This window comes from Oryctolagus cuniculus, chromosome 14 (genome assembly GCF_051225735.1).
Source record: "Oryctolagus cuniculus isolate XC-2025 breed Fujian yellow rabbit chromosome 14, ASM5122573v1, whole genome shotgun sequence".
Lineage (NCBI taxonomy): Eukaryota > Metazoa > Chordata > Mammalia > Lagomorpha > Leporidae > Oryctolagus > Oryctolagus cuniculus.
The window spans coordinates 72516008-72804365 of NC_142880.1; the positions used below are offsets into that span (position 1 = coordinate 72516008).

At 36.9% G+C, this 288358-nt stretch overlaps 2 pseudogenes; both read left to right on the forward strand.

Moving 5' to 3' along the window:
* Positions 1-31237: 31237 nt before the first annotated feature.
* Positions 31238-215869, forward strand: LOC100341947 (nucleolin-like; annotated as a pseudogene).
* Positions 215870-226972: 11103 nt separating this feature from the next.
* On the forward strand, positions 226973-229331 carry LOC108177259 (ubiquitin-conjugating enzyme E2 variant 1-like; annotated as a pseudogene).
* Positions 229332-288358: the final 59027 nt, after the last annotated feature.

Consider the following 288358-nt stretch of genomic DNA (forward strand, 5'->3'; position numbering starts at 1 on the left):
AAAAGAGAAAAAGCAGATCTATCCAATAGGGTCCACATGGAATATTATTTACATCTACCAATTGGCATCTGTATGTTAAAATTGTAGGTTTGCATGTGCAAATGAATCATTAACTGTCAAATTACCTGTTTGCATATGCAGTTATTCCAAGCAGTATGAAAATGTGTGGAATTTGCATATACAATTGAGGCTTAGGCATTTATGAAGTCTGATTTTTAAACAGAAATTCAAAATCTTACTGCTAATTAGCAAGACAGGAATTACCAAATTGAATCCAAAATGTATTTCGGGCTACAATGTTGTACTGCAGTTCAAATTCAAAGTCCAGACAAAACATTTAAATCAGTCATAAAGTGCTATATATTTGTATATCCAGGATTTTGTAGCCTTTTGTCATTCCATGTATGTGTGTGTATGTATGTATGTGAGAGTCCATTTGATATGCTCACATTTTTGACATGTACAGAAGAGACATTTGGAGAATATAAGTGGTAAGTCTTATATTCATATTTGTTTTTGAAAAAATATATTTATGTATTTTAATTTTATTTGAAAGGCAGAGGGACAGAGAAGCTGAGAGATATGCTCCATCTGTTAGTTCACATCTCAAGTACCCACACCAGCAAGGACTGGACAAAGCTGAAGCCAGGAGCCAGGAACAAAATCCAGGTCACCTACATGGGTAGCAGGGACCAAAGTAGTTGAGCCATAAATTGTCACTCCCAAGATATAAATAGCAGGAAGCTGAATCATAAGCAAATGAGATAGATCTCATATTTTTCAAATCTCTCCGGGAATTCAGTTATTGTAGTATATCATCTGGATAATCTGATCAAAAATTTCATTTCACTCCTGTGATTTGTTTAAAATGGCAGGTCCATGGGATCAGATTAATTGTGTTTCCTCTAAGATCTCAAAGGAGATCAGAAGCATGCACCGTCCTGATATTGCTCCTCATCACAGAACCACAGAGTAGGAATTTTTAATAAAAATTAGGAAAGTTTGTAAAAAAATTTAGTGGTAATATTCCATCACTTTATACAGAGATGATAACTCATTACTATATGTCTGACTCTACATGATTGATGGAAAAGCACAGAAAACAAGTCATATATGTCATAAATAAGAAGCATATTACTAAATTAAATTAAATTTTTGTGTTGTTTACAGATTCCCTTCATACAAGGTATCCTTAAAAAGTTCATGGAGAATGTATATTACTGAAAAAAAGACATGGATTTCAAAATTTTCTTGTACCAAAATAAACGTATCTTTTAATTCCATTTTCCCACTAACATTTGAATTACTCTAATGTATGTATTAAAAATAGGATCCATTTCGTTTTTTAGTCTTGATGTTTAAGAGGTATCTTGTAAACATTTTATTTGGGAACAAAAGAAATTGTGGAACTGAGGAAGAAAGAAAGGCAGACAAAACATGTTGCATTGTGAAACCAGCCACCACTTTTTTCAGCTGAAGAAGGTCTTAAAGTCAAGGGTATAACCTGAGTCATACACCACACTTATCTGTCATTGGCACCTGGGACTCAGAGGAGCACACAGTAAAAGGAAAAGAGAGGACGTGGACATGCTGCTGCAACTATGTGTGTATTGTTCCCTCCATGTTCTCTCCATTCTACATAGACATTTTAGTAACTTAACTGAGACCCTAAAAGCACTAAAACAATTCTGCAAGCATTCATGTGTCTCATCTACCACCTGAAATGATTTAACTCTTCTGACAATAACACCCAATAAATCAATTTCTACAACAGCTATCCAACATCAGTCTGTGCCTTGAAACTACCCTAGGGCAACTAGGCTTTCCAAACTTTCTGTCCAGGGTTCTCCATGAATTCACTGGACCACAAGCTGAGAGAATTGTGTTGCAGTACGCACTCAGTTCAAGTCTACTCTCCAAATACCACCATATATGTTTCATAATAAATACTTTTTCAGTTCATGGCTGACTGGTCTTAGTATTCTTCAAGGTGACAGAATGACACAATAGAAAAAACTCCCATCCAGTCTTTGAAAGACTGGATCAAGCCTCTAACAATGCCACTTATTAGCTGTTGTGAGTTACAAAATAACATGTAGCTTCACTGAATTCCAGTTTATTCACCTCAAAAAAATCTAGTACAAGAAGCATATTATGTAGAACTTCTTCAAGTGTTCCTCAAACTAATCAATCAAATTCTGAGTATTGATTGGTTGTCCACCTTCCTTCACATCATTCATGAAACTCACATTTATAAGTCAAAATAGCAATATTTTTTACCATCTTAAGTGGAATTCTATTTCTTCTTTATGAACTCTCTGCCTCTTGGGGAAGTTCACTTGATCTCATTAACACTTTTCTATTTTGTATTAGTTGAAATCATTAGCTAGGATTATATCATAAATTCCTTACAGCTGTATTATTCTATAGGTAATTTCATTTTTGAAAATATGAGATTGTACAGTGTTAGGTCCACATTTTCTGGGACAGTTTGGATTCTCCAGAATCAGAGCTTAAAATGGAGTTCCGGTACAAGATATTTATCAACAATCAACAACTATGGAACAAAGGAAATAAAAGTTCAGAAGCATCAAATTGATGTCAGGCTTGACAAAGCCAGCGACATTCTGGCCAAGTTTTGCCTGTTGTGTTTTCCCACGGGGTTGAACTGACTGAGGCTTTGTATCCAGTTCTGCTCCACTTTTCTTACTCATCTGATGAGGGCTGCCAGGAGAAAGGCTTCGCATCAAGCATGACAGCTGTCTGCTGCAGAAACAGATTCCTGCCTCCTCCCTGAAGGAGGAGACAGCTGGGTGTTTTCTGCCAGCTTCACCTCAACGACTGCTTAGCAAGTCTTTCCTGGAAGAGGAATCTGACCAATGTTCCTTACTTCACCTCCACCGTTCTAACTAAAAACCAAAATGCACGGTTAGTAAATTCCCTATAAGAAAACAATTTGATTGTTTGCCTAGATGGCTTTAGAGCCAACTTGCTATTCAACTCATATTTTTTTTTTTTCAAAATTGGATATGGATGTTGGTAACTGCAATTTTTAAAATTGGTAATGTTTGTGGTCAAAAACATGGATGGAGAGAACAGACAGATAGCTTCTCAGATTGGGCGAGCACATTTACTTCTGGAAACATTGATACTTGAGTGCTAAAGCAAATGTACCTTTGATATATGAACACGAAACCTTTGAAATCTATCTGTAGAGATGTTGTAAAATAGCATAGCTGCATGTCCTGTCATGTCCTGTGTTTCACAGTGATTGTGGAGAACGGCAAAGCACATAATCAGCACCCACTCTACCGAACAGCAGGAGCATTCTTTCCCTGCATCGTCTTCCCATTGCATTGCATTGTCAACCTCTTACCTCGCACGATCAGTTTCCAAAAGGCAAAGCCCACGTTTATCTCGTTCCTCGCCATAGCAGATATTGTAGATGGTCTGCTGCGTGCCCACTCTGTCCATCCACCTGTGAGTTCAGCTGCAGTGTACAGAGAGTTTCTTGGAAGGCTGACATCTTTCTCAAGGGCCTGCTTTTCTTTATTTCCCTGCTGGAGGCAAGTGAAAACAGGTGGCAGGGGATACACCCTCCCACCTGTAATCCTCAGCTAATGGTCCATGAGAGGTGGAGTTCAAATGCCCCTTCTTCCTGTCACGAAGTTTCTCATAATATCTCCAAGTGATTTGAGCATCATTATCCCATATAGATTTCCCCATGTTTTTGTTCTCACATCCACTATTTTTTCAGCTGTGCTTCCTGTGGTTGCTATTAAATTAACCGTCTACAACCAATTCCTTGTCCCAGAATCCTCTTTTGAAAGAATCCAAACTGAAACAGTTACATCTCTAGTAACTTAGTGTTAACAGATTTCATAGTTTAACAAATATGTGCTTGATTACTTGATGGTATTGAGGTCCCCAGATTAGAAAAACCAATTGACTGAAAGTTTTGTGCCTGGAGCCAAAGAATGAAGACTCTACCCTTCACACTCCCATTTACTATTTATGTGACTTTGAGCTCTGTACTCCTTCTTGCTCCTTTGCAAGACAACATTGCCTACAGGATTAGCATAACATCAAATGCCCTCGTGCACACCTATGAAAGGACCCTGTATCATAAAGTGTTCCACTTACATTTCTTTCAATGTAGGCTTCCCATAGTAGCTTATAAGCTACTGTGGGTAGAGATTATGCTTCAGAAAACTGTATATTTCTAGATAATCAAACTGTAGATCCAGGAAATTGGAACACATTTTTGAAGGAGCCAATGTTATATCTAGAATTTTATAAGATGAGAAGCAATAAACATTGTCCATTTCAAACCAATTATTATGTAATTGGGAAGAAAGAATTAGCACATGTGAAACAATTGGAGAACTAAACTGTGTGTAAGCTCCTGGCTAATTGTTCAAGAAATTAAGAGTGGGAAAGATCTATAGTTAGATTAGCACAGAGTTTATCATGGAAAAAGCAGAGGCTATCTGGGAAATGGGCAAAGAAGTGGGACAAGTCCACGAGAAGTGAGGAACTTGAAGTATCCTGATGATTGGAACTAAAGTAGCTAAATTTGGGTGTAGACTATTAGCGTAAGATGTGGTCAAGAACATGAACTTGCCTGCCTCTGAGTATCACAGGGCCCTGGCTACAGTAGACTGATCTCTATTTGCATATCTGTATTAACAGAGGTGATACAACAATTTCCTATTAAGTAGTAATTTCCAATTAAGTATTGTGGCCGGCACTGTGGCATAGCAGGTAAAGCCACTGCCTGCAGTGCCAGCATCTCATATGGGTGCCAGTCCAAATCTCAGCTACTCCACTTCCCACCCAACTCTCTGTTATAGCCTGGGAAAGCAGTGGAAGATGGCCCAAGCGCTTGAGTCCCTGCACCTGCATGGGAGACCTGGAAGAAGCTCCTGACTCCTGGCTTTGGATGGGCGTAGCTCCGGCCATTGCAGCCAATTGGGGAGTGAACCAGCAGATGGAAAACCTCTCTCTCTCTGCATCTTCTTTTCTCTCTGTTTAACTCTAACTTTCAAATAAATAAATAAATCTTTAAAAAAATGTGTGAAGCATTTAGTGAGATGTATAGTGCCTTATTCTATTGATTATATATAGAGAGAGCGCAAATGTGAACACTGTATGGTTGAGATATGAAAGCCTTTTTAATTCACCATGAACTTGATGTTTTTGACCTTTGACATTCATTGTCTTCCCAGTTTAGTCACAACCAGGAAGCAAACTAATAAAAGTAACAATTTTTAAAATCTACTGAGCTGGTACTGTGGTGCAGCAGGTTAAAGCCTTGGCCTGAAGCGCCAGCATCCCATATGGGTGCCTGTTCTAGTCCCAACTGCTCCTCTTCCCATCCAGCTCTCTGCTGTGGCCTGGGAAAGCAGAAGATGGCCCAAGTCCTTGGGCCTCTGCACCGGTGTGGAAGACCGGAAGAAGCTCTTGGCTTCAGATTGGCGCATCTGGTGAGTGAACCAGCAAATGAAAGACCTCTCTCTCTGTCTCTATCTCTCTCTGTAATTCTATCTTTCAAATAAATAAAATAAATCTTTTTAAAAAATTTTAAAAACAAAATTCATTGAATAAAATACATTAAAAACACATTGAATTTTCATAAAAATTTCCCAGTATTTAAAGAGGAAAAGGGGTGTTAGTAAATAAAGAAAAAGTTGTAAAAATGAGCACATCAGAATATTTATGTAGTCAAAATATAAATTTATTTTAGTGCCCAAAATTTTGAAATTCATGCATGCCTTTTCATACTACTCATTTTCCATGAATGTTTTGACTATTCTTGTATTTCCTAGAAAGTGAATATTACATTTTTCTTTCTGGTTTTCTAATATGATTTTCAACTTCAATTTATCTCTCACTAAGGGAAGCTTCAGGAAGAAAGACTTTGGCTGAAAATGCAATTGATTCCCAACAATGTGTTTGCTACATCAGTTTTACTGGCATTTAAAAATATTGTCATAAAAATTAAAGTGATTTCAAGAGGAAAAATAATCAATTACATTTTAGTATCACGCAAATAAAGTGCCAAGCAACAATGCAGAGAGTTGTTCTGCCTTCAGCTACTTGAAAATTTCAGTCAGTTTTTTCCAGTCATAAATTATTGAAAACATAATTATTGATTTGATTTCTTGTGAGATTTTTGATGTGAAATTTAAGACAAATAGCTTACTGTATTCGGAGATTCTTGTCAAATTATACTAAATATGTTTGGAAAAGAAATAACTTTCTTATTAGAAACAGTCAAGTACGAGAAAGAAGGAATGATGTATACATAAATATTCTTACACTTCTATGTAAATACTCTAATACTTCGAGTGTACAGAATTTCATACTTGTAAATATATTTTTGTGAGGCTAAGAATATTCTTGCTTTTACTGGAGGGGGTAGCATTGGTTTTATTATTGTTGAAAATAAACTATTTTAAGAAACACTAATTTATTGTATTTTGAGGCTGAAAGAAGAAGAGAATGAAAGATAAGAAAAAAGACAGACAAAACAACATGGAGAGCATCCACCCACTGATACACTCCCCAGATGCCAGCAACAGCCAAAGTCAGAAGCCAGAACTGCAATCCAGGTCTCCCACGTGGATGAGCCATCACCTGGTACCTTTCAGATTGTACATTAGCAGGAAGCTGAAACTGGCAGTAGAGCTGGGACTCAGTGTCATGCTCTTGGATGTCCAGAACTGTGAACTAAATAAACCTCATGTCTTTTTAACTGGTTTAGCATTGAGTGTTTCACCATAGCAACAGAAATCAGAGCAGGATAAATGCATTGTGTTTTTCTAGTTTAATTAAACCCTGCATAGCAATAGTCATCAATAACCTATAGTTATAGGAAACATGTAAAATATTTTTAACACTAAACTTTAAAATGAGTTTCAAGGAAGCAACATAAAACATTATCATAGAGTCTTCTTCATATAAAGTTTAAAAACAGGAAAACTAAGTTATAATATTTAAGAGCCCATACTTAGGTAGATAACAGCATAAAGAAGAGCAAGGGAGTGATTACTAAACATGAAAAAGTGTTGATCACTTTTATGGAGAGGGAAAGACAATGTGCTCAATGACCCATGATAATGTCTCTTACAAATAATTGTTCCCTTGCATACATTCCCTACTTCTTTGATTTCTCTCCCTCTGAACCATTATCCACAAATTCTATTCCTGATTAGTCTTTACTCAGTCTGCTTTGTGCCTGTTTGAAAGTAACAGAAACTACCTGATGAAAAATATTAATGTTGCCTGGTATCTTTATACTTTTATGACCACAAATCTATAAGCCCACCAGTTCTTTTCAGTGGTCATTCCACATTTCCACATTCAATTTGCCCTCTCTTACTATTCAAAATGTTATCATTTCTCCTATCACATTGCATCCCTACATTCTCTCTTCGTTCCACTTGTAGTTAATAATATCATTTCCCTTGGAAAAGCAAGGCCAGTCGATGAAAATATCCTCATTTTCTTACCTCTGAATCTATCAGTCTTTACCAGCATGATCCATACGTTCTCCCTTTCTTTATACAACAAAAGAAACCTTTCTGTTCCTCTCTAAAGCCACATTTTCTGTAATTATTGACACCAAGTCCTTCTTATCTCATTAAGATCATTGCTTTGCTTTTTGTTTCCTCAGCTATCTTTTCTATTTTTCTCTACCAGGTCATTCACATTATCACAAAAACACAATGAACGTCCCCCACTTATTAAACAAAACAAAACAAAATACTGTTCCGATAGCTGTTTTCATCTAATAGCTCTTTTATTCTGTTTACTTTATTGCAAAATTTATTCTCACTGTCCTTACTCTCCAAACCCCACTATTTCACCTCCAGTAATTCTAAGCAAGCTATCATTTCTTTAATTTTATAGAAACGCACTTACTGAGGAATTGGGAATGCCCTTGAAGTCAAATTCCATTCACCCTCCTATTTTTTCCTACCCTACGGTAACTCTATAATATTCTCACACACTGCATCTTTCTCCTTCACCTGTACCTCTGAATTCCAGGTCCCCAGTGTTTCATCCCCCTGATTCTTCCTTTCACTGTGCTCACTCCAGTGATGCTTATTATATAACAGACCTCCATCTCTGTGTTTGTTTGCTTCTCTCTATTTGCCTTTCAATCATATAAAATAGGTTTTGAAAATTAGAAAAGTGTGCATTGGAAAATGGAATAAAAAGTTAATATTTTAAAATGCATGCATATGGTAAGTCTTCAAAATGTTCATGAAAGGGGCCAGAATTGTGGTGTAGAGGGTAAACCTGCCACCTGCAATGCCAGCATCTCATATGGGCCCAGGTTTGTGTCCTCGCTGCTCCGCTCCTGATCCAGCTCCCTGATAATGGTCTGAGAAAAAGCAGAAGAAGACGGCCCAGGTGCGTGGGCCCCTGCTGCCCACTTGGGAGACCCACCTGAAGTTCCTGGCTTCTACTTGGCCCACTCTCTGTAATTGTAATCAAATGGGCAGTGAACCAGTGGATATAAGATATGTCTCTGTTTCACAGGCATGGAAAGCCAAGACACTGTGGCAAAAAAAAAAAAAAAAAAAGACCTAAATGAAAGATCCCAGCAGGAAGAACGGGCCATCAAGGAAGGCAGTACCTTTCTCTGAAGCAAAGAGAGAACTTCCACTTTGACTATGGCCTTGTCTAAACAAGATCAGAGTTGGCGAGCTCAAGAGGCTTCCATAGCCTTGGCAGCTCATGACAAGAGCCTCAGGTGATTACTGACGTCAAAAATAAGAATGTTGATTGTTAAATCATCAACAAGAATCACTGTGCACCTGTTCACCATGTAGGACCTCAGTCCTTAATGTGTTGTACTAATTCACATATCCAAACAGTACTCTATACTTTGTGTGTCTTTGTGGGTGCAGTCTGTTGAAATCTTTACTTAGTATATACCAAGTTGATCTTCTGTATATAAAGATAATTGAAAATGAATAGTGATGAAGAATGGTTGGGAGAGGGAGTGGGAGATGGGATGGTTGCAGGTGGGAGGAATGTTATTTGGGGGAAAGCCACTATGATTCAAAAGTTGTACTTTGGAAATTTATGTTTATTAAATAAAAGGTTTTTTTAAAAAAAAAAGAAAAAAAATTCAAAAACCGAAAAATACTCAATAAATGTTTGATACAACAACAACAACAAAAATCTCTCTCTCTCTCTCTGTCTCTCTGTCTTTGCTTTTCTCTCTATGCAAGTCTGACTTTGAAACTAATAGATACATTTTTAAAAATGTTCATGGAAAATGAATAGTATGCAAAAATGCATGGGTTTTATTTTTTGTAGCAAAATAAACATCTGTCTAATTTTATTTTTCCATAAACTTTTTAAAGTTCCCTCATGGATTAGCCAGCTTGATAAAATGGTTATATGATATTTTGAAGGCACAGATAAAGTTCAAGCTAAGTGACAATACATTCTAGGGTTGAGATAATGTTCTCCAGAAGGCTGCATAAACTATGAAATTGTGTATTGTACCATTTCCCTATTGCCAACATTCATGATTCAAGGAGTTGAGGGGTGGATATGGAGTGGCAACCACTCACTGTTAATACTTAAAACCAACAAGCCACTTTTGGTTTTCTTTCCTGCAACTTTATGCTCTATTGGCCTAGAGGTCTTGGTTCCAGGATAATGCTTTCACCCGAACACATGAGGATGATACCATTGAACAAGAAATTAAGATTGCCACTTGGTCACTTTTGGATTCTCCTGCTCAATAATTACCACACTATGAAAAGAGTTATAGTGTTGGCTGGGGTGACCAGTCTGGACTACTAACGAGAAATTGGACTACCAATTCATGAAAGAATCAAAGGAGAGTATATCTAGAATCCAGGAAATCCATTAGGTAATCTCAAGATTTCCATATCCTGTGATTAAAGTCAATGGGAACTACAGCAATGCAATCCAAACATGACAGAATGACCAAGACTCTTCAAGAATGCAGATTTGTGTCACCATGATGGGTGATGAACCATGACCAGCTGAGATGCTTGCTTAAGGTAAAGGGAGAAGAAGGACAGTAATAGAAGAAGATAGTTATAAATACCAACTACAAACACTTGACTAATTACAGGATTGAGGGCTTTAATTGTCATGAATGTTTCCTTCCTCATTTATTAAGAAAAATCTCTGCATATAAAAATATATGGATGTCATATTTTGGTATATAGAGATACATATTGTCTTCACTGAATTGAGCTATCTACTTAACAATATACTCTTCTTTACTAAGTTGATGATCAGTCATGAATCCCACATTATATATTAATGTCCCTGTTTTCAAGAAAAAATAGTAGATATGTGTGGTTTTATATGTACATATAAAGTGAGTATGGCAAGATGATAAAAATATTAAATCTTAAATATAAGGTGAAGAGAAAAATAGTTTTATTATAAAAGAAAGTATCTATATATTAAACAATATTTTTCATTTCCCTCTTACTTATCATTTATTATTTAAGTCACAAAAATCATAAAATGAGCAAATACCATCCAAGGACTTTAATGTCTTCTGGGGAAGGGATAGTGCATTTTTTATTGTAAATGAGCTAATTGCATCTTGGTAGATGAAGTCATTATCCTGTTTCTTTATGAGGAAATTGAATATGGTTTACAGTGATGCATATGGGTATCAAGCTAACAAAGGGTCAAATTTTGGAGATTAATTACGTGGTGTCAACTTGACTGGGTTAGGAAATATCTATAAACCTGGAAAAAGTGTTATTTTGGCCTCATTGTGGATGGGTATCATTAACTGATGGGGGTTCAAGAATACATACTGCAGGTAAATGGGCATGTGGCTCTGAGGCTAGGACACACTTGACTTCTGCCTGGGACACCAGGCTCTGACCTTCGCCCTCCAGGACTTACTCCAGTGGCCTTCTTGTGGGCACTCCTGCTTTCCACTTTGAACTGTTACAGCTTTGGATTCCTTGATTTCGAGTCCCTCAGGCTTAGACTGATCCATGCTACTGACTTTCTAGTGTCTTCAATGTCCAGATGACCTGATGTAGGACTTCTCAGCTGCCATGATCACAAATCAATCCCCTTTACAATTTCTCCTTCATATAAATAACTATATATTCCTATTAATACTGTATATTTGGGAAACCTTGACTGAATACTTTGTATATTTATACCTATTAACCCAAGTATTTATATACAAAAACTATTAATATTTACATTTTCAGTGGTAAGATATTGCAGGTATTTTTATTTCATTTGTACCTTTTTAGATTGCATTGTATAGCAGTTTTTTAGAAAAGCAAAACCATCATTCTAAAAATATAGAAAAGCATCATAATGTTCCTGAATACATATGTGTGTGTGTGTGTGTGTATTAAATCCACCTTAGGAAAAATAAATAAATGGTAAATAACACCACTCTTGTTACTGCCTACATGACTTGTTAGAGTAGGCATTGTTGGTGTCCTACCCAAAGCTCCTAGAGTCATGTTCAGTAATCTTGTGTATACTCTTTGCTCCTAATTCTCTACACCTGCAACTCTATCTAAAGAACTATGCAACAGATAACTGAATCAGTTTTGACTTTTTATGCAGACAGTTGAAAGTGTATGAGATGTTTCATATAATTATCTTATCAATGGTCAATGGCTGATAGTGCTGGAGGAAAGCCCAGAAACCACACTTTCCTTACCTGAGTTAGGAAAAACTCAGGGTATACTTCATACTCTACAGCTCTCAGAATATGGCAGATTTAGGGGCCCGCGCTGTGGCGCAGTGGCATCCCATATGGGCACCGGTTCAAGTCCCAGCTACTCCTCTTCCATTCCCAGCTCTCTGCTATGGCCTGGGAAAGCAGTGGAAGATGGCTCAAGTCCTTGGGCCCCTGCACCTGTGTGGGAGACCCAGAGAAGGCTCCTGGCTTCGGATCAGTGCAGCTCTGGCCATTGCAGCCAATTGGGGAGTGAACCATCAGATGGAAGACCTCTCTCTCTCTCTCCCTCTCTTTCCCTCTCTCTCCCTCTCTCTCCCTCTCTCTCCCTCTCTCTCTCTCTCTCTTCCTCTCTCTCCCTCTCCTCTGTGTACTTCTTACTTGCAAATAAATAAATAAATCTTTTAAAAAAAGGAATAAGGCTGATGCCAACTTTTGGCACAGAAGTTAAGATGCTGTGTGGGACAACAACATCCCCTGTTAAAGTACCTCGTTCGAATCTTGGCTCCTCCGCTTCTGATCCAGCTTCCAGTTACTATGCACCCTGGGAAACAGTAAATAAATGTTCAGGTACCAGTGTCTCCCTGTTGGAGGTCCAAATTTAATTCCTGGCTTCTGTCTTCAGCTTGGCCTAGCCCTGCTATTGTGGCATTTGGGAAAAGAATCAGTGGATGGATCTTCTCTGTCACTCTCTTTCTGTGTCTCTCCACTTTTCACATGGAATGAAAACAAGTAAATAAATAAGTTTTTTTTTTAATGCTGATGACCCTGAAGGCCAAGACTTTCTTGAAATGTAGCTTTGCTTGGCTTCCCCTCTGTCCTCTCCTGTCTGTCTCCCTCAATCCTTTACGAGTTTCTCCTTGGAGGACTTCACTAACAAGTAAGTTCTATGGATTCTTATCTTGCATCCTGACTCTGGCCTTTCTTTATGCTTTTTAAAAAATAGAAGAGTATCATTTCAGAAACACAGACTCAAATCTGGCTACAGACCTATCACACTTGAGTAATATAACATTCTTGTATAAAACTAATTATAGAGTACATCATGGATAATCCTTAAAATTTAGTAGATTTTTCATCTCTTTTCCTAAAATAAATAAGTAATTTTAAATATCATATGCTTATATTATGATTTGTAATATTTCCATCAAATTTCTGTTGTCTTTATTCTAGAAGTATAAGACATTTAATTTAAAATATAGGGAAAGTATTGAGAATGTTACATGAAATAGCTTAAATGTTTCTCTTGAGAATCAATGTTAATCTTAAAAGTAAAATCACATGCAGTGTATGATTGTGGAATATTTATTCAAATGTTCTTCCAGCACATGTAGACTTCTTAAAGTTTCTAATTTAAAAATTAATGTATAAAGATGTCATTCAGTCATTTTCTCAGTGTCACAGTTGAGTAACTACTTTGCTTCATTCAGGGGTTAGAAGAATTGAGCACTGAGCAAAGGTAACTGTGGACTAGATGCTATTCACTTGTATAGTGTAATCGGTCTCCTGCAGCTTTTGCTTATCACTGCCCTGGCTTCATTTTATTCCCCTTAGGAACTTGCATGCAGCTTGGCCAAGGTAGTAGAATTATCACAAAAATCAGCCCCATTGCTGCTTGACCAGTGAATAAGACCTTGATGATTCCTTGATCCCTGTTTGGATTTATACATTTCATCAATTGCTAATGCAGCCTCTGCCTAATGTTCCATCCCTCCCCCACCATTACACCTCCTTAGAGAAAGGAAAAGCAAGAACTACAAATTCCATATGGAAGAAAATGGTCTGTCATTATTTCCTTCCTGTTTCTCATTTCTCTGTTCTTAAATCTACTGAAGTGACAACTATTATTTAAAAACAATTATTTGGATATTATGCTCTTTTGAGTGAATACATTTAATTTCTTAAATTAATAGGCTTTAATTTGCTTTCTCCAGCTTCTACTTGAGTTATATTCTTTTCTTCATACAATAAGGACTATACCTGCTATAGTACCTACCGATAGTACCTGATAAAATTTTTAGGGATAAGGGGATTGAATAGCAGTATCTTTCTGTTTTATGTAGCAGAAATATATAAGAAACAGGATCTACACACAGAGACCCTGAATTTGAATTGCTGTTCCGCTGATGGCTAACTCCATGATTTTAATTACATTAAATAATATCTCTGTAGTTCATCTTTCTTAGAGGCAAAATGAGAATAATAGGATCCATATTTTCATAAATTTGTGAGAATTAACTGAGACAAGAACACAGTGAATATCACATAATGAGTTCAATATTGGTAATCTTAGTTTTGTTACTCTGATTAAGACTTCAAGGACTTTTACTGATTCACTGATATTTTAAATAACTATATTATTTATTTTCATCTTGAAATAGAAAAAGAAAGATCTTCTTTCCATCGGTTCTCTCCCCAAATGCCTGAAACAGCAGGGCTGGGTCAGGAAAAAATCGAGATGAGAACTCCATCCAGGTCTCCCACGTGGATAGCAGGATCCATTGGAGGGTGAACCAACGGCAAAAGGAAGACTTTTCTCTCTGTCTCTCTCTCTCACTGTCCACTCTGCCTGTCAAAAAAAAAAAAAAATAGAAAGAACCTAGAAAGTAGCTGCCACACCTGACCCTCCCACAAGGCTTCCCTGCTCACTTCTCTTCATAACATCATTATCAACATATTGTCTACTATTATCTACTTTCTTCAAGTTTATTTATTGTCTATCTATTTTCAATATGATGCAAGCTCATGAAAAAAAATGATTTTCTTTTTTTTTTGCCATTGACTTTCCTTCTGCTGTCAGTAGCTGGCACACTGTTTGGTACTTAGTCCCCCTCAAAATTGATTGAGAGAATGAATTATCTAGTTTCTCTAGATTTATACTACTCTCACCCAATGATCAAAGAATTTCCTCCATCGGGCTCATATGTTATCCTGAAGGATAGGATTTAACATGTGACTTCTTAGTTTTGAATATATGAGCTTTGGATGAAGACATGTAATATATATATGTACATATACATATATATATTTCAGTTTTTTTGTATGTCACAAACATGAAGAGAATTAATTCAATCACATAATTTAAAAAAAAAATTAAACATAGGGGCTAGCGCTGTGGCTCAGTGGGTTAACACCCTGGCCTGAAGTGCTGGCATCCCATATGGGCACTGGTTCCAGTCCCAGCTGCTTCTCTTCTGATCCAGCTCTCTGCTGTAGCCTGGGAAAGCAGTGGAAGATGCTCCAAGTCCTTGGGCCCCTGCACCCACATGGGAGACCCGGAGGAGGCTCCTGGCTCCTGGCTTTGGATCGATGCAGCTCTGCCGTTGCAGCCAACTGGGGAGTGAGCCATCGGATAGAAGACCTCTCTCTCCCTCTCCTTCTCTCTCTATGTAACTCTGACTACAAATAAATAAATAAAATATTAACAAAAAAAAACACATAAAACAGGTATAGGCGGTGAAATTTAAAGAGGCAAGTTCACATTTCTATATTCATGGCCAAACTACAAAAATATAGGGCTGGGGAGGAATTTACTTAATAGCAATTAATGGAAAATAAAATATTCAGTTTATTGTAAAGATACAATGAGTGAAGGTCTTGCCAAAACAAGCTAAGGTGTAGCCTCTTTAGCATAGAACTAAGACTTAACTTTCACACTGTAGCATGTACTAGTTGGAAACATTTGTGTTACTGTGCTCACTTTTAGTGTCAATAGTTAGTGGCAGCTTTGAATGGTCTACTTACATTGAGTGTTAGGAAAATGGCGCAGTTTTATCTATGGCATGATCTACACCCTGACACCATCCTAGGCTCTAGCCCCCACCATCATTGCTGGAAGCCAGGTGGCCACATGACCCAACCACCTCTGTCAAGCTCCACCCCCACCCTAATGGGATTTGCTGCTCCTGCTTCCCTGCCCGCCCTCCAGCAAAGTTTTAAAAGGATCTGCTCTTGAACACATGGCTCTCTCTCTGTAGCTCTCTCTCTCTCTCTCAGTCTCTCTGCTCTCTCTCAGCTTCTCTCTCCCCTCTCCTCTTTTGCTCACTCTCTTCTCTCTGCTCTCTCTCGGCTCCTCTCTCCTCTCGCCCTCATCTTCTTCTCTCCTCGCTCCTCTCCTCTGTCTCTCTCTCTATTTCTTCCTCTCTGTCTCCTGACCTCTGTCTCTGTCTCTCTCTTACACTCTCCTCTCTATTCCTTCCTTCCTTCCTCGCCCCTTCCCTCCAGCCTGCTGGGTTTTCCCCAATAAACCCTTTCCCTTACCCAAGTTTTGGTGTGTTTTGTGACTATCTTAGATTGAGCAAACTAAGTTTGCTTGGTCTGAAAAAGAAAAAAATTGGGGGAAAAATTATGGTTGCTTTCATATATTTGCAGGACCATTTTGCTTAATCATTTACACTTGTTCTAACAGTTACAGAGGTTTTGGTATGTGGGAGCACACGCATGTACTGCAGTCAAATGGAATGAATTTTTGCTCTAGCACAGACCTGGTCTATGTCATATGAGTCCTGGACCCTCAGTTTTCTAATATAAAAAAAACAAAAGTTTATATTTCATGATTGCTGCAATGATTGAAAATACCACTGTCTAAACATGTGGCACATACTTGGTATTATATAAATGATTGTTATTCTAGTTCCCAATGGCAGAAGAAGTACTAATAGAATTCTAACAGAACTCAAAACAGATGTGGGGAGCAACTGGGAGCAACTCGGACTAGACTAAGTTACTGGAATTAAGACTTATTCTATGCATCTGCTCTCCCACAATATGGCGCTGGGAGAGGAGGAAACAGCTTCTACACAGCTGCCTCCAGTTCAACCAATAAACTGTAGGACCTGCTCCTGATTGCAGGAGAGCAGCATACTCGGTGTGTGGGTAGCAGAGTTGGGATTGGTGGAAGAGGACTATAAAGGAGGAGAGAGACAACATGCACCAGGAACATCTATCTGAAGGAACACCTGTGCAGCCCCCGAGAGAGCCGGCCGGCGGTGTGCCGCTCCCCCGCGGCAGTGGGGAAAGCGGCTAGGGGGAACCGCCCTTCCACAGAGGTGGAAGGGACGGTAGCCAACCCGGGAAGAACCAGCAGCAAACCCGGGAAGGGCCGAGCAGACAAAAGAACAGCGCAGGGTCCTGTGTCGTTCCTCCATGAAGACGGGGAGCGACAACAGAGAATTTGCTCAAATATGAAATTAACTGCCTGAATTATTATCACTATTTCTATGAATAAATGAGCATCTGTCATCAATTTTGTGAGTTTTTTTTTTTGATCATAATGATTTTAGCAATTGCCACTGTCTATAAGTACAGTGGAATTTGTTCTGTAAAAATTTTAAAGAGGCAGGATTTTTCCAATATTACCCTAGTATTTCACTTAAAGATATTGAATACAAAAAACTGACTTTCATCTATAAATATATCTTCAGAGAATAGTAGAAACATCTTGAGAGAAGACACAGACTTGAAATCTCAGTGAGACACTTAGCAGCTTTAAACTCAGGCAAATTCCTCATGTTTCATAGCATCAATAAGTAAATTAGAGATTATATCACCTCACAGTCATTGAGAGTAAATATCTTGAACTTGATGCAGAATCATACATCTTAAAGTCACTCATCAAATCCTTATTTCTCCCGTTTTATTTTCCTGAAAACAATGTTGTGATTACCTATTTTCTCCTTCATTCCATTTTTTAAAATGGAAACCAGAATGCGATACTGATAATTTTAGCAAAATGAGAATGAAGGACAGATATTGTGGTACAGTGTGTTAAGTTGTTGCTTTTGACATCTGCATCCATATCAAAGTGCCTGAGATCAAGTATAGCTTCTGCATTGTATTCAGCTTTTTTCTAATCAGCTGTGAGGCATCAGATGATGGCCCACGTTCTTGAAATTCTGACATCCACATGGGAGACTTTGTCAGAGATCCTGGCTCCTAGCTCCTGGCTCCTGGCTTTGACCTGGTCTACCCCCACTGTTGCCAGCATTTGAGAGTGAACCAGCAGGTAGAATCAATCAATCTCTCTCTCTCTCTCTCTCTCTCTCTCTCTCTCCACCTCCACATCCCTCTCTTTCTCTGTCACCTTGCCTTTCAAATAAATAGATAACCTTTTTTTGAAGAAAATAAAATCTGAGCAGAAATGTTCATAATATTTTCAGTAATCATTTTGTAGCTGGACTATTAGAAACAATGAGCCAAAGCATTAGACAAAAAAGAAGTGGTGATTTAGGGTCTGCCATTGCCTGTGTGACATTGAACAAGTCATCAACGTTTTACCTCGCCATATATTCAAACAAGGAAAGTGTTCTTAATAAAACAGGAGAAAACCACCCAAAAATATGAATGACAAAGCATAAAATGTATTTTATTGAATATTTTTTACATTTTATATAAAGGTAGCCAAGTGTATTATTTGTATGGAAATAAGAGAAAGAGGATGACAGTAACAATGAAATAGTTATAAATGAAACATTTCATTTCTTTTAAAAGTTAGTGGATTGTAATGATCAAGACTTTGCTTTTATAAGAAAAACTTAACAAATCCATTAAAATTTTAGGTAAGCTAGTTTTCAAATTATTATTATACATTCAATAAATATGTACTTAGTGTTAGAATCTTTCTTGATGGACTATAAGCAAGATGGGAGAACGGAAATCTCTCTCTTTTTTGCTGTTGTATTTGTCGTCTTGTATGAATATGTTTAATGGTTATGTTTGGGGTAAACAAGCAAATGAATCCACCTAGAAATTTGTCCTACAGAGGCACTGGCATCAATCCAACTCAGCCACTCATCCCTATCCAATGAACACTTAACATGTCCACCCCTCATAACAGAGTTTTTTTAATGCTGATTTAAATTCTTCTTGTTTTAGCTTTTGTAATAGTACAGTTATTTATTGTTATTCCCACAGTTTCTGGGAAATAGTAAGCCATCTAGAAGTGCTCCAAGAAAGATAGGACAGCCAATATTGCAGGAAAGAGAGTTGTTGATGCTGATAACCAGGCTTCAGGCAATATTTAAGCTCTAATTCTGAGACTTATCAGCTGCTACAGCCTTAAATCATAATGGCCACGTCTTCCACATTTCTATTTCTGTTAAACATGCCCAGAAACATACTTAGGAGCAAGAATTTTATTTGAAGTATTCAACAACTGCAAGAGAGTGAATGCTGCCCAATCAAACTGGGTACCATCTGTATGTCTGTGAGAGCGAAGTCCCACAAACACCCTAGTGTGCTAGACTTTGTACTGAAGATGCAAAATAGTAAATTGAGCTGGACAGTGCTGGAGGAAGTGGCAAACTGTTAAAAGAGGCTAAATGAGAGGATACTAGTGGATGTTTACCCACTGGAATGGAAAGATTTACAAATCTGAACAATCAGTTTGGCTGTGCTGGAACATACTGTCTGAATATCAGGTCCGCTTAGCAACATGTATTAATAAAGAAACTGGCAGAATGTCAACAAGTACTACACATTGGAATCTTGCCAGTTCTCTTGACTACCACAACTCTTTAACAATCTCTGCTAACATCCCTTTTCTTGAAGAATGCAGACTGGAAAATGAATGGCGGATTTTAGTATCTGCAGAAATGTGAATGGTATAACTCAATATTTTACAGAAGCCTGATTTATAGGTGGGGAATGGGAAATTATGTGTGAGATCTAAAATTGCATTCTCTTGAGATCTTTCCTAGTTTTCAAAAGGGAGGCATGTCAGGTCAGAATTTTATTATTTTTGGCTAAAGTCCAATGAAAGCCATACAATGTGATCTTAACATGTTATAAAAAAATCAAATTAGAACAAAGTTAGAGTGAGATTCTGAGCATAAAAGTTGGTAATAACAATTGAGAGTTAATTTCATGAAAGGAGACAACAGCTTAATACACTGCTATGCTATTTTCATTTGGAGTGTCTTAACTTTTCACCAGCTGTTTCCAATATCTGACATGAAGGGAGACTCTATCAGAGAATCACCGAAAAGAATGTCTTCTTTCCTAAATCTTTCAAATCATAACTATACCCAAGAAACTTATGTAATCACAGATTCATGTAGCAGAATCCCTTGCTATACAAAAGGGGTCTTAACTCAGGGATTCCATTGTTACTAACTTATTGCTTTAGATGAGTGCTGGGTTCTTGCCTTTTACTATGTGATATTTTACAACTGAAAAAAAGTTCCAACTAACCAGGTAGAATTATCTATTTCAAATTATATTTGATTCTTTAATTCAGGTGAAAATACTTTACATAACATTCCTTAATGGTGGATATTGGAGTGCATGTAAATCATTCGTACTCTAAATAGTGAAAGTGGGACTTATTTAACTAGCATGGGCTATATATGTATAGATTATAATAAAAATGCATTTATAAAACAGGCAGAGACTTTTTATGTTTAATAATTTCATCCCAATCTGGTAAAAACAAATAAACAAAGTGTCATAAAATGGTTAAAAAAAAAAAAAAAAAAGAATGCCTCTGCCGGCGCCGCAGCTCACTAGGCTAATCCTCCGCCTTGCGGCACCGGCACACCGGGTTCTAGTGGTTCTAGTCCCGGTCGGGGCACCGGATTCTGTCCCGGTTGCCCCTCTTCCAGGCCAGCTCTCTGCTGTGGCCCCGGGAAGGCAGTGGAGGATGGCCCAAGTGCTTGGGCCCTGCACCCCATGGGAGACCAGGATAAGTACCTGGCTCCTGGCTTCGGATCAGCGTGGTGCGCCAGCCGCAGGGTGCTGGCCGCGGCGGCCATTGGAGGGTGAACCAACAGCAAAGGAAGACCTTTCTCTCTCTCTCTCTCTCTCTCACTGTCCACTCTGTTTGTCAAAAAATAAAAAATTTAAAAAAAATGAATGCCTTTGTTTTAAAAAGAATCAAGAATCCACATAGATGCACATTCGCATGTGTGTAGTTTTCAAAATTTTTTTTAAACCTTTCTGATAAAACAGGTTCTTGTGAAAAAGAAAAACATCAACTTATGGCTTTTTGGTTTATTTCTTAACATATGTTTAGGACTTTTTAATATAATATTTTCCTTATATATTCATTGAATTTTCTTAATTTGTTAATTTGTTCCTAAACAATTTTGACCCCCCAGTTTTCCCTTAACATTAGGAAAAATAATTGCTACTCACCTTCTGATATAGTCTTATGATATTTTAGTTCATATCCAAGAACACATTCTTTATAGCTACTAAGTATTTATCACTAATAGAATTTTGGATTTCTTCATCTCATTCAAAGCAATCAGTTTACTCCATTCCTCTCCACCTTGAACAAATCACAAAACTTCTAACATTTGCCAAAAACAATTTTCAGAAAAATATAAACAAGAATGGGAGGTGTTAATTAAATCCTACAATTTCTTCACTATCTCTCTTTCTGCAATGTTTTTACATTGTGATTTTATGTCATCTGATTTTCACCCAGGACTAAAGGACTCAGGAGGGAGGATATACATCATTATTTTGCATCACATTATCTTCCTGCTGAAGTGTGAGAATAGAGAACGTGCCTAGTCAATGTTGGTTTTATTCTTATGCTTCTGCATCCCTCTCTAAATTATTAAGGCAATAGTGATGAAAAGGAGAGAATAATTGCCTCTGGTTCATAAATATTCAAAGGGCTATCATTGTTGCTCAAGAAAAATGTAAGTAGTACCATGGCGAATGAAGAACAAGCTTATGATTGCATTATTGCTGGTCGCCATTATTTCTGTTTTTTTGTGTCTTCCAGGAAAGTGAAGTGACTTGATGAGCATTAGGGACAGTAACAGCTTGTGAGTTTTGAGTAAAGATGCTACCTCCTTGCCAGAGTATTTAATTTTCAGTAAGAACACAAATTACCTTTCTCTCTGGCATAGCAACTGGTGCCAGATGAGATGGCGCATGTTCCCTCATCAGGCTCTGTCATTGTACCAGTCAAATCCTGGTTAAAAGGGTAGCACAAGTGAGAGAGAAATAAGTCTTTGTTGTTTCAAAATGTGAAACAGCCACTTGGTATCACTATACCTTCATTTTCAACTCTCATAGAGTTAGTTTGATGCATACCTTTCCACACCTTGGTTCACAATCTTGAAAAAATATGCAACCAAATTATTTACAATATTCTCCTTGATTTGCAGATTTTAACAAAACAGAATTATACATACACATCATATTCTGATTCTACATAAAATCTTAATTAAAATAATTGATATATTTATGTATCTAATAATACTGAAAATGTTTATTTTATGAGAGCTTTCTAAGAAAACAAGGGAAACTTTCATAGAAATTTATGTGTTTTTGAAAAGATTTTCCTCGCTTTAAAAGATAATTCTGTTCAAAATTAGGTTAATAAGCATAATGTTTCTTAGTTTTCTTTCTGTAATATATTCTTTTCTAACTTGATTTTTTAGACTTTCAAATATATAAAACATAGAGACATGTAATTATCAAGTAAACCTTCAGAATTTCATCTAGTAAATAAAATGGATTGCAAAAACAACATTGCAGACTCTGATTTCATAATTTTACTATTTAACTTTGCTAGTAATTTTAATCTATTCATTTAATGTAAATATTACATTATGTTTCAGAAACATTTGCTTCTATTTACACATGTTTAATTAAATGTTTTATATACAATATAAACAACTTATGGTTAGATCAAGCAAATACTGTTTTTCTGAATAATTTGCAATGAACAGTAACATGGGCATGTTGGTGATGGCTTCAAAGCCATCAGCCACCAGTGAATTCATGTTGATTTCAGGAAAGCAAGGTGTATATGTGAAGTAACATAAGAGAAGAAGATTAGATGATTAAATTCTAATTACCTACTATTCATGATATTTTACAGTAAAAATTTCTCACTTCTTGGGCAATATTTCTGTTTATATCAGTCATCTTCTTAAACAGAAATGCAAAGATGATGTAACATGAAAAAATGCTTCTTAAGAAGATTGATTTTCTGGCCAGTGCCACGGCTCATTTGGCTAATCCTCTGCCTGAGGCACCAGCACCCCAGGTTCTAGTCCTGGTTGGGGCACCGGGTTCTAGTCCCGGTTGCTCCTCTTCCAGTCCACCTCTCTGCTGTGGCCCTGGAAAGCAATAGAGGATGGCCCAAGTGCTTGGGCCCTGCACCCGCATGGGAGACCAGGAGAAGCACCTGGCTCCTGGCTTCGGATTGGCGCAGGTCACTGACCGTAGTGGCCATTTGGGAGTTGAACCAATGGAAAAGGAAGACCTTAAAAAAAAAGACTGATTTTCTGAGTGTTTATATAGTTTCTTTAAATATATAATATCAAAATATATTTAATGACACAAGAAGTAAATATTTGTTAATTGTTATCTCATTGTGATTTACATGATCGAAATATCCTTGAAAACTTTAAGTTATAAGCTTATCACGTATTACCTGTAAAAATAATTAGAAGTCACAAATGCATAAATGCACTTATCATTTGCCATTAATGTTGTCCAATGTTTATATACACTTAGAAATAAATTATATGTGTAATTATAGATTAAGGTTGGCTACACATATAATTTATTGTTGTATTATAATATGAAAATCCAATTACCAAGATTTTGATATTTAATCAATTGGAAATATCATTGACGGAGTATAACTCAGGATATAGAGGCTTTTATGTTAATAAACATCAATCATTTAAAAAGTCAGTCATAAGACAATGATTTATAAGAATATGGTCCTTCATACTAACAAAACATTTTGAGATTCGCAGGAAGCAATGTATAATAAAATAAATAAATATACACATACATATGTATACATCATTGGCTAGTTGGCTATTTTTAAAGCTGATAAACTCATTGATTAAGAGCATGATTCAGTTACAGAAAACAAAGGAAGTTAATGAAGGCAACCTATTTTGATTCTTTTAAAGAGTGAAGCCAGTTTCTGGCTTTAGAATGACATGCATTCATCCATGTTAATGAATGATAAGTCATCAGTCCTTTATATGGAGAGATATGGATAAAGAGAAAGGAGAGAGAGAGAGAGAGAGAGAGAGAGAGAGAGAGAGAGAGGATGCTTCAAATAGGATGCTTTCATCATGTCAATAAATTTTTCTTCCAGAAAACCACTACCAAAGGAACAACTTTAATCAAGTCCAATAAAATTTGGTCACTTTTTCCAATGTTTTCCTTAGCAACAATGTTCAATGTTCTCCAAAAAAGTTAAAGAAACAGACTTAAAAGAAAAATTCTTCACAATTCCAGATCTTTCTCTTAAAAATTACCTGGAGTGTCAAAACTTGTATCTCAGAAATAGCTTTATTGCAGGTGCTCGGGGATGTGGGGTGGGAAAAAAATGATGTACCCTCTCCATAAATATGTCTACCTTCAACGTTCCTTACCTACCACTCTTAGAAGCTCAGTAAACTTACTGTAAAGGCATTGCCTTGTTGATAGTACTTAATAGAGGTTTTTCCAAGATAGTTGAGCCACATTTGAATAATGGGACAAAAATTCATGCCAGCAGCCACTATTAAGGATTGATTGTGTGTAAGATCCAAATTGTTCCTTTTTTATTCAATTATTAAGTTTTCTAATGAAAATAATAACCCTGTGGCTTGGTTTTATACACCCATATGTGCTTGCAAATACTTGCACTTTTATTTTACATTATTTAACCTTCCTAATCAACTAAAATGATTTCTTTTAACTCACACATGGTAAACCTGAAGTCCAGTTAAGTAAATTCTTCAGGGTCTTATAACTAGTAAATAGCGGAATCACTGTTGATAGCAAATCTATTTGATAAACAACCTGTATTTCTTTCACTATGTCACTGAATTTAATTCAATGTCAACATAGCTACAAGGCAAAAATAGAAAGGTATTATTATCATTATTATTATTATTGCCAATTTTGCGTATTTTGTGCCAGAAACTGGACAAAAATACTCTTCAAATATAGTATTCAATCCTCCCAATAGCCCAATATAATTTTCACTGTTTTAGCCTGGAAAAAAAAAAAACTGAGCTACACAGTATTCATTTACCATAACCTCATATTAGGTCATAAAGTGCTGGGACTATAATTAGACCCAAGGCAGACAGAAGGTAGATCCACAGAATGGTTGTAAATGAAGATAAATGTCTGCGCATGAACAAATGTGAAGGAGGATTTAAGCAATTGCTCAGTAAATTTTCTTTCATTTATACTAGCAAGTGAACCAGTTGTATCGATAACCATCTCAGTATTCCATTCAATTCCACCTGTCCAGATAGCAAAAGCAAACAAATAAACGAAGAAAAACATAATGTATTCTGTACTAAGATCTCATTTTTTTTATAATCAATAAAGTTATGTAAAAATCAAGTCAGAAATAGTCTTTTGGCCCAAATGGTGGTGTTCTGTTTTTCTATGCTACTTTACAGATTTTGGATGCTTAGAAAATAAGGAATGAGGGTTGGGGAGATTCTGAAAAAATTTCTAACACATTCTTTACATTATTATAGTAAAAAAGAAATGTATGGACCCAAAAGCTCTGGAGTAGGTGACTTAGGTAACAAATATAACATTCATTGAGGTTTTATTTATTTATTTGTTTAACTTGAAAGGCATATAAACAAAGAGAAAGACACAGAGATAGACATAGAGAGATCTTCCATCTGCTAGTTCACTCCCCATATGGGTCAGGCTGAAGCCTAGAGCTTGGAACTCAACCTGAGTCTCCCAAGTTGGTAGCAAGGACCTGTTTCCTGGGCCTATAACCTGTGCCTCCCATGATGAGCATTAGTAGGAAGCTGGATCAGAAGTGGAGGTGAGATTCAAACCCAGGCACTCTGAAGTAGGATGTGGGAGTCTCATGTGGTATATTAACTGCCGTGCCAAACACTTGCCTTAGCAAAAATTGTATTGATGACTGATTTCATGTGTCAACTTAGAGTATTTTATACATGTGGTTAACACCTACAATCAGTTGACTTTAAGCAAAGGAGATTGTCCTCAAATGTGTGAGCTGTACATTATCAGCTGAAGACTTCTGAAAAAAAAAAAAAAAGAAGAAGAATGTTGGTGTCGTTGAGATTCAGTCTCAAGATGATAGGAACTGCAATGGGAGTATCCAGCCTGCAGCCTGCCTTATTTATTTTAAATTTGCCAATTAATATGTGAAAAATAATGACTTTGTAACATCGTTTTATTGTTTAGGATTTTCTTGGCCATTACTTAAGTGAAAATGATATCCAGATATACTGATGTTCTTGATAAGTCTAAAATATTGTATAGACAGTATTTTTTAACAGCATTCTTATTAATCAAATTTGAACAAGAATGGATTAATGTTAAAATGTTTCACTCTGAATTTCTTATATAATGCAAGGAATTTTTCTATAAGGTGTACACGTATTCAATATGACAATTTTTATAAAATTATAATATTTTACATATTAATTTTAATATATTTTAAATTTTATTTATTTATTTGAGAAGTAGCGTTAGAGAGAGAGAGGGAGAGACAGAGAACGGTCTTCCACCTGCTGGTTTACTCCCTAAATGGCTGCAATGACAAGAGCTGAGTCAATCCAAAGCTAAGATCCAGGAGCTTTTTCAAGGTCTCCCATGTGGATGTAGGAGCCCAAGCATTTGCACCATCTTCTACTGCTTTCCCAGGCCATAAGCAGAGAGATGGATTGGAAGAGGAGCAGCTGGGGCACAAGTCAATGCCTGTATGGGATACCAGCACTACAGGGGGAGGTTTAGGCTACTAAGCCACAGCACCAGCCCTTAGGTATTAATTTTGCATATGAATAATGTTAACCACAAATAAAACATAACCAGTATTCTTTCCCTATAGATGAAAAATTGTCTCATTATTTTTAAAAGACACCACCAATTACCATAGATTAGTTTTACTATAAAAAAATTTGAACAAATTATTTCACATGGAGAACAGTGCTAGTGTTTTAACTTTAAAACAGTACAATAATTGGCAAAAATGCTATTTACTGTATTTCATAGCAAATTTAAATGAAATTGCATGCCATTTATAAAGGAGCAAGTGACACAACACAACAACACAACACAACAACAAAAGCCAGCCTCCTCATACAGAAATGTTTAGCAGTAAGGTATATTCATTTTTCAAGGAATGATGAGTTAATAGCACATTTACAAAATACCATATCAGCGACATCCATGAAGTGAAAAATAAGAAATAAAGTCTCAATACCTACAGTCATAAACACACATTGTCCAATGCTTGGTCAAAACTCAGTTTTCCTTTAGTTTATTTAAGATGAACCCCCAGATTAGGGTGCCCTAACAACAAAGTCAAAGTTAATTAGTCTTAACTAACAGACAAGTAGTAAACTTCTTAAGGTCAGCTCCACCCTCAAGAAAGTGGACATTAGGGAGAGATTTTAAAGCAACGTCTGTTTTTATAGGCAGTGCAGGGAAAGGCTAAGCCAATAAAATGTAATGGCCCCATTCTATATTTTAATAGCAACCTCCAAAGGACAGAACACTTCCCTGTGATTTGACGGCAAAGTCTTGTGCCAGGTTAAAAATGACACGTGAGCAAAGAAAATTACTATCATTTTACTTTCATCCTGAGCACTGAATGTAACCACTGAATAGCAATCAAACACATACCAATCATTGGCTTTTTTAGGCCAGCATCACTCATGCCTTGGGCCACATACAGACCTCAGAGGCTACCTTGAGGCTCCCTTGGTTTACCCAGTTAATAAGTCATACAAACTGCACATAGGTCTGTGTTTGGGAGGGAGTAAGAATCATCAGCCTAAGAATCTTGGGATGCTGTTGGGAAATGTTAGGCGTGAGCAGCTGTAGTCAATTATGGCTTCATTTTCTCTCCAGTCGTCTTTGGTTGCGTGCCATAACTGCACAGGGCATTGAGGTTTATGGCTCTAAAATAGCCTTGTCATTTTGTGAAGCCTAACAGAGCAAAGAAGTTTGATAAATGGTTAAAAAAAATGTTCCTTAGAAATCTGCTTCAATCAGATTAGGTTTCTGCTGTTTGTTTTCAGAATTCCAGTAGCCATCCAGCATCTAGAAGGTAAACATCCATGGCACCAAATAGATGAGTAAAATAAAAGCTGAAAAAATTCATGCCTATATTTATTTACAAGGTATCCATGCTTCCTGCCACTTTAAATTAATTTTAAAAATAGAGTGTTTAGTTTGTTCTGAGAAAGAGCATGTACATACAACACTAGGATAAAGATGTTCTAAACTGGCAAAAGAAGTTATGGGTTCCAACTCTCCAAGTTCAAAGTTTTTATTGCAATCCCAGAAAAAGACACTAGTGATTGTTTTACTGCCATATTTTTCATTTATGTCATCACTTAATATATGGGAAAAAGTTATGAAATATGGGGCAGTTTATTTATTCCAGCCTGAGCGGGCCGATTAGCTCCCACATTGTTGAATAGATGCAGTGGGAAGGAAAGATGGCGATGTCTATTTGAAAACAGATATAGTTACATCCATTGAATTATTTAATTTGCTTTTAAGTGTACTCTTATAAACAAATCTCAATTTATTGAAAAAGAAATCATATAAAATTCTGGAAGCTGAGGGCTTGGAGAAATTCTAATTCACCATAGACTGCAGAAGCAACAGGGCATTTTCCCACTAGTGTTCAATGTAATTGCAACAGTGATGGGATTCAGACTCTCCTCCATGTGAAATTTGTCTTCCATCCAATCAGCACAAACAACTAATGCACTGCAAGGTATATTATATTCCATCCACTTCCCAATAAAGCCAGTGGTGTCCAATCAGACACCTATTGTTAACAGAGAATCTGAAATTGATACAATCATCACATTGATCCAAAGTTGTCAATCATCTTACATCTTTACTTCTTTCTCTTCTCTCAGAATCTATAAAATTCCAATGGATATCATCATATTTATTGTAAATTTTAGATAGTAATTGTTGAAATGATAGCATTTTCCAAATTATTTGAAAATACATATTTTTAAAAAACCTTCCAAATATGTCTACTTGGTACTTAATATATTGGACAAGTATGATATATTCTTTCCTGAGAAATGGCTTTACCTTAATTGGATCTAAATTTTATGTATTCTATTTTAAAGTACTATATAAAGGCTACATTGTGTATAAAATTTTGAGACTTATGAAGAGTTTTTGAAGTTAAATTTTATTTCAGCTATATTTCTTTGTATATACATGTATACAGAGCTAAAAGCTATTAGATATGCTCTTTCTATAAGAATTTAGTCATTTTATTTAGACTTTTAAATTTAATAGATTGTAAGCTTCTTAAAGGCAGGGACCTGAATTGTATGCTTCTTGTACCTTTAAACCCAACTATTCCAGATATATTGATATAATGCTACATAATGAATGAACATAACTTCATGATAAGTTAACATTTCTTTTCTTGCCACAGGTTTCTGAAGATGTCTGAGTTTATTATCCATGATATGTATGTTTAAATTTTTCACAGTTCAGTGTTGCCAGTTCCGTGACAGTCAGATGATATCAGGGCACTAGTTCAGGTAAATTAATAGATTATACATAAAAGACCCCTGGTCCCAATATACTCATAGAAGCATAAATACTCCTCTGAATTTCCTTTGGTGGTGTGGATGAATCATGACTTCCATTCACCTTGCAGCTCTATCTTATTAATTATTTTATGACATTTTTAGTCTAATAAGCTTGGCAGTTCACGGTAGGTTGGTTATAAGACAATACTTCACTGGAATCCCTCTTTTGCCAAGCCAAAATAACATACAGTAATCTAGGAAATCACACATAAATAACTGTAACATAGTTCCAAATGATATCGTTCATTGGGTAGATTAAGTTCACAATGATACTAAGATTGATGTGAACATTTAAAAATATCTTGTGCTGAACTTTAAACACAAAAGCACAAACATGAATGCAGGTCAAGTGTGTGAAATCATATATTGAAATCATTATAGTTTATTTATACTATTCTTATTGAGAACAAAATGAATGAAATTTCTACCAGCCTCAATTGGTGACTCAGTGCAGTCAATATTTTGAGGAGTATATAAGCCTGTTTATAACAAATAATTCGTTAAAATGAAATGAGTAAACCAATATTACACACACACACACACATACATATATATATATATATATATATATATATATATATATATTACACACATACACACACACACAAATGTGTTTTTAGTATACTCATATCATGGTCACAAATAGAAAGATAATTACCATTTCTAAGATTCTGAGTTCCCCACCCTCAACTCCAGTTGCTGTTTATTACAAAAATTGTTGCTAAGAATATAGACACACACATGCACACACACAGGGCAATGGCATAGAGAGCAGATGCCACCCATAGGATAAATGATGTCATTGCCATTTAAGCTATTAGAGAATAAACAGTGACAAAATTAGGTCATTACTGACCAGGGCCATGCACTTGTGACAAAATTGTTTCCCAAAGAGAAGAACTGTGACACCTGTTTACAGAGTTACTATTAATATTCATATATCCATCCAGAAAATCATATGGAAGCAGATGGGTGAAATTTGAAACCAATTAGAGAGTAATTTCTTAATTGCTTTAAATAAAATACTCCTACAGTTGGTAGAGAAGTAATTATATGTATGCTGTATCCATTATTATTTTTCAGTGTCACAGTTTTGATAATTAAGAAAACTGATATATAAGCTAGTCATCACAATATCAGTAACTGGTAAAAATACTCCACTTTCAAATTTTCAATGGTAATTGTGGAGAATCGAAGTATTTTCAGAAATTTCAACTTAAGCAAGTGATATTCTTCTAATTTGTCATGGTTTTTATGTGCCAATGGATAAAACCTACAAATTGAACCATATATATTAAGAAATTTGTATTTTTTTAACTTGAATGTTCTGGATCATGCCCATAGTCTGTGTTATATCATCTTTGGTTAGTGGCAAAACAACATCATCATATAATATGGTGGGTAATTAATAATGATATAATCATATAATGAATTTGCTGAATTGAACATTTGTCATCTTTTCTTACTGTTCACACTTTAAAAGTTTTTGAATATAAAATTATTTTAATTTTAAGACATTAATTTCCTAAAATTGCCCCAAAGATCCAATTATCATATTTCTTGTTCCTCCTCCTTTTTCTCTCCCCTCTGCCTCTCTCTTTCTCTGCCTTTCAAATATATAAAATTAATAAGGGTTTGGGATATTTGAGAAATATCTAATTTGAAAGTTGTTTAAGCATTTAGATTTTTTTTTTTTTTTTGGACAGGCAGAGTGGACGGTGAGAGAGAGAGACAGAGAGAAAGGTCTTCTTTTGCCATTGGTTCACCCCACAATGGCCGCTGCGGCCGGCGCACTGCAGCCGGCTCACCGCGCTGATCCGAAGCCAGGAGCCAGGTGCTTCTCCAGGTCTCCCATGTGGGTGCAGGGCCCAATGACTTGGGCCATAAATACAGCCTGAAATACAAATTTCAGAATTAACAAGAACAACTAATATCTAAATTCTTGTGCATGGCCTTGATCATCTATGGGGATAATGAAATTAAGGAGAAAAGAGTAACAATTATTAAATCCTTAGCGCTGATATCTGCAGGCAAGGAAGGTAAGCCAGACAAACAGTCCACAAATGAAGAAACAATATGGGAGGAGGAAAACCAGAAACACACAGCCTCACAAAAGATAAGGGCTGCAAATGTTCCTGAAAGAAGAGAAGGACCAATGCTGCAGAATATGGCTGAATAACCAAAAAGACTGTGAATTAAAACAGTTCCTTAAAGATTTGTAGTCTGGAGGTCATCTATAGGGTTATTTAAAAGGTCAGTTCAGATAGAATGATAGTGTTAAAAACTGAATTTGAGGAGCAGGCATTTGGTGCAGTGGTTGAAATGCCTGACTGGGATATTTGCATTCCATAGCAGTGTGCCTGGATTTGAATCATACTCTACTTCCAATTCCAGCTTCCTGGTAATGCATTCCCTGGGATGCAGAAGAGGTAGCTTGTCATTTACGTGGGAGACTTGCACTCAGTTCTGAAAACCTGGCTATAACTTGACCCAGCCCTGTTTGTTGTGTACTTTTGAGGTTTGAACCAACAGAGAGAAGATCTCTCCCTATCCAACTCATACCTCTCTCTTTCTCTCTCTCTCTCTTCTTTATTTCTTAAAAGATTTTATTTATTTACTTGAAAGGCAAAGTTACAGTGAGGCAGAGGCAGAGACAGAGACAGAGAGAGAGGTCTTCCATTCACTGCTCTGCTTCCCAAATGGCAGCAATGGCCAGAGATGCACCAATCTGAAGCCAGGAGCTGGCAGCTTCTTCCAGGTCTCCCACATGTGGACAGGGGACCAAGAACTTGGGCCATCCTCCACTGCTTTCTGAGGCCTTAGCAGAGAACGAGATTGGAAGTGGAGCCGCAGAGACTGGAACCGGCACCCATATGGAATGCCAGCACTGCAGGCGGTGGCTTAGCCCACTTACACCACAGTGCTGGCCCCTCTCATCTTTCAAATAAAAAGAAATTAATTATTTTGTAAAAAATTTGAGTAGTTTCAAAAGTAAGCATGTAGTAAGATAGTGAGTAGACCACTCAAGAAAATTGATAAGGGAGAAAAAGTTATAAAGGGCAGAATTTAAAAGATGTGATGAGTCAAAATTTTTAAGAGAGAAGAGATCATTGAAAACTTATGGAGTCAATAAAATCAGAGATATCTGATGTGCCATAGGAGAGAAGCCTTGTGAGCATCATGAAGGGAATAGAGAGAACTTATAATACAAATGCACTATATAATTATAATTGAAATTATGTGGCACAGACTAAAATATTGTTTTTCTTGAAATATATCTTATTACATAAAGGAATTTAAAATATACTAGAAGAAAAAATAATAAATGCCAATGAGAAAATCCATATAATGTATGTTTTAAAAAGAATAATTTAGGGCCCACTATGTGCTCTAGGCAATGTCATAGTTGAGAATACAGTAGAAAACCAAACTGAAGACATCCTCATGTAATATACTTTATTAGACAGAGATGAGCTGCACATAAGATTCATAAATAGAAGCACAGGAGTTATGCAATGGAGAACAACAATGCAGGGACAAAGAATGATGAGAAGTGTTGGAGAAGATGATGTTGTAAATAAAAGACAAAAGAAAGCCTTTACAAAGATGATACTTGAGAAATATCTTAGAAGTGAGAAAGGAGCCAAAATAATATTTGAAAATGGCAGACCCTGATATGCAATCCTGTCTGTAGTATTTGAAGAATACAGAGGATCGGTTTAGCTAGTTTGAGTAAGGGGAGAATGTTCCAGAAAAGATATGAGGGAAGGAAAGTGAGTGGGCAACTGGGGCCGGCGCTGTGGAGAAATGGGTAAAGCTGGCGCCTGCAATGCTGGCATCCCATATGGGTGCTGGTTCGAGTCCCGGCTGCTCCACTATGATCCAGCCCTCTGCTATGGCCTGGGAAATCAGTAGATGATGGCCCAAGTCATGGGCCCAGGCAACCACGTGGGAGACTCAGAAGAAGCTCCTAGTTCCTGGCTTGGGATCGGCAGAGCTACAGCCATTGTGGCTAGCTGGGGAGTGAACCAGCAGAAGAAAGATCTCTCTCCTTCCTCTCTCTCTCTCTCTTTCTCTCTGCCTCTCCTTCTCTCTGTGTAACTCTGACTTTCAAATAAATTAATAAATCTTAAAAAAAAAGAAAGTGAGTGGGCAAAAGATTGAACAATGGATTTAGCAGTAATTTCATCAATGATAAATTATAGAAAATTGAGGACTGTTTTATATCATTATAAGAATGTTGATGTTTACTCTGAAACACTGAAGGCCTTCCCAAAATGTGAGCATGGGAGCATTAGATCTTCTCCAGAGGACAACAGAAGCAACAGAAGATAAATGAGGAGGTTCTTGTAATCATTCAGACATGGCATGCCATTTTGGGGACAAGGATGGCTGTAGGGTTACGTTGTAAAAGCAGTCAGATTCTGGTACATCTAGTCTCCTCAGTTTGCTGAATGATTTCATGTGAAGGACTGTGGTGGTAAAGGAGAATCCGAGAGTTGGAGGCCAGAGAATGTCAGAAGTGGCTTGATAGATTGTGATTAAATCCAGTTTCTGGTGCCACAGTCAGCATTTGCAATTCTAGATCTGGCACTAGCATGGTCTTGGGAAATTTATTTGTCTCTTATGTACCTCTTCTTCATCTGTAAAACTGAGGTGTTATCATACCTTTCACATGGAGCTGCTATGAAGTTTAAGCTGGTTACTATGCTCAAAATATTTGAAACAGGATGTGGCACAAAGTAGTAACTGGGGGAGATCAAAGAAATATTTGAGGGGATGATTGTAAGGCAAATTCTGGGTTCTTTACGTTTGAGTTGCTATTAGATATAAATTTTCAAGGAGAGGCATATTATGAAAAATGAATGAATTTTAATTTTTTCACACAAAGAAGCTTGTTTAGATTCCATTTTTCCATGAATTTCCTTTGTATACATAGAGATGTTTTGAAGGTATTTAGATACACATGTATATAGATTTCAAACCAAGGAGAATATATTTTTGATCCAGTCTGTAAGCATCAGTTTATGGATGGTAATTAAAAGTGGGTATAAAGAAAGGAAGCAAGGATGGTAGACTGAGCGTTGAGTGTATCTTAATATTTAGAGGACTGGAAATTTTGAGAGAATGGCAAGAGAGCCCATGAGGGCACAAAAATAGATGCAGGATTATGTGATGTGTGGCAACCACTTGAATTAAATGCTATCCAAGGACCAAATAAATTGAGGACCAAAAACTGATCACTGGATTTAGCAGTGATTTCATCATTGGCGAGCTAAATAAAAGCTGCTGAAATGTTGTGGCAGGAACACGACTGTTGTAGGATTAAGAGAGAGAGAATAGGCGCAGAGAAGTTGAAGGTGGTGAATGTAGGCCTTTACAATAGAAGATCTGTCTTAAAGAGAAAGAATAGTCAGTAACTCATGAAAGAAGCAGGTTCATGACACGGCTTTTTGTTTACTGGCTTCTTTGTTTTAGTAAGAGACCAAAAGAACTGCAAGTTAGTAGGTTTATTGGAAAATTTTTCAGTAAAAATTGGAAAATTATGATGCAAGAGAGAGGAGTATTTATAAAGCAAAGTTCTGAAGCCGTCAGGGACAAGTTTGGCTCTTGATAAACTCGTGGATCATTCATCTTTGATGATAAGAAAAAAGGAACAGAAGATGCAGGAGAGGGGGTGGGTAGTAGCAAAAGTTTAGAGAAATCGGCATGTAACTGATTCAACTATTTAAGTGAATGGAGAAACAAGATAAGAGGTTGAGCAAGAAGACAGAGATAAAAGTATTGGAGGTTTGAAGAAGGAAGAATATGTGGAAATAATCTTATGCCAGTAAAGGGAGAGGCCTAGAATTCTACAGGTAATTGCAAACCAGCAATATGGATGAAGTTGTCTGATGACATAAACTTTAGCTCAAATGTTTTTGAGGAGAGAGGAGAAAGAGGAACCATGATCTGAAAGGGCATCTATATCATTTTAGATGTTTGGGAAAAAAGCAACCACTACTTGACAGGATTTCAAGTCAAGCACCGTTTTCAAATGAAAGCCACATTTCCTTTTAAGCAAAATGGTAAAAGGACTTTCATTTAAAAAAAAAAAAAAAAAGCTAAATGGTGATGTGATGAACAGTTTGGCAATTTTGGCTATTCAAAAATAGTTAGATATCTACTTTTATTACATAGAAAAATAAATTCCACAGAAATAAAATAATTAAATTAAACAGTTACAAAATATCTAGCTATGTGTTCATATTAAAGTAATTTTTAATAGATATGAAATTTTTCCAGCACAAAAGAAACAGAAATAACCACAAGTAATAATATGACTACCAAATTCTTGGAACTAATATTTATCACAGATATGACAATGGCTTAATAGTCATAATATATAGAGTTAGCAAGAAAAAAAAAAGCACTTACATATTTTACCAGAAATCCAAATACATTTCCAAAAATAATTAATTTTAACATAATTAGAATATGTTTGTTAAAGAGTTTAGTGGATGCAAGTATTAATATGCTACTTATCTACTGAGTAACCTTGGGCAACATTTCTAACTGTTCCAAGCTCTAATTACTTCATTGCAAATGAAAGAAAATAATACTATACTACTTACCTAAAATGTTTGTGTTCAAATAAGATAAGTGCACAGTACTTGGCTCAAAGAAAGAAGTCATTTGCTAGTATTAACTTTGTTCTTACGATAGTAGTTCTTGATTTTAGTATCATTACTATTGCCAGTAGAAGTACTACCATTTGGGCCGGCACCGTGGCTCACTTGGTTAGTCCTCCGCCTGCAGCGCCAGCATCCCATGTGGGCACCGGGTTCAAGTCCCAGTTGCTCCTCTTCCAATCCAGTTCTCGGCTGTGGCCTGGAAGGGCAGTGGAGGATGGCCCAAGTGCTTGGGCCCTGCACCCGCATGGGAGACCAGGAGGAAGCACTTGGCTCCTAGCTTCGGATCAGCGTAGCTCTGACCATAGCAGCCATTTGGGGAGTGAACCAAAGGAAGGAAGACTTTTCTGTCTCTCTCTCACTCACTCACTCACTGTCTAACTCTGTCAAATAAAAAAAAAAAAAGTACTGACATTAAATATCTAAGTTTTGGGGCCCGCACTTGCGTAATGACTTAAGCTACCATTTCATCCTCTATGGGCTCCAGTTTGTGTTCTAGCTGCTCTGCTTCTGATCCAGCTCCCTACAGATGGCCTGGGAAAAGCAGCAGAAGATGGTTCAAGTGCTTGATGCCCTGCAACCACGTGGGAGACTGTGATGTAGCTCCTGACTCCTAACTTCAGCCTGGCCCAGCCCTGGCCTTTGAAACAATTTGAGGAGTGAACCAGCAGATGAAAGATCCCTCTCTCTCTCTCTCTCTCTCACTCTATTCATCCCTTCATCCTCTCTGACTTTGTGGCTCTGACTTTCAAACAAGTAAATAAATATTTTTTTAAAAAATCTGTTTCTTTTCTATTGTCTTTATAAAATACTTTAAAATTACAGGCATCCAGAGGTTTTGTTAATTGAATAAATTGATGTTCCATTGACTGTCACATATGTTACATTGAACACTATCATTAACACACTATATTCATTTCTTACAGAAATTGATGACCCCTAATCAAAATACTGTAATGATTGTGGCCAAAGTGCCTCACAATGAGTGCCTCTGATAGGTTCAGTCCCAACCTCATAGCATAAACCATACAAAGTTGAAAGAGTGGGACGATTGCATTAACCATACAATGGTATTCAGTATAAGAAATCAGTCAGAAATCTCGTATCTTACATGTGTATCATTTAAATATCCCTCAGAAAATGCCAACACAGGAATATTTACAAATTGGACAAGACTGAGGGAGAAAATGAGAGACTCTCAGGATGGCACCAGGAAGAAACTGTCCTTTCTCTCAGGATTGAGGGCACAGGAGAAGAAAGAGCTATTCCCAGGATTTGGAGAGTGCAGAGTCACCGACATGTTCCACGTGACAGGAGCTGTGATTCGGCACAGATAAGGCAAGAGTCACATTGTTGAGCTGGGAGGTAGTAGGGAAGAAATACCACAACATATTTCTCTTCCTGCCCCTCATTTTTGCCAGTATTTCCCAGGAGCTGAATCAAAATAGAAGTCAAGCACCGCCGTTAGTCTCCTAGAACAAAGACCAAGACTGCTAAGGGCAGAGAGTGGACCTGGATGTAAGTATGTGTACAGACCGGGTGAGGGTTTGCAATGAAACATATCAGGCACACGGTGCCTAAAATATTCTTGACTTCTACTACAGTTTTCAATTTTCCTCATACATTTTATCCTTACAACTCTGCTCAGGGCATGATGCATTTTGTTTGGAACTATGAATGGTGAATGGAGATGTCAGTACATGGTGACATTGGCTACATGAAGTGGGACTAATAAAAAGTTCACATTTGCTTCAAATTTGAAGAGATTGAAATTGTGTTGACCTTGTTTTTCAGGCTCTTGAATTATAATATTGAATCTAGTCATGGTCAGTGATAATGTATTCCTGTTTGACATGGAAAATCCTTCCTGTCAGTCATATCACTTCTGTGTCTAATCTCCTTGAAGGCATCAAAAGTGTTAGTATTCACAGAAGGCAAACATCAGACTGAATAACCTTTATACTAAGAGTCTTCACAAATTATGGGAGAAAATGATTTGCCTCTAATTTCCCAGGGAAGATAGTAAAAAGACTGGACATAGAATCAAGTAGTCACACCTGCATTTTAATCTCTTAGAATATCTGTAGGCATATCAGGCAAGAGGATAAAGGTTCTGGGCCTGTCTGAATGAAAGAGAAAGAGATAGAGGGAGAGAGAGAGAGAGAGAGAGAGAGAGAGAGAGAGAGAGTAGAGAGAGGGGGAGATGTGTTTTTAAGTGTTTTCTGTATTTTATATTCTTGACTAAAGTGGGTAATAACTGTACAATCCACATACCACTGTCTAATATATGTTTAATTAATGCCACATAAAAGGCTTGCTGTGGTTTTTTATGCAAATAGGAACATAAGTATATCTGTAGGTTTTCTTTTCTTTCCTACCTCTCTTTTGGAGTTTTGGTCTCCTGAGGTACAAAACTGAGCAACAAAATTACCTTAAAGAGGGTTTATGAATCACAAAGGAGAATTCTTTATGTACCTTGTTTCCATATGAAAGTGGCAACATTTGTGCATAAATGGCTTGCATCATTTTTTTATGAATTGGGCCTTAAGTGCTCATGATTGTCCTTGGTATTCAGTTTTTAGTCATTAAGTAGCGTTGAAACAACAGGAGGAGAAAAAAGGAAACATTTTGTACCTGTGGTACACACTTGGACAACACAGCTTTAGGAAAATAGCTACACTCTTATTCTTTTATATGTATAAATTATGCAGGGACAAAGACAAGTGTGAATTGATGAAAAGGCAAATAATATATTTCTGAGACATTAATAGTCCAAGCCATACTCAGGAAAAAAATGCATTGATTTTCTTATTTGATTCATGTGACTCTCATTTTTTGCCAATCTATATGGCTCAATTGACAGAATTAGGTTGCTCTGGATGAAGAAAGGAATAATTCTCTTCCTAACTGTAGTGTAATATGTCACCTCTCTTACCATATTACCTAATAATCATCCTCAAGGACTAGGGAAGAGGGGGCATGATAGACAGCGTTTTTTAAGGTTGGTTTTTAGTGTATCATGATTTTCTATAACAAACAAAGGTGAAAATTTTGAGATAAGAGGATATTTTTAGGACATTTAAAATATACGTGTGTGTGTGTGTGTGTGTGTGTGTGAGAGAGAGAGAGAGAGAGAGAGAGAAAGTAATGTTGAGATTGCTTCTGCCTCTGTTATAGGTGGAATTGCATGATCCCTCCAAAATTAATATGTTGAAGTTGCAACCCTTGGTACCTGAGTATGTAACTATAGTTGGATATAAGTCTTTTAAAGAGGTAAGAAGTGGGTAACATAATGTCATTGGGGAGGACCCTAATCTAGTACAACTGCCGAACTCTCAAGAGGATATGACGACACAGAAATGTACAAAACAAGATAATTTGATGATGCAGGGGAAAGATGGCTGTCTGAAAGCCGGAGAGAGGCTCAAAAGAAATTCACCCAACTGATACTCTGATCTCAGACTTCTAAGATGCAGAATTGTGTAAGCCACCCAGTATGTGCACTTGCTAGCACATCCTAACAAACTAGTAGTCCTCTTTTCTAGGTTGTGAGGACACTGCAAATGCTGAGCCACTGAGGTTAACAGAGGGGACTGAGTTTTTGGACGTGGAACATTTTTCCATTGGCATCTATTGAATGATGAACCCAGTTCTTTCGAATACTTCCTGGACCTCCATCTTGAATAGTACAGATTCATAAAATACCTTGTTGCTTTTCAAAACCGTTAATCAAATATTATATTTAGCTATTATTTATCATTTAAATATAATCTTCTATTTATTATGCATGATAGGCTTTATGTTTATTTTTGTGTGGTAAAGCACATGTGCAAAAATGTATCAGAGGCCAGTTAAAGTAGTGGTCTCCACATTTGGCATGATCCTCTTAGACCCAGCCCCCTGCTAATGGCCACAAATGTATTTCAATAAATGTCTTAGTCTAAACAGACTGCCTAAGAGCCTGCACTGAACCACTTGCCATAGTCTGAAGGACTAAAAATTTCATGTATCATAAGTATTCAATAGCTACTTGAAGAACTAATGAATATCAACAAATGCTTTCTCCAACAAGAAACTCCCAAATAAGCAAAACGCAAAACATACTTACAAATATGACATTAAATGAATGCTAAAGAATTATCCCATGTCCTGGAGAAGATGACTTCTGCTTTGCTTTCAAGGTGATCTAACTTGGCTTTTGAATGCTTTCTCTACTCATGTTACCTTCTTGACTTTATTGTCTCCCTGTATTGTTATTACTAAAAATATGCATAATTGGAGTGAGCATTTGACCTAGTGGTTAAGCTACCAATATGACACCCACATTCAACCTCAAAGTAGCTAGGTTCCATGTGTGCTTCCATTCCTGACTCCAGCTCCCTGCTAATATTAGACTCTGAGAGTCATTGGTGATGGTTTGAGTGACTGGGTTCTTGCTACCCATGTGAGACACCTGGATTGAGATCTTAGTTCCCATTTTGGTAGTAGCTTGACAGATGTTGTGGGCATTTGGGGAATGAACCAGCAGATCAGACCTCCACCTCTGCCACTCAAGTAAATTAATGAAAATTAAAAGAAAAAAAAGTATGCACAACCAACTTTGTATTACAGTATTTCAAATTCCTGATATCATTTAAAAATATTTGTAAGCTATTTAAAAGAGAGTAGTAGGTGTTGAAAAACTAATGTCTTGCTCTCTCATTTGCAAATAAAACAAGATTCCTGGAGTCCTGTCATATCACTCAGGGAGCAACACACCAGTAGTTGCATTTGAAATTTCATGGCATGTTCATAGAAAGGTCTTTACGTTCAAACTACGACAATACAGCTGTCACAGGGGAGGCAGCTGTTGTGTACACACCACACCACTGGAATAGTTTTATGTATCACAATCTAGTTCCCTATAAATTGTTTGCTAAAGTATGCCAAGTTGAAAAACCAAGGTAAAGAGAAGGAAAATACAAATATCAGGGCAAATAAATAATGAAAATTAGCTACTACATTTTAATAAAAGTATACTTAAACTGAATAGGAATGATCAGGAAGGGTGGATTTTCACCAGAATTTTTGGAAATTCAATGGATGAGAAATGAAGCAAAAAAATGGAGCACAGAGAATATCTTGGATGCAGCGAAAATGTTTTGCCTGAAGATGTTAGTGACTATTCCATGATACAGGTGTGCGTGTTCTAGATAACAGAGCACACATAGGACATGTCTCAGTTTTGGTGTTATACTGTGAAATCATTCAGAAAGCTGCGATCAGATAGCAATGCTTCAGTTCTCGTTAATGATTACCATGGTGTCCTCATTTTCATTATCTTGGTTACATACGCACAACCTGGTTTTGCTGCATACTAAATTAAACACTAATCCCTCACACTAAATTTTCACTTTCAAATATAAAAAGGGACTTGAGAGTAGTAATAATAGTAATAATTACAAGGAAAATAAAAGAGACAATGGCTTATTTCGCAGAGAGCTTACTGTGAGAGAGATGATATGCCAACTTTTCTGCATGCATTATCTCCTTTAATTTTATAAGCTTTATGTTTTACATAATGATCATTATTAAGGGACAGACAAGAAAATTCCTAGTCATGCTGCTAATTAAAAAGAGAAACGAGGACAGCGTTGTGGCATAGTGGTTAAAGCTGCTGGCTCGTGTCATGGCTGCTCTACTCCAATCCAGCTCCATGCTAGTGGCCTGGGAAAAGCAGCACAAGATGGTTCACATGGGAGATCTGGATGATGCTCTTGACTCCTGACTCCTGGCTTTGACCTGGCCCAGATCTGGCCATTGCAGCCATCTGGGAAGTGAACCAGCAGATGGAAGCTCTCCTCTGTCTTTCCCTCTCTCTAACTCTGACTTTCAAATAAACAAATAAACCTTCTAACAAAGAGAGAAAGTACCATAATTTGAACTAGATTCTTAATTCCAAATAAGATACATTGTCTTATTTTGCAGCACATGACAAAGGAAAAGGTTTGAGGAATAAAAGTTGATGGCAAAGCGTTAACATAAAATTAGCATAGTAAATTACTCATAACTTTAGTAACAATACCAGTTAATTAATCCAAATTCTCTGTGTAATTAGTTGATGAAGATTGAGGGCCTATACTGAATTTTTCAAACCTATGTTGCTATCAAACTCAGTTTCACTTTGTTCTTTCTAGTTGACAACAAATAGATCTGCTAGACTTCAAACAGCAATTGTTTTAGGAGGAGACTTTTTGTAGATAATTTTAATTGATAGGATTTCTATTAAAATGTCAATTAACCTGAGTTTCATCCTTTATTATTTAAAATAGGTACTGAATAATTTTGTTGCAGATTAAAACTGCAGACTTCAGTGAGGTAAACTGCTTATGGAGTTTCTGCTTAATTAGTTCAGTCACTGGCTGTCATTCCTATTTAGATAACCAAATTTCCTAGCTTTGTAAAATATAACATTTAGTATGAACTTAAAACTGACAATTATTAGTTAATCTCCCATGGCTATATTTGTGGATTCACTCATGAAAGCTTAGCTTTCTAAACATTCATGTCTCTCTCATTTTAACTTCAGTATATATTGCATTATTATTTTTATTTTCAATTTATGGTGTACTCAAAGTAATGTTTTTGAAATATATTTTTAAATTAGATATAATTAGAAGTGAGTAATTGGGTGTGTTATTTTGATCTTTGTCATACATTCAAAAAATCATATACATTTCTTACATATTTTCAAGAAACCCCATGAAATATTCACAGTTTGCTTGTTAAACAGAGATTTTCATCTGATTCCTGTTCAACATGTGCTCCCAGCTTCCATCATTCCTTCTCTATTTCGATCATATTCTGGTCTAAAATGCAGAAAAGCTGCATTAGGTTGAAAGCAATGCATGTCAGAAAATGCAGACATTCCTCTCCCATATTTTTGGATATTTGGATATTATCATCGGCACAGAGATTACTTTTAAAATTTTAAGACAGTTTTTTCCATATGAAATCATAAAGTGTTTAAGGGTGATGTCTTGACTCTTATGACACAATTGAGACTTCCAAGGAACCAGTTACTTTTTTTTCCTTCAGCTATCATTTGGTCTTTTTTGTTTTTGTTTTTGTTTTTTGACAGGCAGAGTGGACAGTGAGAGAGAGAGACAGAGAGAAAGGTCTTCCTTTTGCAGTTGGTTCACCCTCCAATGGCCACGCCGTGGCCAGCGTGCTGCGGTGGGTGCATCGCGCCGATCCGAAGCCAGGAGCCAGGTGCTTCTCCTGGTCTCCCATGCAGGTGCAGGGCCCCATCCTCCACTGCACTCCCGGGCCACAGCAGAGAGCTGGCCTAGAAGAGGGGCAACCGGGACAGAACCCAGCGCCCCAACCGGGACTAGAACCCGGTATGCCGGTGCCGCAAGGCGGAGGATTAGCCTACTGGGCCACGGTGCCGGCCTCATTTGATCTTGTGATCTTGAACAATTCCTATTCACCCTAAATTTATAAAGTTGACCATTTAATTATCTAAGTTTTACAATTTTGATTCTATGTCATATATCTATCTCCGAAAACAAAAGTATACTTATCACAGTTTTATAAATTATCACCCCTACATTTTAGAGAAATATAATTGAGGTAGACAAGCTTTGGCAAAAGTGCACCATACATAGCTTACAAATCAAACAGTGAATGATCTTATGAGTACTTTAATTTTAGATGACCTGGTGTTATCACATGTGTTAAAAGGAAAACAACAAAGTTTTCTTTCAGAGGTTATGAATGAAAGTCTCCATATAAGCAAGTTTTAAATATATCATATCTAAATATATAAATTACATATACCTATATAAGTATATAAATTATATTGTTAGAATAGCTAAACCTAATATATGATGAAAATTAGTATCAGTTGTTAAAGTAAGTATTGAAATATCCACAATGTAATATATATTATCATAAATTATAATTCTTAATTTAATTCTAAACAGAAGAGAATATTCAAGTTTACTTAGCATGGAATGTTTGTAATGAGAATAAAGAAATCAAAATTTAACTTTACTTTTTTGTATAAAGCAAAGTCTTCGACAACCTTTGCATATTGCATCTGTCCCTGACCATTTCGTACTTACCAATCAATCCTTTTATGAAACCATCTCCATTCTGCAATCACATCAAGACGGCCACTGCCTAATGCCACTCTGACAGGACTTGCGATTCAGAATGGTAGATTGTGCCCTGGAAATATATTCATCATGCTTATGCCAATCATTAGCATGAAGGAAGAACTAACATCTCTAACTTAGAAAGTAAAATGTGTGTCATAAAAATAATGCATTTATTACATATCTAGTTGTAGTTTTTCCAATATACTAAAAATGGGATTATATATAAAATTATATACTAAAAATATTACAGGAGAAAAATAAGTTATACTATCTAATTATTTTCTTGAATAATAATGCAAACAGCAAAAACGGGACATATTATAAATATAATTGAGGAAGGAAAGAATTCTGATCATTATCAATTGTTTGCCTTAGGAAAAGACTTGAAGAGCTAAAAGAAATAATGAAAAGATAGGATTTCACATACCATCTCTGTGGCAACAATTACTCTCAAAGTAGCATGTGAAACACCACCGTTTGGCACCATGAGCATTGCCTGTGGGACCCCATTCCAACATCAGCCACTTACACCTGATTTACATAAGAGAAAGAAGACTCTTCCTGGGCTTTTTTCCCCCTAGTATTGTGTTTCCAATAGATTCAATTTATTTGAACCGTAGATATTCAGTAGACCTCAGATTTTAGTGCTAATTTGAGAAGCACAAAACAGAATTACTAATAAATAAAACTATCTTATTAGGATTTGTAAGATCAAATTTCTTAAGGAGAAAAATTTTTAAAAAAACTTTTTAAATCACAATAAAATTTCATCACATTTCTGCATGAGTCTTTTTCAAAGAAATTACCTAAATTTATGAATTCTATGTGCAAAAGGCCAGACCAGTTAGAATACATGATTTACATTAAACAACTATATACTTTAAGTAGAAATATCCAAGATTCTGTTTAAAAAGATATTACTAGTTATCTGCTCTAAAATATAAACTGAATATAATCAGATCATAATACACTGGTAAAATAATTTTGGTTATGTTCTGTACTGGATGACTGTTATTAATATTCTATCATATCTAGTCTCCAAAGACCACAATAGATTAATATGCTACAAATCAATTGATCTTTTACAATTTGGAGTTTCATTTTTTTTTGTTTTAAAACTATTGCCTTTGGTACATTTTTCCCTAAAACTATGGTATTGATAAAGTGTTTGAATTTGTTTTAGTAATAACAAGCAGTTAGCTGTAATCCACCCTGCTGCTAAACACTTTTGGAAAATGGCAATTTTTGCAACAAAGAAATGCTGTTCAGATTTCTCTTACAAACTTTGCAGATAACAACAGTATCTATTTCCATGTTAAAATATCTGTGTTTGGTTAAAATGTTTCAGCAACTCTTATATTGGCTATCTCCTCATTTTAGTTTTCATCCCAAGAATGATTAAAAAGCCTATAAATATGTCACATTTATAAACGTGATAAAATCAGTGTTGGTTATCTCCTCATTTTAGTTAAAGGAGAAAAATAGGCTTTATGATTTTGAAAATAAATCACATGTAGAAAGAAGAGATATAATGAAATTTAGGGATCGTTATTTGGGGATACATAATTACAGATGATTCTTGTTTTAGTCTTTGCTTCTTTGTACTTCAGGGGCATTTTTCTCATATTTTGGAGACAGAAATTCTTGAGAAATGTTGGAAAAATATAACATCAAGGTGTTAAATGAGTGTTTAAGGAGCAGCGAAGACCTGACTACGTATGCTTGAGGAACAGGTGACCTTTCTGAGGCTCCTGGGCTTTACTCTGTTTTTGTTTGCCATGACCAGCAGAATTTTAATTGCACTGCAAGGCTGAAGCGTGGATAGAAATGAGGAACACTCAAAGGGAGAAAGACAGGTAGGAAATGGACTCCCATGCGATAATTATGACGTTTTCCTAAGCATGAAACAGTAGGAGTTGATCTAAAGGGCTGTGCTTATAGCAAGAGAAAAAATGTTTCAGAACATTGCATTTTCACCTGGAGAGGCTATAGCTTGAGTACTTTGTGGCTATGCTTATTGTGGATGTTTTGCCCTGTTTTCACTCCAAGTATGATTAAAAAGCCTATAAAGAAATGTGTCACATTTATATCTATATATATTCTTCATGGGCCTTGAATGTGGTAGAGAATGATGTGCTGAAAGGTGATTTTTTAATTTCTTAAATTACTTAACAGTTCTGCAAATAATAAAGTCACAATTGTGAAATGTAGTCCAAATTTCAAAAAAAAAATTGTATAGATTTACTACGAAATAAAAATTAAAAGCTGCAATGATTTACATTTCATTTGCATGTTATTTTGTTTTCCATTAAAATCAAACTTTAACAATGTAATATTAATAAATTATTTATAAAATGAGCTTATAGTGTCGGAGAACATAATTTTTTCCAGCTTTTGTTTTAGAGTATTAATTCAAAAATTTAAGAAAAAACCCTGAAATATGCATACATTATGTATATTTAAAGTGTTGTCAGTCATGTGTAAACTACTTCAACATGAAATGACCATGGCAAGAATTAAGGTACATTGCTGGTACAGAGTGAAGGCTAGTTTGAGTTCTGCAAATATGTACCGTGTGTCTGGGCTCAACTTTTGATCTAGTTTCTCTATACAAGTTGTATTTAACATCTTTGATCTCTGAGTTAGTGATCTAATCTGCTGTATAACTTAGCTTTTATTGATCTGTTCTCATGCTAAGCAAATCAAGTCTCACTTTTATGGGATAGATTGAAAAAGATAGTAAAACTGCCTCTGAGACAGCAGTTTAAATCTGTGCAATAACAGTGAAAGCAAGAGATAAGACTTTTATTACACTGCCAAACTTCACGTGAACTCCTAGTGTCATTAAATAGGTATGTGTCATTTGCCACAGATATTTATTTTACTAGAGATCATGGTTACCACCCATTTTGAAGCAATGTAGTATATTTTCTACTGTCATAGAATATATTTCTTGTCCAGGTAGCTACATTTATAGTGGCATTTGTTGCATAACATAGAATTCTTTCTCAATGAATTATTTATTGTGATTCAGAATCGTCTGTATCTACTTGTTTTCCTTCCTTTCTATGTGGTATCAAGAGCAACAGAGAAAAGGTTTATGTTGGGGTGTCTTTGTTGTATTTGATTGTTAAAAACATGTTCAAGGGAATAAAAAGCCAATAGTATGCTTTGACTACTTTCACTTGTCCCCTGTAATAGTATTCCTGCTGTTTCAAGTGATGTTTTATCACAAAAATGGAAGAAGGTGATGCAAAAATTGAGGCCCAACTAATATTGACAGATTATCAATTGCACTGTAAAAGACATTTTTACTACAGGAGCTGGAACTAAGAATTCAGAAAATACGGATGTAAAAATGAAGGTAGTTTTAGGATATAATGGATAGCCATAATAGCCCCAAGGATACATTTATATAGTATTTTCTGTTTCCATGTATGAATGTACTCTAAAAATTATAATGCAATATTAGCAAAATATTTTAAAAATCATAAAGCAGTGCCTGGTATTCCATAGTGCACAGTATATGTGGCAAATTGGAAAAAAGAAATTAATTTTACTATAATTCCCAAATTCAGAGTAAAGCATGATTAAATAGTTAACATTTCAGCTTCACCTAATTTCTTATATATTTTTAAAAATTAAAATTAGAACTATAAAAATGTTAAGTATTTTGCTTCTTGTATTGATATTTGCTTTTTCAACTTACAGCTTTCTAAAAGCTCTACAATAGACTAACATGTGGACACCAAATTTCACTTGATCATCACCCAGTGTTGGACATGATGATTTTCTCAGGCTAAATACTGCTACAATAATCATTGTCTTGTCAAAATCATTTACTGCACTTCAGATTTTTACCTTTGCATAGATTTTTAGAAATGAAATTACTGGACTGAAGAGTGTAATTATTGTGGTATATTTTATCTAATTTCTTCTTGGGGAAATTTTATCAATAGTTCGTAAATACCTTCAACCACTTGAAAGTTCCCATCTGACTACCATTACCTGCTTTATGCATAAAAAAAAAAAAAACTGTTTCAAATTTCTTAATCTGAAGAAGAGAAGGATTTTATTTCAAATTAATTTTATTCATTAATAGAAACCAGAATACTTTATATTTTTTATTCACCATTCTTATTTTTGTGAATTATTTTATTTGTCTTGGAAAACTTCTTGTTATAAATTTTTTATTTTTATTTAAATAATATTAATCTTATCAGTTTCTTTTTTATATTTGTGATTAATTTTAGCCATGTTTTCACTTGATAATTAGAATTTTAAATATATATAAATTGTTTTTAACTTTTATTTAATGAATATAAATTTCCAAAGTACAGCTTATAGTACTCATGTAGTAATCCCTTAGAGTAAGTACTATTAACAGAAAAAGGAGCCGGCACTGCCGCTCAAAAGGCTAATCTTCCGCCTGCAGCGCTGGCACGCCAGGTTCTCGTCTTGGTCAGGGCACCGGATTCTGTCCCGGTTGCTCCTCTTCCAGGCCAGCTGTCTGCTATAGCCCAGGAGTGCAGTGGAGGATGGCCTAAGTGCTTGGGCCCTGCACCCGCATGGGAGACCAGGAGAAGCACCTGGCTCCTGGTTTTGGATCAGTGTGATGCGCTGGCTGCAGCGTACCGGCTGCAGCGGCCATTGGAGGGTGAACCAACAGCAAAGGAAACCCTTTCTCTCTGTCTCTCTCTCTCACTGTCCACTCTGCCTGTCAAAAAAATAAATAAAAAAAAAGAAAAAACAGAAAAAGTAGTATAACTAAACATTAATATAGAAGACAAAGTAAAATTAATAATACATTAATATATTATTTGCAAATGAATTATTAATATTTTACATTTTTATTTTATATTTTAAAAATATTATTTATTTGAAAGGTAGAGTAACAAAGAGACAGAGAGAGGGAGAGACAGAAAGAAAGGCCTTCTATCCACTGGTTCACTCCTCAAATGGCTGCAATGGCTGGAGCTGGGCCAATCCAAATCCAGAAGCCTTTTATGGGTCTCCCACTGCTTTTCCAGGCTCATTAGAAGACAGCTAGATTGGAAGTGGTGCAGCCAGGACTCAAACTTGTGCCCATATAGGATATCAGAACCACAGTCACTGGCTTTACTTACTATGCCATAGTTCTTGCTAAAGGATATTTCATGAATTATAAATTGCTTATCACCCTGCCACAATTAATAAAACAGAAAGTCTCAAAAGCAGGAGAACACCCATGGGGGTGGACAAATAAATACATTGGTAGACTTACACTCAATTATGCCAATAATTACATTAAGTGTAAATGGTTAAATTTCTTTTTTTTTTTAACTTTTATTTAATGAATATAAATTTCCAAAGTACAGCTTATGGATTACAATGGCTTCCCACCCATAACGTCCCTCCCACCCGCAACCCTCCCCTTTCCCACTCCCTCTCCCCTTCCATTCACATCTAGATTCATTTTCAATTCTCTTTATATACAGAAGATCAGTTTAGCATACATTAAGTAAAGATTTCAACATTTCGCTCCCACACAGAAACATAAAGTAAAAAAATACTGTTTGAGTACTAGTTATAGCATTAAATCACAATGTACAGCACACTAAGGACAGAGATCCCACATGAGGAGTAAGTGCACAGTGACTCCTGTTGTTGACTTAACAAATTGACACTCTTGTTTATAAATTTTAAATATATATATATTACATATATATATATATTTCGAACCATACATTATTTCCTGTTGTTAAAAAGTTTTCGAGAAGGGTATGCGTTTGATGTAACAGTTAAGATGCTGTTTGAGATTCCTGCATCCCATATTGGAGTGACTGGTTTTAAGACCCAACCCTGCTCTTACTCCAGTTTCTTACTAAGGTGTACTCTGGAAGGTAGCTGGTGATGACTCGAGTAGATAGATCCATGCCACCTTTGTGAGAGACCTGGATTGGGTTTCTGCTTATTCATTTTGGTCTGGCCCTGAGGTGTTTGCAGTGGGCACATGGAAAATAAGCCAATGCATGGGAGATTTCTCTCCCTTTGTCTCCCACATCCCTGTCAGTCTACCTTTCAAATAAATAAAGAAATAAAGAATCTTTTAAAAGAAGAAAAAAAAAATGGAGTAGCTGTCAATTACTCCATAACCTCCTGATTAAAAAATATTAAAGGATATCAAAAACTCTGTAATGGATAGTATAGTTTTTTTAAAAAAAGATTTATTTTATTTATTTGAAAGACAGAGTTACAGAGACAGGTAGAGATACAGAGAGAGAGGTCTTCCATCCACTGGTTCACTCCCCAATTGGCTGCAATGGCCAGAGCTGTGCCGATCTGAAGCCAGGAGCCAGGAGCTTCTTCCCAGTCTCCCACGCAGGTGCAGGGGCCCAAGAACTTGCTTTCCCAGGCCATAGCAGAGGCCCTAGTACTGAAGCCATCTTCTCGTCCTTTCCCACACACATCAGGAAGTGAACTTGGGCCCCTGTCACCCACCTGGGAGACCAGGATGGAGTTCTTGTCTCCTGGCTTTGGTGTGGCCCAATCCTAGCTGTTTTTGCCATTTGGTGAATGAACCAGTGGATGGAAGATCTCTCTCTCTCTCTCTCTCTCTCTATCTCTCACTCTTTCTCTCTCTCTAATTTTCTCCCTCTCCTTTTTAAATACATAAGTCAGTCTTCAAAAATAAGCAGTTTTCACAATTTTGTGTTCCTTCGTGTTTAGTAATGTTAAGAATATACAGCTGAAAACTTATATTTTCATTGCTATTTATCAACTAGGTTATGACACTTTAAACAATAATAGGTCAGTAATTATTGGTGGGTGTGTTTTATTTGACTTACAGTAGGAAAGTATTCTAAACATCAAAATAGGAAGTTGCTGCATTCGACAGAGCCTCACACCTGGCCTGGAAACTGTGAAGTCTTCTTAAATGACAGTTTTCTGAGGGAAAAGTCTGTGTAAGAGAAGAGGAATCTCTTCATCTCCCTTTGCATTTTCCATTCTGTTCAGACAGGCCATGACATTTAGCCAGAGAGCACAGGTAACAAATCTGTACTCAAAGACTGGCCATTAAAGTTAGAGTTGAATTTCGTATCAATTGTGCTTGTAGAATCTTCCAAACTGATAATATTTTATTGAATCTCACATGTTTTTATTACTATAAATCCAAATATCAAGCCAGGCTTACATCTAGAATATAGTCAATTATCTTTTTGATATTATGTATATAAAGTATATTTATTACTAATTTGATTATCATTATATTACATTAAAATTTAAAATAAGGGCACATATATTTGTCATATGGGTACTTCAACATGCTTAAACCTCAATGAAATTCATCGGAGTTAGTTTTTTCTTAATTCCCCAATGAATAGAACATTTTTTAAGCATTGGAATTATCCATTCTTTGACTTGAAAAGTTATCCCGTTTAGAAACATGTTAGTGAGGGGCCAGCGCTGTGGCATAGCAGGTAAAGCCACTGCCTATGGTACTGGCATCCCATATGGGCACCAGTTCAAGTCCAGGCTGTTCCAGTTCTGATCCAGCTCCCTGCTATGGCCTGGGAAAGCAGTGGAAGATGTTCCAAGTCCTTGGGCCCCTGTGTCCACGTGGGAGACCCGGAAGAAGCTTCTGGCTCCTGGCTTCGGATTTGCCCAGTTCCAGCCATTGTAACCAATTGTGGAGAGAGCCAGAGGATTGAAGACCTCTCACATCTGTTTTCATATATGATTGTACTTAAAATTCATTAGTTATAGTTTTCTCTATCTGTATTTCTTAGTGTACATGTTTCTATCTCTCCTTTCATGTGTTACTCAGATTGATTTAATTTTGTCACCACTTTCCATCCTCCTTATAGATATTTATTTAATTTTTTCCTCTTCATAATTTTTTATTCTTTTTCTAACAAATTGGATTCAACATTTTATTTTTCAATAGATTTTCTATTTATTCAAAATGTAGAGTGACAGAGAGAGAGAAGGAGGAGGAGACAAGGGCATGGGTGGGGATCTTTCCTCAAATGCTAGCAACAACTGGGACTAGGCCAGGCCCACACAAGGAGGAGGTATAGTACTTCATTCCAAATTCTCAAGTGATTGGCAAGAACCCACTGCTGCTTCCCAGGGTATGAGTTAGCAGGAAGTTGGATCACAAACGGAGCAAGGACTATATTTCAAAATTTCAGTTCTTTGTTTTTGTTTTTGTTGTTGTTTTTTTCCCTTTTCCTACAGCAAAATGACAGCTGCCTGTGAGTTTAACTCTTTAGGGTAGGAGAGCATACTAAAAAGCTACATATTAACTAGTCTGCTGTTCCTAGCATATCCTTTCTCCTTTTTTTTTTCAGAAATATTATTAAGCAATTGTTTTAAAGTTGCAATATTTGTTGTTTATTTTTGAAATTAAAAATTTTTAACCCAACTTGCTTACATTCTCCTGTGTTTATTGTTCTTTCATGTTAGAATAATTTCAGCATTGCTTCTTATTAACAATACAAATGTATGAGCAAGAAATGATGGCTACCCTGTCATGCATTCGCACTTTAACTGAGATTAGGTAATTCTATAGCTATAATTTCATCTGATACAGAGCAAAAGCAGTGGGAAAGAGAAGAACATTTGAAAGGTGGGAAAGGGCAAGAAAAATGTTTACAGAATATGAGTTTTTAGTCAAGAATCATCTCATGACTATGAAATATACAGAGAAAATTTTTTAAAAAGCAAAGAAAGTACTACTGATTCAGTTTGCTCATTTAAAAAATTTGCATAGACCATCAAAATTTGCAAGACCATAAACCCATATACAACATATGCTGTAACGGAGCTGTGGTGAGACAATGACTTTTCAACAATTGCATATTATATGGTAGTCTGTGGCTATAAAATGTTAGATAAAAGAGATTATATTAATTATAAATTATGGAAGCATTTATTTACTAGCTTAGCCACAGCAACATGAATGCACTGAAAAATCAACATTTTTATTTTTCTCAAGAGTAAGACTGCAGGAAACTTAGCTGAAAGTGTCAAGGAAATGTTTCTGACCGTGGAATATGCAAACTTTTACATGTTCCTGCGTGCTTCTGTTGAGCAGCCAATAAAAGCTTATGACAACACTAAGTCTTTTAGTTACTTGTATTAATCAATCATAAACCACTTTCAGTGTTTCCAGAACTTCACAAAGCACTATAGACTAAAAAGTTAATTGGGCATCACACTTTTTAAAGCAAATATATATTGTGTATCTTAAAACTCTATAAGCAGTTCATCTCCTGTAATTACCAAGATAATAATGTATAGATGTGGCATAATAGATGACAAAACTTAAGAGAAACGTGAAAATAATGTATTGCAATGGTGAAATGGAATTTCATTTCAAGTTTACAAAGGTTAATGAAAGTGGCAGATTTTAAGGTTGGTAATAATGCTGTAGTTAGACCATTAACTACACTCCTCTCCTCACTTAGAAAACGACCACTTATTCCTCAGATCTTAGCTCAGTGCAAACCTCTCGGAAGCTTTCCTGGACTAGGTAAGGTACTTCACAGGCTCTGAGACCATCCCACCCTCGCCTTGGCGGACCTGATTTTACTTCTGCTTGTACCTTAACCTGATTAATGTTTGCCTACACCAGAGGTTGTAAACAGGCAGTGATGTCTTGTTTAGCTCATGGTATTTACAAATCTTAAGAATTTTAATTTTAATGCTAAGTACACATTAGAGTTCTTAGTGAATTAATTTGCAAGTTATTCTTGTGAAGCACAGAAATCTTATTTGTAATTCAGAGATGATAGAATATAATTATTTTGAAATAATTCTTAACTGTAAGATTTTCTCAAAATGCAGTACCTTTATTTCTCTATGAATTTAGTATCAATTTCTCACTATCTCTAGCAAAGGAGTATGTCAAGAGTGGTGGGACTCATGGGATTAATAATCTGTACAGGACACACTGATAAACCAAGGAGGAAGTGATTATTCACCGATCCATTGATCCATCTCTCCTTCCATCAATCTGTTCCTCCATATAATAAGATCAGAATTTAAGGTTAGCAGGGCTTCATCAAAACTACCTGCAAAATGAAACAGCAATACTGAGGCAATTTTAAAGCAAATAACAAGGCGAATCTTCCAGTATTTCCCTAACTTGTTTGTAAATTGCCAATAATTCCTGCTAAATGATTTCACTCCAGTAAGCTAACCTACATTCTTCATCCCAACTATAGAGACCTTATTCATAGAATTGTGCAGCAATGCTGCCCTTCTCCATCTCTCCTGTGCAAATAATCTCTCCTTGCTGTAGCGCTTGCTGCCCAAATAAACTTCCAAGAATATAACTTGTTAAGCCACTCCATTCTAAGTGCCCTAATTTGGTCTTGAAATCACTAAAACAACTTATTTTCTGGCCAGATAATTTGTGATTTTAATTTTCATTTATCTAAAAGATTAATATGTGGAATACCCTTTCCTTTGTTCGTTAGTCCATTCACATGTTTGCTTTTAATGATTTAGTACAGTTCTTTCTAACAGGGATTATTGTTAATATTTTATTCTTCGCACATCACTTAGCGTCTATGTAACATATTCTCTTTAATATTTTAAAGCTCTTTAAAATGTAAAACTCATTCTTAGCTTGTGAATCTTACAAATATAGGCTGCCCACCAGAACTGGCCAGTGCATTTTAACTCACCAACAGTTGATCTATTCTTTTATCTATTTTTGTTGGCTTATTTGTCATTTTAGTATCAATAAATTGTTGATATATTCTGAAAATGAGTATTTTTCAGGTAGATTTATTCCAGCTAAACATTTGAGGATCTTATATTATTGCTGATTTAGAATTCAACTCAAAAATGTACTGGGTCAAACATTAAGCTTTCACAAATTATTGGATATTCTTGAAGGGCTTGTCATGTGTTTTAAGTAATTATGTTTGTACTTGAAAAGACAGTGTATTCTATACTTAGGGATTCAATGTTTTACAAACATTAGTTAGGTTTATGAATACAAATGTTCAAATTTCTGATATTCTTGATTTTTTTCCGCAAAAAAGTTCTATCAATTATTAAGTGAAGCATGTAGAAATACCTTTATGTAATTATGAATTTTTTTCATTTAATACCCTCAGTTTATTTTAATTATTTAAAATGAGGCACAAGAAAATTAGTTGTAAGGCACAAGAAAATTAGTGTTACTATGTCTTCCAGCTAAAAATGAGGATTTTTATTAAAAAATATTCCTCTTCATATGTAGTAATTCTTAGTTTTGATGTAGCCATAATTAATGATGTAGCCATTCTACTTTTCTTAACATTTTGACTTACTTGTGATACTTTTAATGTTTATTTTCAGCTTTCTTTTTTTTCTGTTGTTTATGTTAAATCTGTCTCATAAACAATATACACATGGGTCTTTCTGCTTTCACATTTAGTTTAACAATTTTTCCATTTCTGTTAGAAATTTAACCATTTACAAGAATAGTCTCTGCAAATACTAGCTGATAGAATCAAAAAGGGAGAGAACGATCCAACATGGGAAGTGAGATACACAGCAGACCCATAGAATGGCAGATGTCCTAAACAGCACTCTGGCCTCAGAATCAGCCCTTAAGACATGTGGATCTGGCTGAAAAGCCCATGAGAGTATTTCAGGCATGGAAAGCCAAGACACTCTGGGGGGAAAAAAAAAAACCTAAATGAAAGATCTCCGCAAGTGAGATCCCAGTGGAAAGAACAGGTTATCAAAGAAGGAGGTACCTTTCTCTGAAGGGAGGAGAGAACTTCCACTTTACCGTGGCCTTGTCTAAATATGATCAGAGTCAGTGAACTCAGGGGGCTTCCATAGCCTTGACAGCTCATGACAAGAGCCTAGGGTGATTACTGAGGCCATACACAAGAGTGTCAATTTGTTAAGTCAACAACAGGAGTCACTGTGAACTTACTCCTCATGTGGGATCTCTGTCCTTAGTGTGCTGTACATTGTGATTTAATGCTATAACTAGTACTCAAACAGTATTTTTTTACTTTATGTTTCTGTGTGGGAGCGAAATGTTGAAATCTTTACTTAATGTATGCTAAACTGATCTTCTGTATATAAAGAGAATTGAAAATGAATCTAGATGTGAATGGAAGGGGAGAGGGAGTGGGAAAGGGGAGGGTTGCAGGTGGGAGGTACGTTATGGGGGGGAAGCCATTGTAATGCATAAGCTGTACTTTGGAAATTTATATTCATTAAATAAAAGTTAAAAAAAAAAAGAAATTTAACCATTTACACTTAATGTAATTATTGGCATAATTGAGTGTAAGTCTACCAATGTGTTATTTATTTGTCCACCCCCATGGGTGTTCTCCTGCTTTTGAGACTTTCTGTTTTATTAATTGTGGCAGGGTGATAAGCAATTTATAATTCATGAAATATCCTTTAGCAAGAACTATGGCATAGTAAGTAAAGCCAATGACTGTGGTTCTGATATCCTATATGGGCACAAGTTTGAGTCCTGGCTGCACCACTTCCAATCTAGCTGTCTTCTAATGAGCCTGGAAAAGCAGTGGGAGACCCATAAAAGGCTTCTGGATTTGGATTGGCCCAGCTCCAGCCATTGCAGCCATTTGAGGAGTGAACCAGTGGATAGAAGGCCTTTCTTTCTGTCTCTCCCTCTCTCTGTCTCTTTGTTACTTGTCTTTGTTACTCTACCTTTCAAATAAATAATATTTTTAAAATATAAAATAAAAATGTAAAATATTAATAATTCATTTGCAAATAATATATTAATGTATTATTAATTTTACTTTGTCTTCTATATTAATGTTTAGTTATACTACTTTTTCTGTTTTTTCTTTTTTTTTATTTATTTTTTTGACAGGCAGAGTGGACAGTGAGAGAGAGAGACAGAGAGAAAGGGTTTCCTTTGCTGTTGGTTCACCCTCCAATGGCCGCTGCAGCCGGTACGCTGCAGCCAGCGCATCACACTGATCCAAAACCAGGAGCCAGGTGCTTCTCCTGGTCTCCCATGCGGGTGCAGGGCCCAAGCACTTAGGCCATCCTCCACTGCACTCCTGGGCTATAGCAGACAGCTGGCCTGGAAGAGGGGCAACCGGGACAGAATCCGGTGCCCCGACCAAGACAAGAACCTGGCGTGCCAGCGCTGCAGGCGGAAGATTAGCCTTTTGAGCGGCAGTGCCGGCTCCTTTTTCTGTTAATAGTACTTACTCTAAGGGATTACTACATGAGTTCTTAACATAATCTATCAAGTATAATTTAAACTAAACTATTTATATAAGCTTGCCATTTACCTTTCCATTCACTGTGCCATCATTGTTGCATTTACTTTTACATACATAAGCTATAAATTGCAAAACTCAGTATTGTTATTATTTCTTACCTTATGCATTCTATTGGTTTTCTCTCAAATACCACAATGTTTATTGATAGATACAAGTATATAAAATGAGAGCATGAACACGACTTGGTAAATTAAGTAGACTTAATTTCAATTCTATAATAAGAGGGTCCAATTCAAATTCTCATAATTTGTTTCATATCCACAAAAACCACTTCAATGGCATTAACAACCTCTCAAAACGGGTCAGATTTATGCAAGTAAAGCACATTTATTTAAAAAAAAAAGATTTTTGTATTTACTCAGGCTCAAGCATATTAAAACCTGGCACATAAAGCCCATGACTAGAGGTAGAAATAAAGGCAATATACAATCACACCATCAACCATCAATTACAGTTAAGACTTTTTGTAACAATCAAATAGATAATCAAATGCTGCAACAACTCAAGTATTACTGAGCAATGTACACTTCTTCAGTATTCAGTGTTGCTATTCAGGTTTTTTGTTTGTTTGTTTGTTTGTTTGTTTCAGGCAGAATGGACAGTGAGAATGAGAGGCAGAGAGAAAGGTCTTCCTTTGCCATTGGTTCACCCTCCAAAGGCCGCCACAGCCGGTGAGCTGCAGCCGGCATACCATGCTGATCCGAAGCCAGGAGCCAGGTGCTTCTCCTGTTCTCCCATGCGGGTGCAGGGCCCAAGCACTTGGGCCATCCTCCGCTGCACTCCCGGGCCACAGCAGAGAGCTGGCCTGGAAGAGGGGCAACCGGGACAGAATGCGGCGCCCTGACCGGGACCAGAACCCGTGGTACCGGCGCCAAAGGCGGAGGATTAGCCTATTGAGCTGTGACGCTGGTCCGATTCAGGTTTTTTAACTAACTTAAAACAGCCGATGAGAACTGGCAGCAAAGAAGAAATTTTAAAAGGGCAAACTTGAGCCTTACCTTTACTGATATTATTTATCATTACAGTGATTTTATTCCTTCCATTTGATACTACTTTTTGATGTGACAATTCTTTTCACACTAACTTGTGACACTTTAGTGTTTCCTGTGTCTCTGAGTCTGCTGTTGACAGATTCCCAGAACTGTTATTTAAATATACCCTTCACTTTGAAGGATATTCTTCTTTGATATCCATTACCACACTCTCATGGTTGCTTCACCTTTATATATCTGGTAATACCAGTCTTCCAACTTAGTTCTTCCCTATCCACACTGCATAGGGCATTTTGTACTTTTCACTTTTCCATACAATTTTTAGAATTAGGTTGTCAATATGCACAAAATAACTTGCTAGACTTTCTATTGTGATTGCATTGAATATGTTACAAGTTGGAGAGAACTGACATTTTGTCCATCATGAACACGGAATTGCTCCACTTATTTGAATCATCTTTGATTTCTTCTATTCAGAATCATGCAGTTTTTTCCTTATATGGATCTTGCATGTATTTTGCTAGATTTTAACCTAAGTATTGCATTTTGCATGCTAATGTAAATGATATTATGTTCTTTATGTAATATTAAATTTGTTTATAGCTGGAATATAGAACAGCAATTATTTTCCATGTGTTAGTCTTGGATCATGAAAACTAACTATTATAACTTATTAGTTGTGGTTTGGGGAAGATCTGTTTTGTTTTTGATCTTCACCATAAATGATTGTGATATTCTTCAACAACAACTTTCTTTTTTTTTCTATTTTCTTATTTCTATTTCTTTTTTTCTTTTTCTTATTCATTAGGGAGACAACAAAGGAGGGAGGGTTGGAAAGAGAGAGACAGAAATAGACAGAGAAAGAAAGAGAAAACCTAACCATTGGTTCACTCCCTCCAAAATCTGCAAAGATTATGGCTGGGTTGAGCCAAAGATGGAAGCTAGGAATTCCATCCAGCTAGGTCTCCATGTGTGGGGCAGGAACTCAACCATTTGAGTCATTACCTGAGACTTCTCAGAGTGTTCATTAGGATGAACCTAGAATTGAGAGTACAGCAAGAACTTGAACTCAAGTACTTTGATATAAGACACAAGCATGTTAACCATTAAGCCCAATGTGCATGACAATTTCATTTATTCCTTTCCATTCGATACACTGTTTCTTTTCTTTACTGGTCTATTGTATTATCTAGAATTTCTAGTATAATATTGAAAAACAATGATGAGAGAGGACATCCTTAACTTATTCTTGATCTCACTGGAAAATTCTGAGTCTCTCTCCATCATGGATGGTGTTAAAGATTTTTTAGCAGATATTATTCATCAAGTTTGAGAAGTTACAATCCTATCCCGAATTTACTGTGAGATTTGTTTTTTTAATATTTATTTGTTTTACTTGAAAGGCAGAGTTATAGAGAGGGAGAGGCAGAGAGAGACAAAGGGTTTTCATCCACTGGTTCACTCCCCAAGTGGCCATGGGATCTGCAATTTTCTTTCATTATAAAATCTTTGTGTGACTTTGGTACTAGAGTCATACTGATCTTATAGAATAAGTCAGGAAGTATTCCTTTTAATTCTATCTTCTTAAAGACTGTGGAAAAATAGTATAATTCTTTCTTAAATGTTTGGTAGAATTCACCAGTAACTTCATCTGGGCTTGATGTTTTCTGTTCAAGAAGAAAATAAATTCTGATTAAATTTCTTGAACAGAAACATACTTAAAAATATTATCTATTTCTTCTTGTGTGAGTTTTAGCATATTGTATCTTTCAAGGAACTTATCCATTTTATTGAAATTACCACATTTGTGTACAAAAAAATTGTTTTAATTATACTTTTATTATCCTTTTAATGTCTATGAGGTCTGTAGTGATGTCCCTCTTTCATGTTTGATATTAGTGGATTTGTGTCCTCTGTCTCTGTCTCTCTAGTTATAATCAAACTAGCAGCTTGTTAATTTTATTGAACTTTTAAAAGAATTAGCTTTTGGTTTTATTTTCATTATTGATTTTATTGTTTCAATTCTATTGATTTTATTCTAATTTTTATTATTTCTTTTCCTCTGCTTATTTTGAATTTAGTTTGTTTCTTTTCTGGTTTCCTAAAGTGGAAGTTTAAATTATTCACTTGGTAGCTTTCTTCTTTTCTAATATAAGCACTCAATGTTGTAAATTTGCTCTGAACAGTGCTTCTACGGTATCATACAAATTTTAGTAAGTTATGCTTTCATTTTAATTTAATTAAAATACTTTTTAAATTTCTAGAGCTTCCTTCATTAAACCATGCATTATGTAAAACTGTTTGATGTCTAATTTTGGGTTCATGGCTTGTTAATTTATGAGTTCTTTTGTTGTTTTTGTTCCTTTCTTTAAAACCATTCAAAAAATTTTTACCATTATTTTTGATTTTCATTGCTTTTGATGTGAAACCAACTCTCACTGTCCTGTTTACTTGTTGTAAATAATATATCTTTGTCTCTTACTTACATCTGAGCTATCCTTCTTTATTTTAATTATCATCCATTTATCAATGATATACCTTAGTCAGATTTTCTTTTTGAAAACTTTGCTTTTGATCTGCTCAGTTTCTTGCTTGAAGTTTGTTTCGTTTTTTTTTTTTTTTCAGGCTTTACTTTAAATATTATTTTCTGCTTGATCTTCTTTTTTCACTTCTGAGATTCCAATCATACCTAGGTTATATACTAATTTTAATGTCACAACCATTAATATTGTGCCTTGTTTGGTAAACCTCTGTTGAGTTTATCCAATCTTTATTTCTCTATTTATTAATCTACTTTCAATGAATTCAGAAAATTATTGAATTATTTTTCTTTAGTGTTAAGTTTGTTAGGATTGTCCATGAGTTTTTCATTCAACTCCATGAACATGTTGGCATAAATCATGTTGGGTTGTTATTTCAAATGGCTATATTTTTCTTTGATGTAGTCACTTTTTTATGTCTTGTTATCTTCTTGTGTATATGTGACAATGAATAAAATGTAGAACATTTTGATTATGTAATCTTCCCTATAAAAACTACGAATTACTGTATAGGTTTTGATTTTGCTTTGTTACATTCATGTTACCCTCCCTTTTGGACTTCATACTACATCTTGTCCCTTGCTTTAAGACCAGGTCTTATCAACAATAGACATAGTATTTCTGTGGTCTCAACAGACTGCTTCAAGTACTCAGGCAAGTCTTCACACTCTGTCTATCCAAGATATATCCCTGATGTTTCTATTTGCCAATGTTAACTTACACATATATAGCCCAGTACTCAACCAAGATGAGTGCTACCTTTCTTTTACAATTTTTGGATCTCTCTGTGTGCATATTTTTCCTACACCCTAATAATTTCATCTGTTCCAAAAATATCAAACTTAACACTTGCTTCCTCAGCTCAGTATATTTGCCTGTCTGCTTAGCTCCATCTTTTGAAACCACGGTCCCAAAAATATCTTTAGAAAGAAAGTTGGGGCTGATGGGTAGCTTATGCCTTGTATTTCCCTAATATCAAAGATATCACTCTTAAGATACTTATTTTCCAGTGTCCAAAAATAGGAACCTCATATATATTTTCTCCATATATTTTATAGTTGCTTTTATTGGAGAGTGAATACCACACCAGCCTCTCCATCTTTTCTCACAAGAACATTTTCCTCATTGCTTTCCTAACAGACACTGCTAATTCTTTAAACTCCTCTTGGCCAACATTACATAAGTTCTTCCTTAGGATTTTTAGTTTTAGTCATTGGTGTCTGAGTTGTGATGATCAACAATTCATGTGACAATAGAGTAACTTCCATCTACTGGTTTACTCTTCAAATGGCCACAGTGGCTAGGGCTGGGCCAGGCCAAAGCCAGGAGCCAAGAGTTTCATCTGGGTTTCTCATATGGATGCAGTGAACCAAGGACTTATGCAATCTTCCATTGCTTTCCCAGGTGCATTAGCAGGGAGATGGATCAAAAGTGTAGTAACCAAGACAAGAACTGGCTTCCATATAAGATGCATGTGGCAGCTTAACCAGTTATGCCACAACACCAGCCTCATTTTATTTCATTGAGAATATTATAAAATATTTATTTTCTCTATATCTGCTACTGTAATCTAGATTAAATCAATGACTATTATTCAAAATGTAGAAATATTTATCATTTAATTGTACTTGGGTAACTTCAAAATGGTGTGTATGTGTATGCATATGTGTGTGTAAGAGAGAGAGAGAATGCTGAGTGATCCCATGAAAATTAATTTCCAATTAAATCAATCAGGGAAAGTTTATGTTACAGTGCTCTCTATAACTGACAATGACTTAACTGACTATTTTTTGTTAAAGGCTAGTTAAAGAAAGAAAAGCAAAAGGGAAAAATAATGGACCCTCAACATTACAGATGTTGGTATTTACAAGAGGGATTGCTTTTTTTTTTTTTTTTTTTTTTTTTGACAGACAGAGTGGACCGTGAGAGAGAGAGAGACAGAGAGAAAGGTCTTCCTTTTTCCGTTGGTTCACCCTCCAATGGCTGTTGTGGCAGGCGCACTGCGGCCAGCACACTGTGCTGATCTGAAGCCAGGAGCCAGGTGCTTCCTCCTGGTCTCCCATGCAGGTGCAGGGCCCAAGGACTTGGGCCATCCTCCACTGCACTCCCAGGCCACAGCAGAGAGCTGGACTGGAAGAGGGGCAACGAGCAACAGAATCCAGCGCCCAACCAGGACTAGAACCCAGGGTGCCGCCTAGTGAGCCATGGCGTTGGCTGCATATTTTTCAATATGTTTTGCAGGAGAACCCATTTGAATCAAGGGAAAATTAGTTTTTATTTTTATTAGCAAAATAAGGGCCAGCTTAACCCACTACACCACAGGACTGGCCCCTATTTTTGCTAATTTGAGATCCCGACTTTGTTAACTAGAAATTATAATGGTCTGATAACACAACTTTCAACAATGTCATCCAGAAATTCACTGATTTTTATATCACAGCATCAGGAGTTATTTGCTCTCTTTGAGATGGTATAATATTGATTTAGAAGTTCACAAGCCTTGGAACTTTTCAAAAGGCTCAGATCATGTAGTTAGGATCTCTGATTTATGAATAAAGCTATGTATTGAAAGTCATAGCTAAAAATGAGTAAATTTCATCAACTCACTTATAAACACTAAGTGACTAGAGAGTATATATCATTACTATTCATTTTGTGATAATACATCAAAGATAAATTTCTAAAGGCGTTTTTCATCTAGTCTAGACAAGATAAAAGAATATGCAATCCCAGCAACAAAGTATACACAATAGGCTCCAAAAGTGTCTTAACTCCTGGTCTCCAGTGAAATGGTTTGCTAAGGAAGCATGTGGAACTTTGCTCTGAGAGAAACAGGCTAACGTTGTTCCACTACTATTCTCCAAGGCAAGCTATGCTTTCATCCATGACAACCATCTGATGGGATTTTTCAAACCTGGATGTATGAGGAACAGCCCTATTTCTTGCTGAGTGCATTACAGTGTTTGCTTTGGTTTGCCTGGTTAAAGGAGATTTTCCTGGTTTCTTTTTCTATTAAAAAAAAAGTGTGTGAATTTCAGGGGTAAAGTTAAAAAGGGAAAGGTCAGAGTGGGATTGAAATTTAGGAGACAGGTCATTTAAAACAGACCAAGAGAATCTTGACCTTCAGAGCCACTGAAATACTTTGGAGAAGATGAGTGGAGGAAGAAAGGGAGAAACTTTTGGAATAACATCCTGAAAATAGAGCTAAGCACAGCATAATCATTTATCTAATATTCCAAAATTGATTTTAGGAAGCAAAATATTTTAGCTCGAAAAGCCATACAGCTTATCAATTGAGAAATGTGAGCTGATAATGAGTTTAGTTCGGCCAGAGTTTGAGATAAAATAAGAAAGATAATTTTTCCTGAAGGGTATATTTTTGTTCTTTTCATTGAAGTCCATCATTATTTAGAATGCCTGTCTTCTTTTTTCTTCCTATAAGATCCTATCTCTGTACTCTGAATCTGGTAAATAGTTCCTAAAGTAATAGTTAAAATACCCTTGATCCTACTTTGAGACAGTCCTGAAAACTTAAATGAATGGTGTTTGGTGATCTCAGCTCAGTCCCCAGTAAATGTCCACATCACAAAACCACAACACTTAATTTTAGGTGATTGATTATCTCTGTTTAGCTTAAACTCAGGCTTGAGTCAGCCAGAGGACTTTATTACCCTCCATTCCTGTGAGGGTGGTCCAGCCAGGTCAAAGTCGAGGTCAATAATAGGGCAGGAAGGTACTGGCTTTGCCAGTAATCAGGTCTGCTCTTCCCCAGAACAAAGACCTTCACTCCTCTGAGATGCTGTTTGCACAAACAGACGGAGTCACCACTAATACTAAACAGCCACACAGAACTCAAATAGCGTATTTCACCAGCTACCAGTCTTTTCATTATCCAGGATTTGTTTATATTTTAATGTAGGAAGTAAAGTATTAAAAATAGCAAACTTATTGAATGCTTTAAAAATATTAAAATTCAAGACTTCATTGATCAAGTAAAACATCTATTCATATATTAAAATTGGAGGTACACTTTTAAAAGGTAACTTCTAATAGAAAGCTTAATTATAAAGAAAAGATTCTCAAATTCAAGTTTAAACCATAGTATTGCACTGTGAAATGCTCATTTTTTAATAAAAAGGAATTTTTTATTTGCTGTTAGAATGTAAAATAATAACATCAATGTGTTTTTATTATAAAATATTCACGTTTTAAAGTGGAACTAAGTATTAACTCATTGTAGGGGACTGCAGATTTTACAACTACATCAAAATAAGATAACCTATTAGCACTAAGCATATAACTACCTGCCTGTATGATTATAATGGAAAAGTATTACAAGGGAATACTGATTGTAATAGTAATATAAAAACCCAACATAAAAATATGTATGGCATATTATTCAGAGCCTTTCACTTTTAAGTGTTTTTAATTAGAATTTCATGAGTTGACCTATTAAATTATGAAGAGTAAATTCTAAATGCTTTGGTATATTTTTTAATCAGAAGTTATAGTTTAGGGTCTGGTGCTGTGGCATAGTGGGTAAAGCCACCGCCTGCAATGCCAGCATCCCTTATGGGTGCTGGTTCAAGACCCAGCTGCTCCACTTCTGATCCAACTCTCTGCTTGGCCTGGGAAAGCAGTGGAAGATGGTCCTTGGAGACCTGGAAGAAGCTCCTGGCTCCTGGCTTTGCATTAGCCCAGCTCCAACCATGGCAGTCATTTAGGGAATGAAACAGCCAATGGAAAACCTCAATCTCTTGCTCTCTCTCTCTCTCGCTCTCTCTCTCTCCCTCTCTCTCTCTCTTTCTCTCTCTCGGCCTCTGCCTCTACCTCTCTCTAACTCTGGCTTTCAAATAAACAAATAAATCTTTAAAAAAAAGTCATAGTTTAACTGAAGCATGAGTTGAATAGAATTGGTTGAAATCGAAGAAAATAATAAGCCTGTAGACAAATATATATATGATAAATATATATGATAAGATTTTAGTGGGCAAATGCACCTTTGTTTAAACATTATTGCTATCTTTAGTGGCCTCCGTGAAGTTATTTCATCTGAAAATTCCCCACTAGGTTATGAGTTGGGGTAGAGGATATATGGGGAGGAATTTCTACCAGAGAGTTTCATTGTAAAGAATCAAATTATTCAATACCATAGAAACATGTGACATACAGTTGTTCAATAAACATTAGTTTCTTTTTGCTATAAAAACACTCATGAGAGTTTTTCTTTAATGAGAGAAACTAAAGTGTATATGTCAAAACTCAGTGAATATTTTCCAAGTTTTATATTCCATAACCTATTTTTTCTAAAGTAGCTTCTTTTCCAGGTAACAACTAATGGAGTGGATATAACCTTAATTTGTTCCATTTGTAAGCTGGATAATTACTTACCCTAATAACTTAAATTAGGCAGTTGCCAGGATGTGAAAGAGTGTGAACGTGTCCAGGTAGATAAGAGGAAGAACCCCAGGACCATCTTTATATTTCCTCTTGCTATCTCAACCTTTAATCAGAGTTGCAAATGTGATTTAGCAACAGCTGTTAATACACCTCATTGTGACAACCAAAAGGCGTCAAGCATGTCCTGATCTTTTAGAAAACCTACAAAGAAGACTTTCAAAAATTATATATATATATATATATATATATTTTTTTTTTTACAGGCAGAGTGGACAGTGAGAGAGAGAGAGAGAGAGTGAAAGGTCCTCCTTTGCCGTTGGTTCACCCTCTAATGGCCGCCGCGGCTGGTGCACTGTGCTGACCCGAAGGCAGGAGCCAGGTGCTTATCCTGGTCTCCCATGGGGTGCAGGGCCCAAGCACTTGGGCCATCCTCCACTGCACTCCCTGGCCACAGCAGAGAGCTGTCCTGGAAGAGGGGTCACCGGCACAGAATCCGGCGCCCCGACCAGGACTAGAACCCGGTGTGCCGGCGTCGCTAGGCAGAGGATTAGCCTAGTGAGCCGCAGTGCTGGCTAATTATATTTGTTTTAAAAATAAAATGTTACCTCCTGAAAGGGTTTTCCAAACCTTATTTGAGATATATGTATATATATATATATAGCTTTATTATATATAAAAATGTTTTCAAGACCTTCTGTCTTTGCATTTTTAAACACAGAAATAGGGGGCCAGCACTGTGGTGCAGCAGGTTAACACCCTGGCCTGCAGCACCGGCATCCCATATGGGCACCGGTTCTAGTCCTGGCTGCTCCTCTTCCGATCCAGCTCTCTGCTATGGCATAGGAAAGCAGTAGAGGATGGCTCAAGTCCTTGGGCCCTTCTGAAAACACCTCTGGCTCAAAATAATTTTGTACCAAAGTGACATATTTGGGAAGTAGCGTGTTATGAATTCCTTCAATGAACTAACTTGTGCATAACTCTGTATGAGAAAGTGAAATACATCTGTAAGGCAATATTCGAGAAACAGAATTGCTAGATCAAACAATTTGTAAGTTTACAATTTTGATAGATATTGTGAAATTATTCTCCCAAAGAGTACTATATTGGAATACCATGAACTGTGGGAAATGCTATTTCACCATGTTCTACACACTAGATCTTATCTACACTAGATATTATCTACACTTGATATTATCAATAATTTTAATTTACATATTATCAATAATTTTAACCCTTAAAAGTTTATTAAATGGGATAAATGAACTGGCCCAATATTTTTTTAGTTTATTATTAGCTATCTCAGATATCTATTGATGGATTTAAGTCATTTGCCTTATTTGGTCTTATTTTCTTAATTTTCTAATCTACACAAATATTTTTACTTTTTCTCCAAGGTTTCAGCTTCATATTCTTTTTTAAAAAAAGATTTATTTATCTATTTGAAAGTCAAAGTTACGCAGAGAGGAGAGGCAGAGAGAGAGAGAGCGAGAGCGAGAGCAAGAGAGAGAGAGAGAGAGAGAGAGATCCTCTATCCTCTGGTTCACTCCCTACTTGTCCGCAATGGCCTGAGCTGCGACGATCCGAAGCCAGCAGCCAGGAGCTTTTTGGGGATCTCCCACACGGGTGCAGGGGCCCAAGGACTTGGGCCATCCTCTACTGCTTTCCCAGGCCACAGCAGAGAGCTGGATCAGAAGTGGAACCGCCAGGCCTCGAACCGGCGCCCATATGGGATTCCGGCGCTTTAGGCCAGGGCGTCAACCTGCTGTGCCACAGTGCCGGCCCTTCAGCTTCATATTCTTATTAATTTGTCAAAGATCTTTGTTTATTAAGAATTTTGGTAATCCTTTATGTTAGAAGATATGAACAAGCTTGGAAATATCCTGCTATTGCCATTCTCTAATAATATTTCATCATTATAGATAGTATTGAAGTATACAATGTAAAAATATTCCATATATAATAAATGTATGTACTTAGTTAAATCATATGGATTCTTGCTATAATTGTATCCCCCAGAACTATACAGTATTTACTTGATCATGTTTGTAGAAATTCAAACCTCCATAATTGCCTCATAAAGATATGAATTCTCCCGTACCTTTTGGGAGATCTAAGGATTCCCCAAAATTCAGTTTATATAGTTAATAATTTTATGTAGAATTATTTTCATTTTGTCATTCGTATTCAATATAAGATTATTTTATATTTTGCCCACTTGATTTTTCTCTGCTTTAAAAAATTTCATACTACAGAGTGATTATTTCAAGCACAAATATGTATAAGATTTGTAATTTAAATATAAAATTTATAAAAATAAATTACAAAGTAGTATATATATGGACTAGCAGCTACGAGGCAAGTTCAGACACTGATCCTTGGTATTGGCTCCTGACTCCAACCTCCTGTTAATGCATACCCTGGGAAGCACAGTGATGGCTGTATAATTGGGTTCCTGCTACCCACATGGATGACCTGGATTGAGTTCTCATCTTCTGGCTGCCAGTTAAGTCTCAGCCACTGTAGGCATCTGTGGAGTGAATCACTGAATGTGAGCTCTGTGGGTCTCTCTACCTCTCAAATAAATAAATTTAAAAATGAGGCTTTGTCACACAATACTAGTTAAAGATATTTCCAGTTGAAGTTTAGAGTGGGATTTTACTTTTAAAAGTTGTTTTAAAGGAATTTGAGCACATACAATCATGTGAATGTGGTTATGTCTTCAACCAAACTTATGAGAAAGTAGATTGACAATGTCAAGAGGTTGAGAAATGGGTCCTGTGAAACTAGTCTTCAAACAGTACTTTATACTTTGTGTGTCTGTGTGGGTGCAAACTGTTGAAATCTTTACTTAGTATATACTAAGTTGATCTTCTGTATATAAAGATAATTTAAAATGAATGTTAACGAAGAATGGGATGGGAGAGGGAGTAGGAGATGGGATGGTTTGTGGTTGGGAGGGTGGTTATGGGGGAAAACCCGCTATAATCCAAAATTTGTATTTTTGAAAATTTATTATTTATTAAATAAAAGGTTTTGAAAAAAGAGGGATTAATATTACAGAAACTGAATTAGTTCTTACAGGAATTGATTGGTTCTAGCAAGAGCAGGGTGTTATTCAGTGTCTTGTGCCATGTGCCTTCCTGTCTTCCACCAACACCTGCCTGCCCTTCTAGTTGTTACTGTTAGATGTTATATAAAGTCCTATCAGAAGCTGAGTAAATGTGACCAATTGACTCTGGTCTTCCAGGTTCCAGAACTGAGAGCTAAATAAATCTCTTTTCTTTATAACTTACCCAGTTTCAAATATACTGTTATAGACACATAAAAGGGGTCTAAAAAATGCCTTTCAGCCAAGTACTCACTTTTTTTTAAGATTTATATTTATTTGAAAAAAGTCAGAGTAATACAGAAAGAGAAGGCAACCCAGAGAGAGAGAGAGGTCTTCCACTCTACTAGTTCACTCTCCAATTGGCTGCAATGGCCAATGCTGTGCCAATCCAAAGCCAGGAGCCAGAAGCTTCTTCCAGGTCTCCCACACGGGTGCAGGAGCCATCTTCTACTGCTTTCCCAATCCATAGCAGAGAGCTGGATTGGAAGTGGAGCAGTCAGGTCTTTAAAAAAAAAAAAAAAACTACTTTCATTTAATAAATATAAATTTTGAAAGTACAACTTTTGAAATACAGTAGTTTTTCCCCTGATAACTACCCTCCCACCTGCAAACCATCCCATCTCCTACTCCCTCTTCCAGATTCATTTTCAATTATCTTTATATACAGAAGATCAACTTAGTATATACTAAGTAAAGATTTATTGAACCAGCACCCACATAAGATGCCGGCAGTGCAGGCGGCAGCTTTACCAGCTATGCCACAGCGCCCATGCCCAAGCATTCACTTTCATCTCACACAGATCTGGCTCTGTGTCCAGTTTACACCAGATTAGATTAGATTTTTAGTCAACTCCCAGAATTCAAAGTTCTTTCTTCCATACTCCAAGAGCTTCTGGAACGAGGTTTTGGTGAATATGCCTCCACAATCATTAGATCATAATGAAGGGTCATTACTGAATATGAAATACACTTCCAGAGGATGGGAATCCTTCAAAATGGATCTGAGGAGTTGTACTCAGGACTGTTAGTGTTTAGTTATTGAAGCCCAAGAACAACTCAAAATAAGTTTATGTTTAATAGTGGCTGTATCTTTACACTATTTTTATACATCACAGGGAAAATGATCAAGACTATTTTTCTTGTGATGATTAACATATACATCTTGTCAGACAAGAGTATCATACATACGTAAGTGTATATGTATGTGTGTGTACATAGAGATATTCATTCTTAACACAATTAATGCCTGTTTTCAAATCATATTAATTTTCACTGTTAATATAAAGAATTAGTTCACATCTAATGTGCTCTTAAAAAAGTGCCAATATTTAGAACCCAGGAGGTACCTGTGTGGGTTTCAAGGGTGGGTTCCTTTTCATTTTATTATGCCAGGAAATTGTTTTTCCTTCCCGTGTGTTTGTCCTCTCATCATTCATCCCATCTCACATCTCCAAGTCCATTCTGAGTCTAATAGGCAATGATGATTAATCATTGTAGAAACTGACATGTAGAACACAGAGCAATAAAGAAAAAAGCAACAAAGGCAATGTGAGTACTGCATGGCCACCTTTGATAGACAAGAGAAAAGGACACTTCTCATTTCAAATTACATGAGAAGAACTTTGTTGTGATCCTACAAAAGGATATTTTCATCCTTATGTATTTACTTGTTTGGAAAATCATCTCCCATACAAAATTTGGAATACATGACAAATGTATTATGACTGTATTACACATTTTTCAAAACTAAAATATCAATGGTTGGCTAATTGGCTTTGTTTTCCTTCACAGAAGGACCAACCATATATAATATCTGCATTTCATAAAATGAAATATTCATTTTACATTAAAATAGATTGTTTTTCAATATTACTAGGGAAAATATATAATCTGAATGTATCCGATAAAACAGCATGAAATATTTTTCTAATTAAGAAACTGATGTTAAGCAAAACAAGGGGAATATTTCTGCCTTCTCATAAGAAATTAACAACTTGTTGCAGCCTCCTCAATAAAAGGTAGTTTCACTTCTGAGCTTTAGGCTACTTATCTAGGAGAATGAGAATGCTGGTTCTATTATCTCGATGAGCATGCTGTTAACTTCTTATTCTCTTTTTAGAATAGGATAGCTGCTGAGGTCTTAAAAATGATTCCTATGCTTGGCCACATGCCAGAACCAGCAGGAAAGTTATAAAAATGCAGATTCCTGGGCTCTCTATAGATTCACAGGCTTGGTGTTTCCATTGAACACCTTTTAACAAGCCCAGTAAGTGATAATGATGTGTCTTAGCCTCAAACTGGAATTTACAAACCATTTACATTTTGGAACAATAAAGAAATACAAAGGCTTGATCTCATACCTTCAAGTTTTGGGATTTCAGCCCCCTAAAAGTGAGGGGGAAGAGGAAGAAAGCACAAAAAAGAGGAAAGAATAGGAACTCAAAATTTAAGTGGTTTAAGCAGAGGTAACAGGGACATTTTATAATTGGTTTTTTTTTTTTTTTTTTTTTTTTTTTTTTTTTTTTTTTGACAGGCAGAGTGGACAGTGAGAGAGAGACAGAGAGAGAAAGGTCTTCCTTTGCCGCTGGTTCACCCTCCAATGGCCGCCGCTGCAGCCGGCGCACCGCGCTGATCCTGGCAGGAGCCAGGAGCCAGGTGCTTTTCCTGGTCTCCCATGGGGTGCAGGGCCCAAGCACCTGGGCCATCCTCCACTGCACTCCCTGGCCATAGCAGAGAGCTGGCCTGGAAGAGGGGCAACCGGGACAGAATCCGGCGCCCCAACCGGGACTAGAACCCGGTGTGCCGGCGCCGCAAGGTGGAGGATTAGCCTATTGAGCCACGGCGCTGGCTCTATAATTGTTATTTTAAAATGACTGTATTTGATTCAGTTGACTGTTTTGCACTCAGGGACAATAATCTGTAAATGCAGCATGCCCCTGAAAGGCCTAGTACCTAATTCATCTCTGCTTCCTAATGACACACAAATTTACCAGCAGATATTTTTTAGGGATTGAATAAAAAGAAGAATGCAAAGGAAAAGGCCAGGGGATAGCATTGTGCACAGTGGGTATAAAGCTGCTGTCCGTGACGCCAGCATCCCATTTAGGCGCCTGTATTCCAGTTGCTCCACTTCCAATCCAGATCCCTATTAATAGCATGGTAAAGCAGCAGAAGATGGCCCAAGTGTTTGGGCCTCTGCCACCCAAGTGGGAGAACTGAATGAAGATCCTGGCTTTGGCCTTGCCTAATGCAGACTTTTGGGCATCTAGGGAGTGAACCAGAGGATCAAGATGTCTCTCTCGATCTCCCTCTCTCTCCCTCTCTCCCTCTCTCCAACTCTAATTTTCAAAATAAATAAGCCTTTAAAAAAAAAAAAAAGAAGAGAAGAAGGAAAAATGTGTTAGTTCTGAAGTGTTCAGAAAAACACAGTGGAGATGAGTCACATAGTAATAGAATGACTCATCATACACAAGGGAGCATATAGTATTCTAATCAGTTGAACAAACCAGCCAAGCCAAAAAAAAAAAAAAAAAAAAAAAAAAAAAAAAAACACACACAAGAAAATAACCCAGGTTGTGCAGAGTTAAGCAACTGCTTGTAATGCTGACTTCCCCTATCAAAGTGCTGTTAGAGACCCCAGCCCACCATATCTGACCCAGCTCCATGCTAATTCTCCTGGGAAAGCAGCAGAGCATGCCAAAGTATTTAGGACCTGACATTCCAAATGGAAGACCAGGATGGAGTACAAGGCTCCTGTTGCAGGCTTGGCCCCCCTCCTGCCATTGCAGCCATCTGGGGAGTGAACCAGCTTATGGAAGTTCTTGCTTTCTCTGTCTCTCTCTCTCTCTCTCTGTAACCCTGCCTTTCAAATTAATAAATCTTTAAAACAAAACAAGCCAGAGGTGGATGAGGGTATGAAGTGGGGAACACATGGGTCATGTCTGTGTGAGTGTGGACACCTGCATAAACCAAGAAATAAGAACAGGCAGAAAAGAGAGAGGAGATAAGAAACTGAAACTGTGGGGAGAAGATGAGAGAGGGTGATAAAGATGAAGAGGAGCCAGGACAATGGGAAAAGTGTAGAAGAGGAGTTAGGAGTGTTTTTCTAATTTGTTAAAGAAGCAATCCTGAGGGAGGATGTTTGAGCTGGAGGCATCACTATTAAAGAATGTTAAAGACCAAAACCTTTCAAGTATCTCACATATTTAGTTTTTTTTTTTTTTTTAAAAAAGGTAAAATATGCACCAACTTTTTCAGTAGTTGGCCATCACTATCATTTTTTGAATCTTTTTTTTTTTTTTTTTTTGTCTAAATAAGATCGGAATTGGCAAACTCAAAAGGCTTCCATAGCCTTGGCAGCTCATCACAAGAGCCTAGGTGATTACTGATGCCATAAACAAGTGTCCATTGTTAAATCAACAACAAGAGTCACTGTGCATTTACTCCCCATGTAGGATCTCTGTCTTTAATGTGTTTTACTAGGTGAACTAACAGTATAACTAGTACTCAAACAGTACTTTATACTTTATGATTCTGTGTGGGTGTGAACTGTTGAAATCTTTACTTAATATATACTAAATTGATCCTCTGTATATAAAGATAATTGAAAATGAATCTTGATGTGAATGGGATGGGAGAGGGATCGGGAGATGGGAGGGTTGCAGGTGGGAGGGAGGTTATGGGGGGTGGGGAAGCCACTGTAATCCAAAAGCTGTACTTTGGAAATTTATATTTATCTCTGATCTTTGAAGAAGTTTCCAATTGTTAAGTAACTGTAAATCATAATCTGACCCGGTTGCCCCTCTTCCAGGCCAGCTCTCTGCTGTGGCCCGGGAGTGCAGTGGAGGATGGCCCAAATGCTTGGGCCCTGCACCCCATGGGAGACCAGGAGAAGCACCTGGCTCCTGCCATCAGATCAGCGCGGTGCGCCGGCCGCAGCACGCTGCCTGCGGCGGCCATTGGAGGGTGAACCAATGGCAAAGGAAGACCTTTCTCTCTGTCTCTCTCTCACACTGTCCACTCTGCCTGTCAAAAAAAAAAAAAAATCATAATCTGAGGAAACAAGATAACATGACAAATGATCTTTACTATTTTTATGTCAATTACAGCTGTTATCTTGCTGAATCAATTCATAGAAAAGGTAGTAATGTCAACAAAATTGCTATTATAGAAAAATTTTCCCAAGACAGTTGATTCATAATGAAGATCATCTGCTGTGTTTTTAGCTCTGAGGTAATGCTAAACTTTTTAATGCCATAAAATTTTAAAGCCACAATCTCTGCCTTGATACAGAGATCCAGCAAACCTGTAAGATTTACATTACAAAAGTTGGTTTTTATCTGAACCTTTAGGAATATATCCCATCTATAACTGAGGAGTCTCTGTGGCAATGCTAATGACTTCCTTAGGTTTATTGACCTCATTCTCTGATTCAGTTTCTTCAAAATTGTTCTAACTATAAGTAAAGTTATATATAAAAATTTATAAATCACATTTTTAATTTCAAAGTGAGTATGAAATTTTGGTAAAATTATATGTTTAGCATTTTTGTTTTCTATTAAATTAAAGATTTTACTTTGATAATAGTTGTTATTGTTGTTATCTTTAGAAAAATATTTAGATACTCCAAAGTTTTCACAGAGGGATTTAATTTAATTTAATAAACTCTAGGTCTTTAAATCATAAAACAAAAACAGATTATCTTTGCTGTATTCAGTTTGAAAAGAAAGATTTCAGTAATTTGCCATAGTATGCATGAAATATATTTCAGAATTAAGCATGCTAAAGAAATGTTTTTAAAATCAAACTTTTAAGTAAACAAATTGAGATTCATTTTCTCAGATATTTACTATTGTATACGTCTAAAATAATTTTTCAGGGATAACAGCAATATTCCAGTCACATAATTTATAGTCTAACGGTGGCATGGGGAGGAAGGAACAATCTAAAATGTAATAGAAGGAAAGATCTCCAGAAGAGATGATACATGATGATAGTTGGTATAAAATAAGAAAGCAACCATAGGATGAAAGTCAGTTCTAAGAGAATTACTTCAACAATTTTGAATTTAATGGTTGGTACACACGAAGTTGCAAAGATAACACTCATCTTTTGTTTTCTTATAAAGGATCAAACTTTTGGTACTTTTACTAACATTGTCACACATATACTTTATATATAAAACACATTCAGGGAGTAATTATATATATGTGTGTGTGTGTATGTATTTATATACACATATATGGAAATACATGCTCTTCTTCACTTTCACTCTCATTTATTGACCTTGAAAAATTTAAAATGTAGTGCAGCATGAATACAAATAGTAATCTAAAAACAGATAAAGAAAACATGGGGAAAAATGTTTTGTTATGTCAAAAACTTAGCAGTATAGGCTATGCAATCATTCAAACCTGGAACTGCATGTAAATGTTTGTGTATTTGTTCAACCTCAGAAATTTAGGTTTATATGTCTAATGATTTAAGGCTTCTTTTTAACCTCTGACTCCTAATAGCGTCTGCAAGTCCTCTGTAAAGCAAGAATCTACTATAAAATGGGATTACGCCGGACTTTCAAACAACAAATGAAAGAAAGAAGTGAATGGTAAGAGGTAAGGAACATCAGATACCCTGTTTTTCATTCTAAATTTTAGACTGTATTTGAACTTTTTTTTTTTTTTTTTTTTTTTTTTTTTTTTTTTTTTTTTGCTGACATTTGGCAATTCTGAAGATCTGGAAAGCTTAACCAATACATCTTTGGATAAAACCAAAATTTCTTATTCTTTGAAGAGTCCATTATCAATGAGGTCTCAAAGAAAATCTGAATTTCAACAGCTGGTGAAAACAAGCAGAGAAAGTCAAGCCTGTCAAGTTACCACTTGTTTGTATTGTTTTATCCTGACTTGATCTTTTTTCTAAAGGCAGGATTCGATGGAATGACTATCTGGCTACTAGAGCCCAGTGTTCACATTTCCATTTTTTGTCCTCCCCTCGATTGGGGTGAAGAGAGCATTTTCTACAAACAAATCAATCATATGGATTATAAAAGACTAAATAAAAAGAATGCTAGAGTTATTGTGTTAAATATTAAACACATCACATTAAGTAGGTGAAAATTTCTTAAAAGTTATATTTCAAGAAATAGGATCTTATTCCCAAAGGCCTTAACCATGTTTCTCAGACCTGTAACATGGGAGACTTTTGCAAGATGACATCTACGAATGCTTAGCATTTCTGAAACACGTGAACCTAAGGAAATCAGATAACATATGGTTAGCTTACTGCGTATTTTATAAAAACCAAAAAAGCAAATGTACAGGGGACAGGTCATAAACAGTGTAATATCCTCATTTTTACTGAGCTCCAAGTAATTTCAAGTGCCTTTTTATTTCATTCTTCCAGCACCATTGTGAGGTAAGCATTACCTCACATATTCCTTTTTTATGAATGAGAAAACTGTCCATTCAGAAAAGTTAGTAATGTGCTATATGGTTTGCTATGGTGCAGTAACCCAACACTACAGCCTTGGTCAATAAGACAATAGAGACTCATTATCTCACAGCTCTGGAAGCCAGAAGTGCAAATACAGTGTGTCTAGGTTCCTGTAGCTATAACCATATACCATAGGCTGGATGCTTCCCAACAACAGAAATTCATTCATCATAGTCCTGGATGCCAGAAGTCTGAGACTGGGGTGCTAGTATGGCTGGGTTCTAATGAGGTCCCACTTCCAAACTGGAAAAGCTCACATCTTAAATCCTCCCATGACAGAAGGCTAGTAATCTGGCTCTCAGGTCTCTTCTTCAAAGGGCCTAACCCATTTACAAAGGCTCAACCCTCAAGACCTAATTGCCTCCCGCAAACCCAATGTCCAGGTATCATATTAGTAAGTAGATTTGACCATAGGAATTTCAGGGGTGGGGGAGTATATTTGTTCAGTCCGTAACACAGGGTGTGGGTAGGCTTGACTCCTTCTGGGGGCAGAGGAAGGGATTTCAGACCTCTGTCCTTGGCTTGCAAGGGCACACCCTTGCCTTCACATCATGTTCTGTCTATGTCTGTGTTCAGATTTTCTCTTGTCAGGATATCAGTCACACTGGAATCATTTTAACCTGATTGCCATTGTAAAGACCCTATCTCCAAGTGAGACCACATTGTAAGGTAGTAAGAATTAGGATCACATGACTGGGAGAGGGAGAAGACAAAATTCAACCCTCAACATTTGGCGTAGTTGCCAAAAGGAGGGGCTTCAAGTACTTGTATTCCACATTCCAAAGCCTACCTAATACACTATCAAGCACTATCGTCTTACATAAAATACGATACATTCTGCAGAGAGTTATGCAGCAAATAATTGAGCCTATTTTCTCAAATTACATAATTTCTTAGGGAAGGGAATGCAAAGGTCAAGCTGTCATTTATCAGTCCTGGAGCCAAGAAACTTATTTCTGCTGGGGAAAGTAGGTGCAAATGTGTCCTGTAATGTGATTTAAGGGGAACAAGAATGCCATCTTCTTCCTTAGGTAAACTCTCATATGTTACTTTCACTTTTGAGCACTTTCCAAATTCCCTTATTCTACTTACTGTATAATTTTAGGTGTTTCCTTCCAATTTTTTTATTATGATTAAGGTTTTTTTCCCCATTTCAGCCTATATCAATAAATTATGAGCTCTTTAATGGGCTGTGTTTTGATAATATGAAAATAAAGTGAGAACCCAAGATACACAAATTGATTTCTAAGGAGGTATACATTAAAACAAAAATGTGTTACTACCATACAACTACTAGGAGAGTTGAAACTAAAAAATTGACACACTGTGGGTAAGGTTGGGCCTAAATTTGTATTCCAGTTTCTTGCCTTCTACTTAGACAAGAATTCTAAGGAGAGGCACAATCGTGACATGCAGCCTGACAAGGTTTATTTACCAAGTGAGAATACACGGGCACATGAGGGCTTTATTTAGGGAGAGTGGACCAGGAAAGGTAAAGAGGGACTTCCATACCTTTGCTCACTCTGGGTCCACAAGGAGAGACAGAGCTTTCTCTTTACCCAGCTTTTACCATCACACAACTTCTGAAAGAGCTAAGACTAAAATAGATTGACAACCCCAAACCCAACCCTATACTGTAATAGGAGTTGAGAAATCCTATACGCACTATGGAAACCAGTTTGGTTATTTTTTATAAAGTCCAAGATTGGGCAGCTGCAAATGGTGAGGTCTTCAGGCTGCTTCCATTCATGATGAAAAATGGAAGAGCATGTGGGTGTATGTGAAAGGGAAAACAGAATAAAAATACCCCCAATGTTGTCAAGATCATTAGTGAAGGCTGTTGGGAAAATGGCACAGTTTTATCTATGGCGCAATCTACACCCTGACACCATCCTAGGCTCTAGCCCCTGCTGCCATTGCTGGAAGCCAGGTAGTCACATGACCCAACCACTGGTGTCAAGCTCCACCCCCACCCTAATGGGATTCACTGCTCCTTCTTCCTTGCCCGCCCTCCAGCAAAGTTTTAAAAGGACCTGTTCCTGAACACCGGCCCTCTTAGCTTCTCTCTCTCTCTGTCTCTCTCTCTCTCTCTCTCTCTCTCATACTCTCCTTCTCTCTCTTTTTCTTTCTTCGCCCCTTCCCTCTGGTCTGCTGGGTTTCCCCAATAAATCTTTTCACTTATTCCAGTGTTTGGTGTGTTTTGTGAGGGCCTAACAAAGGCTTTTCATAGGCAAATGCATTTCTTTTGAGATATAAGGGATGAGTAGAAGTCTGATACTAGGGTTATAGATAAAGGAAGAACATTTCAGTCTAGATAAACAATAAATACAAAAGCAAAAAAAAAAGATTTGATTGAGGAAAAACGATGTAACTAGGACTGTAGAATTGTGTGTTTGTTTCAGGGCAGAAAAGTCCTTAAGAAGGCACTGTGGGAGGTAACTTTGGAATTATTGGTAGAGTGAAATTATGAAAGTTACACTATCATAAGAGATTTGGATTTTATTATGTAGCAGACATCATGTCATTAAAGGATTTTAAGAGGGAAATGATATGATCAAATTAAATATTTATAAGGTATGTTCTGAAAGCAATGTGAGGGTTCTTTGGAAATGAAAACACTACCCAAGTGTTTGGTAAGAAATTGTGAGACCCCCAGCTAAGGTAGAAGAGACACATGGTGGAGGTTTATGTGGAGATACATTTCAGAAGCAACTAAGCCAAATCCATAGAGCTTTGTAGAACTTGTAATATGTGAATGGATTGAAAATAGAGGTTCAGAAAATAAAAAAGTGTTCAACATATGTAAACTGATTATTCCATTTGAAGACATCTAAAAATTGGAACTGCTGATTCTCTGATGAGAAGAATGAAAATTATTTACCCTGGACCCATCAGGTGTACAGTGGATTCATTTGAAAATCTTTTTAAATTATTTGAAAATTTCCACGGATAGCTCTGAAAAAGAAATGAAAATGTCTACATAACTAAGTTTGTCTCCAACCTGATAGTTCTCTCCTGTTACCATTTTAAAATTGGAACCCAAGTGTGGTTGTGAAGATATTTGCTTTCTCCAAATTCAGGCAACCTCATTTATGGTCACATCATCTGCAGACAATGTTCAATTGCTTCTTCTTTTCAATCTAATTGAAACTACCATATATAACTTCATTAAAAAAAAAAGAGTCAGAAGCACGACATGGAGTTTTAAAGTGAAATTTTTGTAGTAACCTTTTGAGCAATTCTTAGCAGCTGGAAAATGCTGATTGGTTGCCTAGAGGGTTATGCTTAGGAAAACAAGACAGAAATCCAAGCTGTAGAATTCATGAAAAACCTTTGTCATGGCAAACAATAGTGAAACCCAACATTGCCTAGAAGGGGAAATTTGAGTCTGCAATCTGTTAGACTTTATGCACTGATAAGCGATAAGATTCTGTGCTGCATTTTGAAAAGAATACAGTAAACACAATTCTAGACAGACCTGCCTCAGGCTTAACATGACACTTAAGTGCTCTGCAAGCAAGAAGAAAAGGCAATTCTGGACACATTACAAACTACTTTTATTTTCTAGCATTAAAGCTGTAATGGCAAGTAATATCTATTAACAGGAAATACATCCTTTTTACTGTATTTTATCTAGTCTATGTAAGCTTTGATGTGGAGGGAGAAAATAATTATTGCTTTAAGAAGGAAGGTATGTGAATGCTTGAAAATCCTATTATTGAGGCACTGTAGTTTTTGAACATTGCCCTTCCAAAGTAGACTAAATACAATTGTAGACGAATAACTAAATACCTGTAAATCCAAGTTGAAATTCATTTTCTACAAAGGAAAAATAGTAATAGATATTTATGTAATTATTGCCTTTCACACTACTATATCTTGAACATATAGCTTTCCTGTAGGGACCCTGAGCCAAGAATGAGAGAAACAACACCACATTTTACTATGTTGCATCTAGCATTTGGTAGTAATGAGTCACCAAGATAAAAATTAGCTGGGTTTCTAAAAGTAAAATATCTTACCAGTGCCTTGACACCAGGGCAGTCTGTGCATCTGTAGTTGGTAGTATTTATTTTAAAATTAAACAAGGAAAAAAATAGAATGACTTATGTACATGCACTAAAGTCCTTTTCACTATCGTAGCATATAGATTTGCACAGAATGAAATATAATACAGAAGTCATGTGACATTTGTCTTAAAGTTATGGAAGGCTTTTGGGTTTGGGAATTAATTCATTTTCTGTAGTTAAACACAGAGACATATTTTCTTCACTTCCCAGTTATTCTAAATACATGGTATTTTGTATATAATGACGTGCGCACAATGAAAATAAGACAAATAGAACCTTATCAACTTATAGATTAATTTAAAAAATAGAATTTCTTATGCTGAACTACATAAATCTTAGTTCACACTTTCTCATTTTTATTGACTGTAAAGACAAATTTTCTAAATATTAAGGGACTTGCATTTTATTCTTTAACATCTTCACATACAAGTCTTAGAAATCTATAACAAATTTTTCCCTTTAATATGTTAAAATTTATTATTAGAATTTCCTTTTTAATTCAAACAACTGCCTAGTAACTTCCAAATTATCACAGTTGTCTGCAACTGACTAAATGATTTAATATGATGATATTATCATTCTCATGAAAGCAAAACCAGAATTGAGGTAAAATTTCACTTATTTGCTTACATCAGCAACTTTCCTTTACAATATTCTGGGAAAAATTGTGGAGTGTATTTGAAAACAAGAGAGACTTGAGATTCAATCTTAGTTCTACTATTACTAGTTTTTTGGCCTTAGGAAGATTAATTAATGCTTAATGAATACAAAAATTTTAAGTAGTATAATTTTCCACAAATATGAAATGGAAATAACAGCAAGAACAATTTTGCAAAATTCCTTTAAGTCTTGTTAATTACAAGTATAAAGAAATTATCATAGCAGTCAGTACACAGTAGATTTTCAATAAGTAACAATTTTAGTAAGTGTAGAAGTGATAGTAATTGGTAATGATGTGTTGTTACCAGCACTGTAGGTCCACGTAAAGTGCTTATATTTAAAATTTTAAGGCTGTAGAGGTACCTTAACAGAAAAGATTGTTTTAATAAAATATCTTCAGAATTTCTATTCTTCTTAGCTCCAGTTCAATAGTACTTCTACCCTTTCTGGCAGCTTAGCATTACTGATAATGTTAAACCAAACTGGATTCATATTCAAGAAACACTGCTTCAAACACCGTGTGATATGATGCAGATTCAAAAGTGTGAAAAAAGAATCCACAATGTTAAGAGAAATTGCATACAAATAATTATTTAGGTTTGGAAAACACAAACAGAAGTAGAAGGCAATGAAGGATTCAGCAAATATCTGTTGGATACAAGAAAGACTCTTTAGGATATTGGATCGTCATAAAGAAAATAAGTCACGAGGATAGTGGAAGTGAAAGGTGCGGATGATGGAGCCTTAGGGTCTTTCTCATCAAAAGCTAAAACCCATGAAATTATTTGGGCTTTTGAGAAATTCCCTCCATGTGGTACTGCAATATTTGATACCAACATAGGTGCTGTACAGATGTGTTTGATAAGAAACAAGGCAAGATCTGTCATGCTGAGAATTTCAGATTTTTTTTTGAAGATGATAGAGAATCAGCGAAGAGCCAAGGTATTGCATAATCACATTTGCATTTAAGAAAGAAAAAATGAGTGTGGCTCGGAGAATGAAAGGCAAAAGCTAAGGACATAAGCTGCTGAAAAGGCCAGTGTCTTAGATTTGTAATAAGGCACAGCAAAGATCGTCTAAAACAGTGTGAAGTGAATTCAATCATATGAGCAGACATATTTCAATTTGTCAGTATCAGTATTTAAAATCATGATTTTCTCTTTTGCTCATAACATTTCTTCACAAGTAGAAAAATAAAGATAGTACCAACGTTTTAAGCAGCTTAAAATTTTGAGTCAAAATATGAACATTTAATGTAATTCCTTAGTGAACTAATTAACTAATTAAATATTAATTGGTCTGTAAGTATGAATTTTTAAAAAATGGATTGACTATAGCATATTTAAATATGAATTAAAGTTAGTCATAAATAACCACTGCTTCCAATTCAGTATATTACCACTAATTCACAAATTCCTAAGACATCATATTACCAATCAAAGCTTTGAACTAATTTGTAATTGTGCACTGAAATTCATTTTTGATATTTTAGAATTTTCACAGAAACATGGAGAGCATGTTTGTATAAATTTTAAGAGACATATCTTTGATAATTTCTTGAGGATAAATTCTATACTGATGGCAAAAATTTTTTCAAGGCCCTTGATCCATGTGAAATCCACTAAATGTGCCAACTTAACTTCTTTTCTTTAATCATTCATGATAGGTAATATCCTGTTTTTAAATTTCATAGGAAACATCCATTATATCATTATTCTTCAAATATATATTTCTTTAAATACTAAAGGAAATGAAAATGCTTTCTCTTTGAATTTTTTTTGCAAACAGCAATTGCTCCTTTTTTTGAAATAAATATAAAAAAATGATGATTCATTCCAAAAGCACAAAGTGTACCAGTAAAGCTCTGTCAATATAAGTCCAAAACGCTAAGCCACAAGTTTCTCTCTTTCCTCGTATTCAAATTCAAATGAGTACAAATAAGCTTTAGAAAAACATCTATTTTTAACTGAAAAAATTAAAATTATGAGATAAATTAAACAGGACTGCTAATCATTTATTAGAACAAAAAGAAGATTTGTTTTGGATAGGAAGAAAGCAACAAGACAGTATCAGATTTCCTGTCTTTTGTTCTTAATCAACAAGATTACAGGACAACTTCCATCATAAACACTCCAGAAAAAAAAAAAAAAAAAGCTCACAGTTGTTATCTACAACAGATAGGTCTAAAATCAAGGTTGTTAAGCCCTATCTTTAGACATAAATATAGAGGGAATTGTACTTTAATAAATCAAGTATGCATCACAGTAAATGTTTGATAAACTTTAGAGTCTTTTTTATTTTATTTTTTTTTTTTTTATTTTTTTGACAGGCAGAGTGGACAGTGAGAGAGAGAGACAGAGAGAAAGATCTTCCTTTTGCCATTGGTTCACCCTCCAATGGCCGCCGCGGCCGGCGCGCTGCGGCCGGCGCACCGCGCTGATCCGATGGCAGGAGCCAGGAGCCAGGTGCTTTTCCTGGTCTCCCATGGGGTGCAGGGCCCAAGCACCTGGGCCATCCTCCACTGCACTCCCTGGCCACAGCAGAGGGCTGGCCTGGAAGAGGGGCAACCGGGACAGAGTCCGGCGCCCCGACCAGGACTAGAACCCGGTGTGCCGGCGCCGCTAGGCGGAGGATTAGCCTAGTGAGCTGCGGCGCCGGCTGATAAACTTTAATAATGTAAACCACACATAGTCACCTTGCATTATTCAAAAACAGAATTTTAGTTTTACAAATTGTTTTTATAAATCAATATGATTGTCTATAGTTGGCCAAAGCAAACCTGGGAAATATAATAGCATTTAATTTCAAATATGGAGGAAGTAAAGAGAATAAAATGTAAGTGCCAAGTAACTTATTGACAAAATCAAGGTGTCATTACATCTACTATTTGAAGTGTCACAAAGCCCTGAAGAAGTTATGATGATTTAAAAATGTTGAATATAGCATTTATTAATAGCAAATATGGTTGAATTATAATTACAGCACTGTTAGAGCCATTTTCATACCTCTAAACCTAAACCTTGTGAAGTTGTGCACTTAATTAATTTGTATGTATGTACCAGCAGAACAAAAGAACAGCAATCCATTCCCTTTGTGTTTCCTGTCATCAAAATTTGAATTGACAGAATTAAAGAATTTTTGATAATTTGTGGCCCTGAATAAGTCTAAACTTAAGCAGACTGTCTTTCAATTAATAGCTGTTCAGGAACTGTTTTTTGGACTAAACTGAACTTAAAGGCTTATTGTTTAGTTCTGAGAGACTAAGCTTGCATTTTCTGCTGTGCAACGATAGAAATTTAGGACTGATTTGGTAGCATACTACCAACATTTAGATGAACTCCTAGATATCCCATTGGTATTGCACAAATCACACTATTGTTCTACTCTATAAATTTTTACGTAAAATATAACTTTTAAAAAATTGAGTCAAGCAATAATTGCCTATTGCCACCATCCATATGTGAGCCATCACAGAAATATCACTGAAGAAAAAATGAATTACCTACCTAATTGACTGACAAATGCTATAAGATGCTTATTTTAAAGCAACTTGAATGCAGTTATTAGCCTCAAAAAAAAAAAAAAAAAAAAAAAAAGGAAGAAGAAGCTTCAGGGAATTTTAAAGCTGTCCTGGTTATCAGCTTATCCTTGTAAGCCTCTGCTTATCTTATCAAAGAAAGGCATCACTTTTGCTTCCTTCTGCTAATAAGGTCTGGAGCAGAGCTTTCCTCTAGCAGCTTAGTAATTCCTTTTGCAGACAGAAGTGTTCACTCTGTTGACTCTCCCTTGCTTATCTCTCTCTCCCTCTCCCTCCCCCCCCCCCCCCCCCCCGCCTTTGGGGCAACAGGGACTTAAATCCATTTTCCACCATTCCTAGAACTTTTAGATTCTAAAAAATACAAAGAATTATCTTTTTTTCCCTCACAAAACCTTGATGTTAAGTAGAGTTTGGTTTTTGAGATGTTAACCAATTATGTAAGAAAGCAGATTTCCCAGTAAATCTTGACTGATGCTATAATCAAGCATGAATCATTTTCTGGCAATTTTGTGCAAGACAGTAGGCAAATGAATTAGGTTCCAGTACCTCAGTTTCTTTTTCTGTAATCTGATGATGAAAATGATTAATTCACATAGTAACAGCAAAAATTAATAAGCTAATATAAATGTTACTTGATTGCATGTTTTATTATTACTGCATTACTATTAAGTAAGGTTATATAGAGCATCTAAACACAATTATTAGTATTTTAAAAGGCTTTCTTATTTATTTGAGAGACAGGAAGGCAAATAGACACAGAGACATAACTTTCAACTAGATATGCCCGAAGTGGACAATGTTGGGCCTGATGAGAAAGTCAGGAACCAAACATAATCCAGGTCTCCTATGTGGGTGCAAAAACCCAATTATTTGTGCCATTATCACTGCTTCCTAGGGTCTGCATTGTCAGGAAACCGGAGCCAGGAGCTGGATCCGGGATACAAACCCAGGCATTCCAATGTGGACCACTAACATCTTAATTATTAAGATAAACACTTGCTCCCATTATTATTTCTTGTTATTGTTATCTCAGCTGAAAAGCAACTGTCATCAATTTACAAATGACAGCTTTGGACAGATTTCAAATTCGTTATTCCTTTGGTATGTATGAAGGACAGTCAGATATAAATATATAGTAGGGATATAGGCAGGCAGATAAGATAATATTGATTAAATTTGTGAGCTGAAACTCACACCCTCCACCACACCCCCGTGTGATCTCATACACCTACCTGACCTCACCTATATGCCCACCTGCCAATCAGACAACATAACCACCCCCCTTTGGGAGTAAGTAAAAGGCCTGGAGCATGGTGTCCCCTCCCTCTTTTGGTTGCACACCTTGTTGCACCCACTCTCTACTTTCCTGCCTGTATATTTGCACCACTTGGCTCGCTCTTGGCCTGCTCTCTGCCTGGTATGGACCCAACTTAGCTTCTAGATTTCTTTCACCCTTAATTAAAGTCCTCACTTTCCTGTGCATTTCTCTCACTGAATAAAATCCTTAAAAACGTACCATTTTGTCTGGTCTATTTAAGCCAGTACTCAGAATTCTTCTCTGAATAAATGTCAAGAACCCACAGGATTACTGAGATTGAAAATTATTAATAAGGCCAAACGACATCAGTAGCTTTATCAAGGTGAAGTTAAACTAGAACAATTGAAGAGGATGAAGTGAAAGGAGAAATTGACTGATTACACGGGGAGCAATAGAAAAAATTAGGGCACTAAAAAAAAAAAAAACTAGCATAATGGATTGATAGTGTAAGCACCACAGTTTGAAAGGAAAAGTTAAGCCTATAGAACAAAATAAAGGATATAGTATGTAAAATCTGTGAGGTAATCTTCCTAAAGAGTGGACAGCTTGTCAAACTCCTCCTGCAATTCTGCAGCATGTCGAAGACTTCCCATCTTAAGAGGAATGTGAAAACTTGAAGAGAGTTCAGAGGACAGCCACAAAGATAATGAATTGGTTGTAAAGTAAGACCTACAAGAAAAGGTGAAGAGATCTGGAATTATTCAAGTTGGAGGCAAGAACTTAGAAGTTATTTAAATCCTCAAGTTAAAAATATATGGTGCCCATCTCCTGCTTCTCCGTGAATTAAAAGGAGGGAATCAGTTTAAATCTAAGGATAGAAAATTTATGGAATTTAAACAATAATTTAACAAGCAGGTTCATTACACATCATTAAAGGCTCCTGAGAGGGGTTTACAAAATGTACAAGCTCTTCTGAGTTTTATAATTTATTTACATATTTATTTTAGTTAGCTGTGAAGGTGCAGCCTTTGATGAAGAAGAGAAATAGCCTACATGACCTAGCAGGGTCTTCCCAGCCTTAAATCCTCTGCAATCCAGAGTTAAGTATTAATAGTCCACTAAATCATTGCCACATTTCTTGCCTTGCCTTTTACTTATTTGTTTCAGGACTGTGGGAGTGAGGAGGAAGTGGAGGTGATTTGGACCAAGATGGGACTGGGGGAAGGAGGAGGCAGACTTGGGGAAAAGTGGGGGATGGAAGGCAGCGTAGTTAAGGAAGGGCATCCTAGGCAGAGAGGAGAGACATTTAAAATCATTGAATGGTGAGGGGCGGGGTGGGGGGAGAGAGAGAGAGAGAGAGAGAGAGAGAGAGAGAGAGAGGTGCATTCAGAACAGGGTACAGCTTGGGTGTGGCTGGCACATTTGCACGCAGGTTGGTAGGAGATGGCAGATGCTGTAGATATTGGCTGACTGGAGACCAGGCAGGAATTTGTTTTATAATAAAGCTGGTCTTCACTTCAACTTCCACAGGAAGGGTATTTAAGAAGAGAGTGCTTTGCTCAAATTTCTGATTCAGGAAAATCACACTGACAACAGTATGAATGACAAATTGCAGACAAGAGATACTGGAGACAGGAAGAGCTGGTAGATCAGTACACAGCCAGTCCATTCTAGGGATAATAAGGATGCTAAATAAGTTATAGCAGGAATAGAGGAGAAGAGCAAAAGGAAGGGATATTTAGGAGGGCTGGGCCTAATATAACTTTTAGTTTAGTACCTCTATAGTCTAGGAGAAAATTTGCCATTAAAAATTGAATACTCTATGATAAAGAATATATTGAGCCATTTGTTTATCAATGTATTCAACAAATGAGTTATTATTGTGGATCAGACTTTATATTTGGTACTAAGATATTTTTCATACATAAATATGACATGGTTTTCTTACCATAGTTTTTTTTTAATATTTATTTATTTATTTGAAAGTCAGAGTTACAGAGAGAGGTAGAGCCAGAGAGAGAGGTCTTCCATCCACTGGTTCACTCCCCAGTTGGCCACAACAGCCAGAGCTGGGCCTATCTAAAGCCAGGAGCCAGGAGCTTCTTCCAGGTCTCCCACGTGGGTGCAGGGGCCCAAGGAGTTGGGTCATCTTCTACTGCTTTTCCAGGCCACAGCAGAGAGCCGGATCAGAAGTGGAGCAGCCAGGTATTGAATCGGCGCCCACATGGGATGCCAGTGCTTCAGGCCAGGGCGTTAAACAGCTGTGCTGCAGTACTGGCCCCCCCCCCCCTTTTTTTTTTAAGATTTAGTTCTTGTTGACATTTGCTATCTTCATCCCTTGATTAGTGAATGGATAAATAAATGAAATGTATGAGTACAATTGAATAGTATTCAGCCTTAAAAAGGAAGGAAAAGGAAGAAGGGTAGGAGTGGAAGTGGCAGGACCAGTAGGGTGGGAAGAATCACTGTTCCTAACGTTGCATTTATGAAATTGCATGAAGTTTGTATACCTTAAATAAGAGGTTTCTGGGGGAATAAAGGAATGACATGACATTCTGTCAAAAAATAAACTTATCAAGAAATAAAAGAACATGTTGTCATTTGTAAAGATAAAGAAAGGAAGGGAATTCTGACACATACTACTGCATGGATGAATCTTAGAACATTACACCAAGTGATGATGTCAGTCAGAAAAACAAATCTTGCATGGATTTCACTTGTATGAATTATCTACAGAAGCTGAACACATAGAGACATGAAGTAGAATGGTGGTTGTCAGAGGCTGGGGGCTGGGGGTGAATAGGGAATTGTTGTTTTAAGATAGAGTTTCGGTTTTGCAGGCTGAAAAAGTTGTGGATATTGGTTGCACAGTTATGTAAATATACTTAACACTACCAAATTGTAGACTTCAAAGGGTTATGATGGTAAAGTTTATGTTATATGCATTTGACTACAATGAAATGTGTTTTTAAAAGACAATCTTGGGGCCGGCGCCACGGCTCACTAGGCTAATCCTCCGCCTTGCAGCGCTGGCACAGTGGGTTCTAGCCCCGGTCGGGGCGCCGGATTCTGTCCTGGTTGCCCCTATTCCAGGCCAGCTCTCTGCTGTGGCCAGGGAGTGCAGTGGAGGATGGCTCAAGTACTTGGGCCCTGCACCCCATGGGAGACCAGGAGAAGTACCTGGCTCCTGCCATCGGATCAGTGCAGCGCGCAGGCCGCGGCGGCCATTGGAGGATGAACCAAGGGCAAAGGAAGACCTTTCTCTGTCTCTCTCTCTCACTCTGCCTGTCAGAAAGAAAGAAAGAAAGAAAGAGAGAGAAAAGACAATCTTGGTTAAGCTTGAGGCATTCAGTCATAACCCAAAATTCCTTTTTATTTTTGTGATTAAAGATTCTATAGATGTTGGTTCTTCTCAGTTCCCTGCATTTTCTTTCTGTAGAGTTCCTAGTTAAAAACACCCAATAGTTTCCCTTTGATGCTCCAATGAATCATACTGCCCAGTGAGTTTCAAGAATAATTTCATGTTGGTATCATTTAATGTAATCAAATCTCCCAGAGAAAAAGAATTACCTTTCTTTTAAAGGTTGATGATAATAAATATTAGCTAGGTCTGTCCAGAGAACACCAGGCCCTCTGGAGTATGTTTTTGGGAAAAAGCACCTGAACCTATTAATGATACACTTGGTTAAAGCACATTAACTCTCTGCAACCTTGCTCACACTTGCCTTTTATGGGGAGGTTTCTCATCCCCAGGCCCACAAGATATCCAGAGCTGTGGTCCTAGGGGGAAAATTCATAAATTACTGTTGGGACGGACCTGGTGGTGTCGAAAGCTCGAGGAAAAGCCTTTGGCTGTGGATACGAGATCCTCAGACAGTTTTGGCAGTTTCAGTTTTAATGAGCTGCCATTCATTTATTGTTTTACAGGAGAAGTAAGTATGGCCAAGGAAGGAAAGCTTTTGGGTTACAGAGTTATTTAATTCTTCCTCCAGTGGTTGGTTACTCTAATATTAGGAAATATGAACTCTCAAATGTCTTTGCTTTCATTGAAGTAGTGTTTTATTGTTAGAGAGTCTAGAGAAATGACAGAAAGAATAAGAAAAGGGCTCTGGGGGCCAGCACCGTGGCTCGATAGGCTAATCCTCCACCTAGCGGCGCCGGCACACTGGGTTCTAGTCCCGGTCCGGGCGCTGGATTCTTTCCAGGTTGCCCCTCTTCCAGGCCAGCTCTCTGCTGTGGCCTGGGAGTGCAGTGGAGGATGGCCCAAGTGCTTGGGCCCTGCACCCCATGGGAGACCAGGAGAAGCACCTGGCTCCTGCCATCGGATCAGCGCGGTGCGCCAGCTGCGGCGGCCATTGGAGGGTGAACCAACGGCAATGGAAGACCTTTCTCTCTGTCTCTCTCTCACTGTCCACTCTGCCTGTAAAAAAAAAGAAAAGGGCTCTGGCCAATCAGAAACCAGATTATGATCATACTTCTAACTGTAGGAAGGGAGGGGCTGCAATAAACATTATAAATATCAAAGAGACCTTAAATTTTTAATCTATGTACTCATGTTTTTATTTTTTGTTATTTTTTAAAAAATTATTTATTTTTTATTTGAAAGGCAGAGTTTTATATGTATATATATGTGTGTGTACGTGTGTATGCATGTGTGTGTGTGTGTATATATATATATATATGAGAGAAAGAGAGAGAGAAAGAGAAAGAGGAAAATATCTTTCATCTACTGCTTCGCCAAATTGCTAAAACAGCCAGTGCTGATCCAGACGGAATCCAGAAGCTTGGAGCTCCATCTAGGCTCCCACATGGATGGCAGGGGCCAAGTACTTGGGTTTTCATCTGCTGCCTTCCCAGGCACATTAGCAGGGAGCTAGACTGAAAGCAGAGAAGCTGGGATGAAAATGTTGCTCTGACAAGGGATGCTGGTGCTACAGGCAGCTTCTTAGCTCACTGAGCCACAATGCTGGTCCTAATTTATGTGTTTATTTTGCTTTAAAATCTTCTCAGTATTGTGTGCTTGATAGATTTTTTTTTCTTTAGCAAAACTCACTTACTATGGTTGTGAGAGTTCTATCCACTGTGGATCACATAATATAACGAATTCAGTAGATTCTATTTCAATCCATTTGGAGAGACTATTTCAGTGTCACCAGAGAACTCCTGGCTGGAGCAAAGAATGTGAATTTGACCAAAGTTGTCTCCTCTCCACAAGTAGGTGCCTGATGCTAGCACTGAGTCAAAACTTAATGACACTAGCCAGCAATTAATCTGGGCTTTGAGTTTTGAACTTGCTGAACACTCTAAGTGTTTTGTAAAGCAGTTCATTAAACATTTTAATCTTCTAAAGCATTTCCTTTCGCTTGTTGAGTCTACTTTTTAGAACGCACTTCAACCTTAAATATATCCTATTCCTTAAGTCAAGCTTAACTATACCTGTTACTTAGTTGTAACTAAGAAGCAAAAAACTTAGGTTTTGATACAATTGTCATGTTTACCTGTCCTATCTCATCCAGGTAAGAATCTATATTGCTTCAAAACACCAAAATCATACTCTAAATGATAACTGCTATCTATATAGGCATTTCCTTTCCTATCTGCCACTACTTGACAGGGTTTTAGTTAGCTCAAGATCAGTTAGAAATGAACCTTCCATTTTTGCCATAATATGGGTGATTTTTTTTTTTTTGACAGGCAGAGTGGACAGTGAGAAAGAGGGAGAGACAGAGAGAAAGGTCTTCCTTTGCCCTTGGTTCACCCTCTAATGGCCGCCGCGGCCTGCGCGCTGCGGCCGGCACACTGCGCTGATCCAATGGCAGGAGCCAAGTGCTTCTCCTGGTCTCCCATGGGGTGCAGGGCCCAAGCACTTGGGCCATCCTCCACTGCACTCCCAGGCCACAGCAGAGAGCTGGCCTGGAAGAGGGGCAACCTGGAAAGAATCCAGCGCCCCGACTGGGACTAGAACTCGGTGTGCCGGCGCCGCAAGGCGGAGGATTAGCCCAGTGAGCCGCGGCGCCGGCCAGGGGCCTGGTCATTCTTCTAATTATACAATGAGTAATTGTGGCCAACATGTAATATTTGTTATGCAAAGATTTGTGGGTTTTGTTTTCAGCTTTTATCTATCAATGCTCCTTGCTTTTCCTGTATAGGCAAGCATGTTTTTTGCAGTTGTTTTTGTTACTTTATTTTGTTTACTTTCCAAGGGTAGTCCCACAGATGTACATGTTCTTAGGTTTTTCTGATTGCTTAAATTAGAGTGTTACTAGTTTTATTTAGGGATTCTTTTGAAGTGAAGTATTTTGTAAATAGTCAGCAGTTTCTTACAAATTAGAGAGAGGGAAGTCTACAATCCTACCTTTGTATTTCTTGCTGAATCTGCCACTTCAGATAAGGGTAATCAAAATAGGTGACTAGGATACTAATATCCTTTTTCTGAACTGAGATACTTTTCGAAAGTATTAATGAGATGGTCTCTAATATCTGGGACACATTTCTTGTCCTTGTGTTTAAGGCGGGAATTTTTATATCCAAATTTGAGTGTGTGTTATATTTTATTTTTAATTGGCATACATTAATTATTCCTATTTTTTGGATATAGTACAACATTTCAACATATGTATGCAATGTATAAAGATAAGATCAGGGTAATTGGCATATTTATCACCTCAGACATGCTCATTTTTGTTGTGGTCATTCAAAATCCTCTTAACCATAATTATCCTATTACATTATAGAACACTAGAGTATTCCTCTGGCACAGCTGGTCCTCTACCCATTAACTATCCTCTCTACATCCCTCTCTCCCCCAATCCCCATCCTAGGCTCTGAAAACGACTATTCTATTCTCTGTTTCTTTGAGATGAACTTTTTAGCTTTTTATTATAAGTGAGAATATATGCTACATCTTACTGGGCCTGATTTATTTCACTTAGTATATTCTCCAGTTCTGTGTATGTTGCTGCAAATGAAAGATGAATTCACTTTATGGCTGAATAATAGTCCCTTGAGTGTGTAGGTGTGGGGAGTGGGCCAATGGATGGAAGATGTCTGTCAGTCTCACTCTTTCTTTCATGTAAATAAAAAGAAAACTTTTTTAAAAAGTCCATTCATATAATAGATGTTATTTCAGCAACGTTATCTTCTCATTCCTCGTTTTTCAATTGGAACAATGTTTAAGGCAAGACTTAATACATACTTGAAGCCTAAACACCAAAAATCTGTGGTGTCATCAAACAATGGATAGGAAAGCTCAAGGTCCTTTATCAAATATCTAGTAATCTACTGTACATTTTAGATGTAGAAAGAAATAAAACCTGGAACAGGGTCTATTACTGGTAAATAATTTTGCTAACATACTTCAGACTAAGGGTTATCCATCAGCAATTTTCATGAGTACCAATCATGTTCATCATTTATTGTTTTTTTGTTTTTTTTTTTTTTTGACAGGCAGAGTTATAGACAGTGAAAGAGAGACAGAGAGAAAGGTCTTCCTTCCATTGGTTCACTCCCCAAATGACCGCTACAGCCAGTTCTGCGCCGATCCAAAGCCAGGAACCAGGTGCTTCCTCCCAGTCTCCCATGTGGGTGCAGGGGCCCAAGCACTTGGGCCATCCTCCACTGCCCTCCTGGGCCATAACAGAGAGCTGGACTGGAAGAGGAGCAACTGAGACTCAAACTGGCACCCATATGGGATGCCGGCACCGCAGGCGGAGGATTAACCAAGTGAGCCACGGAGCCGGCCCCCATCACTTATTGTTAATTTGCAATGTGTGAATGAACTTGGCTCTGACACATTCCTTTTTATTTCTCCACTACCAATATGATGAACTACTTACTCTGGTCATGCTATGTCAGAGAAGTGCTACAGTGCTTCTATATACTGCTGCAAGCACCTGTGTGAAACACACTTCGTATTAATTCTTTTATTCATCCACCGTAGACAGTGCAGCATTTCTTGGTATGGGAATGTAAGAGTAAGAAACATAAACAGGTAAAACAAATTTTTAATGATAAAAATGAAATGATTTTGTTATAGCATGGACAACATTAAAATTAATTTGATTTCCTTATCTACTACATTTCCTCATTTCCATTAGCTTTCTTTAAAATGCTTTGAGATTAGTAATCTATGTTCATTCCTTTCCTCAATAAATGCATTGAATGTAAGAATAAGACTAATATAATATAAATAATATTTTTAGATATCTATATAGAATCTGGAATTCTTTTTAAATATAAATAATTCACAGTTAAAATTCATCCAAAAGAGGAATGACCCAAAAATTATCTGCTGGATAAACGAAAACATCTTTCCTTTTGTAGTCTGTTTTTTTATTTGTGTTAATTTGAATTTTAAATCATTTTTAAAATATTATTTTTCCATTCCAGTGAGTATATGACACACCTTTATTGATTTCAGCTAGTTCTTTTGAAAAAAAAAAAACTCGTAATTATCATAATTTCTGAATAATTATAAAAAATCCAGTCCAATTCATTGGTAAGGAATCATACAATGTTGCATTTTGATGTGTTGAAAAATAAAAAATGGAAAATGACAAATATTTGAAGATAAATCTACAATACTTTTAAAATGTTAATAAATTTTTCTAAAATAAAAATTAAGGTATGAGTTAAAGCTGGGCTTTAACCTCTTTGGGTTTTATTAATATTGTTTGCAACAGATTTGTTTTGCATACAATATGGAAAATTTGTCAAAACTTTAACTGTATTATTACAATTCAAACTTCATTCACTTATTTTCTTTCAAATTAACACATTTATGTTGAATGTGATAGCAAATAAATTATTTATAGTATTGCAAGAGAATTGGGATTTGATAAAATGTCTAGCATTTCCAGCCTGAAATAGTGAATTCTGAAGCCTGAAGAATTTAAACTCTGCAGCTGAAAAGCCTTGAAATGTTAGAAATGTTTTCCAAATAATAGTATAAATTTTAATTTGCACATTGGAATAGATGCAACAGATTGAGAGTAAAAGAGATAAACATATAGAGGGACACACATGCAGTATACTTGGTCGCAGGCATATGCTTGAGAGCCAGAGCTAAGCCCAGAATAAGGGTTAAAGGGCTACCATATGGAACCAAAAGAGCTGTAGAGCTGAGTTTCAATTCTAAGTGCTATCGTGGGGCTCATAGTAACCTCCATTGTAGAAAAGGAGCCGCCAGCTGGATCAAGATTTGTAACCACATTAGAAGCAAGTTTTCCAGTTGTCACTGCTTGGGGCAAAAGATTGTAAGAAGTGAGCAGCTGTCTCTTCAGAGAAAAGAAATCAGCTTTGGTGAATTCTGTGAACAGTCTGTCACTGATAGAAGGTGGATAGGGGTCATACAAAGGAGGATTTGAAAGTTTAGCTTCAAGGTCAAAAGAGGAAAAAATGGAAATTAAATTTTAATATTGCTGGTATTGTATAGTTAAGGAAACAAATTTCAAAATGATTGTTGTAATGTGTTTACATAAAGACAGTGCCACAATGTGGTCACTATTGGATTATGAAGATGTGCAATAAGTTGTCAAACAGAGCTAGGTCTTCATTTAAAACATGTGCAAGCACCATTAGAAGTAATAAATTTGCCATTTAGTCCTGAAAATTAATTTGTTCAATATCAAAAATGTTAATAACTCAACATAGCAGAAAGAACAACATTATAAGAATATAATTTTCTGAAAAGGTACATTGCAAATAGTACCCGCTTTTCAGCGCTACTCCCTTCTGTGTACACTAGTTTGGAATTGGGCTAATAAACATACACCTTTAGGAGAGCTCACTCATGTTGATCGCCTTTCTTTTTCTTTTTGTATTGCTAAATGTTTGACCTAAGAGAAATATGGGTGAATAGTAAATGTTGGTGGGAGACGGGTTTAAAAGTTCCTTTAGTGCAAGTCAGAAATAATACATTGAGAAGTGGAGGGAGGGACTAAGGGAGATAGAGAGAGAGAGAGAGAGAGAGAGAGAGAGAGAGAAGTGCATTGACTAAAGAAATTGAGAAAGCCTAAGAAAACAAACTATATGAAAGATGTAGCTACTGACTGCTTATTATTGATTTTGTACCTTTGACCAGTTTTTCCCTGGAAGAATTCATTAGCAATGAATGTGCTGAAAGAGACCTTCTTGAGCCAATCTTTTTTGTCAAGTAGAACACTCTATGCCTCCTGCATTAAGTAGAGGTTATTTTCCATCACAAAATGTTCCATCAGCACTGATGAGGTACTTTGAGTAGCTATGTTGTTGGCATTCTATAAATGCTTAATAGTAGTCATCATAACACAGATAATATACAGTTTTAGGGATAAAATTGGCCTTTACATATTTGTCTCTTCCTCAAAGAATAAAATGTCTTTAGTCCTTTTTCAACACATGTTATGTGAACATTTTCCCATTAGCATTAGTGTAGTTCTACTTTGATGACTGCTTCTGCTGCACTCAGGAAGATAAAAAGTAGGCCAGATCATAATTATTTGAGTTGTATTGATGGAAAGGATGCTGTGGTTTCTCAAAACATTTTCCACATCATGTCTAATGTAACTAGTTTGGTTCCGTTGACATTCTCTGTAGTCCTTGAAGTTAGATGGAGTATTAGATATACAGAATCATGTGGCTAATTTCCAATTGTAAAAGAGAGATGGAACAGAACAAATTATATGAATTAGGATTATTACTTTAATGAATGTATATTATATTAAAGATATGACAATAATATGTAAAAAAATAGCCTAAGGTTGTCAAATATGTATTTAAGTAGCTGAATATGTTGTATATACAAACTAGCAATAAAAATTGGAAGAATCCAAATAATACAAGGGTGTGTTTGTATTTTTGCAATTACAATGTGAAATTATGTAGCAAATAAAATTGGTTATATAATAATATATAATCATGATAAAATGTTTGAAATTTTGCTGAATGATATATAATTATAAAATCAGCTTGTTTGACCTAGTAAGAAATTATACCAAATTCTTTCACCATGTTGCAAAGCAATTTCATTGTAAATGGCTATTAGTATCATCATTTAACTATAGTGTGTTATGCAGGACAATTTTTTTATATGGCACATATTTTTTCAAAAATCTGATATATTCTTATCACATATAATTTAGTGAGTTTGATTTCCTTCTCAGAGTTCTTTATCACTTGTGATTATTTGTTTTATCCTACCTTCAAATGCCCATGAATCCATCCCAACATACAAAACCATGATAAAGGACAGTGATTAGAGAAAAGGCTTAACTATTGTTTGTAGTACTCAATGATCTATTGCAGGGTTTATAAACCACAGGTTAGAGGGTCAAATTCAGACTTCCTTTGTTTTTGCAAATAAAGATTCATGGAAAAATAGCTACCCTCATTCAATCATTTACACACTGTTGATGGCTATGCTGACTACATCCTCACTACAAGGACAAATTATGGCTTTTGAACAAAACTTTATGGTATGCAAAGCCTAAATCTTTACTATTTGGCCCTTCGTAGAAATTTCATGACTCCTGATATTTTGTTTTAAATGGCTAAGTTTCCTTTTTTTTTAAAGAAAGCTTTTATTTAATGAATACAAATTTCATAGGTACAGCTTTATAGGAATATAGCAGTTTTTCCGCCCATCTCCGCTCTCCCACCCCCACTTCCATCCTGCCTCCTATTCGCTCTCCCATCCCATTCTTCATTAAGATTTGTTTTTAATTAACTTTATATACAGATCAACTCTATACTGCGTAAAGATTTCCACAATTAACTCTATGCTCCACCTCTTTCAATCTTCCTTTCATTCTTCCTTAGAAAATACCTGGATCTAACCTTCTTCTTCGTATTTGTTAAATGACCGACAGATTGGATCTTAAATAAGCTTTTACTTGAGAAACAAAACACAAAAACCTAAAGCGATGTTTCCATTTGGATGACTTGCTGAGACAGTCAACAAATTCTATCCTTTAAACATGCGAGCAGCACTTACTAAGGGCCAACCATAGTTCCGAATATATAGCTCATATTAGCTTACTTCATTTTAATCACAATCCCTTGGAGAGATTGATCATCATTAACCACTTCGGAGGATAAGGAAATTTAGGCACAGAGAGTCGAAGTCATTTATGTGAAGTAACACAGTCAACAGGAGACAGAAATGAAATCTAGACCAGGTGGATGCTCAGTGCCACTATAGTCTCAGTGCATATCTGTTGGCCAAAGAATGTGCTTACCTGATAGTCACTCCCCTGAAAGATCTCCTAACTTTTCTCACATATTATAAAGCTTAATGCTATCAATTACAAGGTAGGATATCGGCAATTCCATACAATGTTTTCATCTTATTATGAAGAGCTATCTTACGTGTCTTCCAAGCACTTTGTAAATCAATGAAAGCTTCAAAAGGAAACTGTGGAAAGGAAGGAAAGAAGTCATGTGATACTTTGGGATATCATAATCTTGAATTGAGAAGAAAATGAGTCCAGGTGTTTTCCAGATAGAGAAAATTTTCTTATGAGAAAAAACGGGGGGCATTTCAACACTCTCATCACAGTCTTCCCACAAAAAGTCAGAACCATGAGATTTTATTGTGACATGCAGTTTTCAGGCAAACATGCACAGGTAAGGCATAGGAATATTAGTGAGACTTTGATAACAGAGACAAATTCACTAGAACAATGACCAAATAAGAAAGAATGAATCTGCTTAATTACAATTGAGTATCACTGGAAAAGCCTTTATTAAACAAATAAGTTAAAAGAAAATACATTGCTATTCAGACATTATTTTTCTTAATCAATATAATAGTTGAGTACTCTTAGAAAAATGACCCTCTTTCGAATTTCACAGTATGTCACATTAAATATTTTAATTATAAGGAAAACAACAGAGAAATATTTTGTAAGATGTTAATGTCAGAATTCTTGAGAAATCTCTGGTTTATATTTTTTCTCTTTTTTCTAGAAAAATCCTAAACAATTCCAAACCTGAGCTAGTCTCTCATCTTTTGAGTCACCTGATTGATTTTATTTTACAAATCTTTCTCTGTAATTCATTATCTGAAAATTCCTTCTATCCCAATGTTTGACTCAAAAAATATATTACAGGTATGTTTTTTCTATGAAATTGTCCAATAAAGTCAACAAAAATTTAGCCCTGAAAAGAATCACTATACTACTAGTGTGCTATTGCTAATGCTCAAGAAATTTTATCCCATTTCATTGCATAGTCATCTTGAAAATGAGAAATGTTATCATGGCAAAATATTCCATTTTCCATTTATTCAAAAGACTGGCTACTTAGGTCAACCTTGAAGCAAGAATAAATTTTTCAAGATTAAATTGTTTTTACAATGGCAGTTTTTATAATACATATTCAAAAATACTTAAACATTCACATGTGATAGAGGGATAAATCTATTTAAAGGGGTTTAAAGTGCAACCACTCACAACTAAGCTGGCCTTTGTCAGTACGCACTTGACATCTGAATGAGTCTATTCTGTGTATGGCGAGGGGTCAACACAATAAAATCGCTGTCATGGAATCATTGGATGGTTTTGGAGAACACCAGCACAATGCTTTTAGTTGCTCTGACACTGAGCTGTAAAGAGGTCACTTTCACCTGAGTGACCTATGAAACCTCATGGGTGAGAAGACACAAAAAGTGCTTAACAAGCTCAGAGACAGCAAATATTGAAATAGCTCTTCCTTGGCCAATGCTTTGTGCTTAACAAAAGTCTCCTGTAGGAGCTTTGTCAGATCTGTTTTAGAACTATGGAAAGAATGTGAACTTGACACCTTTGGATAGATGGGAGATTTCTGCCTCAAATCACATCCTGATTCAAGCACAGAAACTTTATTACATTCATGCTTTTTATTATTAGTGCTGTTCTTTTTAAATTGGGTCGTACAGAAACTTTCAATGGAGAAAGAGGATCCGCCACTTAAAAATAGACTAAAAAGTTATTGTACAAAAAATGAATCCATTTCTGAGACTTTTGTGGCTATCTTAACAAAAAACCTTGTAAGGTGGTTTGCCACACTTTTATAAACAAAATGTGTCTTCACAGTTCTGTTTTAAAAAATAGAGTATAATATAATTCACATGTAATTTCAGTTACAAATAATAATTTTTTCTAAAATGATATTATTCAGAATTAGAATTTTATTTAACAACTCAATTAATTATTACTCTAATAAAATATATATACTATAGAACAAATGTATCATCTTTAAAAATTTCATGTAGAACAGATTTAATAGTCTTAAATACACCTGACAAATCTATAGATAGAAAATATTGTGCTGCATTATCAAAAAGGAAATCAATTTGATTGAGGGACTCTTGAAAAATGGCTCACAATTGTACCCAATAAAATTCTTGACTTGTAAGAATATATAACATAAATATGTGATGGTTTTGAAGTCAACACAATTTGCATTGAATACATTATACTTTTTCTAGCATGCCTTTATACAATTCTTCAGGCATGAAGAGTCCTTATATAGACAAGGTATTTAAATCCACTTTTGACCTCTTCCTACATTCAAGTTTTAATTTTGCTTCCTACTTAGCATGACTCTGCAATAATTTATGAGTTCACTGTAATCCACTGTTAAAGGGTATCTCTCTTCCCAGTTAGGTTCTACATAACTTTTACTTATCATTCCCTCTCTGACTCCCTTTCAAATGAATAAAGTAAATAATAAATTAGGACTTTTTTTCCAAAAACAAGAGTACCTTTGGAGTTGTTATTTTTAATAGGTAGTCTAAGAATGTGTTTGAACATGGAATTTTGAATACCATGTATCTTGAATTAACCGGGGTACTGGTCACTATGCCGAATTAAATGTGGTTTGCAGGAAGTGTTCAATTAGAGTAAAATACATGTGGAGGAAAAGTTCTAGCAGCAAGTTCTAGTCTTGCTAATTGTGTCCTTCATCATAAATTACAAAAGAAATTAGATGGAAATCTGTTTAGTGCATCAGCCTTCTTATTTATATTGCAGTTTTCCTTCCACTATCCACTCATTAATTCAAAGAACATCATCAGGCCCAGTGCTGAGGCTGATAGGTGGTGAAGAAACTATAAACTCCTTCATAGAGCTTATAGTTTTATGAAGTCTTTCAAGATCAGAAATTAATCCAACATAATTGTTACAAGTAGGTATAGTATATTCTTAATAAATATTTATGAATCTTAATTGAAAATTTATCAAGCGTATGCATCCTATTGTGAAAATTTTAGATGGTATTAGAGATACATCCAAGGCATAGCATAAGTGACTACAGATTTAAAAGATTTTTTTAAAAGCTGAAATGTGCAATCATGAATTGTAGGGAATAAAATTAAATTTCTAAATATGTTTGTATTTAAAAAATCTCAGGGAAAAGGTGGAGCTACACACACACAGAGACATCACACTGATGAAAGCTTGTAGGAAAATAGCACAATGATTCTGTTTTAATTTTCAGCTCCTGAAACAGTTAACAAAATTTGAGAGAGAATAGTTCTCTGGGGAAAAGAAAGTCATCTCGTTCACTGGAGTATAATCAGAGTGAAGCTTTCATTCCAGGATTGACTTTGTAAGAAAAACTCAAGAAAGTGCTGCAGGAATTAGTGTTGGTCCTCTCAAGGGAATCAGAAGAGGAGAGGTAGCGTCAATACACAGATAATGTCAGGTGGAAGATGAATTATGCATATATTGTATGGCTCCAAATGGAAGAAAGTTACAAATTAGACATTTGACTTCTAGGATCAGAATCGAGAAAAAGAAGAAAGTGTAAGGTCACACGTTACCACGGAGGCCTATGAAAGGAGATAAGGGAAAACCTGGGGAGCAGCTGGAGCTATCTACTTCCCCAAGAGCAGACAGTGCCACATCTCCTGTGAAAAGGAACAAAGATGTCAGGAACAGGAGAAAAAGCACACAACAGTAAGCAGGACATCAAGGTGCAAATGATTTGGTGACAAATAACCGTGAGATTGACTAGAAATGGGAAATGTAGTGTCTGGAGAATAGACAAGGTCTGACTGAAGAGAGACCAGACTAGGAAGAACTGTAGCTACCATTTTCCAATCATGGCACTCTTTGACGTGAGGTCCTAATTACGTTTGTGTCTCAGGTGTGAGTTCCTAAAATAATCTGATTCCTGGAGAGATTCAAGCATGATTCATCTTAATTTAATTATACATAGTTTGAAAAAGGAACATATTTTAAAGTATGAGGTTCTGACTGGCATTTGGCTTAGGTGATTGACAGTTGCATCCATGTCAGAGTCCCTGGGTTTGATTCCAACCTCAGCTCTTGAATCTAGCTTCCTGCCAATGCAGACTCTGGGAGGGAATAGTGATAGCCCAAGTGATTGGTTTCTGCCACCTGTGTGTGCGAGACTGGATTGAGCTTCTGACGCACATCTTTAGTCCAGGCAGGAGTGAGGGGGCAGGGTCTTGTGGGCATTTGGGGAGTGAAGCAGTAGTTGAGTTCTCTCTCTGTCTTTCTGTTGCTTCAAATATTTTTTGTGTGTAAAAAAAATTATAAAGTTCCCTCTTACCTGTTTCTGTAATAATTCTAAGGTAGGCAGTACCTTTCAATTTCCGAAGATGTTAGTTTTTCCTGATGATCATCCTAGATGTTTTTATTTTACACACTACACTTTAAACTTGTTATATGGGCCAGCACCACAGCTCAATAGGTTAATCCTCTGCCTGCAGCGCCGGCACCCCGGGGTTCTAGTCCCCGTCAGGGTGCTGGATTCTATCCTGGTTGCCCCTCTTCCAGTCCAGCTCTCTGCTGTGGCCCGGAGTGCAGTGGAGGATGGCCCAAGTCTTTGGGCCCTGCACTCACCCGGCTCCTGGCTTTGGATCAGCACAGTGTGCTGGCCGCAGCGCGCCGGCTGCAGCGGCCATTTGGGGGTTAACCAAGGGAAAAGGAAGACCTTTTTCTCTGTCTCTCTCTCTCACTGTCCACTCTGCCTGTCAATAAATAAATAAATAAACTTGTTAAATGATAAGAACCACAAAGTGTGGAACAAATATTATTTTTTATGCTCAAGGTTAACATGTTGTTAGTCAATCTTCTCACTTATGTGTTACATAAAAATTACATTGACTCTTGAATTTCTGATTGTATGAATTAACAAAGTCAACCCCTTAATTTAATCTGGTGGTTTAAATGTATCTTGTACTTTACCTAAGAATATAAATTAACATATACAAAAATTTTAGGAATCAAGAAATTCTTAACCTAGACTTAGAATTAAGTAAAGTGACATCATTTATGTCTTTTGTAATTTTGTGACCATCTTTTTTTTTAATTTTAAAAGATTTATTTATTGGGGTTGGCATTGCAGTGCAGCAGGTTAAGCTACCACCTGCAACAGCAGCATCCCATGTGGGCAATGGTTCCTGTCCCGGCCCTACCTCCTATCCAGCTCCTTGCTAATGTGCCTGAGAACACAGTGGAGGGTGGTCACGTGCTTGGGCCACAGCACCCACAGAGGAGACCAAGAAGAAGCTCCTGATCCTAGCTTCAGTCTGGCCCAGCTCTGGCCATTGCAGACATTTGGGTAGTGAACCAGCAGATGGAAGAGTCTCTCTCTCTCTCTCTCTCCCTCTGTAACTCTGCACTTTAAATAAATAAAATGTTAGCCACAAGACTATCCTTGGAAATCTAGTTAACAGGGGTGGCATTTGGTGCAGATGGTTAAGATGTGCTTGAGAATCTGTATCCCATATCAGAGTGCCTGTATTCAACTTCTGGCTCCACTTTCAATTTCAGCTTCCTGTTACTGTGCACCCTGTGAGGCAGCAAGTGGTAACCCAAGAACTTGAGTCCCTGTGCCCCACAAGGAAGACCAAAGATTGAGTTCTGGGCTCCTGGTTTCAGCCTGACCCAGTTCCAAATGTTGAGGGCATTTGAGGAGTGAAACGGTGAGTATCAGATGTGTCTCTCCTTCTCAGTCCCTCTTCCCCGCCCCCGCTTTCAAACAAATAAATACATAAATGAAAGAAAACCATAATCAATAGCAATATTAAGGTACAATACTGGTAAGTAACATCCTTAGTGAATCTGAAGATTGACTTTATCCTTACTCACTATCTAAAATGTAAAGTCAAGACATGTGCCTTACCAGTCTGCACAAAAAATAAAGCAGTAACATAACAAGCAAATCAACCTTAAACTACTTACAACCAAAGGATAAACACCAAGGCTTCTAACTTTTAGTTGTTCCCTTCAATATATTTTCTCTAAACTAGCTTGTATTTGTCGCTTTCAGCTGTTATCTTTTTGTTTTGTTTGGGCTTTTTCCCCTTCTTCCCCCTGAGAGAAGGGCTGAGTGGTGGGAGAGCTGGGAAATCTCTGGGTTACAGGATAAATCCCGCTTGGCTGCCTGCGACTGCCTCATTTAGCAGCTGGTAATACTGTGAAGCAATGTTCAGCACTCGCTCTTACAGTCTTTTATGTAATATAATATATATTTTTAAAATTGATTGTAATTTTTTTAGCACTTTGGGGGCTGCTGGTGGTCTCTTTTTCAAGCTAAATAGACCAACTGCTGCTGCTAAAAGAGTTTATTCGACCACCCACACTCGGAAGCACAACCTCCTTCTCCCCGTGTTTCCCTGAAGCAGCAGCCGGCAAGGCCTGTGCAGTAATAACTGTGAGCAGCCTTCAGGCTTGGAAAAATGTCACAGCTTGATCCCCAGAGCTCCAGTGCCCCCATTCAATCAGTGCTCCACTGCATGACGCACCCTGAAACTTAAAATGAAAGCCCTGGATTCATGGCCAAAAATACAAACTCCCTACCGGCTCTTCCTGTGGGAGTTATTGAAGCTCTTGGTTAGCTCACCGACGGTTACCTAGACTCTCTTTCTGTCCCAGACAGCAAAGAAAAAAGGCACAACTGTAACATTTTCTGTATGAAGGCCTTGACTGGGATGCAGAAAGACTTAAAAACAGCAGGCACATACTTTAAAAAAAAAACATTTTGACAGATAAAGTCAAGTGATGAAAATGTAGTGAACTTATAATTACTTACGCCTATGGAGACCAGCAAAGGAGGGGTAGCTCAGAATAACGGGATTTAAGTGTGTGTGTGTGTGTGTTAAGGAGAAATAATTTTCAAACCCTGGTAAATAAAATAATGAAGAAAGCAACAACAGATCAAAATTTTGTGGCAAATTTTTCTATCCACTGTAAGGCAAAAGGCCTATGTGGTTACCATTGCAGGATGACCTAGAAAATGACAGGTGGCTAATATTTTTGCAACTCTAACTCACCTACATTAGAGAGGCAAGATAAAAAATGGACAAAGGGATTGATGATCATGGACAGATGGTATAATAAACATTTGCAGAAACTTTTATCAACGGTAGTATTTATTGATATCAGATATCCTTATTATCTCTGGCATCCTGGGGACCCCTAATGCTTTCCCAAGAAGTTCTCATTTTCTAAATATTCAAAGTCTGCTGTTACTCTGGTAGAAAAAAGAGTTCCAAAAGGAGTAAATCATTTCCATTATTTGCTCCCATGTTTTAAAATTATCTATTTTTTTCACTACCAAGAAAGAACAAATTTTAATACAAGTGACATAGAAGCAGACATATATTGCCTACTTTAGCCTGTGTGTCAAATCTTTGTTCATAATTATTTTGATGATTAAATTTATATTAATTTTAATTTAATTTTAATACTAATACCTGAGCTCCATCCAATAAATTAACAATCAATCATGCAAGCATATTATAGATCCTATTAATTTTATAATCAGATTCATACTTGCTTTACCAAATGAAACATTGCCCAATAATTCAAATCCATAGTAATTGAGCTTTTTAAAAAATTATTTATTTATTTATTTTGAAATTTAGAGTTGAGATAAAGGGAAAAGACAAAGAGAAAGAGATCACCCATCTGCTGGTTCAGTCCTCAGATGGCTTCAATGGCACAGCTCCAGCCGTTGCGGCCATCTGGGGAGTGAACCAGTGGATAGAAGACCTCTCTCTCTCTCTCTGCCTCTCTCTGTAACTCTGTCTTCCAATTAATAAAATAAACCTTGAAAAAAAGGTGTAAATTCTGTTCTATTCTCTACCTAATAAAATATATGTTTTTGTGCAAATCAATATGTTCAATCATATTATTTACTCTTAAATTTATAATTTTGGGCAAAATTGTTTAGGAAAGTGACTCATTTCTTCAACAAGGATTCACTTTCATGCCCATCACCGCTCAATTAATTGAATAAAGTTTCTTCTTAATTTTTTGTGATTTTAAATTTTTTAAATTTTAGTTAGTTTGTAACAGATTCAATGTTCTTTATAGAAACAATTTTAAGAATATAATATCATTTCCTGTCTCCCTCCTTCTCTCTTGTTTCCCTCTCACCCTCCTTCCTTTTTCCTTTCTTTTTGTGTTAGTTTTTGAGATAACATATATCAAATTTACATTACAATAAAAACATTTAATACTTCACTGAATAAGAAGTTTAACAAGTAAAAAGCAAAAACATCCTAGTTTAATACGAATATAGACAATGACTATAAACAATAATTGAATGGGAAAAAGACCATTTCACTTGTATTTTAAAGTAATCACACACCATTAAAACTCTGATAGTAGGACATTCTTAACCATTGCTTCAACAAAGGTATAAAACAAAGTTTTGTAAAACTGAAGTAGGCAGGCATACAGATTAAAATCTATTAGGTTTAAAAAAAAAAAAATCTATTAGGTTTGTGAGCTGGAAGACCACGCCTTCACCACGCCCCTATGTGACCTCACACCCTACCTGATACTTTCACCATGGCCCTGTGTGACCTCATCTCCCTACCTGGCCACACCTGGGTGCCCACCAGCCAATCAGGTTAATTAACCACTCCCCTTTGGAAGTGAGTTAAAAGCCTGGGACACAGTGTGTGCGGCCCTTCTCTTAGTCCCTGGCCTCTTGCCAGGAGGGGGCTTGCTGTACCCCTGTGCCTCCAGGGAGCGTGGCCTTCTGGCCATGTGCCTTAGGCTTCCTGGCCTAGATGCTCCTCCACGTGGCTGGTTCCTGGTGCTCAGTATGAACCCAGAGTTACCTCTCTCTCTTAGTAAAGCTCTCACTCCCCTATGCATCTTTCACACTAAAGATTTAAATGTACCATGCTGCCTTGTTTATCTGTGTTGGTATTTAGAATTCTTCTCTAAATATTAAGTAAGAACCTTCTCGGGTTTATTAATATAGAGGTTAAGCAATAAGCCCATGGTGAAGTCGTATGACACCCCAAATTCCGGTAGCATATGTGGCATCCCAGATAGCACTTATGGGGAACTTTAAGGGGCCAGATGTTTATGTAAATTTTAGAGGGTCCCTGTCCAATTTCAAAACTATATTCGTAGCAGGGCGAGCACTGTGTCTCACCAGGTTAAAGCTCTGGCCTGAAGTGCCAGCATCCCATATGGGCATCAGTTCTAGTCCTGGCTGCTCCTCTTCTGATCCAGCTCTCTGTTAATGCCTGGGATAGCAGTAGAAGATGGCCTAAGTCTTTGGGCCCCTGCACCCACATGGGAGATCAGGAAGAAGCTCCTGGCTCCTGGCTTTGGCGGAGCTCTGGCTGTTGCGGCCATCTGGGGAGTGAACCAGTAGAGGGAAGACCTTTCTTTCTGTCACTACCTCTCTCTGTAACTCTGTCTTACAAACAAATAAAATAAATCTTAAAAAAGCTATATTCATAGCAATATTGATATACACAGGCATTCTTACTTTTTATTTTTTGAAATTTAGCTTCCATGTGTAAGGGAGAACTGCAGTATTTGTCTTTCTGGGCCTGGCTTATTTCATGCAACATGAGTTGTATCCATTGTGTTGCAAATGGTAGAATTCCATTGTTTTTCATGGCTTAATAATATTCCGTTGTGTGTAATACACTGTTCACAACGGCCAAGATTTAGAATCAACCATAGTGTCCATCACCAGATGAATGTCAGTTAAGGATGAAAAATATTTGCTTTAAGTAAACTGTCCAGGTTTCTCTGTGATTGAGGAGATCTCACAGAATAGTGCCTCCCTGTTCAAGTTCTTTCCACTACTTCTCACTTTCGAGAAAAAGCTAATGCTCCATGACAGGCTGTAACTATTCCCCTGGTGATCCCTGATTGCAACACTGGCCCCTCTGACTCTGGCTTATCTTTAGGTTTAGAGCTGCAGGAAGACTTGCTTGCCTATAGAGCCTAGAGGAGCTGACTCCTTTCTTTCTTTTTTTTAAGTCTTTTTTTTTCTTTCTTTTTTTCTTCCTTTTTTTCCCTTTCTTTTTCTTTGCTTCTCCTTCAGATTTATTTATTTATTTATTTGAAAGTCATAATTACAGAAACAGAGAGACACAGAGAGAGAGATCTTCAACCTGCTGGTTCACTCCCCAAATAGCTAGTGGGCCATGATTGGACCATGCAGAAGCCAGGAGCCAGGACTTCCTCAGGGTCTCCCACATGGGGTCCGAGGTTTTGGGCCATCTTCTACTGCTTTCCTAGGCACATTGGCAGGGAGCTGATTTGGAAGTGGAGCAGCAGGGTCCATGGGATCCTGGCATTGCAGACAGTGGCTTAACCCATTAAGCCACAGGACCAGCACCCTCGGGTATTCGTTTCCATACAATAATTATATACATCAAATTCACAAATATTAAGTGAAGCATGAATAAGCTTACACAGGTGTGCACTGAGTTATTACCACCTAAGTCAAGATATGGAACATTTCTAGCACACAAAGGATCTCTCATGGTTTCTCCCACTATGCGAACCTCTGCTGCTACAGATTACTTATACCGGAATTGAAATGCAACACAATTTAATTGTTTACAAGCCGCTCAGTTTATGATATTTTGTTATAGCAGCCTGAATGGACTAAGATAACACATTCTCTCTGGAGAACCCCAATTGATCCTCTGTTGCTATCTTCTCATAGCCACCCCATTAACTTTCCCAATCATCCATTTCACCTGTTTTGGTACTGCATTACTTGACTTTCAAATATGTTTCTCCATAAACACACAACAATCATGTATATATATATATATATATATATACACACACAATAAGTTTCAACGACCAATACAACAACAAACAAGCAGATTGATTATTGGTAGTTTCTTTTTTAAATAATTTTTTTAAAGATTTATTTATTTTTTATTTGAAAGTCAGAGTTACACAGAGGGAGGAGAGGCAGAGAGAGAGAGAGAGAGAGAGGCTTCCATCTGATGGTTCACTCCCTAATTAGCTGCAACGGCCAGAGCTGCACCAATCTGAAGCCAGGAGTTTCTTCCAGTCTCCCACTAGGGTGTAGGGGCCCAAAGACTTGGACCATCTTCTACTGCTTTCCCAGGCCAGAGCAGAGAGCTGGATTGGAAGTGGAGCAGCCGGGTCTTGAACTGACTCCCATGTGGGATGCTGGCACTTCATGCTAGGGCATTAACCTGCAGTGCCACAGCGCCGGCCCCAATTATTGGTAGTTTCTTACTGCAAAATAAACATTTCCTTTAAGTAGGATGGGTAAAGGAAACCCTTTAGGATCTAAGTTAGGGAACTTGAGAAAAAACTTTGCAGAAAGATTCTTTGAAGACAGTTGAAAACAGCTCAATTATTAAAGAACATTCAAAAGTCTCTATTTCTTAAAAAATTATTTATTTATTTGAAAGAGAGTTACAGAGTGAGAGCAAGAGACACAGAGAAAGATCTTCTATCTACTGGTTCACTTTTCAAATGACCACAACAGCCAGGGCTGGGAAAAGTCAAAGCCAGGAGCCAGGACCTTCTTCCAGGTCTTCCATGTGGGTAGCAATGACATAAGCACTTTAGCTATATTCCACTGCTTTTCCCAGGCAGTTAACAGGGAGTTGGATTGGAAGTGCAGCAGCTGGGACATAAACTGGAGCTCATACGGGGTGTCAGCATTGCAGACAATCCCTTACCTGCTACACCATAATGCTGGCCCCCAGCACACTCTATCAATACATTCAGACATCTCTTTTTTTTATTATTTTTTAATTTTTTTTGACAGGCAGAGTGGACAGTGAGAGAGAGAGACAGAGAGAAAGGTCTTCCTTTGCCGTTGGTTCACCCTCCAATGGCCACCGCGGCCCGCGCGCTGTGGCCGGCGCACCGCGCTGATCCGATGGCAGGAGCCAGGAGCCAGGTGCTTTTCCTGGTCTCCCATGGGGTGCAGGGTCCAAGCACCTGGGCCATCCTCCACTGCACTCCCTGGCCACAGCAGAGAGCTGGCCTGGAAGAGGGGCAACCGGGACAGAATCCGGCACCCCGACCGGGACTAGAACCCGGTGTGCCGGCGCCGCTAGGCGGAGGATTAGCCTAGTGAGCCGCGGCGCCGGCCACATTCAGACATCTCTTAATGACAAGAATATGTTCTGAAAAATGCATCATTTGGAAATTTTCATCAATGTGTGAACATCATAATGTGTATTAACACAAACCTAGATGGATAACCTACTACACACTGGGTTTTATGGTATACCTATTGCTCCTGTGCTAAAACCTATACAGAATGCCTTTATACTCAATATTTTAAGCAACTGTAGCACAATAATAAGCATTTATGTATCTAAATATTTCTGAGAATAGAAACTACACTAAAAGCACTGTATAACAGAGGTCTTAATGTGAATGATATAATAATCATCTGTTTACCTGCAATTTTCATTTAGATATTTATAAATTTTTTATTTATTGATTTTATATTATTTGAAAAGCAGAGAGAGACAGAGAGAGAGAGGCAAACAGACAAACACAGAGAGATCTTCCATCCATTGTTACACCCCCAAATGCCTACAACAACCAGGGCTTGCCCAGGAACCTGAAACTTAAGTTAGATCTCCCACATGTGTGGTAAGGAACTAAATGCTAAATCTATCACAATTACCTTTCAGGGTGCACATTAGCAGAAAGCTGGAATCAGAAGAAGAGCCAGGACTTGAACCCAGGGACTCCAACATGTGATGTGGGCATCCCAAGGGTGCCAGCTTCTGAACTAAATGCCCTTGCCTTCATCCAGTTTCTTCAAGCAAGGGAATGTACTTAAATGTATCTAGTATCAGTTTAATTCATACTGTTGTTTTTAACCTAAAATATCAGGAAGAACTGACAATGTTTCCAGTCCAGAACATGTGTATACATGAGGATTTTTTTCTCATTTTTTCCTTAGTCTAATTCTATTAGTTTCTATGTATAGCCCAGAACCAGCTGATTTACTTTTGTTTTTGAAGTATGTGTCTTTCTTTGACTGTACTCCACTTTTAATATTTAATCTTTAAAGCTAAGTCCTCTTTTTTGATTTTGTGTGTGTGTGTGTGTGCTACTAATCTTCAACCTTATTAAATTTACCTAATCTCTAGATTGCCTTCTTCGATAACAATTTTTATGTTCTTTCTTATTTAGCCATACCAAAATTATCGTTTACTTGTGTTTCCTTATTTAATTTTTATGGCTCCGTTGTAATAGCCAAAATAATTTATAGGCATCTGTTTATTTACTTATTTTTTTTTTTTTGACAGGCAGAGTGGACAGTGAGAGTGAGAGACAGAGAGAGAAAGGTCTTCCTTTGCCATTGGTTCACCCTCCAATGGCCGCCGCAGCCGGCGCACTGCGGCCAGCGCACCACGCTGATCCGATGGCAGGAGCCAGGTACTCATCCTGGTCTCCCATGGGGTGCAGGGTCCAAGCACTTGGGCCATCCTCCACTGCACTCCCTGGCCACAGCAGAGAGCTGGCCTGGAAGAGGGGCAACCGGGACAGAATCCAGCTCCCGGACCGGGACTAGAACCCAGTGTGCCGGCGCCGCAAGGCGGAGGAATAGCCTAGTGAGCCGAGGCGCCGGCCTAAGGCATCTGTTTAATTATATAAAGAGGTCACTATTGACGACACTGGTGGAATTCCAGAAAGATTACAATTTTAGACATATATTTGCTTTCAAATTTGGGTCAAGAAATGATAGGATCCTAAATTATAAACTCTTTAGTTTCTATTATAGACAAATTACTACTTCATCAAAGATGCACTATTCTTATTCAAAATATGTAAAATTTTTATCCATTAAACAAGCCTATCATAATTTTATAGTTATGATGTCCACTTTTCATTTATTTTTATTTTAATTATCTGGACATTTTCTGCTTGCTGTCTTCCCATGAACACATATATTCATAGTTCATAGTGCACTTACTGCTTTTCCATTTTTGTACTGGCTCAAGAAAAATATGTTTAATTCAAATTTGAGACAAGTTGCATTCTAAACATAAAAGAATCCTACTGCATGAAAAATTTTCCTACAATGAACTTTATTAATACTGAGCATTAAATATGAATGAAAATCATGTTTAAGAAAGGAAGTTTTATATATCCTATGAAAGTGTGTTAAAAAGTATCTGTCAGCTATTTTAAAAAGAAGATCTTATCTCCCACATTTTCATGAGGAGTAAATGATGTGAATTATAAGTATATAATATGTGTGTGCTTGTGTGTGTGGTTTTATCTATATATATGAATATATTATATATCTAAAGAAAGAGAGAGAGTAATGGAAATGTTATTTAGTGTCAGAAGAATCAACTCAATCTCAGTTCTCACTGATAATATGATCTCATCAACAATACTTAAATTAATTTGCTTTCTTATTTAAAACCAAAGGTGTGATAATAACATTTAACACGTGATTGTGGGCATGTGTTAATTTTGCCAGCTCCACAGTAAGTCATCCTGATTCTTGTAGCCTTCCTTAGACCATTTGCAAAAATGCCCACAATGATTCTGGTCTCTGTATCCGTACCCTTCACAGTCCGACTTTGCAAGTACAAGCATAAACCCAAAGAAAACTTGCCTACTTTGTTTTTACTCTCCTGGAACTCCGAAGAGCCAACTGCTGAAAGAAAAGACTGGTGGGCATTTTGCTACCATTAGAGACCACCAGATTCTGAATGAAGCTATCTCAGAAAAAAACAGAGATGAAAGCAAATGGTGATGAATTCTCTTTCTCAATGTTTCAGTGTGCAGACCCAATAATGACTGAAGGTCATACTACTTACGTTTTTCTTTTGTAATCCACTAATGTCAACTGTGATTTATTGAGTTTAATTTGTTCTGTTGCTAGATATAATAGTAAAAAAATAACGTAATTTGTTGCTATGAGATTGGGATGAAATATATTGATATATAGTATAATGTGTATACCTTAAAACAGAGGACAATAAAAATGTTCTGCAAAAGGACAGAAAAATAAATATTGTAGGTCTTGTGGTCTAGGAGGTCTCTGTTGCAAATATTCAACTATGTCATTGCGTGGGAAAGCAGCCATAGACAATATGTAAACAGATGAGTATGGCCCTGTTCCAGTAAAACTTTTTTTAGAAAAGTAAAGGAGTAAAGTCAGTGAAGGGCAGTGTAAGGAGCTATGAAAATGCTCCAGAAAAGCTATTAAAAACTGGAAAATTGGTCAGAATGTACTTTTTTTAGGTCTTTAGAAATTAATCAAAAGCTTAAAGTAAGACTGGGAGTATATATTTAAAATAAGTAGTTGAATATCCTTATGTTGATCTCTTGCTATTTTCCTCTTCTGCTCTAGAGGGTATCCTTAAAAATTAGCAGCCTGCATTCACTGGGAAAAGCAATGTCTTCAGAGACACCAGAGCAGGCAGAATAAGGCTGGCACTCCTTCAAAACCTCATTTCTAGAGGATTGTCATTAATTAACCTGGCTAGTGTGTGCGATAAAGAATTCAACCTTGCCCAAAGAGAGGTCTGACCTTTGTCTCAACTTCTGGGAAGTATTCAATGTCAACTTAAAAGAATGTCTTGTTTAGAGCAAAGGCTGGCTATACCAGATCTTAGCATATGGGTTGAGATTGGCAACACCTTAAAGACTTGGGGTATGGGCCGGCACCGCAGCTCAACAGGCTAATCCTCTGCCTAGCGGCGCCGGCACACCAGGTTCCAGTCCCGGTCCGGGCGCCGGATTCTGTCCTGGTTGCCCCTCTTCCAGGCCAGCTCTCTGCTGTGGCCAGGGAGTGCAGTGGAGGATGGCCCAAGTGCTTGGGCCCTGCACCCCATGGGAGACCAGGATGAGTACCTGACTCCTGCCATCGGATCAGCGCAGCGCGCTGGCCGCGGCGGCCATTGGAGGGTGAACCAACGGCAAAGGAAGACCTTTCTCTCTCTCTCTCTCTCACTGTCCACTCTGTCTGAAAAAAAAAAAAAAAGACTTAGGATATGGATAGGCCATGTCAGAAACACCAACCATGCAATTACGAAGTGGTGGGGAAGCCTTGGGTCACATGATATCAGTCAACTTAGAGACTGAGTTCTCTAAGTGGCAATCACTACACCAACCATGCATATGCAATGAACCCCCAACTAAGAACTCTGAACACCAAATCTCTGACTTTCCCTGGATGGCAATATTTCATGTGTATTTTCACACATCAATGCCCGGAAGATAATGTGTCCTGAGACCAAAAGAAGCTTCATGTTTGGAGCATCTTCACTTAGTGGATTTTATTTTGTATTCTTTCCTTGTAGCAAATATAATCATGCATATAATAGCTTTTAGTATGTTCTCTGACAATGTCTAGAAAATCAGCAAAACTTAGGGTGGTTTTGTGAACCCCTCACTCAAATTTGTAGTTGATGTTAGAAGTCTTGGCAGGCTTGATAGTCTGGAAGACTATGCCCTGAAACTCTTTAGTTCACCTTATTGTTTGGTGGTTGGTCCTAGGACTGGGAGGGCTCTTTAGACTGGCCCAAATTCGCTGAAGCATGTAGTTGAGAGAGTAATTGGACAAGAGGTCAAAGAATAAGGAATCTCTTGATTATTGTTATCTGTACTAGCTAGACTTAAAGCAAGTCAGAGTGTTGGGGGAGGATATTAATACTTGACTAAGTTTAGATTCTGGCTGGTGAAAACTACAGGTTCTACCCTCAGGGTCCGTATTAATGTGAAAAGTTGAAATGAAATTAAGCAAGTAGTAAAGCAGGTGCTGGCTTTGGACCAGGCTTGGATCCTTACCAGTAGAGCTATAAGTTCAGGCCATGGGGCCACTGCCAATGTGTAAAGTTAAAATGGAAGAAAACAAAAGTGTTGGAAATAGATTATATTATTAGGCTTCAGATCCAATTCCAAAGGGAAAATTATGTTGAAACTACCATAGAAGATTAGAGTGATTCAGAAGTAAATGGGCAAAACAAAGAGGAAAGGAAAAAGAACGAGTCAAATGTCTCATTCCAACAGGGTTGCTATCTTTACATGGTTATTAAGAAATAGGATAATTAAAGCAGGCACTGATGGATCTTAATCTAGCACTCTCTTAGGTGAATTGACAGTACCCCACTCTCATTCACCAATATTGAAACACCTTGAGTAAATTTGCTTTATTCACCCTTACTAGAAGGAATTTCAAAGGCTGAACAGCAAAGATGACAATGAAAACCCTGAATGACAATCACCTGGGACATTGGTCCTACAATGTGATCATGATAGGGAATGATTAGAGGGCCTTCATGCTTTGTTCTAACCAATGGCTGGGAACCCAAGATTTTGCTATACACATGAGTAAAATGATCAGAGGTGAACAAAAGACATTTCCGTGAGTTCATAAAATGAGACCCCTTTGCCTTGTTGTAAGAAAAGAAAAAGTGAGTACTATGTCAGATATCTGGGGAATATTGTCAAGTATACGAATATACACATAAGGTGAGCCTCAAGGACAGGAGAAGGGGAAAAGAATAGTAAGATTTTTGAATGGCTGAATCCTTCCTAGATTCAATTAAAAAGGAATGTTAATCCACACATTAAAGAATATAGAGAATATCCATGAACTCCAAGAGACCTACACCTAGATACAACATATTAAAATGGTTAAGGAAAAACAATAAGAGAAACTTGACAGTTGTGAAAAAGGATTCAGTACTTCCAAAGAATCCTCAATCAGATTAATAGTTGATTTCTCATCAGAAACCACGGAGATCAGAGGCAACAACATAACAACATTCAAAAAACTGGGAGACATAAGTTGTCAACTAAGAATTTTAAACAACAAAGCTATCTTTCATAAATGAAGAAAAAATAAGACATTGTGATATTCAAAAACAAAATGACAGTGTCTGGTGTTGAAGTGCAGTGGGTCGGGTTACTGCTTGCAATGTCAACATCCTATATTTGAGTGCTGGTTGTTGTCCCAGTGCTCCACTTCTGATCCAACTTTGTTGTAAAGTACCCAAGAAGACAGTGGGTGATGGCTCAGTAACTGCACCTCTGCCATCATATGAGAGATCAGGATGGAGTTCCAGGCTCCTGAGTTCATCCTGGAAGAACCTTAGCCACTGTGGTCATTTGAGGAGTGAATAAGCAGATAGTAGATTTCTCTGTCTCTCTCTCCACCTCTCTCTCTGTCATTCTGTCTTTCAAAAATTAAATTTTAAAAAATAAATAAACAAACAAACAAACATATAAATAAGTAAAATCCCAACAAAGAATAAAAGAAAACTACTAACTAATACTCTTATGAAAACAGATGTACAATTCCTAAAAAAATGCTAGGAACAGATTCTAGCAAACAAGAAAAAGAATTATGCAACCTGATCCAGTGAGATTAATCCAAGGAATGCAAAATCACTTCAAAATAAAAAAATCAGACAATGTGCTATAACAATAGAATACAGTGCAAAAAGATTACGCCATCTTCACAATAGAAGCAGAAGTTTGTGATAAATCCCACATGAGAAAACACTGAACAGCTCATGAAAATATAAGGGAGCTTTCTCTACATTAGAAAAGCACCTGCAAAAATCCTAGATCTAGCATTACTCTTAATGATAGAAGACCAGAAATTTTCACCATAAACTTAAAAGAAATACAAGGATATTCATTCTCACCACTTATGTATAACATTTTATTGGAGGTTTTAAAAAGGAACATTAGACAAGAAAAGGAAGTTAAAGGATCTAAATTGTAATGGAAAAAGTTTCAACTGTCTTTTTGCAGTTGATTTTACTTGTGTATTGGAAAGGCTAAGCAATCAACAACTATTAGTATTAATAAACAAGTTCATCAAGTCTTCAAGTTCAACGTCTATATAAAATAGTCAACTGTATTGCTATACACCAACAATGAGCAATCTAAAATGCAATTAAGAAAATTTCATTGAATATAGATGCAAAATAATAAATGTTTAGGCATAAACAACAAATAAAATGAATAACTTATACAATAAAAAATATGTAACATTGTTGAAAGAAGTGAAGTTCTAAACAAAAGGAAATATATCCCTTGGTTTTGTTGTTGTTGTTGTTGACAGGCAGAGTTAGACAAAGAGAGAGGTCTTCCTTTTCCGTTGGTTCACCCCCCAAAAGGCCAATGATCTGAAGCCAGGAGCCAGGTGCTTCCTTCTGGTCTCCCATGCGAGTGCAGGGCCCAAGCACTTGGGCCATCCTCCACTGCCTTCCCAGGCCATAGCAGAGAGCTGGACTGGAAGAGCGGCAACCGGGACAGAATCCAGCACCCCAACCAGGACTAGAACCTGGGGTGCCAGCACAGAGGATTAGCAGAGGATTAGCCTATTGAGCCATGGCACTGGCCCTACCTTGTTTAAGAATTGGTTGACTTTATTGTTTAGATAGTGATACTCCTCAGATTCATGAATAAACCCTATCAAAATCTCAGTTGGATTTCTATAGAAACTGACAGATTCTAAAATTCATTTGGAAAAACAAGGGCTCTAGAGGAGCCAAAATAATCCTGATAGTGAAGCACAAAGTTTAAATTCACAACTCAAATTCAAAGTAATGTTTGTATTCAATAATAAAAAATCACATTAATCAAGATCCTATACTATTTGTATAGTAGAAAAATATAGATGAATGAATTTGAATTAGGATTAAGCCCACACATTTAGATTTTTGAGAATGATATCAAGAAAATTTAGTATAAAAAACCTTTTCAATAAATGGTTCAAGGAAAAGTGGGTATTCAGAAACCAAAAAAAAAAAAAAATACAAAAAAAAAGAAAGAAGAAAGAAACAAACTATTATATAACACCATAGACAAAATTAATTAAAATTGATTAAATAGACTATAAGAGGTAAAATTATAAAACCGTTAGTAGGAAAAATGTAGTTAGGAATCTTAGTGACCTTGCATGGGTGGGGAACATGGAGACAATGGGCTTCAGAAGGCCCACAAAATCATTTGGTCTAGTGCTGCCAAGGCAAACACAGACAGGACTAAAAATTCATAGATCTATAGCAGGCTAATTTTAAGTTAATAATTTTGTTAGACCCAAGAATGACTATATGAATTTCCAAATGGCCATTTGCAGAAAAAAGATTTCCTACCTCTGAATGATTTTTTACATATAACATGTAGAACAAAAAAGACAAAAAATTGTATTTCATCAAAATGTGACACTTTTATGCTTAAAGAAACATCTTCAACAGAGTGAAAGGTCAACCCCCAAAATGGGAGAAAATATTTTCAAATCCTGTATTTGATAAAGGGCTAGTACGCAGAATACATAAATAATTTTTATAACTGAATACAAAAAGACTCAATTTAAAAACAGGAAAAGATTTGCACAGGTAACTTTTTTTTCAGGTAAAAATTAGTTTATTTATTTATTTATTTTAACTTTTATTTAATAAATATAAATTTCTAAAGTCCCGCTTTTGGATACAGTGGCTTTTCCCCCCATAACCTCCCTTCCACCTGCAACCATCCCATCTTCCATTCCCTCTCCCACCCCATTCACATAAAGATTTATTTTCAATTATCTTAATATACAGAAGATCAATTTAGTATATATTAAGTAAAGATTTCAACAGTTTACACCTACACAGAAACACAAAGTGTAAAGTACTGTTTAAGTACTAGTTATAGCATTAATTCACATTGTACAACACATTAAGGACAGAGATCCTACATGGGGAGTAAATGCACAGTGAATCCTGTTGTTGACTTAACAATTTGACACTCTTGTTTATGGTGTCAGTAATCTCCCTAGGCTGTAGTCATGAGTTGCCAAGGCTATGGAAGCCTTTTGAGTTCGCCAAGTCTGATCTTATTTAGACAGGGTCATAGTCAAAGTGAAAGTTCTCTCCTCCCTTCAGAGAAAGGTAGCTCCTTTTTTAATGGCCTGTTCTTTCCACTGGTATCTCACTCACAGAGATCTTTCATTTAGGTTTGTTTGTTTGTTTGTTTGTTTGTTTTTGCCACAGTGTCTTGGCTTTCCATGCCTAAAATACTCTCATGGGCTTTTTAGTCAGATCCGAATGCCTTAAGGACTGATTCTGAGGCCAGAGTGCTGTTTGGGACATCTGCCATTCTATGAGTCTGCTGTGTATCCTGCTTCCCATGTTGGATCATTCTCTCCCTTTTAATTCTGTCAGTTAGAATTAGCAGACGCTAGTCTTGTTTATGTGATCCTTTTGACTCTTAATCCTATCATTATGATCAATTGTGAACTGAAACTGATCACTTGGACTAGTGAGATGGCATTGGTACATGCCACCTTGATGGGATTGAACTGGAATCTCCTGGCACATTTCTAACTCTACCATTAGGGGTAAGTCTGATTGAGCATTGCACAGGTAACTTTTCAAAGAAGTTGTAAAGTATCACATGAGAAGATGTATTAAGAAAATGTAAATCAAAGTTATGATGAGATAATACATCATACTCACTAAAATGGCTATAGTAAAAGAGATAGACAGTAACAGGCACTGTTGAGGATATGGAAAAATTACAACCTTTGTTCATTGCTTGCACTATCTTAAAATGGTATAGATACTTTGGCAATTCCTTAAAAGGCTAAGCATCTTATTACTGTGTAACTCAGCAATTCCAGCCTAAGCATATACTCAAAAGAATTGACAACATGTCTTCAAACCAACAAATTGTATATAAATATTCACAGTAGCATTGTTGATAATAACAAACAATGGGAAAACCCTACTACACATCAACTGATCAATAATAATCAAAATGATGTATAGCCACACAATGAAATATTATTCAGCAAAAAAAGAAAATGAATGGCATACTGATACATGCGTACTAAGAAGCCATACATGAAAGTCGCATTGTATGACTCTAATTATATTAAATGTGCAGAATAGGTAAATCCAACAGACAGAAATTACAGAAATGGTTGACTCTGTCTGGGTTGAAGGGATAATGAGGTGTGACTATTAATGTGTATAGCATTACTTTTAAGAGTAATACAAATGTTCTGGAATAGACAATGGTCATAATTAAAAAACATTATAAATATACTAAAGAGTACTTCATTTCATTCTTGTAAATTGTTGTGAATTTTATCTCAATTGAAAAAAAAAAACCTCTTGGGGCAAGTATTTGAATTAGCAGTTAAGACACCTTCCTCCTACACTGGAGCACTAAAGTCTGACATCCAGCTCCACACCTAACTCCAGCTTCTTCCTAATGTATGTCCTGTGAAGCAGGAGTAATGGTTTGAATATTCAGTTTTCTGCCATTGTGGGAGATACAGATCAAGTTTTGGCTCCTGGTTTTGGTCCCAGTCAGGGCTCACTTACAGGCATTTAGAGTGAACCAGCAGATGGAAACCCTCTCTCTCTTTCTCTGTCATATTGTCTTTCTGCTACAGAAATAAATAACAATGCATTTAAAATTTTAAAAATACAAATATTTAAAAACTCCTAAAACAGTCTGTGAGATTACTTTGACCCATCATCTGTATTTTTCCATTCCCTGTAATCAAAATGGTGGTGATGATGATGATGACATTGATAATGATGGTGATGGAGGTGTTGGTGGTAGTGGTGATGATGGTTGTGCCTGGAGAAAAAAATAGCTTCATTATTAAAATCATTTTATAAATTATTTTCCCACTTTGCAGGTTATATAATGTGTGAAGCCTGTATGCATAAAATAACTTCTAAATTTTTATTAACAGTTACCACTTTCCTATGTCAAAATTACAAAATTACAAAATTTTATTTCCAGTGGTTTATATGGTCTAAGTGAAAGGTATTTAAAGGAATTTTAATGGATGTCACAATTTTAATTCAAAATAGATGAAATGCAAGTGTAGGAGCTTAAATATAAAACATGGAAATTTAAATAAATACTTTAATTTTTTCACCAGAAAGTGAAGCTTCAGTTCAGTGACACTGTGACCTAGCAGTCCCCACACAGAAAGTTTTATTGCCTGGAAGTAGGAAGGGGAGTTTATGAGTAAGTTTATAAGCACATATCTCCTTATATAAACTGAAAATTACAAGTGAAAATAAAATTCTTACCCATATTCAAAAATGAACATAAACGCATCTTCTTACTGTCACTTCTGTAACACTTCTAGTTTTTCTTTCTTTTCTCAGATCTACCCAGCATTTCCTCCTTTTATGTTCTGGCACAATGATCTCTAAAATCCTAATGACATCCTTACACAAACATAACATAGTAATGAAAAAAAGTGTGTATTGGAGGTAATTTTTATGGGAAGAACTTTTTTTTTCATTACTGAAGACCCCAAATGGTAAATGAGTTCAAGTGGTATTTAAACATAGCATACAGCCAGGAGGATATGGGTACTCATTAGCAATATAGAAGAGGAAGTACATGTTATATTAAAATATGCTAGTGCTGTAAGATGCATGAGGAGTCTTCAAAAAGTTAATGAAAATTCAAAAATTCATATAATGAAAAAACTGCATGGATTTCAAATTTTTTGCACTAAAATAAACACAGTTTTTCATGAGAATTTAGAAGTATCCTCATATGCTAAACAATTACTTTTTATCTCTGCATGCATGAAATGACCTACAGTATGTGAATTCTTTGGTGTTCAACTTAGGATCAAAACCCATCTGTTTCTATATCTACACTTACCTTCAAAATAACCCTGGGAAGAATCTTTCTAATCAGAAAATCTTACTAACTGGTAAACCCACCATGGGTAATGCAGGCACACCACATGGGCACCTGTTTGAGACCTGGATGCTCCACTTCTGATCCAGCTCCCTGCTAATCCATCTGGGAAAGCAGCAGAAGATAGCCCAAGTGCTTAGGTCCATGTACCCATATGGGATATCCAGAAGAAATTCCTGACTCCTGGTTTTGGTCTGGCCCAACCCTGGCCATTGCAGGCATTTGTAGAATGAACCAGTGGATTGAAGATCTCTCTTTCTCTGTCTCTCTCTCTGTAATTCTGACTTTCAAATAAATAAATAATTATTTTTTTAAAAAATCTCTCTCTCTCTCTCTGTCTGTCTCTCCTTCTCTCTGTGTAATCTGCCTTTCAAATAAATAAATTTTTTAAAAAGAAAAAAATCCCACTAGTAAACTAGAATAATTAAATTTGTTAAATTAAATTGATTATCAATAACAACGCGTTCACTTATTCAGTGGCCATTAGTACACCTTGCAAAGAAAGGACTGGGTTAGTTTTTCTATTTCTCTATTTTGGAAATAAGTTTTATATGTATTTCTCAGGGACTTTTTTTTCCTTTTCTCAATTTCTTTTTTGAGGTTTTCCTAATTCCATTCTTTCTTATAGGGTTTAACACTACAGTAATTGATTATAGTTCACTTTTATTTTAGTGCATCTCAAAGAAAATATATCTGTTATTTTACATTAGTTTTCTTCCTAACTGTAGTCAGGACAAACAAAAATCCAAACTTCTGATGAGGAAAAAGAATACTTTGCTTTCCATGGAGTGAATAACATGCAAACCAGTGAAGAGAGATTTCTTAGCTTGCAGATCTTTGTCTCTATGACTCATACTATGTGATGTCCACCATATATGTTCTCATGATATTAAAGGAAATTATAAAGTAGTTCCCTAATGTTCAGAAGACTAATTTCTTTTAATATCATGGGCTAAATCAAAATTGTAATTCAAATGTACAGACATATGCAATAGATATCTTAAAAATTTCCATCAAGTTCATGTTTCCAAATCTATTTCTCTTTATTTTCCCCCATTCATGCTTTTTCTGCATTTTGCTTTTATATTTTCTCATTAAATAGGAACACTAAAGGATTAGCGATTCTGACCATGGACAGGAATGTAGGGAGCATAACATACTCTTGAGTATCCCATGCAATTTCTGCACTGTGGTCATCATCCTGTGACTTAGCATTTATATTCTGCTAAAGATGAGAAGACATATACAATACAGACAAACTGCAGGGAACTTTGACAAAAGGATCTTTTAATACAAAATTGGTGGTGTTGCTAACCAATACTTGAGTTCTGATGTGGTAAACAAAAACTCAACTGTATCAAGGGTCACAATTCTGTTGAGCAGCATCACTATATCTTGGCATTCCCTCTAGAATGGAAGCTTCTTGAGGGCAAGAGTGTTTTTATTTGCTACTTGTACTTTTAAAAATGTTCATTATATTATTTTCAATAGCTAACCAAGGTCTGGTGTGTGTGTGTGTGTGTGTGTGTGTGTATAAAACAGATGCATATTAAATAAAGACTACTTCAATAACTAATACCTTTTAGGTAATAATTGAACTGGATAATGCCCAGGGCTTTTAATTATACATTTTCTGCAGTTATATAACAGTATTTTCCAGTTAAAAGGGTGATATGCTGTGATACATATAGCTCAATGTTACACAACTGAAATAGAAAATCATTATTAAATGCATCATTACTACTTGACTTACATATCCTTTGGGTCAACTAACCCCACCCTTCCCTCCCATGGCAAACCCTATTAGGCTATAAACCTAAATTATTTCTATCTACAATTTTCTCCCTCCAGTGTTTGGAAAAGTCTCTATGCCTTTTGTAGACATGAGTCTAGGCAGAGATATTTTAGATAAAATATAATAACATTTCATCTTTTTACCCCATTTTTACATTTCTCTTAGAGACTGTCAAAGTAAACCACATTAAGTGTGTTTCATCAAAGAACTTGAAAGTCTGTGGCTAACTTTTAGGAAAATGAAGTAAATTGGTGCAAATGCAAATCGACTTCTTTACCTCAAAAAACAGAAGGCAACTAATTTCTGAGGTGCCTGCTGAATGTGAAAATTTTTCCCACACTGCTCTACGTCATTCCTCTAGAAACTTTAAGATTCTTTAAAAGTATCTACAAAATTAGGTGAAGGGTAAAATTATGAATTCCCCACTTGGAAGAAAGTGGCTTAAATTCTATCCAATTATTTGCCATGACAACCAGCTAAACACAAAAGGGCTAGAATGGATGTAGAGTACTGCCTCTATAATCATCACTGTATGTCCTTCAAATCATGGATATGCAGCACCACTATCCCCGGCTACTTCAGGGTCATAAGCCTTCATGGTAATTACATGCTTTGGAACACTCCACTTAAGTGCACCAATAATATAGTGAGCGGACGTGTTCTTTAATTCTGCACCTGTAAATGGAGGGGAAAATAAAGAAAATATCTCTATCAAAAAATAAATAAATAAAAAGGAAGAAAAATAAATTAGACAGCCAAATTATTTTTAAGCTCCTTTGTGAGATCTTGCTCTAAGACTCAGATGGTTAGTAATACAAGGCCTGCCTTAAATATAATCACATGACAAAATATCTTCTTTTAAATTACTCTAAAGCTTAGGACATAGGAAAATAAAAGAGGAAAGACAAACAAAAAAAGATGTCTAATTAAGTTTGATATTTTATCTTTAATGTACCCATTTCAATTGTGGATTACAAAATCCCAGAACTAGTTTTCTTTCTCTACTGCCATATCTCGATATAAATGCTACTAATGGGATTTAGAAGATAACACCTTCTAAACAGGACTCCCAGCACAAAAGAAGAATTAACACATCATAGCATTAAAAAAACTGTGTTGCTCTGCATGACACTAGTAATGCATTTTAAAAAGATCTGTGTGTGTGTGTGTGGGGGGGTGTGTGTGTTTAGGTTTTACTTTACAGACTTGAAATCCATAGGTCTCTGAGAATTGGAAAGTTACTTTAGTCAATTCAACAGAGAAGATATAAGTCATTAGCACCTTAGGGAGAATAAGTGGCTGATGTAAAACTCTAAGACCTTTCTCCCACTAACGTATTCCAATAAAATACAAACGGCTAACCTCTTAGAATCATATATTTCTACTGAAAGAAACATATCTTTGAGTGACACATTTCCAATAATCTTGTGGAATTTCAGAGGATATCTTATGAAAATTATGCACACAAAATTTACAACAAACATTCTTAACAATGGAAACAAAGCAAATTTAAAATAGTAGATGTATTCTAACTTTTTTCTGCTTGGATAAAAAAGAAACAAATGAGAAAATCTATGTAGTTGCAAATGTTTCTTGTTCAGATTAAGCAACACTTTTAAATGAAGATATTCCATATTTTGACTTTAAAATGGAAGTGTGGTTTAAATAAGAAAATCTTTCCATAATTTCAGTGCATGTTATAAAACTAGGGAAAATCAAATATTAATGCTCCAAAATTAGGAAAGGAAACAGAAAAAGGCATACTGAATAACTAGAATAGAAAGCAATGGTTTTCCAAAAAATTGAGTTATTCTGAAATGTAGTTGTAGTTATTTCTTCTTGTCATTTTAGGTTTCTAAGCTAATGGATGTGCATGTGTTTCACTGAATTCATGTTTAACCCACAAATACGACTTTATATGCCATTAATTTCCATATATTCACTTCTTTTTTTTTTTTATTTTTTGACAGGCAGAGTGGACAGTGAGAGAGAGAGACAGAGAGAAAGGTCTTCCTTTGCCCTTGGTTCATTCCCCAGTGGCCGCCGCGGCTGGCACACTGCGCTAATCCAAAGCCAGGAGCCAGGTCCTTCTCCTGGTCTCTCATGGGATGCAGGGCCCAAGGACTTGGGCCATCCTCCACTGCACTCCCTGGCCACAGCAGAGAGCTGGCCTGGAAGAGGGGCAACTGGGACAGAATCTGGCGCCCCGACCGGGACTAGAACCCGGTGTGCCGGCGCCGCAAGGTGGAGGATTAGCCTAGTGAGCCGCAGCGCCGGCTCATATATTCACTTCTTAGAGATGATCATATGTTTGATATGTTGCTATGTGGACTACAATTGTTCATTTTGCCCGTTATTTAATCAATATACACTTTCTACTAATAAATATATTTATTGTGAAAAACTTAGTATAATATCTCATTGGAAAGGATTGCTAAGCATCATTAAATTTTCCAAAACTATACATAGAAACTTTACCAAGAGGTTTCAAGCAGCACACACTAGAATTATAGATTTATTTTTCACTATTTCTTTAATAACTTGGACTTCTGAAGAGTTTTGCTTATCAAGCGGTGGATTTTGAAATCTGTATGAAACTTGATTTATAGATATTTTGCTGTTAAAATAGAATCCTTTTATATCAGGAAGCTATCATTTTGAAGTTTGCTCTCAAAATCTAAATTACACTAGTTTGCAAGGAGCCATCAGCATACAGAATCTAAGACGAAATATCAGTTATTTTTTTGAAGGAAATGCAGGTAACCATCTGAGAATTTAATACTAGTATGGAATTTCTTTTTCTTTTGCTGGAATGGACAAATGAGCAGGCTGTCTGCTTATTACCCTGTTGAAGATGCTAGCAAGTTGTTGAAACTTGGCTTACACAAAGCAGTCTGGATTGAGTATTGCAGCTGAATTTCAAGCCTCCGAGAAGGTCTTAGGAAAGAATCACTGGGAAAGCTTTTCCAAAGTTTAAGTAACGACTCCCCTGAAATACTTTAATAATGTTACTTGCAGCAAGAGTCCAAAGTGAAAAAGCTTACAGTTGGGTGTCCAGATGCCCCTACATTTGTGTTTTGCTTTGATTTTGTTTTAGTTTTGTCCTCCTGGTCAGTGGTAATTGATAATATCTATTCAAGGCAGCCTTAAACATTTAGATTACTTCATTGGCCAGAATTTGTGATCTCAACGAACATCTTAGCAAGAATGCCACCTTTAATAGGCAGTGGCATTCAGGATATTAATCAGATGTATAGAAACTATCTCTTGGTGTCATCTAGTGGTTGTATTTCATCACTGCATAAAAGCAATGTCTTACTGGTTTTCTCAGCAAATATCGCTTTATGACATTTGTTTCTGAGTGACTGGAGTAAAAGAAGCTGCCATTTTTAACAGACAAGAAAAGGTTAGTAGCAATCCAGCCTCTCTGGCCTCTTCACCCTGTCCTTTGCTGTGCCTTCTTAAAAGGTCAAGCCACAGCAATGGGGAGCTCAGTTATCGTACACTGGTGTGAAGGTGTTGTCTGCTGCCCCATTTAGGCTGCATGACCGAGTGACTGAGTGTTGGTAAGGCACAGCCACAGCCAATGCACAAGGTATTTTCTCTTAGCTGGCTGAGCAGCACACAGGGGATGCTGACAGACTGAGCTGACATGTTAACAATCTGATTGCAGATGGCAATGGTAGGAGCTTCCAAGTGAGAGAGAGGAGTCCCCTGACCCTCCTGTCATCTACTCTTTCAATCTCTATCCTAGATAGGAACACTGCACAACTATCACAGGGAAAGGTGACATAGTGAAAATAACTTATCCGCAAATGTGCTGAAATGTCATCTCTAATGTTATAGTTCCTTTAAGACGAACTATAATTTCTAATATAACTTTGCAGTTTTGAAAGGAAAGGGCACCAAGGCTGGGTTGACAGAAATAAATTATCCAGATAATTAAGGCTAACTACTCCACTTTCTCCTACTCCCTGGCCCACGCACACCGATAATAGGGCTCAATTATTTATAATTCAGGAATTTTTTTCTTTAAAAAAGGATTTTCTGTAAAACTGGTATTTGAATAGCTCAAAATTATTATCATTAGCAAGAAAATTATTAAGAAATTATAATCAGGAAATGTACAAATTTTAAATTGTCAAAGCTCCTGTTATCAGGTCCAGTGTAACTAAAGTGAAGCATGATTTAAAAATGGGAAAATTAATATGACATTTCATTCTTACTTTTTCATAATAATCTAGTATTTTAGGCAAATTTTGTGGGTTTTAAAAATGCTTTTCATGGATGTATCAATATGAAGAAAAATATCTTTCTACATACTAATAGAAACTTACTTTAGATTATTAAGTGGGCCTTTATTTTATTGTTGATTTGCATTCTCTACATTGATGCTTGCTTTTGCTTGTGCATAGGTCTTTAATTTCTAGATATCTTATACACAAGTGTAAATCAAGAAAAATATTTAAGAAATATGAACAGATGTAAATTTCCTAAAATTTTCTTTTTCTTTTGTGGTAAAGGACTTTTTTAATGCTAGTATTTTTGAAACGCAAGTGTGTGAAGTACCTATTTGTGTAGATACATAGATTTCCATAAGGTATATTACTTATGTGTGTATATGTATGTAAAGATGCACATATGTGGATACATACACCATACCCACCCCTATATATAAAATTTCCAACACAAATCCATAACACTAATTAATGTTAGATTTGGTATCACTTCTCCCAATTCTGAGTCATAAATTCTGACATAATTTTTAATCTGTCAATACATTTTCAAATTCGACTTCCTCAAGCTACAACTAAAGTCAGAGCAGAAAGAAAATATTACTTAAATAAAAGAGCTTCTTGCAAGAAGTAGAAAGGATTCAATATTAAGTTTCTTTCCCTGATTTCATTTCAACCTTCTCAGTAAACAAAGATTTTTGACCAAAATAAATTTATCTTTTAATTCTACTTTTCTATGAACTTTTTGAAGTTCCCTCACATGAACTATGTAATACAGAATTAGGTGAATACCTACCAACTCCATGAAATAGGAAATGTAGAACTCATCAATAGTAACAGAACCCAGATCCCCATCCAAACAACAGCAGCCTCGGCAGCAACTGAAATTACTGGCTAAGCATCAACAGAATCTCAATTTAATGTAATTCATCATTCTTAACAGATTTTCTTTGATATTTAACTTGATTATACAAAATGGCCTTATTAAATAGATGTTTGTTTTTCATACAGCATCCATTGCTGCACTTCTTCTTATTATTTTTTGAAGACTTATTTTTTTGAAAGACAGAGAGAGAGCAGAAAGAGATCTTCCACCTGCTGATTCACTCCTCAAATATCTGTAACAGCCCAGGTTGGTCCAGGCCAAAATCATGAATCTGAAAATCCACTGGGATCTCCCACATGTATGGCAGGGACCTAAGTACATGAGCCATTATCCATTGCTCTCCTAAGTGCATTAGCTGGATCAGAAGCAGAGCATCTGGGACTCCAACCAGTAGAGTGATATGGTTGTTAATAGCAGATGTTAGAAGGGGTGGTTTAACCCGTGATCCCACAACTTCCACCTCTCAAATATATTATTTTGTTCTATTATACAGCGTTACTTTTTAAAAAGACTTTATTTATTTAATTATTTATTTATTTGATAGGTAGAGTTACAGAGTGAGAGAGGGAGAGACAGAGAGAAAGGTCTTCCATCTGCTGGTTCACTCCCCAAATGGCTGCAACAGCCGGAGCTGGGCCAATATGAAGCCAGGAGCCAGGAGTATCTTCCAGGTCTCCCATGCAGGTGCACCCTCTACTGCCTTCCCAGGCCACAGCAGAGAGCTGGATTGGGCACCCATATGGGATGCCAGCACCTCAGAGGAAGGCTTAGCCCACTGCACCACAGCCCCAGACCCTCCGTGCTATTTTTTTAAAAATACAATTGGTCTCTGAAATTTACTGGAATTCATTTCATTTTCCTATTTTGTACAGGTAAATTGTAGATACAGTCATGGACTAAAAACACTTTGTCTTATTTTTTTCCCCTATCCACGTTACACGTTTTAGTGAGCCATGCTTTCATCTGTATATTTTTTGAAATGCTGAGGAATAGTATTCCTGACTTAGGCAACTTATGACCCACAGTCCTTTGTGAGAGAATGCAGCTGCCATTCTGTACTGTAAGGTCGCATAATTGGCACCCTCATCTTCTACATCTCTTTGTATTTTTAATTAATCTTCTCCAGAATGCCTATGCATTGGAAAAATTGTCTCCATTTTACAGATTACAAGAGCAAACTTACTTAACAGAGATGTTAAGCAAGTCTCTGAAGCCACTTATCAAACTGTGGAATTGATTAGATACAAAGTGCAAGCTGCTTACATAAGTTAATTTGTATACCATATGAATCCCTCTTCCAAAAATAACAGAATAACCACAAGTCTGTTGTAAGCTAGCTACTAAGATAGCTTTCATTTAAACGAGATAGTACATTTTCATGCTGGCTTTCTGTTTTCTAAATTATCAAATCTTTCCCTTACTCAACTAAACATGCAGCTATCATGGTCATGTAGCTAAATAATGGCCAAGGAGATAAAAGTTCAAATAGTGTTGGCTTCTGGAATTCTTACTGTGGAATGAACATATCCCTTTTTAGTAACTTTCTTATTCTGGCTGCTGGGTGCGATGGTTGGGTTTTAAGCCACCGTTTTTCACCATGAGGTGATGTACTAAGAATGATGAAGCAGCAAGATAGGATCCCAATGATTCAGTCAACATATTGGTCCTTGATTTCTCATTTCTGAGTTACTTTTACATGAAAGAGAAGAAAATTCTATACTGTAGTACTTTTTTTATTGCTGCATAGCAATTTCCACACACTCAGAGGTTTAAACGGTACCTGTTTATTATCTCACAGGTTCCATTAGTCAGGAAAACAGCAATGGTTGGCTATGCCCACTGCTCGGTGTCTCACCAGACTGAAAAGAAAGCTACTTACTGCCTGGGGCTAACAACTCACATGGTGCTTTGAGTCCTCTTGTGAGCTCTCTGGTTGTTGGCAGAATTCAGTTTATAGTGGTTGTAGAATAAAAGCCCTTATTTTCTTGCTGATCATCAGCCAGGGATGTTTCTCAGATTTTGGAGACTGTTTTACTATGTGATATTCTACAGAGGTCCTTCCACAACAGGGTAACTTATTTCCTCTAATATGACAGGAAAGTTTTCATTGCGGTGGTGTCTCAAATATTTTCTTTTAGGAAGGATCTAGCACCTTTGAAGGCTTATTGATTGGATCAGACCCTCTAAAAAGACCCAAGAGCTTTTTGATTGGATCAAAGTCAATTTCTTTCATTCCTTCGAGTCTTCAGAAAATTCCCTTCTCCTTTGATCACCAGATTGAAATTCATCATAGTCACAGTGTCCCAGTCAAGTGGAGAGAATTATATGAAGAATAAGCTTCAGGAAGAATCTTAGGCGCTATCTTAGAATTTTGCCAATCACTATCACACTTGTTTCAGTTGTTATTCTGATTTTGCTTTTTATACAGACAAAACTCATCCTAATAATGTATCCACATGGAATATTCACCTTTGAATTTTAAGCAGCAATGTTTGTTTAGATAAACTTGTATGCTACCTATCAGAGACATAATTGTTTACCAAGTATCTACACATGCATATGAAGTTTTCTTTTAGACGCCAGAAATTCAGTTCTAACTTGGTGCACAATGACAGTAATAATTTTGAATCAGCTAGGATGCTTGTCCCTTTTTAAATTTTCTGTTGTTTTTCCATATCCTAGTGGTTCTCTTAAGATTTTTTCCTGTGCAAAGCCATTTGTTGAATAACAATTTATTTATCCTTATTTATTCACAATCACTGTTAGTCTTTGACATCGGTGGAACTTTTTTTCATTTTTCATGTTAAACTTTTATTAAACTTTTTTTCCTGAATTTATGGCTCCTGGCCTGAATTCACACTTCATTACAAAGACTACTTCCCTGTAAGAGATCATTAGATTTCTTGAATTTAGTACACATGGTTTTACTCCCAAATAGTTCAGAAAATTGACCAGCTTTTCTATGATGTTATTATGACAAAGCAAATTTAAATCAAATTTTCATCTGGTAGCTGACTCTGTTTGGGAAATCCATGCAATCATCCAATTCTTCCATCCCTTACATTCTCCTGTGGTCTTTGTCTTTTCCTTGATTCCCAAACTGCACACCTGGGCACTGGTGTGCTATAGCAACTCCCCAAGGAAAAAAGAGGATATATGAAAAATTGAAAGGAACATGACATATCTTTTTGAACTACGAGACTACAAGCCTAAGATGGTTGACCGTTTCTATATTAGATGGTGCTACATTCTCTTTGATGTCATCATATCCTCACAAAGCTCAGTTCTCAGTAGAGCCTATAGCAAAAAGAAAGGACTACATATAAATCCAAGCAGAACAGGAAATGAAGCTGACAGTGTCCAGTCTGACTCCAGCATTTGAGAATGTGTTTAGTGCCCAATAGCTGCATGAATTGCATTACTAAGTAACTGAAGTTATTCAAAAATGAAATAACATATTTTTAAATTTATGCGTATTGTTTTACTAAAATAAGTTACTAGAACAAAAATGCTCATTACAATGTCTGGACTTCAGTCACTAAATGGGATGGAAAGTGTTTTTGTTTGGGCTCAAGAATACCATAAAAATTGCCTAGAGATCAGTGAAGAGAGAAAATGTGGGAACCTCTAGTGATGTTCATACACAATAATCTGAACACCCCAAATGGTAAGGGACCAAATCAGCTTTATTTATTGTTCCATTCCAGCACCTACTATAGTGCCTGCCATATCATCACCACTCAAATGTACTTATTGAATTCTTTTCTTCAGTAATCAAAATGACGTAAATGGTACTGATAAGTTGGCTAACTGCTACTGTAGTCATGGAAAGTAGGAGAAACAAGTTCTCTAAAAAGTTTGTATTTCTCAGTAAAAATTGAAGGTTTGGATAAATTTTGAATGGAAAATAAATTTTGGCAGAGGCCTGCGTTTACTATGTGCATAACTCCACATTTTGTTCTTTTCAGAATTGAGAATGTAATTTTTGAAAGTATTTTTTTGTGAACCTTTCTGCCAGTGCTAAAATTGCTCATCAAATGAGGAACAAAACAATTTGGAAGTCAAAAAACAAATCAGCTCTTGCTGATATTATTATTCAAGTAAAATTCAGCATAATCTCATTTGTTTTAGTTATCTATTGCATCATAACAAATTACTACAAACCTGGAAGTTTAATGAAAGCACCCCTTAATTATCTTAAAATAAATTTCTATGGCTCAGAAGCCTGTCATAGTTTAATGACATCCTTTGCTTGGGATCTAATAAGGCTACAGACGAAGCATTGCCCAGACATATATCTCACCTCAAGGTAGCCACTTGGATCCACTTTCAAGACCACTCTGGTTGTTGGTAGAATTCATTTTCTTATGGTTATAAAACTGAGGGAATCAGGCTCCTTACTCATGTTGAATACAGCCTTCCCTCAGCTCCTACATGCTGCCTCCAATGCTTTACTGTGTGGGTCTCCACAAAATAGGCTCTAACTTCATCAAGCCAACAAAATAGTTTGTGGATATTTCAGTGAGATAACAGGTGCAGAAGTCCTATGTATTTTATGGAGGATTTCTGTTCAGGTTTTGTAGGAACATTTCCAAAACATCAATTACATTAACTTCTGGTTTTCTACTCTTTGAAAACAGTTATAATAGAAACCTCACATGGAAAAAAAAATCATGGGAAAAAGCATGAGACACACGTTTAAAGAATTAATGTCTGTCATTAGAAAATGTTAATTAATAACAACCATAAAATCTACCATTTCATTCTCTTGCTGCCTTGTTAATATGTTGAATCTTCAGTGTTATACATCTTGACTAAGTAAAGATAAGCTTATCTGAACGAATAGTGCAAAGTTCTCTACCAATTGCTTGTACCTGGTGAGAGAGAAATTTAAATGACAAGTCAGGTGAAGCAGATTAATTACTCCCAGATATACAGCAAGGTTCAGTCAAGCCTAAGATCCATAGCCAGTCACTTCCCATGACTCAGAAAGGGTACGCAGAGCAGGGTACTCCTCTACCTGTGCCTTTGACAACTGAGATACCCTGAGAGTACTCCCCTGTGGCTTTACATACCCCGGGCTCCACTCAGCTTACTCAGCTCAAGCCTTCAGAACATCATGTTTTAGGAGTAATGAGGGTATTATAATTTGGATTATCCTAGATGCTGCTCCCTTGTTTTATTCAGGATGTTGCATTCGCTGTACATTCTGCCTCAGGATTACAAGCCAGAGGAAGAAGAGTTTCGTAGGCTAAGGCCATTTAGATATTTGTCCACCTGTAAATATCACACCTGAAATAGTAAATGTTAAATTGTGAAGAATGTATCTTCTGCTATTAAAAGAGAGAAGATGGATGTTCTTTAAGTACCATAGTTTTAATCCATGTTGTAAATCTGCAACATAACCAGTTAAACCCACAGCAATTATAAACTGAGGATCAAACCTCTGTAAATAAAGGTAAACACAGAAGATTTTTATTGCCCACAAAAAACATAAAAAACAGGTAATCACCATTTTAATCTTCTATTGATGGTGCATTTTTAATTAACCCTTCCATTCTGCTCAATTTCCAATCCAGCTCCCTGCTAATGCGCCTTGGAAAGCAGTAGAACATGGCCCAAGTGCTTGGGCCTCTGCATCCACATAGGAGACCTGGATGGAGTTCCAAGTTCTTGGTTTTTGTCCTGACCCAGTTCTGGACAATGTGGCGATGTGGGGGGTGAACTAGCAGATGAAAAATCTCTGTCTCTAACTATCTCTCTCTTTGTCTCTATAACTGTTCCAAATAAAAAAAGTCTTTAAAAAAACCCTCTCCTCATATTATTATTCAATTTTATTATTTAACAAATTCTTATAAATTTATACTGTTGATAATTGTGATTGTGTGTGGAGGTAATGGTTGCAGAAGGCTCCTCTCAGAGCTGGTGCTGTGGCATATTGGGTAAAGCTGCCACCTGCCAGTGAGTCTCTGCTGCTCCACTTCCAATCCAGCTCTCTGTCATGGCCTGGGAAGGCAGTGGAGGATGGCCCAGATGCTTGGGCCCCTACACCCACATGGGAGACTCGATGGAAGCTCCTTGGGGCCATCTGGGGAGTGAACCAGTGGATAGAGGACCTCTCTCTCTGCCTCTGTCTCTCTGTGACTCTGCCTTTCAAATAAATGAATGAATCTTTGAGAAAAAAAGGAAAAAAGCTATGAAAATTCTTTTAAAAAGGCTCCTCTTGACTGTAAGGAATTATTAGGGCTACTTCTTCTTGTTGCCCAACAACTGTGTCCTCCTTTGTTCCACCAACAATCTTGTAGCCCTTCAAACCTTGACTCATCAAGTAATTCTGTGCTTAGGTCACATAGGAGACACCTTAAATATCCCTAATGCAGAAACTCTGTGCAATTCCACAGAAAATTGATATAAATCCTAAAACTCATGGTTTCCGATATTGATAATGTTGACGTACACTAAGCTACAATCAAATATTTGATGCACATCATGCTTTTATTCATTATTTAAATTAAGCCTTAAAATATTTTATAGGTTTTGTACCCCTCATTTCTCTAATGAGGAAACTATAACAAGTTATTATTATATTCCTTAAGTAGCAAGTCCAGAGTAAAAATTCTAACAGAAGTCTGTTGAATATTATAGTCTATATAATAAGCCATTCTATTATTGATATCATTAAATTTTGGAAAAACTGTACCAAAAATTTTAACAATCAGGACGAGTTATCTAAGTTACTTGCAGAAAATGTTCCCATATACTTTGGAGATATTTATCTAACCATAATGATGAATCAGGTGATGCTAAACCTTCTGATGAATTGGAATACACAGGCATTTTTCCAAAAGGACAGTGACTCATGCCATCACTTTTTCAACTTGATTTTAATTTAGTACTTTCTAGGTTCATTCTGCACAAAAATCAAAAGACGATCCTCTCAAGGAAGAGCCAGGACAAAACCAGGAACCAGGAACTCCATCTGGGTGTTTATCAGGAAGCTGGGTAGGAAGCAAAGAGCAGCCGCTGCTGGAAACAGCCATTCCAATATGGGATGCAGGCGTCTCACATGGCATTTCTACTGGGCTGCAAACACCCACCTCAAGAAATTATAGAAATTTAGAAATCAACTTGTTAGTTCCAGGTAGCCTAAAAGTAATACACTGCCACCAAGATGACATTTTGCTAGTCAGAGTTCATTTATATTCCTTGAGTAGATGGTCTAAGAGATAGTATCTCTATTAATCTATTGCTTTCAGCTTAAAAATACTTTCAATAATAATTGTCAGGTTTTTTTCCAAGATCAAAAGCTTCAATTAAATAGCAAATCAATTATTTTATTGTTTATATATGCAGGATGGGAAATTCCCTACTGTGCTGACAGCCTAGACTTACCCATCTTGGTGACAACTTCAATAGAAGAAATCAACATGCACTTTAAGGACAATATCACAAAATAATCTTGATGCCTATTTCCACATGGTGTACTTAGCCCATCCTAAATACATTGTTTTTGTTATTCTTTTATTTAGTTAGTTATTATGAATATTGCATGCCTTGGAGTAACAAAAAAGTTCTTAGGGGTTTTAGGGATTGGATAAAATTAAAGACTATTTCATGAGTCTAAGTCCTAACTCTGGCTTTGTTCTTTATTGAAATACATTTGACTTCAAGATGATTCCTCATTTCACTTTATGTCTTCATTATTATTATTATTTTTCTCTAACATTCCCAAATAAGGCATAGGTTTTCTAATATTAACTAGGTAATTAAAATATTTTAGTTTCCCTTTCACAGTGGCTTTTGATTTACAATCTAATTAGAATAAATATAACAATATTTGTTTTTAAAACTGCTACTTCAGGGAGTAATGTAGCATTCTCATTCTTATACTTAGAGAGTACTCTATGGGAATACAATATACTTGTACTGAGATTGCTACAGCCTTTTTATATCCTTGATTCATTCTAATCTTATATTTACACTGAAAAAAATTAATATTTTTATTCAGATAAAACATTTAGGGCACTTTAAAACTCTTTTTATCATACTCAATTTAAAACTATGTTCAAAGTTTTAAGCAACTTAAATCCTTGACAAATGCTAAATAGTGTATAGGGAAGAGGATTTCTAAGTATCTAAAAGCTTGTCAAGAGTTAAATTTCTCCTACGCAACTAATATATGAAACAGGATACCTTTGTTATAATTATATTTTCTTACTATTTCAGTTTTAAAGTTGGTTTACCTTTCCACTTACGTGTGAATATTTTTGTTTAAATTTTAATGAAATCAAAACATTTATTGAAATAAATGTTTACCTTTAACATTTTTTGTCTTTACATTAACTCAGGTTGAGACAAAATTGCCATATTCTAAATGTCCACTAAAAAGCTTAAAAATGCAATATATGAAAATGTAAATATTTTCTTTGGTACTTGTGATGCAGAAATATAAGAGTCTTTGAATTGCCCCACTGTTCAGGGCAAAGCAGTGTCTGCACCACATCCAACATGATCTCCCGTATGCTAGAAACTGGAGAGTTTAAAAGCCCTTCTAGCCTTTCCCTTTTAGTAACTGCCTTCACCCTTCAAGGCCACACTTGCCTGTGCCAGCCCCAGTGGAGCTTTGTGCACATTAGCATGATCCCCCTGACAGAAAAGCAAATCAATTAGAAGACAGTTCTTTACTGAGGTAAACAGCTTTGAGGACTAACTGGAAACCCACTTGGCAAAATACATTTGTTTGTGTCCCTAGCCTTGTTTATCTCTTCTTCTTGCCTTAAATTATTTTTTCATTTATGTATGAAAGATAGTGACAGAGACAAAGACTATTATTCCATCTTCTGGTTCATACCCCAATGCCCACAACAGCTGTAGTTGTGCCAGCTTGAACCCAGGAGACTGGACCTCAACCTGGGTCTCCCATGTGGGTGGCAGAGACCCAATCATTTGAACCACCACCCCCAGCCTGCCAGGAGGCAATATGTGTATAAGCAGTAAGTTGGATCTGAAACCTGTAGCAAGTATCAAAGCCAGGTGTTCTGTTATAGGATGTGAGTGTCCCAAGTGGCAATTTAACCTGCTCTGCCTCAATACCTATTCCCAACCTTTTTTGATTATATGAAGGAACTCAAGTCCTAAGTTAATTGTGAATGCACACACAGAGGCACACACACACAACTCTTTCACTAAAGTTGGTTTTAAGGAAGAAAGAAGGGAACTGACATTTTCTGTGTGCATTCTCTCCTTTCCTCTTTTTGGCAATTTTGTGATGTTGATCCTCTGAACTCCATTTTCATTGATGAGTCTTTTCTACAAGGATTATGCAAATATCCATGTCTATAAACCATATCATGAAGTCACATTTTATTTGCCTTATCTCCTTTATCCTCAACTGCAAACCCATGAAAAAGGCATTGGTCCAATTTCATAGAGAAGAAAACTGAAGCATATGAAGGTTTAGGCATTGCTTCCAGGACCAGCAACTATTTAACTGAGTAACCAGAGTGTTAACTTGGGTCTGTTTAACTCCAAAGCCAGTGCTGTTTCTATTTTCCTGCCCCCTAGTATGTGAATTTCTAGTGAGACTGTACATGTACATGTGTAGTCTGATAAACATTGGCAACAATATGTCCAACACAAAGTAGGAGAATTTTGAACTGTATCTGATTTTAAAAGAAAATCTGATTTCTCACATCAGGTGAAAGAGAACTTATCTACATAATTTTTGTTACAAAGTTACATAATAGGTAATAACAACACCTTAAGTAGCATACAACTTTATAGTTTGTAAGGCACTTTTATGACTACTTATCTCATTAAAAAATAATGCTAAGCATAGCAGATAATGATTACATGAATTTTGAAATTAAGACTAGTTAAAAAAGGAAATTTTTAAAGAGATGGCATAGGTCTAGGAATTGAAAAAATACTTATAAAGCTAATATTTTGTAAACAAAAAATACAACAGCATTGAATTTGTGTTCTAAACTCTGTTGCCTTTTGCTAGGAGTGCAAGAATATAGGACAAATCTAATTTGGTCCTCAACTCTCAGGACCCCAATTTCTTCTATTTCAAAGGAGTAATTAAGACATAATTTCTGATTTGCTAACAGCATTTGACCTTTATTCTATCATAAATGCATTTTGACCTAAATGATGTTTCTTAAAGTTTACAGCTTATATTCTCTGTCCCGCAATTTTCTAAAATGCCATCTTTTCTTTCTGGACTTGTATGCTCCGTGGTTACCAGCTGCCCTCAGATTTCTCTCTCTGCACACTGTATCCAGCAAAAAAGGTAATTAATGAGCATCCCTAAGTGTAGCGAGTTCTACTGAAGATGTGGCAGCCATAATAAGGAATCTCACGGTGCATCGCACACACATTCAGTCCCACATTCAACATTCCATTCACAACAGTTATGTTGGGAACCCTGTCCACAGTGGTTTTCCTTTCATCTTCCCACACCTAGTCTTCTCTCTATGTATTAGAAGGCAGCCATAACAAGACACTGTAGATTAGTTGTTTCTGGAGACTACAAGCCAAAGGTTAGGTGCCAGCATGGCTGGTTGCTTTCTGTATACAACAGCTGCCTTCTCATTGCATCCTCAAATGGCCTTCCCTCTATGCGAGACCAGACAGAAAGCTCCCTGTGTTTTCTTCTTATTAGGATCCCAGTCCTGTTGAATTCAGGCTCCACCCTGATGGTCTCCTTTAAACTTAATTACCCCATTAAAGTCTTCATCTCCAAATGCAGTCACATTGGGGGTGAGGATTTCAATGTAATGAGTTTTACAGAGAGAGGCACAAGTTCACACTCCATTGTCCCAACCTTTCCTCTATTGGCTTTTTTTTTTTTTTTTTATCTTGCTTGTTGTAACTCTAACTCAGATACTGCCCTTGAACATTTCAATTCTTCTCTTCCCAACCCTATCCAGCTTATAATTCCAAACTTGAATCCAAGTGCTCAACTGCAGTGGAGAGGAAAGAATGTCAAGGAAAAGAGAGATTGCCTTGCATTGTTATGTAAAGTCTTCTTTATAGGAGTACAATAGTTGTATTTTAATTGGATTTATCTCTGTTGCACTGGCTTTTCAAAGTATAAGAAGGCATTGCAATTATATTTCCCAAATTAGGTACACAAGTATTACTGTTAGAACTTCCTTATTGTGTAAAGTTTTGATGGCACAGTAAGAGTAATAAGAAGCATTATTAGTTGTCTGAAAAGAATAGTACATTAAATATGGAAAATTTAGAAATCCAAACTTTACTCATACAGTGACCAAATATGATGTTTTAAAATTTGGCAATATAGATTTACAATTTGGGATATGGTCAACTGGACTTGCCCCAAATGGTGGAGTTAGAAACGTGCCAGGGGATTTCAATACAATCCCATCAAGGTGGCATGTACCAATACCATCTCACTAGTCCAAGTGATCAATTTCAGTTCACAATTGATCACACTGATAGGTCTAAGAGTCAAAGAGATCACACAAACAAGACTAGTGTCTGCAAATACTAACTGATAGAATCAAAAAGGGAGAGAATGATCCATCATGGGAAGCAGGATACACAGCAGACTCATAGAATGGCAGATGTCCTAAATAGCACTATGGCCTCAGAATCAGCCCTTAAGGCATTCGGATATGGCTGAAGAGCCCATGAGAGTATTTTAGGCATGGGAAGCCAAGATACCCTGAAAAAAAAAAAAAAAAAAAAGACCTAAATGAAAGATCTCTGTGAGTGAGATCCCAGTGGAAAGAACGAGGCCATCAAAGAAGGAGGTACCTTTCTCTGAAGGGAGGAGAGAACTTCCACTTTGACTATGACCCTGTCAAAATAAGATCGAAGTCGGTGAACTCAAAAGGCCTCCATAAGCCTTGGCAACTCATGACTAGAGCCTAGGGAGATTACTGACACCATAAACAAGAGTGTCAAATTGTTAAGTCAACAACAGGAGTCACTGTGTACTTACTTCTCATGTGGGATCTGTCCTTAATGTGTTGTGCAATGTGAAGTAATGCTATAACTAGTACTGAAACAGTATTTTACACTTTGTGTTTCTGTGTGGGTGCAAACTAATGAAATCTTTACTTAATATATACTAAATCGATCTTTTGTATATAAAGATAATTGAAAATGAATCTTGATGTGAATGGAATGGGAGAGGGAGTGGGAGCTGGGAGGGGTGCGAGTGGGAGGGAAATTATGGTGGGGAAGCCATTGTAATCCATAAACTGTACTTTGGAAATTTATATTTACTAAATTAAAAAAAAGGAAAAAATAAAGAAAAAAAAACGGCATAAATACAAATGCATGTTTCAGTTAACCAGGCAGAATTTTTGCAACTATCCCAGTTGCTACTACCAAATAGGTATATAGAAGGTATTTAATCAACATTTTTGAAATTAGTTCATTGTCTTATTTATTATTTTTCTTTACCCTGAATATATTCATTCTACTTGGTGAATTATATTAAAGTGATAGTCTATTATCCTATCTTGAATCAAACTTTGTGGTAAAATATATATTAACACTTCGCTGATAGGCTAATTAGAGAAATTATAGTTCAAAGGAAAGGCATATACTATCCTTCTCCTTTGTGCAGAATGTACAATGATACATGGGCATTTGCATTTATTTGTCCCCACCTGGTCCTAACTGCAAATAGGATGTGGTGCTTTTCATTTTGAATTATACCCAGGCTGAGTTGATGGCAAACCCTCAGTTTTCTCTGAAGTGAGCCAGGATGGAGTGAAGCAGTTGGCTTACCCCCTATTACAGGGAAGAACCAAATAGCAGAAGGGCATTGAAGTATTGAGCAGCCAGCAAAAGAATGTTTAGGCATTCCTTCCACAAGATAACAATGGGACAAACTATAGAGAGTGAGTTCAGGTTTGTTTATAATTCACATTATTTAAGTTTTCTGGTTAAGTAAAAAAAAATTTAAGGACATCACATAAAAATTCAGACTGAGTCTGGAATATCAAAACATTCTTACTAAAGAATGATTGGGTGATTTAGTTACACATTATTCTTGGAAATATTCTATTTCAGGTAATATATTTCAAGGATGTGTACTCAACTGCTATATTCACTAGCCCTACAAATTAGCAATATTTGCATGTTTTAGTCTGATATAATCCAATTATAAGAAGTTATATCTGGGCCGGCGCCACGGCTCATAGGCTAATCCTCCGCCTGCAGTGCCAGCACCCCGGGTTCTAGTCCCAGTTGGGGCGCCGGATTCTGTCCCCGTTGCTCCTCTTCCAGTCCAACTCTCTGCTGTGGCCCAGGAAGGCAGTGGAGGATGGCCCAAGTCCTTGGGCCCTGAACCCACATGAGAGACCAGGAGAAGGACCTGGCTCCTGGCTTCGGATCAGCGCGGTGTGATGACCACAGCATGCCCGCCGCAGCAGCCATTGGTTGGTGAACCAACAGAAAAGGAAGACCTTTCTCTCTCTCTCTCTCTCTCTCTCACTGTCCACTCTGCCTGTCAAAAAAAAAAAAAAGTTATATCTGAATAGATATGAAGGAAAAGTACTGAGTTTTTACCATTAGTTAGGATTCACCCTGATTATGCAATCATTTCTACTTTAAGCAATAAATAAATAAATAAAAACACCAAAGATTAACTAGAGGCTTCAATATTCTGTCATTGGTGAGCACATTGAATTGGGGTGTGGCATCACTAGATATTCTTAGCCCTGTAACCAATGACTCCAAAGATTTGTTTTTTTTAATGAGGACATCAACCTTCTGCAGAGGATATCCCCTTAATCTTGGAGATCATTTGTTCATCTTCTGGAAACTCTTACCCAAATGGGGAGTTATGATGACTGATTTAAGTTGAGGATGGAGTTTTCTCTGCAAGTACTGACACAGAAAGACAGAAAAGAGTGTCATAGATATTGGTACTTCCAGTTGCAGATTCTCTAGTACTAACTAAGCAGTAGAGAAGCAGATTAAAGCTGTTTCTAGACCATGGTTTACAGTGGTTAGGAGCCCAGTAGATAGTCCCTGAGACAGGCTTACATTTCACTGGATTTTCCACTTCTAGCTGATTTTCTTCATCTGTTTATATGTCCATGTCCTGATTTGTAAAATAGGATAAAGTGGGGCCAATAATATTCTATCCATAGCAGATTGGAAGACTGCTTAATTTAGATAATTGATGACAAGCACAATGGCCATGCTAAGTGCTCTATAAATGTGAGTAGTGTTGTAGTTATGGGCTTAAGGCCTGCATTTGGTGGTATCATAAAGCTGTGTGTCACACCACTGCCTACACATTAGAATTACCTGGGGAACTTTTAAGTCATCCCAATGTCCATGTCCACCCCAGATATTAATTCATTTTAAAGCTCCCCAGGTGATTCTAATGCGCAGGCAAGATTGAGTCCCACTGCCATTTTCTCTTGGACTTTCAAGTCTATAAGACCTTTTAGTGATAGCAAAACTGATGCCTTCGTTTCAAGTTGGGAATGAGGACCATCATGGTTCAATGATTTCTATAGGATCATCTTTAGGAATTGGCAGAAATGGCATTAAAGCAAAAACTTCTTGATTTCTAGCACAGAGCACTTCCTCCAATACTGAATAAATCAAAACCTGGCCTATCTCCTATGATGGCTTTAGATATTTTTGTAATTTAAGTCAACTGGTAATGAGATTTGGAGTAGAGGTTTTTAGAAGGGTCTGGTGAGTATATCATGCTCCTTTGATATGATAGCATTCCTAGAACTTCATTTGTGTTACTTTTCTTTCTTGGCACCTGTAGGATATAAGAGAAGATGGCTATTTCCAGAAAAAATGAGCTGTGTACACATTCTCCAAATCTGTGGTATTCTTTGGATTTTAACTCTAGGATAAAGAAGCAAAAGCATTTATCCATCACACCCTAGTTTCTTAGGAACAAGCTATAAGTAACTGACAGGCACAAACTGATCTCCAAAAAGCTACAGGACTTACAAAGCAGTCTCAAGACTCCGAGCTTCCAAGCATGGCTCCCCCCTTCCCTTATGTTGCCCTAGTTGCACAGCTGCTGGAGCAGCTCCACTAATTAGATGATGTGTCTTGTTTCCACCATCTGGATGAGATTGTCTGGCATGGGGATGACATTGCTTGGTCCCATCCCAAGTCCGCCTTGCATCAGTTCTTTCTTGACATTGTACTCTGTGTCCCTTCCCCTGCAACGTACTCTGTGCCTCTGTCCGTCACTGGGCCTCATTGTGGCTTTCCATGGTTAAGAAAGTGTCCCATGGGAAAGTGTTAAAGTCAGTGTCCAACAAGACACTCTGAAGCATAAAGCAAGTGAGAAAAAAAGAGTGAATTGAAGTAAGACTTGCCTGACCAGATTTGGATATATTTTTAGGAAGCAGAAAACAGTTCAATTGTTTTTACTAAATTCTCAAATCATAATATGTGAAGTTTGCAGACAATTAGTCACAGTATTAAGATATGCCTTATTATATATTTTGTAAAATACTTCACTCAGCTATCCTGACATTTTATATTACAGATAATGAGTAGCATTTAGTTTTGGGTGAAAAATAAAGACCCTAGTCCATACACATATCTTGAAATATTTTCAAGCATTTCTGAACCTCTTTACTTCTTAATTTATTGGTAGACAATCTTTCCAACTATTCCAGTAATTTGTACTTATGTAGGTAAACCAAGACAATGTGTATACTAATGTTTATTGTTTCCAAGAAGAGCCAGAATATGTGTGATAGGAATAGAAACGCATTGCATATCTGCAAGTACTACAAAGTTAAGGTTTGCCTAATAATTTGTGTAAACCATTATTCTTAAAGAGGCCGAACTGCACCCAGTCTAAAATTCCCAGATTCATCCTCCTTCTGCCAAATGTTATTAGTAGCAAGTTAAAAGTGGGCCTGCTGTCACTGTGACCTTAGCTGACCTCTTAATTTCTTGAGTTCAAGTCCAATTAACCTCTAGGAAGAGGCACAACTGTTCTAACCAGACAAGTCAATAGAATCCAATAGTAATCATTTCATTTTCTGCCTTGTCAAAGGGTGGCCCTCCCACCTCACCCATTTCACACAAAGGTGGTCATTTATCACCGTTTAGAGAACTGTACTGAGCTGTGTCCCAGCCCTGCCCAGAGTACATTCATCACTTGCACAGACAGGATCTGGCGTGCTGCGGAAGACTCCATAGAGGTGCTGCTGAAAACCTTCCTTGTCTGGACAACTTGCCGGTGCTCTTTGCATAACAACGTCCTGAGTCTAGACCGACACTGAAAGTGGTTCATGGGTAATGCGCTTCCTTCTGAGAGAGCTGTCTCCCTCAGCCCCATCAATATAGAATGGAACTGCAAAAGTTCATGGAAAATGTGTATGATGAGAAAAAATATGCATGAGTTTCAAATATTTGTATTCGAAAATAAACTATTTTTAAAGGGATTTACTTACTTATTTGAAAGGCAGAGTGACAGAGAAAGAGGGAGAGATAGAAAAGAGAGAGATGTCCGGTCAGCTGATTTACTCCCCAAATGGCCACAACAGTCAGGGCTGGGCTAGGCTGAAGCCAGGATTTGAATGGGGGCTCTGATGGTGGATATAGTCATCCCACAGCCTGCTGGGCCACAAAGCTTGCCTAAAACTTATTTCTAAATTGAATTTTCCATGAACTTTTGAAGTCTCTTCCTATGAAGATTTTCTTTATAGGAAGTCAGACGTTACTTTTTTACAAGGAATCATTTTGAAAGTAAATGATCAAAAAGACATTAAAAAGGAATAAATACATATAATCAAAGCCTGTGGCTAGCTAAACTACACTTGCAAAAGTGAAGGGTTTACATCAAATAAAGTTTCCTTTAAACTAATAATCCAGACAATTATTCACAAAACGCAAGAAACTTACTGTGATAAGTCTATTTCTTGAAGTGTTTCTCTGAACTAAGATTTCTTTTTTCTGAAATTCATGATTTTTACTCCAGTATTCATTCACATCACTTAAAAACATTCTTACTATAAGTCAAAATCTAGAAAGTATCTAAAAATAATATGTTAACATATTTTCATGGAAAACTGATGCTTGATTCATATTCCCATAAGGCTATGGTTATCAACTTACTTGCTAGTGCTTCAATTTTTATGATTAAAAATAATATAAAAAATTATAAGCAAGAAATTAATTACTGGAAAAATATGTAATATTGATTTGGCAGTCACATAGAGTGAACAAAATTTCTCAATGTACCATTTTACTTCCATCTTGAATCTTTTGAGGCTGTGAGATTTAAAATATTTTTCTTATAGAAATGCACAGAATGTTGGAACTAAGTAAGGGTCAGAGGTATTGACATCAGTAATATGTTGAATCATCATTAAAAGCATCATATCATGCCCTTTGTTTATTTTTCTTCTGTTTTTATTTTATATGCATTTTTAACTGAAAGGTACAAACAGAGATATAAAATTGTCAGAAAAACAGTTCCAGTCCCAGACTAAGTCACTCTCCAAATGGAGATACAACGGGCCCTAAGGTTTAGTAAGGTATTGGAGCCTCGCTTTCTGGAGCAGCTCTGTGAAACTGGAAATGCTGTATAACGATGTGTCCAGCAACCAGTATAGCCATGTGCTGCTGCAAAGCCCTTGATTTGCAGCTACTACTGAAAAGGTACCGACTGCCTGGTACTCAGAATTTCCTTCTTTCACCAAGTAGCATTGAAGTAGAGTCTATCTCCAGAAGTAACACCACCACCAACAAAAAACCCATCAGACTCTCAAATATCCAATTAACCTTAAACTCTCTTTCTGCCTTTATATTCTCATTGAGCCTGTTAGCAAGTGCATGGAGTATATGTTAATTTTATCTAATAAAATAAGCAGGATCTGTGTTTCACCACAGATAGTAACATAGCTATATTATTCGCAATAGGTGCTAAGGCGTTAAACTTTCTGTTATCTCACAATCTTCCAAGTAAATGGTCTCTTTTTTTCTTATTTTACAATTTTTTTAAACATTTTGCTACATTCAAATATAGACATAATATACATACATATGTATACATTTTTTCTTGAAGACAGAGATAAGAATATCTGAGTGAGAATTCATGACATTAGTAATAATATGTGAAAGAGGAGTTTTTTTTACAAAGTATGATTCAGTAAAGCTAAAGCTATATTTATAACTAAAACCCAATGATATGGCATCCACACTGGTAATCACTATGCTAAGTAAAATAAGCCAAACACAGAAAGACAAATACCAGGAGTTTTTCCTTATTTGTGTAAGTTAGTATGTACAAGTAGTGTAAAAACTGTGTGGATGTTAAGAAAGGTGGTTGGAGCCTGGTGTGCATAGGTTAATGGGTAAATATAAGAGATTTAGGTTATTTTTGACACAAGAAACTACTGCTCCTCATATTTCATGCATATATTACTTTAAGTTAACAATGCTTTCTGTAAAAAAGTTGACATTGGACTTCAGTATTTTAAGATCCATACAGAATTGACATAAGTAAAATTTTAAGCAGCTCTTGAATTATTATTATGGGGGAATAAAATATTGGTTCTCTGAATAAGCAAACTATCCTTATATGATTGTCCACATGTATGAGACAAAAAACAGCAGTGAAAAAGAGGCCCCTAATTTAGTTGTTCAGTTTCCTGTCTTGTATTAAAAGCTACCTAATAGAATTTATAGTTGGAGAAACCTTTTAGGCAGCACTCTTTGTATTTTTTATTAAGTCCAAACTCCGAGAATCTACTTAATGTCAATTTTGTACAGTGGTTGTATTGCACAGCATATTTTATTTTAAATTTGCAGGACATGATGATAAATTGATAATTGACCCCAAGGCCATTTTAAATAAAGAGGCCCTGTTTTTCATTAGTACAGTAATACCTAGTCATAAGGGAAAGAAGACCAGTGCTAATTTAGCTCTGAGAAGTGAGCAATCAAGAACTCATGGTTTTAAAAACACATTTAAACAAGGCAAATTTCTAGTTGTGAACGGTAAAAGAAAATGCAATTATAGGAACACATGATTAGAAACATGCCAAAAGCAGTTTGTTTTGTGTGCTGATAAATAAAACATTCTTAACTCTGTTCAAAAAAATCTAGCTGAGCAGTGGGCATTTAGCCTAGTGTTCAAGATGCCCACAGGCCCTTCTGGAGTACCAGAGTTTACTTCCCGGCTCTAACCCTTGACTCAAGCTTCTTACCAATGCAGACTCTAAGGGCCACCAGCGATGACTCTAGTAATTGCATTTCTGTCACCCAAATGGGAGGACTGGATGGAGTTCCCAACACCCAGCTTCAGTCCTGGCTTAGCTTCAGCCACTATAGCCATTTGGAGAATGAATTAGTGAATGAGAGCTCTTTCTTGTTTGTTTTTCTGCCCATCTTTCCCCTTCTCCCCCGTGTGTGTGTGGCGGGGGGGTGGAAAGAGAGACAGAGAGAGAATGTGTGTCTTCCTTCCAAGTAAATAAATATGGATTTTTTTTTAAATGTTTAAATAAGAATTCAAGTAAATAAATCAGATAGTGTGAATCCTGGCAGTGTTTTTGTTTAAGTGTATACAAATGTCATCTCTCCTTGACATCTCCACCCTAGGAGTGAGAAATTTTCCCCAAAATTTCTCCAAGTAGAGACATCAATGCAACCTGCTTTCTAGACTCTCATGCACCTTGTATCACTATATATAGATGACCCTTATTAGATCTCTTGCTTCTTTGACAAAGTAACAAAATATGTTTTGGGACTCCTGCTGTGAGCAAAAATACAACAGAGAATGAAAAGTGTATAAACTGTGGCCACTGAGCAGAAGAGAGTGTAAAGAGAAAGAACACTTCCAGAAGTTAACATGTTATAACTATAATAGCATGTGGTAAGCAATGTTCTACCAATGCCCCCTTCCCAAACAAAGCAAATACATTAATTTGATAAAGTTAGGAAAATCCAGGAAATATATGGTATTTTAAAATAGTATGGAATGATGAACATAATCTTTTTTTAACTTTTATTTAGTAAATATAAATTTCCAAAGTACAGTTTATGGATTACAATGGCTTTCTCCCCCATAACTTCCCTCCCACTCCCACCCCTCCCATCTCCCGCTCCCTCTCCCATTCCATTCACATCAAGATTCATTTTCAATTATCTTTATATACAAAAGATTGATTTAGTATATATTAAGTAAAGATTTCATTAGTTTGCACCCACACAGAAACACAAAGTGTGAAATACTGTTTCAGTACTAGTTATAGCATTACTTCACGTTGAACAACACATTAAGGACAGATCCCACATGAGAAGTAAGTACACAGTGACTCCTGTTGTTGACTTAACAATTTGACACTCTTGTTTATGGTGTCAGTAATCTCCCTAGGCTCTAGTCATGAGTTGCCAAGGCTATGGAAGCCTTTTGAGTTCACCGACTTCGATCTTATTCCAACAGGGTCATAGTCAAAGTGGAAGTTCTCTCTTCCCTTCAGAGAAAGGTACCTCCTTCTTTGATGGCCTCGTTCTTTCCACTGGGATCTCACTCACAGAGATCTTTCATTTAGGTCTTCTTCTTTTTTTTTTTTTTTCCCGAGTGTCTTGGCTTTCCATGCCTAAAATACTCTCATGGGCTCTTCAGCCATATCCGAATGCCTTAAGGGCTGATTCTGAGGCCATAGTGCTATTTAGGACATCTGGCATTCTATGAGTCTGCTGTGTATCCTGCTTCCCATGATGGATCATTCTCTCCCTTTTTGATTCTATCAGTTAGTATATGCAGACACTAGTCTTGTTTGTGTGATCTCTTTGACTCTTAGACCTATCAGTGTGATCAATTGTGAACTGAAATTGATCACTTGGACTAGTGAGATGGCATTGGTACATGCCACCTTAATGGGATTGTAACTTTATCCCTTTTAGTATTTTTTTGTTCTAGTACTATTGGTTGAACTCTGTAATTAACACACAATTATTCTTAGGTGTTTAAATTTTAACTGAAAAGTGATCCCTGTTAAATATAAGAGTGGGAATAACAGAGGGAGGAGATGAACATAATCTTAATGTATTAGATGCAGGGGACATTTTGTGTTTCAAAGGACAGTATTGACAGTAAAGGGCAAGTCAGAGTATAGAGAAACTGTTTTAAAATCATGTATATAATGAAGACTGCTATATCAAAAAATTATGTACAGATGGTCAACAAACACATGGAAAGATGGCCCGCATCTTAGTCATTTGGGAAATTTAAATCAAAACCATGAGACATCACTTCACAACCACTAGGATAACTACATTAAAAAGCACAAAAAATAAAATATTGGCAAAAATGTAGAGAAACACCTGGTGGAATGTAAAATTGAAAAAAGCTTGTCAGTTCCTTGAAAAGTCAAAAATAGAGTTAATATATGACCCAGTATCATACTATTAAATATACATCCAGTAGAACTGAAAACATATGCCAAACAAAAATTTGTACAGAAATGTTTATATTAGCATTAGTCATAATAGCCAAAAGTAGAAAAAAACAGATTTTCATCCAATGATGACTTTTTTAAAAAGATTTATTTTAAAGACAGAGTTACAGAGAGAGGCAGAGACAGAGAGAGAGATCCTCCATCTGCTCGTTCACTCCCCAGATGGCCGCAATGGCCAGAGCTGTGCTGATCCAAAGCCAGGAGCCAGGAGCTTCTTCCAGGTCTCCCACATGGGTGCAGGGGCCTAAGGACTTGGGCCATCTTCCACTGTTTTCCCAGGCCCTAACAGAGAGCTGGATCAGAAGAGGAGCAGCAGGACTTGAACTGGCATCCAAATGGGATGCTGGCGCTTTAGCCTGGGGCGTTAACCCACTGTGCCACAGCACAGGCCCCCAATGATGATTTTTTTTAAACAGAGTATCACACAATAAAATATCTCTACTATGGAATATTATTCAGCTGTAAAAAGAAATGAAACACTGACACATCCTACACATGGTTGGACCTTAAAATGTTATATTAAATGAATTAAGCCAGGGGGCCAGTGCTATGGCATAGCGGGTAAAGCCGCTGCCTGCAGTGCCAGCATCTCATATGGGCACCGGCTCAAGTCCTTCTGTTCCACTTCTGATCCAGCTGTCTTCTATGGCCTAGGAAAACAATAAAAGATGGCCCAAGTCCTTGGGTCCCTGAACCTGCATGAGAGACCCAGAAGAAGCTCCTGGCTCCTGGCTTTGTATCAATGCAGCTCTGGCCATTGTGGCCATCTGAGGAGTGGACCAGCGGATGGAAGACCTCTCTCTCTCTCTCTGCTTCTGCCTCACCTTACTCTGCCTTTCAAATAAAAAAGTAAATCTTTTTTTTTTTTTTTTAAGTGAAATAAGCCAGACACAAAGGTCACATATTGTGTGGTTCCAATAGGGGTTTCTTTCTGAGGTGATCAAAATATTCTAGAATTAAATTAGTAGAGATGATTTGAATAACTTTGTGAACATATAATCCATATACAATTAAAGGATACATTTTATAATATTTGATTATATGCCAATGTTTAAAAAAGAATCAAGGAGACTAACCCAAGTAAAATGAATGGACTGCTGGATGGATGTATGGGTAAAGATAGGATGAGGTGAGGAGAAACCAGGTATACACGTTGAAACAAGTCAATTGATGTTGTCTTGTCACCATTCATTGTAGTCTTCATGTAGTCTTTTTTAAAGATTTATTTGAAAAGCAGAACAAGAGAGAGAGAGAGAGAAAGGGAGAGGGAGGGAGGGAAGGAGGTAGGGAGGGAGGGAGAAAGAGAGTATCTTTTATCACTGGTTCATTCCCAAAATTGTCACAACAGCTGGGTCTGGGTGAGGCTGAAGCCAGAAGCCAGGATTCAGGAACTCCATCCTGCTCTTCCATATTGGTGGCCGGGCTCCAAGCATTTGGGCCATTTTCCACTGCCTTCTCAGCATCATTACCAGGAGGCTGGATCTGAAGTGGAACAAGAGTCTCTAAGCAGCACTCTGACATGGGATGCTGGCTTTCCAAGAGGTGGCTAAGCATGCTGCACCACTGCGGCTTGTAGTTTTGATTGTAGATAGACACATAGGAAGGAGAGCTGAAATGTTGGGTAAGTTGAGAATCAGGGAGAGTCTAAAGGGTACACTAAGGAGATTGGTATTTGTTGATGTTAAAGAGCCATATTAGTTTATCACTAGCATTATTTTATCTAAATTCAAAGGAAAAAAGCAGCTACTCGCAATGCTGAGAATTTGCTCCATTTAAGAAAATATCATGATTGGTAGTTTAGTTGATGTGGGTAACTTGGGTTGAGGAGACAACAATGAGAAGTAGTTTTACTAGGTCATCAATTCCTCTGCAACCAGAAAAAAAAATAAGTCCTGCTCTCTATTGTATATATCAAATAAAGAGAAATTCTTCCTTTCAAAATTAAAAAGGGGAATTTTATCTTTCACTTCCAAACATTATTACACATAAATTGTAAATCTGATTTTGATAATTTTAACAAAACTTTTATTCTCTATGGAATCAAAGTGATTAATCAGCAGTGGGAAAGTTTAGTCTTAAAGTTAAGAATTTAGTTACATTTATGAAGGAACTAAATGTTGCAGTACATATTTGAATATGCAGGGGAAACCTATGGATAATAATATATATTTTTTGACAGGCAGAGTGGACAGTGAAAGAAAGAGAGACAGAGAGAAAGGTCTTCCTTTTCCATTGGTTCACCCCCCAATGGCCGCTGTGGCTGGCACACCGCGCTGATCCGAAGCCAGGAGCCAGGTGCTTCTCCTGGTCTCTCATGTGGGTGCAGGGCCCAAGCACTTGGGCCATCCTCCACTGCCTTCCTGGGCCACAGCAGAGAGCTGGACTGGAAGAGGAGCAACGGAGACAGAATCTGGCGCCCGGAACCCGGGGTGCTGGTGCCACAGGTGGAGGATTAGCCTATTGAGCCGCGGTGCCAGCTAGATAGTAATATATAAGGTCATGTATTACATAGAAAATTTCATCATACAATAAGAAATATTAATTTTATCTATGGAAGAATTTAGAAAGGATGTAGATAGGATACACTCAAGAATAATTGACAAAAGGGCACCACAGCTTCAAGTTGACAACTTTGCCTAACACATTATCCTCTGATATCTAAGATGGACCACTACATATCCCAAAATTTTGCTGAAACTGAACATATCAATATTATGATTTACATTTAGAACAATGAATAATTAAGTTCTACTTTATCTCTGCATGTATTTCAGAGACAAAGGACAAGGACTGGGCTGACTGGTAATGTTTGCTCAAGAAAGTTTCAGCTTGTCTTAAAAAATAGATAGGTAGGGGACAGGCACTGTGGCATAGCAGGTTACAGGTGTGGTTTCGAGACTCAGATGCTCCACTTCTGATTCTGCTCCCTGCTAATGTGTGTGAAAAGCAGTAGTAGATGGTCCAAGTGCTTGGGCCCCTGCACTCATGTGGGAAACCTGGAAGAAGTTCCTGGCTTCAACCTGGCCTATCCCCAAGTATTGTGACCATTTGGGAAGTGAACTAGTGGATAAAAGACCTCTCTCTCTCTCTCTCTCTCTCTCTCTCTCTCCCTCTCTCTCTCTCTTTCTGACTCTGGCTTTCAAATAGATAGAATAGAATAGAACAGCTAGATAAATAGGAATATAGAAAAAATATTTGGAACTTAAACTCCATGACAGGCAAAGGGGTCCACTAGAAACACTTTGGAAGGAAACCAAAAACAAACAAACAAAATCTGAAGCTTAAACATAGTTATCACATCAAGGAAAGAAGTTATACAGCATGTCATAAGGCAAACAAGATGAGTGAAGACTTAATTTTCACACCAGTGAAATTCCAATACATGTAGTGGATGATTTCACTGGGAAAAATTACAAATGATCCCACCAAGAGGAATGACACAATGTCATCAATTCAGAGTCAGTAAAAATGGGTAGAATATTGACTAGGAGTGAAAGTTTCAGGAAATCATTAAAAGCAGCTGATCCAGAAGTGTAATAGATTGCAGACAACCTTTATCACAAGTAACTTTTGGAATGATAAAAAGATACAACCTGGATGTGGGTATGGAGGAAATGTTTGTCCTAAAGACAATTGTGTAGTTCTTAGTCTAGTAAATCTACTGAAATGGTGCAACATTAAGAAAGAAAGGAAAATTTAAAAAGAAGTCATTGGTATCTTTATTAATTGATTGAACAAATATTTGAAGATTATCATTTATATTCTGTATAGTTAGGCAGGCATCAAGAGTTCAGTGAAGAAAACAATATATGTTGTACTCATAATTTCTGGGAAATTCTATGTTCTTGGAAACAATTCCAATATAGAATGGTGCACACAAAGCAGAAAGCAAGTCAAAGTTGGGGCAAGAGGAGACAGAATTTTTCACAGAGAAGGGTCTATTTGAGATGTGTAATAAAAATTTAATAGGGAATCAGCAAGCCAGAAAATCCAAAATGGATTTTAATGATCAGAGTACAATGTTAGAAGCCATGGGAAAACAAAGAGTAGCGAGTTCTCTGATTCTTGATTGGAAATTTTGTGAGGTTGTGTATGTGAGAGGGAGAAGATTACAGAAGATATTGGTGATAATGTAGACTTCAGATTCGCTTTGGACAAGGGGAACATGGAAAGTTTGTGACACAGAGCAATAACAGGATTATATGCATATTCTGGGTTGATTTTGAGAGTGAAAGTGTAAGGAAGTGCTTGGGAATTTGCTCTCTTTCAGAGAAGACAGGGCCCTCCTCTGAGGCTGATTGAGAATCTGAAGAAAAGGAAACAGATTCAGGAGCTGGGGAGGAGCTTGTTAACAGAAATGTGATGCGGGGAAGGGGGGCAGGTAGTGCGAGCGAGTGGGAGATTCCCAGGAAGACTTCAAGGTGTCTGGTTTGTGTGACATAAAGTGGTTGTGTCATTTACCAAGGTATGGAAGATTGGAAGAGAAGCAGGTCTCAGGTGGAGGAGGGGTAGACAGTAAATTCATGTTGGTGTCTGTTAGAATGGAGTTGCCAATGACACTCTTCTTTAGGGGAGAAAATCCACAGATGGGACTTCTCTTACTCTTCGACATGATGGGATAAAGGTGGTTATCCAGTATTTTTCCTTGAATCTGTGGTGAGAATATGATTCATTTTGTTCATAACAGGGTTATCAGTGCAATTTAATTGTTCCAGGACATTTAATGTTTTGATTTAGATAAGGAAAATTTAGATTCTCAAACTAGCCTTGCATATTCCTAGACCATGGTTTGCACTTTTCTTGTTGTTTGAATTGAGCTGGTCATTTACAATTTCCTGTTGAAATAGTTCACGGGGAGGAGAGGTTAGCTGAACATTTTACATTCAGTATCTGGTTAATGTTGTCTTGCTTGGTGGGACTAGAAATATCCACAGATATGCAGCTCAAAGACAATGCTTGTATTACAGGTACCTTGATATTCAGGAAATAGATTTTTTTCTTATAATCCAATAGCCACAATCTAAATTAAACATCTGGCTTTTCCAATGTGTATTTCTGAATATTATGTTTCAATTTTTTATGAGCACATGAAGTAGTCTATAATCTATGTGGTGAGATTGCATCTAGAAAATTCTCTTCCTAAAGGCTTTACACATGACTATTTTTAAAGCATGAAATTATTTTAAGATTTCAACTTTTATTATGTAATACATGTATATGGTGTTTAATTTCCTATTTTCCAGATAGGAAAGGATTAAAATTTACATTATGATGTAATTGATTGAATAGCTGAAGGGGTAACATTCTCAGTTAACAGGTACCTGAAGGAACAAGGAGCTAAAGGGACAAAATTGAAGTATAAAACTATGCCTGCTAAAATATGAACTTTTTTTTATCTTACCATTTCCATTATCTCAGTCCAAGTCTGTAGACTTTGTGTGTCTAAGTGCAAAGTGTTTAGGAAAAATAAAGAAACTACAAGGTTAGTGAGAAAAGGGTCAAAACTGGATGCCTGAAAATCCTATTTGTGAAACCAGTTACATAAACTATCAAAACCTCATATATGCTCTCTGATGATTCTCTAACTAGTGAGGAGCATGCACAGCATACCCTTGGAAACTTCTGCAAATGATGATGGAGATGATGACAAATAACTTTTGAGTAAATGCATAAAGACATGTTTCATAATATCTACATGTGCATTTTGAAAAAAAACAGAGTCCAATGAATAGCCTGGCTCTTTATTTATTTGTTTCAATGTGTGAGCAACAGAGGGAGAGATCTTTTATTCTGCTGGTTCACTCACACCTCACATGCCTGTAAGAGCTGGGGCTGAATTAGCCCAAAGCCAGGAGCCGGCAGGTTTACCCAGTTTTCCCACATAGGTGGCAGTGTCCCAAGTACTAGAGCCATCATCTACTGCCTGCTAGGATACACATTAGCAGGATGCAGGATCAGCATTGAAGCAGTGACTCTAGACCAAGCATTCCAATGTTGCATGTAGGCCTCCCAAGCAGTAGCTTTAATCACTGTTATACTACATCTACCAGGAAAGCAGTTTTTAAAAATAGATAATTCATTTAGATATAAAAATTCACTGATAACAATCTTTGAGTGGAATAAGAAGGAAAAGGAAGGAAGGAACAAAAAAGCTCAGGAGAAGGAAGGAAAGTAGGAAGAGAGGAAGAGAAAAAGGGAAAACAATTTTTTTAATGAAATGACCTTTTTCTTTTGAGATCAATTCATTAAATCAGTTCAATTAATCAATTCATCAAATAAGTGATAGTAATTGAATTAAAATTATAGATTTGTATTGGGTCACTCTTTAATGAGGCTTTCTACCTATATTCATTTCTATCTTGTTTCTACTAGGCAGTTGTTATTGAAACAAGTGTGAAATAAGCAAATACATGCACATCTACAATAGCAAACAGGCCTTCCAGAATCTAATTAGACACAACTCTGCCCATCTGCTCTGCATTATCATGGGGCCTGCTCAAATGGAAGCTGTTTCCTTACTAAAAGGCAGAGAGATGCAAATTGAATTGAGCTGGACTTCCTCTCAGACACAGACCAGGGCATGAAGTCAAATCCTTGCTGTGAACTAACAAAGCACCACTGGGAAAAAGTGGGATGAGAGGGGATTTCTTTTTCTAAGGCCACATGTCTAGTACTTAGCAGAGGCCATAAGGGAGTGTTCATCCCATTGTTCAGTACAAGGCAACATGAGTTGCCACAATATAAACCTTGTTCGCTATGCAAATTGTTGATTTTGGTACTTACTCCCTTGACAGATGCCCTTTTATTAGCTGTATGTCACGGCATGCTGAATTGCTTTTAACACAGATGAGACAAAACCTAGCAGTACCGACAAGAGAGTTTATTTCAAAAAGTTAGTACTTTGCATTTAGTGGTTAGTTACATACAAAGATGAATTAAAGTCATTTGATAAAACTATAGCTCATTGGTATGCAACAATATTCAAAGCCTGTATTTTGTGATACTCCTCCTCAGTTTTAATCTAGTTTTGCTAATTTCATTATTAACAGGAATGAGTAATTGTATTTTCAGAAAGATTGAAAGAAATCTTTGTCTTTAAAAAGTTGTGGATTTCAAGTAGCTAAAAAGCTAAAATATTGTGTTAAAAGTTCTACATTCTGATCTTGAAAATAGGCTTGAAATGACATTTTTCCACATATGATGAATTTGTGCCATTTTTTCAGTAAAAGCTATTTTCCTGCACAAATGGATGCATTTTATCTGAGATTCCATTCATACTCATTTTTTAAAATGTTTATCTCTTTGTAGAAATGCACTCTAATAAGGATCCAGTCTTCCAAGCTTCAATAGGAGCAAAAAATTAGGTTTTATGTTAAATTTAAAGGTTTTTCCTGTATTTTTCTTGATAAAATGTTACATTCTATCAAAAGAATACTACATACAGCTGGTAAAATCTTAACAACTGGAGACCTATGGTGACAGATTCAATGTTTCTTGTACTTTCAGGGAGAGGTAAGCCTGAGTAGGCAGGAAATGTCCCATGTTTCAGACCTTCCCAGCTGCTTCTGTGTTCTCCTCTGAAGATTCCCCTGCTTTCTCAGTCAGTTAATCCCATTCATGTGCTCCTAGGAAGGAGCCAGATAAACAGTTCTGTATTGCAATGGTCATTAATAGGCTTTCAGGTGTTATTTCTGTTATACTTTGCCTAAAAGACTACAATTAAACTTTGTACGGACTGGAATTGTTTTCAAATGGACAGGAGATGTAGCTTAGTATTGAAACATTACACACATAACAGTATCCATAGCACATGATGGGTGTCAATGAGTGATGATAAAGTCCCTATAAGCCTAGTACTTACTGTACCCATTGCCATGACTGCCTTCTGATGAAATTTAGACTCTTCTATCCTTACTGTGGTATCTGGAAGACCAGCCATGAACATCAGATGAAAGTGGTTGTTTAAGCTCCAAAAGGGGTAAATCCATTGGTCTGGCCTGAAAGTCCAGGGGAACTTTCCTGTGTAGGTAGATTGAGTGAAGCACACACCGAGTAGTGTGTTGTTCCAACAGTCCATTTTGCTCATATGGCTTTGTTTGGCCCCAACACATTTTGTGTGAGTCTCTATAATGTGTTTTCTGTGACCTGAATGCCTGTGGCCAACACTGCCTTTTGAACATCCCATTGGTTTGGGCTTTGCCATTCACACAATGATGGTCAATGTGGAATGCTTGCCTTTAATTTTCCCCGCAACTGTTACTTTCTCAGTGCCCCTTTGATATCACAAGTACAACAGTATCATCTGATTTCCTGGCTTTGCTTTTCTTCTTCTTCCTCTTCCTGCTCCTCTCCTTCTTGTTCCTTTTATCATTGGCCATTATTGTTTCCTTTTTTCCCTTTGTTATTCAGTATGCAAACTTGTATCTCATTACCGTGTATGTATGTGTGTGTGTGTGTTTGTGTGTGTGTATATTCTATGGATTCATCTGACTAGATTTATCTCCAAAGCTATCTGTTTTCTAAAAAAGTTTCTCTGCTAGCTTTATGTCCAGGACAGAGTGCACTTTCTGAGTCTTTGTTGCTGGCTCTACTATTAAACAAAAGTCATCCTAACAACTACTACATGTTTAATTTTGGCATGACAAAAATGGTACTTGCAGTGAATCCTAGGAATGAAATTCTATTTGCAGGGTTAAAAAGGTGACAGATAGCTGTAGGTGAACATTGTAGAGGAGCCTGGGTCTTCACACTGAAATACCCTAACACTGTAGAAAATAAATTTCAAACTATGCTCATGGGATCATCCATTGGCAAAAGATAATGTTGATAATTTTTTAAATGGTATACCAAGCAATTTAACCTGATCCAGAGACTCTTATTAATAACTATATTTTTATACCAGAAGGCTTACAGAGACATACTCATTTACAAAAAAATGATTAAAAAGTTAGTTTTGTTCTTAGAATGTTTTAATTACCTAAATTTTAATTTGCTTACTGTACATATTCAAGTAATATATAATGGCTATCACCCTCAACTTATCTTAATTATAAATATGGTATGATAAGATTATAAATATGTTGTTAACAGATATACTGCTTCAAATCTGGGAAATCCTTGAATAATGATTGGAACAGGAAAAGAGATAGAAAAATGACTCTTGAGGAAGGTGATTGAAAGGGAGACACACATATTTCACACACGATTTATTCCATCTTTTGCAAAAGAAGCTGCATAAGACAAGGATCTAAAACTCCTGCATCTCATGGGGCCAGTCCTGTGATACAAAAGAACACAACTGGCTGAGTGTCGGTGAGCTGTGGAGATGGTCAGCACTGGAGAGCATGTAGCCTGCTATTCAAATCCATGTGTTTGCAGCCATCATCTTATATTTCCCAAGAAACTAGGAAGCCAGATTGTTAGTGAAATCTTTCAAATAGCATTTCAAATGGTTTAAACTCCTTAAACTCCTTGCCCCTACATGCCAAACATCTGTAGTCCACATTTTAGGCTGTGGCTATCTGTTTATAATATCAGATGAAAGTTTATGGAGCTTATTTCATATTTACCCAAACTATAATTCTTGTAGAGAAAAGTATCTACTTCCAATAAGGTATGAGTTTGTGTTAATTTTGATCTGATTGATGCTGGTATATAATAATCAGTGTCTACTTGTTGAATGAATACTGAAAATGCCTTTTTAAAAATATTTATTTTATTTATTTGAAAGGCAGAGGTACTGAGATAGAGGAAGAGGCAGAGGAAAAAGATGTCCTCCATCTACTGGCTTACTCCCCAATGGCTAAAACAGCCGGATCTGGGCCAATCCAAAGCCAGGTGCCAGGAGCTTCTTTTGGGTCTCTCATGTGGGTGCAAGAGCCTAAGCACTTGGGCCATCTTCCAGTGCTTTCCCAGGCACATTAATAGGGGGCTTTCTTGGAAGTGGAGCAGCCAGGACTTAAATCAGCGCCTATATGAGATGCCGGTGCTAGAGGCAGCTTAACCCACCATGCCACAGTGCTGGCCTTGAAAGTTGCCTTTTAAAGTATAGTCATACCTTCCTTCTTACATGTTTATAGTCCATATATCAAGCTATTGTAGTCAATCATTATAATGGGATTATGAATATAAGCACCTTACAAATAATACTGAAACTTATATATGTTTAATTATTTAAAACAAGCACAAATTAAATTTGTTATTTCTGTATGTTAGAAATTCTCAGCCTTGGGGCACTAGTAATTTATATTTATCAAATTTTAGTGGTGGTAAAATGTTCTATGATCTGCAATTTTTAATTTATTCACATTGTCATTTTTATACACATAAGTCATTTGTGCATTCATTTTATTTAAGGCATTACTTCTTTTGCTTGTCAGAGTTGAGTAATGCAGAGGAAAAGATGATATAGGATATCTTGGGGCAATATTACAAATTCTGCCTTACAGCTTTAGTGTTCCCTAAGACTGGAGATTCTTATGTTCGTTAATATTGAATTTTCAAAATAGATTTAAATGAAGTATTCTAATTTGCATTTGTTAGTAAAAATTAAATAACTGGGTATAATATGTTATAAAAAGCTTTTTAGTTGCTATTAATTTGCTGTTATTTTGGATGGGGAGAGGTTGTATTACTGTAATCATTAAATTTGCTCTGAAAGCGTAAATTAGAGAGAAAGGTTTAAATGTCACATTTTTTGTTGGTGTTCATAATATATGAACTTAATACTCATATGGATTTGATTGGTTCCTCTTTAAGATATCTGTGGGTTTTTTTCAGATATCTGCATACAAAATGTGCTTATACTATGTAAAGATGGTGTTGGCTCAAGCATAATCTGCCTGCAATCTCAAACAGATCTTAAAGGACTAGTTACTAGGGCTTGCCCATGAAGTAGAATGCCTTGCCGCGTCTTTGATGCCAGACACAGGCTGCATCTGGACTTGGGAAACTCCTTGGTTTTAGAGATGTTCACTGCCACGGATAGAACACTTAAGAAATATTTCCCTCTTCCTTACCTCGCTAGAGTAGGTGCAGGTTATGACAGCTATAGTTGAAGGGCAGCACTGGTACTGAACTCTTCACAGCTTTGCCAGAAAGCCACATTTTGTGGCAGAGGCATTAAACAGCCTTAACCACAACTTGATCCTACCCAATCCATAGGATTCTCTGCCATCTGATTGTATTAATTTATATTTGTGTGTATTATGAAGTTTGTCTTTTTAAGATTTATTCAGTTATTTGAAAGGCAGAATTACGGGATGGGAGAGAGAGAGAGAGGAAAAGAGAATGGGGTGGGGGGTGAGAGAGGCTCCCCAGATGGCCGCAATGGCCAGTGCTCAACCAGGACGAAGTCAGGAGCCGAGAGCTTCCTCTGGGTCTCTCCCATGGGTGGCAGGGCCCCAAACACGAGGGCCATCTTTCACTGCTTTTCCCTGGCCCATTAGCAGGGAACTGGATCAGAAGTGGAATAGCTGGGTCGTGAACTGGCACCCTTATGGGATGCTGGCATTGTAGGCGGTGGCTCGATTCACTACACCACAAAGCCAGACCCTGTATTATTAGATTTTGATCAGCCTGCACAAGTTGTGGTAGAACAATGTTGGTGATGCATCTTACAAAAGTAAGTGAGAAATTTTGATGAAAGAAGAATAGACAGAAAATGATAGCCAAAGATTGGGTGCATATGAAGAATGTTTAGCCTAAAATTAATTTTAATACTTTAGGCTACAATTATGATCAATTAATGAGACTGGAAGAAAATGAGAATGAAGACAGTGGAAGACTTATCAGTCCACACAAATGATGATCATAGAGCCACAGGGCCCCTTCTGATAGCTGTGAGTGTTGCTGCAAAAGTGAAACAAAATTTTTGGTTGACTATCCATTAGGGCACCGTTTTTTATATTGCATTAAATATCAGATAGTTAATAACATTTTTCTGCTTTGGTGACTTTGTTAGAGAGATACATTAGCCAGAAAAAATAAGATGTAGAAAAAGTAATAGTGAGTTGTTTACGGCAAAAACAAATCTCAGATTAAGGAAGACATCTAAGAAGGTGACAGCTATTTCTCCCCTTTGGAGTGCAGTTAGATTAACTGAACAATTTCTTTACACATGCTTACTAAGTGAAAAAAAAATAAGATTTTTGATATTTTTATGAAAGCATATTTTATTTTCAAGGAAATATGTAATGGCAACTTATTTTCCTTAAAATAATTAAATACCTTCATTTCAGCAAGGTTCGTGAAAGAGGCAAATCTAAAACCAAATTATCACTGTGTAAGAATCATAAATACAAATGTCAGACTTGTGTTTCTGATCATTCTCTTTATACTCCCTAGAGTGCCATTGATTACTCCAGCACTTTGATATCGAAGTGTTTGAAGATATTATTTTGCACATTAAAGTCACTATATTCTCAGATAAACAGTGACCTATACAGACCAGGGATCAAGGATCCTTCATATTTGTAACTCACCCTGCTCTACATTAGGATACAATAATAAAAAAAAAAAAGGCCATCGGTTTTTAAACAAATATAGCAATCAGTCAAAGCTGTAATGCTATGCTCTAACAAAATAAGTTTCAACATTTCACTAAGAGTCAAAGGGAGCACATAAACAAGTCTAGTACCTGCTAACACTAACCGATGGAATATATAAAGGGGAGAGTGATCCAACATGGGAAGTGAGATACTCAGCAGACTCATAGAATGGCAGATGTCCTAAATAGCACTCTGGCCTCAGAATCAGCCCTAAAGGCATTCGGATCTGGCTGAAAAGCCCATGAGAGTATTTCAGGCATGGAAATCCAAGACACTCTGGCAAAAGATCTCTGTGAGTGAGATCCCAGTGGAAAGAACAGGTCTTCAAAGAAGGAGGTACCTTTCTCTGAAGGGAGGAGAGAACCTCCACTTTGACTATGACCTTGTCTAAACAAGATAAGAATCGGAGAACTCAGAGGGCTTCCATAGCCTTGGAAACTCATGACTAGAGCATAGGGAGACTACTGATGCCATAGACAGGAGTGTCAATTGGTAAAGTCAACAACAGGAGTCACTGTGCACTTACTCCTCATGTAGGATCTCTGTCCTTAATGTGCTGTGTATTGAGATTTAATGCTATAACGAGTACTCAAACAATATATTTCACTTTGTGTTTCTATGGGGGTGCAAACTGTTGAAATCTTTACTTAATGTATACTAAACTGATCTTCTGTAAAAAAAAAAAAAAAAAAAAGAAAGAAATTATCAACTCCCAACTTGACTCTCACTGGGATTAAACATGACAATAGGTCTGATCTGATTTCATCATCATTTAAAAAAAATCATCTATTATTTTTCACTTTATGTTTCTGTGTGGGAGCAAACTGTTGAAATCCTTACTTAATGTATACTAAGCTGATCTTCTGTATATTAAGATAATCGAAAAGGAATCTTGATGTGAATGGAAGGGGAGAGGGAGTGGGAAAGGGGAGGGTAGTGGGTGGGAGGGATGGTATGTGGGGGAAGCCATTGTAATCCATAAGCTGTACTTTGGAAATTTATATTCATTAAATAAAAGTTAAAAAAAAAGCTGTAATGCTATGCTCTAACAAAATAAGTTTCAACATTTCACTAATACCTGGATGAACTAAGGATGGTAGTTAAATCTTCAACATACATCAAAGGTCAATCGAGAATGGTGCTCAATTTCCAAGATGTTAAACTCCCCCTACCCCAGCACTGTAGTGCCAATCAGGAAATATCCCAGAATGCAAGTGAATGAGAGATGATAATTAGAAAGACTCATGAATTTATTTAAAAGTAAGAATGTAATTAACAACATTTTCTGGGACCCTTTCAATGGCATACTCCTAAAAGGAAATAAATTAAGAAGGAAATCATCTCTGTGATGGACACCACTGTTTTCTTTATTTTTTTATTTTAATTTATTTGTAAAACAGAGAGACAGACACAGGGAGAAAGATTTTATATCTACTGGTTCACTCCCCAAATGTCCACAACAGCCAGGGCTGGGCCAGGCCAAAGCCAGGAGCCTGGAACTCCATCTAGGTCTCCACATGGTTGCCAGGGATCCACGTACTTGGGCCATCATCTACTGCTTTCCCAGGTGCATTATCAGAGAGCTAAGTCAGAAACAGAGCAACCAGGATATGAACTGGTTTCCAGATATGGCATACCAGTGATGCAGGCCATGCTTAACCAGCCCCCATTCTTAGAAATTCTCAATGAATATGGAAATATGTGAAAGCCCTATAGTAGCCATGTAGCTTGACAAATATCTAAGGGCTGGCGCTGTGGCACAATGGGTTAAATCCCTGGCCTGAAGCGCCAGCATCCCATATGGGTGCCAGTTCTAGTCCCCAGCTGCTCCTCTTCCTAACCAGCTCTCTGTTATGGCCTGGGAAAGCAGTAGAAGATAGCCCAAGTCCTTGGACCCCTGTACCCACATGGGAGACCCAGAAGAAGCTCCTGGCTCCTGGCTTCAGATCGGCACAACTCCAGCCGTTGTGGCCATCTGGGAAGTGAGATATCTCTCTCTCTCTCTCTCTCTCTCTCTCTCTAACTCTGTCTTTCAAATAAATAAAATAAATCTTAAAAAAAGAAAGAAAAAGAAAAATACTTAACCAGCATGTATATTTGTTGTATTTCAATTCTAATCATCTCAACTTAGTTCTGAAACTTAATATCTATATTTTTCAGTTAAACCTCAAATGTTCTAATATTGAACTGGAAAATACCATGCGCTAGAACATTCTCAAAACTTCTGGGAAATTAAGGCTGCTGCTTTTGTATAGAGAGGCCCAAACTTCACCCAAAGGAAAGGAAGAATGAAAGAAATTTCCCCCTCCATATGACGAAAGCATTTCAGCAGTTTCAGATAACTTTAGGGCTCAAGTGTGTACTTCTATGGTATATTTTGTCTACATGTGCATTACATTTCTTTCCTGCCCTAGAAGGGAAGAGTTAAACAGAGTATATGATTTAATATCACTTATCCTCTGTTTTAAGTTTAAATCTTATTAATGCTACCAGCCAGGTGATGCTAAGTTGTGTGAACTATGAAAAAGATGCTAACACAGTGAAGATTGTACATATCTGTTGTAAGAAACTACTGACTTCCTTCCACTCTGAGTCCACAAAGTCACTGAGGTTGAGGCGGAGCCACAGTATGGAAACTCACATCGGCAATGCCACTTCTCTACTCGGAAGTGAAACACGTCGCTTGCACACACATTTATTTGCTGCAGTAAGTCACACCACATACAACATCAGGGAGCAGTCAAGCATAGGTGCCTCTTCTATTCAAAAGATAAGTGTGTAATATGAACTGAAGAATAGTAGCATCAGACTAGTCACACCAAGGAGACTCAATTCAAAATAATTATTTAAGTAGAATAATAGATTTGTTAAAGACAAAAAAAAAAAGCAGGGGTGGGCAGGAGACTGAAGATTGTGGATGAGCCATGTTGCACTTGTTGGGAAAAATGACCTTAAAATCTTTACATTACATACTATGAGAAAATTTTACAACAGAAATCAAATGTCACAGCATGGAAAATATTCAGTCAATGTTCTCTCTTTTAGGCATTTTGATTACGTTTGTCTTTCCTCATAAAATATAGTTTTTCAAACTTTCCACTGAGAAATATTTTTTGTTACTGATGCATTTTGTTTTGATAGTTTGGCTTTATAAAACCTTCTCAATGGGTGGGAAAGATATGGCAGAGTCACATATAGTCCATGAAATCATTTAAAATTTCTGCCTTAAAAATATGTCAAGGGCGATCACATTTTACAGGTTCTCATTTACTCTCCTGAAAGTGTTACAAATCGATGTTCAGCAAAGAGCAGTTTCTAATACACAGTACATGAGTGATTTGAGAAGGATGATGGAGATGTTATACTAATACAGCTAAGCCTATTTAACTAATGACAAGAAGATAAGGACCAAAGAAGGTCTTGTTATTATGGCAAAGAAAGGTGGAGTCTCTAAAGTTGAGCTCATTAAGAGCCCAGAAAGTGTTCTGAGGAGGTTTGCTCTTTTGTTGGAGTTGTGAACTTTCAGAGACAGAATTCTTGGTGTTAATTTAGGCAAGCGGAACATCCCAAGCCTAGAGGTTGGTTTGACCCATATTCTGGGGGAAGATTGCCACCTACTGGAAGGCTAACACCACTCCCTCTGGCCCTACGTGGAAACACTTCCCTTTTAAAAATAACTTATTTTGAAAATAAAGCCCCACTGTGTCTACAGAATCTTCCCACATTTATTTCAACAGAAGCTCCTAGATGTGAAATTATTTTAGTTATCCTCCAGGAGAACCAGACATGAGCTGCCTCAACTCTTGGCTATCACTAATCTCTGTCTCATAGCTCTTTGGAGTACAATGGAGGGAATTCTGGTTTTTGAGATATCAAGTACACATCAGCTGATATCCTCAATAAAACCCAACTAGGATGTTGTATATGTAATACATAACTGTTCTAAAAGGAAAAACATGTAATATATTTAAAACATAATCTGGCTACCTGCAGCATGAAGCAGTTCTACTGTCTATAAAATATTCATTTTTGAAATATTTTGTGGGCCATATATTAAATCCATGTCAGTAAGAAGAGTAATTCGATTTAAAATTCATCCATCTGATCATTAAAGGTGTTGATGATTTTCTGGACAAAATGTAGATAGCACAAGTTATACATTTAGCTGTCACAATATGGCCTTTCAAAAAATAAGCAAGAGATTTCAACTATCTTTCAGATATGAAAGAAGGGTGGCTTGATACTAGTTATAACTCCACAGCCAAATTAAAAACAAAAGTGTTTTAAATATTAGTGTTAATATAACCTGTTGGTGTTCAAGTACATCAGTAAAAGAAAACACAAAGTAAATAATTATTAAAGGAGCAAAAGCAGGAAGAATGCCAACCAGAGGCATAAATATACAATAAAAGAGGTGAAGGAGAAGAGAAAATGCAATAAAATCAAGGGATTAAAGTTAAATATTAGAAATGAAGGTTTAAAGCTGAGACAATAGCTATACAAGAGTACTGTGATATGGTAGGAATAAAAGACAAATGTTAAAACTTTGGAATCACATAGATCAGGGATCATCAGAAGTGTGGACTGGGTAGAGCTTCTTAGCTTAGCCAATGACTAGCTTCAACTGCTACAAGTCAGAAATGACAGTTCCCTCATCATTTTTGTTTTTATTAAATTATCAACCATAATACGCTTAGTGAAGAATTAAAATAAAAGCGACAGTAAAAGAAGTTAAAAAATAATTTAAGAACATATACCAGAATTAAAATATTAATATACAATATGCAATTAATAACAATGAAAGGAGAAGCCAGACCTTGGTGAGAAAACTTATGTGGTAATAAAAGCAGCACTGGTATAATATGATACCTAGCTTATCAGAGGAAGTTAAAATATGCAACCAACATTTGCAATTGGCCAAATCACATTGTTACGAATTTATCTATTCTCATAACTTTTTACATATAAGAGAATCATTTCCAATTTTCACATATAAATTTTCAGAACACTTTGTACCACATTTCGACTTTTAAATGATTTTCTGCATGTTTCCATTTGAATATTTCACCTACGTATACAAATCAAAATGTCCATCAAAGAACTTTATTCTCTTTGTTGTCAAATTTGATGCTTCTCTCTGACTGTTTTGTTCTTCATTAGTAACTTCACCGTTTTCCCAGAACAGAGGTTTCTTAACTCAGTACTTTCTCTTTCTCTAATATTACCCTCAAACATGGGGTATTGTTTGTGGAAGTAGTGGTTATTACAATGATGAAAGGTAGGATGTATATATAGTACTTTAGAATTTACATTCTGCTTATGTTAAACAATGATTAATTCTTGCTCCCAAAGATTTTCTTCTGCATTCATCTCCTCAATATCCTTTCAAAAAATTTTTCCATAAAACTAAAGTCTATATTTCTTAACAGATTATGAGGCAGGCCATGATTTTGCACAACTTGTTCTTAAGATGATTTTGTTTGTATTTTCCACATAGCCTCTTCTTGATTGTTTATTCCAACATGACTTGTTAATGTCTTTGTCTCTGCACATCAAAACCTGTTTAGACTTCAAGATCCTGATCTACAGCTTCTCTTTGATCTCTTAGCTAATAAGAGGCTGGCCAGACCAGATGTTGGCAGGTGCCAGTCTGTTAGACTACCAGAATATCACTGGAATAACTGGAATCTGTTTTTGACCAAATTGACACATCACACATCTATGTAGCCTCAATCACTGATCTTGATTCAAATTTAGTGTGTGTGTGTGTGTGTGTGTGAAAATCATTTAATTAATACTTTCAGACCACATAACACATATTTTATCTCTGCTTACTTGAAATCAGTCAAGGCTGGCATTGTTGTGTAGTGGGTTCAGATGCCGCCTGTGATACCAGCATCATATAAGGACTTGGTTTGAATCCCAGCTATTTCACTTCCAAACCAGCTCCCTACTAATGTGCCTGGGAAAGCAGCAGAGGATGTTCCAAGTGCTTACTTCCCTGCACCCACCTGGGAGACTTGAATTGAAGCTCCTGGCTCTTGGCTTTGGCTGGTGCAGCCACAGCTGTTGCGGCCATTCGTGGAGTGAACCAATGGATGGAAATCTCTCTGTCTCTGCACCGGCCCCTCTTTCTCTAACCCTGAGTTTCAAATAAATATATAAATCTTAAGAAAAAAGAATTAGTCACTTATTTTATTGTTTCCATTTACTTATCTAGTTAAGGGTGGGATTTTTGAAACTAGAAATAAAGAGATAATAGAGGCCACAGATAATCACAAGAGAGTTTCTTTTAAAAAAAAAAAAAATCAGAATAATGATTCTTCATTGTCCAATGGAAAAAAACTGATAAGTAAATGTATTTCTACATAAAATATTTATTAACAAAAGTTTGCTCATATTAACTAAATAAATACTGAACAAACAGTAAAGCAATGTTGTGGGATGGCTTTAAATTTATTAGCCTACTCAGTCCTTCAAATGTTTAGATTCCTCTGAATTTAGGTAATTTGAACAGGTTTGTCTCCCTAAGTCCAAAGGAGGCAGATCTTGTATCTTAGACAAGTTTGTTCTAGCATAAAAATATGAACAGCTGGGAGAACTAGAAGTCAAGAAACATACTCTCTGTGTTAGTTCCTGAAATAGTGCCTAGTACAAACTGATATTTTGTCTTAACGTTTGACATATGTGATATAGTTTAAATGAATTGTAAAAACTTAAAAAAATAACAACTTGAATTTTTTTATTATATTGTAATTAATGGCATGAAATACTTGGGAATTCACACACACACATTATAAGATTTAAAGACAAAAATAAACAGTCTTTTTATCCAATAAGAATGACTGTGTCCATAAATGCAAGTGTTAAAAAGCAAAGATACAGTCTGAGCCGCTGTATGAGTTTTCTAGAATTTTTTTCCTGAATTTTAGGTGTATAAAAACCATGTCTCAGCTGCTACCTTTCAACAATTTTATTCTGAGGCAATAAATAATTCAATGTGCTAATTTGACAGATGACTCTCCAGGAGCCTCCTACCATTACTAGCATCATTAGGCCATAATATGCATGACTAGGATGGGCCATTCAGCAAATGTCCTTCACTTGTTTACCCCTAAAGAGCTGTACTCTGCACAATTAACTAATGAAGCATTATGAGCCTTTTTTTCCTTCCCTGCTATTTCAATATATCAATGCAGAGAGTCTGAGGGAAAATATATCCTGTTTCCTTTTGCTAAATAAGTATTTACGAGATGGTTAAGACTGCATTGTGGCTCCGAGATGAATGAGGGGAAAATAATAAGATGGTCAAAATGGATCGTCATTATTATTACTTCCTTTCCTTTCCATGATTTGGGAAGAAAATGCAAAAGCAATTTGGTGTCGAAATGCAAAAAAAACAAAATAACAACAACAACAAAAATCCCAAAAGACAAAAACCACAAAATCTCAAAAAATCAGTGCTAAAATGTTCTAGTTAAAAAATGTTTTTCATTGATTCTATTTGAATAAAAGGCAGACACACACACACACAGAGAGAGAGAGAGAGAGAGAGAGTGAGAGATAGTCTCCTATTTGATGGTTCACTACCCAAATGCCCACAACAGGAACTACTGGAACCATCACCTGCTGTCTCCTCAGAACTCTAACTCAGGAAGCTGAGTCAGAGGAAGAGCAGACCTTGAACCCAGGCACTCCAATAAGGGATGCAGACCTCTCAGGCACCATCTTAACCACAAGGCTAAGTGCCCACCAGTGCTATTTAATACTTTAATATCCACTGATTATTAGGAATTTGTATACTGTCACCATCATTTTAGGTAATTTAATGTCACCTGAAAACTTGCTTACATATAAATTTTCCTAGATTCTTATTGAAGTTTAAATTTTAATTTTAGCCTAAAAATCCTAAAGTAACAGAGTGAACGTGAGTTTGAGTGTGTATGGATTTTCTCTAAATGTCCACATCAACAAAGCATATTCCTAGAGAGATTCATATAAAGTCACTATGACCTGCCTACATGGTCCCATCTCTCAGAACTGTGTTAAGCAAAGAAAGAAACATTAGTGGACTTGGCTGCTGTTATTCTTCATTAAACATGTGACTTCCATTCTGGCATGTTGTTGGAAGAAGATGGCCTAAAAAAGGACATTGTTTTAGGAATCTCTTTCATGCACTTGTACACTATGATTAGAGATTCTTACTCCACCCCTCACCATTCCTGGCATTGTTTTGTGGTATAGGTTTAAGGGTATAGGATGCTCAAAGCATGGCAATTCAGAAAATTGGGAGGGTCATAGGATTAGAGAAGTTGCATTTTTCTATCCAGGGTTCCCCTATATCCTCAATGATGTGGAGGTCACAGCCACTTACAGCCATTCTTCTTAGATGCGAAACTATTTTTTTTTTTTTTTTACAATTGACCTCACAGTGTCAACAATAATTATTATAATGCCTCTCTTCACACACATGAAATTACAAATAATCATGACCATCATTATGATATGAGTAATTAAATAACTGTGATTTATTAATCTAACTCCTTTATGTCTATTATGTGTATGGGGAAAATGGTATAAAGCATTCTTGGTTTCAACCATGAACTTGGGGTTTCTCAAAATAATTACTTCTATAACATATATTCTTCTGCACACTATCCCTCTTGAACAACCTATTCATTTCTTCTTTCAGTAGAATAAACTTTAGACATTCTAACTCAGTAATGTATAAATTTAGAAGTAACTCGAACATGTTTTAATGCAAATCTCTCCATTGGCCTTACGGTAGCCTGGTAAACTACAGACGCAGGAAAAGTCCCATGATATTTCTGTCATTTTGTATTTAATAACATGAATACTATTTAACTTTTCAAATAATTGCTGTTCTACTACACATGTAAATGAAATAATATTGGATGGAGCATGGAAACATTTTTCAAAGTGCGGCTAAAAATGAAAAAGACAAACACCAAAAAGCATTGATTTCTTTGCTTTTATACTGGAAAGGAGGCCATGCATTATGCTTATGAAATATCCCAGCCATGAAAATCTGAGGGACGCTGATAGGAAATAGGAGCTTTTCCAGCTAACAGTGCTAAAAGAATTTCACTCATTTTTCTTAGGAAATAATAAAACTTGAATTTTTATACAAATAGCCTCCCTCTTTCATATGAGACCTTCCATGCCAGGCTTACTGAGACTTGTTAAATGTGATGAGAAATTGCTTCTGTGTTTTAAATATGTACAGTCTTATATATACAGATTAGTTTTATATATACAGATTAAGTAATTTGATTCATATATTCTATAAAGAGAACAAAATAGGAAAAATCCTTGAGTAGTAATAGAATGTTTAAGAAATATATAAACAAGCAAACTATTTTAAATGGTGATCATTTTTCAAAAGGGTTAAATAACAAAAATAGTGGGGTAATAATATTGCAGCTTATAATTAAGAAAATTTCCCATTTAATTTTAGGATTTTGACATTCAAAATGCTCCAAATATCCCTAACGAAACTGATAATCACTAGTAAATATCCATATAAGAATTTGTTTTAAAAAATGATTTCCATTCTAAAATATTTATATACAAAAAATAAAATACTCAGTGATTCAATAATTATGATTACTAAAATAAATCCATATTATCCATGTAAGTTTATCTATAATGAACAGAATTTAACAAAAAATAACATTTTATTTGATATATAATGAAATGTGCTTCTGGATTTTGCAAGAAAAAGACTTAAAAAGGTACATGTGGTATTTTCCTACAGTTTTGCTCATTCTTATGAGTAATTTCATCTTTTTTTTTAATGTGATGTTGCTAAAAATTCAATAGCATACCATTAAAAAAATCATACCTATACTAAATGCATCCCAGAAAGGCACACTCCCATACATGTGCCACTTAACTGTGGGCTCACAGTTCATCGAACACATTTCTGTTTATTTTGATATCTTTTGTTAAAGAAATCCACAGTAACAATGATGACCAGACAAAGCGAGGGAAAAAAAAAAACATTTATCCATTCATGGGTAATTGAATTCCCTCATATTTCATAAACAGACTGCCTATCTGTTGCATTGTGTTTTATTTAAAAACTTTCTTTAAAATGCTTTTCCATATAAGATGGGGAATTATAATAATGTTTAAGAACTCAAGGTCAAAACATTTTTAAGTTAGTTTATTTGATGGATGCATTGCTGAGAGAAGAGACACCCTTCCTTTTTCTTTACCCTCTCTCCTACAAATTGCCTTTAGACTGGATGTTTATTGCCCAATGTAAAGAACAAAACGGGGAGGTAATTAAGCCTAGAATTGCCTGCTGGTGCTTATGACAGTCACTCCATGGCCTGAGCCTAGAAGCTGCCCAAACCTGCAAAGAGCCAGCCTTAGTTCTGAAACAAAGCCAAGCTCCAAGACATCATTACTGTTAATTACCTGAGAAACACAAAGGACTTGGTGTAGGTGGCAAAACACCAAACTTGGTGTGACAGCTGATGCTGTAAAAGACAGTTGGCCTTATTTTGTCTCATTGAGCATTGTACTGTGAGATGATCCAACCTTCACAAATAATTCAAGTAATTATACTCCAACAACAGTGTTCATACGCTCTGCACTCTGTATTGTGCCCCAATAACAACAAACAACCTGTCCTCTAGAAACAGGTGGCATCTGCTAAATGTCAAAGAGAAAAGAGACATGCTCTCAAATAGTCATTCATTAATTTATAAGCCAAAGGACAAAGTACATGAAGGCAGGTGAAAACTACAGAGGCACATTGCAGTTATAGGTACCTTAATAAATAAATATGAATTATAAAAAACATGAGATATGTCTTACAAAGTAACCACAGCTTTTGTTAGCTACCTGGAGATACAATAGCAACAAGTATTTTCACAAGAATGGAGGTGTATATAAGGGTAATTAAAACAGTTCATGGGAAATGGAATTAGAAGATATTCATGCTGGTATAAAAATTTAAAATCCATGCATATGGGAGTCCTCAAAAAGTTCATGAAAAATGCGTATTATGAAAAACTAGGCATGGTTAGCAAGGTTTTCACATCCCAATGAGCTTATCTTTATATATATATATATATTTTTTTTTTTGACAGGCAGAGTGGACAGTGAGAGAGAGAGACAGAGAGAAAGGTCTTCCTTTGCCATTGGTTCACACTCCAATGGCCGCCGCGGCTGGCACGCTGCGGCCAGCGTACCACGCTGATCCAAAGGCAGGAGCCAGGTGCTTCTCCTGGTCTCCCATGCGGGGCCCAAGCACTTGGGCCATCCTCCACTGCACTCCTGGGCCACAGCAGAGAGCTGGCCTGGAAGAGGGGCAACCGGGACAGAATCTGGTGCCCCAACTGGGACTAGAACCTGTTGTGCTGGTGCCGCAAGGTGGAGGATTGTGGGGAGCAACCCGGACTGGACTGAGTTACTGGAATTAAGACTTATTCTATGCATCTGCTCTCCCACAATATGGCGCTGGGAGAGGAGAAAACAGCTTCTACGCAGCTGCCTCTTGCCAACTTGAGTGATGACCTCCAGGAGCTGATCCTGCTCCTGATTGGAGGAGAGCAGCGTACTCAGCGTGTGGGCAGCCGAGTTAGGATTGGTGGAGGAGGACTATAAAGGAGGAGAGAGACGGCATGCACCAGGAACATCTAAGGGGAACACCTGTGCAGCCCCCGAGAGAGCCGGCCGGCGGTGTGCCGCTCCCCCGCGGAAGTGGGGAATGTGGCAGGGGGAACCGCCCTTCCACGGAGGTGGAAGGGACAGCAGCCAACCTGGGAAGAACCAGCAGCAAACCCGGGGAGGGCCGAGCAGACGAAAGAACAGTGCAGGGTCCTGTGTTGTTCCTCCACGAAGAGGGGGAGCGACAGAGGATTAGCCTATTGAGCCACGGCGCCGGCCTGAGTTTATCTTTTAATTCCATTTTCCATGAACTTTTAGAAGTTGTATATTACATACTTATATAAGTTTATTAATAAATATAAGTGGCTGGTGCCATGGCAAAAAGGAAGACCTTTCTCTCTGTCTCTCACTCTCACTGTCCACTCTGCCTGTCAAAAAAATTTTTAAAAAATAAGTTGTATATTACATATTTATATAAATACAAGGGGTTTCCAAAAAGTTCACAGAAAATGAATACTGTGAAAAACTATTCATGGATTGCAAAAATTTTGCACACAAATAAACTGATATTTTAATTCCATTTTACTACAAGCTTTTGATGCACCCATCCATATCTATATGTGTATCTATATATATATTATTTTGGTTTTCTTCATCCTTTTCATTTCTATTTTCATTGATTGATTAAATATGAGAACTAATGAAACTGTTAAATAAAGTAGGGGTGACAGACATGATAAATTCAAGGTCAGAGAATATTGTGCCATATAAGCCCAATGTCCATGTCACCACAGACCAGAGTTGATTGAGTGGATTTGGTGATCTAGGGAAGCTGATTTAGATGTAATGGCACTCTCAGACAGACCTGGTTTATTCTATGTCAGCTGGGTATTCTTAGGTGAATTAAAGTTCTTAAATCCAGCTTTTTTAATTCAAAATTAAGTGAATACATTACTGCTAGCATTATTTTTAGTACTAACAGGTATAGTATGTATATGGACACAGCATATTGCATAACATATAGTATTTTGATAACCAGCTTGGAATAATTCATTCACCTTTGAAGAAACTCATTGTTTGAGGCAATTAAGAAATACATAGAGGCTTGCATCATAGCTAATTTGGTAAATATGTTTGGCCAAGTAAGTCATTCTCCACCAGTAGAAGCACTATCACACAAGGGAAGACTACCAAAAAGCTCCCAGTCTTCCAATCTTCACTATTGTAGCAATTTCTCATATTTCAGAATAATACAGAGGCTAAAGCATTGTGTTTTGATGTCAGAATGGCTGAGGTTTGAATCTTGGCTTTGTGGTTTTCTACTTCTGTGAGCCTAGAAAAGTGGCTTAAGCTTCTTAACTCATGCTTTTGCGGCTCAAAACATGAGGAGTATTTAATCAGCCATTTTATTTAGTTTTATTCGGTTATTTTATTGGAAAAGCAGAGAGACAGAGAAAGATTTTCCATATGCTTCATTCTTCAAATGCCTGCTATAGCTGGGGCTATGGCAGACCAAAGCCAGGAGCCCCAAACTCAATCTAGATGTCTCATGTGGATAGCAGGTACCCAAAAGCTTGAGCCATCACCTACTGCCACTCAGGTGTGCATTAGCAAGAAACTGGAAACAGGAGTGGAATCTGGACTCAAATCCAGGCACTCTGACATGGGATGTGCGCTTCCCCACTGGTGTCTTAAATACTTCGCCAAACACCAACCCTAGGGCTAACCACTTCAGGACATGAACTACCTACGTTTGAATCACAACTATGCAATTTACTAAATTATTTATTATATCTCTGATTTAGTATCTTCGTCTACAAAATGTGGATAATGGGTCTTGCATTGTGGCACAACAGATTAAGCCACCACTTGCAATACTGGCATTCTATATCAGAGCACCTGTTTGAATCCCAGTTGCTCTGCTTCCAATCCAGCTGCCTGCTAATGCCCCTGGGAAAACAGAGGAAGATGGCCCATGTACTTGGGCCCCCACCACCCACATGAGAGGCCTGGATGGAGTTTCAGGTGCCTGGCTTCAGCTTGGCCCTACGCCAACCATTGCAACTATTTGGGTAGTCAACCAATGGATGGAAGAGTTTCTCTCTCTCTCTTGCTCTTTCTGTGTGTGTGTGTTAGTGTGTGTGTGAGTATGTGTGTTGGCCTCTCTCTCTCTTTCTACCTTTCAAATAAATAAAATCTTAACATAAATCTTAAAATATATAAAATGGAAAGAATTATTATTGTTACTTCATAGGATTATTGTGAGGACTGAGTCTCTTTAGATATGAGAGGAATTCAAAATGATTATGAAAAATGCAAATTCTTAAAAAATTATGCATGGACTTGAAAATTCCTTTCCACTGCAATAAAACTTTCTTTTAATTCCATTTTCCCATGAATTTTTCAAGACACTTAGCATAGCCCTTAGAATGGTGCCTGATGCATAATAAGTCCTCTGTTATGATTTTCTTCTATTGCCTCTCTTTCTGAGACTTTTGAGATCTTTTAAATTGAAAAACTTACCTATCTGTGATATTAAATATTATTATTAATAATCACTACCAGCACACGGATACCATCATCATCATGTCCCACAGCTTCCTCATACTTACTAGACAATTCCCTGTATGACCACTACAATAATATGACAGTTTCCTTGTGTGTTCTGTCCTTTGGTTCACCTTATTTTATATGAAGTACTATCAAAGCCACCTGAAAGTAACTCACTATTGCCACTGCTACTGTAAGATTCAAGAGTCGCTAAAGCTTCCCTTTCTTGTGGAATCCCAGCAGAAATAGAGGAAAGATATCCTCTGTAATTCTCTGTAATATCTTGTCACATGAAGCAAGGACACTTCTCCTGCCTTGAGACTCTTCAGAAATTGGCTCATAACTCTCAATTCCCTTTGCACCCACCCAATGCAGAGTCCCAGTCTGAAGGAAATCACACTCATGGTCATCCTTTTCATTGTCATGATCTTGCTCTTTACATGATCCAGAGCTTTGATGACGCTAAATACACGGGGAGAAATAGAACCATCATTAGTGCTAATTATGGTTCATGTAGACCAACAGAATCTATCTCTTTGATTTTATATGAATTTATAGAAGTTAACCAAACTGAAGTTGCGTATTTGCATCTCAGAGACATATTTTTCTGAAGATCCATAGCCTCTGGTTGTAAAACCCTGCTCTTTTGTTACACAGACAAATTTCTTGCTTACCTGTCATAGTAAAAAGATTAGTCTGACACAGCATTCTATTCACTACTATCTCTTGAATAGTAAAGTTTCCTGAGTTCTTCATGACCGCCAATAATTTACATAAATAACAAGAGCAATGAAGTGCACACATTGGAGTTCTAGGGTACTGAAAACAGCATTACATTTAGCTTGGTAAGTAAGCATCCTGAATAAAATCCACCAAGAAATAATGAAAATAACAATACATATAATGTGTGATTCTAAATAAAATAGTAATCCTTCAGTTTCAAATTCTAAATTTTACATATTTTAAAGTGATCTCAATCACTTGCTCAAGAAGAATCAAAAATTATAAACTTTAATTCAGTTAAAATCATAAATTTTAAGTCAGTTATTTAAAATTTCTGAATTTTCTTTTAGTAACCCTTATTTATTATTCAAAGAAGGGTATTTTGTATGTGGATTCAATCATCTTTTTATTATTGCATATTGATTAAATCCTTTATTGTGAAAAATTTTTGCTTCTGGATATATTTATGTTTGTATATATGCATAAATGTATGTATTTATAATATTTAATATTTATGATATATTTCAACAAAACATTGGCCAAAAAACATTGATAAGACATTGTAAATATGATTTAAAAATGGCCATAATATCAGCATTTGTTTACACTCACATGTCATAAAAATGACCTGAATAAATTATTTTCAAATGGTAAAATTGAAGCTGTTCTTTATGTAATATAAATGAATTTTCAATTATTATTGAAGTTTTGTAATATAAAATGCACAAGATATAAATTTGAAATAGAACAATGTAGATCTTACAGAGTGTCTATTGGATTGAGGTAGATAATTCTGAGTGATCACATCCAGCTCGGCAACCTTGAGAAGTGCTAAACAAGACAAAGACATTCCTTGTTTCCTAATGTCATCTCAAAGACATTTTCATTACTGAAATGCAGAGTTACTGCCATTTTCTTCTTTGTTTCTCTTTCTTTGTAGTTTACTAAAGCTGTCCAAAACTCACTATGCCTTAAGGGAAATTTTATAGTATTTGTAATAATCAACCACTTTGACTCATGGAGTAAAAATTCTATTCTTTATAAAATATTGCATTTTTAAAACCCTTTTGCTGAACTTTGATAAAGATGTCAAAAGCAAAGAAAACCAAATGTATAATTTAAAATTAGCCATGTGTAAGAATCATCCAAACTACAGTTCTAAATTTCAAATATTTTAATGGTTTTATTAACCTAATGAATATAATCAAGATGGCAGACTTTTCATATGCTAGCCAAGTTATTTATGCTGGCTCATCAAATATTTACTGCTGTTTTGGTTATGTGCCTCATTCTATTTGTGTTAAATGACCTTTAGTCTGTACTCTAAAGCAATAAAGTGAATGTTTCCTCTCCTATTGATTTGGAAAGGCCTATTTCACACTAATAAAATCAGAAAACCAGTTTAATAAAATACTTTGCTTTACCAATGGCCATAGGTGAACTGGAGACTTGACAATGCTGGAAGAGGTCAGCCGAAAGGACAGAGGTCAGATCTGCAGTAAATCAACTTCCAGGAACAAATCACTGGACACCATAAAAATCAAAAGTGGTTCTTTAAGAGACCAACTTGACCCTCCTTAACCAGAAAATAACATCTGACCCAGTAGTGAAATTCATCACAACATTTCAATTAAAACTTGGCAGGTACACTAACAATATACTGTTCTTCTACAGTTGACCTTGTTAAAGGAAAAACAGAAATGAAGGGGAAAATGGATATTCTTGCATTATATTGCAAAATAAATAGGATCTATATAATAAAATTTTCTCAAGCTTGTGATGTTGTCTGGAAACTAGATTATATGTTTTGTGTGGGTAAAATATAACTTTGCATCATCTGTTTCCTGCTTAGTTATTTCAGATATATCTTCTTTATAACATTAAAAAGCAGCCTGTTAATATGATCAGTTAAGAAATAACCTGAACAGTGTTTTATTTTACATAGAAGTTGGTAATTTTAGCTGGCAGGCCAAGTAAGCACATTCTTATGTATATCCCTTAAAATATTTATTTATTTATTTATTCATTTATTTAAAAGGTAGAGCAACAAAAAGAGACATACAGAGATCTTCCATACCCTCCTCAAATTGTATAATTTAATTATAAAGTCTTATATATCACAGAAGTCATAAATATGATCTGTAGTTTTTTCAAAAACTTAAGTTTCTAAGAAAGACATCTGTGTCTTAGTTTCATTACAGCAATTTTTGAGTGTTTAAAGAGATGGCTCACAAAAATAACAATCAATTTTATTTAGCTCTAGGAAGTAAGGCTGAGACATGAGAAATACTTCAGTTTCTTATAGTCTCTAAGTATTTTAAATCACAAACATATTACCTATATATGTATTAAATGAAAAGAGCTTAAAATTAATGAATACTCAATATGCTCACTGTTATACTATTTGTTTTCTTTTTTTAAAAAAAGATTTATTTTATTTATTTGATAGAGTTACAGAGAGAGGTAGAGACAGAGAGATCTTCCATCTGCTGGTTCACTTCCCAGATGGCTGCAACAGCCGAAGCTGTGCCGATCCGAAGCCGGGAGCCAGGAGCTTCCTCCAGGTCTTCTACGTGGGTGCAGGGGCCCAACAACTTGGGCCATCTTCTACTGCTATCCCAGGCCATAGCAGAGAGCTGGATCAGAAGAGGAGCAGCTGGGACTAGAACCAGCATCCATATGGAATGCTGACGCCTCAGGCTGAGGCTTTAACCCACTGCGCCACAGCGCCGGCCCCACTATTTGTTTTGTAAAATAAAATCATTAATTATGTTTAATTATGTCTTGTACATGACATTTACATATGATGTACATGAAATGAAATTAAGAACTCAGGTCTTCAATATTTCAAAATATCATAATTTTCTATATCAGGAAACTGGCTTAGAATATCTGTTTAATTCCCCATGTTCCTATGTATTTTTATATAGCTGGGAGCAGAAGCTATGCCACACAAAAATGCTACAATGAGTGTAGTGTATACAACATGATGTCATATGTACTGGAGCTGTAACAGTAACAAAGGCAGATGATGTCTGTGTCTGCATGGGCATATAGTATAATACAGAGGGTAACTGAAACCAAGTAGCTATAAATCTTTTGGAATATGTATAATGCATTTTGGAAATATGAATGCAATAGCGGTGTTCAATCTAGTCAGTTGCCAAGATCTTTTTGGAGGGATCATTGTGCTAAAACATGAATTATTTCTATAGATATGAGATGTATTTTTTTCCTTTGGCTTTCTCACCCTTTGCCAGGTAATATTGGAGTCACGTCATATCTGTCAGTGTGAGGAGTAAAATTAGGAAACATTCTTCTGAATGCCGCTGTGTTTTCTCCTGATTTATTTCTGAAGCAAACTGGATCTCTTTCATCTATATGTTAAAAGAAAACATACAAAGCAGTTTAAAATAACAGTATTAACACACTGATATTATGTGATAATATTGGCACTATAAATTCAGCAATTAGACTCTATTTCCTTGTTATTCCAGATTTCTAGAATCTCTTCACATTCCTCGGCTTGAGGACACGAATTTCCATCTTTAAAGCCAGAAACATTGCATCTCTCCAAAATTTCTTTCAGAGTTACGTCTTCCTCTGAGCACAGCTGAAAATGGTTTTTCCATGATAAGGATTTAAATTGATGACACTGAGCTCATTGAAAATCAAGGATATTCTCCGCTTCCCAAGGTGTTTAATCCAATTAGCTACATTGCTTTTGACATTTAAGGTGGATCCTGGGGATTAGGATCTAGTTGTATTTCTTGGGAGGGGTAGACATTATTCTTTCTCAGTGCTTGATCTTTCATGTTCAGCTACTTGATGAATCAGAAAACAAAATTTGAAAGAATAGAGGAAAATTAAGATACATATTAGTATGTCTCAAGTATTTAAAATCTTCCCTTTAATCTTTCGTTACAGTGTATAAAACTTTTTTTAAAGGTTCCTCTATTCATTTGAAAGGCAGAATTACAGAGAGAGAGAGAGAGAGAAAGGCAGGGAGGCAGAGAGGGAGAAGGAGAGATGTTGGGAAGAGAGAGAGGGCGAGAGAGAGAGAAAGTATTCCACCTGCTGGTTCACTTCCCAAATGACCTCAAAGGACAGACCTGAGCTGATCTGAAGCCAGGAGGCAGAAGCTTCCTCCAGGTCCTTGGGCCGCCCTCCACTGCTTTCTCAGGCCATTAGGGAGCAGGTTCAGAAATTAAGCAGCTGGGACTCAAACCAGTGTTTATATAGATGCCACCGTGCCAGCCCCACAATGCAGAAATTTTTTCATAGAGCTTGAAAATAAGCTTTCAATAATCTCCATGGGACATGGTTTCAAAATGGACAGACTACTACATTTGAAGTGACAGTGTAATCAATTCAAAGTTTATAGCAATAGCATTTTGTGTTCTGGTAGCAGATATAAAATTAATAGCAAATATGACACATGGTTTTGTATATGCTGCAAATTTATAAACATTTCAAATACTGAAGTAACTCTAAATCACACTTTCAAGTGTTGGCTGAGCTAGGGCTGAGAATAATTGACTATCACTAATTCGAAAATTGTCAATATTGATGAACTTTAGTGTCAAGAATTTTGAACTTTGGTTTGTTATTAAATCATTACAAAACAATATTGATCATGCAAGTATGCACCAGACATGGAGACAAGAGTACAGATGAAGTTCTCAGACTTAGTTCCTCATGAAGCAAAGTTGGAAATTAAGTGCTCACTACAGCATGCATGGAATACAGAACTCTCCATATCAGAAAGGAAAGATAGGCTGGCGCCACGGCTCACTTGGCTAATCCTCCGCCTGTGGCGCCGGCACCCTGGGTTCTAGTCCCTGTTGGGGCGCTGGATTCTGTCCCGATTGCTCCTATTCCAGTCCAGCTCTCTGCTGTGGCCCGGGAAGGCAGTGGAGGATGGCCCAAATGCTTGGGCCCTGCACCCGCATCGGAGACCAGGAGGAAGTACCTGGCTCCTGGCTTCAGATCAGCAGCGGCCATTGGAGGGTGAACCAATAGTAAAGGAAGACCTTTCTCTCCATCTCTCTCTCTCTCTCTCACTGTTCACTCTGCCTGTCAAAACAAACAAACAAACAAAAACATGCAATTCCTTTTGGTAAATACCAACATCTGTAATGTTGAAATCAATGTATATACAAATCAACTATGGTTGAGCCTACTCCTCTCTATTAGATATTGGTGTATATTCGCACAAAAATCTCTAATTCATATGCTTGTTATTAAAGCATAATAAAAACCTTATTTTTGAAATACAATAAAATGACTTCATTAATAAGTATTTCTGATCTGACACAGAAGAATTTAAATACAAGACTGAAAACCAAGCTTACATGTAAAATTGCTTTGTTTAAAACTGCATTGCTGCTGGCGCCGCGGCTCACTAGGCTAATCCTCAGCCTGCGGCGCCGGCATCCCGGGTTCTAGTCCCGGTCGGGGTGCCAGATTCTGTGCCCGTTGCTCCTCTTCCAGTCGCGCTTTCTGCTGTGGCCCAGGAAGGCATTGGAGGATGGCCCAGGTGCTTGGGTCCTGCACCCGCATGGGAGACCAGGAGGAAGCACCTGGCTCCTGGCTTCGGATTGGTGCAGTGCACCGGCCGTGGTGGCCACATGGAGGGTGAACCAATGGAAGGAAAACCTTTCTCTCTGTCTCTCTCTCACTGTCTAACTCTGCCTGTCAAAAAAAAAAAAAAAAAAAAAAAAAAAGGAAAGATCGAAGGCATCTTTGTCTTTGTACTATTACTTTCAGAAGGAAGTTATGTCAGTACTCACAGAGGTTCCTTACTGGCTTATAAGGTAAACTCTTATATCCTTGCTAGGTTTTCCATGTTTGATTTCTCACTGGGCCTGTTGAAGGCCTGCCATAGCCTGCCATAGTTTTAGCATACAGTTAAACTTTTAAAAACTTTATCTCTAACCACAACCTTTTCATACCTAGAGAAGACAATTAGATTTTTAGTGTTTTGCTAAATCTCCATAAGACAATTCTTGCTAGGAATGGTAAATCTGACTCCCAAAGATATCCTTTCTTCAAAAGGGATCATTTCAGGGCCGGTGCTGTGGTGTAGTGAGCAAAGCCTCTCCCTGCAGTGCTGGCATCCCATATGGGCGCCGGTTTGAGTCCTGGCTGCTCCACTTCTGATCCAGCTCTCTGCTATGGCCTGGGAAAGCAGTAGAAGATGACCCAAGTCCTTAGGCCCCTGCATCTGCATGGAAGACCTGGAAGAAGCTCCTAGCTCCTGGCTTCTGATCGGCGCAGTTACAGCCATTGCAGCCATTTGAGGGAGTGAACTATTAGAAGGAAGGTCTCTCTCTCTCTCTCTCTCTGCCTCTCCTCTGTGTAACTTTTTGAGTAAAATAAATAAACCTTTTAAAAAAAAGGGATCATCTCCAAGAGAGCTAGATTAAATAAAGTTAAAATGTGATGGCTTTCAAATATCTACTAATAACCTAGAGAAAATTAAAATGGAAAAATTGCATTCATTATCACAAAACTTTGGGGAATAATATAAAATAGCAGATTTGTGAGAATAAAATTTTTAAATATTTAATGACATATACAAAGTAATACATTTCTTACTTGAGAAGTTAAAACTAATTCTCCATAAATAAATAAATGTATGCATAAAGTATAATATAAAGAAATACACATAAGAAATACTTTAATGAACGAATTCTCAGGTGGAATATGGGAAAGCCAAAAATAATCCCAAAGTTTTCCTATGCATTTTTATTTTTATTTTTTCATCAAGTATCGTGTTAATGTGATATTCATACAAAACAACAAATTCAGTGTAGTTCGTTGATGCAATTCTAAGAATATAGTGATGTTTTCCTTCCTTTCTCCCTTCTTTCCTTTCTTTCTATCTAAATTTGAGATAACATTTTTTAATTTACATTATAGTCAAAGGTTTAATGCTGCACTAAATAAAAAGCTCAAAAGTACAAGATAAAAAATAAAATTGAATTTAAAAGCATAGTTCAGCAGGAATAGAGGCAAGGGCTATAAACAATAACCAAGGGAAAAGATGGCAGTTTCACTCATATACGGTGACTCTATGGGAATTAGAGGAGTGAATCAGCAGTTGGAAATGTTCTCTCTCTTTCTTGTCTCTCTCTCTCTCCCTCTCTCTCTCTGTCTCTCAAATAAATAAATAAAATTTAAAGATAAGGGTATTGTCTTCCTGTAAAGGCTATTCTACCCTCCCTTTCTGTTAAAGTATAAGATCAAACCTTGATAAGATCTTCAACTGAGAGAATGTGTAGTCCTGCTAAGTAATAGGGGTTAAAACACATTCGGAGTCCTCCAAAACTGCCCTAAAAGAGCATGAGACAAAGGCTGCAACATGTTTGAGATGATCAGCAAGGCAGAGAAATGCCTACTGGAACAACAGCAACAACATAAATCCTTCAGAAGGATGACAGAATGAGATTCCCTAAACAAGCCAGAACCAAGTACAGAACAGAATCAGTAACACATGCAGAGAAACAGGAAAATGTGACTGGAGTCCAGGAGGGAAAACAAAAACAAAATCAAAACACCCTGAAATAGCAATATTCAATAGCAATCAACCCTAAGATGGCCCTTGTGTTGAATTTAAAGGGAAAGTCTTTAAAGAAGCTACTATAAACATGTTTAAAGAAATAAGGGAGGCCGGCACCATGGCTCACTTGGCTAATCCTCTGCCTGTGGCACTGGCACCCCGGGTTCTAGTCCCGGTTGGGGCGCTGGATTCTGTCCCGGTTGCTCCTCTTCCAGTCCATCTCTCTGCTGTGGCCCGGGAAGGCAGTGGAGGATGGCCCAAGCGCTTGGGCCCTGCACCTGCATGGGAGACCAGGAGGAAGTACCTGGTTCCTGACTTCTGACTGGTGCAGTGCGCTGGCCGTGACGGCTACATGGAGGGTGAACCAACGGAAAAGGAAGACCTTTCTCTGTCTAACTCTGCCTGTCAAAAAGAAAGAAGGAAAGAAAGAAGGGAGACATATTCAAAGAATTAAAATAAATGCTCGTAAGGTCTTAGTGAAGGACTATTAACTATAAAACAAGTCTCAAATGGACATTCCAAACTCCAGAATGAAAATTATGACAGAAAGGAAAACAAATTCAATGAGAGTTCTTAGAAGGTGATTGTAGTAGGCGAAGTGGAAGAGTCACTATGATTTAGAAGAGATCAGTATATATTTTACTGCTAGCAATTGTTGGTAATCTCTTACTGTGCCTAATTTATGACTTTATCATAGGTGTGTATATAAAGTAAAAGACCTTTTGGGGTTTGTTATTATCTATGGTTTTAAGTATCCACAAAGGATCTCAGAACACATCCCTGTGCCTAAGAGAGGATTCCTGTGTTACTATATTCGTGCAAAGGAACTGAAGTTTTAGTTAGAACTTCGGGATGATGTTGATGTCCACCTTGAGTTCACAGCTGCTTTCGAATAACCATGGAGATCTACAACACACATGCTGCAGGCTCTCCTATGCATATGCAGCAGGTCTGATACTGCCTTTGTGTGTTTCACTGTCAGGTGAAAATATTGGACAAACCACATTTAAAGGAAACTTGCACCTTTATTCGTGTTATGGGATTTAGAAAACAGCTTGGTGTGGCTGGTGTTGAATGTACAGGCAGGATGTTTGCATCATTCAAGTCTCTGTCCCACCACTTAGATTTGTGTATGGCACGTGGTGGGTGTTCAACAAATATGAAACAAACCAATCATGATGGAATTTCCATGTAGCAACTAGGCATATTGTAGGTTTTGGGAAAAATATTTGTTTAATTCAATGGAATATTTTGGAAACTGGTGAAGAATGTTAAACTGATGACTTAGAATAACTGTGTAAATCTTATGCATATTTAACACTTAAATTTAAATGTTTCCATAGAGCCAAATTATATGTAAAACTCTAGACATGATTTTAGTTGTTTCTTTTAGTTTCTTTACACCTCAAAAATGTTTTGGCTTATTTTTTGAAACTAAGCCCAATGGATTAAAACATCTGTCTACTGCTTTTATTTATTTATATTTTAAAATCAATTAAGAGTCACCTTTGTATCCCAGCAGGTTAACCTGCTGTTTACAATACCAGCTTCCCATTTTGAATGCTGGTTGAAGTGCCAGATGCTCTAATCCTGATCCAGTTCCCTGTTAACATGCCTGGGAAAGCAGTGGGTGTTGACCCAAGTATCTGAGCCTCCACTTCCCATGTGGGAGACCGAGATGAAATCCTGGGCTCCTGGCTTCCACCTGGCGGCCCAGTCCTTGCTGCTTCAACCATATGGGAATTGAACCAGCAAATGAAAGAGATCTCTCTTTCTCTATCACTCTGCTTTCTTTGGGTACAAAAATAAAAACAGCTGCTATATGTTTTCTTAAAATTCTCAGCTGGAGGAAAAAGTGAAGAAATAGAAGCAATAATGTTTTTTTTAACTTTTATTTAATGAATATAAATTTCCAAAATACAGCTTATGGATTACAATGGCTTTCCCCCCATAATGTCCCTCCCACCCGCAACCCTCCCCTTTCCCACTCCCTCTCCCCTTCCATTCACATCAAGATTCATTTTCGATTCTCTTTATATACAGAATACCAGTTTAGCATACATTAAGTAAAGATTTCAACAGTTTGTTCCCACACAGAAACATAAAGTGAAAAATAATAGATGATTCTTTAAATGATGATGAAATCAGATCAGACCTATTGTCATGTTTAATCCCAGTGAGAGTCAAGTTGGGAATTGATAATTTCTTCTTCTTCTTCTTTTTTTTTTTACAGATGATCAGTTTAGTATACATTAAGTAAAGATTTCAACAGTTTGCACCCCCATAGAAACACAAAGTGAAATATACTGTTTGAGTACTCGTTATAGCATTAAGTCTCAATGTACAGCACATTAAGGACAGAGATCCTACATGAGGAGTAAGTGCACAGTGACTCCTGTTGTTGACTTTACAAATTGACACTCCTGTTTATGGCATCAGTAATCTCCCTATGCTCCAGTCATGAGTTTCCAAGGCTATGGAAGCCCCTTGAGTTCTTCGACTCTTATCTTGTTTAGACAAGGTCATAGTCAAAGTGGAGGTTCTCTCCTCCCTTCAGAGAAAGGTACCCTCTTCTTTAATGACCTGTTCTTTCCACTGGGATCTCACCCCCAGAGATCTTTCATTTAGGTTTGTTTGTTTGTTTGTTTTTGCCAGAGTGTCTTGGATTTCCATGCCTGAAATACTCTCATGGGCTCTTCAGCCAGATCCGCATGCCTTAAGGGCTGATTCTGAGGCCAGAGTGCTGTTTAGGACATCTGCCATTCTATGGGTCTGCTGTGTATCTCACTTCCCATGTTGGATCATTCTCTCCCTTTTTGATTCTATCAGCTAGTATTTGCAGACACTATTCTTGTTTATGTGATCCCTTTGGTTCTTAGTCCTATCATTACGATCAATTGTGAACAGAAATTGATCACTGGGACTAGTGAGATGGCATTGGTACATGCCACCTCGATGGGATTGAATTCGAATTCCCTGGTATGTTTCTAACTCTACCGTTTGAGGTAAGTCAGCTTGATCATGTCCCGAATTGCACATCTCTTCCCTCTCTTATTCCCACTCTTATATTTAACAGCGATCACTTTTCAGTTAAGTTTCAGCACTTAAGAAGAATTGTGTATTGATTACAGTATTCAACCAAAAGTATTAAGTAGAACAAACAAACAAAAATACTAAGAGGGATAACATATCAAGTTGCTCATCAACAATCAGGGTGAGGGCTGATCAAGTCACCGTTTCTCATAGTGTTCATTTCACTTTAACAGGTTTCCTTTTTGGTGCTCAGTTAGTTGTCACCTATCAAGGAGAACAAGTGGTATTTGTCCCTTTGGGATTGGCTTATTTCACTCAGCATAATGTTTTCCAAATTCCTAACAAGGATCACTTTTCAGTTAAAATTTAAACACCTAAGAATAATTGTGTGTTAATTACAGAGTTCAACAAACTAGAACAACTAGAACAAAAAAAATATTAAAATGGATAAAGTATTACATTGTACATGTACCGGCAATAATGTTTTAATACATAATGGCCGGCCGGCGCCGTGGCTCAACAGGCTAATCCTCCACCTTGCTGCTCTGGCACACGAGGTTCTAGTCCTGGTCAGGGCGCCGGATTCTGTCCCAGTTGCCCCTCTTCCAGGCTAACTCTCTGCTATGGCCCGGGAGTGCAGTGGAGGATGGCCCAAGTCCTTGGGCCCTGCACCCTCATGGGAGACCAGGAAAAGCACCTGGCTCCTGGCTTAGGATCAGCGCGATGCCTGCCGCGGCAGCCATTGGAGGGTGAACCAACGGCAAAGGAAGACCTTCTCTGTCTCTCTCCCTGTCCACTCTGCCTGTCAAAAAAAAAATACATAATGGCCAACATTTTCCTAAATTTGATGAAAATATTTACTTATAGATTCAGTGCTTTAGCAAACTCTAAAAAGTATCAAATACCAAGAAGATAAGCAATTTCTAATCAAACTACTGAAAACCAACACAAAAACTACTATAATTGGAGATAATACACTATAATATTGGAGATAATATTGGAGATAACACACTACAATAGTGAGAACAAAAAAAAACTCATAAACAAAAACAAATCCTGGATTTTTTTTTTTTATCAGACGTACACTCTAATTAATGCTAAATGATTTTCAAGTTGACAAATTAAATTGGTTGAAAAAGCCAAATTTATAGAAAAGAGAGTCAGGAATGCCAGATAAATGGATAAACGTAAAACACTTTTAAAACTTTTTCTTAAAGACAAATGAGTGTTCGCAGCAGAAATAATATACAGTAAGCAGGGATTTGTGACATATGATTGCCACAGATATGACAATGATAATACAAAGGATGTGGATGGGTAAATAAAATCATAACAGTTTTAAGTGTATTACAGTTCGACAAGAGACAGTGTCAGGTAGGCATCAAGATCTGGGAAGCATGAATTAGGCAGTGAGAAGGCCCTGAAGTGAGGTAGGCGGAAAGAGATTTGCTTTTATATGGATTTTAAGGCATTGTGGTACCTATAATTAGCCCTATGGAAAAAATTAAAAATAATTATTTTTAAATGATATATTCAAGAAGGAGAAGAAAAAATGAAACGATGAACAAAGGAAAAAAAAACAAGAAAATAATTGTTAGGCTCAAAAGGCAAGAATGAAGCAACACAGTAATAGAAAAAGAAAATTAAAATCAAACCCAGTGTAAGTAAAAGGAAAGAGATAATAATGACCAAAGCATAAAAAAGTAAAATAACAGATAATAATGCAATAAACAAAGCACTGTTTGGACTTTAAAAAGGTTAATAAAACTGTTGAAGACTCTATCAGTATTAATCAAGGACCAAGCAAGAACAGACTATGAGAGGTCTTAAGGCTAGAGGGCAACCACTTTCCCAGGTGAGGCAGACGTGGCTTTTCTGTGCCATTTCAATAGAACATTTACTTTTATTTCATATATAATGGGAAACTCTGTCTCTCTCTCTCTCTATATATATATATATATACCATCCTTCTGGTGTACATAAAAATAAATATCTACAAAATTAATAACTTCATAGAAAGTGGAAGGGTTTTAAAATTTTCAGTTGCTCTATTACATCTCTCAATGTCAGTTTTTAAGAGAGATTCATTCAATTTTCAACATATACACAGCATCAACACAGTGCAGAGTGTCTTTGTCACAGCTGGTATCCCAATGGAGCTATTAATTTCTTTTGAAATTGTGTTCTCTTTGTGATATAAGCAGATTATAAAGAAATGTATTGAGAGAAATGATTTCCATGATTTGTACTGCTACCTATGTTCATAATAAGAACCATGATCAAGCATTCTTATTTGATAAACACCCTAGATGGATGATTTATTATTCTTTTGGATGCAGAAAGCTAAGAAATATTTAAAAATCCTGAACACCCACTTCAGGATTGATACTGCATAAGGTTACTCTAATTTTCATGTGAAGTCCAAGTGTTGTAACAATTATGGCTTATTATGTTGTCAAAGAGAGACCTGTATTCAGTAACTATTTCCAACTCAAGACAGACTGTGTTATTGCCAACAGGCTTTCAATAACTTGTGACAATCCATCCTGCAAAGGTTAGAATTTAGCCATGACACTGCCATCATTTTGTCTCAGTTCCTAAATTATCCAGCTTTTTTTTTTCTTTGCAGAGATCAGATAAATTCCTTGTTCTTGCACATTCTTGAAGAGTCCTTCCTCTCAGTTCTCAGTATAAAACACATGATTTCCTAATGATTATATTCTTCACATTCCAGCTTTCATCTGAAGGTGGGGAAAAGGAGGAGAAGAAAGGCAACCCAAATGGAGGATGCTGCTTTTAACTATAGAGGGAGCAATAGGTTCTTCATTTAAGGTGTTTCATTCACTTCCTTGACTGTGCACCTTGTCCTTTTTTGAACACATTGTATGACTTTATTCATGTAAGGTTGCTTTGTAGCCCTCCTCTCTATTAAATATTAGTGAATATTTGCACAAAAATCATTAATTCATATGCTTGTTATTAAAGCATAATAAAAACCTTATTTTTGAAATACAATAAAATGACTTCATTAATAAGTATTTCTGGTCTGACACAGAAGAATTTAAATACAAGACTGAAATCCAAGCTTACATGTAAAATTGCTTTGTTTAAAATTGCATTGCTGCTGGCGCCGCAGCTCACTAGGCTAATCCTCAGCCTGCGGCGCCGGAATCCCAGGTTCTAGTCCCGGTCGGGGTGCCAGATTCTGTACCCGTTGCTCCTCTTCCAGTCCAGCTCTCTGCTGTGGCCAGGGAGTGCAGTGGAGGATGGTCCAAGTGCTTGGGCCTTGCACCCGCATGGGAGACCAGGAGGAAGCACCTGGCTCCTGGCTTCGGATTGGTGCAGTACACCGGCTGCAGTGGCCATTTTGGGGGTGGAAGGAAGACCTTTCTCTCTGTCTCTCTCTCTCACTGTCTAACTCTGCCTGTCAAAAAATAAATAAATAAATAAAGCATTGCTTTTCTTCATTTCGAAAATTAAATGCTGTAAAATTTGAAGGCAGCAATCCATTTTTGTATGTAAAAAGTTAAAAAAGCAATCAAGAAATATTTTGATCATGTGGATTACAATAGAGCATGCTTATTCCCATTACTAAAAAAGGCACTCAAGGAAGAAAGCAAAGGGATGAGTATTTCCCTTAATTTACTTCTGCTCTCTGATACAAATATTTTATGTTTTGGTATCCAAAGAGGTCTTTTCAGTTGGGTTAATTGAGATGTGAGAAAATGTATAAAAAGATAACTACAGCCCTTCAAATGAAATCAGCCACAAAATCACTATCCTTATCATTAGAACTATAATCACATTGGATTTATAACAATAATTATGACAGTAGTGATGTTAATGAAGGAGGGGGAGGAGATGGAGAAGCAGCAGGTGCACTGTGAATGTTGTAGAACTTGACAACATCATCTTTGTTGTTGCTATGAGCTCTGCAGTGGAAATGTAGGGAGGATAAAGTTTCACTGAAAATGTGTCCTGCTCGTATAGTTACAGCAACTATTATATGAATATGCACATACATACATTGCTAAATGTTAAATTTATGTATACATATGGACACATACATGAGTACCCACACATACATATACCACACCCATACACAGTATATGTTTAATTCATTTAGATTTAGGATTGAGAATTGTTCTTTTATTAAAAGTGCACTGAGATCAATTTGGGACAAAAAGGAGATTTGTTTGTTTTATTGAGTATCACACACACATGAAGAAATCAGAGAAAGTACAGCCAAAAATCTCCAATGGTAAAGACTAATACTATAATAACACAAAATTTCTTCTTTCTTTTGTATCACATCATTGATTATTGATCAAAATTGGAGGCATTTGTTGGGGTAGTGAAGTTATTTTATTGGCTCAAAAACTTTAGTGTATTTGATGAATTGTAAGGTCCTGTACTAGTACAATAACCAAGTTAGAAATTATTCCAAGCAAAAGCTCTTTGAACATTTGTAAGCATGCTCAATAATACAGCAAACTCAGAATATATGTAACTCAATAAAATCTTTTTTTCCTATATATGTGCATGTATTATGCTTGACTGTAACCTTCTGAATACAACCAGTGCTCATAACTTCAAAATTCCATGAAAAATTAGCATTTTGGTTAATAACCCAAGTCCTTTATATGCAATATAAACATTATATTATATATAACATTATATATATTATATTATATAAAAATAATGTATATTATAATTAAGGTTTATATAACTTATAAATCAGTGTTAGTGATTCAAACTCATGACATTATCTTTTAATCCACATTAAATGTTGCTGTGCTTTAAAGAGATGACCTCTTCAGTCATTCATATTTAACACAGATCAGTTTATCATGTCCTGTCTTGAAAGTCTACAAATAAGGAGATAGGGGAGCAAGAACACACCATGCACTTAATTCCATTAGAATTTGAGGCCACCTTAGGGGAGGGGAGAAGAAATTGGAAGCTAACTTGGTTTATTTCTCAATTTTCACTGTTATTTAGTCTGTGCTACAATATGAGGAAGCCCTCTGATTTACTCTTTAAAGTAGAGAAATCAGCATTATGCTCTGAAGCATGAGGACCTTATCAACAATGTGTGGTTGACGTTTTGGTGCCTTTCTGTGACATTTGTCTTTGTTAGGCTTGAGAAAGGTATCATTATCCTCAATGCTCTTCTCCACCCACTATCCCTGCACCATTCTATAAAGCTTAGTGGAATGAAAAGATTTTTACTTAATCTTCTCTTGGCTCTGGATTTTAAAAGAATATTCTTGCTATGGTATTTGGTTTGTGGTGTTATTTGTATATTGATTTAATTATTCATATTCTAGATAATGGAGAACCATGGTGGAGCTGAGGTCAAATAGAAATGCACCAGATGTATAATGTTGGAGTTGGAGACAGCTCCACAGACTTGGGTTAACTGTCACCGACTATGGAACTGTCATCTGCGTCATGGTTAGACATATTAAATGGCACGACACTTTAGTATGGCATGTCAATTCATTGAAGAGTGATGGAGACCGAGCAACATGCATGCTAATCTGGAAAGTGTTAGGACACTGCTCTGCATCCTATGATTCTAGTTTGAGAAATGACAATGTCCAGTGTGTTGTCATAACAATGGAAAAAGAAGAATTGTTTACAAAATTGCAGGCTGTCAATGGCAATTTATGACTTTTTCTCTTTGATTTATTACTAACTAGGAATCAAAACAGTAGTACTAATATGGACCCAAGAATTTCATCTGGAATTGGAATAAAAATAGACACTATCTAAAATACCTCAGAGAAATCTCTTTCCTAGAATTCAAGATATCAGGAAAATGACAAGGTCCTAAGATGAATTTGTATAAAAATAAGTGCAAACAATAGAAGCCAACAAAATAAACTAAATGTGAAAGAATAAATACAAAATAAAATGATTCTCTTTGCATTGCTGAAATAACTGTTCTCTCTAGGAGAAATTAAACATTTTAAGGCCATAATTCCTAGTAACAATTTTTAATTTGTGATTTTTCTTCCTTTCATAGGAAGAGACGGTTCTTCCTAGGAACTTGTTACCCTGATTATAGCGTTCACTGATCTCTAACATTGTCTTAGTTATACAGGTAATTGTTCAAAATAGCTTCAGAGGGCAGAATCTAATTACATTCAAAGACTGAACTTCAGCTTCTGTGTTCCAAGACCCTTAGAAACACATTTGTGCTTCTCCCATACTGAGGCAATACTGCCTGTAATATCATATAAATGTAAAAATTTTGGCAAATGAAAACTCAAATTTTAACATGAAGTTACACATTTTATTAGTAATTTTTAGGAAATTAGTATAGTTGCCAGTGTCTTCTGTACAATGACTTTTGATAGGTCATTTTTCTCAGCAGTTTATCCTTTAGGCTGAACGATTTTGGCATTTCTCATTTTGTATGAAATAGTCAATTAAAAACTTCTGTATTACTCCATAATTAGCATCTTTTGATTCTCAGATTTTGAGCTGCGTCTTAGACAACAATCAAGTGACTTTGATCAAAGTCTTTGGAAAATGTAATGTTTTAAGGACACATTTAATTGAATCACAGTTTGAAGTGGTAGCAAAGTGAGTTTGCCCTTTGTCATAACGTACCTAGGAATCCTGATCTATATTCCTGATTGCTATCGATTTTTCTAGATTTCATTATAAAATCAATAACTGTTGCACAGGGTAAAATAGTTTACAAGGGTTGCAACATACTGTGGACTTCTGAAAACATACTGAGCTCGGTGAAGCCACCCAGGCAGCCAATTAGGAGAAAACATCTATTAGGTAAAAACAGGGCAGTCCCATTGACTGTTATTGATTTTCTTAGCCCTGTGAAAAGACAATCAATTAGATAAAGAAGGCTAATGTTACAGCTGCAATTTAATAACCCCTAAAAAAAGAAGGAGGGCTATTGATTCCTGACATGGAATGTTGAGGCTTATTGAAATATACTGAACTTCACCTGTCTTTTAATCAGGCCTGTGGAGAAAGAGGAAGCCTGGATTTCTAGCCTTGTGGTATAGAATCCCAATTATTAAAGAGCCTTGGTGATGCCAGACCTAAGAGATGCAAATGAAACAGAACTTTTGAAGAAACACAAGACCAGATTGAATGCTAAATCATGAAAGCTATTGACAGAAACTGTCTTGGTGAAGGTTGTTTCTTTTTCCATACAGAGCTAACCAGAGTACCACCTGTCATTTTCAAAAGCAAAGTCAGTTTTGCCAACCAGCCGTGAATGACAAATAAAGCTTTATATGAAACACAAGGGCATATTATGTGCTATTGTGAGTTCTGCTAAGTGCTAATTTATCTGGCTTGTTCTGTTCAGCAAACACAGGCACAGACACATGAAATAATCCATCTAATTATGTAGCTATTTAGGAGAAAAACAAAGCAAGGTGTTTTTGTGTGTTGCAGAAGGTACATGATACAAGAAAGGTTTTCACAAAACCTACCATAGCTAATGAAAATAAGTGAAATGCTGTGAGCTGTAACAATTTTAGAACAAATAAACTTTTACTAGTTTTGGATTTAGGGAATCCCAGCTGCTTTTCATAAATAGATGAGTACTTTCATTCATTTATTTTATAGTCCCTAATTGGAAACGGCTAATAGTCCTTGTGCCTTTCAAATATAAAATCTGGGCTAAGAAGCAACCTCATATAGGTATTTTCTTTATGCCTTTCTTTTCTATTGCGTGTATTTGATCCTTTCTCCCTCATTATATATATGCCTTTTTACAGCAGACAGCTGCTATTCACAATAATTGCTAGGGCAGTCAATTATACTTTAAATAGACCTACTTGAGGACAAATGGTGGTCTAAATTGTACTAAAGACATACCAAACACAAAGACTGTGTCATTTCTAGTATCTGAAATATTCTAAATATTCGTGAGCAGCAATACAGTTTATATACCTTACTCTAGCATGTCAAAGGCTTTCTGGAAAATATTTTCATAATACAAGCGAACTATTCCATGAACCACTACTTAATTACTTAAATTTCTATTTATAAACAGAAGAATACATTGTGTTAATTCCCCCATATTTAGATAGCACGAATCACCATTGTAGGAAGTCTATTTTGTTGATGGTGTTTTCCTTTTTGTTTAAATCTATGTGTATTCAATGTGCTTGTGTGTTTCTAAGCATTGATGTGGAGGTTTAAAATTCTGTGTTCCTTCCTAAGCACTTTTTTCCTTGGGATTTATACATTCATAAAATACCTCTGTTAAATTTGTGTAAGCAATTAGATTTTAGCATTTAAGACAAAATGCAATTAAATGTATGTCTTATTACAATACACAGCATTTTGTTTCAATGTACAGTATTAATGTTACAAACAGCATTTGAGGTTTGTCGTAAGTGAGAATGTCACATTTTTGCTTATGAGAGCATACCATTGGTGTAATAATCAATGCATTACTGGCTAGAAAGTAGGATACAATCCATAAAAATCTGAAATGCAGTATTTATGGCTAAATCACTCATCATATTTGTAGAATCAAAATCTTAGTATGGAAAATCTAACTTTATTTAAAAATACAATTTGTTCAGGCCCTTGGAGTATCATACAAATGTCAATCTCCTACTTTTTTTCCACTTATAAAATATTACAATACAGGTTATTTCTTCTCCAGCTACATTTTGCTGTTAAAAATAAGAACCCATCTTTATTCTTATCTATCATCACATATATCTAGGGTGAAATGTCATGTTTCTTAGGCAGCTTCGATGTGTTATGTTCTGAGCTGCATTTTGATCTCAAAGATTTACAGTTCACCCACTTGTAGATACAATACCTGAAAAAAACCATATAGCACAATTAAAATCTAGCTCAAAAAAGATTAGAACCTATCACAAGGAGAGTTGTGAAGTATATATTTCAAGATCAAGGTATGAGCTTTCTGATACTTACACCTCTGTTAGAAATACTGAAGTGGCCTTTAGCTGTTCAACATGCAATAGAAGAAAAATCTTTCAATTTTCCAAGACTGAAAAAATAAAAATCTTCACTGTAAGGCATATGGATGGCTAAAGTAAAAACTAAGTCAAATTCCGTTTTTCAAAACTTTGACAAATGAAGTATGAATCAGTGAGGGCAAGTGAATAAAGTGGAGTTCTATGGGACTCTCATTAATAATACTGGCTCAAAAGCTAGGTGAGTTGGGGTCAGCTGTATCACTTCCTCATTGTTCAATGCCAGGAAAATTACCTAACTTCCTAGCTTCCCTATGCAGTTTTCTCATCTGTAAGGTGAGAGAAATAGTAACATTGTTCTTGTATTGCTATGCACATTCAATAAATAATGTGTGTAAAGAAATGTGATTGGAAAAATTTGCTGTTACAACTATTATAATTATGTTTATTTTTTATTAGTGGTATTGTAAAACACTTGCTCTAAATCCACATGGAAAACTATTTTAAAAGTCATTCATTTGAACATTTGAGATTGTGAATTTTAATTTAAAAATGGCCAAATAAAAGAGGAATCTGTGAAGATATGAAAATTTGGATTAATGATATAGGCACTTAAAAATTTGAAATATTTCAACTTACAGGTTAGCTTTGTTTTTATTTTTTTGTAAAGTTGCATAAAATAAGATCTATTTTAAAGTTAAACTATAACTATGTATACACACAAATGTGTATGTGTTTGTAAGATATATGAAGAATGGTTGAAGTTTTGTTAATTGGAACCCATATACTATTTACGATAAAATGAAATATATATTATTATGAAATTGACTTATTGAAAAACTTCTTAAATTAGAGCTGATAGGACTATTCTTTAAAGCTTTATATTTATTTGAAAGGCAGAGTTACAGAGAGAGAGAGAGGCAGGGAAAAATAGAGAGATTTTCCATTCACTATGATAGTTCACTACCCAAATGGCCTTAACAGTCTGGATTGGGCCAGGCCAAAGTCAGGAGCTAGAAGTGTCCTGCAAGCCTGCAGGGCCCAGGATTTGAGCCATCTTCTACTACTTCTCTAGGAGCATTAACAGGGATCTGGATCAGAAATAAAACAGCCTATTTCCAAACAGGCATTCAAATAGGATGCTGGCATTGCTGGGGGCAGCTTAACCCATTAAGCAACAATACAAGCCCTATTAAGACTATTCTAATTCTGATTATATGATAAATTAAATTAGACAAATGGGAGTGAATCTCTCAACTTTTATCAACCTCACCATATGCATATTGCTCCTATGAAAATGTTTTCCAATTTGAAAAATATATATAAGACATAAAGCTCCAGTCAAATACAAATACAAATAGGTTTTGAGTGTAAGAAAGTCAAATGTGCATGTTCTCTTTATGAAGGGTACTTTTCTCAGACTCTCCTATTTTGGTTTAAAGAGATGCTAGCTTGAAGCAGTGGCTGTTGACAGAGATGATTTTGACCAACAGGCGGAATTTGGTAAAATCTGGAGACATTTTGGCTTCATAATTGGAGAGGAGTGATATTTAGATTAAGAGACAGCACTGCTAAATTTATACCGATAGACAGGACAGCCCTCCAGAATGAAGAAATCTCCAGCCAAAAATGTCATTAGTGCTGCTGCTGAGAAACCGGCTTAAGTGTTTGACCTTTAAGTGTTTCATCTTCACCGGACCTGTACATGTGCTGGACACCAGAGAGATGTGCAAGTCTTTACAGATGCAAATTCCATCATTATTGAGGCACTGGATGGCCAAATATTGTGGAAGGGATGCCGCAATTCCTTTTTGGGGTAGAATCTCGCTTTAGTTCTCTGTGAGCTTTTTATGAGACTCCAGAAGCACAGACTCCAGGAAATTGTTGTATATCTTGCTTTTTTTTTTTCTTCCTTATCACAGTAGCTATAAAAACATGAAAAAATGTACTGGCAAAAGAAGTTGCCATTAGGTTGTCTACAATTAATCTGTAAGAGTTGTGTTTTTGGAAATTCCATTAAAATACTGTTACCTTAGGCATCACAGAATTTACATCATTTCCAAAATTATATCCATGCCAAATGCATTACTTTTTCCTTGATACAACAAAGGCTGCCCTGTAGAACAGAAATCACGGCCGGCGCCGCGGCTCACTAGGCTAATCCTCCGCCTTAAGGCGCCGGCACACCGGGTTCTAGTCCCGGTTGGGGCGCCGGATTCTGTTTCGGTTGCCCCTCTTCCAGGCCAGCTCTCTGCTGTGGCCAGGGAGTGCAGTGGAGGATGGCCCAAGTGCTTGGGTCCTGCACCCATGGGAGACCAGGAGAAGTACCTGGCTCCTGCCATCGGATCAGCGCGGTGTGCCGGCCAGAGCGCCGGCCGGGACGGCCATTGGAGGGTGAACCAACGGCAAAGGAAGACCTTTCTCTCTGTCTCTCTCTCTCACTGTCCACTCTGCCTATCAAAAAACAAACAAACAAACAAACAAAAAAAACAGAAATCACAAAATTATGTTAGGGATCTATGTCCTAAAGCTTTTTGTAGACATGTGAAAGAAAACACATGCTTGAAAAAATTTCATGTTTCTCACTTTTCAAAAGTTAAATATCCTCTTCTTTTGTTGTTAATTTGATAAGCACTGTCCTTCTGAACCAATAGTTTAACAGGCTGAATGCTGTGTTTCACCAATTGGGTAGGTAAGCTCTTAACACATGATATTCAAATGCTTGTACCTGTCCTTACTTCTCTATTTGGAGATGCAGGATCTTAAATCAATCACTTCACCATTAAAATTTCAGGCAAATAACTAGGTTAGTGGGTGCGATTTCACGGTTTTCCATGAGGAAAAATTTGTCCCTAAAATTTGATTCTGAAAATTAGCAAAACAACAAAAATGTTATGTTTAATGCTTTGTACTATGGAACAATATTAATACATATTATTAATACATTCAATATTAATACATACAATATTAATGCATATTACATATTCAGAAAATAAAAAAATATAAACATCAACATTACTTAGTCTGTATAACTGGAAAAATTAAATGCAATTCCAAAAACTGCTTCTATTTTAAAATAAAATCATGAGAGTAGAACAAAGATGATGTAAGTGCACAAGTATGAGGGCATCCTTTCAATTGCCTTTAGTGGAATTTGATTTTTATTTGTTTTATTATTTTCCTTTACATAAAAATAATACTAACAAATGAAAACGTTAAATTTACCCATATAACAGCAAAAATTAAGTTTTTAGTACATATCTTTGTTCTGAAATCATTTCTTTCAAGTAATCACGGATTTGTTCAGCACTATGAATACAGTACTCTGGAAAGACACTGGAGAAATATCAAAAAGGTTTAAGATATGTATAGTTTCTATCTATAAAGAATATACAATCTATTAGGGAGTTCATCTAATGAGTGCAAAAAATACACAAACAATAAAATAAAATTTTTTCTTACTTTATGCTAATTATTTATTGTCTCTTGTTTATGCTTAAAAAAGTTCAAATTTGTTTTTCATAAACTCATGAGATTATTAAATTAAATAACAAGCTTATTTAACAAATGCATTATCATTAGATTTTCTAATAAGAGACACAATTAGTTAACAGTATTCTGGAATATTTGTCACTGGGAAATTGAAAATTATGAGTTATTAATTAACCAATTCTTTACCTAAGACTAAGTGGAAGTTGCCAATTAATTAATACCCAAACTTTAATTAAAAATTAATGTTAGTCTTATTTTTCTTTTATGTAGATATAATAGTGTCATTATTTTTTGCTACACTCACCTATCTATTTTCAATTAGAGTCCATGACATGCTTAACAGAATAACTAAAGTTTAAATTATTGAAATTATTACTACCTCATGTTAAGTATATTTAAATAAAATGAATGATAATTTGAATAAAAATATTAAAAGTCCATAACATTGATGGTACAACTCCATTTTTATGGTATCTTTTAGGACCATTAATAGAATTAGAAAGTGGGTACATTTAGGTGTCGCTCCCCCATTCACGGAGGAACGACACAGGACCCTGCGCTGTTCTTTTGTCTGCTCGGCCCTTCCCGGGTTTGCTGCTGGTCCTTCCCGGGTTGGCTGCTGACCCCTCCACCTCCATGGAGGGGCGGTTCCCCCTGCCACCTTCCCTGCTTCCTCGGAGGAGCGGCACACCGCCGTCCGGCTCTCTCGGGGGCTGCTCAGGTGTTCCTTCAGATGTTCCTGGTGCATGTTGTCTCTTTCCTCCTTTATAGTCCTCTTCCACCAATCCCAACTCTGCTGCCCACACGTGGAGCACGCTGCTCTCCTCCAATCAGGAGCAGGATCAGCTCCTGCAGCTTATCAGTCAAATTTGCGAGAGGCAGCTGCGTAGAAGTTTACTCCTCCCCAGCGCCATATTGTGGGAGAGCAGATGCATAGAATAAGTCTTAATTCCAGTTACTTAGTCTAGTCTCAGTTGCTCCCCACATTTAGGTTTTTTGTATATTTTTTTAATATACTGGAGACGATAACCAAAGTGTCTTATATATAAGACACTTTGTCATATATCTTTGTTTCCTCTTATAGTGCCTAACATATAACTGGCATTCAACAAATACTTGTTGAATATCTTTATCAAAGCCCAATTATGGGGTGGGTATAGTGGTATAGTGCTGTTGCTTGGGATACCCACATCATATATTGGAGTGTCAGTTTGAGTCGTGAATGCTCCTGTTTGCATTCAGCATCCTGCTAACATATCCTGTTAGACAGATGATAATGGGTCAAGAGTTTGGACCCCAACCATCCACATGGAAGACCAGAACAGAGTTTCAGGCTCCTGGCTTCTGCCTGACCCAGCCTTGATTATTGAAGGCATTTAGGAAGTAAACCAGTTCATGGAAGTTCAATCTCTCTGTCTCACTTTCTGTGACACTCTGGCCTTCAAATGAAACAAAATAATTAAACATTTAAAACAAAAAACTCAATGAATTCATGTTTAGCCTACTAACAGTTCCTTGGTGTTCATACATAATTTAAACACATCCTTCTTGAAATTCTCTTTTACTTTACACACATGTACATTATCTCATTCTTCATGACTGGACACCTTGACAGTTCCATTCTTTTTCTTAAATTTCAGTAAGTCAAACATTTCTCCTCTTGTTCTCATTCATCTTGGTTCTTTTCTTCTCTTGCCTGGGCTTCCTGGGGGATCCAACCACATGTGTCTAATGTGCATCTTCTTTTTGTTTTTGGATTTCAGCCTATATTTTTATTGTGTTCTTGGCGTTATTCTACTTACCTCATGCTGAGTATATTTAAAACAAAATTAATGGTAATTTATTAATCTGAATAAAAATGTTAAAAGTCCATAACATTTGAAGGTGCAATTCTATTTCTTTGACATTTTTATGACCATAAACAGAATTACAAAAATGTGGATACTGTTAGGCTTTTTTGTATGTTTTCTTAATAATCTGGAAACAATAACCAAAGTGTTACAAAACATAGATGGAACATGTTTACTCTGTTACTTCTAGGTAATTGAATGGTACAGTCATTAAAAATGTGATATTCTAATGAATTAAATTGTATTATATATTATTAAAAATCAAATAAATAAAATATGTCTAGCATATTTTGAATAAAATATATGAACAAATACATCACATTCCATATTAATTAAATTAACAATGAATATTAGTGGAGTAGTGTAATTATATTTCACTTTATCTAAAAATTTGTATTTTCATTATATGACAGAGAGACAGAGGCAAAGAGAAAAAGACAGAAGGAGAGAAATGGAGCTTCCATCTACTATTCACTCCCAATATGCTTACAATGGCTAGGGAAAGGACCCAGTTACTTGAGACCATTACCTGTGCACATTAGCAGGAAACTGGAGCTGATATGGGGCAATAAGTAGCTAAAAAGACAAGCTGAGGTGGGTTGGCACCAGTCTACCTGCAGTTTGAGAGTTCTGATTGGCTCACCATGTTGACTCTTGCAGAAGTGGTGGCAGGCTACCTCTGCAGTTGTGGTCAATCTCCTCAGGACAGCCGGAACTGATCCATGTACCAACTTGATCTGCACCATCCAAACATTCCTTTCTGTGCACTGAAAAACCTGCCTTCCTTCCATGCACCACCAAGCCTCCTGTCTTCCATGTAGCAGAAACTGCAAGTTCTGTAGTATTGCAAATTTAGAACCAGCAGCAGCTCCAAATATCTAAAATGACTGCAGGTCATTATGATGTCCTTATAATAAAATTACAATGAAGGGCAACTCTCTACTCCCATAATGTACCACCTGATGCAGTGACTCTTATTATATTTCCAAAAAAGGCCTGGAAATAGAAGGTACTGAAGCTGTACCCCAAGTCCTTCTCTCTTTAAATATTCAATTAATTCTTGTTCAAGACACCACATCCTATGTCTCCAAAAGTAGAAGAGGGCAGCTTGACCTGAGTTGGTTTCTGTATGTTTCTGGGCCTTTTGTTCACTTTTCTCTCTTGAGCTTGTCTGTACTTAATTCTTGAGAGTGCACTTTTCCTTTGCTTTAAATAAATTCTGGTTTCCTGGGCACCTTTATGTCTGAAAGAACTTGGAATACGCCCAGCTGGGGGCACTATTGCACACAACAGAATCAGGAGCCAAAGCCAGGACTCAGAAGTTATTTTGATATGGGATGTGGGTGGTTGTGGGTGGGAGGGAGGCTATGGCGGGAAAAAGCCACTGTAATCCAAAAGTTGTACTTTGGAAATTTATATTTATTAAATAAAAGTAAAAAAACCAAAACAGTTACTTAAAATTAAAAAAAATACTAGATATGGGACGTGGATAATTTAGCTATTTCATAATATAATTTTCTTTAACTTTTAGAAGACTTCTTATATTTATGGTCTAAAAAATATAGTGAGATAAATTGATTTGTTAATTCTATTTTTGATGAAGTTCTCAGTGTACTGTTATATTTTTCTACTATCTATTCTGTATTGTGTGTGTGTGTGTGTGTATGTGTGTTCAGCAAATACATCTAATTATTGTGGTACTTTCCTGGTAGGGTGACCCAAACCTTCATTTGTAAATGGTCAGAAACATAAGTAGTCCATTCTGAATTAGGTTGTTTTGGTTCCCCAGTAAGTTAATCATAGAATAAGGTGAGACTAAGAGATACTAAAGGAATCTCCTGGATTGCATTCTTACCCCTTCTTACCTTCTTAGTAGACCAGCAGTATACCTTCTCCTTGGCTTGCAGGATCAATCACCTCATCTCCCTTTGCCTGTATAATTAGAATATGAGGAGACTATCGTGACTGGATAGCAGTCCTAACATTCAGTTCAACAAATGTATTGTTGTGTCTCCTATTGGAAACATCCTTTCCATTTGGGATTAAGGTCTCTTGATAAGAAGAGCATAAAGCAAAAAGCACAGGAAACAAGTTTTGTCAATGAATCATTAGGGGTAATAGGGAGTGATGTCACCCTTTGATTTTCACCCGTTGGTTTCTGGAACCATGAGTCTTAAATATGGGAGACATAGCACCAAATATTGCATACACTATGCCTCAGAGTCAGCCAAGTTGACACATCAATTTAGTCATCAGTGGACAACCTACTAGGCATATCCCAGGTTTCAATCACAAGTGCTCAACTATGTTGTTTAATGTGAAAACAGCTCTAGACAATATGTACTACCAATACTGTAAAGATACAAATAAGTTACAATGGAGAGAGTTTGGTACAGTGGGTTGAGGTGGTTTGGTACATATCCATCCCACACTGGAGGGCTTGGTTCTACTTTTGCTCTGCTTTTGAATCCAGAATCCTGCTAATGCACAATCTGTAGAGCAGCACACAATGGTTAAGTACTTGGATCCCTACCACACATAGTGGGAGACCCAGACTGCATTTCAGACTACTGGCTTCATCCCTGCCTGGCGCTGGCTGTTACTGGTACTTGAGGAGTCAATGAATGTGAAAATCTCTTTCTGTCACTTTCTCTTTGTTTGTCTGCCTTTCAAATAAATAAAATTTATAAAATGGATGGAAAAAATTACAATGCAAACATTAATCATAGGGAAGCTCAAATGAATATCAGTTTAAATCTATATATCCATATACCCAACAAAAGAGCTATCTTATAATTATAACTGAGTAAAGTCAGTGTGCATATATACTAAGAACTTCAAAATACCTGAAGCAGAGTTCAATTAAACTTTAGAGAAATATAGCAATCGTGGCAGGCATTTTTCCCCCAGCAACCTTTATTTAAGGTATACAAATTTCATGCATTTCAAAAATAAAACTGAGGAACATGGTGATTCTCCCACCCTACCTGCCCAGTCACTCATACTCCCACCCTTTTTCTTCCTCCCTCATTCTTATTTTTTACTAAGATCTATTTTTAATTAACTTTATACTCATAAGGTTAACTTTATACTTAGTAAAGAGTTCAACAAATAGCATGAAAAAAAATTGTTCCTTAACAGTTGAGACAAGGGCTGTTCAAAGTCATGGCATCTCAAAGTGTCAATTTCATACCTTTTAGGTGCTCTAGTTACCACACATCAGTGAGAACATAAGGTATTTGTCCTTTGGTGACTGGCTTATTTCACTAAGTATAATGTTTCTCAGTTGCATCCATTTTGCTGCAATCAACAGGATTTCATAGTTTTTTTTACCTCGTGTAGTGTTCTGTGGTTTACATATCTCATAATTTCTTTATCCAGTCTTTAGTTGGCAGACATTTGAGTTGATTCCATATCTTAGCTGTTGTGAATTGAGCTGAAATAAGCATGGGGGTACAGATAACTCTTTGATATGCTGATTTGGGTATATTCCCCCCCCCCACCCCGCCAACACCATATCCTCACCTGCATTGGTTACTTGTTGATTTCTGTATGAAAGCCATTCTAATGGGTGTGAGGTTAAAATCCATTGTGGTTTTGATTTGCATTTCCCTGATGGCTAGTGATCTTCAGCATTTTTCATGCATCTATTGGCCATTTGGATTTCCTCTTTTGAAAAATGTTTAAGTCTTTTCTTAACTGGCTTGTTTGTTTTGTTGTTGTTGAATTTCTTGAGCTCTTTATAGATTCTGGTTATTAGTCCTGTATCAGTTGCATAGTTTGCAAATGATATCTCTCATTCTGTCAGCTGCCTCTTCACTTTATGGAGTGTTTCTTTTGCAGTACAGAAGCTTCTCAATTTGATGTAAGCCCATCTGTCAATTTTGGCTTTGGTTTCCTGTGCCTCTGGGGTCTTTCCCAAGAAGTCTTTGCCTATGCCGATGTGTTGCAGAGTTTCCACAATGTTTTATTTTTTTATTTTATTTACTTGGCAGGTAGAGTATAGACAGCGAGAGAGAGAGAGAGAAAGAGAGAGAAAGGTCTTCCTTCTGTTGGTTCACTCCCTATATGGCCGCCACAGCTGGCACTGTGCCTATCCGAAGCCAGGAGCCAGGTGCTTCTTCATGGTCTTCCATGCAGGTTCAGGGGCCCAAGCACTTGGGCCATCCTCCACTGCCTTCCTGGGCCACACTGGAAGAGTAACCAGGACTAGAACCCAGCACCCATATGGGATGCTGGCACCGCAGGTGGAGGATTAACCAAGTGATCCATGGCACCAGCCCCTCTGCAATGTTTTCTAATTTTGATGGTATCAGGTCATAGATTTAGGTCTTTGATCCATTTTGAGTGGATTTTTGTGTAAGGTGTAAGGTAAAGGTCTTGCTTCATACTTCTGCATGCAGAGATCCAGTTCTCCCAGTGCCATTTGTTGAAGAGACTGTCCTTGCTCCAGAGTTTAATTATAGCTTCTTTGTCAAACATAAGTTGGTTATAGATATATGGGTTGATTTCTGGAGTTTCTATTCTGTTTTGTTGATCTATCCATCTGCTTTTGTACCAGTACCAGGATGTTTCTATAATAACTGCCTTGTAGTATGTCTTGAAATCTTGTATTGTTATGCCTCTTGCTTTGTTTTGTTATGGAAGATTGCTTTAGCTATTTGGGATCTCCTGTTTTTCTATATTATTTTTAGCATCATCTTGTCTATATCTGAGAATAATGTCCTTGGTATTTTGATTGGTATTGCATTGAATCTGTAAATTGCTTTCAGTACTATGGGCATTTTGATGATATTGATTCTTCTAATCTATGAACATGGAAGATTTTTCCATTTTTATGTCTTCTTCTATTTCTTTTTTAGTGTTTTATAATTCCTTTTGTAGAGATCTTTGATGTCCTTGGTTAAATTTATCAAAGGTATGTAATTTTTTTGGCAGCTATTGTGAATGGAATTGATCTTGGACATTCTTTCTCAGCTGTGGCATTGTCTGTGTATACAAAAGCTACTGATTTTTTGTGTTACTCATGTATCCTGTCACTACCTCATTTTTTTGGTTAGTTGGGCCAATAGTTATCAATTTTGTTTATTTTTTCAATAAGCCAACTCTTAGCTTTGCTGATATTTTGTAATTTTTCATTTCAATTTTGTTTTTTTTATTTTAATTATTTCTTTTCTCCTACTAATTTTGAATTTAGTTTGCTGTTGTTTTGCTAGCTCCTTGAGATGCATTGATACACTTCAATATGGTTGCTGGTCATTATAATGTTCTTATAATAAAATTACCATGAAGAGTAACTCCATGCCCATATTGCACCTGATGCAATGACATTTACTATAGTTCCAGAAAACGTGTGGGAAAAAGTGGTACTAAAGTCACCCCAACCCATCTTCTTTGAATATTCAAATAAACCCTATTCCAGACACCATGACCTATACCTTCAAAGTGTAAAAGTCAGGTTGACCTTGTTGGTTTGAGTGTGTGTGTGTGTGTATTTGAATTACCATTAGAAATATTCATGTATCAGTTTTTTGTCCATACTTGCAAACATTTGGTATTTTCATTATTTTTGTTATTTTTAAGTAGGTAGTGATATCTCATTGTGGTTTTATATTTTGAATAAGTAATTAATAATGATATTAAATGTATCTTATTGTATTTATTAGTGACATGAATTATCTCTTTAGTGAAGTTCTGCTCATATCCTGTGCCAAATTTCTAATTGAATTTTTATTTTTTTATATTTTAGACATACGTTCTTTACACATTTTTGCATTTTCTCAAACATACACACACATTATTACAGATGCTGTGATTCAGTTCTTACAAAAATATCAGAATGATAAAAAGAGAATGGATTAAGAGGCCAAGGGATGGTTAGAACAAGTGTGTATTACTATTTGTGCTGTATTTTTTATTTCTAACAGCCTCTCCCTCCAGCTCCAACACTCCCATTGAGTCACTACTGTTAAGTAGCATTCAGGATCTTTAGTCCTCAATCCTTGTAGTTCATCCCTATCTGTAAGAAACCATTTAACTTGACATCTTTCTCTTTCCAGTTTAGACTGCATTGCCCATCCCTTCAACTGCTTTGTGTCAACCTACACCAGTTCCTCATTCAATTTTTCTGACTTGTCATATTCCCAGTAAAAGCTCAGTTTTGAATAGAATCAAAGAACAGTTTTTCTCTAAGTTTATGTTTGAACTGCTGAACACAGAGTGTGGAAATTTCACAGCTTTGCAAATTTTTTTCTTTTTTTAAGATTTATTTTATTTATTTATAAGTCAGAATTACAAAGTCAGAGGGAAAGACCGAGAGGGAGAGAGAGAAAGTATGAGAGAGAAAGAGAAAGAGAAAGAGAGAGAGAGAGAGAGAGAATCTTCCATCCTCTCATTCATTCTCCAAATTGCAGCCCATTTGACAAAGCCCATAGTTCATTATGGTATGCATACTCTGCCATTGCCACTGCAATGCTCTGTTATTACTAAATAAACATCATCATTCCTTAAAGAAGCTCTCTGCCTGTTTTCTAATGTCAATTCATACTTGAAAACAAATGAAAATGGAAACATGACATAAAAATATATGGGATACAGCAATACTGTAAGAAGACAAGCTGAGAGCAATAATTTCCTACACTAAAAATTAGAAAAAAAAAGAAAAATTAAAAATAAGCAACCTAAAAATTCAACTCAAAAATTAGAAAAGCAAAACAAACTACAATCAAAATTAGTAGAAGGAAATAAATAGCAAGTACTGGAGCAGAACATATGAAATAGAGAATTAAAATGTAACAAGAGAGATAAATAAAACAAAGAGTGGATTTATTTATTAGCTCACTTGGCTAACCCTCCACCTGCGGCATCGGCACCCGGGGTTCTAGTCCCAGTTGGGGCACCGGGTACTAGTCCTGGTTGCTCCTCTTCCAGTCCAGCTCTGTGCTGTGGCCTGGGAGGGCAGTGGAGGATGGCCCAAGTGCTTGGGTCCCTGCACCCTCATGGGAGACCGGGAGGAAGTACCCGGCTCCTGGCTTCGGATTGGCACAGCGCCAGCTGTAGTGGCCATTAGGGGAGTGAACCAAAGGAAGGAAGACCTTTCTCTTTGTCTCTCTCTCACTGTCTATCCCTCTCTCTCTGTCTCTCTCTCTCTCTCTCACTGTCTAACTCTGCCTGGCAAAAATAAATTAATAAATTAATTAATCAAAAAAATAAAAAAAAACCTAAATGAATCAGCTATGCACAATATAACATTATTCAATTAAATCCTATTATGGCAGCATAGGTGAACTATGGGATATCATGTTAAGTAAAACAAAGCAGTACAGATAGACACATACCACATGTTCTCATTCATTCGTGGAAGCTGAAAAAGTTGATCACATGGAAATAGAGATCAGAAGGAAAGTCACTAGAGATTAAGAAGCAGAGGTAGTGGGAGAAATAGAGGGAAAGTAAATAATGGGTTGCAAAACACACTGAAGGGACTGAAGTGATATAGTCCCATAACAGGGCACCTACAGCCTCCAATAATTCATTATACATTTCAAAGCAACTAAAGGAGAAGTGTTTGACATTTCCCAACACATACAAATGATAATATTTGAAGACATGGAATTGCTGATTTCCCTGACTTGACCCATGTGTAACTGTATTAAGTTATAATAAATCAGCCAATAAATAACTAAAATGTTATTTGCCAACTATAAATAAAAACAAAAGAACCAGATTGAAAGAATCAAGAATATATCTTGGTAGAGGGTGGAGAAAACTGAGCTGGCAAACCTCAAGGTGGATTTTTATACAGGTTAATCACTTTCAGAAAGGATATGTCAAGGTCAACTATTGACTGACATCAACCTGGATCATTTTACTAAAAACCATTCCTATTCCCAATGGGTTGAGAATATTCAATGGCTGAAAAAGAATTTGGAATACATTTATGTTTGAATACAGTCATTCATTCAGAGTCAACTCAGGAACTGCCTTCTGCACCGAAAGAAATGGTTTCTTAGTAATTCCATGGTTTCTGTTTTGATAAAAGATACAGAAAAACATTTTCTAAAAGAGAATCTGAGGATGTGAGGGAACTATTGAGTGGTTGTTCACTTATCTGATAAAAATACAGAATTTGATTACTTCTGGGAAATTCAGGATTACAGAGACTTGCTTTTCAATATTATCTAATTACAGTTGGGAGCAGCAGAGTGACAAGGCATGTTCCTGGCCAGCTGGGAGACAACAGCATGGAAAAACCAAGTTATATTCTAATTTTAGCCTTTTATGAACACAGGAGGTAGCTTTTAGAATTATAGTTTCTACAAGTATAGATGAGGACTAATATCCTTAAAGAAGGAAGCAAATAAATAAAAGCTTTAAGAAAACACTGAAGTCCAATTGGCACTTGGGATGTCCACAGTAAGATGGGAGAAAATTTCTATTAAAATAGTTATAGCTTTGGCTGCAACATAGAACTTTCCATTGTTATGATTTTTAAGTCTGTAATCAGTTGATTTCTGACTGCAATCTAACAGTTATTTGATACTTCTTAAATTACTAAGAAACTGAGAATAGAAAATTAACTTTCTGTATCTTTTTTGGCCAAAAATATGGCCTACGTAATTTATTTCTGCATGATTTATTTTTGGCTTTGTTAGTTTTTTTAAAATTTATTTATTTATTTGAAAGACAGAATTATAAAGAGGTAGAGGCAGAGAAGAGAGGTTTTCCACCTGCTGGTTCACTCCCCAAATAGTCCCAATGTCTGGAGCTGGGCTGATTTGAAGCCAGGAGCCAGGAGATTCCTCCGGGTCTCTACTCAGGTGCAGGAGCCCAAGGACTTGGGTCATTTTCTACTGCTTTCCCAGGCCATTGCAGAGAGCTGGATTGTAAGTGGAGCTTCTGGGACTTGAACCGGCACCCGTATGAGATGCCTGGCACTGCAGGAGGCAGCTTTACCCATTATACCACAGTACTGGCCCCATTAGTTATTTTTAAAATAAGTATTTGTATATTATAAGTGCTATGAAAGGGTGTATATTTGCTTACATGAAGAAATTGCATAAATATGTAATAGGATAAAAATTTAAAATTTAAACCAATATATTTTTTTCTTTCCAGGTTGCTTCCATTAAACCCTGCACTCACGAAGAGGCAGTAGCTAGGGATTATATGATTGGTCTTTTGGAACAGGGATGTGCCCCATAAAAGGAGTAGAGAAATAAACAAAGTTCAATTTTTACATTTTTATGCATTTGATATTAGTCTATAGAAAAAAAAAATGAGAGCTAATGGTCCCAGAGAAGATGGAAGGTGAGATAGGGCTAAGGGCTGCAAAGGAGGGTATATGGTTTGGGAGGTAGAAACAGTCACTGACTTAAGGCCACAAATATCCCTTATTTAAGGGATCCTGGCATAGAAAACACTCCCTGCTCTCTGTCCTGTATTTTTATTCTGAGATGACTTCACAGTCATTTATAGTAATCGATATCACTTCACACTAGTTCAGTGAGGTAGTGCCCTCTCTCCATTGTTTTTCCTCTCCTTTCAGTCAAAACAATCTTCACTATGTTTTGGCAAAAACACCCTGCATCTTACTTTTTGAACCATTTCAATGGATGCAGAGATTGAAGGCTTATATTTTGCTTAAGCTGTTGATGGGTCAGCCATAGGAGTTCAATGCCTGAATGTCACTCAGAGACATTCAGGCATTGTAGGGTTCACCTCAATAAATGCTGCTACTTAAAGGCAAACACGTAATGGAGAGTCAAGGACCCGATATTGCATGTTTCTTTCTAAAAGTGACATGTGCCACTTTTATTCATCATCAATTGGTGAAAATAAGACATATTCTTAAACATAACTTCAAAGAAGCCTAGAGATTCATATCTTCCATGTTCCTCAATGTAAAGAACTACAAGTTAGGGCTGGCGCCACAGCTCACTAGGCTAATCCTCCGCCTAGCGGCGCCGGCATACCGGGTTCTAGTCCCGGTTGGGGCGCCAGATTCTGTCCCGGTTGCCCCTCTTCCAGGCCAGCTCTCTGCTGTGGCCCGGGAATGCAGTGGAGGATGGCCCAAGTGCTTGGGCCCTGCACCCCATGGGAGACCAGGATAAGCACCTAGCTCCTGGCTCCTGCCATTGGATCAGCGCTGTGCGCCGGCTGCAGCGCGCCAGCTGCGGTGGACATTGGAGGGTGAACCAACGGCAAGGGAAGACCTTTCTCTCTGTCTCTCTCTCTCACTGTCCACTCTGCCTGTCAAAAAAAAAAAAAAAAGAACTATAAGTTGATGAATAGTCATTATACCTATCACAAAAGACCTCACTGGAAATTCAACCACAGATTCATTGGCATTTTGGAACCAAAAGTCTATTCTTACATACTGGCTTGGTACACTGCCTTCTCAGGAACTGGGGAGAGAAGACTGAGTGACACTTCTTACTTATCTTTTCCAACTTTATTTTTTTCATCCTCTTCCTGAGTCCATTATAACAGCAAACACTGATGCAAACATAACCAAGATATATTTTAACTAGCAAATAGATCATAACTCAAGTGTCTTTCCTGGAGAAAGAAATCAACTCAAACTGTATTGCCTTTGAGTCTTCCTGTGCTAGATCACTCAGGCTGCTATAACAAACTACCACAGACTGGATAGTTTACAAACAATAGATGTCTATACATCTCGAGCTATTGCTAGCATCCAGGTGTATGTGCTCTGGCAATTTGAGTATGTGCAACTTCCTTCAATATTGTTTGGGCTCTTGCAGGCTCATCCGCACCATTCAGCACATCATCATAAGCCAAAATCAGGGTGAAACTCACAAAGGCTGGTAAAAATCAAGGTGAGTCCAAGAAAACAACTCTTCCCCCAAAGGATGTAGAAGAGGATAGTGACGTTGATGAAGTGTCAAAAGATGAAGAAGGTATGGAGAAGAGACTGTTATGCCTCAGAATAAAAGGTAAGAAGTTTCTACAATTCTAGCAAAGAAGGTGTTGGTTTCCTTAATAATAAAAAAAAAAAAACCAAAACTATACTTGCCACACCTGCTAAGAAAGCAGTCATCACCCCAGGCAAAAAAAGCAGCTGCCACACTGGCCATGAAGACAGTTACACCAGCAAAACAGTGGTGACATCTGCCAAGAAGGCAGCCACGCTAGGTAAACCACTGATAGCAGTGCAGTGATGTTGCCCCAACTAAGGAGGTAAAGTACAGTTGGAATGCCCAGAAGGACAGTCATGATGAAGAGGATGGTAACAGTGGGGAGGATGAGGATGAGGTGAGGATGAACTTATGCTTGCAGTGATGAAAGCAGAAAAGGTGCCCCTGCCTCAAAGGATGAGGATGACGAGGAGGATGAGGAGAAGGAGCAGGAGGGGGGAGAGGTGATTCTGAAGAAGCAGAATGGAGATTACACCACTCAAAATAAAGAAATCTGCAAAAGCTGTTCCTGCAAAGCCTAGTATTGCTGAGGCTGAGGATGAAGAACAGGATAGCAAGGATGTGAATGAGGTGTATGTAGGCGATGAAGAAAAGGAGGAAGAAGAGTCTATCAAAGAAACATCTGGAAATTGAAAGAAGGAAATGATAAAAGAGAAAGCAGCTGCTGAAGACAAGAAACAGAAAGTGGAAGCCACAGAACCAACTATGACGTTGAATCTATTTGTTGAAGCATGAATTCTAACAAATCTGCTCCTGAATTAAAAACTGGTATCAGGGATGTTTTGATAAAAATTATCTTGCTGCTGTGGATGCCAGGACTGGCATGACTAGGAATTTTATGGATTTTGAATCTGCTTGCATACTGGGAAAAGCTTTGGAACTCAATAGGTTAAAAGTATTTGGTAACGAAACAAAACTGGAGAAACCAAAAGAAAAAGACAGCAAGGATTGAGATGAAAAACCACTTTGGCCAAAAGTAACCCATACAAAGTCACTCAAGATTAATTAAAAGAAGTGTCTGAAGATTCCATCAATATCAGATTAGTTTGGAAGGATGGAGAGGAGAAAGGAAATGCTTGTATTGAATTGAAAACCTAAGCTGATGCAGAGAACACCTTAAAAGAAAGCCATGGATCAGAGATCAATGGGCAATCCATTTCCCTGTTCAACACTGGAGAGAAAGGTCAAAATGAAGACTATAGATGTGGAAAAGTTAGTACTTGGAGTGGTGAATCAAAAACTCTGGGTTTAAGCAATGTCTCCTACTGTGCTAACAGGTGAAACTCTTCAGAAGCATTTGAGAAGACAACTTTTATCAAAGCACCACAGAATCATAATGACAAACCTAAAAGACACATTTATAAGATGTGTAACTTTATTAGATAATAAAGAAGATTTAAATTGGAAATTGAGGGTGAAGCAGCCAAGCTGGAGTTACAAGCACCTCAGGGGTTATCCACTGCAATATCCAACCATCTAAGATCTTATTAGTCAAAGGTTTGTCTGAGGAGACATGGTAAGAACACTTGGATTGTTCTGTTTATACAAGGTTAGTCACAGGTCAGGAGACCAGATCCTCCAAAAGGCTTGGTTTTGTAGACTTCAACAGTGAGGGAGTTTCCAAAGCTGCCAAAAAGAACATGAAAGTTGGTGATACTGGTGGAAACAAAGTTACCTTGGACTGGTCAAACCTAATGGTGAAGGGTGGCTTTAGGGGCCACGGTGGAGGAAGAGAAGACTTTGGAGGCAGGAGTGGTCGTGAGGGGCCTGAAGTGGATTTGATGACAGATGAAAGGGGAACAATGTTCAGGGAGGCAGAGGAAGTGGTGGAGACCACAAGCAACAGCTCAGAAGATGAAATTTGAATAGTTTCTTCTGCCCGTCTCCCTCTTCCATTTCAACAGAAGGACTCGGGTTTTACGGTTTCCTGATCAATAAGTGAGCCTTTAAGGACATTCCAAGATTCTATGCAGTTCTGCGGTCAACCTGGAAATCCAAATAGATAACATTTCAGGGGTGAAATCCTTGGATTTCAAAAACTTCTGGGATACAGAAACTTCTTAAAGAGATGACTTGTAGAGCTAACTTTAGAATTTGTAATATTTTGAATATATATTACTTCCTCCCACATACAAAGTGTTTTTTTTTTTACTTCCCACACTAATACGTGTGTGTGTGTGTGTGTGTGTGTCTGTTTGTATGTTGGGGGCTTGTAACGGAAAACAGTATGTTCTTTGATTTTTGCTTCAGTGATTTTTAACACCAATTCACAAATAGTCCTAAACTATGGTTAAGGAAAAGTGTATTTCTCTCAATTCTTGGTGTTTGGAAATCCAAGATCATGGCACCTGCAAATTTATTGTCTGTGTGGGCATTTTTTGTGATGTTTTCACAAACAGAAAATCAGAAGGACAAAAGGGATGAATGATGTGTACCCTCATATTTCAGAAAAAAAAATAGAAGTGTTGAATTCTGTCCTTTGGCCCACAAGTAAGAGCAATGATCTCATAACCTAACCCTCATAACATAGCACCTTCTTCACACTCCACTTCTTAATACTCTTGCATTGAGATTAAATTTTAGTATGGATTTCAGAGGGACATATTCAAAGCATATCACCTTCCTTATATAGTTAGCCCATTCAGAATTACTACAAATTCAGCATCTCTAATTCAAAAACTTGAAATCCAAAGTGCTCTGAAACCCAAAACTTTTGGATTACCAGTGCTTGAAAACTTTCAGATTTTGGAGCACTTCAAATTTCAAGTTTTCAAGTGAAGGCTGCTCAACTGATTAAATCTATGAAATTATTTCAAAATTTGAAAAATTCCAAAATCTGAAATATTCCTCATCCCAAGAACTTCAGGTAAGAGATACCCAGCCTGTATTACTGCCACTTGTTTTCCTGGATTTGTGTTTTCTGAGATCCCTACTGCTATTTCAAAGAGACTTTACTTTGGGATCCTTTGTTTGAAGTAGGGAAGAAGGTATCAAACTTTGGTTTCACATAAGTGCGGGATATCAGTCCTTGTTTTATTGCAGAGGAAGCTTTTATTTTATTATATGTACCATTTTGCCTTAAAGTAAGTGCACTTTTCAAAATGTGGCTTAAATATGTTTACATCTATGCACTGCACAGAAACTAATTGCATCCTCTGGTGTGATATTGGAAGACTTTCAAAAATAAGTGAAACATTAGTAATTGATACACATATTACTTTCAAAAAGTAAAGGCAGGCATTAAGAATAAATTATGCATTTTAGAACAAAGTACACAGTCAGCATAAAATTGAAAGTGTCATTCTAATTGGAGTATAAGGAAGACCAGGTAGAGATGCCATTTTACAAATATGTAAAATCCATCAGGATCCTCAGATTTCTACCACTGAATCCTCTCTATCAAGTTCAAGGCACAATGGATTTCATCAAGCTTCAGGAAAAACCTCCAGAATCATAGTTCAGACTGAAATCTGGCACCTCCTCTAGCACCAAAACCCTTCTTTGCTGATAGTACCTGGAAGTTTTTCCTTCTGTCTGCATTCCCAGAAGTATTCAGCATCTGCTATTGCCAGTGTCAATATGTACAGCGCATTTCCCACTTGACTGCTTAATAGTTTTATATCAAAGCCCCATTGTGACTCATATGGTAAGAGAAATCTGTATCACAAGGCAAGGAAGGCTGATATGTATAGTGATTCTTTTAATTCTATGTAAATAATGAGAAATTTGAAATACAGAGACATATTGAAAGATTACTTCAGGGATTGGAATTGTGGCACAGCAGGTTTAGCCATGACCTACATCACCAACATTCCATTTTGGAGCACCACTGATTCCTAGCTACTCCACTTCCTATCCAGCTCCCTACTAATGTGTCTGGGAAAACAGTGAATGGTGGCTCAAGTACAAATACTTGTACCCTTACCACCCAGATGGGAGACCCTGATGGAGTTCCAGGCTCCTGGCTTTACCATAGCCCAGCACTGGCTGTTCCAGCCATTTGAAGGGAGTGAAACAGAGGTTTGAATATCTTTCTTTTTTTTTTCTTTCTTTCTTTTCTTTCTTTCTTTCTTTCTTTCTTTCTTTCTTTCTTTCTTTCTTTCTTTCTTTCTTTTGACAGGCAGAGTGGACAGTGAGAGAGAGAGAGACAGAGAGAAACGTCTTCCTTTTGCCGTTGGTTCACCCTCCAATGGCCGCCGTGGCCAGTGCGCTGCAGCCAGTACACAGCACTGATCCTATGGCAGGAGCCAGGTACTTATCCTGGTCTCCCATGGGGTGCAGGGCCCAAGTACTTGGGCCATCCTCCACTGCACTCCCAGGCCACAGCAGAGAGTTCGACTGGAAGAGGGGCAACCAGGACAGAATCCGGCGCCCCGACTGGGACTAGAACCCGGTGTGCCAGCGCCGCAAGGTGGAGGATTAGCCTAGTGAGCCACGGCACCGGCTTTCTCTTTCTTTTTCTGTCTCTACTTCTCTCTCTGTAATTCTGACTTTGAAATAAATAAAATAAATCTGTTGAAGAATATGCAAATGATGGGCTCCCACTAAAGTGTATGCCTTGACTTCTAACATCGGCAAATTTGTTCTACTCTTTAACATTGAGAAAAAAAGGAACAGAAAAGAAAACACCCTCCTCCAAAACTTACATCAATTGCAAACCCAAGCATGCCCACTTTCTTCGAATAAAGGAAAATACAATTACTTATCAAATTTACTAAATTTAGTTATTATTTCTAGTAGATCATTTTATTAGACGACATAGAAGTTTCTAAATACACATAGTCATGTCATCTATGAATTGGAGCAGTTTTGCCTCTAACTTCCAAATTGAATGCTTTAGAACAGTTTAATAAGAAGTTTAAAAATAAACAAAATTGACACCCCATTGGCCCAAGTAACTAAAAAAGAAGAGAAAAGACCCAAATCAATAAAATCAGAGATGAAAAAGGAAACGTAACAACACATACCACAGAAATAAAAAGAATCATCAGAAATTACTACAAGGACTTGTATGCCAGCAAACAGGAAAATCTATCAGAAATGGATAGATTCCTAGACACATTCAACCTACCTAAATTGAACCAGGAAGACATCGAAAACCTAAACAGACCCATAACTGAGACAGAAATTGAAACAGTAATAAAGACCATCCCAAAAAAGAAAAGCCCAGGACCAGATGGATTCACTGCTGAATTCTACCAGACGTTCAAAGAAGAGCTAACTCCAATTCTTCCCAAACTATTCAGAACAATCAAAAAAGAGGGAATCCTCCCAAATTCTTTCTATGAAGCCAGCATCATCTTAAACCCTAATCCTGAAAAAGATGCAGCATTGAAAGAAAATTACAGACCAACATCCCTGATGAACATAGATGCAAAAATCCTCCATAAAATTCTAGCCAATAGAATGCAACAACACAACAGAAAGATCATCTACCCAGACCAAGTGGGATTTATCCCTGGTATGCAGGGATGGTTCAATGTGCTCAAATCAATCAATGTGATACACCACATTATCAAACTCCAGAAGAAAAACCATATGATTATCTCAATAGATGCAGAGAAAGCATTTGATAGAATTCAACACCCTTTCATGATGAAAACTCTAAGCAAATTGGATATGAAGGAACATTCCTCAATACGATCAAAGCAATTTATGAAAAACCCACGGCCAACATCCTATTGAACGGGGAAAAGTTGGAAGCATTTCCACTGAGATCTGGCACCAGGCAGGGATGCCCACTCTCACCACTGCTATTCAATATAGTTCTGGAAGTCTTAGCCAGAGCCATCAGGCAAGAAAAAGAAAATAAAGGGATACAAATTGGGAAGGGAGAAGTCAAACTATCTCTCTTTATAGACGATATGATTCTTTATTTAGGGGACCCAAAGAACTCTACTAACAGACTATTGGAACTCATAGAAGAGTTTGGCAAAGTAGCAGGGTATAAAATCAATGCACAAAAATCAACAGCCTTTGTATACACAGGCAATGCCTTGGCTGAGAAAGAACTGCTAAGATCAATCCCATTCACAATAGCCACAAAAACAATTAAATACCTTGGCGTAAACCTAACCAAGGATGTTAAAGATCTCTACGATGAGAATTACAAAATCTTAAAGAAAGAAATAGAAGAGGGTACCAAAAAATGGAAAAATCTTCCATGCTCATGGATTGGAAGAATCAATATCATCAAAATGTCCATTCTCCCAAAAGCAATTTATAGATTCAATGTGATACCAATCAAAATACCAAAGACATTCTTCTCAGATCTGGAAAAAATGATGCTAAAATTCATATGGAGACACAGGAGACCTCGAATAGCTAAAGCAATCTTGTACAACAAAAACAAAGCCAGAGGCATCACAATACCAGATTTCAGGACATACTACAGGGCAGTTGTAATCAAAACAGCATGGTACTGGTACAGAAACAGATGGATAGACCAATGGAACAGAATAGAAACACCAGAAATCAATCCAAACATCTACAGCCAACTTACATTTGATCAAGGATCCAAAACCAATCCCTGGAATAAGGACAGTCTATTCAATAAATGGTGCTGGGAAAACTGGATTTCCATGTGCAGAAGCATGAAGCAAGACCCCTATCTTTCACCTTACACAAAAATCCACTCAACATGGATAAAGACTTAAATCTATGACCTGGCGCCATCAAATTATTAGAGAACATTGGGGAAACCCTGCAAGATATAGGCACTGCCAAATACTTGGAAAAGTTTTTGAAAATCATAGTTCAGACTGAAATCTGGCACCTCCTCTAGCACCAAATTTTTACATGTTGTAGAACTGAGGATTCTCAGTAAACTGTGTTGGTGTTGTGAACCCAAATATTCTAAGTCACTTCAGGTGTAAAAGAAGGAAATAGTTTCTGAATTTTTCTGAAAATTGGATAAACCTGAAGTATGTAGTGTAGATGGTTAGAAGAAGGGCACTGAGATCACGCTGAATTCAAAGGCTAAAAAAATAAATTTTAAAAAGCATGGAATAGGTTGATCGGGTAACTCACAGTAACATAATCTCATATGTGTGATCACTGCTTGGTTACAGACTAAGACCATGAGGACATAAGGATGCTATCCCTAAGGGGAAAAAGTGTATCAAGATTAGTTTAGCTAAAATACAAAATGAAATTCTTTTGTTCACAGGAAGCACCTCAGGAACAGTTCTTGAGATTTCTCTGATAGTATTCAATTAGGGGGACTGATAAGGAACATTTAAGGCCATTGGCTCCAGCTACAGCTGTTTCCATCTTAGTTTCCTACTTACAAATGATATTAGAGTGCAGTTGCTGAGTCTCCCAGATGACAAACACTAACATTAAGTGACAAGTCCTGCTTCCAATCCATCAATATCTTAGGTGTTCCTTCACTGGTAACTAAACATGCAATAAATTATCCCTTGGTCTGCTATAACCAGCTAAATATTATCATTATGTGTAGCAGAAAATTACTAGAAACTCAGGATTTTTTAGTTACTTCTTCGCTTAAGCATTAAAAGTATTATGCTATAAACATGATCCATCTGAAATGGATTTCATCTTTGAAAATTTCCTTTAAAATTGCAAGCAATATATCAAATAATATATACCTAATATGCATAACCAATATTCTCATTTGCAAGTTTGTCATATCATTTACAAAGTATACATTTTTTCTATAATTCTAATATGCTTTGGAAGCTAATTTGGTAATATTTTTAAAAGATAGTTAAAATATCATTCACCACAGCCAACATATCATAGGATCCTTTCATTATTTGACAGTTTTGACAGATATTATTGATTTGGCCAGTAACTGCAGCTAACTAGAAGAGGACAATGTGACAGTTTTATGTAACAAAAGGCACAGTGTCATGTCAACTGAACTAAATGTTGTACAAAGTGACAGCCGGACAAAAAATCCTTTCAGACTTAATTTTCTGCTTCATTTTTTTTTCTACCATCAATACATAAGGCAGTGCAGTAGGTGACACAAATTAGCAGGATAGAGCAAAAGGTCTACCCCTTCCTCTGTGGCTATACTTGACTTCTTCCACCACAGAGTGGCAATTATTTTTAAGGTGAATGAACAAGAAGAGCAGCTTATAGTAATCAACCTACCCCTATCGGAGAAAATATATCCCTTATCAAGTTGCTTTATATATTTCACCTAGGTGGCTTTTGGGAAAAGATGAAAGGAAAAAGTCCCCATCTGCTAGGTCATGCCTACAAGACACATTCTGTCAAGTCTTAAAAGCAACAACAGCTTTGCCTGTGGGATACCTATAATTATTATGCGGAGCAGCCCAATGCCTGCTGCAGTTCATTGTTCTGCTAACACAAGACGGAATGAGAACAGTGGCTCCAGGCTGTGAGTGGATAAAGTGCAACTTTTCGATTTTGCTCTTCCAAGGATCCTGCATTGTGTGAAGTCCATGAGTGACATCTTTGGCTTTCCTTGGGGCTCAGTAGATTGAATCAGTCATGCTGAGTTAAACAATGAGTGGAGGACATAACCTTAGCCATGTCTATCATTTTTTTCCTCCTAATTCAATCTACATTTAATCAATGAAAGTAATTTCTTGTTTGTTTAAGTCTCATATCCAATGTATCTTGAGGATTTTGAAGTAGTACACCTTCACTTTGACCTTACCTGCCTTTTGAACTTCACCTACTTCATCTTAATTGGGATTTGTAAAACTGGTGGGCAGAACAGGTATGCAGCTGAGTTCTTTCTGTGATTACCCCGACTTGTACTTATAATAAAACATTGGGAATAATGTTATCTAAATGATAAGGTAGAAAAATAAATTTCCGAAAGGAAAATAATGACAATAGTAAAAAAAAAAAAGCTAAATTTGAATGCTCAGAATAAAACTTGAAATAATATTTACAGGAAAAAACCACCTTTGGTCAAGTTCTCTGTTGCTCACTTTATGCTCATAGTTCAAAGGTTGACTTTCAGGCTATCACTGCATCAGTGCTGACTTATGCAAGTTCAAGGTCTTTATTGATCGCTTTAGCAAGTCTTAATCAAAATCCGTCTTCCTTTCCACTCTTAGTGATTAAATAAGTCTGAGAGAGCTTGACACCAAGTCTCACTTTTTATAAGTTTATAGAAAAGTGCTGATCTAAACATTTTATTACCTGTCAATTGTCAGGCTGCAAAACAAACTGGAAGATAAAGTTTGGAGAAAATGGGTTTACTTGAACATACACAATTAATTAAATGCCATGATAAAGAAGAAATATTATCATGAAGCTAAAAGTAGAGAAAAGGTTTTAGTATTTTTTTCAAGGCTGCTATTGCAGAAGTGTCATATAGAAAAACAAAAACAAAAATCCTTTATAATAAGTACAAGAGAAACTCAGTGATGTGGGGCTAATTTGCTGGAATAAAGACTGGTTGAAATAGATTTGGAAAGATCTGGAACTTAAGACTTACTAAGAGGAAGAAACACTGTGACTAAGAAATATAAACTGCGAACTAAAAATATTGTTTGGTATATTTTTTAAAATTTAAAATAAACTAAGACTTTATTTTAAAAACACCCTTAGAAAAAAATGGAAATAGGAAGCTTAGATTTAAATTTTAAAGTAAATTCAACACATTACTTCTCATGAATCTAATGGGGGAAATCAAAGATATTTCAGTAATAGTTTGATTTTTGAAAGTTGTATAATCAGGCTAAATATTTCAGCAATATGTATTACATAAGTAGTTGAGAACAAATTTATTTAAGTAAGATATGTTTGACTTTTTTTCACTTTTTGATTCTTTCATCTGACATTCATTGACCACTTATAGTATATTGAGCAATATACTAAATAAGAAAATAGACCCAGTTCTTGAAGATGTCGTGGTCTATTCAAACTGTATTTTATCTTGTAAAGGAATAAAATTTCACTATGAAAAATGCTTCAGTGGGCAGACATTGTGATGTACCAGGTTAAGCGACTGTTTGGGACACCTGCATCTTATGTTGAATGAGTTCACACTACTCAGTGCTCTCATCCATCTTCTTTCTCCTGTGTCTGGGAGACAGAAGATGATAGCCCAAGTATTTGGATTCTGACCATCAGCATGGGAGCCTCAGATGGAGTTCTTGGCTTCTGGCATGGACCTGGCCCACTACTGGTTTGTGTGGGCATTTGTGGAGTAAACCATCAAATCAAAGATCTCTTTCTCTCTGTCACTCTGCCTTTCAAATAAAGAAATCCATGTATTAAAACATGCCTCTGAAGTGTTAGCTAATTTCTGATTAATGTCAAAAGCCAAATGAAGTGCTTCAGGCACCTGGGTTCCCAGTAAGAACTCTATGAATACATATCTATCATCTGAAATCCACTTTTACTACATCCCAGAGCCTCCTCACTCGATAAAAGCCCTTACAGTTAAACTGAAGTGTAAGTAGAGACAAGATGTGTTTCAAACCAGTATAATAAAAATCCAGGGTTATGTATGTAGTTCAGTGGGAAGTCAAAGGAAGGATACAGAAGTATGCCATAGTCATGTAGCTATGACTAAATATGGAGATGATCCTTTTATAGGGGTTTTGGAGTCTGTACCTCAGGTGAGAGTGTACAGAATGCTTCCTGAAGTGATTGTTGAAGCCATGAACCATATGTAATTTGTTTTTATGTGCCAACTTAGAAAAGATGACTTTAAATTTTCATCTGAACTGTTATATGATTTCACATCAACAGCTTTAGCTGATACTATTCCAGCTACTCTTTCCTTCTCAGGTAAATTCCCAATTTCTCCCAGAGAGTTTATCTGGTTTTGGTTGTGAGTCCTGCCATATAATTGACTTGTATTGGTTAAGGAAATAAAGTTTCATTACATTTTATGTGAGACAAGATTTCGGTTTGTGTCTTAGTTTGGTTCTCGATTGTCAGAATGGAAATTTATAAATCTGTGGACATTGTTCAGCTTTTTGCTATTTTCAGCCATTTAAATAAATGCAGATGTTTCTTTTCAGATGTGTGTGTATGTGAATGTTTATGTACCAATTGCACACACACTGCATATATGGGCGGATGCCTTCCCTGTGTTCCATGTTAATCATTACTACATCAAAAATGCATGAATTATTTAGCAATGGGTCTGAATAAAGTTTCTCAAATAGATAGCTAATCAAAATTAAGCAATCAAGTTAATAAAAATTATATATATCCAATGGTATATCTTCTTCAAAAAGGTTACCATTAGGGGGCTCAAAATTCACTTTTAGAAATGACTATCCTTCATAAATAAGAGTGTCAATTGTTACTGTGCACTTGCTCCCCATGTAGGACTTTTGTGTTTAATGAATTGTACTATGAGAATCGACTGCAAATTTTCTTCCCAAACTGTACTCTATATGTTGTGTATATGTGTGGGTACAAATTACTGAAGTCTATGCTTAGCATGGAGTTGGTCCTGTGTATATAAAGTCAAACTAAAAGTGAACAATAATGAAGAAGGAGATGGAACAGTGAGAGGAAGGTGGGATGGGAGTTGGGGGCAGTATAGGAGAAAGAACCACTATATTCCTAAAAAGTTGTATCTATGAAAAAATGTTTTCATTAAATAAAAACTTAAAAAAAGAAATGACTATTCTATTGTATAGTAATTCAAATTAATACTAATGACCCATCTGGATAATTGATTCTGATTACATCTAATTTTTTTGTTCTGTGTTTTTTACTCCTTTGATTTGGAGATATTGAGTTATTCTGGAAGCAAAGATGCAGAATGCAATAGCATTGATTACCAATCAGTTCACTCAGACAGATCATGAGTAAGTTGGAGTCTGAAGTTTTTCTCATCAGGATGCTGTGCTGAAGTCTCTAAGTGGCTCTCAATGAAAGGTGAGCCCCTTCTGTGACCTTGGTAACATAAGCCAGTCAGCATTGCCATTTTCACCCAACCAAAGCACTTCAATGTGGAAATAAGAACGACCTCATAAGATAGAATTGACCCTAGGATGGAGGTTTTTTTCCCTTATTTTCAGATATATTGCTGGCTGGTCCTAGATTCTTCCACATTCCAAGTAGCAACTGGGAATTTCCCAACTAATCAGAGAGTAATCCAAGTATAGGGAATTAAATTCTGGGACTGTGTTCAATGGTAATTAAATATACATTAACATTTGTTAAACATTAATATGATTTTTAGCATTAATAATGAATTGAGTCTTTAGGTAATTTTTCCTGATAGAGTAGCATAGGAGCAAGAAATTTGAAGTATCTGCTTCTAGTTATACTCTAAAGCATCTTTTTCCTATTTATTCATTATATTCATTGACTACAAAGATTTTAGTCCCCATTCAGAAAAAAGTAAGCTCCACTTTAATTGTAAGTAAGAATTGGGAAGTTTATGGTGTTGACTATTGTTGCTTCTTTTAAACTCTTCAACTAGCATATGAAAAGACTAACTTTTTCCTCACTAATTGATATGGATAGTATGCTGCTCCAAGCTTGATCTTCAATGTTGTTTCAATAGTTCTTAAAACGAATTATCCATTTGTAAACTGCCAATCCTTTTGGAGTTTTGCTCTCATGAAATTTTCAGAAAGCATCAATATTTTCACCATCCTTCTACTCAAGCATCACCACAAATTTAATGTTTACTCTTACTAAATTTTAGCAGAATTCGCATTACTCTGAAGGAGTCTTTTTCAGCTGAATTCTTATTCTTCTTAGTTCCTCAAACTAGATCCTATTTAGACATGTTATAAAATGTTAGTATTAGTTTGATTTCATGCAAAATAGTTTCAAAATTTATAACTTTTTCATTATATGCATTTTCCATTAACTTTTTGAAGATCCTTATGTGTGTATCTTAAATAGAATATCAGTTGCCCCAAGAATATTTATTTATTTTAATCTACTAAAATCCATTTGAATGGCAGGGTGACAGAGAGAGAGAGAGAGAGAGAGAGAGAGAGAGAGATCAGTCTTCTAACCACTGGTTCATTCCTTAAATGGCCACAACCACCAGGTCTGGGCCAGGCCTTAGCCAGGAGCCAGGAATGCCATTTGTCCCACCTTGATGGCAGGAACCAAAGTACTTGAGCCATCTTCTTTTCACTTCCCAGGCACATTAGCAGGTAGCTGGTAAATGCGGAATAGTTGGGATTTGAACTAACACTCCAATATAGGAAGCCAGCATTATGATCAGTTTACCCCACAGTGCAGTATCACAGGCCCCACCAAGAACAATTAATTAAAACATATATTTGGCCAGTACCGCGGCTCAATAGGCTAATCCTCCACCTGCAGCGCCAGCACCCCGGGGTTCTAGTCCCAGTCAGGGCGCCGGATTCTGTCCCGGTTGCTCCTCTTCCAGGCCAGCTCTCTGCTGTGGCCTGGGAAGGCAGTGGAGGATGGCACAAGTCCCTGGGCCCTGCACCCGCACAGGAGACCAGGAGAAGTACCTGGCTCCTGGCTTTGGATCAGCGCGGTGCACTAGCCGCAGTGCGCTGACTGCAGCGGCCATTAGGGGGTGAACCAATGGAAAAAGGAAGATCTTTCTCTCTGTCTCTCTCTCTCACTGTCCACTCTGCCTGTAAAACAAACAAATGAACAAAAACCATATATTCATCATATTCATCTCATTTGATTACTAACATCACCTTTATCTCATAATAATCCTTGTCTATATCTGTATCTATTTTGGGTTAAATTTTTCTTGTTCCACTGAACTTTTGTTCCATTACTGTGTCAACACCAACTATGAAAAATACAGATGTTTTGGTAAATTTATTTTGAGAGAGAGATCTTCCATGTGCTGATTCACTACCCATATGCCCACAAGAATAAGGCCTACATCAGGCCATGCTAGGAGCCCAGAACTATGTCCATCTTTCCAGTGTGGTTGATGAGGTCCTAAGCACGTGAGCTAATATCTACTGTTTCCCAGGATGCATTAACAGAAAGCTGGAACAAAAGCAGAACAATTGGCACTCTGATACAGGAAGCAGGCATCCAAAATGGCACTTAACACACTGTGTCATAATGCTCACACAAAACTTTCATTTTTTTTTCCAAAATCCCTTTATCATTCTTACAATTTAAAATAATCTATAAGACATTTTTTATTTATTATAATATAAATGCATACCTGTAAATAAAATCTCTCATGTGGATTTTTATAGACTGTCATATTTCCATGCTAATTTATAGATATCTATTTTTCTCTGCTGAAAAAGGTGGAAAATTTTCTGAATTCCTGTGAAATCCTGAGTTTATTTCTCATGTTATCAATCCCAGGGTTTGGCTGCATTCATCGCATTATTCACTCACTTGCCAAAAAGATAATTATACCTTCATTCAATATGTCATAATAATGTAATGTTAAAAATAAGAATAATAATTAATACAATAAGAACCAAACAAACAAAATCCTATAGTATCAAAGTAAAGGATAGTTTTTTGAAAAAAAAAAAAAAGCATACATTGCAGTAGCAAACACTGGCTGGACTAAAAGGAAAAATTGAGAAATGGCACAATAGTAAATATCAATCATATGTATGGATATGTATTATAGAGAATGATATGCAAATAGATTATTGTAAATTCATGATACTAACACAGGAAAACTCAGATGATCTGGATAATTTTCTCAGGGAAATGCATCAATTCTATCTAAAAGTGTAATAAAGTTAAATAAAAATTGAAAAACGTGAACTTGTCTTAAAAAATTCTATTCTCACAAAAGAGCAAATGTCATTATAAGTGATTTATAACCAAATATTCAAAACAATGTTCCAAATTTATACGATTTTCTTTTTGTAAAGAAAATTAGGTACAACACTAAATTATTCTTAGACTAATTATAATTATGATATAAAACTATGCAAGAAACATATTTGATTAAAATGTCTTAAAGAACAATGCAAGATGGCAGTTACCACTCAAGGGTAAATGTCCCTTGCAATTTCTCACTGTTGGAAGGATTCAAAGACAGTCAGAAAAGAGTAGGAGATGGCAAACTTAGCTGTGATCTAGCAGATGAGGGAGATATGATACTTACAAGATGGACAGAGGTGATAACTAGGCTTCCAAGAACAATTTACAAAACCCAAATATACAGCCTTAAAATAGAATGTGGACTTAAATATCCAGAAACACCCCCTCCCTTTGTATGATTTGTAGAAAAGTTAGTATGAAGGGAGTTAACAGTTCTAAGGGAGTGATGGATCCAAGAGCCGTATCAGTACTAGCAAAACGGCAGAACTCATACAGCATCAAAGTCTGCTGTGAGAGCTGCGGCACCTGCTGACATCTTAAGAGAATACAAAGCTCCCTCAGCCACCCTAAGGACAGTGCTACAGTAACTAACCAGAGAGGCCAGGCACAGGCCCTGCCCGCCACCTTGCTATGCGGTTTGATCAGTCTTCAATTTCCACAGCAGTAAATTCTCTAGGTTCATCTTAGCGACCTCAAAGTACTGGAAGTGGAACTCCCATTTATCTGAAGATTCTGTAAGCGACACTAATGCTTTTTGTCCATTTGAAATATGTAAGTTGTGCTATTACATCATCTTCTCACGTGTAACCACTGTGCACACTTCCACGACCAAGAATTCATATTTAAATTGATTCCCATCATCACGGGTGGGACACAGTCAACTGAAGCATGAAAAGACACATCACACAGGCAGCTTGCTGCTGATAACCTGGCCTGGGTCTTTGCTTTCTACCCTGCCCCCAACCCACATCAGCCCTCCAGCTTAAGGTGCCTCCTTAGAATGGAGGTGAAGGTTTCAGGTGGCAGCCTGTGGGACTACTGTTGGGTATTGGGGTGCTTTGTCTGCACCCGGATTTTTTTTGAGTCTTAAATGATGCCCGCTCCAAGCCATCTTCACGTCCCCCCTCCTCCACTCCCAGTTGTCACCACCCAGCATCCCCGTGCACTTCCTTGCTTTGGCCAGAAGCCATCAGCGAAGGATGGAGAGTCTCCCACCTCTTTGGTGGAGTCTGGGAACCACATTCACTCCCTCTCCGCGTCTCTTCAGCCGCTGATGTGTTCTTGCAGCCCAGGGTCTGATAGAGTGACCAGAACGGCATCAGCATGGTAGCTCAGATCTGCCAGCTTTCCAAGTCTCTGGTCATTCAACCTGGGGAAAGGCTGCTGGGAGACCCTTGTGCACACAGGAGCTCTCTGAATTGTTCTCCTTTCCTGTAATTGTTTTGGTTTTCAGCATTGAAGACGTTTTAAACAGGCTGTCGCTTGGTCACTTGTCCTCGCAGTGCGTTGGGTCTGGTTTGGAATCAGACAACTGTAACAAAAAGAACCTTCCATTCGTGCACCTTGCTGCTGGTGCTGCGGCCTCTTTCGGTGTTCGGCAAGGACTGAGAAAGAACTCGGGGTGCATGGCAGATCCCCGAGGTTGGCGGGCTAGGTTCCCTGCACACTGCTGCGTTTTCCCACTCTCCAGTCAGAACCGCTAAATGCTGAAATGTAAATGGGTACTGAAATGAAAAGTCATGGTGTCCCGAAAAAGAATGTTAAGGCCAACATTCTATAAAAATGGCCCTGAAAATCTTATTTAAGGGGCTGGTGTTGTAGTACAGGGAGTTAAGCGGCTGCCTGTGATGCCTGCATCTCTTATGAGAGCCAACTAAAGCCCTGACTGCTTCACTTTCCATGCAGCTCCCTGCTAATGCACCTGGGAAAGCAGTGTAAGATGGTCTGAGTGTTTGGCTCCTGCCACTCATGTGGGAGACCCATTGGAGTTAGCTTTGGCCAACCCATTGCTACCATTTGGGGAGTGAACCAGTGGGTGGAAGTTGTCCCTCTCTGTCTCCCTCTTTTCCTTTCTGTCACTCCACCTTCCAAATAAATGACTACAACTTTAAAAAAAATAAAATCTGTAAAAAAAAAAAAAGAAATTATCAATTCCCAACTTGACTCTCACTGGGATTAAACATGACAATAGGTCTGATCTGATTTCATCATCATTTAAAAAAAATCATCTATTATTTTTCACTTTATGTTTCTGTGTGGGAGCAAACTGTTGAAATCTTTACTTAATATATGCTAAACTGATCTTCTGTAGGTAAAGAGAATCGAAAATGAATCTTGATGTGTATGCAAAGGGAGAGGGAGTGGGAGAGGGGAGGGCTGCGGGTGGGAGGGACGTTATGGGGGGGAAGCCATTGTAATCCATAAGCTGTACTTTGGAAATTTATATTCATTAAAAAAAAAGAAAGAAAAAAAAAGAAAATCTTAGTTAAATTTATAAAATGCAGTCATAATTTTAAAAATAATTCTCAGTGAACAGACTATTTTCCAGTATTACAAATGTTCACTGGTTTTAGAAAATACTTTAACATAATTCATTACATTTAGAAATTATTAAAATATAGTCATTTCATTCGATGCTATGAGGGCACATAAAATTTTAAAATCTCTAAGACACAGAGATAAGAGAAAAATTTAATAAAATGATAATTTCCACTAAAAGCTATAGAAAATACAATGCTTAGTTGTTAAGTCATTAGCAGCTTTCCCTTTAGGAAGGAAGCCTACCTTTCCATCTTCCATTCTGCTGTGCCCTCTAGGGCGTGCCTGCATAGAAAGATGCACAACAGAGCAATTTTATCAAATCAAAAAGTATGTTATAAGTTCACTTCAGATAAAATCCATGTGACAGGTCATGGAAAAAATACAAAAGAATAGACATGCAAACAGCAAAAGCTAAGATGAGAAGGTAGAGTTTTCTCTAGATCTAAATAAATTTTATAATTCCATTTGTTTTTTCTGTATCAATAATAACTAGAAATATAATTGGACAAATGCATTTGTTGTGTCATATTATAGCACATATAAGATGTTCAGAAATAAATGTAATGAGATGGATTTGGCAAAGTATGACATAATTTTAGTATTTATTTGAAATACTTAGATAAAATTCAACTAATTCAGTTTCAAGGCTCAGTGTACTATTAAACCATTTTCCACAAATTCATAATTTATTACATGTTCATATAAATGGATGTTTTTGTTTGGTTGGTTTTGATTTCTAGGGGATGATGATAAAAGTTTGATATTCATCTGGTAATCTGGTAGAGCAACTTCCCCCAAACAGAAAGATAGTCTTGAGGAAGAAGAATATTTTGTGTCCTTTAATTATCATATAAGCAATTATACTTTTAAAAGCAAAGGTATTTAAAATTTGTGATACTGGAGCAGCAGTACCTAACTGGTGAGCAACTGAGTATAGCAGCATAGAATAAAAAATGTATAGAGTACACAAATAGTACACGCACACACACACATATACTATATGACATAGAGATTATTACAAAATTATTAGTATATTCAACAATTAGTATTTGACAATTTTTATGAATAGAAAATATTAAATTTGATCACTGTATTCTATCATAAGCAGTTATCAATTCTATGTAACTTCAAGAACTAAAAGTCAAAGCAAAAATTTTAAATTTAAAGGATTTTCTGATTTTGGTAAAAGCAATGTATCTTGTACTAGATAACTTTCCTGGCTTAACATTTTAAGGCCAGGAACATTTCTTTAAAAACAACAACTTGAATGCACTGGAAAGGGACCAAATGCAGACTGAGTCTGGAAACGATGCGACTCTGAAAGAAGGAAACTATGCAGGGTGAAATCTTTGTTTATTCAGCTTTCCACTAAAGGAAAAGACAGCAACACTGAAAGGCCGTAATTTAAGAAGAAAGCCTTGATTTTATTGGGTCAGAGTCATAAAAAAGGAGTTTGGACTTCAAGAATGCCTGCATGTTGAGGGGAAGTCTGTGCAGAGAGGGATAACCTCATATCTGCATGTGACTCTTCTCACTATTTGGATGCCGATAAACAAGAAGGAAATAGCAGTTAGAATTCTGAAAGAGCCTAGCTGTTTCCTATTCCCTGCCACTAGAGTGGGAGGCCAGATAATCTTATGTAGTTTCAGGGAAACAGAGTAAACTCATCTGTTTGCTGGTTCGCTCCTCAACTACTTGCAATCACAGGGCCTGAACTAGGCTGATGCCAGGAGCCAGGAACCCAAACCAGGTCTTTCACATGGTTATCCAGTGATCCTCCGATTACTCAAACTATCATTTGCTGCATCTCAGGTTGCACAATGAGAGCCACGAGTAGCGCAGACATTCTGATATGGTATGTGGGCATTTCAAGCAACATCCCAATTGCTAGGTCAAATACCTGCTCCAGAGACAAATTTCATGATCTTAAAATATGGTCACTCTTTCTCAGCATGGCTCTTCTGAAGTTTCAAAGCAAAGTCTGAGGTGCTTACAAGACCTCAAAATTCCATATGACCCAAACTCCAATCTCTGCGCCATTTGTTTTAGACCAAGGCTGAAACTGCATGTGACTCTTTGATCCTAAGATTTTCTGGAAGTGAAATACTTTCTGCAATAAGTTACTTCCTTCTCTGACCTAATGTCTATTTTTCAGCAACCTTACTAACCTTCCTTGTTCCTTTAGCTTGGCTTAAAATCTCTCATGTGATGCCCATTCTTCTTTAAAATTATTATTATTATTATGGTTATTATTTATTTATTTGAAAGTCAAAAAGACAGATGGAGACAAAGAGAGATGGAGAGCTTTCAGCACTGGCTCACTTCCCTAATGTCCACAACAACCACATCTGGATTGGACCAAGACCAAGGATAAGGAACCCGATCTGGCCTCCCACATGAGTGGCAGGGACTAAAGTACTTGAGCTATCAGCTGCTTTCACCAGGGTGTACATTAGCAGAAAGCTGGAATCAAGAGTGGAGCCATTTGGGGAATAAGCCCGCAGATGGAAAATCTTCCTTTCACTATCTCTCCCACTCTTCTATCACTCCACCATTCAAATAAATAAAATAAATCTTCTTCCAAAAAAAGATAGAAAGCTGATGGCTTATAGATCAAATAAAGCAGGGAAAATTAGTGGATTAGCAAAATACTTCTCAGTAGCATCAACATATGTGTAGGCAAGAATAGACAAAACAGAAAAGAGTCAATGCTAAAAGTAATAATACCTGGCCAGCGCTATGGCTCACTTGGCTAATCCTCCACCTGTGGCACCAGCACCCTGTGTTCTAGTCCTAGTTGGGGCACCGGGTACTAGTCCCGGTTACTCCTCTTCCAGTCCAGCTCTCTTCTGTGGCCCGAGAGGGCAGTGGAGGATGGCCCAAGCGCTTGGGTACCTGCACCTGCATGGGAGACCAGGAGGAAGCACCTGGCTCCTGGCTTTGGATCAGTGCAGCGCTGGCCATGGTGGCTATTAGGGGAGTGAACCAGTGGAAGGAAGACCTTTCTGTCTGTCTCTCTTTCACTATCCCTCTCTCTCTGTCTCTCTCACTGTCTAACTCTGTCAAAAAATTTTTTAAAAAAGTAATAATACCTGAGAATTTTTAAAGTTGCATATTATGTCCTGAATGGCAGTAGAAAACACATTCAGATTTAGACAAGGCACATTGAAACGATAAAGAAGTAAAGACAAAAATAAGAAACTCTTAAAGAGCGCCAGGAGAGAAAATACATTATTTATAAAGGAGCAGATCTGTTGGTAGCAATATAGATATAAAAGATCATTGTAAAATATCTTTACAATAGAATAAAGTACTAGCCTTCACATAGGATTATAGACCCAGAAACAGTATTATTCGATATTGAGAGTAAATTAAATGCATTCTCAGACTTGCAAATACCTAGTTTACTACTTAATGATTCTTGCCTAATGAAAGGATAATGTTTCAGCCCACATGAAATTGAGCCCTGAATTAAGGAGTAGGGAAAAAGTACTTGAGATCAAAGAAGTAGAGAGTATGATGCTAGATCCAAATATGTGTGCACTGAAATGTCATTAACTTAAAGTGACAGAGAAGTTTAAAACAAAGTTGCACAAATTATCATTTTAAAAATGAGAAGAAGGATAGGGGCAGGGGTTTAGTGTAAAGACATTCTAAGATATTGATAATGATTAATATATATTATATATAATATATGTATATTATATATATAAAACAAGGAGTAAAAGAAAAAAGCCAATTTGGTGGAAAGTACAAAAGTATAGACAATACTAGATTCTGCTGGAGTGCTTGAAAGGAAGAAGAGACAAGAGGCTCAGGTAGTGGCTGTCTCCACAGAGCCCACGGTACAATAGCTCAACAGGAAAAGGTTTATGGAATTTAAGTCAGGGTCATCATGACAAAAGTTGTACTTTTAACCCACCTGACCATTTACAATGTTATTCTTGAAGTAAAGGAGGCCTCCTGAACTTTGCTCAATTATGCCACTTGTAATAGAAATGAGAAGAGTGGTTAACAATAGGATAGAGAACATGGAAATGGTTGGCTATTTTGTAAATATAATTAGATATTTCTCATTAAGCCACAGGTGCATCTTAACTTCACTTAATTAAAAAAATGCACCTTTTAAAAGTGATGACTTAGGGCATGCATAAAATAGAAAGCAAAGCTATTATGGTAAGTGGCTATAATTAGTCCACAAAGACATTTTCTGCCTAAAATAGAACTAAACAGAAGCCCTAATATTTTCCTGAGGCATATTTCCCCATTTCCACAATGAATTTTAACTTGAAAGAAAATAGTTCTTTTGTTGAAAAATTGCTTTTTCCTTTGTGGAAAATCCCTTCAGTGGGCCCGATGCTGAGAACTAAAACATGGAATGCTCACTGCCTCAACACCTTGAAAACAAGTGTTCTTTATATGGGATTTAAAAGATGAAAGGTAACATATTACTGTCTCTCAGAGTTGACAGTACTGATTACAATTAACATGAACAATGGACATTTAAGAATGGATCAAGGTCTTTCGTAAACATAACTTCTCTAAATTCAGGGAGATTCTCTGAAGGCATAAACTTATAGAAAGCCCTCAGGAAAATGTAGTGACTTAAGGTGGAGACCTTTTTTTCATGCATTGGACAAACAGTGCAGTACTGATACAACATCGTTTTCTTTTCTTAGTCTTTCTTTCCTTCTTTCTCTTTGCTTCCTTTTTGAATGAAATGTGACATCAGCACAAATCAAGCAATTATCCTTGATCCCAGCCATTCATTCATTTCTTTGCTTTGAACTTACCGCCATTCCTCCATTTTATAATCCAAGTCAACCAAATCCCTTCCATGAACTGAGGGTAATTTGACCCATTTTTACTGGTTTGAATTTTGCACATTGTTTATTAATTATAAGTGTAGTTATTGGGGTCGGCACTGTGGCATAGTGGGTAAAGCCGCCACCTGCATTGCCAGCATCCCATATGGGCACTGGTTCAAGTCTCATCTGCTCTACTTCCAATCCCAGCTCTCAGCTATGGCCTGGGAAAGCAGTAGAAGATGGGCCCCTGCACCCATGTGGGCAACCCAGAGGAAGTTCCTGGCTCCTGACTTTGGATCAGCACAGCTCCAGCCGTCACGGCCAATTGGTGAGTGAACCAGCAGATGGAAGACCCCCCACCCCATCTCTCTCTCTCTCTGTAGCTCTGCCTTTTAAATAAATAAATAAATAAATAAACCTTTAAAAAAAAAAAAAGAAATGTCTGCTCACATTCTTTGCCTATTTAAAAAAGACATATAGTTATTGTACACATACCGTACGAACCTGTCAATGTTCTAGATATGGGAGGCACAATATTGAACAGAGAAGATAAAAATTCCCATATGTATGAAGCTTATTCCCTAAAGGGGAAACACAGTAAAATATACAGGTATGATTTAAATAGTTAAAAGTGGTCAGAAGGGGGAAATAAACAAGGAAGGGGAAAGAAAAGAAATTATGAAATGTAAGTCTTTAACTGAGGACACAGAGACTTACTGGGAATTTGGTGTTTGAGTGTATCCTCTGAGGAGGTTCAGGTGTGAGCGATGAAAATAGCTGGAGAAAGAAAGTTTCAGATAAAAAACATAGAGGCAGATACCCCACTTTTTGTAGTCAGAGCTATCATTTTTGAATGGAGATAATATCAAATAACTGCCATGTTAAATAAATTCAAAAACTTTCATTTTTTTTCCATTTTGTCCAGAATCACACACAATATGTTCTGTACACTATCTGGTAGGTTCTTCCAGATTTTGTTCAGTGACCCAGTCCAGGCTCACTGCGTTTGCTGCAGGCCCCAGGCAGCACCACACTGTCCTGACAGTCACAGCTCTTTGAGCATGCCAAGTACTTTGTCACCATGGGGACTCAAACCAGTTATTTATTTATTTTTTTAATTACTATGTCTGCTCCTTTCCATCCCTCAGGCCAAATTTTAAAAAGCTATCTTTCCTAAGAACATACTCCTGAATTCAGTGTTTTTTCAGGACCTGCAATTATTCAGCTTCAGCCCTTCCTGTTTTTTTTTTTTTTTCCTAATACAATCTATGCATCTTTTCTTTACTCCTGTACTCCTCTGTTTACTGCCTGCCTCCTTCTTTCAAATGTGAGGAATAGAAAGACAGGTGTCTCTTGTGCTGTTTTTTCTTCTGCAGGGATGGCCTTTCCCTCAGCTCACACTATAGTGCATTTGTTATCCTTCCATCACCAGACCTAACTTCACCTCGTCAAAGATAAGCCCTCCCCAAGAACCTTCTTCAATTACTCAGCTGTGGAAGTTACGTGCATGAAGGCACAAACACATAAGTGGAGTGTGAAAGGCCCAGGGCAGACAGTAGACAGATGTGGTTTTCTTATTAAAGAAAAAAGTATAAATATATGTATATATTATATACATGTAGAATTATGTGTATACATCATCATAAATTATGTATATATACATATATACAATTGTGTGAATATATTATGTGTATGAATATGTATGAAGACATATGCATATATGTGTGTGTTGCAAAGAGTTAATACCCATACTTTTATAAGATTTATTTATTTATTTAAAAATCTGAGTTACAGAGAGAGAAGGAAAGACAGAGACCTATCTGCTGGTTTACTCCCCAGATGACTGCAATGGCCAGGGATAGGCCAGGCCAACGCCAGGAGCCAGGAGCTTTATCCTGCTCTCCCACATAGGTGGAAGGGGGCCAAACACCTGGGCCATCTTCACTGTTTTTCCTAGGCTATTAGCAGGGAATTGGATTGGAAGTAGAACAGCCTGGACTCGAACCACTGCCCATAACGGATGCTGGCATGTCAGGCAATGGCTTTACCTGCTATGACACAACACAGACCCCTATACATATCTTCTAAATCATTAATAGCCAAACATTCCACAGTAAAATTGGCAAATAATTTGATCAGGAAATTCACCAAAATGACAACAGAAAAAAATTCTTTAAGAAGAAAAACTTTCAAAGAACTCTACAGATTCCATGTGGGGAGGAATTTATGTGTTTTGTTTTGCAATTACACCTCTAGTGAAACTTCATGATGTGTGTGGAAAGGTGGAGTGTGTGGAATTAACTGCCGTTTGTTTCTGACAGATTCAAGAAACTGATGCAGGGACCCAGTATTGTGACTACTTGGAAAAGTAGACCCTTCTTTACATGATTTTTAGGAGCTGGCAACTGCAGAATATCAACATAGGAATCATACATACCTTTAACTAGCTTTTTAAAACTCTAAACATTTACCTTGCAATAAACCAAATTTATGTTACAGAATATTCACTGAAGTGCATTCTGTAATAACAAGTAATTACAAAAAGGAAATTTGTACCAATCAAGTAATGGTTAAATGTAAAAAGTAAAGTAGTTTAAAGTATATTAGGCAAGAAGTCCAGAATACAATAATAATTGAATTTCAGAATAATCAAAATTGTACATAAGCCTAGGCAGAAGATATAGAAGACAAGAGTAAAAATGTTATTTTTTGTTCACTGAATTTGGAAGCTCAGACCCATCTACTTACTTGTGTATATCTATGTTTGCCTGTATTTATATATGGATTTTCCAGATTTCTCACATTAATTTATGTGTACAATTTGTATCAGTAGAAAATCCCAACATTTAAATTATTCTAGTACTTCTCACAATAGTTGACATCACATTGAAGTTAGGAATTTGCAAATAAATCTTACTGATAGAAAGGTCCATTTGTATTGATTTTTGATTTGGGATATGCATACAGAGATCTCATCCCACAATAAATTTTTGTTTACATTCTCTTTAAGCTTATTTACAATTAACTGAATAGATATTCCTGGGTGACATAGGGAAGAAATTGACCTGGAAATGTACTTTTAGTGTACAAATAAGATATAAATTTATACAAATTAATTAAAAGCAGATGATGATGTACTTACTGGAAATAAAAGCACTGTCATACAACTGTGTTCATCTTCTGTGTCTACTATGGGAAATTATCAGAAACCTAATGGACAAAAAAAAATTACAAGCTTTTAAACTTACAAATCTGTAAGTGAGTACTCCAACATTATTATCATTGGGCTAAGATCAAGGTATTCCTGGGGCCGTATTCCTATAAATACTGAGAGAAAATATGTTTTCTAACATTTTTTAGCTTTTAGATAATTCTGGCATTCCTTAATATGTGTCCTCCTGCCACCAGCTTCAAAGCCAGCAACAGCTTGTCCACTCCTCCTGTTAGCATACCACTCTGATCTACACTTCTGCTTCCCACTTCCCCTTTAAAGGATCCTGTGGCTGTGTTAGTGACACCACCTGGATAATCAAGGTAATCTCCTTTTTTTTTTTTTTTTTTTTTGGATCCTAGATAGATTTTATTTTTTTTTTCTCTTTCTTTTTTTTTTTTTTTTTGCTTTTATTTTTTTTTAACTTTTATTTAATGCATATAAATTTCCAAAGTACGACTTATGGATTACAATGGCTTCCCCCCCATACCGTCCCTCCCACCCACAACCCTCCCCTTTCCCACTCCCTCTCCCCTTCCATTCACATCAAGATTCATTTTCGATTATCTTAATATACAGAAGATCAGCTTAGTATACATCAAGTATGGATTTCAACAGTTTGCTCCCACACAGAAACATAAAGTGAAAAATAATAGATGATTTTTTTTAAATGATGATGAAATCAGAGCAGACCTATTGTCATGTTTAATCCCAGTGAGAGTCAAGTTGGGAATTGATAATTTCTTTTTTTTTTTTTTTTTTTACAGAGGATCAGTTTAGTATGCATTAAGTAAGGATTTCAACAGTTTGCACCCCCATAGAAACACAAAGTGAAATATATTGTTTGAGTACTCATTATAGCATTAAATCTCAATGTACAGCACATTAAGGACAGAGATCCTACATGAGGAGTAAGTGCACAGTGACTCCTGTTGTTGACTTTACCAATTGACACTCCTGTCTATGGCATCAGTAATCTCCCTATGCTCCAGTCATGAGTTTCCAAGACTATGGAAGCCCTCTGAGTTCTCTGACTCTTATCTTGTTTAGACAAGGTCATAGTCAAAGTGGAGGTTCTCTCTCTCCCTTCAGAGAAAGGTACCTCCTTCTTTGATGACCTGTTCTTTCCACTGGGATCTCACTCGCAGAGATCTTTTGCCAGAGTGTCTTGGCTTTCCATGCCTGAAATACTCTCATGAGCTTTTCAGCCAGCTCCGAATGCCTTTAGGGCTGATTCTGATGCCAGAGTGCTATTTAGGACATCTGCCATTCTATGAGTCTGCTGAGTATCTCACTTCCCATGTTGGATCACTCTCCCCTTTATTTACTCCATCGGTTAGCATTAGCAGGTACTAGACTTGTCTATGTGCTCCCTTTGACTCCCAGTCCCTCCACCATGACCAACTGTGAACTGAAACTGATCACCTGGAACAGTGAGATGACATTGGTACATGCCACCTCGATGGGATTGAATTGGAATCCCCTGGTATGCTTCCAACTCCACCACTTGGGGCAAGTCAGCCTGAGCATGTCCCAAATTATACATCTCTTCCCTCTCCCATTCCCACCACCATGTTCAACAGGGATCACATTTCAGTTAATTTTCAACACTTAAGAATAACTGTGCATCAATTACAGATCTAAACCAGTCATATTAAGTAGAACAGATAAAAAAACTACTAAGAGGGATAATGTATTAAGTTGTTCATTAACAGTCAGGGCTATGCTGATCAAGCCACCGTTTCCCATAGTGTCCACCTCACTCCAACAGGTTTCCCTCTTGGTGTTCAGTCAGTCGCCACCGATCAGGGAGAACATATGGTATTTGTCCCTTTGGGACTGGCTTATTTCACTCAGCATGATGTGTTCCAGATTCCTCCATTTTGTTGCAAATGACTGGATTTCATTGTTTCTTACTGCGGTATAGTATTCTAAAGAGTACATATCCCATAATTTCTTTATCCAGTCTATCGTTGATGGGCATTTAGGTTGGTTCCAGGTCTTAGCTATTGTGAATTGAGCTGCAATAAACATTAGGGTGCAGACCTCTTTTTTGTTTGCCAATTTAAATTCCTTTGGGTAAATTCCAAGGAGTGGGATGGCTGGGTCGAACGGTAGGGTTATCTTCAGGTTTCTGAGGAATCTCCAGACTGACTTCCATAGTGGCTTGACCAGTTTGCATTCCCACCAACAGTGGGTTAGTGTCCCTTTTTCCCCACATCCTCGCCAGCATCTGTTGTTGGTAGATTTCTGCATGTGAGCCATTCTAACCGGGGTGAGGTGAAACCTCATTGTGGTTTTGATTTGCATTTCCCTGATTGCTAGTGACCTTGAACATTTTTTCATGTGCCTGTTGGCCATTTGGATTTCCTCTTTTGAAAAATGTCTATTGAGGTCCTTGGCCCATCTCTTAAGTGGGTTGTTGGTTTTGTTTTTGTGGAGTTTCTTGATCTCTTTGTAGATTCTGGTTATTAACCCTTTATCTGTTGCATAGTTTGCAAATATTATTTCCCATTCTGTCGGTTGTCTCTTCACTCTCCTGACTGTTTCTTTTGCAGTACAGAAACTTCTCAATTTGATGCAATCCCAATAGTTGATTTTGGCTTTGACTGCCTGTGCCTCCCGGGTCTTTTCCAGAAATTCTTTGCCTGTGCCAATATCTTGAAGGGTTTCTCCAATGTTCTCTAGTAACTTGATGGTGTCAGGTCGTAGATTTAGGTCTTTAATCCATGTTGAGTGGATTTTTGTGTAAGGTGTAAGGTAGGGGTCTTGCTTCATGCTTCTGCACGTGGAAATCCAATTTTCCCAGCACCATTTATGGAATAGACTGTCCTTGCTCCAGGAATTAGTTTTAGATCCTTGATCAAATATAAGTTGGCTGTAGATGTTTGGGTTGATTTCTGGTGTTTCAATTCTGTTCCATTGGTCTATCCATCTGTTTCTGTACCAGTACCATGCTGTTTTAATTACAACTGCCCTGTAGTATGTCCTGAAATCTGGTATTGTGATGCCTCCGGCTTTGTTTTTGTTGTACAAGATTGCTTTAGCTATTCGAGGTCTCTTGTGCCTCCATATAAATTTCAGCACCATTTTTTCCAGATCTGCGAAGAAGGTCTTTGGTATCTTGATTGGTATTGCATTGAATCTGTAAATTGCTTTTGGGAGAATGGACATTTTGATGATATTGATTCTTCCAATCCATGAGCATGGAAGATTTTTCCATTTCTTGGTATCCTCTTCTATTTCTTTCTTTAAGGTTTTGTAATTCTCATCGTAGAGATCTTTAACGTCCTTGGTTAAGTTTATTCCAAGGTATTTGATTGTTTTTGTAGCTATTGTGAATGGGATTGATCTTAGAAGTTCTTCCTCAGCCATGGCATTGTCTGTGTATACAAAGGCTGTTGATTTTTGTGCATTGATTTTATACCCTGCTACTTTGCCAAACTCTTCTATGAGTTCCAATAGTCTCTTAGTAGAGTTCTTTGGGTCCCCTAAATACAGAATCATGTCATCTGCAAAGAGGGATAGTTTGAGTTCTTCCTTCCCAATTTGTATCCCTTTAATTTCTTTTTCTTGCCTAATAGCTCTGGCTAGAACCTCCAGAACTATATTGAATAGCAGTGGTGAGAGTGGGCATCCCTGTCTGGTTCCAGATCTCAGTGGAAATGCTTCCAACTTTTCCCCATTCAATAGGATGTTGGCTGTGGGTTTTTCATAGATTGCTTTGATTGTATTGAGGAATGTTCCTTCCAAACCCAGTTTGCTTAGAGTTTTCATCATGAAAGGGTGTTGTATTTTATCAAATGCTTTCTCGGCATCTATTGAGAGAATCATATGGTTTTTCTTCTGCAGTCTGTTAATGTGGTGTATCACATTGATTGTCTTGCGCACATTAAACCATCCCTGCATACCAGGGATAAATCCCACTTGGTCTGGGTGGATGATCTTTCTGATGTGTTGTTGCATTCTATTGGCGAGAATTTTATTGAGGATTTTTGCATCTATGTTCATCAGGGATATTGGTCTGTAATTCTCTTTCAGTGCTGCATCTTTTTCCGGCTTAGGAATTAAGGTGATGCTGGCTTCATAGAAAGAATTTGGGAGGACTCCCTCTTCTTCGATTGTTCTGAATAGTTTGAGAAGAATTGGAGTTAGTTCTTCTTTAAACGTCTGGTAGAATTCAGCAGTGAATCCATCTGGTCCTGGGCTTTTCTTTGTTGGGAGGGCCTTTATTACTGTTTCAATTTCTGTCTCAGTTATGGGTCTGTTTAGGTTTTCGATGTCTTCCTGGTTCAATTTAGGCAGGTTGCATGTGTCCAGGAATCTATCCATTTCTGATAGGTTTGCCTGTTTGCTGGCATACAAGTCCTTGTAGTAATTTCTGATGATTCTTTTTATTTCTGTGGTGTCTGTTGTTACGTTTGCTTTTTCATCTCTGATTTTATTGATTTGGGTCTTTTCTCTTCTTTTTTTAGTTAGTTGGGCCAATGGGGTGTCAATTTTGTTTATTTTTTCAAAAAACCAGCTCCTCATTTGGCTGATTTTTTGGAATGTTTTTCTTGATTCAATCCTGTTGATTTCTTCTCTGATTTTAATTATTTCTCTTCTCCTACTAGATTTGGGTCTGGTTTGCTGTAGGTTTTCTAGATCCTTGAGGTGAATTGAAAGCTCATCTATTTGGTGCCTTTCCAATTTCTTGATGTAGGCACCTATTGATATAAACTTTCCTCTTAACACTGCTTTTGCTGCGTCCCATAAGTTTTGGTATGTTGTGCTGTTATCCTCATTTACTTCCAGAAAGTTTTTGATTTCTCTTTTGATTTCTTCTATGACCCATTGTTCATTCAGGAGCATGTTGTTCAATCTCCATGTGTTTGCGTATGCTCTAGGGATTCCTGAGTTGCTAATTTCCAACTTCATTCCTTTATGGTCTGAGAAGCTGCATGGTATGATTCTAATTCTTTTGAATTTGCTGAGACTCGCTTTATGGCCTAGTATGTGGTCAATCCTAGAGAAGCTTCCATGTACTGCTGAGAAGAATGTAAAATCTTTAGCTGTAGGATTGAAAGTTCTGTATATATCTGTTAGATCCATTTGGGCTATAGTGTCGTTTAAATCTACTGTATCCTTGTTGATCTTCTGACCGAATGATCTGTCTATTTCTGAGAGTGGAGTATTGAAGTCCCCCAGTACTACTGTATTGGTGTCTAAGTCTCCCTTTAAGTCCGTTAATAAATCTTTTAGATAAACTGGTGCCCTGTAGTTAGGTGCATATACATTGATAATTGTTATATCTTCCTGTTGAATTGATCCCTTAATCATGATATAGTGTCCCACTTTGTCTCTCTTAACAGTTTTTGTGGTAAAGTTTATGTTGTCCGATATTAAGATGGCTACGCCTGCTCTTTTTTCATTTCTGTTGGCATGGTATATCTTTTTCCAGCCTTTCACTTTCAGTCTGTATGGATCTTTGTTGGAAAGATGTGTTTCTTGTAAGCAGCAAATAGATGGGTTTTGTTCCTTAACCCAATCAGCCAATCGGTGTCTTTTAACTGGACAGTTCAGGCCATTCACGTTCAATGTGACTAATGATAAGTGGTAACTTTGCCCTGCCATTTGCCAAAGATAAGTTCTAATATACGCTTTGAATTCCCTGTGATCTTTTGCTGTGAGGTTTCCTTCCTTGATTTCCTTCCTTTACCTTCTTTCATATTGATGACCGTGTTTCTGTGTTTCTGTGTGTAACACATCTTTAAGCATCTTTTGCAGGGCTGGATGAGTGGCAACAAATTCTTTCAATTTCTGTTTGCAATGAAAAGTCTTTATTTCACCTTCATTCACAAATGATAGCTTTGCAGGATATAATATTCTGGGCTGGCAGTTGTTCTCTCTTAGTACCTGGGCTATATCTCGCCATTCCCTCCTAGCTTTTAGAGTTTCTGATGAGAAGTCAGCTGTGAGTCTGATCAGAGATCCTCTGAGAGTAATCTGACGTTTCTCTCTTGCACATTTTAGGATCTTTTCTTTATGTTTCACTGTGGAGAGTTTAATTACAACGTGTCGTGGTGAGGATCTCTTTTGGTCGTGTTTATTAGGGGTTCTATGAGCTTCCTGTACTAGGATTTCTCTGTCCTTCTCCAAACCTGGCAAATTTTCTGCTAATATCTCACTAAAAATGCCTTCTAATCCTTTCTCCCTCTCCATGCCTTCAGGAACTCCTAGAACCCGAATGTTGGGTTTTTTAATAGTATCCTGAAGATTCCCGACAATATGTTTTAGATTTCTAATTTCCTCGTCTTTTCTTTGGTCTGACTGTATCCTTTCCTGTTCTCTGTCTTCTAAGTCCGATATTCTCTCTTCTGCTTCACCCATTCTGTTTGTAAGGCTCTCTATTGTGTTTTTCATTTGATCTATTGAATTCTTCACTTCAGTCACTATCACAGTTTCCTGTTGTACTAGTTGTTTCGTTTCATTTTGATTCCTCCTTAATATTTCATTTTCACGAGAGAGATTTTCTATCTTGTCCATTAAGGATTTGTGTAGTTCCAGAATTTGTTTTTGAGAACTTCTTAATGTTCTTATCAATTTTTTGAGATCTGCTTCTTGCATTTCTTCTATGTCATCATCTTCATAATCTTGAATTGGGGTGTCTTTTTCATTTGAGGGCGTCATAGTGACTTCCTTGTTTTTATTACCTCGGTTTTTGCGTTTGTTATTTGGCATATTGGAGATATTTGGTTTCTTCACTGTTGTGCTTTTTCTTGTTATACTATGACTCTAGATTAAGTGGACTATCTGTTTTTGATGGAGCCTTAGGGCTTGAGATGGGTGTGGCCTGAGAGCTCTGTTTGGTGTGCCAAAGGTGACACTCCCAGGTTAAGCATGGTAAATCTCTCTCTCTCTCTTTTTTTTTTTTTTTTTTTATTCAAAAGGGAAGTAATTCCGCACAGCTGAACGAAGTTGGAGGTAGTTAGCAGGCAAATGATATACCCACAGGAGCCAGAGATCGGAAGCTCTTTCCCAAGATCCCCACAGGGAATCTGTTCGGCCCTCAGAGTGGGCTCAAATTCTCCTTCAGCCTCCCACTGGGTTGCCAAAGTTACGGAATTGTAGCGTCTCTGGAGAGTGCTCACGTGAATTCCGTGAGTTCTCTCCCCCACCGTCTCTTTTTTCACAGTCTCAGTTCAGTAGCACCACAAATTTACTAGGTCCTAATCTCCTGTTAATTCGCCCCGCCCAGAGTCAGGTTTTTCTGCTAGGCTCAGGGCCGGTGCAGACCTGAGGTCGCTCTGCTTATGACGTATGTCCAAGATGGCGCCTGCTCTTTGTCTTGCTCGCCCTTGAGAGGTGAGCGGAGAGAGAGAAACCCGTGTCCGTACTAGTCACCTTTTTTTTTTTTTTCTCTCTCTCTCTCTTCCAGTTAGCTTTGTGAACTTCTCCCCCCCCCCCCGGGGGTCGTTCCCTCTAGTCTCCTCTCTCCGCTTGCCTGCCGGTGTCTCGGGCTATTGAGGTTCGGCTCACCTCGCATTCCAGCGCTGGTGTGTTGAGTCTGCCGCTGATGTCCCGAACTGTGGGCTCCCACGCTCTCCACGCAGGTCTGCTGTGAGTCACGCGTTCCGGAAGAGTTTCTTCTGCTGTTTCCTCCCCTACTCTTCCTTGAACCTGCAGTATCTCCACTTTTATTAAACTATCTCTCCCCAGACTATCAGTGTGCTCCCTTCCTATTACGCCATCTTGCCGGAAAGCCCCGTAATCTCCTTTTTTCAGGTCAGCCTCTTAGCAATCCTGATTCCACCTAAGACATTGAGTCTCCCTTGTTACCTAAGATAGTGATGGGGCTTAGCACATGCTGTTGCAAACTATGCCATTTGACAAAGCAGTAGTAGAATCATCACTCTCATCTTTCCCTTGCCTTTCTCTCCTAAATCAAGTCATAAAACTTCCATTTCAGGAATGCTCACTTCATACCCAGAGGAAAGCCATGCCTTTATCTCTGAAGACACAGGAAATCAGACAAGAATCTGAATGAACGGGCCTGGCTGAGTTCCCACCACTTTATTGCCATCTTTGTTCATTCCTGCTTCTGTGGAACTGTCCACTCTTCATCAAACCTATGCATACAAATATCCATGATTTCTTTGGACCTTCATTTCTGAAGACTCTGATGTCATCTGAAATTTGCATTAAATCAATTTTTAATGATTTTTACTTGTTAATCTCCATTTTATTATAGGTGTCTCAGCCAAGAACCTAAAGATGGAAAAGATGTTGTGCTTAATCCCTATTATGGTAGACACATTCGCAGATTTTGAGAGCAGAATGTGTGTATGCTTTAGACTCGTTAGTCTGCCAAGTATATCAACAGAGAGTCATCCCAAGCCAGAAGTAAACAATTCAAGCCTACTCATTGCTCACAGAAGTCTACATTATAACATATTTTAGATCATTGTTATATTGGATAAAAGTAGTGAAATCTTTCAGGGACTAGTATGTATTTTGAAAAGGATGACTTTCAGCTCAAGTTTAACATTCATTGAGAGTCCTGAAAGATCCTTTAAGATGGAAAGATAAAATCTTGACCTCAGCAATTTTCTTATTTTCCTGTCCTAATGCCTATTATTTGCCAAATGCCATGGAGTTACATCTGTTCTATTGAGTTTATCCATTACTGTAGCCTTCATAAAATTTAGTCTATTCTATAATCCTCACATTTAAAGGGAAAAATAGAAACATTGCTATTTCATCAATAATTAAACCTACTATGAACCTAGTGTTTACACTAGTATAGTTGCATTTAATATGGTTTGATATATATATGCAAAAATAAGAGCAAAATGAAGCAAGCAATATTTGAAGAATCCCAAAGCCCAATATCCTCTCACTATAGATATTTTAAATAAAGAATAGTCTATGAATTCAAAATTAGATTTTCTGATAATGATCTTGTAACATACTTACAGATACTCTGGAATCACTTTACTTAAACTTGCTTGCTGTAGAGTAACTACTTACAAAAGCAACTAAGGAATTTGTAGCAGATCTCTAAAGCATGTCACCACATTTTTTTGATGTTTAAGAATATAATAATGTTTGCAGCATGAAATAATTATTAAAGATTGCTTAGTTGAATGATTTAAATTATTTTCTTAATTTGTTGCACAGAGCTTAAACAAATAATAGTTATCAGAGTTCTAATAATAAAAAATTTGGCTACTGTGTCTCCTTCCATTTTCCTTCTCACTTCCACAAAAGAAGTAATTTGGGAGATTTATAAAATTTTAGTACTACTATTTTATATTTCTATTCATAAAAGTAAATTATTATAATCTAATAACATCCTTGCTGTGGGTTCTGTATTATTCTACAACACAAGTGTTTATGCAGCACATTTTCTCTTTGGTTGATAGTGTAATGGAGTAGTGTTTAACTCTTTCATTCTACCTGCACCAGCTTGATGTCATCTGAACATTTGAGAATCTCAATCTGAGTCTTCTATTTTGTTAGAAGGAAAAACAATTGCAATTGTTTGTCTGTGGAGCCTCTCTGGAGGTAAATCATGATTTCTCATTAGCCTTTTGAGCTGTCAATTTTCTCCATATTTTTAAAAATAAGCAATTATCTCTGAGGCTATTATTGTGGTTCAGCATTTAAAACTGCCACTTGCAACATTGACATCCCATATCAGAGTGCCATTTTGAGTGCCAGTTGCTCTGCTTCCAATTTAACATCCTGCTAGTGCTCCTGAAAATGTAGTGGATGATGGCTCTGGTAATTAGGCCCCTGCTGCCCTCATGGGAGACATGGGTGAAGTTTCTGGCTCCTTTTTCAGCCTGGCTGTATCCTTGCTATTATGGTCATTTTAGGGGTGAGACAGCAGATGGAAATATCTTTCTCTTTTTCCATGTCTCTTTGTTTCTCCCTCTCTGCTACTCTGCCTTTTATAGAAAGAAATAAATAGAAATTTTAAAAAATAGATAAGTTGCTCTATCTGATTTTTTTGCCATCATGTTAAAATGAATTCAATTACTATAAAGTCTAGCAAGAACTAATGTCATTTATTTATATTCAACAAATATGAGGATACTTCAAAAAGTTCATCCAAAAGTAAACGGAAATATAATCATACTTTGATGCAGAAAATTTTGCATGCCATGCCTTATTTTTTCATAATACAAATTTTCCATAAACATTTTGGCAACTCTCCATATATGCATGGATTTCAACAAAGTTTTGCACCACAATAAACATATTTTTTTTTTTCAAAAAAGAAAAGCCAAGACACTCTGGGGGAAAAAAAAAAAAACCTAAATGAAAGATCTCCGCGAGTGAGATCCCAGTGGAAAGAATGGGTCATCAAAGAAGGAGGTACCTTTCTCTGAAGGGAGGAGAGAACTTCCACTTTGACCATGGCCTTGTCTAAATATAATCAGAGTCAATGAACTCAGGGGGCTTCCATAGCCTTGGCAGCTCATGACAAGAGCCTAGGGTGATTACTGATGCCATAAACAAGAGTGTCAATTTGTTAAGTCAACAACAGGAGTCACTGTGCACTTACTCCTCATGTAGGATCTCTATCCTTAGTGTGCTGTACATTGAGATTTAATGCTATAACTACTACTCAAACAATATTTTTCACTTTATGTTTCTGTGTGGGAGCAAACTGTTGAAATCTTTACTTAATGTATGCTAAACTGATCTTCTGTATAAAAAGAGAATTGAAAATGAATCTTGATGTGAATGGAAGGGGAGAGGGAGTGGGAAAGGGGAGGGTTGCAGGTGGGAGGGACGTTATTGGGGGGGAAGCCATTGTAATCCATAAGCTGTACTTTGGAAATTTATATTCATTAAATAAAAGTTTGAAAGCAAAAAAAAAAAAGATTTACTCATTTATTTGAAAGGCAGAGTGACAGAGAAAGAGAGAGGGAAAGACAGAGAAGAGAGAGAGATTTCCCATCTGCTGGGTCACTCCCCAAATGCCCACAATAGCCAGGGTGTGGCTAGGCCAAAACCAGGCCAACACAACTCCATCTGGATCTCCCTCAAGGGTAGCAGAAACCTAATTACTTGGACCATTATCTGCTGCCTCTCAGAATTATTAGCATCAAGCTGAATCAGAACTGGAGTAGCTGGACTCAAACCATTACTGATATGGGATGTAGCCATTCAAAGCAGTGACTCAATCCACTGCCCCACAATAACCACATCTAGACATGTCTTTTAATGACATTTTTCTATTAACATTTTGAAGTACCCTCATATTTATGAAATTTCCATTATATGGAAAGTATTGGTCCAAGCAGTAATTCATTCTTTTTTAATAATACATTTTTTATTTCCTATTTTATGTAGTCAAGTTGATGAATCTGCATATATTGATGAAGGTATTGACATATTTACTCCTTGCAGAAATTAAGGCAATAAAAAGACCAGGAATAGAGTTACTCACTTTTAGCACATAAGGAACTCCAGGAAAAAAAAAGTGATGAATTTCTAGATTCTGGTTTCACCCAATAGATAAATATATTTTCAATGATTAGGGCATCTACAAAAGCCTTCTGCATAATATTTTACATTATTCACTTACATTAACTACTCCTAAACTTGAGCCTTTGCCTACCAGAGGATATTTGACTAAATCTAAAGACATTTTTGATTGTCATGAGTGTAAGATGGTTTATTACTGGTTTTAAATAAATAGAAACCAGGGATACTGCTAAATATCTTATAATGTACACAAACAGAATCCATATACCAATAGCACCAAGATTGAAAAACTCTGACTTACTTAAACTAAATATGAATGCTGTATGGTCTGCATGCAACATATAATCAAATGACCTAATGGAAAAGTTGATCAGCTAGATTAAATTTTTCATACAGAATTAGTCCAAGAATCATTATTTTGTACATTTGCTATAAATCATATAATATATAAAACATTTCCTCAGATTTTCCTTTTATTTGTAATAGATTGATTAAATTACAACTGCAATCAGTTAAAATCCTTAAGTGCAAGTGAAAACCTGATTGGTTTCTCAAGTGTTGAAGGACACACAGCTGGAATGAAAACAGATGGAAGGTGTAAATGAGAAGATTCAATTAACATTTTTTCCTTTTCATACACATTTTACAAAGAAAATCTCCTGGGATTGAAAATTAATTCCAAAAATACGGTGCCTCTTTACCATGTTAAGAGTGAAATCTTTTAACATCTTTTTACATCATCTGGAATTCAGTGCAAATCTATGTCCTTACGGTCAAGTCACAAATATGATAACAAAGAAATTCTAAGCTAAGAGCAACAAATTACTATACACTAGAATCTAACCAATTTAGTAGCAGCCTGATTCTTTCAGGAGTCTTTCTCTACTCCTAATAGCATTATAATTGTTATTATAAGATTAGATTTGACACTATGATTCCCAAGAATGAGCATAATAAAAACACACCATTTATTATACAGTAGCAATTATCCTGCTGTGCCTTCATCAACATCTAAAGGGATCAATGAAATGTAGTTAATCAGGTCCATTAGAAACATCCTTATTTTGAAAGTGCAATGCCTCTTTCAATGCTAATTTAAAATATACTAAAATTGAGTTTGGTCATTCATAAGGCCATTCACAAGGAAAATAAAAATATTTTCCAAGTATTTCAAGGATAAACAAAGAGCTATAAAAAGATTAGCTGATGGACAGAGGCAGTTATGGATTTCCCTTCCTTAATTACTTCAACAACTCAAAATATTGTAGATTTCAGAGTAAAGTAGCTTTGGATGTCCAGTATTTAGAAGAAGCATTATTTCAAGGAAAAGATGGATGTTCAACTTCCTGTGGGATGAAACCCAAGGGACACATGGGGAAATAAAAAAAAATGCAGATACCTCAGCCGTAGCAGTGTCCCACTCACTAACTTAAGGTGGCCATCTTTCTTGAGGACTAACTTTTCTTTGTCTTCAACTTTCTGCTACCATTTCTACTAATATTTCTTCCTGAGGATTTACTTGTGGAACTTTGTATCGTATAATTTGTTTTTCTTTAATGTAGACTGTCTATATTAGTTCTACATTACTACCTCTGTGTGTGATTCATACTAGACTCCTCAGTCGCTGCTCGGCCTTTTGGCTAAGATAAAGTGTAAACTCCCCAAGGACAAGATTTTGTGACCATTGGTTAATTGTGTGACTATTTACAAACTTAAAGAGAGAATTCCTAGTTGTAACAATTTTCAAATCAGACTGTTTATACACAGTTGGTCCCTTTCATATTCAGCCTACTGATGGCTACCTATTGTTAATTCCTGGTCCAATCACTATTGGCTAGGGTTGCAGATTAATGAATATGGAAAACAGTAGTGACATATGAGGAAAAACTGTAGGGCCCATTATTCAGACATGACCTTCTTTCGTGTTTATTTGATAGCCAATAATTGGAATATTTCTTATTTCTGAATTCATGGTCAGATGTTTATCATGACGAAATAACATTTTACTCCCAATTAAAATCATTGATCACACGCAACAAGTGATTGATAAATAGCCTTCTGCACATCTTATTTCAAAGTTCTGATAAGCTTACAACTAGAATATCAAATGATAGTGCACTAAAACCTCAGAAAAGAAGGCAATAAAGAGTGGGAAATATTAACTTCAGGGACAGAAAATGAAAGTACAGAAATTATTGTAGGGGAAGATCTTACAAGTAAACAGACTTGTGATTAAGAAAGAGAATTCATTTACATTGAAAAGAAAATTGATAGATGTGGACTTTTGCCGTAACTGTTAAGATAACAATGGCCTTCATCATAGTACTGAATTCTAACTCCCTGTTAATGAAGACTGTGAGAGGCAGCAGATAAGGTTTCTAATATTTGGATTCCTAACACCTGTGCAGAAAACTTGGCTTGAGTTCCCAGCTCCTGGCTTCAGCCTGGCCAAGTTCAGGGTTCTGGTCTTTGCAAGCATTTGGGGAGTGAAACAGTAGGTGAGAGTATTCTATCTCTTTGTCTCTCTCTCTCTCTCTCTCTCTCTCTCTGCATCCCTCTATCTCTCTCCCCTTTTACTTTCTCTCTTTCTAATAAAAAGAATGCATAGTGACAAATGAGACACTTAAGACATTTAAAAATATCTGAGTGGTTAAGATCCCATTTCGTACACCCTCATATTGGAAACCTGGGTTTAAATCCTAACTCTAGTCCTGATTTCAGCTTTCTGCTCATGCAGGCCCTGGGAGGCAGTGGTAATGGTACAAGTAATGTGTTCCTGACACCCACGTGGGAGATCAGAATTAAATTCCTGGATCCTGGCTTAAGACTTGCCAAGACAAAGCCAGGATCCAGAACCTCCATCCTACTTTCCCATGTGGGTGGCAGGGGTTTGGGTACGTTGTCCATCATTCATTGCTTTCCCAAGTACGTTAGCAAGAAACTGGATGGGAAGCAGAGCATCTGAGATTCCAACCAGCACTCTAATATGGGAACCTGGCATCACAATTGCAGTTTAACCAAATGCACCACAATACCAGCCCCCGTTTTTACATGTTTGAGGAAACTCCACATTTTCGTTCCATAGTGGTTACATTATCTTGCACTCCCACCTACATTGTACAAAGGTTTCAAGAACTCCACATTTTCTCCAGTACTTGGTCCACTTGTCAATTAGATTGTTGTATGTCTACTTATTTGCTTCTGAATTGTAGGTATTTCTTATCTACTTTGGATATTCAGCCTTTACTAGAGTCTGAACACTTATGTCCTGACAGAACCATGCATTGAGGTCCTTATTTCTAAGGTTTGGTATTATGCAATGGAGACTTTGGGTTTAGGTTCTGAGGGCAGAGTCCTCATGAATGTCATGAGACTTTCTCAATGAGGTCCAAGAGACCTCTTACTCCTGCCACCACGTGAGACTATAATTAAAAGACCCATCCATGACCAGCCAGTAGGCTCTTGCTAGATACCAAAAGATATTTTGTCATAGCAGACAGGATGGACTAAGATATCCTTTATTAGATAAGTGGTTTGCAAATGTTTTTTTTTTTTTTCCTTCCATGGGAGATCTTTTCATTGCGTTGATTGCTGTGCAAGGATTTTTAGTTTGATGTAGTTTGATTAATCTCTTTTTGCTTTTGTTTCTTTCTTTTGTGCGTGTGTGTGTCATATCCAATAAATCAATGCTAAGAACAATGTCAATGAAAATTTCCTCAGCTTTTTACGAAGAATTTTAGTTTCAGGGCTTATGTTTGAGTTTTATATTCTGCTGGTTTAAAGAGTTAGTTTTCATGTAGAATGTAAGATATGTGCAAATTCACTGTATTTATATGTGGATATCCAGTATTCACACCACTATTTGTTGAAGACACCATTTTTTTCTCCATTGTGTATTCTTGGCAACCTTGTTGATGATCAAGTGATCTAATATAGATAAATTTATTTCTAGGGTACAATTCATTAGTCTAAAATCTATTTTATGTCATTGCCATAATGTTTTAGTTACTATTACTTTGTAATGTATTTTGCAACTAGAAAATGTAATGCATCCAATATTGTTCTTTCATACAAGAAGTACTTTTGCTATTCAATGTCTGTGTGACAAAATGAAATTTAGAATTTTGTAAATTTATGTAAATAATTGCTATTGATGGGGGTCAATGTTGTGGCACAGTGGGTTAAACTGCTGCCTGTGATGCTGGCATCCCATATGAGCATCAGTTCAAGTCCTGACTGTTCGACTTCTGATCCAGCTCCCTGTTAATACACTTGGGAAGGCAGCAGAAGATGGCCAAGTGCTTGGGTTCCTGCCACTCACGTAGGAGACTGGATAGAGTTCTGGCTACTGGCTTTCATCTGGCCAAGCCCCTGCTATTTCATCCATTTGAGGAGTGAACCAGTGAATGGAAGATTTCTCACTTTCTCTGGATTTCCCTTTCTCTGTTACTCTGCCACTTAGGTAAATAAACAATTAAATCTTTTTCTTTTTAAACAAGCAAACAAAAAACACCATTAATATAATGACAGAAGATGAGGAGCAATCTGGCAATGATCTGTCACCCCATTCATTGCCAGGGTTGATTCTTCTGATCTGGCTGGCTAGGCAGGTGTCCCCATCCTCCCTCACTGCTCCACGAGTTTCCCTCCTGAAACTGTGTGCTCAATGGAAGAGGACAACCTTCCCACTACAGGAGGTCCAGTTTTCAGTCAAGGGTATATGAGTAGCTGTGCTCACCTGCTAGAACCTCCAAACAAGCTCTCAAGATGATGACAGGGGTTGCATCGAATCTGTAGACCCATAGGACATATATTATTAATTTTTATGTATTTTTTTCTTTTAAGATTTTCTTATATATTTTAAAAAAGATTTATTTATTTATTTGGAAGTCAGAGCTACAAGAGAGAGAAGGAGAGGCAAAGAGAGTGAGGTCTTCCATCATCTGGTTCACTCCCCAGTTGGACACAACGGCCAGAGCAGCACCTGTTCTGAAGCCAGGAGCCTGGAGCTTCTTCCAGGTTTCCCACACAGGTGCAGGAGCCTAAGAACTTGAGCCATCTTCCAATGCCTTCCTAGGCCATAGCAGAAAGCTGGATCGGAAGTGGAGCAGACGGGACTCGAAACGGCGCCCATATGGGATGCCAGCACTGCAGGCAGCAGCCTTGTCAGCTATGCCACAGTGCCGGCCCCAGTATGGAGATTTTATCAATGTAATTCTTCTAGTCTATGATCTAAGGATGCTTACTCATTGTTTTTTGTCTTCTTCAATTTCTTTGCTCAACATTTCATAATTGTCTATGTATGTTTTTCCACCTTAATTTAGCTTATTTGTAAGTATATTATTATATTTTATTCTATTGTAAATTATATTGCTTTCTTAATTTCTTTTGGGCAGCATGTTTTTGTTGTATAGAAACACCATTAATTTTTGTATGTTACATCCTGCATCTTCATAGAATTTGCTTATTAGCTCTAACAGTTTCTTTCTGTAGTCTTTAGGGTTTTCCTCATATAAGATCATGCCATCTGCAAACAAAGATAATTTTACATATTCCTTTTCAATTGAATGTATTTTTTCTTGCTTAATTGCTTTCACTAGGACTCTCATCATTATGTTAGTATGTAAATATGATGAAAGTAGACACCCTTTCTCTATGTCTTTTTTTAAAGAAAAAATATTTAAATTTGTCAACCACTGAGTGTATTAGTTGTGGGATTATCATGTATGACATTTGGTTGAGGTGTATTCTTTTTTTTCAACTTTTATTTAATAAATATAAATTTCAAAAGTACAATTTTGGATTATAGTGTCTTTTCTCCCCATAACCTCCCTCCCACCTGCAACCATCCCATCTCCCACTCCCTCTCCCATCCCACTCACATCAAGAATCATTTTCAATTATCTTTATATACAGAAGCTCAACTTAGTATATACTAAGTAAAGATTTCAACAGTTTGAACCCACATAGATACACAAAGTATAAAGTACTGTTTGAGTAGCAGTTTTACCATTAATTCGCATAGTACAACACATTAAGGACAGATATCCTACATGGGGAGTAGGTGCACAGTGACTCCCGTTGTTGATTTAACAATTTATACTCTTAGGTTTATTAAGAGTTTTACCATCAATTGAAATTACATTTCATTAAATGCTTTTTCTACATCCATTAACATGATCATGTTATATTTCATTTCATTTTATTAATATAGTGTATTGCACTAACTGATTTGCATATATTTAGAAAATCTTGTATGCTAGTGGTAAATTCTATGGATCATGGTCTTGTGAATTTGGTTGTGTTTTGTTGAGTAGTAAATCAGTGAATGATAGATCTCTATGTCTGTCTCTGTCTCTCCTTCAAATAAGTGAATACATTTTTTTTTTTTTTTTTTTTGGACAGGCAGAGTGCACAGTGAGAGAGAGACAGAGAGAAAGGTCTTCCTTTGCTGTTGGTTCACCCTCCAATGGCTGCTGTGGCCAGCGCGCTGCGGCTGGCGCACCGCGCTGATCCGATGGCAGGAGCCAGGTACTTATTCTGGTCTCCCATGCAGGTGCAGGGCCCAAGCACTTGGCCCATCCTCCACTGCACTCCCTGGCCACAGCAGAGAGCTGGCCTGGAAGAGGGGCAACTGGGACAGAATCCGGCGCCCCAACCGGGACTAGAACCCAGTGTGCCGGTGCCGCAAGGCGGAGGATTAGCCTAGTGAGCCGCGCCACTGGCTAGTAAATACATTTTTAAATGAATATTTTCCATATATGTTTTCTAGTGAATTCTAGAGTTTAGTATTTCTTTTGCAATCATTTTTTTTTTTTTTTTGACAGGCAGAGTGGACAGTGAGAGAGAGAGACAGAGAGAAAGGTCTTCCTTTGCCATTGGTTCACCCTCCAGAATGGCCGCCGCAGCCGGTGCGCTGCGGCCGGCGCACCGCGCTGATCCGATGGCAGGAGCCAGGAGCTAGGTGCTTTTCCTGGTCTCCCATGGGGTGCAGGGCCCAAGCACCTGGGCCATCCTCCACTGCACTCCCTGGCCACAGCAGAGAGCTGGCCTGGAAGAGGGGCCACCGGGACAGAATCCGGCGCCCCGACCGGGACTAGAACCCGGTGTGCCGGCGCCGCTAGGCGGAGGATTAGCCTAGTGAGCCGCGGCGCCGGCCGCAATCATTTTTAAAGGATCAAAATTACATTTCACACCAGACCTACACATATACAAACTTAAGATTACTATTTTTTTTTTTTTTTGACAGGCAGAGTGGACAGTGAGAGACAGAGAGAAAGGTCTTTCTTTTCTGTTGGTTCATCCCCTAATGGCCGCTGCGGCTGGTGCACTGCGGCCGGCGCACCACACTGATCTGAAGCCAGGAGCCAGGTGCTTCTCCTGGTCTCCCATGGGGTGCAGGGCCCAAGCACTTGGGCCATCCTCCACTGCACTCCCAGGCCACAGCAGAGAGTTCGACTGGAAGAGGAGCAACCAGGACAGAATCTGGGGTGCCGGTGCCGCAGGCAGAGGATTAGCCTATTGATCTGCGGCGCTGGCCTTAAGATTATTGTTAATTGCTTAATATTGCAAAATTCTCAGACATCACAGTCAGTCCTTGCAAAACCCATAGGTACCTCTTGAATAATGGTTCAGAACACAAAAATTGCAAGGGAGTTAAAATAACATTTTATTATGCAATTTCTTTTGAGTCTACACTTGCTGAAAAGAAAGATTTGATAGATTCATTAACTTGTTTCCTATCCAAACTCTTCTGTTGTTCAACTCCTCCTTACACTCTCAAGAATTATCCATCTCTGATATTGGCAGTGGCAAAACTCACCAACTTTCATAGATGACATTTAGATGCAACTGACTTTTGCTTTGAGTACATCAGGTAGGAGATATGATAAAACATGGACCAAGAACCTGTACCACATGCGTCAGAAAAATGAATCTGGTTAAGTCTGTTCTGTGTAGGGTATGAAGTTTGGATCCTTATTCACAGAACAGTGACACAGCTTAGATGCAGGTGGAGAACTTACCACTGGTTTTAATTCCAAATTTTCATACCTAAACCAATATTTCCCAAATACCAAACTGTCGCTCCCCCTCTTCGCGGAGAAACGACACAGGACCCTGCGCTGTTCTTTCGTCTGCTCGGCCCTTCCCGGGTTTGCTGCTGGTCCTTCCCGGGTTGGCTGCCGACCCCTCCATCTCCGTGGAGGGGTGGCTCCCCCTGCCACTTTCCCCACTTCCGCGGAGAAGCGGCACACCGCCGGCCGGCTCTCTCGGGGGCTGCTCAGGTGTTATCCGGACGTTCCCTGCTGCATGTTGTCTCTCTCCTCCTTTATAGTCCTCTTCCACCAATCCCAACTCTGCTACCCACACGCCGAGCACGCTGCTCTCCTCCAATCAGGAGCAGGATCAGCTCCTGCAGCTTGTCAAACTGATGAGGCAGCTGCGTAGAGGTTCTTTGGTCTCTCTCTCAGCGCCATATTGTGGGAGAGCAGATGCATAGAATAAGTCTTAATTCCAGTAACTTAGTCTAGTGCGAGTTGCTTCCCACACCAAACCTACCTTTGCATGAAAAAGTAATGATAATCTAAAGACCTTAATGCACATAGAATCTTACTTCATTAGATCTTCATCATGAGCAATCTCAAAAAAAAAATTCATTGAAAACATATTATGAGAAAACTATGCATGTATTTCAAATGTTTTAGTGTCAAAATAACTTTATGTTTTAATTCTCCACTTCCAATCCAGCTCCCTGCTCATGTATCTGAGAAAGCAGTGGAAGATGATCCAAGTATTTGGGCCCCTGCACCCATGTGGGAGACCTGGATGAAGCTCCTGGCTTTGGCATGGTCCAACCCTGGCTGTTGTGGCCATCTGGGGAGTGAACCAGCAAACGGAAGATCGATTTTGTCTCCCCTCCCCTCCCCAATAAAATAATAAGTCTTTTAAAAAATTAAACAATAAATATTTAATAAGCGCATATGTTCTCAAATAAAAATCAAATTTACTCTGTGCCTTTGACTACAGGTACAAAGAAAGCCTCCCATCATAAGAGCACAAACAAAGAGATACTTGTTCCCCACTGCTGGTAGCTTCTACTTAAGGGGCTGTCACTAGGAATAACAGATTGAGTGCTATACTGGGGAAATCACTGACATTCTAAGAGGTGCCATCCCTATTATCTGAACAGCAGGTTGAGATCAAGGACATGCTTATGTGATGTTCTGTATCCCTTGTGTTTTAAACCCCATAAGGGAAATTGGTAGATAGGCATAGGAAATCCAGCCCAACTCAGGAAAACATAGTTTTACAGCTTAGTTCTACTTTCCTGATAATGCATGTAAATCTAATAATTACAGAGTTAAAGAACTTTTAAAGTATATGAGGCTTTTTTTAAAATATAGGCAATAAGCCATGTGTTTCTGTGCATGTAAGTCATGGGTTGTGGTGGTGACCGCGTGAAGCTAGGGCAAAAAAGAGGAGGTTCTTGCGAAAGATTTTGATATTGTATACCTCAGTAACTGCAAATATACTTAAAACTCTAATCTTGAATTACATTAGATTTGGGTTTTTTTTTGTACTATTTAATTCTGCCATTAAATTCAGATTTAAAAGCATCCCTCGTCTCTGCACCCTCTTCACCTCTATCCACGCCGCCACTTTCTCTTCCTCCTATGTTTTACCTGCCATCTGGAACCACTTCCCTGCCTCTCTGGACTTAATTGATTCTTTTCAAATCACATCTCTAGCTCCCATCTCTCCCATCAGCCTTATGACTCCTAATCTTAAAGAAACAATCAACCTCTTTTCCATGAGCCTTGCTGTTTCCCTCTGCCTGAAGTTCGTGTCCTATCTAGCCTCTCCGGCTCTTCTTCACTGAAGTGGCTATTGGTAATCTGTATGCTGTTGCTTGTTCCTTTTTTAAAGCCATTTGAGGAAGCAACTGCAAATGTCAATGCATTGTTTCCAATACACGTGTACATGTGTGCAAAGCCACATCGAAGCATTTCTAATTGTGTTGCGTCCTATATAATCAGAATGAGTCACTCAAGTAAAACCCATTAAGGAAAAATAACTCTCAGGAGTTAGAATGTCGCTCTTGGGTAGCTTCCTCTTGGTCAGGAAGCAGAGCTGTACTTCCTTGATTCATAATTGGCTTACAAATGTCCAAGAGCACATTTCTGTCTGGTTGTAGCTTGTAATATGTAAAAGTCTTACAGAAATCTTCAGAATCTGTCCCTCCAACAATAACAACAAGATCTTTTTTGATCTTTGATTTAAAATATTAAATTGAGTACAAATAACAACAAAGTCTTTTTAAAATGATCTTTTAAAATCTATAGGTATAAAATATTAGTTGAATAAATACAGTTCCTTATAACTTAACTTTAACAGATTATATGCAACTATTTAATTTTAAATTTTTTCTTCAAATATTCTATTTGGAAAAAATGTAACTTCCATTTTATCATGAGTATGATTTGTGGTTTTCTGTTTTTGTGTAATTAGTTTTTGCATATTAGTATCCCACAAGATTTTTTAAAATATTCAATAATACTTTTCTTCAGCTTCCTGGTGTCTGATGGGGGTGGACTAAGTTTCTTTAGAAACTTTTTTATTTAAAAAATTTCATAGGCATGTAAAATTTACATACATATACAAATTTACTGTACATATTTATGGAGTACTATATGATGTAATATTGCATGTATATGTTGTGTAATGTCCAATCAGGGTACATGTATTTATTGTTTCAAGCATTTAACTTTTCCTTATAGTGTAAGCATTCTTAATATAGGTTGGAAGAATAGAGGTACAGTACAACCTCTTTACAAGGCCTTAAAATGAAAAAAAAAAAGCCTTATTATAGAAATTCAGATGACACTACTCCAATTTGACATACTACAGTCATATTTTGAAGATTAAAATATGATCTTGGCCCATTCAGGCTGCTATAACAAAACATCATTAAATGGCCCACTTATAAGTGATGGAAGTTTTTTCACAAAATTCCAGAAGCTTAAATGTCAAGATCAAGGTGCTGGCAGATTCAGTCTGATGAGGACCCACTTCCTGCTTCATAGAAGGCTTCTCCTTCCTACCACCCAACATGGCAGAATGGGCAAAACGGCTTTCGGGGAACTCTTTTGTAAGGGCTCTAAGTTCATTCATGTGGACTCTGCTGTTATGATCAAATGACCTCCAGAGAGGCCCTACCTCCCGTTTCCATCACCTGGGAGTAGGTTTCTGCATGTTGATTTGAAGGGAATGTACATACCTTCAGACCATATTATATTGTTTGAAGTATATAGTGATGATGTACAGGTTTTCAGTAATCTACAGAAAGCAATTTAGTCTTCAATTTAGGTTCTATCTGTTTTAGCATGCAAGACAATTGAAATGAAATTTCTAATGCTCACTGGAGTTCCATATGTCCCTTAAAAACTCCTGCAATTCACTCTTAGGAGGTACATTTTGAGATTTCTTAGTTATTGAAAGCTTCAGTAGCTGATTGCCTCATTCTATCTTGGAATATCATGTTCCTTGACTCTTCATAGAATCCAATTTTAAATGTATCAAGAAGATCATAGACATCTAATAAAATTATTAGATTTATTTTACAAGTGTTTATTAATAGGCATAACTGACTAAATTTAATATGCCTATTAATAGGCACAATTGACTAGAGAACTTAAAAAAAATCCTTCTTTCTTCAAAAGTGCCCATTGCCAATCTGGAAAAAAGCATCCACAGCAAATGCATTCAAGGACCATGTGAGAATAATAAGCTAAGAAGTGACAAAATGTGAAAAACAGCATGTTCATTCACATTTCTTAGCAAAATCTCTAGCGTCAATCAATTTATTTTGCTTAACATTTACAACAAATCAATTCCCAGCATCTCTTCCGTGACAGGGCGGTCAGGCCCAGCTGACTTGAGGTATTCAATACATATTCTGAGAAGCGACGGAGCAGTGTGGCTGAAGAACACATCAGATTTGCTTTGTTTCTCTCCTTTCTTTGTACTCTTACTCAAGATGGTCCTTTTCATCCTTCTTCTTTGTGTATTGCAAATACAATATGATCTTATTTATTAGAGTAGCTCCGCATGCACACAAGATTTCATTGTCACCTGCTGGCACTAACTATGTTTGATAGAAATTTCCACTTTAAAGTATATGCCTATACCTTTAGCTTTATTCCGGATTAAGCAGCAGTATCATTGACTCTCTACATGGCAAAGCAGATGTTCCTTGTCCTTATGTAATCCCCACCTGCACCACTCTGGATGTCCCCTGACTGCAAGACAGACAGTCAAGAGGCCCTAATGTCTGTCACTTGGGTCTCCTGAAAGTGTATAGACTATTTGTCTTTGTGTTCTTTAGACTGCCGCATTAAGGTACATGGTGAATGAATGTCAAATAAAAGAAAAGCAGCTAAAATCAGTAGATGTGCATGTTGAGATTCAGAGAAGTCAGCCTTTAATACAGACATTTAGTGCCTTAATTTTCATTCAGAATCTAAGACAGACTTTTATACAGAAAAATGACTGCACTGACAAGACCCCGTGGGATATAAACCATTATTTATAATTATTGTTCAAGTGCGTTTTTCAAATTGAAGCCCTGCTTGTACTTGCTAAAAAACTACTTTCAAAGAGCTTCACTTAATTAATTATACTCATGTTTGTTTATTGAATAAATTTTATAGAATATTCGAACTATAAATAAAAAATGAAATTGAAAGCAGCTGTTAAAAATGGTTATAATTGATTTCCCTAAATTTCAATGAACTAAAATGATAAATTTAGTCACAAAAAATTGATTTCTAGGTCATTTTTATAACTCTTTTCAGTTGTGGAAAAGAAAAGCTATTTATCTTTCTAGTTACATAATTGTTATCTTAACTTATTCCTTTTAACTCCATTTCCGCGTTAATGTTAAATCAAAAAGAATTACTGATTTTTCATGAAAGGGCAAACTCAAAAAAGGACAATAGCTTTTAGATTCAGGAGTTCTTAATTTAAAATCTAAATAAGAAAATATTGATGAATTTTTACTGGTTTATCTCCAAGTTTGAAAATTAAAACATGTGCTTGAGTAGGAGAGGTGCTATTTGATTCTGACCTATACATAATTTATTCTGTTTTTTTTGTAGTCCAAAAGCACAACTGTGTGTTAGAATTGAGTTCACTGTAATAATATTATAATTTGTAAACATCAGTAAATAAAATAAGCAATGTATACCAGTGTATTATGTACAGATATTGAATGTAGTACAAGGCAAATATGATTTATGCAAATAAACCCTAAGTAATAAATTACTGATATTATAAGCATAATCTGAATTGGATAAATTATGTTCCAAAAATCCTAATTTCTGTAATTTAGCATACATTGCAGAAATTAAAAGAAAAATAAGAAAGGAAGGAGGAGGGAACATAGGAAGTATCATCATATTCTTAAAAGTATATGTATGTGGCCGGCGCCGCAGCTCACTAGGCCAATCCTCTGCCTTGTGGCGCCGGCACACCGGGTTCTAGTCCCGGTCCAGGCGCTGGATTCTGTCCTGGTTGCTCCTCTTCCAGGCCAGCTCTCTGCTGTGGCCAGGGAGTGCAGTGGAGGATGGCCCAAGTGCTTGGGCCCTGCACCCCATGGGAGACCAGGAGAAGCACCTGGCTCCTGCCATTGGATCAGCGTGGTGAGCCGGCTGCAGCACACAGGCCGTGGCAGCCATTGGAGGGTGAACCAAGGGCAAAAGGAAGACCTTTCTCTCTGTCTCTCTCTCACTGTCTACTCTGCCTGTCAAAAAAAAAAAAAAAAGTATATGTATGTAATACATGAAGTTTGTTCTATTTAAATAAATAAAAAATTAAAGAAATGTAGTACTTACATTTGAAAATATTGACATTTTCTTACTCCTATTAGAATATTAATAACTAATATTCTTGATTTATTTAAATATCATTGTTGAACTAAAGTAATTTTTTTTTTTTTAGGAAGGGGACAATTACCAGACTTTGTCACATCACCTCATGAAACAAGTCGCTATGTCTTCTGTTATTTTTACTTCCCTTATTTATTTATTTATTTATTTTTTGACAGATAGAGTTAGACAGTGAGAGAGAGAGAGAGAGAGAAAGGTCTTCCTTCCGCCACGGCCAGAGCTACTCCAATCTGAAACCAGGAGCTAGATGACCCTTCCTGGTCTCCCACGTGGGTGCAGGGGCCCAAGCACCTGGTCATCCTCCACTGCCTTCCCAAGCCACAGCAGAGAGCTGGACTGGAAGAGGAGGAACCAGGACTAGAACTAGCGCCCACAAGGGATGCAGGCGCTGCAGGCAGAGGATTAACCCAGTGTTCTGGCCCCTCAAGGTGGCTTTAATCAGATGACTCAGATTAAAATATTTCAGCATGTAAGACTTGGAACTTGGAACTCCTACTTTGAAAAAGAAGTAGGAAGGGTGGGCATCTGGCTTAGTGGTTAAGGAGCCCATAACTCATGCAAGGGCCTGGGTTCTATTTTAAGCTCCATTCAAGATTCTAGCTTCCAACAAATGCGAAGCAGAAAGTGGTGGTTCAAACAATTGGGTAGGAGACCTGAACTGAATTCCCATCTCCAAGCTTTGTCGCTGATCAGTCCTACCTGGTAACAGTGTTTGAGGAGCGAACCAATGGAATGGCTACTCCCATATGTAAACCATCCCTACATGTTCACAGTCTGTTCATAAATTTTCCCTTCCCACCAACATTTTATCTGCCAAAGCTCTTTCCAATATTTCCCTGAGTTATTATATTCACTTGGTGTGATCAATTAATTTACTTAGTAAAGTCTAGGACCCAGTTTTTGCCCTTAACCCCGTCTAGAAGCTTAGATAACATGACCATTGGAAGAGTCTGTCACATCTTATATGTCCGTGCATACCAGAAAAAGGTCTGATCTTTGGCAAATGACTTTCTATTGAAGGAAACAGATTATGTTTATGAAAAGAATTAAATAAATAATAGAAAGATATGAAAACCATGAACGAATAACAAACAATGTGATGTGATAGATAGTGACTATTTGAAAGGGTTTATCTAGAATGGGGAATTAATGATCTGATAACAGTAGAGCTGAGACTGAAATACTGAAAAGTCTCAGACAGTCAGGTTATTAAGATGGCATCTCTGTTTTCGGTATCCAGTTTGAAATTTGGCAAATGTGTTACCTTTACTGATAAATGTATAAGCACTTGCAGGAACAGCTGAATAGGAAAGAGAAAAAAAATGACAATTTTGGCTTGTGCCTAAAAGAACACTAAACCAGTTAAACTCCAAAGTGATCTAGTCAATTTATCAAGTTGTTCTATGGGTATTCAAATAACATAGAGAACAAAATACAGCATTTATCAAAATACCAGAATTTTGCTTTGGAAGACTCACCCTGAAAATATCAGACACATGGATAGGTACTTGTTTTGCAATAAATCACAAGAAAGCTTCTTTTCTGGAAGGCAGTCATTACTACCATTAATTTGACTATCTGGACATGCACATAAATTGAAACAAATATCATTGATATAATAGTATAAATTATGTTTTACAAAATGATTGCAAGTAAACATCTCATGCTACAAAATAATAATGCAAGTTTTAATTTTGAAAATATGTTTTACTTGTTTATTTGAAGGGCAGAGTGATCAAGAGGGAGAGACAGAAACACAGAGAGAGAGAGAACTTCCATCTTCTGGTTCACTCCTCAAATGGCCACAACGGCCACAGCTGGGCCAGACAGAAACTGGTGCCAGGAACTTCATCCACATGAGCTACCGGAGTCTGTCCAAGCATTCCAGGCATATTCTGTTGCTTTTCCATGTACATTACCTGGGAGCTGGATGGGAAGTGGAGTAGTCAGGATTAGGACCATCGCTCTGATATCAGATGGCAGCATCTCAGGAGGCAGGTAAACCTGCTGTGACACAAAACCAGGCCACAATTTTAAAAATCTGTGCAGAAATACAAAGACTGTTCAGACATAAAATTAAGAATCTATTCCAGACTTTTGGCTTTCAATATATTTTATTAGATTTATTTATTTATTTGAAAGTCAGATTTACTCAGAGAGAGAAGGAGAGGAAGAGAGAGAGAAAGGTCTTCCACCTGCTGGTTCACTCCCCAGTTGGCCACAAAGGCCAGAGCTGTGCCTATCCAAAGCCAAGAGCCAGGAACTTCTTCCTGGTCTCCCACACAGGTGCAGAGGCCCAAGGACTTGGGCCATCTTCTACTGCTTTCTCAGGCCATAGCAGAGAGCTGATTCGGAAGTGGAGCAGCAGGGGTTCGAACCTGAGCCCATATGAGATGCCTGCATTGCAGGCAGTGGCTTTACCTGCTATGCCACAGCACCGGCCCCTCAATGTATTTTTCAGATATTTGTTTTATAATATGTTGCCTGGGAGTCTTTACTGAGCCATTTTTTCTTTTTAATATTTTATTTATATACAGGGAAAAACAAATTTTCATATATGTCATATGCACAGTTTTAAGAGTATAATGATACTTCCCACCCTACCCTGTCTACCTCCCTCACTTTCACCCTCCATCATCCTTCCTTTCTTATTTTTCTTTTATTTTTTACAATATCATACTTTTACTTAACATTTGAGATGGATGAGGAACTACTTCGATCAGTATGGACTTTTTGGGGCGATGAAAATGTTTTAATTTAGGTGGTGATAGTTACACAATTCTTGGAGTATTCTAAAAGCAATTATACCTGTTGAGGGTATGAATTTTATGACATGCAAATAATATCTCAATAAATCTGTTATTTTTTTGACAGGCAGAGTTAGACAGTGAGAGAGAGAGAGAGAGAGAGAGACAGAGAGAAAGGTCTTCCTGCCGTTGGTTCACTCCCCAAATGGCCGCTACGGTGGGTGCTCTGCTCTGATCTGAAGCCAGGAGCCAGGTGCTTCCTCCTGGTCTCCCATGCAGGTGCGGGGCCCAGGCATTTGGGCCATCCTTTACTGCCTTCCTGGGCCACAGCAGAGAGCTGGACTGGAAGAGGAGCAACCGGGACAGAATCCAGCGCCCCAACCAGGACTAGAACCTGGGGTGCTGGTGCCGCAGGCGCAGGATTAGCCAAGTGAGCCGCAGCGCCAGCCAATAAATCCATTATTTAAACTAATAAATGAACAGCATTCTTTTTGGGTTTTATTCCAGTTATCTATATACATAATAATATATTCTCATTTTTATTGACACTGTGTTTAGTTGCTTTTCTCAATAATGTATTGTTGAGTGCTGCACTCATTTTCTATATGTTTGAACACAAGGGATGAAGGAGAGACGACAGGAGCTGGGCAGGGAGAAAGGGTAGGACAGGAAATATTATGCTCTTAAGACTGTATGAAATACATGATATTTGTTCCCTTTCTGTAAGTATTTTTTAAATTAAAGAGTGATAAACATAAAAATCAAGTAGCTCTTCAGACTGTACATAGCCCTATAATTAATTTTACATTGCAAGTATATAATGTTTATAACTGTTTAAAAATTGCTCCAATATTTTTCCCACAATTTATTGTATTTTGTTTTTTTTCTTTATTTTGAGTTTTAAGAGTCCTTGTATATTTTGGATACAAGTCTTTATTGGATGAATGTTTGCAATTTCTTTATCCCATTCTGGTGCTTGTCTTTAACTTAATAGTGACTTTCAGAGACCAGAAGGTTTTAATTTTCATGAAGCCCAGTTATCAAAATTTTTCTTTCATGTATGTTTTCTGTGAAGTTCCAGAGAGATACCTGGACAACAAAAATATGCAGATACCAAATAAACAAGTCAAGATGCTTAAGGTTGTTAGTTATAAGGGAACTGCAATATAAAATGAATTTTACTGTTACATACCTTTTATAAGTACTAAAATGCCAAAACACTAACAACACCAAATACTAGTGATGATGTGGAACAACAGAAACACTCACTGTTGGTGAAATGCAAAATGGAATGAACACTTTGAAAAGCAATGCGGCAAGTCCTTAACAAAGCTAAAAATATCCCTTTTTGTTTTCAAAACATACTTTCAACTTTAAACAAAACGTTTGGGAAATTCTTATAAATCATATAAGATATGTTCCAAACGTAAAGCAACAATTCCTACTCAAATCCTGCTGTGGCTACTACTCAAAGAAGTGACAGATAAAGACATTGTTGTAGAGCTACTCAAACATTGAGGTGAGCCAAGTCATGTTGCTTAATGGGCTCCATTTGACATTTTGAACTTGTTTAAGAACGTAGCAAATATAGCTATTAATAGTACATTGAACTGTGAATTAATATTATATATTGGAGGCTGTTGAATTTTTGAGCTCTTTCCAGAATATCAATTAAAAAATAGTGAATGGTGTGAGGTTAAGAATTTTAATAGACTAAACCTCTCAGAACAAAACATGTTCTTACCATTCTCTTGTGATGACATTACAACTTATTCACTCAAAGGAGTTTAAAATTTATTTATTTGCTTACAAAGCTTCCCCATGACAAAACTGGAAATTACCAGGAGGTTCTTTAAGGAATGAATGGGTGAACAATTGAACAAACTATTATTTGTCCATCAAATGGAAAATTAACCACCAAGAAAAGTAAATATTCTATTAGTATACAAAATGTATAAAGGAATTTTGAATGAATGTTATTCATTAAAAGAAGCCAATCTGAAAAGAATACAGACTATTTGTTTGCAATTACATGAAATTCTGGAAAAAGCAGAGCCATAGGAATATTGTGATCAGTGATTGCCAGGGATTGGAGATTAAGATTACAGGGAATTTTAGGGAAATTAAACCATTTTGCATGATACTATAATGGTGAATACATGAAGTTATCTATTTAGAGAAACCCATAGACTGTGCAACAAAGACTATGAACAGTAGACTTTATTAATAATGATGTATCAGTATTGGTTCATCAATTATAATTAATGGTCCACAGGAACACAAGGTGTAATAAAGGGGAACAGTACAGGGAAAAGTGGAGTGGGGAGTGAAAATAGTGTCTGTACTTCCGCTTCAGTTTTCTGTATACCTAAAACTCAATGAAATTAAGTACATTGATTTTAAAAATTTCCCAATCCTACTGTTATATATCAATTTAAAAAACAATTGGCATTTACAGATATCTTTTAAATGGTTCATAAAAGTATTGTATGTAGAAAATATCCAGTGAGAGTTAATAGAAATTCTGACATCAAATGATCCTGTTGGGGGGAGGAGAGCTCATCAATGATATCTCTGTTGTCCAACTCGGATATGTAGGACAGGCGGGGATTATTAGGTCAAACAAAATATTATGTTAACCTTTATACAACAGTGTCTTCAGTGCTTATGAAAGTGTAGGGTATAAACTCAGCTTTGTGGTAGTGGTGAGAATGAACTGAAAGCTGGGAACTGTTGCTGCATTTCAAGGTATTTTACTGCAAGACGGCATCATTCTTCACTAACAATTAGTTTTCCTTCTTTATCTGAAGCAGTTGTTCAACATGTGAACTAAATTTCTCACAATCCTGAGAGTGTTGTATCATTTTAGGGGAAAACTTCATCTCTCCAAAGTGAATGTTTAAGAGAAAATGCTATCTTTTTTTTTTAACTTTTATTTAATGAATATAAATTTCCAAAGTACAGCTTATGGATTACAATGGCTTCCCCCCCACACATAACTTCCCTCCCACTCGCAACCCTCCCCTTTCCCCCTCCCTCCCCACTTCCATTCACATCAAGATTCAAGAAAATGCTATCTTTTTAAAGACAGAAGTTGAAAGTACAAGAGCACGATATTGATTCACCTTCTACAATAATCCTCCAAGTTCTGAAGCACAGTGATAAAACAACCAGCCTCCATGTCAAACTCTGACAAATCAGCCAACATAAGGCCAAATATGTGTGTTTCTCCAAGGTTTCACTCTGTTATGAAGTCTTCATGACTAAGCAATAGTAGTGTACACATTGCTTGAAATGCATTTGCTATCCCTGTGCAAGCAGACATACATTAGCAGTGTCTTGGAGGTAGATTTCATACAGAAAATTTCCCCCTAGAATATTATTTCTTTTCATTTTTTAACTATCTCTCAATAATTATAAATACGGAGAAGGTCAAAGATGACATTTTGATCCTACTGCGTTTTGGGGGCACCCACGTCCTTGATTCATGTACCTGATTTGCACCCTCATTCATTACTCCTTCCCACCCATTCACTCCACAAATATTTACTGGAGAACACTCATTGGGAAACTCCATTTTCACAGGTTTCTGAGTCCCTGGAGGGGGTTCCAGCTCTTGTCCTGAGGAAGAGAGCCCATGGTGGCTCAAAAAGTGCGTTTAAAATCTGGTTTTCATTACTTATCAGGCTGCCACACTGGAGAGCTGGGTTGAGAGCTTGTTGCATGTGGTGTGGGGCTGGGTGCCCTGGAAGATAAAAGGGAGACCCAAGTGTCAGGGGCAGCTTAGGTGTCCTACCCCAACTCTGGGACAGAGGAATCTAGTAAAGGCCCTCATTGGAAGGTCCCAGGGCTAGGTGGAAAGCAGCCCTCCATTGGATATGTACCATCTAGGAGGGAATTGAGGAGCAGCTCCCATGGTGATGGTGTTAATCACTTCCTTAGTGGTATTGATAGCTGGGATAGCTTGGGCTGAGGCTACCCTCCTTAGCAGGGAGCTGGCTGGAGTCCTCCACAAAAATGGGCACATTGTGGAAGTGAAAAACAGTGTAGCTAGTGAAGAGGATGCCAACCATCTCAAAGAGAGCTGCGGGACACCCGGATCACCCTCAAGCCCACACAGCCAATGGGCCACTGCAGGCAGCCAGCACAGCCACAGTAAATGATCTACAGTGACGGAGTTCTAGGACCCTCCTTGCCCTGCAGCCACAGCATGTCCCGGAAGAAGGTGCAGAACAGATTGCCACCCCTCCTACCCATCCCACCCCTACACACACCACAACACTACCTCCAATCCAGGTCTCAGATCCTCATAGCATTGACAGTGCCTCTCAGCTGGTATGGAATTCTAACAGGAACATTGCAGAAAACCTTATGAAGACACCACCTTCCAAGACAACCACAAAGAAGGCTCCACCTCCATCAGCCACAACTGGCCATGGGCAATGCTCCTCCATAGCTCCTGCAATTGCGCCTGACTTCAGCAAATCCGGAATGCATTTTCTTAAGACTTACTTTAACTTTTTAAAAATTTATTTATTTATTTGAAAGCATTACAGAAAGAGAGAGAGAGAGAGAGATCTTCCAACTGCTGGTTGACTCCCCAGATGACCACAGTGGCCAGAACTGAACCAGGCCAAAGCCAGGACACAGGAGCCAGGAGCCAGGAGCCAGGAGCCAGGAACTCCATCAGATTCTGGAAAGAGAGAGAGAAAGAAAAGGAGAGGTGGAAATAGTGAGGAAGAGAGATGAAGAAGGAGAGAGGAGATAGAAGTATTCTTTGCATTAATGTATGCATAAAGGATTATTTTAAAATTGCCTTTTATACATGCATGAAACAAGTATTAATTTTGTTTAACAAACTATAATGCATGATTGCTTAGAAATAAAGCTTGACTATTGTTTAAATTATGTTTTGGGTCTCTATGAGTTAATAACATTGAATTCTTAAATGCCAACAGTATTTTTAAAAACTATAAATAAGATGCAATTTTCTCTATTAGATAATCAAGAATTTATGTAAAAATTCTTTAAGAATTAAGATAGAACAAATCTTGGTAAAACAATACTTTAGGAGTAATTTAATTATCTTCTTCTCTAAGAATGTGACTGAAAATAACAGGAGAATGGAAAATAAATTTTATGTTGTATTTTTAGCATCAGGAGAATTTTCTATGTAGAAATATTGTTAAAGAAAGTGTTCAAAATTACTTAAGAAAATAGCATTTTTTCATGATTTTTCAGTGAGCTAGTTGTTGAAACAATTCTGTATTCTATCTATATCATCATAAGAATTAAAATACAAATGGCCCAAGACCCCAAATCCCCTTAAGCTAGGTGGTAAAAATAGCATTCTAAGTATTATACAGATCATATGGATAGGATTAAGTGTTAAAGTGATCATATAAATAGAATAAGTGTTTGGTAATTATAATAGGGAGAATTCAAAAAGAGCGAATGTGCCAACATGGGAAGCAGTCCATACAGCAGACTCAAAGAATGATAATCGCCTTAAATAGCACTCTGACCTGAGAATCAACCCTTAAGGCATTCTGGTTTGGCGGAAAAGCCCAGGGGAGCATTTCAGCCATGGAAACCCAAGACTTTGCTAAAAAAATGTTTTACATGAAGGACCTCTCTGAGTGAAACCCCAGTGGAAAGAAGCGGCCACCAAAGAAGGATGTATTTTCCTCTGAAGGGAGGAGAGAGCTTCCACTTTGCTTATGGCTTTGTCTAAATACTGATGGAATTTGTGGATCCAAAAGGATTCCACAGCCTAGGCAGCTCTTTTAAAGAGCCATGGGTGATCAAGACGTCATACATAAGAGTGTTAATTGTTAAATAAACGAGAGTCACTGTGCATTAACTTCCCATGCAGGATATCTGTCAGAGAGCTGTATTATGAGACTTAATAGTAAAATTTGTTCTCAAAGAATTACTTCATTTGAGTGTATTACGTGAAGGATATTTTTATGTCACACAAATTATAGTTATGTCTAAGTGCTCGCAAAAGATGTATCAATATTGGGTTCCTCTTTAAAGATAATTAAGCTTCTAAAAAAAAGCAAAATTATCATCGAGATGTAAAGACTTTGACAGCCCTTGTCTGGAATGCTGAAGAACAGCTTTTGTTCTTGCTTTCTTTTAATACATTTTTGTTTTCATGGTTTTTTGTTTGTTTGTTTGTTTCAGGTTTTTTTGTTTGTTTCTTTTGATATTTTCTTTCTGTCTTTCTTTTTCTTTTTCTCCATCATAAAAAGTGCTGAACTCTACCTAGAATAGAGTTAATCTTCTGTGTATAAAGCTAAATGAAAGTAGATCTTAGTAAAAAACAAGACTAGAAACAGGAGAGGGAAGAAGAGGGACAGGAATGTGGATGGGAGGGCAGGTGCAATGGTAATAATTACTATATTCCTAAAGTTGTATTTATGAAATGTATGCCAATAAAAAAGTCTCAAATATACTTGCATCTTATTAAAAAAAAAGAAAATACAAACAGCCAAAAGACACATAAAAAATGCTCAGGATCACTAGTCATCAGAGAAATGCAAATAAAAGCCACCACAAGGTTTCATTTCATCCAAGCTATAATGGCTATCATCAAAAAATCAAGAAATAATAAATTCAGGTGAGGATGTGGAGGAAAATGTACCTTAACTCAACTGTTGGTGGAAACGTAAATTAGGACAACCGTTATGGAAGACAGTTTGGATTTTCCTCAGAAATCTGAAAATATATCTACCATATGACCCAGCCATTCCACTCCTGGGAATTCGCCCAAAGAAAATGAACTCATCATTTGAAATAGTTTTTGTACCCCTACGCTTATAGCATCTCAATTCACAATAGCTGATGTAATCAATCCAGATAGACATCAACAGATGACTGCATAAGGAAAATGTGGGCTAGTTTCACTCCAGAATACTACTCAGAAGTAAAAAAAGAATTAAATCCTGTCTTGCAACAAAATGGATGCAACTGAATACCCTTAGTGAACTAAGCCCTTTTCAAAAAGATGGATATCATATGTTATCTCTGAAATGTGGCAGTTAATATGAAACTGTATAAGAATGAAACTGACAGTTTATGATTTGATCATTGTTTATAGCCCTATCTATATTCCTGTGGAACAGTGGTCTTTCTAGTTTTTACTTATTGAACATGATGGTTAGTGATGTATTAGGCCTGTGATTATAAAATAATTTGAAAAGAGGTTACTGCTGTACTGGCATTTTGGTATAGCAGGTAAAATTGCCACCTGGGTGCCAACATCCCAAAAGGGCACCAGTTCCATTCACAACTGCTGCATTTCTGATCCAGCTCCCTGCTAATGGCTTGGGAAAACAGCAGAAAATGGCTCAACTGCTTGGGCCCTGCATCCATATGGGAAGGCCCAGAAGAAATGCCTGGCTCTTGGTTTCAGCCTGGCCCAGCCCTGGGTGTTGAGGCCATTTAGGGGAGTGAACAGCTAATGGAAGACCTCTCTCTCTCTCTCTCTCTCAACTCATAATTTCAAATAAATAAATAAATCTTAAAAAAATGGAAGTATGTTACCGCAAAAAAGAAGGGGAAGAAAGAAAATGGGGCATTGAGGGAGAAGGGAAGTATGGTTATTTTTCTTAAAATTGTATCTTTATATTTGAGAAAGAATTACCTTATAAATATTAATTATAAAATTCTATGCTTTAATCTTTTAGATATGAGATATGAGAAATCTCCTTTCTTCTTAGCAAGACACAAGAAAATGTTTAAAAGTCGTTATTATTTTTTTTTGGTTTTTCAAATACTCAGTAGCCAAAAAGTTAATCTGTAGATGGAGTCCACGTTCTCTTTCAATCCTTTTTTATAGGCTGACCCTATGTCTGAATTTAAAGCCACTAAAAACTAATACACATGATGTATAGATCTCATTGTAACTAAAAATTTAGCAGAGTACTCCCTCAATACTATTCAGAAATGTGATAAATATTTGTGACTCTCAGTAAGTAGAGCAAGTACAATAAATATGCTTTGGTCATGCAGCAAAATCCATGCTGTACCTAATAAAAACAACTAAAAGCTCAAAGCAATTCAATGCAAGGAGCTTCTTCCTTTTAGTCTGCTTTAATACTACTTTATGGGGATCAGCTATTAATTCAATAAAACCCAACAAACATAGTAAGTATTTACTGATCACTAATCACATAGTGACTCTTATGTGATACATTAAGTCCTAAGAATTCAAATAAAGGAGAAAGTGTTGTCCTTAAAATGCTCAATATAATTGTGATTTTGTATAATTTCAGAGGCAAAATTGTATGTCTTTCAGTGAATAGCATTTGTAGCAGTCCTACTTTAGAATGTCAAGCTATTTGACACGGAAAATGAAACCTGGGATTCTTCATCTCCTTAGGGGAAGTGGCTGACTGAGGATGTATTTCAGAATCATGTTTGTTCATTCATGTAGCTGAAAATCTTAGTTGTATTTATGTTATGCTGAGAACACATCTCTTAAAGAAGTTTAATTAAATAACTTTATATCTGTTAGTTTGCTTTACATTAAACTATTGAAATAGTATACTTAATTTACATCTTTGAATAATAAAGCTTCAAATATAATATAATATTTTATTTTTAAAAAATGTCTTATCTCTATTTTGCTGAAAGGTAGACTGGAAAATTTTTAACTTTTTATAAGAATTTTTTCCTTCTACATTTATAAAAATACAAATTCATAAATCTATCAAAATAATACTCAACTAGTGTGACACAATATTAATGTTAGAAGTATACGGTGTTTTCCTATAGGGAAACTTGTGAAAGAATAATTTATTATATACTTTGAAATAAATAGTATGAATAAAGCATTACAGAATGATTAGTGCAGGAGGAAACTTTAAAATATAAAAATGATAAAAGGATATTTCTTTGAACAGAGCATCCTAGGAAGTCTTTTATCCTCAATATAACAGAATAATAGAAAATTACCTGAAGATATTTATATTCAACTTTTAACTATTTGTCCTTTGATCTTCAGAGTACATATTAAATTTTCTAATTTAAAACATGCTAAATAACTTCTTACAGAACATGGCAGGCTGCATCTGATGAATATTACTTCTGAAAACTGATTGTAATTCAAAAGATGCTGTTCCATTCAAAGAAAGTGTGTCCACTCAAAAATATGTATTTAATTGGATTTCTAATTTAATCAACTTGAAGCTATGAATTTAGTGCCCCAGAAAGAAACAGATTAAGAACTGAATAGAGAGAGGAGGTTCCCATCCTGCTTTGCTGGTACATTTAAGATTTCACCTGAAGGGGCCACCTCTAGTACACTGAACAATGCTTTCCACATGGTTATTAAATCCCATGGACAACAAAATAATAGGCCAGTGGATTTCACTTAGGACTTTCTTTAGCTCATTAAGTCTTGGGGTTTTCCTATGGAAAGTCAAACATGCTGTATTTTTCTTACAATAGGGCAGTAGGTATACTGAGTTTGATAAAAGAACGACCACATATATATCAAATTGTAATTTTGGCTTAAAAACATTTTTCATAAAGAAAGAGCCAAAAATATTGCCTAAGTGCTGAAAAAGCACCATTGAAAAGTCCAGGGATTAAAAAAAAATGCACACACATAGAAAAGAATTTTTGGAAGTAAGAGTTAAATACATGGGAATAAACTTTATGGTTTACCTATGAAGAAACAACAATTAAATTAAAACTCATCAGATGACTATAATTAAATTGCATGTTGAAAGATTGCCTCCATTTTGCAAAGCCATTGTTCAATTTATGAAATTAATCACATAAACTTTCATCATTTTTTTAATAATAAACTTTGTGAGGTAAGCCTTAGCAAGGAGTATGGAAGGGATATTTTTATCTCAGATAAGGAATAAACATCACCTTATAAGGTTGAAAATAACTTTTTACTATGCCAACATATTATCATTTCAATACTGAACCCATTCTGATACTACCAAGAGAAAAAGGGAACATGAAGAAAATAGTTTATAAGCCACTTATACTGACATTGAGTTCTTCAATTGCAAAATCAATTAGATTCTAATGAAACCACTCCATGTAGGCCAGGTAAAAAGTCCAGCTGCCAGGGAGATAAAGTGTCACAAACTATCAGTGAAGAGCAAACAATCAATGAAATGTTAGTGGGAAAACAAACTTTCCTCTCTATCTTCAACTATGCAAACAGCAGGAATTTCAACAGCTACAAAAGTGCAATCCTACTGATAATGACAAAACAACAGAGCTGATTATTCAATATGCCAGTGTAGAAAGCTTCAAAGTTTGCCGATTATATATAATCACTTTCATTCACAATGAAATGTTGACTTCTTTTGATATGTGTTTAATCCTTATCTTGGAAAATGTATAATTTTCAAATAATACAATCACACACACTTCAAACACTCATTAAATTCTTTTTGTTACAATTGGATGAAATAACTACACTATCAACAGCTATTTCAAAGTTAGCACAGCAAACGTTGGTTGTTGATAAAGATTAGCCATTGTAAGAATGTGTTAGGTACCATAGATTATATTCAGTTCATCAGTTCAGATATGCAGTGGTCAAATACGGAAAAACAACGTCAGGAACAGGATGTGTCGCTGTTTTATAGATGATATTTGACTAGTGATTTTTTTTTAATTGAGAGGAGACAAATCTCAGCAAGCAAATCAGAAACCTAAATGTGAAGAGAAATGAAAATTTCAGGTGATCAAAATTTGGAAGTGGAGTGAACCTGAGAATTTTTGTTTTAGACCTCTCATTTTGAAGACAAAGCGACTGAGGTCATGGAGTGATACATTTGGCTTTAATTCAGAGTTAGGAACACACTTTTAGTAGATTTTTTTTTCCTGTTTCTTTGGAGCTTAATTATCACCCAAAGCTCCATCATTACTAGTTACCGACAGAGCAACAAATTTTGATTCACTTTGACATCTCTTCCAATTCATTCAATGCAGTTCATGTCTATATATTACTGGTGTACTAGAAAGGCTAGTAGTCTAATACACAGCATAGTATGTTTCATAAATCCATTATGTTTTACCAGTGATCAGATTAGGTCACAGTAAGGTAAAACTATAGATAAATTATATTTTATCATCTTTTTTAAGATATATCATTGTGTTTCTACTTTAAATTTATGTCTTTTCTATATTTTCTTAAATCAGACTTAAAAGAAATTCTAATAGATTTACTGCCTAGCATTGTTTACACCTAAACACAATGAGTCAATGATTTAACAATATGTGTCATTCTTATTTAATGTTAGATATTTGTTAGTCTATACTTACAAATACTGGGACATGGTGGAAGAAAGAATAAGACATAATTTTTAGATATATTTGAAAGATTTATTTGGCAGAGGAACATTACATTCTAGTTAAAAAAGGGGACATTGTCAACATATTTTAGCCTTTTCTTACAAGGGTTGAAGCAGATATTTTTAATAAATTCAAGAGAGCATAGAATCTCGAGAACCAGGGATTCAAATCTAGTATTAAAAGATACTTATGGGTGTCATTTCAAAATCATTACCAATCATTTTCAAGAATTGTACTGCTTTGGACCTATAGTAGTAGAATTGAGATATAATGACACTCCTCTCCTGTCTCTCACAGTATCAAAGAGGTGAGTGCTGTAAATTGATAAGAGAAGTTAATACCAATCCTTGGAAGAATTAAAATAGCCTCTAATAGAGAAATTTATTAAAATCAAGTCAAGCCAAATTTCCAATAACTTTACTAATCTTGCATACCTAAGGAATCACACATATATATTCATTTGAGCAAAGCAAATGATCAATTACCTTGTGGCATCACCTATAATTACAGAAATACAGGGGAAATATCAGGTGATTAATAAATATTGTGGGTTCAAAGTGTACTGAAAAAGTGACCATGTTATATTGAGTTGCCTTTAATAGTAGAGATTTGGGTTTTTTTGTTTGTTTGTTTTTCTTTTTAAACATTTTATTTCAGAATACTTTTACATTTGCAAAACAAAAATTGTGAGGTAATAAAATAGTTTCCAAATACCCCTCACCTCTTTTCTCCTATCAACATATCATATTAGTATCTTTGTCACAATTAAAGAACCACACTCAGCTTCCCATATTTTTTTAATCCAAAATTAATTCATGACTGTAACATGAGAAGGTGGGCTCAAGTCATTCACCATCAGACTCAGACTCTTCCTTGTCAAGAAGCTAATCACTGATTTCTAAAGCATTTATCAAGGTGCTGGCTATTAAGTTGTTTTTTTTTTTTAAACTGGATTACAGAATTGCTTGATGATAGAATTTCTATTTAAAGATGCCTTAAGATTTTTGAAAGTGTAAGAAATAGCAAAATATGGGGCTGGCATTGTGGTGTAGCAAGTAAAGCATTGCAGGCATCCTATATGGACTCCAGTTCTAATCCCAGCTGCTCCACTTCCAATAGAACTCCCTGCTAATGGCCTGGGAAAAGTAGTAGAGGATGGCCCATGTGCTTGGGTCCCTTTGGCCCACGTGGGAGACCTGGAAGAAGCTCCTGGCTTTGGCTTGGCTCAGCTCTGGCTGTCGTGGCCATCTGGAGACTGAACCAGCACATGAAAGATTCTCTTGGGCATGCTCCCTCTCCCTGCTATCCCTCTGTCTTTGTCTCTGTCTCTGTCTTTCCCTCTCTCTCTGTAATTCTAACCTTCAAATAAATAAAAAACTCTTTAAAAAATTAGCAAAATGCTAGTAATGAGTAAATGCCATGAGTGGAAATTGTAAAAGAGCTAACTGTTCAGTATAAATTCAATACAAATGAACTGTGTAGATATCCGCTAAAATAAATAAAATGAACAAGAAACATTGTGTTTAAACTTATAGATAGTTTATACTAAATATGGCATGGTGTTTATTTGGATAGAAGTTTAACACAAGCTAATAATGTAAAACATCTACTCAAATCAGAAGGGTGAGACTGAGGCCGGCACTGTGGCTCACTTGGTTAATCCTCCGCCTGCTGCGCCAGCATTCCATATAGGCACTGGGTTCTAGTCCCGGTTGCTCCTCTTCCAGTCCAGCTCTCTGCTGTGGCCTGGGAGGGTAGTGGAGGATGGCCCAGATGCTTGGGCCCCCACACCTGCATGGCAGACCAGGAAGAAGCACCTGGCTCCTGGCTTCAGGTCGATATAGCTCCAGCCGTAGTGGCCATTTGGGGGGTGAACCAACGGAAAAGGAAGACCTTTCTCCCTCTCTCTCTCTCTCTCTCTCTCTCTCTCTCTCTCTCATTGTCTAACTCTGCCTGTCAAAAAAAAAAAAAAAAAAAAAAAAAAAGGTGGGATTAACGTGCCATTGGGACAGTGGCTCCATGATACAAAAGTTTAAAATAAAATAAGTAATCCTTTTTTGGTTGTGTGTTACAGCATTTTAACATGGGCATTTTTCTAGAGGATACTCCCTTAGTTCAAAAAGTAAATGAAAAAATAAAGACCATGAAGAGAAGATTTCTAGAAAGTGAATTACAGGAGATGTGATTGATCTAAGAGATATGTGTTGACATTTTATTAACTCTTATGGAAAAATAAGTACAATAATAAGGAGTGGCTTTAAAACCAGTAAATCAGTCTCCAAATCAAATAAGTGGTACAGAAAAAGAATAAGATTCCTATCTCTCAGAGTCTTAAACAGAAAATAAGTAACTACCAGTTAGGAATGCTTTAGAAATAGTTACCCAATCCAATGTTGAATTACATCATATCAAGTGACCTTATGTTTTTGATTTTCAACTGTTTAATTCTAGGCCTCTTTCTCAAATTTAATATGTTAAGCAATTAGCTCACACCATTGCATCCTGTAACATATCTTTCTTCGCCTATGTGTTGTTTCACATGGCATTTAGGCTATAGATTGACAAGGGTTTCCAAAGCCAGTTGATTATGTGTGTTTTTGAGCAGGGCATTTTGAGAACTCTCAATATGATGCTATTATCATGATGATTATTAGGCTTATCATTATATATGCATTCCTCTTCATCATTGATTAGGATTATTAAATGACAAATATCTACCCATAAGACATAGAAGGGAATCACATGGAGTTATTTCATCCTCTGGGAAGGGGAGTTTAGTCAGAAGTGTATTTCTTTCTTTTTTATCATACAGTTAGCTGATGTGTGGTCATTTTGGTGTTACTTTTGAGTTGCTTGGAATGTTCCAGGGAATGGCAGAAATGTGGGTTCAGAGCCTCAGTGTCATTGAGTTATCAAGTCACACATAGGACCAATCCCTTTCAGACTGTTAAGGAAACTCTAAGTGTTATGTTTGAGTTCACTTTTATGAGATACTCAGCTATAAAGAGCAAACATTCTTCCAACTAATATACCCTAATATACCATAAGGTGTGATGAGTTTTAGTAATAAAAATAAAGGAGAAGATATGAAATTACTCACAGAAGGAGGGAGTTATCTATGCTAACTAAAGAAATGGAAAATTCCATGGAAAGATGTTTTAAAGGTCAGGCCCCAAGAGGAACTGTGCAGGAGCTGAGTTTTTCTAAGAAAGCCTGTTTACCTGTGACATAAGGAAGGTTTGGAAAAGATCAGAGAAGATTCAGTTGAAGGATTCCATGAATTTTTGCGCATGTGTTTGATATTTATATTTTATCCTAGCGCATTTGGAGCTTTTGAAAAACTGGTAGTGAGAGCTCGAAGTTACACACTCAGAATTGTGTTCTCAGTGTGTCCCTCTGCTTTAAGATTTGGGGTAGAGAGATTCGGAGTGGATGTGAGAACATCTATTACAAGCCCTATTGCAGGTGTCTTGGGAAGCGCTAATAATAACTTGGAATAACACTGAGATATTTTAACAGTGAGGAAAATTTGGAATGTGTGGCTTGAGACAAAGAGGAGAGGGTTGACCAGGACTTCTGGATTTCAGACAGGATCCTTTGTGCTGACAGTGGTTTTCTTTTTTTCTTTCTTTCTTTTTCTTTTTCTTTTCTTTTTTTTTTTTTTTTTTTTTTTTTTTTTTTTTTTTTTTTGACAGGCAGAGTGGACAGTGAGAGAGACAGAGAGAAAGGTCTTCCTTTTGCCATTGATTCACCCTCCAATGGCCGCCGCGGCTGGCGCGCTGCAGCCAGTGCACCGCGCTGATCCGATGGCAGGAGCCAGGTACTTATCCTGGTCTCCCATGGGGTGCAGGGCCCAAGCACTTGGGCCATCCTCCACTGCACTCCCTGGCCACAGCAGAGAGCTGGCCTGGAAGAGGGGCAACCGGGACAGAATCCGGCGCCCCAACCGGGACTAGAACCCGGTGTGCCGGCGCCTCAAGGTGGAGGATTAGCCTTGTGAGCCGCGGCGCTGGCCGACAGTGGTTTTCTATCACTAATATTGGCAAAATACAGGAGGTACTGATTTGGGGCATTTGGGTACTGTGCACTGTATTATTGGATATTTATGATATTAACCATTAGCAAAAGAATGAATAATAAAAATCTTCATGAAGAGTGGTCATAAGTGCTATTATCCAGGGGTTACATTTGCCCTGGATCTAATTTTCTAAGGCTTTATGTCATTTAAAAACGTAGTATCTTTCTGTTCATAATGGCAGGGGTTTGGGTAAGGAACATTGGAGCAATGCAAATGACAGCACCGTGTTTAACAAGAAGGGATGCAGTTTCTACTGACAGTGACTTATTCTTAAACATACTACATAATTAACTATCTTTCCATGCAGATGTTAAAAACATCTAATTTACTATAGTGACCTCTCTAATACCTGCTAGGATGTTCTTTAGGGTTTAGCATGAATACATAGAATGTTTTCCTTATACAGGTTGTTTTCATTAATTTATATATCACAAGAATGTGAAAATAACTACAGCAAATAAGACTAAAAATGGAGTTATGGAACATACCCAGCCAGGAAAAATTTATAGAAGCAATGTATGGCATTAGATGTCACTGACCATTTGAGAAGTTAGTCAATCGGGGCAGTATAAAAACATTGTTTATAATAATAAAATAAGAACTAAGTTAATGTCAGACAATACAGCTTAGAAAATAATGCAGTATGTTTATGCAATAAAATATTTCACAATATTTAAAAAATTATATGGATCCGGATTTGATATAGTGGAAAACATTTACTGAGGAAGATATGTAACATAATCTGCGGATATTGTAATCCTAATTTTAAGTTATAAATTAATGCAAATTTATTGTGTTATATACAAAAATTTGGAAGCTATATGGAAAAATACTGACTAGATTTATAAGCAGTGCTGGAATTTTGTATACTTTTTGTTTTCTAATTTGTATTTTTAAGCATTATTCTTACTATTTTGACCGGTTTGTTTAATTTGTTTTCTCTCTTAGTACTTTATTTATATTATTATTGTTGTGTATGGCTGCCAATCAATACTGCAACAGTTTCCTAGTATTTTATTCTGTGAATAAAACAAAATTAATTTACCTATTCTTTTATCAGTAGACATTTGTATTTTCCCTCCTATTGCTTTACTATCGTGAACAATGGTATGTTAATACTTTGTTGTATTGTATTTTTGAAAGAGATTATCTATGATATATGCCTGGTGACTGGAATTGTTCATTTGTAAACTATATGGCTGTTCACCTTTCCAGAAATGTCCCTAATTTTTTTCCAAAGGTTTGCTTTTATTTGTAGTGCAGTGAGCAGCTTATTGGATCCCCATTGATGTATTTACTCACCAACAATTTGTAATAAATTAAATATAAAACATGTAAAGTGTTATGCTAATTCATATTTCTGATTAATAGAGTTAAGCATCTTTCAATGTTTATTGATATGCCACAGACCTTTCATTTCTATAAAATACTTTTCATTTATTTTGTTCCTATTTCTATTGAGACATTAGTTTTTTTTTATTTGGACTGATTCATTAATGCAAGCACTCAACAAATGTTTATTGATTGTGTACTACTTGCCAGACACATTCTGGTTACTAGAATGCAATCTGAAACAAAATCAAACAAAGATATTCCTTTGTAGATTCAAATATCAATGGAAGAATATAGATAATACACATAAATGCATGGATTATATAGTAATCAGAAAGTGATCATTGTTTTGATAAACCATGAAGCAAGGAAAGTAGATAGGGAATGGAGAGGATTCTTATGCATAGTTTGTTAAAATAGCTTTGATGTTTTAAGGTAAATAAAATGTATTATTTCTATATGATGAAATGTCATTTATTTTAATTTTTCTTGAGAATCTTTAAAACATTTTTCCAAATTTCTGGTAATTTTGTTTTTCTGCTTTTTGTTTTTTAGATTTAAGTCATAATACATTTGGAATTTATTTATTTTTCTGGGACATGAGATAAGCACCTAGCTTTTCCCCAAATAGATAAAAAGCTGTCAAGTCATTAAATAAATATTTCATTTTCATTCTAAATCAGTTTTTGAGCTTCCTGTTAGTAAATACTTACGTCTTCCTATGGAGAGACATTTATCTTTGACTTAACCTGATTAAAAATGGGCAAAAGACCTGAGTAGGCATAACATAAAAGAAGACATATGGTTGACGAACAGGTAAATGAAAAAAATGCTTAATGATATTAACCTTCAGGAAAATCCAAGACCCAGGAACTCATTCCAGGTCTCTCATGTAGGTGGGAGGGACTTAAGTACTTTTGCCATCACCTGCTGCCCCCCAGAATGTTGGTTAGCAGGAAACGAGAATGGGGTGTTGAGCTTTGCCTGAAACCCAAACACTCTAATATGGGATCTGAGTGTCCCAATAGTATTTTTTTTTTATCTTTTATTTAATGAATATAAATTTCCAAAGTACGTCTCATGGGTTACAATGGCTTTCCCCCCCATACCGTCCCTCCCACCCACCACCCTCCCCTTTCCCACTCCCTCCCCCCTTCCATTCACATCAAGATTCATTTTCGATTATCTTAGTATACAGAAGATCAGCTTAGTATACCTTAAGTAAGGATTTCAACAGTTTGTTCCCACACAGAAACATAAAGTGAAAAATAATAGATGATTTTTTTTTAAATGATGATGAAATCAGATCAGACCTATTGTCATGTTTAATCCCAGTGGGAGTCAAGTTGGGAATTGATAGTTTCTTTTTTTTTTTTTTTTTTTTTTTAACAGAAGATCAGTTTAGTGTACATTAAGTAAAGATTTCAATCGTTTGCACCCCCATAGAAACACAAAGTGAAATATATTGTTTGAGTACTCGTTATAGCATTAAGCCTCAGTGTACAGCACATTAAGGACAGAGATCCTACATGAGGAGTAAGTGCACAGTGACTCCTGTTGTTGACTTTACAAATTGACACTCCTGTTTATGGCATCAGTAATCTCCCTATGCACCAGTCATGAGTTTCCAAGGCTATGGAAGCCCCTTGAGTTCTCCGACTCTTATCTTGTTTAGACAAGGTCATAGTCAAAGTGGAGGTTCTCTCCTCCCTTCAGAGAAAGGCACCTCCCTCTTTGAAGACCTGTTCTTTCCACTGGGATCTCACTCACAGAGATCTTTTTGCCAGAGTGTCTTGGCTTTCCATGCCTGAAATACTCTCATGGGCTTTTCAGCCAGATCCGAGTGCCTTTAGGGCTGATTCTGAGGCCAGAGTGCTATTTAGGACATCCGCCATTCTATGAGTCTGCTGAGTATCTCACTTCCCATGTTGGATCACTCTCCCCTTTATTTATTCTATCGGTTAGTGTTAGCAGATACTAGACTTGTTTATGTGCTCCCTTTGACTCCCATCAAGGTGGCATGTGCCAATGCCATCTCACTATTCCAAGTGATCAATTTCAGTTCACAATTGATCATAATGAAAGGACTAAGAGTCAAAGGGAGCACATAAACAAGTCTAGTATCTGCTAACACTAACCGATAGAATAAATAAAGGGGAGAGTGTCCCAATAGTATTTTAACTGCTGCAGCAGGCACTCAAGATTTCAAAATCTGTTTGCACCAAAGTAAACTTCTCCTTTAATTTGATTTTTTCCATGAATTATTAAAGTACCTTATATGTAGCCTGTATTTTATTAATTCGTGGGAATTGCTGAGACATGGCTTCTGAGATAACAGGTGATAAATTTTGTAAACATTTTCATTTTACATAACACTTTCAGGATGAATGCACTTACTCTGATTAATGAAGTTTTAGTTGTGTCATTCAAATTTTTGGCATTTTTTAAGCATGCTGAAGTCTCCTACTGTCATCACGTGCATTATAAATTCCTGTTGTTAAGTCTATGAATTTTTTGCTTAGTATATTTTAAAGCAATTCCAGTAGCTATATAGAAAAAGGAATTTTGAGAATCTTGTTTTCATTTTACTAGTGACTATTTATAACTGCATTAATGTTTTGTATCCAAAAATCTACAGTCATATTATTGGTTTTCCTTGGTGTTTGCCTGATATACTTTTTCATCAATCTACTTTCAAACTTTCCATGTTCTCATGTTTTCTGTGTATGTCAAATAAATGAAGTCATTGTTTTTGATGCAATTTTAAAATTAAAATCCTGTATGACACACTTTGTATTTTAATTGCAATTAATTCTACTTATATCATTGATAGATTTGTTTTTTTTTTTTTCATTACTGTTTGAAAGGCAGTGAGACAGTAAGAGAGAAGGAAGGACAGAGAGTGAGCTCGCACATGCTGGTACGCTGGGGCCAGAGCCAGGAGCTGGAAATGCATTGTAGGTTTTCTATGTAGTGGCAAGGACTTCATTATCCGGGCCATCACCTGCTGCTGCCAGGGTCTGCTTTGGTGGGAAGCTGGAACCATAAGCCACAGCACGGAGTCAAACTCAGATATTCCAATATGGGATTTGAGCATCCCAACTGCTGGCCAAATACCTACTACCTTGAACATCCTTTTTAATTAACTTATCTCATAATTTTATTTCCTACCATTTTCTTCCTCTTTATTTTTGATATGTTGAAATACTTTTAAATTGAGATAACATTTCTTCCACTCTCCCAAGTCCCACTGGTTTAAATTTATCATTTTTCAATATATACCATTAACATCAAGCCATATATACTTAATATTTTAATATACTCAATATTTACATTCTTACTCTTTCTTCTAAACTATAAACAGAACTCTCATCATCCATTTTACTTTTATCACATTTTACTTACTCTAAAATTAGTTGTGGCCATTGTAATTGATAGTATTTCACTATCGGCAGCATTATTATAGCTATTATTGATAGGAGTAGTTTAGTTTATAAATTGATGTTCAGAATTTCTACCAAATAGTGCTAGGATGTTGTGTTTGTCCTCCTGATCCATTCCCCATCCTTCTCTACACTGTGATATTAATTTTCTATATATTTTTAAAGATTTATTTACTTATTTGAGAGGCAGATTTACAGAGAAAAGAAGAGAGAGAGAGAGGTCTTAAATCCACTGGATCACTCCTCAAATGGCCACAACAGCCAGAGCTGGGCTGATCCCAAACCAGGATCCAGGAGCTTCTTCTGGGACTCCCATGTGAGTGCAGGTGCCCAAGCACTTGAGTCATCTTGCCCTGCTTTCCCAGGCTATAAGCAGAGAGCTGGATCAGAAGAGGAGCAGCCGGGACATGAACTGGTGCCCATACAGGATGCTGGCGCAGCAGGCAGAGGCTTAACCTACACCATGCTGGCTCCTACTTCTTTATAACTTAAACTCTATTTTATAATGTCCATTTAATTGTTTTTTTTGTGTGTGTCTGACCATTGATCTTTTGTTTAGTGCTTCTAATGTATTTTTAGTACTGACTTTAATGTTTTTGAGTCTATGTAAAGGTACTTCAGGAGTTTATAGCAAAATGGAATAAAAACAGTAGATTATTTTGATGCCAATTTTTTTGAGTTCCACACATAAGTT